General features: G+C 38.7%; 1 protein-coding gene across 1 annotated transcript; it reads right to left on the bottom strand.

Moving 5' to 3' along the window:
* Positions 1 to 79,744: 79,744 nt before the first annotated feature.
* Positions 79,745 to 223,738, bottom strand: NXPH1 (neurexophilin 1). The gene is made up of 3 exons (XM_086741664.1): positions 223,539 to 223,738; positions 222,452 to 222,613; positions 79,745 to 81,699 (listed from the first exon to the last, which is right to left on the bottom strand). Exons 2-3 carry the CDS (start codon positions 222,503 to 222,505, stop codon positions 80,938 to 80,940), a joined length of 816 nt encoding a protein of 271 aa, XP_086597790.1. The 5' UTR covers positions 222,506 to 222,613; positions 223,539 to 223,738; the 3' UTR covers positions 79,745 to 80,937.
* Between the last annotated feature and the right edge of the window lie 64,620 nt (positions 223,739 to 288,358).

Below are 288,358 nucleotides of genomic sequence, written 5' to 3'. Positions count from 1 at the left end.
TCCTGCCTTAAGCAGATTGGAAAGGAGAATGTCCGATCTTCAATATTCCACTACTACTGGCCTTAGGTCTTAAAATGTGTTTAGTTATATGTGAAATAATGCAATTATTTTAACATAAATTTGAATCCCAGTAGAGGAGTACAAAAATCTAAATATAGAAAAAAGGGCAATAAAAATACTATGTATGTTTCAGAAAAAGTAATATGCCACAATATTTTAAAGAATGCTAGAAGGTGAAAATTTTCTTGTAAGAACAGTTCCGTTAAAGTATATTCAAATATTCATTAGGATGAATAAAAGATTATTAAACTCTTTTGTACCCTCAATCCATGTTTGGCTCGACCTTATCTCGTAAAGAACAGAGTGCTGAAATCATATCTGCCAGATGGCATTATAATTGTGGGTCCAAGGAGCATGGACTAATTCCTTCAGGTGAAATGTATTCAGCCAGGACATATTAGTAGCAATCTCTTGTTATCTTTAAAGTTTATTTAAAAGAGACCAATAGTTTGTCTAAAAATACAATGATATAATTCAGTCTAATTCCAATACTTTAACTGATAGGAATATAATTTCTAATGACCAGCTGGGACATTCCATCTTATGCTTCACATCAGAATCAATAACAAGGAATAATCAGAGACCTTTTTCAAAATATTAGTAATATAGAATAATTGTTTTCTAGAGAATTGTTTCATGGATGTTTTAGATTGGATATTGCCATTAAATTATTTTGCTGTCATTACTGACAATATTTCTCTAAGCTCCTGATTTAAAAAAAAATTCTATTCCTCTCTGGGCATACATTATTTATTTGTAAAGGTAAGCAGCAGGAAACAGCAATTTCTCCAAATCCACAGGACAATCTTCAGTTCATATGTGAGATGGCAGCAAGGGGATTCTTTGCAGTTTTACAGCTGAATATATGAAACTTGCACATGCAGACCATTAGCTATGTCATTTTGAAAAAAAAAGATTCATGCCATTCTAAGCATGTAGTTATCAACAAGCACAACTGCCTTCAGTCAGTATGCAAATAAGAAGTAAAAGGATAAAGAAACTCCGTCTGAGCTTTCAAAACTGAAGGGAGGTAAAAAAGGTATATCAAAATAATAAAAACATGTGTAATACATAAATACAGACCTCATCAATTTCTTCTGCTTTGAGGGATGATACGGAACCACAATGGGGCCAAGTGGTCTACATAGGCTACTCTGAGCAGTGAAGTTACAGGAAGAAGTAAAAAAAAATAAAAGGAAGGCAGAAATGGGAGTTTGATAGCCAGGGAGGAAAGAAAAGCTGCTAAAAACCCCCTTACGATCCACAGCTACAGTCCTGTTATCCCAGACATACTCTCTTCCACCTAAGAGTCTGTCCAAGGACATGAACAATGAAAGTAGATCCATGCAAACATAAGGAAAGACTGAAGATCTTTTTCTGGATGTCATCTGGGAGCCAAGCCAATGGGCTGGGTATGCTAGGCTGTAACCTGAAGTTACCAAATCCTTGTTTGTAAAAAGTATGTGTTTCAGTATGATAATAGGGCAGTAGAATACTTATTGAAAGTATGTCTGCCCTGAGTGTCTTACTCAAGATTTGGGCTCTTAAATAGTTTCTGGAAAGAGCTGTTTAGCAGGAAGCATCCATTTTGACTCAGTAAAATTATGTATTTTTTGTCAATTAGCAGGTTCTCAGACAGAAGCATAATGCTCAGAGAGGAACTTCACAGATTCCCTCCCTTTAATCCCTAACATAGAGACCCTGTAACTTAACTTGGACTGAAAACACCACAAATGAAATTGAACTGCTAAGAGAGTACACAAACACTGCCATGCGAATGATCTTGACTACTAGTGGACCTCCACAGGGTGAAAAACTAACCACAATAACTCCATTCAGATTTTCTAAAGAATTATAGCCTACATAATTCAGGAATTGTGACCTATCTGACCATAATCATTTACTTATAAAGGTACATCAGTGTCTTAAGCACCACAGCTGCACTAGGTAATAATGTGCTGCTACCCATATACATATTCATGTAATATACATATAAGCTCAAGATCTCAGTAATAGTAAAAGAGACTTGCAGAAATGCTTCATTTTCTTCTTTTTTTTCAAGTTGTCTGTCTTTGTGTGTTTAACAACACTGTGCTGATCTTCAGTTTCATTCCTCAGGCTTTAGGAGTAACACAAAGTAACCAGAACTGATAGTCAGCAAACAGCAGCGAAATGTTTTCAAAGCAGGAGGAACAGAGAAGATATTTGTGATCATGTTTTTGACCTGTCCCAGTGACCCTGTGAAGCACAGCACAAAACTTCATGAAAGGAAATATTTGTTTAAGAAGGTCTCTGATTCCCAGGATGCTGTAGCGGAAATTGTAGGCTGTTTTTTTTTTTTTTACAACAAGCCTCTTCACAATGTTAACCAGATTCAAGGGGTAGGATCTATTCTTGGTCTGCACCAGTGCTTTGTACTGATCTTAAGCAGCATCCTCATTTTAATGCCTCACAGATCCTACCTAGCAAAATTTACTTTAAAGCATGTGGGCATACACTAAGTTTGATGATGTTTCTTTACCTACCTTAGCAAGAAATATTGTGCATTTGTAAATGTTAACTTTCCATAGTCGTGAACACCAAAATAATCAATTCCATTTGCAGAATTGCAGATTAGAATAGTAGTATTAAATCACAGCAACCCTTCTGCTTTGATGTACACCTTTGTTATCCAGCAATAACAATTACTCTAGTAGGGAAGACAGTAACAGTAGATCTTCTGATGCTCACAAAGTTCAACTACAATCTCTGAATTTCAGCAAACAGATCAACACTTAATTCTCTGAAGCTGAATTACAACATAAGACAAATCAGTTTTGTTTCAGCTCCCAGCTTCCTGAGATTTTTCTGTTTCTTTTGCAGCACTTATAAACTCAGCCCGCCTCTGCCTAAGACCTCTCAATTCCATAATCCTCCCTCTTGTTGTATGCTCTGTAACCTCTAAATGCAAATCAAGGGACCTCAGCTGGTGATTCTGGCTGGCTGCTAAACAGTCTTCTCATGTTCCTGTTGAAGTCCCCTTGCATTACACAGAAAATGCTCCCTAATTCACTTATAGCTACCTTAAACTTCAGAAAAGAGCGTGGTACAAAGAGTTTGAACCAAACCCGTTCAGACTTGTATTTTCCTGCAAAGATGCTTATGTTTTACTACATCCATAACAATTTTATACTTGGAGAAGAGCATGACTCCAAGACAAGAGGAATTCCACAGAACTTTGGATCTGATTCATACCAGTTCATCTAGTGGACCAGAGAACACCTTCATGTCTGTCCCTCACTCCTGACCTTAAATATGAATACCATCTAGCTGTGCTAGGCTATTTCTTTTTGTAACCTGAAAAGTATTAGATTTGCTTTGCTTTCACCAAACAAAGCAGAAATCCTCAGCAATATTAGCTAATAATGAGAGAGACCCAAGTAGAGACAACCTTCAGCAGTTCAGAAAATAGTTAATGGACTTTATATACACTGTAAGCCAAACTTCTATAAGAAAATTCACGTTCAAATAACTATTTCCCATATTTTCTCTCCCCTTTGCTGCATTTACTCATGAGTGCCACCCCAAAGGCAAACAAAAAAAAAAAAGGCTGATGAACATCAGCAACATGAGGACCCATGAGCCATTTGGGAATAACTCTGAGAAGACTAGAAGACTAGGACCAAGCAATGTCTACATCATATCATAAGATTGACCATGGTCAGGGGTGTTGACACAGAGTCCTACTTGCCATAGGTAACCTGTTCCAGTCTGAGTTTCCTGCTGCAAAAGCTGAATGCTTTGCTCAGCAGTTTATTGAAGTCAGGACATAGCAAGTTCTTCACAAACTCTACAATATGTTTTGAACTTATTGGGACTGTGCTCTAAGATCTCTGCAGAATGGATCTCCATGAATTACTAATGACTGGTCACATGCACTGCTAGAAGATAAGTGAAAAAAAACTACAGCTGAATAAAGATATCATGTTTTTTCTTCCAGCTTCTTTAAGAGCTGAGAGTTGGGCTTTCTGGTTGAGGAAGTGGATTGCTGAATCCTTTTCACTCCCAAAGAGAAAAATTAAGCAGATAGAGGTTCCTCTCTGGAAGAAGGAAGAACACTATTTTCTTGAAAGTTAGAGGAGGTCAAAATTATACCTTTGCCATGTAAAATTCAACTATTTTTATGGATATTTCACTACCAAATAACTTTTTTACAAAATAATCTATATTCCTTAGAAAATACTTGATTTTGCAAATGACGACACACTGTCTGTTAAGAAGTCCAGTTTGCAGGCTTCTGGCCTCCACTCTTGTGGAAAGGAGATGATGCTACACAGGGCTCCCTTGATCTGTTGTCCCTGAATAATGGTGTCCAGATGAAACCCCTATATGTAGAATAGGAACATAAATTAGCCAAGTTCTTATAAGACATCAGAAGCATGTCAAGTTTGGAAGCGGTTTTCTGGACTTTTCTTGTGAAGAAAAGAAAAAAAAAAGTCCCTGCCTTGTTGATCTTTATTAAAGCAACTTCACAGTTGCTTCACAACTTCACAGCAACTTCACAGTCATTGACTGCATCTCTAGCTCTTTTGAGGGACAGAGTAGTTAGTTTTCATGAACCTAAATGTCTTCAGAACTACCCTAGACTAGCTGAGAGTAGTCAAAAGTACTCAAAAGTTGTAAGTGAGAACTGATAGGCAGAGGTATCACAGGCACACATTCACACACTTCACATACAGGTGTAGAATATGGCCACCTGAATATCATTCTCTCAGAAGATCAGACTGAAATAAGTTCATAGAAAATGCATGGAGACATTTATTTAGTGACTGGTGAGCCGAGTATTTTGATCTGACTCATGCAGTCATCAGGGCATGGTAACTATATAGGCTGTCATTCCCTACAAGCAATGAGAAAACAGCTGCCATCAACAGTTTACGTGCATATAAGATGTCTATTTGCATGTGGAAGTAAAAGGGTGCATATATTTTCCAAGATAAAAGCCAAGTATCCAAACGAACCACTATCTGCTTATAATTTTTAAAATATAAAAAAATACTATCCTGATGCTTTCCTATCTCACCAGACAGCTCTTTATCCTTGCTTTTCTTCCACTACTTATAAGGCAAAAAAAAATCTCTTTTCTTACAGAGTAAAAGAAACAAGAATTACACTGGTTTTAACCAGGGCAGAAGATGGAGAAGTTCTGGTACATTAAAAATTCCCTACATAAAGGCAGCAGCAGTAGAAACAAGGAGAAGGTTAATTTCTCTGTGCTGTCAGCAGGCTTTCTCCATCCCACAGCGAAAATTCCAGAACAAAACAGTAAGACCCAAATAACAAGGCAAATCATAATGATAACAAATAAATAACAACATTGAGACATATTCTAGTCATCTTTTTTGCCTTTTATTTTGCCAGAGGCATTCTACTTTTTCCTATTAAAATAAAACAAATAAAAAGCAGCAACATTCTTTATCTGCTTTGAAAATATTATTTAAAAAAAAGATACCTTTCAGCAATTTTATTAGAATAAAGTTGAATATATCCTGCTTTTAAAAGTTGAAATGATTCTGTGCTTTTAATTTCTTTCTGAAGTAACAAATTGCACAGCACCAAAATGCTGCTTACCGTTACTGGTCCTGGCCTTAGGGAATGTTACTTTATTACCTTTCCAAACCATACTTCAGAGGAATTAATTAATTGATGCTCTTAGCAGCCTCATCCTGACAAAAACATATGATACTCAAATGTTAAACATGGAAGCTAAGATGAAACTGTCAGGAGAAGGCTGAAAGTGGTTATTAATATGGGTTTTGATAAATATCTTCTCAGGCTCACACTGTGCCTCGTCTACTTTCATCTTGGAAAGTAGTTAATCTGATTGATGAAGATCCTGTTTCAGATTGTCTCCATGCTGAGTTTAATAACTGCACTTTTTTTTTTTTTTTTTTTTTCAAAAATAAGAAGTCCCTTATTGCAAGGCATAAAAGCTTTGCACTCGCGTGTTTTGCGATCATGTAAGAAGCCTAACCATGAAACCCTTGTTTTTTGCTCTCTCCATGCTTGAACAGTGTTGCTTAATTACCACACCATCCCATACATGACAGCATCCAGTCCACTTCCTCCTCCCTGTGTGCCCTGCAAAGCAGACTCTGATAAGAAAGTTGTCATATGCAGCTAATGTTAAGCCCTTAGGCTTAAAAGACCAAGCTCATCATGGCATCCTATCAGGCCTCCAGCACAAAGGGGAAACACAGCAAGCCAGCTTTGTGTCATTACTAACATTCCAGTGTTAAAAATGCATTGATTTTTTGTTATTATGTAAATTCTTCTATTATTCTTTTAAACATATAGTCACAGTTATGGTTGCTGAGTTGAATAAAAAGGTGTATCTGACACAGAGTAACGTCTGTAGACGTATTACCATACGGTATGCAATTATTCATGTCAGAAACAGCAAAACTTCAAAATACAGTGTACATATATTAGATAAACGAGAACTTGAAATATAAAGTGTTAGTGTACAGACATGTTAAAAACAGGCAATGAGGTTGTCACTAATTGGTTCTAAATGTCATTATAATGTGTCTACAGAAAATTCTGTTAATTTGAACCTTAAATATTTTCTCTGTGAATGTCCTGAAGTACAGTGAAAGGGTATACCACCATAGCTAGTTCTGTAATCATGGCACTGCAGATCCCCCTGCAATCTGTTCCTTATTCGCTCTGCTATATTAAGATGACATCTTCAGCCATTGCTTTATCTATATCAACTCTCTTTTAAATCCCACCGCTGCCTCCCACTTCTCCATAACATTTAAAGTAAATTTTTCCCTTTGTGTCCTACAGACCACATACTACAAAACAGGTTGCGAATTCAACTCCAGCCTCCTGGTTAGCCCACCCTTCCCTACCTTCCTAGCATTTCAGAATCAAAGAAACACAAAATGGTTGGTGTTGGAAGGCACCTCTGGAGCTCACCTTGTCCAACCCTCCCTGCTCAAGCAGTGCCACCTGGAGTCAGGCTTTTGAATAACACCAAGGATTAGGACTCCACAGCCTCCTTGGGGATCCTGTGCTAGTGCTTGGTCATCCTCACAGTTAAAAAAGTGTTACCTGATGTCCAGATGGAACCTCCTGTGTTTCAGTTTGTACTCATTGCCTCCTGTCCTGTGACGGGATACTGCTCAATGGTAATGTTTTCTCTACTCCTCTGCCAGATGCTTAGGGCACTGCCCTCTCTTAGACGTCTCCTTCACTGAAATCACTGGAAAAGCTTGACAACCATTAGGTTGTGGAGACCGCTGTCTGCCATACCAACTTATATCATCCCACTGTCACTCTGAACTCTCCTGACTGACATGCATCTGTATAGACCTGGGTAGTGACGGTTTTACTTTTTGGGAAATGAAGTTCCACAATCAGAATGCTGAAAATAGGATATATTCAAAATGTGCAGGGATACTCCCATTAAAATATTCTCCAAGTCACTGATTCTACAGCTAAACCTGGATAACACTGAGGGATAATGTGTGGGTTGAAACCAAAAGGCAGTGAAATACTGAGGAACAGGTATTTTATTGCATCCACAGTCCAGCAAAGGCTACAGCCCTTTAGGAAATTGTCTGGGAGATGTTATTTTGTGAGAAAATACTGACTCATCAGAAAATTAATTTCAACTGCCTTGTTGACAAAGCCATGTAACAAAAAGTACCTTTTTGTGTGGTTTTATCTGAAAGAGCTCTTTATTTCAGATTTTAGTTGCTTTTTCTAATTAAACAATGAAGTTAAAATATTTAAAGTAATTGTAAAAAAAAGTTCCAATGCACTGAAACTTTTTTTTATATATTGGTACAATATAAATATTTTTGAGAGGAGAGTAGAAATGTTTTCAATCTGTGAAGAATTACAGTACATTATGGCAGAGTCCCCTGAAGTCTTCTCTCAGCATTGTAGACAAACTCCGTTTTGTTCCTGTGAGACCAAGGGGTCTACTAGGGCTGGACTGCCCTGTGTTGTAGCAGCTGGAGCCTTAGCAGACATTTGAGTGGACAGAGAACATGTGAATCTGTGTACACCAGTGGGAAAGCACCCAAAGAGCCAGGTTTGGCATTCCTTGTAGTGGTAGAGGACAGGCATGGTGAGAATTGAGACTAAACACCTGTAAGAGGCAGGTGCTACCTTTCCCTACATACCCAACCCCCTCACTCATTGTACTGCAGAAACTGATACGGTTTTCCAGGGCTGAAACACTGATAAAAGAGATAGCAAAGGCACATAGCATTCTGTTGTTCCCAACTCTCAGCTGCCCCCAGCAACATCTTCCCTGGCCTGTGCCTACAGCCAGCTTAGCAGCTCTGGGGAGGAGAGCCCCATGGCTCCGCTGCTTTGTCCTATGGGCAGCAACATGCCCTTTGCACTTGCCAACTTTCTTCTTCTGGCTAGCAAGAAGGGCTAGAAAATTAATTTATTGGTTAGGTGACTTGGTTAGGACCTGGGAGATGTATCAACTGACTCTTCATCTTTGATTTTGGGTAAACTACTTCATTTCCTCTGTTCATCTGTTCCCACATTTAAATTAGGATGATTCCTTCCTTCCCTCATCAGACCTACTATGTACAAGCAGTTATTTACTGTGAGGAAAGTTGCACTGCTGCCTGCAAATGTCACATGAACTGTGGCATTTCAGTGGGAATCTGAGTTTGCTGCCAGTGGAAAGACTGATGATATCTCTGCCTCTTTTGAAATGGAGGAAAAGCTTCTCACATCCCCCATCTCCAATAGAGCACTAACTGAAATCTAACACTATGTCTATACTTTCTCAAGAAAAAAAAAGAAGAAGCAAAGCAAAGAAGCGAAGCGAGGAAGCGAAGCGAAGCGAAGCGAAGCGAAGAGAAGAGAAGAGAAGAGAAGAGAAGAGAAGAGAAGAGAAGAGAAGAGAAGAGAAGAGAGCAGTCATTCTTTCCTGAAAGTTAATTTCTTGATAAACACATCATAGTACAACATAGTTAAATGGCACTATCAGATTACACTGCTCATAGTAATTCTAAACATCACACAAGTGCCTTGGGTGTTGCATAATTTTAGGTGTACTTCCCTGGAGGAACAGCACACTGAGCCAACCGCCAGCAAATCTATAACACAAAATTTGCAGGGAAGGGCTGGAAATACTCAGGCTGCCTATCTACATAGGAGCAGCTGGTGGATTTTCACTCTACATTGGCATTGCTTGTTTTGTTTTGTTTGAGATAAGTTATAGAGACTGCACGAAGGAGAAATCAGCTGACCCCAGGGGGTAAACAGAGACTATTTCATACTAAAATGGAAATAAAAGCACACTTTACCTGCTTTAAGAAAAAAAAAAAGGTGGGGAGGAGGGCAATTTTGGTGATGTTGAGTCAGATTTTCTTTTGTGCTCTGTTTTTTTATGGTTTCACAGTTGAAGGGAGGACAATAAGGAACGGTATATCTACCATTTGCAATAAACTTTTCATGAGTGCCCAGAAGGAGCAAAGCAGTTGTGGATTTTGACATAGTGGGCAGTGGCACTCATTCCCATAGCAGGACTGATAAATCATCTATCAAGAAAGTAGCATTAGGTCTGGAATGAGATGGACTTACTAATTCATGATTGTAAAGATGACTTGCTGAATAGCAACTTTTCACCTCCAAAAGGACACTCCAAAAAAACCACAACTGACTACATCAGAACTTTGCTCCCCAGATTCTTCATGGTCAGCACACTTTTGTGTTCTACCAAAGTCAGATTCATTTTTCAAAAGGGTATTTAAAAGGTGCATACAGTAAAAAAAGATGTCTTGCTTTTCTGAGGTCTCCTCAGACATGCTGGAGTTAATTCTCTTATTCGTACTCCTTCTGGAAAGAAAAAAAAAAAGAAGCAACTTAGCTGTGTTTTAGCAGGAGTTTGAGATAACCCAAAAGAGAGATCTAGTTTCCTTCGCTGAAAAGCAGAGTATGAGTGCTGTGAGTACTATGGGGAATAAAAGTAAGTAAGGTTTCTCAGTAGAAGAGAGGTAGAAATTAGTAAAACAGAAACCAGCAACAACAAGAAGAAAAAAAAAAAAAGAAAAAAAGGAGGCATTTCCTTTAGGTGAGAAAGAAATTCTTGGTGGATGGAAAAAAATGGATACTTTGTTAGAGGAAAACCAGAAAAAGTTAGTAAAATTAGATATTTTGCATGCAAAATTTAAAATTATTGTTCTTGATAGATAGACAGACACTTTTTTTGTAATTTTCTTGGAATTTTCCTTCAAGCTGCGAAAATCATCTTTCATGTGTGCAGGAGAAAGGGTGAGGAGGAGGTGGAAAAGGAGTGCTGGTTCTATCAATTATGATTCATCACGGGGAAATTTGTACAACCCCTCCTCTTTCTCTCCATTAGCTACTAGCAGCCTTCTATCTCCTTGCTATAGCACTGAATGGTATGTAGCAGAAGAAATCTTAGTGAAGGAACTTCTCTTAAAATTTCTTAACCATCTGTATCAATAGTGACTATCATCAGGCAACTAGTTCTTCCCACTCCATCCTCTTAACTCCTGATTTGCTTTCTGTTTTATGTACAGTATTCTTACTCTCTTGTTTTCCTCCCATACCAAGGATGGTGGGTCCTATTAAACCTGGGAAAATCATACAAAGTGACTCAACTCCTCATCTTGGGATATAATCTTATAATCTATCAGGCCAGTATGAAGGGGCAAATCTCTTTTTGATCTCGCTATTTTGTTTCTTTGCTATTCCTACATTGAATACATAGAAAACAATTAGTCTTCAAGGAAAATGAGAGCTGAGGTTTAACTTATTTGGGAGGAGAGAGCTGAAAGGTCCACACCACCAAAAAAAACAGTTTTACAAAAGAAAATACAGTTTACTGTTGGCAAATGACTATTACAAAATGCTATTTTAAGAATACAAGTAAGTATCAAAATCAGCAGCAGCTCGGAGAAGCTGTAAGGATACACATTAGTTGCTTTAACAGCTATGGAAGAAACTGTAAGCCTAAGTGTCTTGCTTTTGTTTGTATCAATCTCAGTGACTGTTAAAGAGATAAGTATGTCTGACAAGTTTCATTTCAAAGAAACCTCTTTGTGACTAACAATGAGTTGATCTCATTATTTGCTTCTTGTATCAGTCTAGTGAAAGAGTAAATCTGAAGTTCAATTTGCCAGCCTTTCTTCTTAATCAGTCTAGAAAAAAATGTCTTTAAACTAAAGTAACTAATTCAGAAAAAAAAAAAAAGAAAAAAAAAGAAATCTAGACATTCTTATCTTTTTAAATCTGGGCTTTAGCTGGAAGGTACATTTTTTTATTAAAATAGCTTTTATCAGCCTAAGAAATTAACTAGTCTAGAAAGAACATTTATCAAAACTGCAGTTAGTCTCTGAAAAGCAGTTAGGTCTGAGCAAAATGAAATTAAATAAGAAAATTCAGTGCCACTATGGAACATTCCCAAAAGCAGTGCATGAGAAAGAGAATATAAAAGTGCCAGTATACATTAAGTAGTTTAGCGTGTACAACACAGAACAAGTCATTACATAATTATAATTACAGTTACTTAAGTGTATTCCTACAGTATTCTTGCCAAAGGCCAGGAACAGAGGAACTTTCACTCATATGTGTGAGTCTCATTCACTGAGACTCATCACCTCCAGGTTTACAGGCATACACAATAGAGTGAATCAAAACACCAGATGCTCTCTTTTTTTTTCTGCTGTCTCCTGTATCACCCCACTTTATACAATACGACCATTAAAAGAATGTATTGACTGGCATCAGGTGTTCTTGCTCGAGTCTAACTTTGAGGCAACTGAAATTCATTGTAAAGAATTTCAATTGTCTCAAAGTTTGAGAACAAATTAGAGAGTAAGACTCTCAAAAGCAGGGTACTATTCTCAAGTAGCAGAAAATACAGAGTGATTAGCAAAATAATAATAGCTCAAAGACACTCAGAGTCAAGAAAGCGCCTGAAATGGGAAGAGACTTAAAGTTTCTAAGGGCAAGAAGTCCCTGAATGAGTATCAAAGAGTTCAAGATGAGATTAAAAAAACAACCTGAGCTAGAAATAAAAAATAAAACATTTAATATAATAGTATTGTTTGTAGTGTTCAAAAATGATTATTCAGGACTTCAAAGTTCAGGTTATTGGTTAAAATAAACAGATATATATACTTTCTCTACTTACCTTACTGCATATGGGATATGTTTGAGTTCAATATTTCAGCTTTATTTCACAACCTTGAGGCACAGGAGAGGCTTTTCAGAAATGAAAGTTGAAATGCTCAAGTTTTTACAGGAGCTTGAAAAAACGTGCTAGCTCCTTCAATTTTAACAAAAAGTGTTTTAAAAAAAAAGGCTTTTGGCACTGTAATGATCTAAAAAATTCATGGAGAAGAAATACATGTGGAAATGAGTTATGGGTAAAAATTTCATACGATAAAAAGAAAGTCTGTGTTGGGTGGGGAAGGTTTACTAAATATGACGCTGAGTAGTACCTGTCTGCTCCTTGGCACTGGCACTGTCCTGGGTGGTACTGAGTAGCACAGGGTTTAATTTGGTTTGTCCAGTACAGCTGGCTCTATCTTACTTTCATTCAGCAAATCCTACTTTCAGCTCCTGCTGTCCTATCCTTCACTGCCTGTACATGACTTAGCATGAAAATCTGTTCCCTGGCCCTGGCGTACATGAGTGGGGAACTCCTGTTGGATCTCTTCTTTCCTGACCTCTCTTTAGCACTTCCTTCACCTTTTTAATGTTACATCCCAAGACCTACTTGACAAAATGTCACTAGGCATTTTCATTTGGATGTGAAATTATATTTTCTTCTATGAACTTGGCTTTTTTTTGCCAAACTACATCTCTCATTGTACCGCAAGTTTATAAGGTTTCCAGTACACTCCTAGAAATGAGGCAAGGATGAGGCTGGTATACATTAAGAGAAATATAGCCCATACAAAGAACTTGAGCTGCTAAGGAGCCTAGAAATAGCGAGCTCCAAGACTCTAATTGCAATAATTATAGAATCATTAGAGATGGAAGGGACCTTTAAAGGTCATCTAGTCCAACTCCCCTGCAAGAAGCAGAGATATCTTCAACCAGATCAGGTTGCTCAGAGCCCCATCCAACCTGGCCTTGAATGTTTCCAGGGATGGGGCATCTATCATCTCTCTGGGCAACCTGCTCCAGAGTAGTAATTGTTATCCCAGAATAAAATCTCTTCATTGCCTTTGAAAATGAAGGTATTTCAATTGAGGATAACTTTTCTTTTGATGTTCCTAAACTGGAAAACTCCACCTGTCCCCTGTCTTCAGACTGACAATATATTTCCCTGTAGCAACCATATGCCAGAAAGTATTTTGACAGAAAACTGTCAATAAGTCTTTCCTATGAGGACAGGTATGAAAAAGTGTGTAGAAAAAAAAAAAAAAAAACAACCCAGTAGAATAATACAGATGGAAAACAAGTTTAAATGTCAATTTTCACAATTTTACTAAAAAGTTGTTTGAGTCAAAGATATGCTGGTTGAGAGAGACCCATGGAGGTCATTTAGTCCAGCCTCTCACTCAAAGCAAAGCAAGTGATGTTGGTGACATATTTTCTTCTTCTTTCCCAGGAGAAGCATGATTCTGACCCTTCTTTCTCCACTTGGGACTGTGTCTTGACAATTTCAAAGGTGCTTTCATATTGTGCTCTGTCTCCGTTGATCTTCAACTCCATATTACATGCAAACTTATGATACTCAGAATGCCAGAGATATGCTCAATATTTCTTCTTTGTTCTCTTTTTATTTTTATCCCTGAAATTTATTTTTTCCCTGCTCCCAAAGTTACATTCCATTAATTTATAGAGCTGGGATCTTCAGTATCATCTCCTGCTATACCAGGCAGTGTCTATATTCCTCTCTGCTGCATCCTGTGTTTATCTTAGCTGATGTTCATCTTCAGATCCTAGACTCTTGCTATTTAGTGATAACTACTGCTTTTATTTTTATTATTATTATGACAAAATTATTTTCCTGAGAGTTGTAAACAATACCTTCATGTTACTATGTAGGTTTCCTCCACAACTTAAAAGGCTAGATGCCTATATTTATTTTCCTAGGAAACAAATGAAAAAAAAAAAGGTTTTTCTCAGTATTAGATTAGCATCCTGATCTGAGATAAAAGGAAGGCTGACTTATGATTTCTGAGTGCTGAACTCCTGAGATCGGCCATACTGATGATTAGGAGAAATGTTCCTCAGAGGCAATAGGGAAGAAGAAAAGAAATGATTGTTTGTGTTTAATTTACAAGTACAAGAATGAAACAAAGATGCAGATGGTGAAGAAATATAAGGGTAGAAGAAACTGGATGAACATCAATCTTTACGGGAATGGTGATGAGGGAGAAAGAAACAAAGGCTATAATGGTAAGTGAGGAACACTGTGGCAGTCAATACTCAATGCGAGCAGTGTTCAATCAATATGCATAGAAGCAGCTAAAGTGGCTACAGCACAATGCTCAGTGAAGAAGTTGAAATGGCTGCAGCACAAACAGTGTGCATTTGTTAACAAACAAACAGTTGAAGTTGTGCCGTCTACTGTGACAAGAAGAAGCATGAGGCAGGGGGCAGGCAAACAAAGGTTAAGTGAATAAAATGTGATTGATTATTAGCAAGGCCAGTAAGCAGGTGAGAAGTAAAGGCAGTTAAGACTGAAGGATGAAAAGTACGGTTCTTTGTAATGAGAACAGAAAATGCTGAACACACAACTGCAACCCTGCTTTCCTCAGGGCACTTCCAGCCTCACACGCACCGGAGGAGCTGCAGAGCTGCTCAGGCAGGCTGTAAGTCTCCCACAGCAATACTCCATTCTTCTGTCCATGTTTCTCTAACTGCTAAAGGGAATTCCCTCATGCAACTTCTGTCTTCTTCCAGGCATATCCTCAACACTCATACGGTCCCTCCCCTTTTTCATCCTATATTACAGTAGTAAGTAGGAACTATGATTACTTGCCACCACCATATACATTCCCTACTGCTAGCAATAATGACCACTCTGCTCCTTCAGATCCTTTTGTTACACAGTGCTTCACTATTTCTTTGGCCTGTTCCCTGTCCAGATCTTTAATTTTCTTTGTTACTTCCACTAGTGGAGCTTATCTTTAATGTAACAGACGAGCAAATAAATGCCACATGCCAATGAAACGGAGAAGAGCACAGTACAGACAGCACATTACAGTCAGCCTAGAAATGCAAACAAGAGCGGAAACATTTAGTCAGTCTTTAGAGAACAGAAGGACAGCCACTACTAGACTTCCTCCAGTGATACTCTGACAGTTTTCTTTTCTGGTTTGTGTTTGATTTTTTTGGAGTTTTTTGGAGAGGGATAGATTTTGGAAGTTTTTTTTCAGGTTATGAGTAAATTCACACCATGCCCAAAGGGGATACATTATGAAAGGAAGGTGAATAGGTATAATCAGTTATATCAATATTCTACAACAGGATCTATTGAGAGATTTGTGACCCATAAGTCATACACCTTGTTTGTTTAACGAAACTGTCCAGGACGGCTGATCACTGATGTCTTCTCAGCATCATCAGGAATCTGAATATTACCCTTCAAGCAGCTGAAGAGGCCATGAAATTATCCACTCTGAGAAAAAGGATGGTTATATTTAGTCTATGATGGACAAAACACTTATGAAATTACAGTACCGTTTTCTACCTAGATGCCAAAATTCTACAACACATTACACGTAAGTACAAAATGTTCGAAACCAAAATAAGGCCTAGAGCTTCTCAGAAAACCTGACTTAGTTTGTCCATAGTGTCGTGGTTTTGTTGGGGGGGGGGGGCCTAAGGTGGTAGCTTCTGTAGGAAACTGCTAGAAGTCGCTCCCCTTTGTTCAGTGGACTCGGCTGGGCCTAGGGCGGACCTGCTGCTGGCCAAGGCCGAGCCGATTGGTAGCAGAATGTTCCGTGATAACGCCTCTGCGATAACGTATTTAAGAAGGGGAAAACAGAAAAAAAAAAAAGAGGAGAGAAGATGTGAAGAAGCTGAGCGGGGGCAGAGGCGCAGAGGGGGAGGTGCGAGCCTCATGGGCCTTGCAGGCCTCACCCTCTGGCCTCTCGCCAGGCAGCCGACTGGGCCCGACTCGGTCCAGCCCGGCTGCAAGAAGTGGAGAGGAGATGAGAAGTGAATAAGATGTAAAAAAAGATCCTGAGAGACATCTACCAGCCTGTTGTGAGGAACGGCTGCAGACACCAAGGTCAGTGAAGAAGGAGGGGGAGGAGTAATGCGGCTCCTAGCCAAGATTCCCCTGCAGCCTGTGGTGACGACCATGGTGGAGCAGGTTGTCCCCCTGCAGCCCATGGAGGTCCACGGAGGAGCAGAGATCCACCTGCAGCCCGTGAAGGACCCCGTACTGGGGGAGGTGGATGCCTGAAGGCAGCTGTGGCCCATGGAGGGTCCGCTGGGACAGCTGTTCTAGAGGGACTGCACCCGTGGAAGAGATGACCCACGCCGGAGCAGTTCCACGAAGGACTGTGGCCCGTGGGAGGGACCCCACGATGGAGCAGGGGAGGAATGTGAGGAGTTCTTCCCCCAACCATGAAGCAGTGGCGTGAAACAACGTATGATGAACTGACCGCAACCCCCATTCCCTCTTCCCCCCTGTGCTGCTCGGGGGCAGGGAGGAAGGTAGTAGAGATAATGTTAAGCTTGGGAAGAGGGAGGGGTGGGGGGAGGTTATCTTGTTCTCTGTCTCATTATCCTGCTATTTGTAGTAATAAATGAATAGTTTTCCCCAAGTCGAGTCTGTTTTGCCCATGACGGTAACTTTAAGGATTTCTCCCTGTCCTTATCTCAAACCTCGAGCCGTTTTTCTTATATTTTCTCTCCCTGTTCTCTCGGAGGGTGGGGGGAGTGAGAGAGAGACTGCGTAATCTGGTCCTGATCGGGGCTGAACTACGACACCTAGTCATTTGAACTGGAAGACATTAAGCATAAGAAAAATACTGTACATGTGGCTAAGAAGGAATCATGCAAAGCTTTCTCTTTCTGGCTTGAGATATTTTTACACCATATTATTATAGAGTTACATGTTATAGATTACGTCTCACTCTTATTACACTCCTGCAATAGTCAAACAGTAGAGCACACAATATGGAAACACATTTTTTTCATAGCTATGTTATCCTTGTAAACATATTTTAGGTAGAAATACCAGAAATTTACTTCCCAAGTTTCTTTTTTGATTATAAAACAACTTAGTTATTTTTGTAAAAAAAAAAAAAAAAAGAGACCACACTTGTACTGTCTCTCAAAATTCATTGTTTTCTTAAAGTCCTATAACTTGAAAAAATCTACATGCAATCATGCTGTTCTCTACCAACTTTTATGTAATTGATCTTTTCCTAGGAAAATCTCCACGGAAGTATATAAACTATGTATTACTCTCAAAAAATCTTTCTTGTAAAGAAAGGAAAAAAGAGCTATTTTGATACAATTACTCTCAGATATCATTACCAAATAAAATGTCTATTCCACATGATAGGTAGATTTTTCTATAGACATATAGAATTCTGCATACAGCTTCATAACTACAAAAAGATGTAGGCATCTATATTCAGCTAGATAGATACTACTCTATCCCCTATCACCTGTACGGGAAGAAAAAAAAAAAACCCAGAGTGTATAATTTAGAAGAATAAATATTGGTAATAAATTTCAGACTATTACAAGGATATTGTTGCATTTTATATTTTTTTACAACATAAACAGCAAGAGTAGAAACATGTAAATAAATGAAGGGCAAAACAATGCTTTATAAAAAGAATCATAGAATCATAGAATGGTTAGGGTTGGAAGGGACCTTCAAAGGTCATCTAGTCCAACCCCCCCACAAGAAGCAGGGACATCCCCAACTAGATCAGGTTGCTCAGAGCCTCATCCAGCCTGGCCTTGAACGTTTCCAGAGATGGGGCCTCCACCACCTTTCTGAGCAACATGTTCCAGTGTTCTATAACTTGCATCGTAAAAAATTTTTTCCTAATTTCTAATCTAAATCTACCCCCCTCTATTTTAAAACCATTACCCCTCATCCTATCACAACAGGCCCTACTGAACAGCCTCTCCCCATCTTTCTTGTAGGCCCCCTTGAGGTACTGGAAGACCGCTATAAGGTCTCCCCGGAGCCTCCTCTTCTCCAGGCTGAACAGCCCCAACTCTCTCAGCCTGTCCTCATAAGAGAGGTGCTCCAGCCCTTTTATCATCTTCGTGGCCCTCCTCTGGACCTTCTCCAACTGGTCCATGTCCTTTTCCTTTTCCTGAATGTTTTTTTTTCCAACCTTGTTCTCTTGCAAGCATATAGTACATATATATCAACAAATGCTATAAAGATGGGACAATATAATTTCTGCAGATTTTAAAGGGAATTATCAATTATCCCCAAAGCAGTAATATTGGGCTTGGAAACCTACATTTTCTTGCCATTTTTAATACCTTTGGGCAAGACCTCAAGCATATTCCAGGTAGGATTTTCTATGAGGGCCATATTCTTATGGGGTATGTGGACACCTAAGGAAGAGCAAGATTCATAGTGAGGGTTATAAGAACATCCAATTTAATGGTGGATTAAAACAATAAAGCCTAACATGAAAAACATAAAATGTGAAAATAAAATCCTTAAGGTATTTAAACACTCTAAAACATCTGAACTAAGGTGAATTTAGAAGCACATAGCACATTGAAAAAAAACAGCGAGACTTCTGTTCCTATGTTATTTATGAGCTTAAGAAAATTCTAGCTGTAGCAATTGTCACTTTTTGATTTTGACAAAAATACAAATACCCCAGTTCTAGAAATAATTGCCACCTCATCTCATATTTTAAACAGTCTTAAGAGGAAAAGATCACACAGACATTTTTGCTTGTTTCCAGTTATTTTGCTGTATTATAAAAGAAAATAATTAGACCTATACACCATTCTTCTGGTCACCCAGGAACAGTGGCTGCCAAACAATGTTTGATAAAGCCAGTGAGCTGACAGGACTATTTCAGTGTTCATTGATAGCTGCTGGCTGTATTAGTGTCTGCACTGTTGCAATGAATTATTAGTTCAACTAAGATAAAAATAATGTTAATATCCCAGAGTTCTGTTGCAAAGTAAAACAAGTGAAGAGCTATCCTTATGTTTAGATCCTATTTGAAATGTAATCCATGACATTTTCCAACAAAAGTTGCAATTAGTGTCATGGATGTTGCTGTCATTGCATCGCAAACACTTCGTTTCTTGTCTGTCAAAATCAGAGCAGCTGTCACAATTCAACTAAATAGAAAAGAATTACAACTAGAAATCCCTACTTTATAAAATTTGCAGTATAGTTTAGCTAAAGTCAAAGTAGTAATTATACAGATTTCAGTCAGAAATGCAGTCTTCAAACTTTTTAAATAGAAAATATTGCGTCTTCCACTTTTCTGAATATTGAGTGTGATTACAAAAAATGCAGGTTAGCTGAGATTAAAATATTCCTCTATATCTCCAGTATTAGAAATTAATACTGTGAATTATTTTTTTTAAATCATGTGTTTATTACATTTAATCCTCTATCCCTTAAGTCTTTTCTATGTAGAAATTTCAGGTATTTATCACAGTACCAATAAAACATAGTGAGCACGTTGAAGAGGCACTCAGAATCAAAGACTGAGTTTGCACCATAGTTTTTCAGGTCCTCAAAGAGATGAATTCCACCACAAAGTTGTTATTAAAAAAAGTGAACGACCCAGAAAACTACCCAATGCAGCTACTGTCCCCACAAAGCTGCTTGTTTGGGCCGAATAAAGAGGGAGAATTAATATTAAACCTTTCATCCAATCCACAGATCTCTACAGGGGCTGTTGTTGTAGTGAAGACACTGCAGCTTCATGCAATATTACACAATTTATGAAAAGGTTTGCAGCTGTGACTGCCTTCATTCATTTATTAAGAGGTATTTTTAATTAGTTTCTATGTCATGTAACCTGGACAACCATGAGACTTAATCGTTCAAAAGAATATATTTTTCAATAAATTCCTAGACAGTTTTTTTGCACACACTTTACAAGTATTTCTGCTTTTTAAAAGAATCTTCTTAGAACTTAAACTTTATTCTTTAGTACAGACATTATTCAGATAATTACTTATTCCAATGTCCTTATCTCTAATCCCAACAAACCCACCGACACATTTTTTAAGGAGTAACAAATAGATATAGCAAAATACTAACAGTTAGACCTCTGTCCTAAAATTTCTGCAGAAAGGCAATAAGGCAATTGAATAATGAGGGACTTAAACTTATTTATGAGCAGACATAAATGTTTAAGTTTGTTGAATAAATTATTCACTGTTAATCATTCTTTTATTTCCAAGTACCCTTGATTTATTTCCCATTTGAATGTCCATTTTGTCTTTTTTAATACATTTACTCTCTCTTTTTATGCAAAAGCACATATTTTCAGAGCTAAATGTCTGAAGTAAAAGCACACTGAGGCAGCCAAATAAGTGACCTGATTTTTGGAAATGTTGAGACTCAGCTCCCAGTGTGATCAATGTATATTGATTCCACATACTGCATTCTCTTTATGCAGTTGAAATCATACCAGTATTGTCATCCAGTATTTCATCAGGAAGCTATAAAAAAATTCTTAGATATGTGTGTTATTGACAAACTAAAAGTAAGTGTCAAACTATAATTCCAGTAGTGTATAGTATTAGTAATACTCAACATTGATTTGTAGACTTTGAATTAGATAACTTATTTATGTATTCTCTGAAATGCAACAAATGTTTTCAAACCGAATGCTGTAGATAAGGGCTTAAAAACTGTCTCTGACCTCTCAAATAGTTCACTTGAAATCTTCTTTCTCAGAAATGTAGTTACTAACAGTACATATTTATATCCTACCTTTTGTATAAGAACAGTTTCCCTGCAAAGCCAAGCCACTGATCTTGAAAGGTTTGTTATGTTTTGTTCATATCATTCTTATTATCCTCAAAATGCCGTAACTTCTCCCACCTTAAGACTCGTACTGGATTATAAACTGGAAAAATCGACATCCTATCTCTGTTAACCTTTGGCAAAGCTTGAGGAAATATTCCTTGCTCGTGAAAAAGCCATCTAATTGCTAATCTATAATCCTTTTAATATGCTCTATGTTTTGGATTGATCTATTGCCAGCTGACCCAGCAGTGCCCATAGCTATATTAATCCTATTATTCACATGTTGCAATGGAACTCCTTAATGGAGTCTGAAAGGCTTGCATACTACTGATATTAAGGATGGTTACACTTGTATTGCACCTAATTATGGAACATTCTATTGTATCACCTAATTGTGCAAATTACATTTTTTTCCCAAGGCATAATTTATTTTGATTACAAGCTTTATCATATTGTTTTCATCTGTGTTCCTTTTTTGGAGGGGGGCGGGCGGGTTGACTTATCTACAGCTTCAATGCTATGATTTTAATATACTAATAAGCATTACATTGCTTGACCAGACTGAAAATAAAATTAACAAAGTAAACAATGATGTTTTGAAAAATAGGAGTAATAAACAATAATAGTATTGTGTATAGTTAGAATTCATCCTGAGGATTTTAAAACACTCTAAAAACACTGACAAATTGCTAGACCTTAAAATACTCCTTTAGGAAAGCATATTTAACAATATTATAATTTTGTAGAGAAAGAAATTAATGAAGCATATGAATAGTAAAGACACTTTACTATCATCTGCCACAGTTCTTCAATCGTGACTCTTTGTCATTCTTTCTAACAGAAAATACAGGAACAGTGAGCTTTGCATTGACTTCTCCTTTAGGAGTCTGAAGTAATTCAAAACTGTTGAGACTGATGTAATCACTTTTAGTGTGCCACAATAAAAAACAAATCTATCTTTTTATTCCATACATTGCACAGCAAGTAAAACACATCATCTGTAAGCACTGCATCAGAAAATAAGTTTCTATTCTGGCCAGCTCTAATCCAGTGCAACTTGGAAAATAAAGGTCCCTATTCCCTACACTGATGCCCTTCACTGAGTCTTATGATTTGGGTCATGTATCTCCACAAAACCTGCCCTGTAGTTACAAGAGAAATCACTTACCCTTCATGATGCCATAAGAAAAATAATAGCCTGCTCGCTCAAAAAATCACTCAAACCAATTGTCACATGTGTTACTCTGTCAACCATCCCAAGAAATAAGAGCATCAAGAACAGAACCTATGTTTTCTAAACTGTATCTCTGCTATGTTAATATCTCATCCCAACTTGGCAGTAGCCTCCATTTGCTATGTATTGGAAATTAACATTTTATTGTTAACCCTTAAAAATTAAGGACTATTAAGGATGTTGTAATGTCTCAGCTGCTGAGTGACCACCAGAATACACACGATCCTCATTTCCAGAAAAATAAATATCAAAGCCTCAGCTACTAGAGCTTTCTGTCTTAGATCTGTTTCAAAATACTAAATCTATCCCATAAACCATAATCTTAGACACGAAATGTGACAATAGAGTATTTAATATTTTCTTAGCCTTACTAAATCTTATATATTTATACACAAATATAGATTCACAACAACACACACTTACAATAGCCAGCTTATATTACACAATATTGTGTAACTGGCTATTTGCTTTTGCTTCCTAAACACCAGAGAAAATGAGGATGCATGCATGTTATCTCTGAAATACTTCATTAAGATTGTCTAATTGGAATGCTGCTTAATTGTCCAATATAATGGCTAAAGGTACTCTACTCATAAGCAAGACTCACATGCTTAATTCAGGGTAATATTTTAAAATCTACTACATTGGTGGGTTTGGGGGTCAAAATTGTAGATAAACCAATGCAGCAGCAGTTGCACATTACTAAACATGCAAGTGCTTTCTTAACAGAAAACTAGTCTCACTAAAATCTCTATGAAGAATCATCACCTCTGGCAAGCAGTGGTGCTCACTTTGATTTTGGCTTTTTTACAAGACATTAACTTTCCTTGGACACTCTGGTAAATCCTTCCATGGGGCATTTCATAAGAACATCCTTCTTCCCTCTCTGCGCATGCATTTTACTTTCCTTGCAAAGCAAATCAGAGAGACTGAGGAATTCAGTCTATCTCTTCATGGCATCAGGAATTCAGGACCTACCTCAGAGGACCTGTGTCCTACAGCAGAGACGCAGGCAGTGTTTCCCACCGTTAAGAGGCCAGGAGCAACTCTAAGGTTGCTCTCATGCTGTTTTGCCTCCCTTCCATATGCAGTAGGAGGTAACTACGCAACCCCCCTGAAACACTTCCAGCACTATAGGAATCATCTAGAAATGAGATGTACAGTGCTTAAAGAGACTTGATAAGCCACAATTGTGAACTGAAAATTCACCTGGGGTTGCACTGCAAGCCAGCTACCCACTTTGAGTATTCCTTTGCCTTACCAATAACCTCATTGTCAAGCCACGGAACGACTCTCTGAATTAGGTGCCATTCAGCATGGACAACAGCATAACAAACTAGGACACAGAGTTCCTAAGAGACGTAAGTGGAAAAATAAGTAGTTCAACTAAGGGAAATCAATAGATTATTCAACCCTTGGCGATACATGCTATTAACATAAATGTGCTCATTAGTCTGCTAATAGACTCAGCAACCAAAAGCATTTTTCCCTTTAGGAGCATGAACACCACTGAATGTAAGAGAGTCTCTGGCTCATTGTACCATCTTAAAAGAAGACAACTGTGTAAATGTTAGAAATATTTCCTTTGACCAGTATTAGCAAATGCTTATCAAATTTAAAACAAAAACAAAAAAAAACCAAACAACAAAAAAAAAAAGACGACCAGCTAGCTATGCAGGACATCAGCATTGCTCAGTTGATACCTTTTTTGAAATTTTCTTAACTAACTGCAAACAGAAAACCATTAAAGCAGCCATTAAGAGGGTTGAGAACTAAGTCATGACAATGTTATAAATCATGTAGGCTGAGGGGCAGGGTATCAAAGGCCTGTAAGATTCATGAACTGAATGTGAAAATGAAAACCATCTGGGGAAATATAGGCAGAGGTTGGTTTATTTTTTACTATTACTGATTGCTGAGATCCTGACCAAATCCTTTATGTTCTCCATTATCAGCATTTCATTTTCTTATCAGCTGATTTGGTTAACATATTATCTTTGAAAGAAAAAAAAAAAAGTGGCTGAGATTTTCATTTTGCAAGGAAGAAGGAGAAGAGGGAAGAATCTATTACTGAAATTTTTTATTTTGACTTAATGATACCAATTATCACTATCAGTCTACTTCCATATTATTTCTAAGATATTTGTGATAGTTTATACTTAGTAGCTGTATTTGTGTGTAACTGATCTCCTGTTTTCTCTGGGACTTGCTGAAGTAAATTGACACAGATTGACTTGCATCTTAATGTCTTTTTTTTTTTGTCAAACACTTTTAAACCCTTTTTAATTACTCTCAAAAAATCATTATTTACTTCCATAAGGAGTAGTAAAAGTTCCATTTCTACAAGTTAAAAATGAGGTGATCTTTTCTTTCTAGGAGTTAATTAATTTTTAACTCTGCAGGTTGTCAATTTGTAGTTTGGATGCTGCTGAACTAGTCTTTGAACATCTCAGCAAGAAGGCTTTACAACGCTTCTGTTGTTCATGATACAGTTAGAGAATCTGAAAAGAGGGAAAGCAATTCAGTTACTTCTGCTAATATATCGATGAGCTCTCTTGAAATTATCAGACAGACAAGTATATTAGACGTACTGTGTTATTAGGCTATCTTTACTCTGGGAATTGTCTAGTAGAGCTCACTGCAGCTGTTAGCTCCTGACCTCCTGCCTTGCAGTCACTATGAAATTTTGAACATAGTTTCCATTATGTGTAAGATTAGCAAATAATTTCTCTGCTGTTTTCCTGGATTACATCTGTTACTTACTTTCCCCAGAAATACATATTAGAATTTGAATATCACCAGTTCATTACAAAGATAATTATTAATTCATCATAATAATTTGCAAGTGCAACATGTGGTACTTCTCCGTACAAAATACAGCACAAACTTTGACTAAGTTTCCCAAAATTAAACTGACTGCCCACTGTATCTTTTACCTGGTATCATACTGTATTCCTAATTTCTACCTAAATAACTCAAGTAAATCAATATGTAGAAAATAAGTGACAGTAAATTCACAGATTAAGCACCCGTTGTAAAGAACATATCAACTATATTTAAAAGTCCAACATAAAAGTTAATTTTAAATTGTTATAACTATCTGATTTGGGAGTAGATCGATCAAACAAACTTAAGCAGCAATATATTTCATAAAATAGTGAAGACCTTGCGGCAAAGCCATCAAGCAGAAACAGCAACATTAATCAAAAAATGGTTCACTGCAATAAGTGAAGGTTTAATAAGTATAAATGTACTGAAGCAAAACATTTAGTTAACCCTACATGCTCTGTTGAATCGGCAGACTATACCATAGGTTGTTCTAGTAAAGCGTATCTGTATCATAAAGTGATTGAAGAAATGAGTTCCTGCAGTGCCAACAGTTTATTTATTCCATTGTATAGAAACTTTAGTACTGAAGAAGAGAAAGAAAGAGATTTAAAGTTAATTTCCAGTAGATAAAAATAAATATTTTGTTTATGCTGAGTCCAATGGAAAATAATATTACCTGAGGGAAACATTCAGATCGTTTCAGGAAAATCTTGTATTTTTTCTCTAAAATCTATCTTAAAAGTGCGTTCTAAGTATATGTTGCCAAAAAGGGTGACAAACATTTGACTTTTTTTCCCCCCCTATGTTTTCATGTGTTTGTTTTATACTAATCAGAATAATTACTGCTTTTTTCCAAGAAGAACTCAAGAGAACATTTCTAAACAGTCTATCTATTTTGAAACACAGTTAATGCTCTCAGTGGGTTGTGTCTCTGTTTTCTTCCATGCAAAGTCTAACCAGGAGAACAAAAAGTTCACACAGGTAAAAAGAAAAACTCAACCTGTATAAAATAAGTCAGTTTGGGATGTATTTCAGTTCAAGATATACCTCATTAATTGAGTGGGCTTTTTTTCTCCTCCCTTTTGATTACATTTAAACTGAATTTCAATATAAATATATTTTTTTAATGGTATGATGGAAAAAAACATTGATTTTTTTCCCTCTTGTGATTGAAATGGATAAATAATTTGATCCTTAAGAATAACTTCTTCAATACAGTCAAATAAACTGATAAAGTCTGTATGGAGTTTGGTCTATATGCACTATGAACCAATCAGGGGCCATTGCATAGAGCAAATCCAGGCCATGAAATCTGTGAAAGTTTTCTTAAAAAAAAACTATGGTTGAATAAATACAAGGGTTAAGATTATGAAAGTATCTGGAAGGACACAGGAATATAAATAATAAATAAGGCCGAGGCTGGACAGTAGGTCTGGAGGGTTACCATTCTCTCTAGAGAAAACTAAGGAAACAAGGCACTGTGCAGAGTGTATGTTGTGGAGGGAAGGGACATATTTTCTCCGTCTTCTAGATTGCTGAACTAGCAACTAGAAGACCTTTAAGCATACACCATTCCAAAACCATGTGTTGCAGTCAGGTGAGAATAGCTAACCCTCAGCTGAATCCTTGGTCACCTCCCACTTGCAACTATCCGCCCATCCCACCAGTTGCAGAGTATCATTGTGGAGGCTGCTGCTGTGAGATGAAACTTCTGGCACAGTAAATATTCATATCTCATATCTATCTATGCACTTTGAACTTCTGGAAAAGGGACTTTGCCTCCCCCAGAGGCAGCAACTGTGTGGGGAAAAAGATATGTTGACTCAGGTAGTAAGAGCACCATGAAAGAATTTGTTTCTTTCTTTTCTCCCTTTTTGTTTTATGCTAAGCTTATAGTAAAACCTTCAAAATGTTTCAAAGACAAATTATGTAAACAAAGTCGAAAGTTTACTTAGTGGAACAAACATTTGAACGCTGGGAGACCTAAGTTCAAGCCATTTCTTGGATATCTTTATGCGTGTTACAAAACATCACTCTGACAAGTTGCCCACTGACTAGTGTCCCACATATCTTTTGTTACAATCTTTCTCAGTTTTGAATTGTTAGTGGTACAAGATAACTTCCAGCACTATAAAAGCTCCACATAATAAATACATGGCAAGTAAGATTTTCAGAAGTATGTCATCCAGTGCATCAGATGAAGTAGTTAGAAATAGCAGACAGAGCTTAAAATTAGATTTCCCAATGTTTAACAAAATAGAATAAAACTCAAAATAAATCACAGTTTGAAACAACAGATTTAAGTTAAACCATTTTAGTGAACGATCTGCAAGGACAAGCTAGTTAATAGGTAAAAAGTAATGAACCAGAAAATACAAGAGAACAGAGTAGAATGTGTCTGAAAACCAGTATCACAATTAAGTCAACAAATTGCCGTATATTTCAGAGTCATTATTTTAATTTAAAGACTTATCTTTGCAGGGTTTTTTTTTCACTTCTCTGTTGAGCACCAGAACTAATAGATCAGGAATAGTTATTTTGGTAAAAATTTTCTCCCACTGAGTGTTAGTCGACCAAGTAAATCCTTTTTGACAAAAGGTGATGCTTTGTTTCACCTACATAGTTTCAATCTGGCATTTCACATAGGAGTACCACTGAAACGAAGCATATGTCGTATTCACAAATTTTGATGTTCCCTTTGGGACAGTGGAGGAAAAGATTGACGATGCTGGCTTCAGTGGACAGGTTTGCCAATTTTTCTGATAAGGTCTGGTTCCATATGATATTAGACTGATGGATGTTTGTCTCTTGTGATGAGTTTGGCAAGCTCAAGGTGGTGTAAAAATTAGCAGAATATTATTTTTGAGAGGGAGAAATGGAGGAAAGCATTTTAAGATACTGTCTTCCAGTATCAATTGCTGTCATTCAATGATTTTCATATAGATTAGTTTATGTTATACCATGTGAAAACTAGAACTATAGAGTCTGTGGTGTTTGGAACTTGTTTGGTTACTATTTTCTGCTTTGAATTTGTGCATAGTATTAAGGCATTGAGAAATTGGAAAATATATTAAAGTTGCTAGCTACTGTGATTCTTTATGTTTTATAATGAATACCTTAATTGCTTGATCTCATACTACTTTGGCTAATGGTAATTTAGGATCTTTTTTCAACCAAATGTACACAAACACGTATATTCATAGAAGTCTGTCTGGAGGAAGACACCAAATTGAAAACTTTTGACTTGTATTATAGCTCGAAAGACTTAGTTGGGAGATGCTAGACTGGCCTATAAACAGTCACCGTCCCAGTACTAGAACAGGGATTGTCTGTATATACATAAGTTATAATATTCATTTAGCTTATAGAAGACCTGGAATCAAGTTCTCAAGTCTTATTCCTCCACTTTTCTAAACTATTCGTTACTGTGGCTTGAATCTCTTTAATTTTGATTGAGTATCATGCTTAGATCCAAAAAATCCTTCTGTACATTTCTGAAAATATCTTTCATACTGGTACAGTCTCAAAAACCTAAAGGAAATTTTTCTTATCATCACTGATGAGGGATATAGTAAACAGTCATGAAGGGGAAGAGTTGTCTCATCTGCTGAGGTTGGGTGGGTACCTTAAAATGGAGATTTTTGAAGATTCTAATGGAAAAAAATGCATCTTCTACTGATATTTGCTTTCTTCAGTAGATCCGGAGAGAAGAAGATGAAAGTTCAGGGAACAGTCAATAATATTAACAGTCTTTGTAAGAACCGTTTTTTGATTTTTACTGAGTAAGGCTTTACTGATCAAGACAGAAAGTTATATGTGTTTCTAAATGCATATTAATTTATCACTGTTTGTAAACACTGTTTTATACTTTAAAGACAATCACTTGATTCATCATCAGACTTACTCATACTTGGAAAATAAAGCCTTATGTTTCTCCCAGTTACTTTGCATCCTACTAAAAAAAAAAAATTAAAAAAAAATATTAACTGCATTTTGCTCTCTTTAGTTTGGTCTGTATTACAATAGGGTTTTTTTTAACAAAGCTCGTACAATAAAAATAAACTTATAAAAAGACAACCAACCACACAAAACCTGCAAATACTTGAAACATATAACCATTTCAAAATATCTTAAATACTTGCTCTTCTGCTTTTTTCTGTCTCTAAGATGGCATTCACTTTATGACAGCACTTGCTAAGCCATAGTTATATGTGTAAACTTTGAGAGAGAAAAATGCTTAATGGCAAGATACAAAATTTGGCTTGGCATGGAAAAAAACAGACTACTGATTCCTTATAATGTAACATATTTTGGCAATTGAGATCAGTGTAAGACCCAGTTCAGTGAAGTGAGCAAAGAGATCATTGGTTTCCTCATACTTTGTATACTCTAAATAAATAAATAAACACTTTATTTTTTAATTTTACCACATGCTTTTAAAGAAAGCGTCTGGATTAAACTTGGAATGTCTGTTTAGAAAAAGCCGATTACTCATTTGGGTATTTTCCAACATTAAAACTGTTGAAAATAATTAAAATAAGCAGAAAATAACATTTGAGCATGAAAATAGCCTTAAATATAGAAAAAGATAACCCTTTTTTATTTTGGAATATTTCTAATTTTCCCATTAAACATTATCCACCTTCTCTAATGCAGAATTCAATTTCTAGCCCAAAAGAGATAAAACATTGATAATAGTAATGGATATTAATCTGAAATGGAATGAAAAAAAATAGAAGCATGTATTAAAATGTTAATATTAGTGCTTGCATAATATCCATGATAACATAATATGTTTTTAATGTATTTAGCCAAATTGGAAACAACTGATATTAACAGCAGATAATAAATGTCTTTATTTTGTATGTCTGTATGTATTTTACATGCTGAGATCATTGTGCTCCTTGTCACACATTTGCAATGAAAATAGCAATGAAATAAATTAATGTGACACTACTGAAGTGGACACTGCAGTACAGTCTCTCAGTGGTTTTGAGCTGAAATAATGGCCCAAACATCCAGACAACAACAGGACACAAAGTATCATATCTACTAGCTTACACCAGGGAGTTCTCTTAACACATGGAGAAACTGCCAATATGCCCTTGGAAAATATATTGCATTAAACATGTCGATAACAAACACTATCAGCTTAATGAAACAGATGTTCAGGATTCCAAGTGGATTGAATGACACTGATAACTTCATTCACAAGTAACAGTCAATATAAAATATTATTTTCTTAATAGAGTAGTGCACAGTATTGATAATTAAATAAACTTTTAATAACGAATCTGTCACAGAGCAAGAAGTGTTATGAATCATTCATAGTTACATGCTTGAGGCAAAAAGTTAAAAATGGCTGATTTTTTTTCACTTTTTTTTCTGCCAGATTTTCTCTTCCAAATTAGGTAGTCAAACCAGGTGAATAATGAGGTAAAATTTTTGACAGGGTTAAAATATTGTGGATTAGGGCTAATAAAAAATAAAATATTTAAATAAGAAGGCAGCATGGCCTTAATACTCAGTAAATTATTCAATATTTTAAAAAATGAGAAATTATGATAGAGTCTACAGAAGTTTTCTGTTGCAAAGCTGGAGTAAGTAGTATCTGTTCTTAATATTTAATTTGTCTACTTCCTCAGAATATACATACTTTCCTCAGTCCAGTCTAGCAGTGTCTAGTTTCACTGCTTGGTCTAAGAACTGAAATACAGCACAACTCTCCCACAATCTGTCCACAGAGTTTTCAGTCAGGAATTTAAGTATACAAGTGGGTGATAGATGGTTCAACCAATACAGTTGGAAAGCCCTGAGGTTTCTGAGAAGATAGCCCTCTAAGACCCTGCAGCCTTACACAATGCCATGAAAGAGACAGCCCTTCCCTGAATTAATTTACTCAAAACAAAGAAGATTGGAGGAAGATAAAAAGTGATGTCAAGTTTGCAGGTGACACCAAATTGGAGGAGACAATCAACAGGCTCGAGGGCGGGGCTGCCAGCTCCAAATGGACCTGTACAGGGTGGAGGAATGGGCCACAGTGGCCTGATGAAATTCAGCAAGAAGAAATGCTGAGTTCCACACGTGGGAAGGGAGACCGCCTTGTAATGATATGGGCTGGGGAACAACTCTGCTGAAGGGTCTGGAGGGACTGGCAGAGAGTGAGCTGAGTATGAGCCCACAGTGAGTCCTTGCAGCAAGGCAGGCCACCAGTGTCCTGCACTGTATGGACAGAAGCACAGCTGGTAGCTCAAGGGGAATGATTATTCCCCTCTACTCAGTTCATTGCACCACATCTGGATCCTACGTCCAATTCTGTTCCTCAAGTACAAGACATTGATAAACTGGAGCAAGTTTACAGGACAGCCACCAGGATGGTCAAGGGCTAGAGCACTAGCCCTGTGAGGAGAAACTGACAAAGATGCACACATTCATCCTGGAGAAGAGACTGCTTGCAGGCACCTAACTGCAGCCTGTCAGGGCATACGAAGCAATAACCAAAAAGGCAGAGACATGATGTTCACAGCAGTGCATGGTGGCTGAAAGAAAAACAGCCATAATTTTAAACAGGTAAACGTCAAGCAGGATGCATTGATAAACTTTCTTACCATAAGGTCACTCTGGCAGCGGAGCAGGTTGTTCAGAGATACTGTGCAGTTACCACCCCTGGAGGTTTTCAAGACCTGACCTGACCCTGAGCAACCAGGTCTGACCTCATAGATGAATCCATTTTGAGCTCGAATTTGGACTAGAGAGATGTCCTGACGTCCCTTCCAAACTTAATTTTCCTATGAGGAATCAGTTAAAAAAATAAATTGAGAAGTTAATCCATTTCTTGAGTCCACGACTGGATCTTCCCTTCCTCTCTGTCCTGCCTGGATCGATTATCTCCATTGATCAGCAACAAATGAGAACCATCTATGCTATTGGTGACAGCACAACAGTTAAACTAGATGAATGAAGAGACTACTAAAATACTTCTTGATGCTTTGAATAGCCAAGCTGTCATCCCCCACGACTACATTACACAGGCTAGCTTACATCTTAATTTGGAGAATTTTCACTCCATCACAGGTCATGTTTACTATGTCAGTCATTGGTACTGCGAGGTTATAGACCAGCCCTAGTACTTCATTGTCCTATCTGACTCTGTTGAGTTTTGTGTAGATGAAAACAGAAAGGGTAGGATAGAGACTACCCAGTCAAATAAACAGTGAAGACTGGAAACAGTGCTAGAGGCCTTCTTGGAGAAGGCACTGCTCCAAAGGAGCTTGTGTGCTCCAGACACTACTCTTCTATATTGCTCTGTTCCCATCTTCATCCTCCTGAGGGTCAAGTAACAGCAGAAAACATTTCTATGTTGCACTCTGTGTAGTATAGATTTGTATATCTTAAGTTATTTTAAAACAAGTTAGCTTAAGTTACAAAACCAGATAAATTATCTTGCATCATGTACCATTCTGCTGTGACTAGTCTTCTTCACTTAGCTCACTACCAGCTTAACTTTACCATATCAACACAATTCTGCAAACTGCAGGAATAAACTCAGTAGATAGTTGGTGACCACTAGTACTGGTTTATTGATTATGTGCCAAGCATTATTACTGTGCAGCACAAGTTCCTGCATGTTCCTAGAGTTTTGTTTTCATTAGGACTGCAAGACAGGGTTAATAGTTTGGCACAGGTGTGTTCTAATCTGTCTCATATTCTTTCTCTGCTGTGCCATATTTCTTTATTCAATAGGATTTACTTACAACCAGATACATATGGTGAGTAACGCAAGTAGCTCTGTATTATACTCACGTTCTCAATTAGTTCCTCCCTATTGAAGAAGTAGATCCAGGACAGTTTCTCCTCTAGATGGATTTTCTGCTTTCTGGATCATAAAGCTGTCTTCTCTGTATTCTAGGAACTACTTTCATGTTTTACTGTCTTCATTACCTAATGGGTTTCAAAATGGTTATTGTTAAGTCCCTCATGAATATAGTAGCTTCTGGTTTTTAACACTTCAAGAGCTGATGTAGGAATTTTCCATTTCAAGTCAGATGACCTATAACAAATACGCACAATCATCTCTTCATCATGTCTGTTTGTTTTTCCAAGGCATACGGTACCTCTAGCTGCTAATGTTTTGTTTTCTTATTTTTCTATATAATTATTCAAATAGTTTATTTCAGGCTTTGTTATAACTTTTTTTCATTTTTTTTTAATATTTTAATTCTTGCATAGTAACATTTGTTTATGTTTTCTTCTCTATTGCTGTTTTAGCACTTTTCTTGCCCTTTCCTTGCTTTTCTTGACACGTTACATTTTACTTTTCTACAGTTTCTTTCAAATAGTCTAGAGCAATTAAAATACTATTTTTTTTCTTTCAACGGAAAATTAACCTTTTTACCTTGTGGGCTTTGCCAGAGAAGATAAAGATCTTTGTCATGCATTTGTATACATTCTTTTAAGAGAGCATGTTCTGTATATTAACTAACAGATACAGTAAGGCATGATAGTTGCTAGGAGAAGTTTTCACTACAATAACAGAACAAATAGTGATTTGTCTGAATATAATTTATAGCTACCCTGAGGCTGCAGTAAATTATGCAACTTCTTTTATTCACAGAATGTCTTACAAATGTCTACTGAAGATATCTCTTTTTCTACCTATGTTTTTTCCTGTAATGCTTTGTATTTTTAATACAGAATAGTAACGCATTCATAAGAGAAAATAACACACTTCACTTTTTTTTCTATAAGCTGACATCAACAATACGTATGATTTCCTTATAAGCATATTCTGTAAACTAGTCAGCTTCTAACCCTATATAATGATTGCAAATGCCTAATCATTGCTTATGGACACAGTGGAAGTGGAGAACGTCCATTTCTTCTTCCTTCTCACCAAGGCCGTTAAGGACATTTTGTAAGAAACTGAAGTATTTAGGAGAAGGAGTGCTAAGTTTTCAGAATTTGTACTTCTAACTTCTTTGGGTATTTTTAAAATCTGTAATATGAGATGTTCAAAATCAAATTGGAATAAATTTTCATTTTTTTGAATTAGATTCCTTTCACAGAGAATGATTCTAGTAAACTCTCTGGAAAGAGGACTCTAATTAAGCTCAGGTAGTTCATCTTGGTCATAGAGTGGAGCATCAATCACTTGCTCAGTCTCACTTGTGGTTACCAGGACTGACTTACTGATACCATAGACCTCTACTAAAATTTCTGGGACAATTCACATCCATCAGTTTACAGAATGCAAATTTATTTACAGAACAGTGTTATCATGTACACACGGAATGAATTTAAGCAGGTTCCAAAGGAACTGTAACTTATGAAAATTTAAAATAAAAGTCTTGCATGAATCACAGATATGGCTTCCAGTAAGTCTGGTGTTCTCAAACTAAGAAAGCGTTGGAAAAACAAACTCACAAATAAAGAAATTTAAAGAAATTAAAGTTCTACGTCTCTAGAGTATCATTTGTGCAGTTTCAGGAGTTAAGAAAAGTCAAGTTCTTTAATAGGATTAATTTCAATATTTGTAATTATAGTTTACTTTCACAGTATTAATCATAGAGATTCAAGTATTTGCATCTAATGAAAATGTAACTGCATTTTATACACTGAGACAATTAGGAGACAGAAGACAGTATTATTTTTGATGAAGGTAGACTGTGATGTCTAAGGCAATGAGTGTCCAGACTGACACTTGAAAAGCTGTGATAAAAATATTAAGAAAATGCCTTACTTAGTTAATGATCTTAGTTAAATTTCATCGTTTATGGAGAAAGACACTTTTGACCTCCTACTCACAAGCCTATGCTGTTCTTAAACTCATGGAAAGGCATAAAAGGCTGGACAAATCCAAAAGCTTATCTGAGCCAAATGATTCATTTTGGTCATAAAGTCCAGTAAACTATACTAAATGCAGAAGACAAGACAGTAGAAGACAAAGAAAATAGGTTAGGAAACTAACTCCTATTTTAGAAGGCAAAATGGTCTTGATCTTGTTCGACAAACCTTGAAGAAAATCCATAACCATACTGGTTGGCTAGATGATTCCAGTGTAAGACTGTGGTGGGTTAACCCTGGCTGGATGCCAGGTACCTACCAAAGCACCTATCAGTTCTCCTCCTCAGCTGGACAGGGGGAAGAAAACATAACAACCGGCTTGTGGGTCAAAATAAGAACAGAGAGGTCACTCAGCAATTAACAGTCACGAGTGAAACAGATTCAACTTGGGGAAATTAGTTTAATTTATTACCATTCAAACCAGAGTAGGATAATGAGAAAATAAAAACTAAATCTTAAAGCACCTTCCCCACACCTCTCCCTTCTTCCCAGGCTCAACTTAACTCCCCAATTCTCTACCTCCTTACCACATGTGGCACAGGAAATGGGGATTGTGGTCATTTCACTACACATTGCCTCTGCCACTCCTCACGCCTCAGAGGGAGGACTTCTCACGCTCTTCCTCTGGTCCAGCGTGGGGTCCTTCCCACAAGAGACAGTCCTGCATGAACTCTTCCAACATGAGTCCTTCCCATGGGCTGCAGTTCTTCACAAACTGTTCCAGCGTGAGTCCTTTCCATGGGGTGCAGTCCTTCAGGAACAGACTGCTCCAATGAGTGTCCCCCATGGGGTCACAAGTCCTGCCAGCAAATATGCTCCAGTGTAGGCTCCTCTCTCTCCACAGGGCCACAGGTCCTGCCAGGAGCCTGCTCAAACACAGACTTCCCACGGGATCACAGCCTCCTTTAGGCATGCACCTGCCCTGGCGTGGGGTCCTCCACTGGCTGCAAGTTGATGGATCTCTGCTCCACTGTTAACCTCCAGGGGCTGCAGGGGGACAACCTGCTTATCCATGGTCTTTACCATGGGCTGCAGGGGAATCTCTGCTCTGGTGCCTGGAGCACCTCCTCTGCCTCTTTCTTCATTGACATTGGTGCCTGAAGTTATTTCTTTCATATATTCTCAGCCCTCTCTTCTCTGGCTGCAGTTGCTGTTGTGCAGCAACTTTTTCCCCCCTTCTTAAATATGTTATCACAGAGGAATTACCACCGTTTCTGATTGGCTCAGTCTTGGCCAGTGGTGGGTCCATCTTAGAGCTGGCTGGCATTGGCTCTATGAGATATAGGGGAAGCTTTTAGTAGCTTCTCACCAAAGCCACTCCTGTAACCCCTCTGCTACCAAAATCTTGCCACGCAAACTCAATACAAGGATTTCCTCTTAAATCTTTTTATTTAAAGAAAGGAGACAAACAGTTAAATCTAAACATTTTTTTTTTCCACAGCTGTTTTGATTTTCTTAACTGACCTTGTATAAATTCTTCAGCAGGATCATATGAGCATCAGTCCCGACACAAACAAGGCTGATGAGAACATGGGAACAGTGGCCATGGGCAAAAAGGATAGAAATACGGAGCTTTGTGACATAGTGGCTTAAACTTTCCTATAGAAAACCACTTTATCTGCCTGTGTATGGAAAAAATAAATCCTTGTCTCTATTTTCAGGACTTGCTTAATCTCTTCGGCCTCTGGTAGTGTGTCTTAAATCCAAGAATATTTCAATTGACTCCAGGAGTTCAGACTTGCTATGAAAGAAGTTTGTAAATATTAGCTAGTTTTCAAGGAAAAGTGCTAGTAAATATCACTCAAAGGCATGAGCACTGAAGAACTGGGTAGGAAATTATTATCTCAGCCTGTAGTGACTCTGCATCAAGCCAAAACTGAGACTTCTGAAGGGCTTTTATGGAAAAAATAGAGATCCTCTCCTCAGAAGAGGCAGTAGCTAAGTGCCGCTCCCCTGGAATACGAGAGTTGCAAGTTCAAGTCCTTCTTTCCAAATGAATCAGAGCAAAGATCTGAGGTCTGTTTTTTCATACTGCCTGTGCATGGCTATCTGTTGGCAATGACAGGATTGGTTTTTTTTTTCCAGTTTTGACAGAAATTAAACACTAAAAAAAAAAAAAAAAGCCACCACCAGGTACATTCATGTGAAAAGTTCCCTTCCAATGCCTCAGCATTCTCTACCAAAAACCTCTCATTTTCTAGTATAATTTTTATAAGCTCTGTTACTTAGTTCCTGGGGTTTTCAGACCAATAAAATTTGTCATAATACATTATAAAGGTTTTCCTTAATAAGAATATCCTTAACACACACAAAAAAAAGCCCAGAGTTAGTGATAAAAGCGCGACTAGAACTTAATCTGGCTACTGCCATAAAAGAGAATAAAAAATGGTTCTATAAATAGATTATCAACAAAAGGAGAGCTAAGGAGAATCTTCATCCTTTATTAGATGTGGGGGAAAACATGTGACAAAGGATGAGAAAAAGGCTGAGGTACTTAATGCCTTCTTTATCTCAGTATTTAGTAGTAAGATCACTTTTTCTCCGAATACCCAACCCCCTGAGCTGGAAGACAGGGATGGGGAGGGGAATGAAGACCCCATAATCTAAGGGGAAATGGTTAGCGACCTCCTACACCACTTAGATAGACACAAGTCTATGGGGCTGGATGGTATCCACACAAGGGTACTGAGGGAGCTGGCAGGAGTGCTCACCAAGCCACTTTCCACCTTTTATCAGCAACCCTGGCTAAGCAGGGAGGTCCCAGTTGACTGGATGTTAGCAAATATGATACCTATCTACAAGAAGGCCTGGAAGGAGGGTCCAGGGTACTACAGGCCTGTCAGTCTGACCATTGATGCCAGGGAAGGTTATAAAGCAGATCATCTTGAGTGCCATCATGCAACACATACAGGACAACCAGGTGATCAGGCCCAGTCAGCATAGGTTTATGAAAGGCAGGTTCTACTTCACTAATCTGATCTCATTCTATGACAAGGTGACGTGCTTAGTGGATGAGGGAAAGGCTATGGATGTTGTCTACCTAGACTTTAGTAAAGCATTTGACACAATTTCCATAGCGTTCTCGTGGAGAAACTGGCTGCTTATGACTTGGACGGGTGTACTCTTCACTGGATAAAAAAACTGGCTGGATAACTGGTCCCAAAGAGTTGTGGGGAATGGAGTTAAATCCCATTGGTGACTGATCACAAATGGGGTTCCTCACAGCCCAGTATTGAGGCAAGTTCTAATATCTTTATCAATTGTGTCTAATATCTTTATCAATTGTCTGGATGAGGTGATTGAATGCACTCTCAGGAAGTTTGCAGATGACACCAAGTTGGGCAGCAGTGTTGCCTGAGGGTAGGAAGGCTCTACAGAGAGATCTGGACAGGCTGGATAGATGGGCTGCAGCCAACTGTATGAGGTTCAACAAGGCTAAGTGCTGAGTTCTGCACTTGTGTCACAATAACCCCATGCAACTCTACAGGCTTGGGGAATAGTGGCTGGAAAGTTGCCTGGTGAAAAATGGCTGATAGCCTGTTTAATATGAGCCAGCAGTGTGCCCAGGTGGCCAAGAAGACCAATAGCATGCTGGCTTGTATCAGAAATAGTGTGGCCAGCAGGACTAGGGAAGTGATTGTCCCTGTGTGCTCGGCACTGGGGAGGCTGCACCTCAAATTCTGTGTTCAGTTTTGGGCCCTTCACTACCAGAAAGACGTCAAGGTGCTGGAGCACCTCCAAAGAAGAGCAACAAAGCTGGTGAAGGGTCTAGAGTGCAAGTCTTACAATAAGCAGCTAAAAGAGCTGAGGTTGTTTAGTCTGGGGAAAAGGAGGCTGAGGGGAGACTTTATCACTCTCTACAACTACCTGAAAGGAGGCTGTAGCAAGGTGAGTGTTGGTCTCTTCTCCCAAGTAGCAAATTATAGGGTAAGAGGAAATGGCCTCAGTGCTAGCTTAACAGTTGGACTTGATGGTCTTAAAGGTCTTTTCCAACCTAAACAATTCTATGATTCTATGATATTATTTATAAGATGCTTCAACTATAGCTTATTACATAAAAGTAAAATCAGTCATGACTCCAGCTTTTCTACATCTGCAAAGTAAACCATTACATGGGCTCAATGTTACCATTAACGTTTATCTTTTACTAAGCAAATCTGTCTGGTCTCTAGTTCTTTCTGCATTTCTAGGTTATAGCCATTTTTTCTTGATTCCTGAGTTTTGTTACAGTGTTGTACTGTGTATTGTTTTTAATCTATTTTATCTAGAAATTAATTTTCTGCTATGTAAATTTTCTCGTGTTTCACACACTTACAAAATTTAGCAGGCTCAGAGGAGTTTGTTGTGACAACTGTTTTAGAATATGTTTTTCTCACAGTTCTTGCCAGTTTGAAATACAGGACCTTATGGTACAAGGTCCAAGGTAATTCAAGGGAAAAGTCTTCAGGCAGTCTCAAGCATTTTCCAAGTTAGTGGCTGACTTGCCTCTGTGTGAGTTGTCACACCTCTGTGTGACTTGCCTCTGTGAAAGTTTTAAACATACAGTTAATCACCCTTCACCTTGATCTCTGACACAAGAAGAAAACTGGAAAGGGTTTGGCTGTCAGCTGCTGAGGAATGTAAATGAAGTTTGCTGTTTTATTATTAACTTGATTGATATATTCTAGGTAAAAGCACTCTGGAGCGCTCCTGTTAGGTAGTGATATTGGGTGAAATAGCTGTTTTGCATCTCCCCAGTTATCATTATGTTAATTAAGTTAATAAAGTTACAGCCTCTAGCTATAATCGTATTCCTATGTGTGTATCTTATTTGCCTGAGGTGTTTGAACCAACACACCGGTCTTATCAAGTTTGACAAAATACATATTTTGTTACATAATTACCAGTTTAAAAGGAAATGTTTGGGGTCTGGGATGTATTCAGTTACAGGTACACTGAAATTTACTCATTTTTAGGAAATGTACCAAAGGGATATGTATGTAACTTTCAAAGTACAAATGCAGTCCCCACATACAAGCTAATTTTACATCAATGAGGACTTTTTACTGAGCCCAGGGTAGTGTAGACAATCAAATTTCTTTTTAAACAGTATTTTATAGGTCATTACATCAAATGGATTCACCTCTACCTATTTAAATTAGACTTTCTTTTTATCTAAATGGGTAAGAGTTTGCCAACTATCCTAAAATTTCTCATCTCCACACAGTTTTCAGAACAATTTTTGACTGTATAATTAAGAGGGGGGGTTTTTTTGACCTTGCTCTGAATAATGATAGTGCAATTAGATTTGAAATTAAAATGCAAGGGAGAGGAGAAAATTCACTTAAAACTGAGGCAAAGAAACATTTATAATTCATATCATTTAACAGTTCTCAATTAGCCTATGGAATCAAAAAGGCAATATTGAAACCTAAGAATAAACAGTTTGAGCTGTTACAGTTTGAAAAAAAAATGACATAGAAACGTATGTAAAAAAGAAACAGAAAACTTTTTGTTTAGATATAAAACAATTTTTGAGGACATCTGAAAGAAAAGACTTGATGAGCAGGTTAATCAAGATTATTTCTACAGTATTCCTCACCCATCCGTCTGAGGTATCCAATTCCAGTCATGATCTGAGACAGACTGTAAAGTCAATGTCCCTTTGCTTCTACTGGGGTATATCATTATATATGACCAATAGGATTAAAAGCATCTCAACCCTTCCAAGGATTACTTCCTTATTTATTTCTTCACCTCACTGCAGACATTCAGTCTATATGCAAATTAGAAGATGGCAACCAGCAGACTGGCAAGATGCATGCAATGCAACACTAATCTGTAGCCTTGCACTCCCTTTTGGAAGGCTAGGCAGGCCTTTTAGTGTAAAAGGGAAGAGACAATGAAAAAATCAAAGTGGAGTTTGGGTAGAATAAGGGACTGGATGCTGGTTTGAAGGTATCGGTATATATGAGGGTTAGATTCAGACTTTCTGTGGTCCCTGTAGATCCAGAACTGATTTGGCAGTTTGGGGAAAGAGTGTGGAAAGAGGATCATTAGTGAAAGGGAAATCACTTAAATAAGTTGTGGAGAGTAAACAATGTCAAGTATTTCATACTAGGAGTGGAAAGTTAAAATTCAGAAACCAAAAGGGAAACATACAAAAAATGCATTCATTAAAAATGAATATTCTCATTATTTTGGAACTAAACTCAAAAGATAACTGACCCATGAGTATCTGGTTTGGAAAACATAGTCTGTTTTGGGTTGGGTTTTTTTTTTCCAAAATATCCAGTAGAATTTCCATGGTGATATTCAGTGAAGCTCTTCCATGCTCATATGTGAACTACTGAACATAAGACAACAATCCGTTCATAGACTCTCAGTTACAATGAGATCATGACTATGTTATGCATAACATTATGAATAAAAGCCTTTCTTGCCATGGAAACCAGTAAAGTAAGCAGAAAGCTTACTTTCTCTGTTTAAAATATTTTGAGCTGTAACAACAAATTTCAGATCTGATCTGAGATCTGCTAAGGTCAGTGGAAAAGATCCCAGCAGTTAGGGTGGACTTTTGATCAGGCTTATTTGCATTTTTTTTCTGAAAGATAAATTACATTATATTTTTCTCTGAAATTAGTTCATTGACGATAATATTTACACTAGACTTGATGATGTACTGAAAACTTTGGCAGTGGTTGTTCCCAATTAGTGCCTTGTTTTCTCCATTCTGCAACTGCAGCCAGTTGTGGTTTAATTATATTCTAAAATTTAAAGATTTAGCTAAATTCCCATATCATCCAAATTTCATCCTGTAATTTCATTCTCAAAACAAATCTATCAGACTCTAATATATGATTATTTGATCAAGCTGGGTCTGTTTAATTTCAGCCAGCAACGCTAACATGTCAGGAAAGATTAACTCTGTCCAACCCATTTTCAAAACTGCCACTGACTTGTAAATTCTTTGTTGGGTTGACACAAAGTGAATGAAGTCAATGGGCATTTTCACTTGAATGGCAGCTGGGGCAGACACCGCATGCATAGTAATGGTATCAACAGTTCCACAGTGTGCAATCTGTTCCAGTTTTGCAGTAAATACCTCTTCCTGCATCTGATTCACCTAAAAGTCTCAGATATCAGTAAACACAAATGTTGATGATAGCCTATTTGTATAGTCATAATTTTAACAAACTCATCAAGGATACCAATTTATAGATATTCTTGTCCTCAAATTAGAGAACATATTTATGGTACAACTGTGATGTTTGGGTTGTTTTTCACTTTGCTTTTTCTTTGGGTTTGAGAATTTTGAGGGGAGTTTTTCTTCCAGTTCCCTCTAATTCAGCCAAATTAGCAATGCTAGTTCTAGTACAAATCACAAAGTTTTGGTATTGATTTCACAGACACCTCAAACAAGATTTTGAAAAGGAAAACCTATTAGGAAACTTAATCATTTGTAGTAAAATTATGTTAGCTACTACTTGGCAAGATTGCTTTAGGACTAAGGCTTTGAAGCCTGTCACAGGTCTTAAAAATAAAATTGCCTCAGTAGTTGAGGAGAACTGTATTAAAATGCAAATTTCCAGTTGTTAATATTTCTTCAAAAACCAATAATCCCTCAAGGCCACCAATATGTCAAATACTTAATGGAAAAATATCCCCTAGGCAGAATGGCCTTTCTAAGTTGACTTTTTATTAAACTTAAAATACTATATAGCAAAAAAACTTAAAATCAAAAAGAGGATATAAATACAGTACTAGACTAAAATGTCATAGAGAATGCAATTGGAGGGGCAAATTTAAGGTCACTAATTTTTAAGTAATTTTCTGCCCTTTTTGAGGATTAGCCAAGGAAATAATTGCTAATATAAGGTATAGCCTATAGCACACACCTACAAATGGGCCTCGGAGGAACAGAAGCTAATACTTTTTCAAAGTAATACAGATGTAAACATAAAGTTGGGATATAGTTGGCATGTATAGCACAGAAGTCAGTCTCCACTGCCCAACACTTCTGCTTCTATTCTGTTGTACAAAATCTGGAACTTCAGGCTCAAAATCAAGTAAGAATACAACAGATCTTATCTGGCTACCAAATTCCAGGAATCTATGTGTCTCTCTCAAACATAGGAGTCAGATTTCCTGTGGAAAAGGAACATCTGAATAGAAAGTCTAAGCCTCTTCCCATGGAACGCAGCAATAAAACACTAATGCAACCTCAGTTTGCTTAAGTTGCTGCGCACCATGTACATCAAAAATCTGAGGAAATGAAATTGTAATTTAAACATCAAATCAATCCCAGAACCAGTAGCTGATAGCATCTTGAATTACATAATTCCTAAGTATTGTCCTATAAAACAGACTTGTGGAAAAGAAATTACAAAATGGCTCTTTACTGATTAGCATACTGTATGACATCTGTGCTGCTGCAAAATCACCTTTTACAATGAAAAGTTTGTGGCAGAAAGGTAAAAAAGCATGACAGGTCCACGCTGTAGTGTCAATGAGTAAAGAGAATTTTTAGTTGTAAGAAAAGGCAACTCCAGGTGCCTGAAGTATAATCCAGTCTCAGTTCATCTCTAATGTACTGCACATTTGGTTTTGAATAGGGATTAGACAAGTGTTTTGGTCAGATAAGAAAATCTTATGTGATCATAAGGAAACAGCAGCTGGATTCTCAGTTGGTGTGAAGCAGAATAGTACTGCTGATGTATCTTCAAAATACAAAGATTTACATCAGTTAAGGACATGACATTGCTTTTGATCTTCAAAAGATGTGGTATGATGTTCTTAATCTGTAATATAATTCCAAAGAACATGTTTTCACTACTAAAGCTACTTTACAGTCCTTCAAAATACAATAATCTGTACAGCTTCATTTTAACTTTTGAGGCTTCAGTCACCAACACATTACTCTAGTACATATGAACCATCTAACAGCAATTAAATTACCCTGGGAAAAATAGTACGAGACAGGAGCAATATCAGGCCCCTGTTTTGAAATAGGAGGAGAGGTAAAATCTGCAGTTTGTACAGGTAGAGAAAAATGTCAAACAGAACATTTCTTCCTCTTTTTCTTCTGCAAAGAAATTGGAACAGAATATTAAATTTACTGGTGACGTTGTATCTACAATTTTAAACAGAATGAGTTTGTTTCAGCTCTAAAATGTTCTAGATTCTATCAACATACTCCAGAACTACAGGACTCAGGCACAGATCCACCTGGGTGAAATCTGGGCTTCACAGAGTTCTAGAACGAGTTTTTTCTGACTTCTTTAGTTTCTGGATTTCAACTATTGTTTATTAAGGAACTTTGGCAGATTCCAGGTTCAAAAGGAGATGTTAACATCTAAGCAGGACATTTTGCAAACTACATATCCGACTACAGTCTCTATGTGCATCTCCATATTCAAAACTACAGCTTCCTAAAATGGTTGGGGGAGAGAAGAAGGAAGAGGTTGAAGGAGTTATAACAGGAAGTATGAAAAAAAAATAAGATAAAAGCATCTATCTTTAGGAGAGGGCTACAGGGTATGTATACCAAATTAGTAGGGACTCTAGTTCTTAGCAGCCCTGATCCATAACCTCCATGAAGAGTTACAGAGATACCCTGAATTCTGTATTTCTACCAACCAGTTCTTGGCAGTTAAGAAAGCTAACTGCCCTAGATCTCATCTGAAGGTGTCTGACCATCGTCCCGTATAACCTAAGTTCCTGATACAGGATTCTGGATTTTAAACTCTAAGTTTAAAGAATACAATGTTTTTTCTCTCAGTAGCTGATAAACTAATGTGGTTACCTTGAAAGATGATTCAAATAAAAAGCACCCATCCTTTTGAAACCCCAAGGATTTCATTTCTGGTGAGCATCTAGAGCAGATAAAGTAGAATCAAACAAGGACACTCTATGTAATGAGCAGGTTGCCACTTTGCTGAGTGTCAAGTTCTTTTCCATAAAAAGAAATAGAAGTCTAAAGAAACAAGAAATAATATTTAAATTTTCTAAGGTCCTTTTAAAAACTACTGTTCTCTCTGTCACAACTGCATGTTGAGGACACCGCGTTAAAGACAATGACCAGTCTTGATTATGACCAATGATCATGTTCAAATCTTGGCTATGACCAATGATCAAAATGTACTTGCTGACATAGTGTGTCAGGCAGCATTTCTCAGAGCATCAAAATATCTATACAAACAATTTCATTTGCACCAGTTGGAGGATGAATAGTAGCACTTCTACATTTTCAGTTGGACAAGTCTATACTTAAGAAAGGGTAGAAAATGAAAACAAAATAGTTAGAACAACAATAAAGATTACTTCACTTTCAGTATTTAGCTTGAAGAGTGTTAAATGAAAAATATTTCAAGTGCATTTCAACCTAATTCCTCAAACTTGTCTTTCAAATTAATTTTACCAATTCCTGCTGCAGTATTAGTTGTACTTCCAGCCAAAGGATGTGTCATCAAAACCGTATCAGTACAGTCATATTGTCATCTCAGCTTTTCATGGCATTTAACAATGCTTTGTTATAAACTCGGTTTTGGTTGTTTGTGAGTCAAACTTAGCAGGAATAAGTAGTTCTGATGAGCATTGTGAAACCAAAGACGGAACCAGACTGTGTTCTGTATTCAGTTCAGGGAGCTGCATATTCCTTTCTCTCCTTACTTCAGGGAAGAAGGAAAGAAAGCGTCTTTCAGTCTTCCTCAGATTCAGAATTAAATGCTGTCATACTCTCATTCATTTAACACTTTTTTTAGGTTGCCTTTTTAGCAATTTTAACTCATGAGCAAGTGATCTATATAGTGAAGTTATAGTTTTGTTTCACAATCACAGTTATTTTGCCTTTGTTTACCTGTCAGGAAGTTCTGACAATCTTTTTAAAGTCAGAGGTCTTGCCCATTTATTTAGTCTATTTTCTGATGTTTTCCTTTCTGCTCCCCAGGGCCCTTTGGGAGTTGAATTTCTGTTTTAAATAAATCCAAATACCCTTATTTCTCTGTTCTCAAACACATTTTTTAAAGCAAATTAATTATTCCTAAGGGGCCTTTTCACATTTAAATGGACAAACAAGAAGGCGTTCTTTTTTCTCATTTACCTTTCATCTTTGAAAGATGGATTTTTTTCTATTTTTTAGTTTGGTAAGGAAGTTGCTTGAGCATTGCCAGATTCCTAATTAATTCCCCAAATGATAGTATTGTTTGAGGTTCTTTTTTGTTTGTTTGTTTGGTCATTGGGATTTTTTTTTATATTTAAACAGCTTTTTAGCTTGTTATTCCGTTATAGCATTAGGTGACCTTGTTATATTGTAGGTAATTTTTTTATTATTATTCACATAGCAAGGGAATCAGGAAGGTATTATGCAGTGGTTTACATTTAGACATATGGTATTTTTAACTACAAATTTCAAAAGAGTCTTATCTTAAATAGTCGAGAAACAATTAAAGTTTCCATCAGAGAGAGAACATGAATAAGTTAAAAGTAATGAGTTTCTGTAAAACATATCCCAACAATCAATGTTGTCTAAAATTTAAATCCTCTGGCATTCTCATAAAAATTGCTTAAACTAAGAATTTTATTATGTTGTAAAATGAAGTTTTATCATCAAAGAAAAACAAAGAAAGAAAAAGCCTGGTAACTGGCTTGGATTTAGTACCTGGTAATAATACTTAATCTGGATGTCCCCCTTGAATTGTTGTTAAGTAATGGAATTTTTCTTGTTTGGTCTGTTGAGTCACTTTAATTTTGTTGGGTGGGTACAATTATACTTATCTGTGACATCAACAAGTATCTTAAAAGTTGATTTATTTTCTTTGGTATGAGCTTATGATTTGCTTGTCTTTTGGTCAAAGTGGTAAATAGATTTATAATCTGTCCATTCCAACTCTGGCAGTTTGACCTTGGCCAGATACCAGATACCCACTCAACCGCTGGGTCATTTCCCCTCCTCTCACGTGCCCTCTACTGGAAGAGAAAAAAAAAAAGATGAAAAAGCTTGCAGACAGAGATAAACATAGCAACACCACTTACCAATTTCCACCATGGGCAAAACAGACTTGACTTTTGGAAAATTAATTTAATTTATTGACAATTGAAACAGATTTGGATGGTGGGAAATAAAGACGAAATTAAAACACACCTTCCTTCCTTCCATCCCTCCTTTGTCTCAGGCTCAACTTCATTCCTTTATTCCCAACTTCTCTACTTCTTCCTTGCCCCAAGCAGTGTAGGATGATGAAGAATGGGGAATTACAGTCAGTCCATAACAGCTCCTCTCTACTGCTCCTTCCTCCTCACACTTTTCTCCTGCTCCAGTACAGGGCCACCCCATGGGCTACAGTTCTTCAGGGTAAACGGACTCCAGCATGGGCTCTCCATGGACCACATTTCCTTCAGTGTGGTCCACGTGCTTCAATGTGGAGTCCTCCACACAGTGTGGATATCTGGTTCAGCGTGGTCCTCTCATGGGCTGCAGGAAAATAACTGCTTGATCATGGTCCCTTCCACAAGCTGCAGAGGAATCTGCCCCTGGAGCATCTCCTCCCTCTCCTTCTTGGACTCTTGTGTTCATACTGCTGCTTCTCAAAGTTTTTCCTCACTTCTCTGTCTGGCATTTCTTCCTTTAAATATGTTTTCAGAGATGCTCCACCAGCTTTGCTGATGGGCCCAACTTTGTCCCATGGTAGATCCACTGAGGAACTGGCTGGAACTGTCTGTGTCCAGCACAGGGCAATCCCTGGCCTCCTCCCACAGAGGCCACTCCTGCAACCATACCACTCATCATCAGATACTTCTGATAAGTACTTTATGCAAAGTAAAAGTCATAATAACCAAAATTTATATACATTTTCCTAAAAGAAAGTTAAGTTATTAGAAAAGTTAATCAGGAAAGGATTTCTAGTGTATGTGTTTAAAATCTGTAGAAATATACGCATGTTTAGTTAAAATTTTCTTGAATAACAAAGTGGTATCTTCCCTAGTACTTTCTTTTTTTCATGGGTGACAGGATATGAGTCTTTTAGCATTCCCTTATTTAGGTTGTAGATCTCAATAAATTGTCAGTCAAAGACTGCCCATTGATACTTATATATCATGATATTCATATTCTTTAAGTATCATATGTAAAACGAAGTGTCTCTTCAAGTCAGTAAGTACACAAGCAAGAGTTTTATAACACAAATTTGGGGAAAATATTTTTGGGGGAAAATAAATGTGATTTTTTTAATTGATAAATATTTTTAAGTCTCTGTTAAGATTTGCCTCCTATAATGGTTTTCTACAAACACGCAATAGCAAGCAGCAGCTTCTTGCTGTTAATGAATATTGAGGCAATGATACTGGATGGATGAGGTGACAAAGGGTCATATCAACCATAAACAGAAGTGTCAGAAGAAATTTGATTCATTTTCCACTTGTTGGTAAATTAATAAGGCCCCTTCATTTAATTTGCTGCCAAAACAGTGGCTGTAAAACTGTAATGTCATAGGCATACACGCTATACATGCATTTTACATAAGTATCTGAGCGATGTGACACCAAAGGGGCAAAGATGTGTGCGGTTGAATGTAGAAGGGATCCAGGTAACAAGAAATTGTAAGTAAAAAAAAAAAATAAGCACAAGGGAATGTAACTAGGCAGATTATAATGCCAAATATACAAGAAGGAAACTCACAGCTAATTTACAAAACAATTGTTGAAGACTAGCAGTTGTGTAGATGCAGTGATAGTAACTAATAATTTGTAAGAACTAACCATTGACATAAATTGTCCGGTATTAGTGAATGAATTTGGTAATGGTTTGTTTAAAGGCCCAGAACTGGCCTGTTTCGTCAGTATCCTAAGTAATCCCATCATATCAATCTCCAGTTCCCTAAATTATATATATATGTATCTACATCTAAATGTAGGTACTTTCAATTGTAATAAACTTCACGGAATTTCTCTATCAGTATTTTTTAACAGAAAAATTTTAAAATTTGAACAGACAACTATTTCCAAAATGCCAAAGAATCACCCAGGCATCGCTGTACAAACTCATAACAAGTATGCTGAAATGTGGGCAAAAATGGAAAACTAACATTACTTCAGAAGTGTCTCCTTAATCCCTTTCCTGTGAGCACCCTTCAAGCTAAACTAATCTACCAGATGTTTAGTCAGCAGAAGGAACTTGAACAAGGGACCTTTTTTTGTTCTCTTTACCCTAACGTGGTTCTATCAACTGCACTAGCAAATCCTGGTCCCTTAGTGAGAAAGAACCTAGAGATCTCCAGTGCCTTGAGTCTTCCTTCTGTACTGGGAGAAGCAATGTAGCTTGGAGAGGAGAAAAGAAAATTCAGACATACAGAATTGCGCATAAAACCACCAAGTCAGGGCTCTGAGAAATCTGATCTAGTTGAAGATGTCTCTGCTTCTTGCAGGAGGATTGGACTAGATGACTTTTAAAGGTCCCTTCCAACCCTAACTATTCTATGATTCTAAATATGAGAAGTCTGAGGCATGAGGCAGGCAATAGGATATCTATTTTAGGAAGAGTGGTGTGATAAAGGCACGGTCATCAGCATTTGTCCATTCAGGTCTCTCTGCTGTTAACAGAATGACTAGTTTTCAGAGGTCTCCCTGACAAGTGTGTTCAAGAGCTGGTTGTGACAGAAAATTCCTCAGTCCCACCAATTCACCTTCAATTTCCATGATCAGCAGTTTCTGATGATGATTGAGATTGTCTGCATCCCATGTTCACAGTCTGGGGCAGGGAGTCGGAGTGCAGACAGAGATAAAAGGTCTCTACATTTGGACTCTGTAGAAAACATTCCATAGAAAACACATACAACACACTCTCAATGTCTTCTTGGTATAGTCAGCCCTCTCTGGGGAAAAAAAAAAAAAACAACCAATAAATAACAGAAGCATCTAACTAGTGCAACAAGTCTTGATGTATTGGCAGGACAGGAATCAAGATACATCCTGAATCTTGGGATTTATCTGTAGGAGGGCTATCAGCTGTATGTCACTTCATAAAGTAATCACAATAGGGAGAGGCTGTTTCCCTTTTTTACTATTATCCCAAAATCGGATGCATATGCCGTTTTGTTCATCTTCTGTTATGGGGCATTTGGGAAGAAATTAATCAACAGTGTAAGAATCTATTTTTACAGTATGTAATATGGTAAGTAGAGAAATTTTTATTTAAGACAATTCTGTGAGCTTAATTTCCCTTTAAAATACCTTATTTTGATTTGCTATTCATTAAAGTGACTGAAAGTTTCTTCTAAGAGCAATTTTTCATAGAAAAAGGGGAAAAAATGTGAAAAAAAAAGAAGAAAAAGAAAGCTAATGAACATGATGTTTAGTATGCTGTCAGCCATTTAAGGCTTATGCTGCCACAACTCCAGTTAGCTGAGCACAGCAGTAGTTATGAGTAATGAGTTTGCCAGACATTTTGAAATTCTCTCCTGCTGTGTGCTGTCAATTGAAAAAGAGGGAGACAGTGATCGCCAACAATTTAAACACAATGGATTGGCCATAACTGGCACCTAAAAAAACAATAAAGCAAAGACTAAATGGCAGGATCTGGCCAACTAGCTTGTAAGTTCCCCGATTATGACGAGGATCGTTGCACTTTAAGTTTTGCTTGAAAAGCAAAGTGCAGCTGTAGATTCAGTAGCCAGCAAACATTTAATTAGAAATAATCATATTCTATTGGAAAAGCAAGATAATTTATGACAGAACTATGAATATTAAAGATGGTTACATATTTTTTTCATTCTTTTTTGCTGCCTAATTTAGAGAGGTATTTCGATAATTTTGAGTAGCAGTAATAGATGAGAAAAAGACATATGCCAAATATATTTCTCCAGTTTCAGTGACACTTTTGTGAGAGACCAGAAATTACTCTCCTTATGCATTTATCAGACAGAAATTTGGGTTTTTAAAAAGCAAAGTAGATCTTCATAGCTGCTACCATGCTGCACAGTTAGGGTGTTCATTATTTTCTAGTAAAAGATGGATTGAGCATCAGATTTTCTACTCCAAAAGAATAAGCCTTTGCCATTTGAAGTTAATTAGATCAGCTGTATACAAAAAAAAAAAATTATCCTGCTATAACTGTATTTTCAAATTAATATTTTAGTATTGCCAACAAAGGAACAAAAAAAAAAAAAAAAGAAAAGGAGAAAAAACCCCTCACAGCAAATGGGATTTTTTCTTCCTTTCCAGTCAGTAGAATTAAATATAACACTTCAGTACCATGGAATTGGGCCAAGTCAACTTCACTTGAGTTCAGTTCTACTATTTAGCAGGAGCAAGTGAGCCTGGAGAGGGCTGTGAAGCTGTTCCTTATTCAGGGTATCAGCTAGAGGACTCATCAATGGGGACGCTTTATCCCCTCCTACTGAGAAACCAACCCTCAGTTTCTGAAGCTGAGCTAGTCACCCCAAGATCCTGCTGTAGTCCATGGAGATATAAAAGAAACATCTAGACAATCATTTACCTCCCTAAAGTGAGCACAGATGAACCAGATTAATTTTATTTGCTATAATGGGAGTCTCCAGTGTTTAATCCTAACTTAAACATCCACATTTTAGACATCTAAACTTTGTGCAAATATCTTTCTTTTTGCCATAAATGTAGCTCATTTGAGTATTTACCTTAATTTTTATTTTTTTTAATTTTACCTTTAATTTTTACCTTAATTCCTTTGAAATAAAAAGACAAAAAAAATTTCCCTAAAATCCAGTTCTGCATTATTTCAATAGCCCCCATTTTCAAATAGCAGAACCAGGACAAAGTATATACAATTTGCACCATGTTATATTGGATGAGTTATGCAATTCAAATAAATGTAATACTGATCATGCTTGACAATGCACCTCTGTTCATCTGCGATGTGATAAATAATAACTTTCTAGTTTCTTTGGAGACTGCAACAGTGAGTTGTTGCAAGGCATGTTTAGAGAACTGTAACTCCACAGTATTACAAGCTGACCCTCTGGTAGCCCCCTCGGAGCCTCTGGAATTCATCGGAACAATACTGCTAGGAGAGTTTTTAGTTCACAGATCACTGGCTTGATTGGATATGTATCTTAAATGCCTAAATATTTTTTTTTAAATATTAAAAATTGATGAAGCAGATTTATTTTGAACAAAGAAAACAAGAATAGGGCATGTCAAGCTCAGAGCATCATCTGCTTTGTCTTCATCACGCTTCCTGTCTGTACAAGAACTGCGCAAAGAAGCCTCTGGACTACATGGATAACACACAAAGCTGTGCCAGCATTGCTTAAGGAAGGCAGTGCTGAATCACAGGGTTCAAATCTTTACGTCCAACAGAAGGACAGAGACATGGAGGCAGTGCAAGGGCTAAGATCTCCCTTTCCACTGTATTTCCACTTTGGTCCTACAAGGGGGAAAAACGGTTTTGTTGCATTTACTTGGCAGACATACAACTTAGTGTCACATCACATAGCAGGGTGAGCTTGTATCACACAAGAAGTAATGCATGTTGTGCCTGTGTGTACAGGAAGAAAGAAGCTCTAAGTCTGTATTGGCCACATCTAAGCTCCCAGTGCTACAGCACTGAAGCAGAAGCTGGTGTCTGGCATTCCCAAATAATTCCCTGCCTGCTTAACACTCTGTCTAAGCACCACAGAAGGACTGCAGCTTTTACTACTAGATAAGGAGGGCAGCTTACAGCAAGAATGGCAATAAGCTTAGGTAACATAATCCACAGCCATGGCTGTAGCCTAGACAGAGTTTTGTGAACAGCATGTAAACCTATCCCGGTCTCACAGAGTGTTCTTGCTATTCAAAACCATTTCAGAAAATGCTTATACATGTAGGACTGTCACTCACTCTAATGTCTGAACTATATCATCTTTTCTGCTACATGATTATTTTTCATCTGAGATTCCTGGTATAGTTCTTGCTTCTTGAACAGGCAGCAGAGGAGTTTAAGCAGGGGACTTACAATTGAAAACCAGAAAAGACTAATGGTCCTCAGATATAAAAAGGAATATTTGTCTGTTGAAATTTGTCCCTAGCTTTTAGATTTAGCAATATGTGGAAAACAATGATTTTTAAAAATATTAATACATAGTAAACACAATAAGGGGAAACAGACTCATCACAATCATTCACAAAAAAATTCAAAATTGTTTCTTCATACAAAGGGAATGCTCTATTTCACAGCTTTCCTTTATCACTTAGAGAACAGTATCTTTTATTAAACAAGGGAATCCAGGGTATTTCCAGCAGTTGTAAGCAACCTGTGTACTTTATACTTAACCACAACTGAGTCCTTGAAGAAACAGTTTTCTCTTTATGTAACACTATGAAAGAAACACCGGGTTAGAAGGAGGCATGACCTTAATGCTCCAGTTTTTGAAAGCAAATATTTAAGAGGTAAATCAAATTTGCAACTAGTTAAGAAATCCTCCATGGTTAAATAAATTCAATGTCCACATCCACATAGAAGTCAGCGCTATGATAAACTCATACTGGGTGACTAGGTTTGCCAGGAGCTGGTTTCTTCTAGGCTGAGGACTCAGTCACTGTTCTGATAGTAATTTTAATTGTATTTTGAAGATGATAAAGCTTTGGGTAACTAGTGTATTCACTCTCAAGACTGAATATGAAAGCAGCATGATCTACGTGCTTAGGGTCTCCAGAGGGGCCTGACTTTTACCCTGGTCTTGCCCTTATTCTGGTACATAGCACAATGCAACTCACTTGTTACCTGTGTGGCTGTGGTCTGTCTAGATTCTAACGGTTATAGGGATATTCTTCTAATTACATACAAATGCAGAAATTGATTCCAAATTGCTATGCTTCTGGTGGGTGTCTAAATCTTGACTGCATACTCAGAGGTCTAACTATGTGCATCTAATCTGAATCCTTATTCAGTTTCATCAATGTTTTTTTGTGTTTTTTTTTCTATGGTACTGAAATGTCTCCACGCAATAAAAAGTCTTTATTAAAAATCAGTCTAAAATCCAATTGCAATAATTTTCTTGTCTGGACCAGGTTATTGTCTTCCATTCCAAAGTAGACACAAATGCAAATTTGTGAAAGGTGTACCTCATTGTCATGAGATATAAGACAGAAAATCCAGAGAAAGAGAATCTGTGTCGGAAAAGCAAGCAGGGGACTTAGGAGTAAATTCCTTGCTCTGCCACTAACTGTCTTTATGTTCTTAGACTTACCAATTATCTTTTTTTTTCTATGTTGGTCTTCCCTGAAGGGTTAATGATGTTATTTCCCTGCCTTGCAATATTTGACAGATAATCCACATGAGACTCTGAAGCATTTGGATACAAGCCTACCTGTAGTAGTCTATGAAAGAGCACTCAGTAGAGGCTCAACAACATACTCCTGTTACAGGAGCCTCTCTTAATGCCTGTGCTCGTGGCTTTTCATTTACATCAGCCCAATCTCCACACTGCACAGCTGCACAAAGTGCAGACACCCAATCATCAGGATCTTGAGAACCAGCTTCCACACTTCAGTTCATACAACCAGCTAGACCGGAGTTGAAAGCCTTTTAGATTTTTTCATCTCAAATTCCCCTTACATATTTTTGCTTCTTTTCTTTCTTGTTCCTCCTCCCACCTTTCTTTCCCATTTCTGATCCTGAACCATACTGAGTTACCTCTTGTAACACAGGCTTCTCAGTCCTCTCCTAATTGGCAAAACCATCCTGGGAAGATGACTTTTTAGCATTTCAACATCTTATATCATTGCTGTGATCTTTTCTGCATAAGAGCTCCCAGAAACAAATGATTCACAGTCAGTTTGCTAAATGAGGCGACTAATGGGAGTGGACAATGGATCTGCAGATGGACATTTTTGTCTCATTCTACCACGTGCATGTGCAGATATATCACCATTTAGTTGACTGTCATTTTGGGGGCGGGGGGGGGTGGCAGGAGTTATTTATAACATTCTTGCACATTCAAACTAGAAAATAATCCTCCTATTTTCAAAACTGTTATCTCTCAGAGATTACATATCCTCAAAGTCATATTAAATCCTAGTGTAGGCTATAAAGGCTTTTTCTAATTAATTCAATTTGGTTATGCAGATTTGGTTCTGTCTACATAATTTTTTCATATAGCATTTTTAATATTACCTCTTTTACAAAGAGATTAGACTTCAGAAATTAAAATAAAAATCTAAGTGAAAAATAGCATGACGTTGGTCTGGCTTTAACCCTAGCATCTACTTCTGTAAGCTAATGGCTGCTGAGCAGACTGAAGTTCTTAAGTTGAAATGTGACTGCATAAATCATGCAAAAAAAAATTCAAAGTTTCTAGATATCAAGAGGCTTGCAGACTTGAGGTGTGATTGAAGAGTAATAATGTACTTTTGTCAGTGAGTTAGCCTGGGACTGAAAAATAGACTAGCTGATTGAAGGACTTGACCTAATGATCTCATTCTTTTATCTCTACTCTGTCCTTGTTTCCAGTCCACTCTAGATCTTTGTTCTCCATTTCTTAGTAGACAAAAATTTTCCCTCAATTCCACTTATGTAAATGAATTTCACCAAGCCTGTCAGTTTTGGTGAGATCACTTTTTACAGTACCCTTACTCTTTTCAGTTGATGTGACAGACCTAGCTATAGGTAAACAAATGCCTTTGGCGTAGAGATGTCAGGAAGTCTTTTTCCAGAACATTCTGAATTACTTATATATACATCTGTTTGACTAGAACAATAGCACTTTAGGCCAGCATAAGACAGATTCCAGGAAAAAAAAAATGTTTGTGCAAACAAAAAAAAATAGTCTCAAAGATCAAGAAGCACAAAAAATATAACTACTTAAATATGACTATTTAGATTTATCTAGACTGCATCATGTGAAAAAAAGTTTAGTGTGCTTTATATGTCTTAAATAATTCTCCATCTACAAATGATTGTTACAGGTTTACTAGGACTTTTCCTAGACCTTACCAATTATTTTACAAATAACCACTGTTACTATTGAAAACCTGTGCCAACAGAGTACCTGAGATTTTTGTTCATGCCCTAGACCATGTTGTATTCATCTTGTTCCAGCAAAGAAAAAAAAAATCTGAGCCTCACACTTGAAACAAACTATTTCCTTAATTTTACCCAACATTCTGTATATTTACAATGCAGGCAAAGAACAGTTAATATCCTAACAAACACTGTAAATAAAATGTAATTTTCAGGAACCAAAAATACAATATACATTTCTTATGTTTTTTGTAGTTTACTTTATCTGTAATTGTCATCTTTGCCATTAGAGCAGAAAGCTATTCTGATTTTAATAAAATATATAACAACAAAATAAAATATATAACAACAATATAAAAAATAACTTACAGGTGATTCAAGATTTTTGTGTTCTTGCAGAAAATGCAGGTTTAATTTTGAATGTTTAACAGGGAAATTAGTGAAGACTAATATAACTGATAATGGTTGCTAACTATTAAATACCTTTAAAAGGGCATTTCCTCTGAGCTGCTCTGTCACAGAAAATGAAGAGATCACTTAACAATATATTTCCGTCATCTGCATTATCAATTATTTATCACGTGCTTTGACTGTTTAAAAATAACAACAAAATCATTGAACTACTGTTGCTAAAGATAATACTACTTGAAATTAAAGGAATAGTTTTTCTTTATGTTGTCATTTTCAGAGTGCAACAAATGACTGATTTATTTTAATATGCATCCATAAAATACTGCTCTAATTTTGTAAATGCTGTTTCTCTGTTTTATGCCAATATTACATCTGTGTTACTTCCCACACAAGCGGGCATCTTTAAGAAAAAAAAAAAAGAAATCTGTCTTACTTTGCTTATTTTTATAGTTGATTTATTGTTTCTAGGGATTTAATCAAAGTTTCCTCTCAGAAGCCTAATTTTTGAAACCAATATACACCTTTCTAGCTATTCTACAATACAATTAATCAGCAGAAGACTCATTTTTATGTTTAATTTTTTAGCTAAGAAGGGGAATTTGTAAGGGGAAATTCATCCAGTACCAAAAGGTTTGCAGAAGTTCTGCACTCATTATTTAAGCCCTCTGTTCAAGCTGTAAGTGAAACTCTCAGTGGTGTTTGCTCAGGAGATTTTAACCCAATTAAAAAGCCCTTGACAAAATAGGCTACTGCATTTCAGGCTCAGTTAGCCTCAGGAGAAAACATCAGGAGTAGGGACATGACAACATGGTCAATTAACATGACTTCAGATGTGTTAGCCTGGCTCTGCAATGACATTAACTAAAATCAAGTGAATTAATGCATTTAAATAGAAAAGCCTCTTTATCCATCCAAATGTATCACAACAACTAAGAAGGATAACCCAATGCCTGGCAGATCTTTTCAGGGAAGACAAAGTAAAAGCTCCATCCGGAATACCATTGCATCCTTAGGTATAGCCACGTATTCAAGTCAAACTTGAAATCAGTCCTAAATGTTGCACTGCTCTTTTGTGTCTCCTGCTTCTCTTGCATAGCTGATTACCATTCAAATGCCTTACAGGTGCAATGAAATATAATCCCTGTCCCAATCTCTTCTGTGTTCTATCTACACTGCATACTCAACGGGCTAGCACTGGTATAGAAACTATACAGCTCTGTTAATATTGCCTGCCACCTGTTATAATGACCACTTCCAGAAAGGGCTTGTTTGGGGGGTTTTTTTGGTTTTTTTTTTGCCAAAGTTTTCTTTTTGTTTAAACTGTTTTAATCCCTCTCTGATTTTTAGTCCCTCAAAATAAATACAGAATATATTTATGTGCCTCTCAGGCTTTATCTTCTATACCAAACAAAACAGGCCAACCTGTGATAATCTGCAGTAATGTAGACTGATTCATTTGCTCATCCTAATAACTTCCTCTGTACCTTCTCCAATACAATTTTAGCTTTCATGAGCATGATTGGCTTAAATAGTATTCTTCGATTTAGAGATTCTGATTCTTCCATGAGGTTTTCCATCTTTAGTGACTTCACTAACTAGTATTATTAACTGCCCAAAGTTCAATCTATGGAAATCAAGACTTCTCAAGTTTATCCAAATTTCCTCCGCATTCATAAACTTCATCTGCAAAGTTCATTTCAATGTAGTATCCCTTCTTCTGGTTTCCCTCATGTCTTTAATTTTTAATTTCTTTAAAATCTTCCCAAAATCTTTTACACTACATAAAATGGATTGTATCAGCAAGTCAGTAGTTTTTTTCATAACTATGGTGCTATATGTGGTAAAATATTTTTAATTCTCCAGTTGATTTTTATGTATTTATTTTATGCTTGCAATTGAAATTTTTCCATTGTACCATATGCATTTACTCCATTCTGGAGATGATACTCAGCCATATAGACTTGAATTTAGTCTTTTCCTATAGGTGTTTTTCCTTATTCAAGCTATCAATACAAGACAGTTTTTGCATCTTTAAACCTGCAGATGCTAAGGCTCCTCTGAAATATTTCTGTCCAGATTGCTTCTAGACTTTAATTTTCTCCTTTAAAATTATAAAACATAAACCTACTTTTGTTTATCTTTCCATTTTTATTGAGTCATCTTCTTTGATTGACTCTCCTAAAAGATCTTTATTACTTATCAAAAGTAAATAGCATGCCTTTATGTTGTTTTTATGATTACTCAGTTAAGAAATCTGTTAATATCACATGCAAAAATACAGAGGTCTTATTGGCTTTAGCATTACTTATTCTCCAATCTATAACCAGGAAGTTAAAGTTTCTAAATATTCCAACTGAAGGCTCTACCTTCAGCCTAATTTCACCCCAGCCATTTGTCAGAAACTTTGAATGTTATTGTCTCCCCCTACTTTTGTATTTTTTGTCCTCTAGTGATTTTGGCAAGCATGTTTTAATAGGACTTTTATGGTACTTCTTTGAGTTGAACTGTGGACATAGCAACAGCCCTTAGGAGTTTGGAGTGCCTGTTGTAGGGTCTTTCATCTTCACTAATCGAATGTTCACTTTCAGCTTTATGATAAAAGGTGATATTAGCATGCAAAACCAAAATGTCATCACTCACTTTGAAAGTCCCTTTGACCACAAGTGTTCATTCCAAAAGCAGTTAATTGAAATCTTAAATTTTCAAGCAAAAGTGCAATATTCTTTCTAAAAGTATTGGCAGACCAAAGATACAAAACTAATTTAATACACTTGGAATTGAAAAGCTTCATTCATTGTATAGATCCTAAAGAATAAATCCTACCAAATTTTAAATACGAAAACAGAGACAAACACAAGAACTGCATCGAGCTGTGGTTTGTACATGCTTTTACAGCATTAAGTAAATTATGTAATTTGTACTAATACTGTGTATTAACACACTGAACCTTCGCAGGGCTTCATTTAGACAGATACTTTATCAACCTCGTAAATGGAAAAAGAACTGTAGTCGTACAGTGCATGTGAAGAAACATCTTTCTCACAGCTGAAATGAAGAACTTCTGTATTGATATGTAGTACTTTTACTTGCACCAGCTTGTTTACATACTGACATGAAATAAACCTTCTAGCTAGACAAAACTTCTACATGATTTGTAACTACCAAGCTCTATGTGTATGTGGCAAGCCATGAAACTATTAAACTTTTTCACCCCTATCCTTTCATTTTTTCCTTCTCTCTGACTTGTTGTTTATTGCACTCGTTGTGACCCATCTTAGATTTGATCCTGACCTCTTCAAGGCAGAGATTGTTTTCTCTGTGCATTTTGTACAGAGTGAAAATTGTTTTGGACATCAAGTAATTTGTTCCAAAAAAATATTTGAAAGAACTATGAGTTGATTTGGATCATCAGTGTTAGCTTGTCTGTTAGTGAATCAGAAAGGAATAAGTACATTTGCTGAACAATTATTTTAAATTAGAATCTGAAAAGATTTGGAAAGGAATCTGACCAGCTCAAGCAGCTTGCCATTTGTCTCAAAATTCTCCTGGAGGAGTCAGAACTGTGGCAAATGCTGTCTCTTGTTTCTATGAAGAGTTTTTCTGTCATCAAGACTGTAGGACTTTACAGCCCTATAATGGCTGCTGGCCACTCAGGTATGGATTTCACCTCTTTCCTATGACTCAGAATAATATTATAATGATCCCTTTCTTGTTTCTGTATGGTAATCACAGCGGTCAGCTATGCTACTCTCTGTAATTTCATGGTTTTCATAACCATAAGAAGCAATAAAGCAAAGAATTCTCAGTTCTCACCATTCTAAACTTCTCCCTCAACTCTCTTTTTACTGAAAAAGAAAAAAAAAACCAAATATCTATTTTAGCAGTATCTTACCTTTCAGCACATTGCATCCAAGGTGAGCACGAACCTCACAGCAAACAGGCATACACAGGCTCAACAAAAACTGACTTTTTGGTAATATAAAAAAAATATTTTCTACAGGTTTCTGTACAAGAATGTCATTACTATTAATGAAAATTCAACTTATATTCACAGAAGGAACTGGCTTTGTTCAGCTTGGAGAGGAGGTGGCTTCGGGAGCAACATGAATGCCAGAATCTAGAAGGAGGGCATCAAGAAGGGCTCTTCACAGAGGTGTATGGTGGAAGGATGACAAAAACATAAGTTGAAATAACAAAGGTTTCACCTAGATATAAGGAAAAAAAAGTGTTCACTATGAGGACAGCTAAGCAATAGAACGGTTTGCCCAGAGAGGCTGTGCAGTCTCTGTCCTTCGAGATTTTCAAGAATCAACTGGATAAAGCCCTGAGTATCCTGTACTAAGCTCATAGTTAACCACAAGCAGAAGGCTCCTTCCATCCTAAATTTACCAATGATCCTTTAATCCTCTGTCTATCAGAAATATGGAATATGATATTGAGCTATTTGTGTGGTTGTATTGTATGTAGACACACTGAACACATATTCCTCTTTATGTCCATGGAGAAACATCACTGACAGTATACAGTCAAAATAAGAAAGTTCTTATTCTGATGATTTAACGTTTGCACAATGCCTAATACAGTAGGGGACCAGGGCTGGGGGAATTTAAGTGCATAGATCATGAATAATGATATTAAGCATACTGCACCAAGTATTTAAGCATTTTGACTTATTTACAATAAGATAGGACATTTAATCACTGTAAATGTACCACTAATTAAAGATAATTTCACCATGTAATTTCACCACATAATTCCTTATGCTCTTATACACCTACACATAGCATAGACAAAGAGAAAATAATTGAGGCAACCATTTCATAACCTACAAAATAGTGACTTACCAAGATGCAGTCACAGGAATATCAACATAAACATACAGCTGGAACTACTTGTAAATATATATTCCAACCTGTTCCTGACTTCACTGGAGAGATATAGCATAAACAGCATCTGCAGAAAACGTTAGTACTGTTGAAATCTATTTTATAAACCTGCTTATCATTTATTGGCAGGCTGCAGAGGAAAACCTCTTCACCATCTTCCCACATGCACTTATCCAAGTAGCCAAGTTTTAGTGAAGAAAAAAGTGTGTGTGAATAATTGCTATAGGTATCTGTGGGTACAGAAGAAGAAACAGTAACTAGAAAACAGCAGCTGAAGAAATTTAAAAGGTATGCTGAAAGGTAGCATGTGACAGTCTCCCAAGAACAGGTATGCTCCAGTGGCCAGAGGTCCTGTTGAATTTATAAATGATGAACTAAGAATGCCAAGAGTTGCCCAAATCTGTGCAAAGCCACCAGCACATGCTGGGATCAACTACGGACTGTGTATCTCGGACCACATCCAGAAAGGTGATGACTGCAAATAACAACAGAACTGTGCACATATCTCATAAAAGAAGGGACCTAGAGGGACTTTCCAAACAACTACCTATAAGTCACCAGTGTAACAGTTTTTATGCTTTTTTAAATAGCTGGAGGTTGGGGTTCCAGTCTACTGCCTTGTAGAAAATCCTGCAGGAGGCTAAAACTAGAGTACTGGAATGATCTCAAATAAAGGCAGAAAATAAATTTAAACAGTTTGAATTCACTGTGATCGGTAATACCTAAGAAAACATTTATGGAAATGTTACTTTTTTTCCAGATTTTCTTCATAAGTTTGTTAGGCCTAACAACACCCACAAAGAAGGAAAACAATTTTCAACATCTTTGAATTTTAATATATCATTTTTTCTTGTCCTAGATGTCTCACTTTACTTACTGTTTCCATAAACAGATGAGCTCTTCTGTCAGTTAGAGACGAGTTATAACTTTTAAGGTCCAAGATAGGCACAAATTGCCATTTTGTATTGCTCTCTGATTTTATGTTATTGCTTTGATCTGTAATGTACTGAAATTTCATTTGCAGTTTGTACTATCTTTCTAGGGAGATCAATTAAAGATAACAGGACAAATTCTTGATTATATTCAGAGAGTCGATTTTAATATTACTTACAAGAGGGGACTGTAATCTTATCAAAGATGTAATCTCTCCAGTTTTGCTTTTGCTTACTGGGAGGTTTGAGCATTGTAATTCAAACCAATGTGATATGGAATATGAGCAAAGTCCAATTTATCGATGTTCTATCATATAACCTAAATAAATAACAGTGTAATGAAGAAAAATCAAAGTTACAAAAAAAGATTTCCATTAAGCTTCCCAGAAATCTAGTGACATTTCTGATAGTGTATTCTAAGAGGCAGTGAATCTCAAAGTCAATGCAAAGAGCGAGAGAGAAATCAAAATAATGCAAATTTCAGGAGAAAACACAGTATCTTACTGGATTCAGAATTACTTTATATTGTCTTTATATTCAAAAGATAGCATAGTAGCCTTGAAAGAGGAGAACAATGAGGTAGCTTGACTCCACTAACTCCTGCCTTCACTCAATATGGAAATGTCAGGTACTTTCTTTTGTAAAGCACTTCACGAATGGTCAATAGCAGTAACCAGTAGGGAAAGCTGCAACAGTGCTTTGGTTGCTTTGAAGACATCAGTTGCAAGAGACTATACGCATAACTGAATTGGACACCTGGGAAGCTAGGCTGTAGTTATAGCTGTGAAAACAGCAGCAGTGCCAATACAATGAATATAAGCACCAATCTGCCATTTTTGGAGCCTGAATTATTTTGAAAGCCCAAGCAAATGACTGTTAAGTAGACTTACAGCTACAGCTATAGCTTGTGATGGGATGTTTCACAGAAGTTCTGTCTCAGGTCCTGAGGCTGAGTAGTTCCATCAGCTCAGGTTCACTCCAGCAAGTGTATTTATCCTCTTAGAATGGGATGGTTGCTCAGACTAAAAACTCTGCTGAGGCTGATATAGCTGCTGAATGGGAAAAAAATTCAATTACGAAGGACAGCTATCTTTTATGCTCAAAGCTGTGCAGGGTAGATATCCCAAAACTCCTATGTCTCTCAGTGACTTGTGAAAACTGGACTTCAGAGTCTCAGGTCATTTTAGAGTGGCATTTCACCTCTCTTTCTCAATTTCTAGGGAAAAAAAAAAAAGTGATGACTATTCCAACAGTAAAGAGTAGATGGCAATGGCAGAGTTAAATATGGTACATTCAGGGCTTACGTTCTCATGAGACATCTGTCTCACAGCAAGGCTGTAAGTCGCTCACTTCCCCAAGGAACAAAATCAGAAATATCTATTTAAAGCAACACTGTTGAAAAAAGTTTTCTCATTAAATAGAGTGTCGAACACTGCTTTCTGATACTTGAATGTGTTCCCCGTGTTTGTAGTAATACTCTGAGATGCTGATCCCCATTATCAATTTTTAAAGTTGTAGCAGTATTTAATGAAAAAATAGCCCAAAAATTTCTAACCTACAATGAAAACAGCTTTGTCTACCTCCTTTCCATTTAGAAAATCTGACATATTTTAAACTAGCCTTGTGGTAACACTAAATGCCCCATATTTATGTAATAATGTTAAATAAAATTTGCCACTCAGCAGGGCTAGCTACAAAACATAAGTTTTGCTGACACTTTTTTTTTCTTTCTAAAATGAGATTTGTAATTCAATTATGTACTCATAAAGGGAGAAAATGGTGCATGTTCCAGCCAACAGCCCCCATTGTCCACATGTGCATTCTGAGATCAAACAGATCTAATAATTCCTTGTTAAAGTCTTCATTTCCCATTAGATGAGCAACTGTGGCTGGTAAAAGGTAATGGTTACAGTGTGTTACACAATTAACACAGTGTGAAATGAACAGAAATATGTTTTCTAAAGATGATTTTCAATGGAGTGGAGTATTCAGACTCTGTGTATCAAAAATACAGATCCAAATGTGAGCTGTGCTGAATGTTTTTACAAAACTGACAGTGTGCTCACTCACAGCAGCTCTTCTACTACACATTGAAATTAGTATGTTGTCAAAAGTATATCAAACATTCTTCAGGGCTATGAAAGAGAAAACTTGCATTAGAAGAAAATCACTTGAAGTTGTCTGGAAATATATAAATGATGGAAATGTTTTCAGGCTTTGTAATGGTTTCTGCCACAAAATGTACTAAAAATTCAGATAATCACAAGAACTACAACGGATAATAGACAGCAAGATTAGTGTAAGTAGAGTGAATTCAGAAAAGAAAATTACATTGCTCTGGGAAAAAAAAAAATAATAAATAAAAATACCCTGGCAAAACCATGAGTGAGCAGTTTACTGTGCCAAATTACCCAAGTGTAACTCAAGTATTCGGTGAACCGCAACATCCAGCAGTTCATACATACAGAAGCTGCTTATCAATTCATGCAGTTTCTGTCTGTCAACAAAATAAAGAGAGCAGGTCTGGTGGCAGATGTCTGATCTGAAGAAAAAAAAAATCTGTAAGTCCTTTCACATACTAGAGCATTTTTTAATATCTATAGGCTAAATGCAACACTGTGGAATTTAAGGCAATGAGACTATTTAATATCTCACCTGGGTAATGACACATTGCTGGAAGTTGATAGAAGATGCTCTGAAAGATAATGTTGCAAGTTCTCTCGTTCAACTGCACAGAACTTTAGGGCAAACTTTTTAGGATTTATAGTTGGTCTCCATTGGCAGGCAGTGACTGTTATGCACCAGCTCCAATACAGAGTGCTCAAAGCTAGCTGAGACTCTAGATCCATTTAGACAGGTCTGTACGTTACTATGTCCCTGCTAACAATCCTTGCTTCTCAAATGGATTTATTGGTATGAGTCAATCTGACCAGCTCAGAGCAGTGGGAAGGGTCATGTACAAGCATCCACCTCTGACCATTTGGAAAGTTCTTGAGGAACTGTTGTGCTCAACAGATCAAATATCTGACTTTGAGGCAGCTTTTAGAGGTCTTTGATGGCAAGAAGCCCCATGTTAGCTAGGTGAAAAGGTATGGTTAAGCATCTCAGAAAAGGATTTCAGAAGACTGCTGTATACTGTGGTAGACAGTATAAGAGAATCAGGCTGAATCTGGAATATGGACAGTAGTGTTCTGCAGGGTCCCTTACTGCAACAAAATCAAGTTCAGCTTCCAGTCAGGATGAGATCAGGCCATTTAGTAACTAAGTTACACAGGAAAAAAGATGTGACACACTCAGATGTATATACCTCTTGGGACAGGAAGACCTGTCAGGTGAAAGGGTAGAGAAAATAGATGTGGAAACCGAAAGAGGCTTAAAACCAAGGGTCTATCTATACTATATAATGCAGCACAGTACCAAAATCCACCCTGTAGCTACTGAAATAGGATGGTAGGTCTTATTATCTATTTTTCTATCTTGCTCTCATGCTGGATTTCTTTTTCACAATTATGCTATTGTTCTTCTCTTGAATGTTGCTTTACTATATACCCCTATGCTTGGTCTTGAGGCTTTCATTTTACAAGCCTACGAAGTATCAGGTGTTTGATGAGACCAGTTCAGAGCATACTTAGGAGACATACGTTTGCTCCTAGCAATAGGGTACAACAGCAGTTAGGTAGTTTTGAAATACTAGGCAGTATCTCCATATCTCCTTTTTCTCCTCTTCCTCCCTAAATTTTCTTTTTATCAGCTGTAGACATCACTGGCTAGATATTGCCTAACAAAAACAGAGAAAGGCAAGACTGATTTGGCTATCTTGTCCATCTCATTGAGAAGATTCAGTAATGTTGGTTTATGAGATTGTTACATCTTTATGTACCCTGTGAAGTCTTTGGGCTGTGGTAGTAGTCATTAAAACTCTGACAGAAAATCCAGTTACTCCAATGTGAATCTTGTCACAGATTTCAGTGGGTTTGAAGTTAGGTATCACATGAACAGCTGGATATGCATTTGAGACCGCTCCAAAACTTAGTACTTCAAATCATGTCAGAGTTTTTATTTAAACAAAGAATGACAGGAAATACAGGCCAAAAACTGACCCAATGTGAACATTTAGAAGACTTGGATCCCCCAGAGTGTAAATTTGGCCTAGTAACTACGACCGCTATGAAAATGAAGCAATGTGACTTGTCTGAACATTGAAATACTAGAGCATGATATCTCATTCCATAGCTGAAAATACACAAAAAAGAAAATATCAACTCTTAAATCAAACACAGCATACCCATTTGCAGATGATGTCCAGTTCGGTTACTTGAAATGATTGGCAGACAGACAGGGGTTACAGTCAAATCTTCTATAACTAGCAATTTCTTTTCAGTCCACAGACCTTCCAAACTACTCTTCGTGATTCAGATTGTCCATATATTATTTTTTGATACACTAAGGGCATTTGACAGTTCAAACTTACAAGTAAAAGATTGACCATAATGACACTCTTCAATAGCTCTTTTCAGAAACTTCAAAACAATGACCTGTAATTGTAGATGAATAAATGTTGTCATCTCTCAACAGAATGGCTTTTCTTCAAGTGGAATATGTGCAATAAAGGCCCTTACATAATTTTCTAGAGTACTGGGGAAGGGGACAGAGGGAAGCGTGAGAATAGGGCATGCAGAAATGGGCATGGGTAGGAAAATGGCACATCTATCTATCTTCTTTGAACAGCTGGAAGCAGCATGAGTGAGAAGAGACTGTATGAATGCAAGAACTGACGCAGTGCCATGTGGAAGAGCTGCTCAGCAGTCATCTCCTCCCAGCGGCATCATCATTGGACAGGCGAGGTTCTACACTGTCCCCTACTTAGGCTGATGGTTAACAGGACTGATAACAACAGAAATATAAGTAACTGAAAAGTGGAAGGACCCATGTCTGACAGAATTTCTGCAGGAAATGAGCCAATTTATGCTGTTCAGGCTGCAACTGAGAATAATTAGTATTTTAGTTCTAATAGTGAACAACACTGCAAATAAACTCTGAGTATATTGACTAATCAGTGAAGAAGTAAAGAGAAAGAGAGAGAGACACTACCCTCCATTGCAATGTAAATGGTCTTTTCTCTGTTTAATTAAGCAGTAGAGATTAGGTTCACAGAAGGACCAATGCACCTTGAAGACGATCAAGCTTGTCCTTATGACGCTAAGCCAAAAATTTACAAAATTCTTGCTTAGCTGATGACTGGCCAGTCACCTCAAATAGCCAGATCTCCTTCCCTGAAAGACGTCAGGCCAAAATTGACCTTGTTCAGCTGTTGTCTATCAGGAGAGGAGGTAAAATCTACACTTCTCACAATTTTTAACAATAAAACTCCAGGACACTTGAAAGCTCCTACTCTGCTTAAGCACTGACCACAATGTATATTTGAATACCTAACATATGCCTCTTCTTGACTCTTTGGAAGCATTCAATCTGGTAGGCTCTTTCAGAGCACATAGATGAGAAAAGAAGAGGAATTGTAGCCTTAGAAAATGCAGAGAATTCAGAGAACTGAATTCATGTCTTCCGCTTTCTAGTGTTGTAACCAAATGTTTCTCAAAGGAATGGTGAGGATGAACCCTGCATATTTTCAAAGGCAAATCTTCGTTCAGTTCTTTGAAGGAAAGAAAGGATTGAGGGTTGATTCAACTTACACTGCAGCTGTCATGAGATCTGAGTGAGAGAAAAAGATAAGACCCAGTGTTTGGAGACAACAGGCCAGGAGAAGAAGAAACAGAAAAATTCCTGTACCAGTAATCTGCTGAAATGAGACCAGTGTTAACTTCCTTGCTTCCAGTCCAGGCTCCACAAATTTGTTCATGTATTTTTTTACAGCCAGGCTTGAACTGACTTCAGTTATCCTGTGAACTTACCTTCCTACAGCCCAAAAGCTGTGCAACTGTGTCACGTCAGTGATGTTCTCACATTTAAACCTGTCACAGAGTTCTACTAGCACAGGAGAGTGTGTTAATACATCTATATGGCTTCCTCCTCTTACCCATTCAGATAAGAGCACTGTCAAATTCTTGTCTCTGCCTGCACTTTTGTTTTCACATGAAGATATTCCACATGTTATGATAGCCACATTAGAACCAGAAGTAAACAGAGAGCTGAAAGCTCTCTGTAAAACAGCGTAAAGAGTAGCTGTAGGTGAGTTTTGTTTTCCAAATACTTGTAGCTAAAACTTTATAAAGAAGGATTAAATTCAGGATTAAAGCTAAAACACTAAAATCTAATGATAATCAAAAAGAAATAATATTTATAAAGGTTGAAATCCTTGTTTTGATGAGGAGGTAATATTAACATAGAATGCAACTTTGCATAGCTTCTCTTAGGCATGTGGTACCCATTAAAATGTAGAAGTTTGTCTTAGGGTTAAACAAAAGCCATTTCGCCAGACTGGAACATCTGATCCAGGGGAAGATTGTATTTGTAACACATATATACTAACAGGCCAGAGGTAACAGCTACTTCTAATTCATTAGGAACTGTCATCATATATCCCAAAGAGATTCTCCTCCTCTAGAGAATTATTTCACTCATTAATATGAGAAGGAATTAGGTCTTTTCTCATCATCACTAGTTCCAAGAGAAACACTTTTCTGCCTTGAGTTTACAGGCAAAAATCTACTTAAGGTTTAAAATTTATGACTTTCTTCCTCCCAAAAGCAGATAAACAATGAAAGTATCTCATTGTTTCAACACATGAAAGTTATCTCTTCTGGTGAATAATTTGGTGATGCTTCTTGTTTAGTCCTGAAATAATGATTTATTTAAACTTGTGTGATTGTAGTCTAAAAACTGCAACTGTAAAAATGCCATCTTGGTTGTTCTGGTAACGTTAAGACCCCACCTGTGTCATCTTGCACAGATTTACAATATCACTAAAGTCTATGAAGAGCTGATGTTGTAACTTGGAAAGAGAAAAGGGGAGGAGGGATACATTACTGAATACCAAAATCATCTTGATAAATGGGGGGACTGATCTGACATCAATAACAGGAAATTCAATAGAGACAAGCGCAGAATACTACACTTGGGGCTTGTCTACACAGCAAACTAAAGCATGAATTTATAGTACACTTGCTGCTGCATACTAACTTCTCATGCTGACACTCCTGCTAAGCAGTAACTATTGCTTTGTGTGATGTCGTCTACTCCATGTGTTGCACAGAGCCAGCATTAGTGCAGGCTACAAGTACCCACAGGGGAACCTGGCACAGAGGAGCTACTGTGTTGTAAATTTGTACCCTCTCTTACTGAAATTTACCAGTTTAAATGCTCCCTTAGGCAGAAAAAAAATCAAATGCACAACTAGAAAACGTGGAACTACAGGTTAGCCAGCATTACTGCATAAGCAAGTTGTATCCATCATAACCACCATAGTCAGTGATAAATGATTAAAAATAACTATGATATTGGTATTACATGCAACACTGTTACTAGTATATAGAAAGAAACATATGAAAATTATTCATATTCTGCCTTGCTCAGTGTTGGTAAGACATCTGACAGAGTAGTCTGGTTGGCGGTTCCACACTTGAAAGAGGAGACAAGTTTTAGAGCAGTCATAGGAATGCAGTCAAATGTGCTATAAGAACTGAGACTGCTTAGTCTAGAAAAATTATGGCAAATGGCTGAGTCTGGTAACAGTCTTCAAAGATGTAAAAGAATGCTATACAAAAATGTCCTGTTCATTTTTTTCAGTCCAAGGGGATTTCAAAGGAAATAATTGCTTCACTTGCAATGGTCATTTTCAATACTAGCCATTTGGAAGTGTTGAGGTATACCAATCTGAGGGGTACAAGAGCAGGTCAACAATGGGAGAAATGGGTTTATTACTTTCATTTCTAACATCAAGACATGCCAGTTCTGGAACTGAGAGTGAGAGTGAGAGTGAGAAAGACAGAGAGAAAGAGAGAAAGAGACTTTATGAGTAGCTTCGCTTGGGGAATAGGCATAAGAATATGTGGTTTGAGAAATGGTCTGAGTTTTGGTTCAGATTACCTTGAGAGAACAAGGAATCAAGCACACTGGAGAGTCTTAAAAACCATTCATAGTTTAGACAAACATCTTTAAATGTGATCTGAGCATTCTTGAGCCTTTTTCTGGGCAGGAGCTCATAATTAGACAGTGCTGCAACTCCTTTGTGTTTATCTCTTTAAATTTACAGCAGTCATGCTAAAATGTAGACTTTCTAGTGGCCAGTACTTGGCTCAAATATATTGTTTGCAATTAGCTGTAGGGCAGTAGCATCTATTGATTGAAGCCTGAGAGCAAGTTACTGGGACTCTAATTTTATGTCTGATTGTTTACCACCCAGTTCTCAGTGTCTCATCTAACTCATCTTCCACGGCTTCTTTATATGTCAAACAAGATTGTAGTATCACACTTATCATTGAAAAGAGGAATAAAGCAACATGATGTTTACAATTATAAGTAAAATTATGCTAATATTTGTGTGCTGTTTTATTATTAATTTACATTTAATTATTTAATTGACATACCATGTGCCTTCTTGTTATCCATATATAATTTGCATCATTGAACAGGTTTTATACTGAATTAACTGAATTATTTAGCTTGCGTGTTATAACAGGTTCAACATACCTTATATTAAGATCCAGCCAACCTAAAAAAGAAGTCTTTGAGTTGACCGCATTTCTCGTCCACAGAGACAGTAAAAATCAGTACCTGCTAGAGGATGGGTGGAGAGTAAATTTAAAGTATGTGTTCTGGTTTTGTTTAGTAAGGGGGGGACTAAGGTGGTAGCTTCTGTAGGAAACTGCTAGAAGTTGCTCCCCTTTGTTTAGTGGACTCGGCCAGGCCTAGGGCGGACCCACTGCTGGCCAAGGCCGAGCCGATTGGTAGCAGAATGTCCTGTGATAATGCCTCTGTGATAACGTATTTAAGAAGGGGAAAATAGGAAAAAAAAAAAAGAAGAGAAGATGTGAAGCAGTTGAGCGGGGGCAGAGAGGGGGAGGCACGAGCCCTGTGGGCCTTGCTGGCCTCACCCTCTGGCCTCCCACCGGGCAGCTGACTGGGCCCAACTTGGCCCAGCCCAGCCGCAAGAAGTGGAGAGGAGATGAGAAGTGAATAAGATGTAAAAAGGATCTTGAGAGGCATCTGCCAGCCTGTTGTGAGGAACGGCTGCAGACACCAAGGTCAGTGAAGAAGGAGGGGGAGGAGTAATGTGGCTCCTGGCCAAGATTTCCCTGCAGCCTGTGGTGACGACTATGGTGGAGCAGGTTGTCCCGCTGCAGCCCATGGAGGTCCACGGAGGGACAGAGATTCACCTGCAACCCATGGAGGACCCCACGCCAGAGCAGGTGGAGACCTGAAGGAGGCTGTGGCCCGTGGAGGGCCCACTGGGGCAGCTGTTCTGGAGGGACTGCACCCCGTGGAAGAGATGAGCCATGCCGGAGCAGTTTCATGAAGGACTGTGGCCCGTGAGAGGGACCCCACGATGGAGCAGGGGAGGAATGTGAGGAGTTCTTCCCCTGATGATGAAGCAGCAGCATGAAACAACGTGTGATGAACTGACTGCAACCCCCATTCCCTCTTCCCCCCTGTGCCGCTCGGGGGGCGAAGTAGAGCTAATGTTAAGCCCAGGAAAAAGGAGGGGTGGGGGGAGGTTATCTTGTTCCCTGTCTCATTCTCCTGCTAGTTTTAGAAATAAACGAATACTTTTCCCCAAGTCGAGTCTGTTTTGCCCATAACGGTATCTTTAAAGATTTCTCCCTGTCCTTATCTCAAACCTCAAGCCATTTTTCCTTACATCATCTCCCCCTGTTCTCTCGGACGGTGGGGGGAGCGGGAGAGAGATTGCATAGTCTGGTCCCAATTGGGGCTGAACTATGACAGTATGCCAACTGGATAAACTAAAATTTCTGGAAATTTGCAAATTCAAAATGTGAAAGGGGAAATTATGACAACAGAAAGTTAATTGCCTTCTGTTGGCAACTAGCCATCAGATGTTCTAAGCCATGTAAGAGTAGTAAATAAAGCCTTTTTAAAAGTGATGTTAATAAAATCTAGGGGAGAATGAGCGGAAGTGGAAGGAAAAGAATAAGCCTATAGGCTGGAATTTACAACTGTATATTAGACTGCTACCTAGAAACATACAAGAAATAGCAGGAAACTACATGGAAATAGTGTGCATTTATTATCAATGGTGAAAAATTCTGTTACTGGTTTGTTATACCTTCAAGCAAATCACTTTGCCTTTTAGTGATATTTAGATACTTACAGGAAACAACTTTATATCCATTCCAAGCCCTATGAATAAAGTACCCACTTATTTTTTTATGGTATACTTAAATTTTTACCTGAGGATTAATTATAAGCACCACTACCACCACTTGTTACTTAGTATTTCGAAATGAGATAATACAATCATCTCATTAGCTCAATTTTCGTAAAACATGTAATTACATACCTCATCCACTCCTATGTGTAAAACACATTAGTGTGGAGCACTACTTGCATGTGATCTGAACTGGGCAAAATGACTTTAAACAAAAAGTGGAGTAAGAAAACACACATCAAAGAGGGAAGAAGGCACACCAGAAATCAGTCAGAAAAGAACAACAAATTATTTCTTGTATATGACATCACAGCAGCGATCTAGAAGTAAGTCTAAGTTAAGTTCAAAGGTGAGTCTTACATCTGTGAGGTTAGAAGTGTATTAAGAATGGGCCTAAAGAGCTAGAGCTGTGGAAAATAGTGGTGTAGGAAAGCAGCTACTAAAATATCTGAAGACTACTACTTCAAAGCTCAAATGGTGAATGAGAAAGAGGATTGGAAAGCAGTATAATTAAAGCTTGCCATTTCTATTGGAAGTAATAGAGGAGGGCTCATTAGAAGTAAATTTTTTTGCAGTTTGAGACTTGAGAGAGACCATTGGAACTATGAACATGAAGGAATTTCTTTAGAGAAAGGTGATAAGACCCTTTGCCATTGAGATTCCATCTACAATATTGCATTAATTTGTCATATTTAACTGTAATAGAGACTCAGGAAATCAGAGTTGTTCTGAAGAGACGAACATAGTTCTTCTGGAGTGGTTAATGAAAGACAAATGTACAGGTAATACTTGTGCAATTAGCAAAATTATCTAACTGGAGAAAATTTGTAAGACTCCCATGAATAAATGAAAGAAATGCTTTTACCTCAATAGGAGGAAAAACTTTCTTTCAGGTATCTAAAATCAATAACAGTGTAGTCTGTGGGGCAAAAAAAAAAGTAGATATTTGCTCAACACTTGGAGAACAAGTAGAAAAAGTTTGAGAAAATAATACTTCATTGGTAAAGGGAGAGATTACGTAACAAAATATTTATCATTGTAATAGTTTTGATTAAAGAAAAGGTGGCCAATAAGTAAGTCTCTGATACACAGAGGAGATACTATCATCCCATAATATAGATTGAGTTAGTGCCAGAAAATACTGGTGAAGTCTAAAACACAGTCCAAAATTTACATCAAATATTCAATAGTGATTATTATTCCTGTTTTATGAATGGTTATAACTAATAATAAACCACTGCTTCATCATCAGGGGAAGAACGCCTCACACTCCTCCCCTGCTCCTTTGTGGGGTCCCACCCATGGGCCACAGTCCTTCATGAAACTGCTGCGGCATGGCTCATCTCTTCCACGGGGCGCAGTCCCTCCAGAATGGCTTCCCCAGCGGGCCCTCCACGGGCCACAGCCTCCTTCAGGTCTCCACCTGCCTCAACATGGGGTCCTCCACAGGCTGCAGGTGAATCTCTGCTCCTCCATGGACCTCCATGGGCTGCAGGGGGGACAACCCGCTCCGCCATGGTCATCACCACAGGCTGCAGGGGAATCTTGGCCAGGAGCCACATTACTCCTCCCCCTCCCCCTCCTTCTTCCTTGGCATCTGCAGCCATTCCTCTCACAAGAAAAATTCTTCACAATAGGCAGGCAGACACCTCTCAGGATCTTTTTTACATCTCACTCACATCTCATCTCCTCTCCACTTCTTGCAGTCGGGCCAGGCCAAGTCGGGCTCAGTCGGCCACCCGCCGAGAGGCTAAAGGGCCAACAAGGCCTGCACCTCCCCCTCTCTGCCTCCGCTCAGCTTCTTCACATCATCTCTTCTCTTTTTTTCTGTTTTTCCCTTCTTAAATACATTATCGCAGAGGCGTTATCACGGAACATTCTGCTACCAATCAGCGCAGCCTTGGTCAGCAGCGGGTCTGCTTTAGACCTGGCTGAGTCCACTGAATAAGGGGGAGCAACTTCTAGCAGTTTCCTACAGAAGCTGCCACCTTAGGCCCCCCCTCACCAAACAAATCCACGACATATATTGAGGCTCATTAGCTGAAATGTTTCATTAATTGTTCTTTAATTGTGGAAGATACGTTGAGGAATCTCCTTTTTAAAGCCTCATTGACACACAAACTGTGTTGCTACTGACTGCCCACATTCTTAACTGTGGATGACCTACAGGTCATTAGCAAAATTAAGACCAGAGCGCTTAAGGTCACATGCCTATATATCAATCTCTTTCATAGCATTTACAAGCAAACTTCACACTTGGAGGGTTAAAATGAATGATTGCTAGATAAATGTCTTTCCTCTACCTCTAGATAAACAAAAGCAAAACCAAAAAAAAACCCAACCAAATAAAATTGTCATAAATGTAAGATCATTCCATGTTCCATTCACCATCAGCAATAACAGTTCTGGATTCTAAATGTAGACGGTAGAATGGAGTCCAGAGTATTTGCCACCAGAGAGTGGCAAATGTTGCAATTGTTGAAACTTCTTTGCAAAAAAATCCAGCTTTATTCTCAAGACCTCCCTACTCTATGCCTAATCAAAATAATTGCACACAAGAAATTCAAAGATGCTTCATAAATATACAATAATAAATTTCACCACAACTATAGCTATTGTAACAATTAATATGACTTTTTATTCATGCTCCATGACTGATGTCATTTTTCCTCAGGTTACTTGTTTCTAAGTAGGCTTCTGCATCTCATCTTAGATTCAGTGTGACCTAGATGAGGAATTGAAGGTCTTATGTTATTTATGCCTCTGCCAACTCTGGTTTTACCTGTTTTTTTATGATGAAAGATCTGTAAGTACACTGGGCTTTTCCTAGGAACTCAGTAGTTCTTCCATAAAATACTGGACAAAGTATCTGATTTATCTTTTGAAATGGCTAATTTCCACATCTTCATTGATGTGTATGAACTGTTTCAACTTTACAAATTTTTTTATGTCCCTCTAATTTCCTGTTAACAACAAGCAGAAGTTCATTTCACAGACCACTAAAGCCTTCCCTCATAGCAATATCTCTACTTGCTACATGGCTGAGGTACACTTTGAAGTAGGAATAAATCTCACACATGCTCCATCTTCTTAAATCCTATCTTTGACAAGAGACTAAAACTCTCTTAGAATTAAAGTTCTAGTGAGTCACTGGTTTGCTCCGGATCTAAAGAACCCACAAAAAAACTACATTTGTTTCTTTATCCCAAAGGCAAACTAAGATAAAGGATTTAAAATCATGTACACTATGCACAGGACATCAGCCCAAGCTGAAGCAGAGATACACCAGCTGTGCCCTTCAAATAGAATTTAAAAAATTGTGGAGATACGTTCCAGTGAAAAAATAAATTACTGTACGAAACAAAAGGATATCCTTGTTAGTTTTGGTAATGACAGTACTTTGCCTAATTAGCAGGGATTTTAGAAAACAATGAAAAGATTTTATTTTCACCCATAGGATGCATCAGCCCTTTTGGAGGGATCATGCTACATGCATCAGAACATATTGTCAGGTGTGTACTACACAATATTCCCACAGGACTGAAATTTACTCTATCTTTACAAATGATAGTTTGGTTTTAATGAGTTCTCCTTTCAAGAACAGCAAAAAGTGTTAACCTTATCCATAGATACTGACTTTCTCAAATTTATGTAGAAGATTAATTAATCTGTGGATTTTACATAATTTCAGTAAGATATTGCTTATTCCTTAAAAAAAAAAAATAAAAAAAAAGAAAAATACTTTTTATTAGGCAATAGTCTGTGCTTCCACTGTCAAAATGTTTTTGGAAGTAGTGCTCATACTCATACATTAATGTGGTAAGAGGGTAACTCATCAAAGGACTTTAGTATAAATGATAATCAAGGTTTCCATTTTTTCATGCATGAGCAAAAGGAATTCATTTCTGCACTTCTTGTGGATTCCATACTGATACAGTGGAATCAGAAGTTTTGCAAAGGGTCAGGAATGCTTGTATTTCATTGATGCATACATAAGTATTGAAAAATAATACATTTGAAAATCGTGCACATTTTTTAAAAAAAAACAATTTCATAAACAATATGCCTCAAATTTATACACACAAAATTTACAAGAACTTTGCAGAGCACTGTTTTGAAAATGGGGAGTTCTTGGCATCAAAACTGTTTCTGAACAGGTATTGTATACACATTTCTGTATTATGCATCTCCTAACATGACAGATCCTTGATGCAGCCATTTGATGTCTCTGGTGATGTTAGACACACAGTTAAGTACAGATCACTAGAGATAAGATTCTCTTTCATTTCTAGATGCAGTTGGATACAATTCAACCACCTCTGTGACAAAAGGACATGGAGGACTCATAGGGTGCTAAGACTGCAATTAAGTGTATTCTGGTGAAGAACAATTCTTCAGATCAGATGCCTAAGGTTTAGGTTGGTTTTGCTGTAAAAATCTCTGCTTTCCTCCATTTCTCTAACACATTGTTTTCAGACTAGTTTATGATATTCCTACAGGATTCTAAGTTACAGCATAGGACTCAAAATGCATGAGGATGTAATGATTTAATCACAGTAAAGCTGCCTTCTGACTAACCCCTTTGAGTTGTATTACTTAAATCTCTAAGCTAACATGCACCAGAACACTACAAGACTTCCACTCTGCTCTTCTACAAATAGAGTGTGAATATTTTTTAGTTCATTGTAATATAATACAGACTGTATAGTATAGTTCCTGACATCATACATCATACTTTTAAACTAAGGGAAACTTTGAAAGACAAGGGCCTTGTAAAGATTAATTTATTAGTTTGTTTACTATCCATGCAAACTTGGGAAAAGGGGAGAAAGGGATAAAACTTTATGAGTGACTTCTTAAGGAGGGAAAAAAGTATATTTTCTGTCCCGTGCTGAACTATTTTGGTAAACTAACAAATAAAAGTCTTGCAGCGTTCCGTCACTGTTTAGAATTTTGATGAGTGATTTTTGCAATGTAAAACCACCTCTTTCCTATATCCCAGATTCCTTTTCCCAAAAGCACAGAAGCTAACACTAAGTTCTATCACTGACCCATCCAAGGCAAGTATAATACATTTATCTTTGCTCAAGTGCATGATCCATGCATTTTTGCAACAGGAATAACTGGTTTCATTAAAATATCCCTATTTTTGACTTCTCTTTATAGTGAAATAAGACACAAAACATGCTTTAAATGCTTTAAAAAATAAAAGTGAACAAAACCAGTCTCTTCATTTCTTAAAAATAAATGACTCAACCTTCTTTAATCCTAAAAATATACCCTTAGAGATATAAATCTTTTTTACGTCTAAAGTAGCAAGTTATAGTGAGGCAACATTTGCCTGACCTAGCACTCCATTAAGGCATTGTTCATGTGCAAGACCCAGATACCCATACATACATTAACTTAATAAACCCATTCATGCTCATTAAATTCCTTTTTCAAATGGCAAAACCAAAAGCATTCTTTGACAAAGTTAGCAAACACAAAATCTTTCCCAAAGAGATTGAATTAAATGCAATTATCTAGCACCTAAGTAACTTATTAGATGTTTTTTATATTAGATCACTGTTTCACAACCAGGTCACCAAAAGAACTCTTCCAAATTCAAACTAAAAAAAAAAATGCTTATGAAGAGTAGCAAGTTCTTCAAAGGCTTAAAACTAAAAAATAATATGACTGACTGTGACAGAAGCAGATAAAGTACCAAGTACCACAATTAAAAGGCGCAAAACAATGGCACGATAAATAATTCCTTTTTGTAGTGATGTGACTTGAAAAGTTGACAAATATATAAGTGACAAGAATGTATGTGTTTCATATATTTATGGGAAGTTTTAAAAAAGAAAGAAAATAATGAAACTGTACCAGTAATAGTGTTTCACATCCACTTTTCAGAAATATAAATGAGAACATAAAGCATGTAATGTTCAGTCGTAATACGGATTGCTTAGATTACTAACCATATTTAACAGTGGAATTCTACATACTATTAAATAGAATTTTGTATCAAACTCAATAGTAACATTCCCACTGACTTCAACAGAGCCAGGATTTTACTCTTGGTCAAAGCACAAATTACTTTATGGTTTATAATCAGAACAGTTACTTTCCACAGAGCACAAATGAGGAAATACTACCAGTATAATCACAAATCCTGTCAAAGAAGAAAAAAAAAACCTGTATCCCAGCATCTTCCTGATTGATATCAGAATCTGGACTGTATGGCTTGGAACATTTCTTTCTCCAAATCTACAAAGGGTCCTCTCCAAATCTACCCAGGGTCCAGGGTCACAAGGTTGTCCTGGGAAACGTCACATATAATGAAGAAATTCCTACAAGCATATCCGTTCAAAGGACCCAAAGTAATAATAGCATGGAGCTCTCCTCTCCTACTTGTACATCAATGGGAAAACATTTACTTGCTAATAATGTTATCCGTTTGCTTTGTTTCATTCTCTTTTAGGTTCTGCACATTTCAGCAAGAGACATTCACAACTGGAAGTTGTTTCAAATTTCTCACTTCTTGAAACATTAGTGGAGTGTTTACTGGGACTTTGGAGAAGCTGTTCGTGATGCTGTGCAAGGCTGACCCATATCTGCACTCACAGCTTTGACATAAGAGCACAGAACCTGAGGGTGACGGTGGAAGGGGGAAGGCAGAATTGCCAGGAGTGATAACTGTGAAAGATATCAGATGCAATGTTGAGTTCTTCTTTTGGCAGCCTTCTTTTAGGCATGAACTTCTTATAGTTGCTGGTTATCTGAATTCTGGGGGTAAAGTATGACGCTATACACAAAAAAATATATATATAAAAGCTATGAGCTTTTTGTTTATAGGAGGAAAATTCCCTTGTACCATAAAAAGGCATCTCCATTCCATAAAGAGAGATCAGTGCCTCAGAGGAAGCTAGAATTAAGGCAAAGGCAAGCATGTGTACACAGAGAGTGGCTCCACGTTTCCCCACTTCTAAATGAAAATTAATCATTTTAAATAAAGTCCTGCTTCTGTAGTTTCTTATCCGAGTCGGGGCTTCCACCCAAGTTAGCAAGACCCTTCAGTAGTGAGACCTGCTTGCTAGGAATAGAGCACGAGAAATTTTCATATATTCTACATATATGCCTATATGCATTTGTGCGCACACACACACACGTACATATACACACAGAAGCATGCACACATAGAGATTTATAAATATATGTATATATATGTACATATGCAAAGAGACAAGATTGAAAACCATGTCAGACTTGGAGTGTTATCCACTTGTCAGAACCATTTAAACTACTATCTACACAGTACATACTGAAACTCAACTTTAAGACTTTTTATTTTTATATACAGTTCCTTTTTTTTTCCTCTGGAAATAAAATATCTAAATACAGACAGACTGTAATGTTGTATATGTATAGCTTTCAACAATACTTTAGCTGAATAAATGCTTTGTACATAATTCTGTCTTTTAATGGAGTTTACAGTTACATTGATAAAATGGAATCCTCATTTCCTTGATTGTTTTTAACCAATAACAAGCAGAGAGACAATTACAAGTTAATATTAATAAGCAGCTCAAATAACACTGGTTAAATTATGTACAATACAAACCATTCATACAAATGAAGACTAGGATATTGAATTTGTTACAATATTTTGTAATAAAGATAAGACAGCCACTTATAACTTACATGTCCTCCACCAGGCATTTCCCTTCTTAGAGATCAGTTGGAGAGTTTTTAAGTAGCTTAGCTGGCCTAAACTCAATCAGGTTTAAAGAATCAGAGCTTAGAGAGTCAGAGAAACATGAAACCAGAACATCTGCCCACATGTAAATTCCAAATGTTTGCCCATCTTTACCAGTAACAGGCGCGTTCCATGGAAAAAGAGCCACCCAACACCACCTTGAATGTGCCTACCGTATGCTGGAAAAAAGTCACAATGCCTTGCTGTGTTCATATAATAAGGAATACTGAACTCTAGACACACATTTTTCCCATTTTAACAAGTATTTACTCCTACAGTGTTATTTACCAGTACAGCTATTCCAAGAGTAGAATGCATGAGTGGGGATTATTGATTGACGTGTACTCAAAGGACTTTCAAAGAGATTTCCATAACAGTCTGCATTAGAAACCATTCTCTGTCTAGTTATTCCATTCTGCTTGACAATAGGTTATCCTTAAACCTTAGATATCAGACAATGAAAGCTCTCTTAAAAGGAATCTCAATAGATGTGAGCTGAAAAGAGTGTGTGTCTCTGTGTATGTGTATGGTTTTATTTCAAATCCATAGTGATTTACAACTAGATTGATACATGGAGCTGACTGGGCAAAAATTACATTAGATTGTTTTCCACTAACATATTTGCAGCCATTTGACAGCAGCAGTAGTGGGTAGACACATTCCAGGCAATAGATGTGGCCTTCGTCCTTGAGGTTACAGCCCTGTCATACGACCTCTTTTATTCCCCAGGCTTCAGTCTCAGACACGTGTTGGTCCTCACCCTGATGGGAAGTAGGGTGTGTCACTGTGGTAGTTGTAATCAGGACACACCTTCTGTACTAGTTTATAATCTGTACTATAAAAGGAAATGTAAATACAGATTACTTTAAAGGGCTTGGAGCAGAGCCATGACACGTGGCTCTGGGTCTGCTCCTGATAACAGGTTTTTGAAGGGTCATAGTTGCAGAGTGTGTTCTTGGTAGCCTTGTCAACCTTTTCGTACTCGATTCGACAGTTAAAGGACTTGGAATCTTTGGCATCAATCACCGTCTGTTGTGCCAAGTCAAATTCCACTATTTTTGTAGGGGGCACTAGGCTCACAGATACATTCCCTTGACCAGTGGAGTTATGCCTGAAGTAAACGCTAAACGTCCCATTGCCATGGTCAACGATTTTTCCTGTTATTAACAGATTTAGCTTCACAGTCTTGATGTTGGAATGAAAATCGCCCCAGCCAAACATTTTCTTAAATTTCCCAGTCTTGACGATGGGCCGTCTCTTTGCTCTGGGCCGAGGCTCTTGCAGATCTGTGGAGTTCCTCAGCCAGTCCCAGAGATCTTGCTCAGAATAAGTTTCTGGGGCATCGTATCGCAGGTCCAAATCTGTATCATTTTCCTTTCCACGAAAAGTCTGTGACAGAAGTCGGCTGATGGACAAGTCTTTGCTACTTTCTGTCCATATGTGCTTTAGTATGGATTTGGAGCTTCCTGATTTTAGAAGTTCTGCTTTTCCTCCATTTGTTAAATTTGCACAGGTAACCTGAAAAAGAAAGAAGGGAAGAAGAAAGAAAGGATATATTGAGATGTGTAATACAAAACCCATCTGAGACCAAAATCATAGGGATCTTTTTTTTAAGAAATTAAATTATATCTCTGTAGTCAACAAAACAAAACAGAAGTGTCTATTTTCCTCTTCTTTCCAAGTAGCTGTTACTTCATTCTCCTTTGCCAGTCTTTTACAATAACCTTCAGATCTAATCCTAGTCATTCACTTTATTCTTCAGCCTGAAAGCCACTTCTGTTATGATGTCTGTAAGTGATAACTGTGTAATGAAATACTGTAAAAACTAAGGTACAAAGCCATGTCATCCTTCAGTCTGTGTGTGGCTTCCACTGACCGTTTCTCAGAGTGAAGTACTCATGCTTGAATGTTCTCTCTGCAAAGTAAATGCATCTTCCGCCATTACAGTCACATTAATTTTTTTCGGTTGCCCCTGGAGTCCACTGTCAGGGTGCTGTCTTAGTGGTGCCAGGCAGACCATGCTCAGAATCCATGTCATTATAAATCTAATAATAGTAATATGATTCCCCTGCTACTTTTATGAGTACACATTGGTCTATGTTCTTGACTGGGACCTTCAGTCACAACTACAATATATATAATAGAATAATGAAAATTTTAATGAGTTTTGTGTTGACAGCTGTACATACTGTGTGCCATACCTCAATTAATACAAGAGGAGTCACAGTCTTTTCTTACAGTCCCTTACAGATTAGTTACCGATTTGCCTTGTCTGTATCTAGTATGACATGTATTTCTCCTTCCTCACTTCACTTCTTTTTTCACACCTTCCTCCCCAAACCAAAAACTGATTTGTGCAAGACAGAAAGCCATTTTTTAATTTACAAGAAAAATAAGGCCACCTATTATTAGTAATAAAAAGTAGCAATAACAAAATCCAGCAAAATCACATTTTTAAAATAAAAGAGCCCTGCACAAAGTTCCTACAAAATCATAAGCTTCAGACATAGTTTTCCCCAGAATTCAGTGTCAGAGCAATTTGTCTTATTTATATTTTTTCTCTTTGCCTTAATTTTGTGGAAAACAGAGAACAGATGCAGCCTCGCAGCTGTCTAACATGCAGCACTGGCAGAGGGCTCTGACGGAGTGTAGCGGGGAGGGCTGGAACTGGCCGGGGGCAGCGGATGGATGTGAAGAACACCCTTAGTCGCATTCCCCCTAAAAATTTGCACCAGGCACACTGACATATTTTGTAACATTTGGACTGCTCTGAAGAGGCCGTCAAGCTTCTTATTTCCCTTTTCATGGCTACATAGGAGATTCTGAATATGCCTGTTTTATTCCTCTGTGTTCTGGTACTGATTTATGTGCTCCTATCATACTTGCAGTTATATCTTTCTCTTCACTTAAAAATGAATTGAGTCTATTCCCAACCCAGCAAACTCATTGGAAACCAGCTAGTATTTAAATCATGGCCCCTCCCTACTGGTACAACTGGAGGTATATGTCACAGAGGATATCTATCACAGCATGGCCTTTTCATTTTCTAACAATCACGGAACTGAAGCATGCTTTCATTAACTTCAGTACTTTTTCAAGGTCATTTGAAGGCACATACATAAAATCAGTTTAAATTGTCTTAATACACTGATCACATAGGAGGTATGTCCCCAGCCTTTTGCAGTAAAAAACTAGGTAAATAAATCTGTCACATCCCACACTATACTTCCCCAGTGCATTTCAGGTTGGTGAGCCAGTAAGGGTAATGGATAAAATATGGGTTTTATTTAGGATTCTGAAAAAAAAAAAAATTACTTCCTCTTCTTTTGACTGGAAGGAAGGATTAAAACACAAACTAGCATTTTGATAGCCAGTTTGTAGCTGCATTTTAGCATCAACACAGTGAGCCAGGAGAGAAACTGTAATGAAATGCACTGATGGTGCACTGGTTAATGAAGCAGCAATGAAGATGTCACAGGGAGAGAGAAGGAGACTCAGAATATAATTTTGCTGTGGCATATGGGGAAGGAGTGCAAAATAAGAAAAGAAACATGGTTAAAAGGAAAAATGTGCCTGTCTAGCATGAATCTGTCAACCTGCTATGAATCTAAGCAGTTACGTAGCAGAGCTAGTATACCTGCAATCTGTAGGTAGGATACAGATTGCTTACCACTATGTTTTTCCTTGCTCACAGCTTGTTTTTCATTTGTTTTCCCTTCTGCATCCAACAATTTACATTTCAGAGGATTACACTACAAGTTCCATGTAACAAGATGTAATGGTATAAAAACCTTTTAAAGGGAAGGTCTCTTTTTTTTCAGATGTATAAAACTGAACACTGAAGAAGGGAAGCAGGTATTTTCTGAAATAGCTGCTGACTGATCCAATACATGTGGGTTTTTTTGAAAGCTCATATATTTAATGGAAATGGATGATTCAGATTCCATGCATGCTATACTGCTTCATACCTGATCTAACAATTAAAATTGGTTGTTACTGTCATTGATCTTGTAGTACCTGAAAGACTTCTGGTCATGCAGTTAGCCCCAAGACCTCTGTTTGTGATTTTCAGTGTGGGTAACTGGCTGCATTCATGATTAAAGGCCTGAACCTGCCCACCTTAGTCAAATGTCTGTGTAAGCACTAGAAAAAAAAAGCCCACGAGGGTTAATAAAAAAGCTCTGGAATTCATTGTTCTGCACTAACATTCTCCAGCCAACTGCTTTTTCATATACTGTTAGTATACTCTGTGCTATAGAAAGTAGCTATATGTATCCTCAGAGACTTGCACACCCAATAATGCAGAGCATTGCTGTGTAACAGAATTTCTGCAAATGTAGCAGTTATTTTCACATGAACTAATCCACACTTTTCTTCCATCTCTCTTCTTTCCAACCAAAAGGCTGCAATAATACAGGAAAGATCATGCAACCTATGAGATTTTGCACTTAGTAGTGTGAAAACTACCCTACTGAAACATAGATCTATTTTAGCAGTGCATGAAACAAGAGCTAATTTAAAATGGCTAATGGACACCTAAAACACTGAGCAGCCCAAATTCTATGGTGGCTTTTTTGTCCCCTTCCTTGAGTACTTGCATACTCTGCCCTATCAATTAGTTCACTATAAACTGAGTTGCCTTCTTTTTCATAGCCAAGAGCCACTCCTAGGTGAAACATTGAAAAGTTGGCCTGCTTGTAGTGGGCCTATGTAGGACAGTGTTAATTTTCTTCTATGGTGCTGTGGTTTAGATTTTTGACCAAAACACTAAAAATACATTAATATTCTAGGTCTTGCTGAACAGTGTTTGCACAGCATCAAGGCCTTCTCTGTTTCTCTCTTAGCCCCTCAAGTGAATATTTTGGGGGCGGACATAGCTGAACAGATGGCATGAGCTAATCGAAGAGATATTCCATACCACATAACATCATGCTCTGGGATTCAGAGGAAAGGAGGCAGTATTAGGAGGGGTTAGCCATCTTTTGCTCAGGAACTGGCTGGGCATCACTCTACCAATGGGAGGTGATAAGCGTTGCCTTTGCATCACTTGTTCTGTTTTGTTTCCTTCTCTCTTCTATCTCCTTCCACTTATCTTTCACTTATCAAACTTTTTTTATCTTAATTCCCAAGTTTTCATGCTTTTATTCTTCCTTTCCTCTTCCCCTGTCCCACTTGGGGAAGGGGACAAAGTGAGTGAGCAGCTAGCTATATGTTGCTTAGCTGCCCACTGGAGTTAATCCATAATGCCAATACAGTGCAATGTATCAATGTTGCAAAAGCGGTGAGGAGGGGGATTTCCTCTGTGACTGCATAACCAGAAGTGGTTTTGAATTATTATGATGTCAACAGCGCCCGTATAGAACAATAGTAAGAAGCAAAAGACTTAGAAATGCTTATCCAATGCTACAAAGTGGAAAAGTGCTCAGTAAGCATGGTAGAATTTCCTTTGGTTACACTATTGTACTTTTAATGGAAAGTATGAATTTTTGCTACCTAGAAAAGTTTACCAATATCAAAAAGGTACAAAGAGCTGACTGCCTGGTAACTCTTTTCCAAAGAATAATGACAAATTGTTATTCCATTTCTTCTGCTGCTTCTAGGAAGGAGTAAAGACAGTGGTTTCACTTGGCACAATATCCCATTAAAATCCCACAATATCCCACAGCTTGTCCATTAAAAAAGACACAGGAATTGATCTGTAATGCAGTTTTTACTCCATTAAAATAGAACACTCCATTCATTCTGTCTCCTCCTTTTTGAGGGTGAAGAATTTTTTATTATTATGTTTAACATCATTAAATGTTTTTAATGAACATGTGTAGTTCATTTAGGGCTTCCTAAAGGATAGGCTGTTTATTTGTCTCAGAAATTTTTGAGTTCTCTTTCAAGACACTGAGCCCTAAATGCTTTGTCAGGTCAAACTTGAACATTTGGAGCAGAGAGAACAGAGCTGCAAAGGGATCTCAGGAAGCCATGAAGGCCTCAAGTGGTGATTTAGGCCCTCTTCTCGGTGTAAAAACAACCACAGATATATTAACATTAATTTAGACTGATCAATTTGAGATTTAAAAAACTAGTCACTAAAAAAGGTACAGAATGCCTCTTGATTTCTCACTCTTTTCCTTTTATTCTAGCTCTATTACAGTTCATTACCTATAATTACAGTATTGGTTTGGAAATTATGTATTTATTCCTCTGAATGTATGACTACTTGAGGGCAAATGAAAATGTAAACAAACAATCTAATACTCAAGGTAGAAAATCTCTGTCTTCAGGTAAATAACTAATCAAAATCAAGATAATTTTTGCTGGCATAGCACTGTAAGAATTTGGCAGCACTGTGTTTGTACATGCTCAATATAAAAGAATTCAGAATTTTCTTTCCTTGGCCAGGTATCTCAAATACAGCATGGGTAGGAGAGTATTGATGGACATAACTATAAGCTGGACCATTATCAAGGCAGGACAGCACTCAGAAAATTTTTGCCGGATCCAGTTTCCCTATGTTAATCCTGTTTATGCAATGAGTGGAGGATAATCTGGATATAATTTACTGTTGATCAATTTTTCTTCCTATACCTGTCTACATGTTGTACAAAGTTACTAGTGGTATGGAAATATTTTATTGAGTGAATAATTTCCAGACAAATCAAAGAAAATATTCTACAGAAATTTGACCATAAACAAAGAAACTGAGAATGAAAGTTAATGGTGATATGATTATAAAAGGGGGAAGTAAAACACAGTGAAGGACTTGCACTTGTTACAAACCGATACTTCAGAAAGCAGGTGAAACACAGAAAACCACATATGTCAATATTTTACAGAAACAGACCTCTTTGTTTTTAACTTACAGTCTTTCTGCTTCATGACATGAAAAGAATAAGAATATGGATTGGTCAATCAAAAAATGCAAACTCAGATGAATCTGACAAATTGAACAGTAAATCCCATCTACTGTGTCAAATGAGAACCCAAAATTGGCTATGCAGAATCAAACCAAAGACTCATTTAGAAAAACGTCCTGTCTCCAACAGCAGCTATGAGATATGTCTGGAGAAGAGCAAGAACATTGCAAGCATACAATAGTCTTCTAATTTCTTCCCAGTTGTCAAATATTTCTAGATTCCTCTGCTAGATAATGTTTCTGTATATGTTTTCCATTTCAGTAACTCTCAGTAGTCTGCTTTTCTGTTTGTTTGCCTTCATTGAAACTTTGCAAACTTTGCCTGTTGTGAAAGGACAAGGGATAATGGTTTTAAAATAGAAGGAGGTAGATTCAGATCAGACATCAGGAATTTTTTATTATTTTTTTTTTTTAACAATTAGAGTGGTGGAATACTGGAACAGATTGCCCAGAGAGGTGGTGGATGCCCCAGTCCTGGAAACATTCAAGGCCAGATTGGACAGGGCTCTGAGCAACCTGACCTGATCGGAGATGTCCCTGCTCCTGGCAGGGGGTTGGACTAGATGACCTCTAGAGGTCCCTTCCAACCCAAACCATTCTATGATTATATAACATCCTTCAGCAATGAGTTCCACAGCTCTATTCTCTCTTACTGTTTGTTTTGAACTTGGATCCTGTCACCTTCTTTGGAGAAATCTTTGTTGTCCAGGTGGAAAACTGAGTCTCTATCCAAATTTCCCATGTTCCTCATTACTTTTCTCTGCTGCCATACTTTACTATCTTTTCTACAAATACCAGTGAGTGGAAAAGTTGACAATTTCTAGCTACATAAAGAAGTCTATTTCTAGCCCACCAGTACATATATCTATTCATAGTAGTAAACAAATATTGATCACTTTTCCAGTTTGAGAATCAGCCTCCCAGGTCACACAAATAATCCCTTGTACAGAAGCCATTCTATACCTGTGTCTTTGAATTTCTTTTTTGTCCTTCTCTGAAGCTTCCTCAGTTCTACTCCCAGTTCTACCTTTAAGATCAAAATGGCACACAGCCTTCAAGATGCAGCAGAACCACGGTCTTGCATGGTGGCAAATGACCTTCTATTATTGGTTCACTCTTTTATTTTTCTACTAATTGATAATATTTTATTTGGTTTTGATCATTAATGAGCACTGAATTGATAATTCCATGGAACTGTCATAACCCTAAAATCTCAATCCTATTTATATATGAAGCTGGGATTTATTTTTTCCCTATGTGTTTCATATGACATTTGCTACCACAGAATTTCATTCCCTAATTTACTCTCTATTTACTAATTCTTTTAAGATCTTTCTGCCATTCCTCACTGTTGGCTATTATATTTTCTACTCTGAAATATTTTTTCATCAACAAACATTCTCACTCACCTTTCCTGGGTCATTTACAAATATACTGAACAGCAGAGTTCTTGCTCAGAGCCCTGCAGAATTCGTATGGTGACCTTCTTCCATTACTGACCATAGAAAAAGAAGCATCTGAAGTTTTCAACAATATTTTGTAAAGTAAATACTTGGGATCATTCAGTTAAGCATAAAAAATATAAATTTTTGTCACACAGAAATCAGAGAGAAGATAATTTTTTTTACTGTCTTTAAGTTAGGAAATTGAACTTCATATACACTGTCATTGCAATGTCACTTACAATTCATAAAAATCAGCTTAACACTATCAGCTATGCTGAGCTTAGCTTTAAATTCTGTATTCTTCTTGTTTTAATTTACGAGCTATCATGCTTGTTCCAAATGGCCCTTGTTAGAGAGAAAATGTGGCTACCTGAGCTTTTTTCATCATTCACACAACGGAGGTTATGCAAGACCAGAAGCTGATATAAATTCAGCTGATGACAGCTAATATAAATTCAGTGAAATTTAGTATCATTCAAATTAGAGTGCCTATATCAGTTGATATCTGTTTGAGATTTAAGAATCAAAGATTAATTAGAAAATTTGCACCTACAGAAAGATGAGAGCACTAATAAAACAGTAGAGACACTGCTTTGTTTAGAGACATTATAATTCTTAACTGTTGATGATCATAAAACACTAAGATATTGCAGTGGGCTGTTCTGCAAAAGAAAAATAACTAGCATAACTTACAGTTTTCCAGTGTTCTTCTACACAATGGAAGTTGCCTGTTATAAAAACGTCTGAAAACTACCAAGTCTCAAACAATTTTCAGGAAATGAAAAGGTGATAAAGCATCTTCAACGACTGTTTTACAATGAGAATACTTGAGAATTACCATGTCAAATTTTGCTTTAGAGTCTCATTTCCTCTTCCTTGCATTCATGTTGACTGAGGGCTAAGCTGTGACACTGCCACAAGTCCTGTGAATGGTAACGGACTGATGAAAGAAAATAGGGGTATGCCACCACATGTTAAGAAAGAGTCAGAACACATTCTGTGCCAGCCCAGTCCATGATCTAGGGTGGGAATCACCTCACCAATCATCTCACCCACCTGGAATTCAGGTCTTGGGCCTAAACTGTTCATCTAGACTTGTTCTATAATCAACAGAGAGAGAAAAACAGCATGAACTACTTCCTCTATCTCCACTAGCTATTGATGAACCTTCAAGGATTGAATAAATGCTCTTCTTCTAGATGCCTTCCGAATCTATGATTCCATGATTCTAAATGCTCTTCTTCTAGATGCCTAGGGGTAGGCAGGAAAAAATCTGACCTGTGGTGCAAAGTCTGCCCTGGAGAGAACATCATGGAGAGAACACGAAGGCTGCAGGCTGGAGGCAGGACAATGATTGCTCTATCTAAATGTTTTCTGAAATGTTCTAGTTATGTTCAAGTCCACTACTTCCTATACATCTGCAAGCACACTCAAGCTCATGCTCTGTTACACATGAAAGTGGGCAGACTTGCTAGTATTGCTCCTCCTTTCGTTTAGATATAGGAAGTTTCCCCTGTGGAGGTTTCCTTTCGGAAGCAGTGTAGCTTTGTACTATTCTGTTATCTTTTGGACAAATAGTTTTCACAGATACTCAGAATCTGAAAAACAAGTCTTCTTGAGCCTGTTTATTTCACTCATGACTAGAAAAAAAATGTTTAGTAAGCAGGCTTTTTAAAATTGTTTAGTCATCTAAAGATACAGATAGGCACTTGAAATCGATCAGACTTAGACTATAATTATGGAGATGTTTCTTCAGGAAGCAGTGCCCTAACTTACATTTTTCTCTTTCTCCTTTTTCTCTGCTTTACTCTGCCACTGCAGCCCTCTCAGCTGTGGCAGTACAGCTCTTTGTAAGAACCTACTGCTTTCTTTTTTCTTTCACAAGCTTTCAGAGTAGAAATCAGACTCAGAATTGAGATCCAGGCTCCTTTAAGTGCCTGGAGAAAGCTGGGAACTTTGAACTACGAACCAAAACCACAGGTCTACAACAGGAAGCCATGAAAAGTCAGCCCTAAGGAATGTTCCACACTTTTTCTGGAAATCAGGAGTGAAGACAAGCACTGCTGTCACACTTATATTTCAAAGAAGGAATCACGTTGTTTTCCCTTGAAACAGGTAGCTCCCAGAGAAAAAGGAAGTTATTGCAATTGACAATTTAATCTAAGAGCTGGAGAACATCTGCAAGTCAAACCAAAAGTCCATCTTGTCCTGTACAATGTATCCAACAGTGGCTAAAGGTTTATTTTTATCAAAGAAACAAAAATCAAGGAAAGAATATACTACTACAACCAGAAAATCTTTCCCTCTTCAAATCTTTGCAGATCAAGGACTTCTTAAGCTGGATTTGAGGCTATGAATTTAATAACTTTCAACAAATATCACTTAAAAGAACTTGCCTGCCTCTGAAACTTCCAGCATCTGAAACACTCTGCAACCAGTAGTTCCACCTCTTAACTTCAGACTTCGTGAGGAGCCCTCTCCTCCTGTTTGAATGAGCCACCTCCTAGCTTCATTTGATGCCACTTAAATTCTTGTCCAGCAGGCCACAACAAAATCTAGCATAGCAGCAGCATTTTCCTGTAGAGTTCAGGCAGAGGCTTGATGCCTAGATGCTCAGGCCAAGCAGAGCTGTTAAAATTTATGGCTGGCAGTAGGGGAGCTTCCAGGTCAAAAAAAAAGGAAGTGCTGTCTGAGTTACAGGTACTTCCAGAATTAGGCAGCTCCAAAGGGGGCAGTCAAGAGGCATTGTATTTCTGGAATACAAAGGAAATGTATGGACTCTCTCAATACAATTTATGAGCCAAATCCTGACCCAATACTAAAGCCAATTGTAAATATCCTAGAGGAGCAGAAGGATGAACATAGTGTGGTATCGTAGTTTGTTTTAATTTTCTTGCCTAGTTAAGGTAGAATGGAAGGCATTTGGTTTGTAAAATATAATTTCTCTTTCAATTTAGAAAACATTATACTATGCCACATAATAGCCTGTGAACTGAAGGACCAAATGAGTTACAATATGCTGTGAAAATCTGCCCATTACAATTTTAAAGCTTTCTGCTTTTGCCCTAGAAGTGCAGGAATTCAGCCCAAATATTTCTAATGGTGGAGATGTGAGTGAATTTATAAAGATTTGGGAAAGGATTGAAATATAACTGTATGAAATATCCTATTAACTCTTGCCCTACGTTTTACATTTTTAGAAAGAATTTAAGCTAAATTCTTGAAGCCTGCTGCCTATGTTGTCATTAAAGATTTTTTACTTCAGTGGATTATGACTTTTGAAAATTCACCCCATCTCCGTTCAGCAGGGGATTAAACTTCCATGGAATAAATTAAAGTGGATAAAATATGTCTAACAGAGTTTTAAGACCCCTGTATTATACCAGTATCACAGACTGCTGCTAACTTTGAAATGAAAGTCTAGATAGGTAAATAAATTTTGTCAAGGCTCTATTGTTCTTGTTCCACATTCCTATAAGCCTTCTTTTATTAATATTGGCTTGCCATTTTCTGCATACATGTAGAAAGTAATTTTAAATAAAATTAGATTTTATATGAAAGGCCACAGAGCAACATTTTAATCAAAATTTGCACTGTAGTTGGCTTTACATATAATATAATGAAGAAAATGTCCATTTTCCTATGGCTAGGCATACCTTCTGAAGAAGGTGAAAAAGACTATAATGTGTTTCACAATGGTTAAACAGACAATATCCTGGTACTATGTAATGGATGAAGCCACTGTGCACTATTAACATGCTCTATTAATATTACTTATCTTCTAGGTACAGTTTCCAATCATCCACTGTTACTGTAAAAATTTAATAAAATTCAAATACTCCCACATTTTACACAAATATTTTCTTGCTACTGTGTCTGATATCATATTTTTCCAGAGAAAAGCATTAGAATGTTGATATCCCTGAGTCACTTTCCACATAGATATTCATGGGTTCATTCTAGAAACGCAAATTTGACCAAAGATGTATTTTGAGGAGGTTTAACTCCCAGTGATGTTGTCAGAGTGTACATTTCCACACAAAGAAATTATATAGCTGTATGGGACACTTGTGAAATACAAAAAAAAAAAAAAAAGAGCTTACACAAGTATATGAAATTCTATTTCAAGACTACAGATTCCTTTCTTAAAAATTGCCTGTTGTTCACTATGAGTTATCCATTTATTACAAACAGATGAACACTTTGGGAAAGACATTTTAAAAGCACAGAGGAAGTCATTCCACAGTTCAATGGGAGTTTGGCATATCCCTGCTAACTTGTATACCTTCATCTTCACCTTATGTCCTTGCCAGATATGCATACTGACTTCTCAGAAGTCTTCTGTGATCACAAAGACAAGGTTTTCTTCTCTTTGAATTTGAACAAGAAGCAGCAACATATTTCCATTCTAACTATGTTTGTTTAATAGGCGTTGATCTTGGTCAATGGATATCAAAATCTATTAAAGTTCATCTCTGAGGAATGAAGTGTGTCTGTTTAACATTGTTCTGGTAAGGAAGGGAAAGATTTAAAAGCTATTCTATTGCAAGGCTACTAAATTAGTTTTTATTGAGGTTTTCTTGGTGGTTTTGTCAAGGTCTGCTAATTCTTACAGCGGTCTGCTCAGCACGTGAGCACTGCCTCTGCTGGGCAAGCCAAGTGTTGCACATCGCTTTCCTGGCTATGACGTACACAAACATGTTGCAATGCTCCCAAAGTGCGGAGATGTCAAAGAAATACAGACTGTCCTGCTGGAAACTAGGAGACATCACATTACATATTTACAAGATCCAGGCAAAATTTATTCTTGATCCACATCTGAAGAGGACTCTACCATCAGTGTACATTTGCTCAGTCAAGATGCAGGGAGATCAAGTAGCCTCAGAAAAAGTGCTATCCATTTGCTTACACAGCTAGTCTTCCTGTGACACTGGACACAGGTATAACAAGAAACCTACTACACCATTAAGAAGAATACAGTTACAGAGTACTAGAAGGGGATACCATACATCGCTTTCTCCACCTCTCGTAAACTGGTAATATTCATTCAGGACAGCACTTTACAGTGATTATCCCCGAACTTGCACAGACCAGTTTTTAGGTCTATGTTGCCTTTCTGAGTTGATCCAAACAGACATTGTGAGGGAATCTAGCACAGACAAACAAAACAGAATAGAATACCCAAAAGAAAATCAACATTGTCTGTTTCTGATAGTAGTCTTGTAATTTCTTCTTGCAATAGTATCACACCTAATTAAAAGCGAAAATTAATAGCCAGCAGGATTAATCAAATTCCATATGCAAATATCTGGCTCATGAGAGCCATGGTCCAATTGCTAGTACTATCACTAAGGTCATTAATTTAAATTGAGATGAGTTAAGAGTCCTTTGGGCATTGACACATAAGTTGAAGGAGGTTATTCATTGCTAAGTTTTTCACACTGAAATGAAAAACCTAGGAAGAAAATATGCGAACATTGCTTCAGCACATCGATTTCTAGGATAATGCGCAGTGCTGTGAGCTTGTCTGTAGAGGATCATGAGTCCTCTCCTGTAACATACAGTAGTTTTGATACATTGCTTTAAACTCATATTAAGATGTAGTGAAGCACATTGAATACAAGAGAGTTCAAGGTCTAGTAATCTGACATTTTCTCGACTATTTTAGGTCTTCTGACTTCTGTTGAGCACCTTCAAATTACAGAAAGATTTTTCTTTTTTTAACCAAAACTTGAGTACCAATTTCATAAACCCTTCAGAAAGGGTCCAGACATTTCCAATTAGCAAGAAAGATTGACTCAACTTATAAGTAGAAATAGTGGAGCCCTAGAGCACTGGTTATACTACTGCAAATACAATGCATTCTCAGTTTACCGTCTCTTCAGCTCACCTCAGAACTAGCTCCAGTGTCTTGATCCATAACTGGATTTCTAGGCAGAGTGACTAGATGAAATGTACTCTTTAAAGGCAACTTAAAATGGACTGCCCTACAGCTATGAACTTTCTTCAAATGCTGATGGCTGAAGTATTTTAAGTTGCACAGTAACAGAATGACTGCAGAGTAATAAAGTAGCAATGGCATTATATTACTTTTCCTACATAAAGAATAAAAACATAAAATTTATTATTCTGACCTTGTATCACAAGGACTTCTCAGATATGTAAAAAAAATCAATTGGCCTATAAAAATGGACTTAGAGTAAAGGGAAACATGTGATGTGTGGTTTCCAGAAGTTTTTTTGAGATTTAAGAAAACACTAGAGTAAAAAAAAATTAGGATGGAATCTTCAGAAGTTTGGGCTTTAGTATTTACTCAACAGTATGTTTTCATATTTTTAAAGTGTAACAAATTCAAGGTTCAGGGAGAATCAGGCAGTATTGGTCCCAAATCTGCATGAGTTCGCAAATGCATTGGTACTAAGAACGGACAGAGAAACAGGAACTTTTCAGACAAAGTTCCAGAGAATCTTCATCTTTTTTGACTGATACTTGGAGTCCATTCTGCTTTGACCTCAGACTCTTCTGAGCGTCACCAAATTGACCACACAGAATTATTTTGGCCAATTCTGTCTGCAGTTACATTTGTGTAGCCTCCTGCATGAACAGAATTTCAGTGCAGTGATTCAGACAGGAATTAAGTTCTTTGACTTTCAGCGAGTAAACATTTCTTCAAAGACAGGTCAAGATCACCATATATTAATATATTCCTATGTCTGCCCAAAAAACAAAAAAAAAAAACCAAATAACTTTCTTACATTGTCTCATCCTCTATATCTGTGTGGCTGAGCAGCAGCACAAAACAATTTAACCTTAGCAAGCAAATTTCATTTGCTACCTGCCAAATGCTGATACAAAAGATAACTATGGAAAAGCAATAAAATCCTCATTCTAAGGCAATAGGTAACATGCCTTGGCTATAATACACTCACTAAATAACATTCAGTGAACTCATAAAAGCATTTAATTTAAATATAAATGCTTAGTAGTTCCATTTTTCAGGGAGTAAATGACACTTTTGCTTGTGTTTCTTTGAAACACATTTGCAGAATAGACATCCTTTCAAAATCCACAGTTAGTGTTATATATAATTACCATTACTGCAATGCTCACAGACCACCCTGTGGTCAGGTTTAGAGTGTAATAGAAACTAAACGTATATAGTCACTGCCCTAGAGAGCTTTCTCATTTAAACAGATTTGGCAAAGCTAAAAGAAGATATATTGGTGATGTCCTCACTCAGTTGCAGAGCTAAGAGTTAGTACAAATCTCTGGACTTTTCTTTTCAATGTCATATCCAGGATGTCCCCAAAAAAAAGGTTGATTCGAAGAACTGGTTGAGATACAAAGTGCCACTAGCTATTTTTAAAAGTATACACGCTCAAGGAAAAAAGGTCAACTCAGAAGTGAGTTGTATTATTGAACTCACTAAGTCCATGTCACCAAGAAGTCTGATAATCACTTGCAGAGTGTTAAGAGGTCCCACTTCTCTCCAGGAGCAGGGAAACCTACCCTCAGTAGTGATAAATATTTGACTTGTTCCTCTGATAAAAACAATAGTGAAAGTAATCATACAAATACAATCTGTCTTCCAGAATGTGAATCCTTTAATTCCACCTCTGTCCTTCAGCTGTCAGTCAACAGCAGCTCTGGGTAGTCCACAAGCCACCTAGTGAATAACAAGAATATTATCCATTGTTTTAAATGTACTTAATAAAATTCTAGTGATATAATTTGTGTAAGCTTACTGGAAACCAGCAACATCTTACTCACCTTATTCAAGTTACTAGGTTTTTAGAGTGTTTTCTTTCTTAGTTTGCTCTACAGATAACTAAGACAAGGGACTGTTGGGCAGCAAGAAAAGTCCAGTTGGTACTTGTTACAAGATCATTTAAGTATTGTATCCACCCACTAAAAATTTTTTGTGCATTCATTTTACAGATTTTATTCTAAAATACGGAAGCATTTTAATCTAGTGGAATCAAATAATATCCTGGATGAACCAATAGAATAGATTTTACGGTAATTTCAGAACAGGTTTTCCATGGGGAACAGCATATACACAGATTTGGTCTAAAAGACATCATGTTTACAAGAAAGACAATCTATCTCTCTCCAGTTGCAGGATAGTATGAGAACATTAAGCTTTGGAATTTACAATTTTGCTCTATCATGGTGGCAACTCTAACCAAATGCCTGAAGCCTAAGCGCCAACCCTAAACCCTACTCCTCATTCTAAGAGCCTAACATTCAATCTCTCACCTGACCCTAACTTTAACCTCTTTGGTGGTCAAGAAGTAGAAAAGCAGAGGTTGTTTGTAAAATGCACACGATTTGGCTGTGATATACTTTGTCTAAATCTACTCGTGCATTTTCAAGTATGATTATGTACCTTGAGTAATGCAGAATCAGATCCTTTGCCAGCTTCATTGACTACCACTTAACTAATTTTTCAGAAGATCCATGTCAGATTAATCCAGCTAAGGATTGACCATATGTATTCAAAATTATCAAAAACCTGTCAGTTTTAAATTACAGGTTCTTCTGCATTCAGAGCACTTAAAATAATCTTCAGCTATATTTGCAGTCCAAAATATGCTTTGACTGAGAGAATGAAAGATTTTCAAATATATCAACAGAACACAAAAAAAGCTCAGGCAGAGAGACTGCAATTTTCCAGCTTGTCCTTCAGTCCGAAAATGACAGTACTTTTTGTTATGGGAATGGCAGTGAGGCTGCATGGCAGTTTCCGTGCCTGTTCAATTACTGCCCATTCTAATCAGATTGCCAGCAAGGGATCATTAGGAGCTTGGTGTTTATGATGTAAAATATCTACCAGGAATTGGATTTTGATCATCACTTCATTTTACATCTGTTTCCTACTAACCAATGGAACAAAAGAGTCTTAATCACTCTTGACCTTTCCTGGATTTGAACTAGTAGCTTAATTGCTAATCCCTACTGAGGGACTCTGAAGTACACTACAGAGCCCCTGAGGCATGCAGCTTGACCCCTTCTGTTCAACATTGGTTTTAACCAACAACATCATCAAGAATATGCTCAGACTTGACAATGTTAATTATAGCTTTGGCTATAGTTTCCAGATGAAGTATAGATGAAAATGTCTAACTAGAAATATTAAAAATATCTGCCGAGCTGCCAAGTCTAGGTGATTCTATATGAATCAAAAAGTATCTCCAGCCAAGAAGATCCTGCAGCCAAGAAGATCTTGCAGATTCAGGCTACTGCACTGTCAGTTTGCTGCTAAGAAATGCCAGCTCCTGACAATTAGAATTCTTAAGGGGCTGGGTGAAAATCTGTTAGTTTTGGCTTGTTTCAAAATCTTCCCCCAGATGGTAATATAATTCCAAACCAGCTGAGATTCACTTTGTGTTGAATTTCATTGTAAAAAAAAAAAGGATCATACAGCAAAGGGATGAACAAAAGGTTCTCCCATCCTCAAATTTCAAGCTACAGCATGAAGAGCATTTTCCTTGAGGTTTTTTTCTGAATATCATTAGCTTATGCTTAGTTCCTTATCTCCAGATCTAATCTTATTCCTTGGTTATTTTCAAATTTACATTCAATTATATTTCAAACTAACATTTGCTAACTAAGAGGGAAGAAACATAGAGGCAATATGGTCTACTATGCACTCAGGTCTTATTGCGAAACTTAAAACTGGAAGAACATGGGGTTCTACCTGCACATTGTCTGCCAAATTAAAATGTCATTAAATCAATACTAATTTTCCTGTAAATGCCAGTGCCTAGTACTGTTGCAGTTTGTCACATAGATTCATCTCTCTTACATGTGTATGTCAATATATATTGCTTTTTTTACACAATTTAGGACCATATTTGTAACTAAGCTTAGAACCAGTATTCTGCTTTAAACCTGCCCATTGAAGACTTCTCTATATGGGTTATTTACTTTTCTGTAATATTTAGAACACATCATCATGAGATTGTACAGATTACTATCTCAGACAGAAATACTAGCAAGGTCCCTCAAAGAAAACAAACTGTGAGGACATGATACTGGGCAGAAGCTAATTAGACCCACCTATTAGCAGAGCTTATTAACCTGGGCATTGTGCTGTAGCTCTGGGCTTTCTGGTTCAGGGGATAGCTCAGAGTTGTAGCTCAGAGTTCTGCACTGTATTTGTTGCACAGTATTGGCAGGGCCCTAATTTTCTTCATTTTTTTACCCATTGAAAAATGTAAATATTCCAAAGTAAATGCCAAATCATACTAGTTGTATGTGTTCACTGGAGTGAGTTTTTTCCTGTATGAACTGCCTTCAGGCCTCATGAATCCAGTTGCATGATGACTTTGGCAGGCACTAGGTAATTCACACAGAGGGACACACTGAAAGGTACCTCCCAGTTTGATGGGCTACCAGCCACTCACATTGCATCTCAAGAGACAAAAAAGAGAGCATGGCTTTCTAGTATACAAATAAAAACAACTTCTAGTATGAGTTGGCTGCACTTCAGAACCACATTGTCATGCTGGAAGTTCTAATCTGCTCTACAAAGTTACGGAATAGCCCAGTCAATATCTACTTACTGAAATGAGTATTTAATGTTTGTCAGGACTCAGAATGTTTTTCCTTTCCTGCAGTCTTAGTCATACTGGGACTAGCCTATACAGATAACAAAAATTATTCTTAAATTAATATTTTGGGCACTTAAAGCCAAGAAAGGAAAAAAACTCTCTCACAAGTCTTACCCTAAGATCTCAGCAAGAGACACATGAGTCCCCACAGAAAGCTGACTGAGAAAGTCTGTTTTGTGTTGTGTTGGAAGTATTTCCTTGACTATTAATTTTTGAACTTTCATATAGCATACCAATCTCTCTTAAGCACTTCAAAGAATCAGCAAGAGCCATGAAAAGACTCAGGGCTTTTGAACCATTCCCAGCCCTCCTTCTGTTGCTACAGCTCCTCCAGGAAGGCAGCTTGCCAGCTTCCACAAACAAATCCCCTGCACAAGGGGACTGAGGTATTGGGTGGACTCAGTCAACAGGAACTTGTGGCCAGTATGCCAGGCCACATGTTCTAGGGGGGATCGAGCCATGGAGAGGGGTTAAATTCCATTTCCTTAGCCTTTTCATATGGCTTCCCAGCATTTATCAAGTCTCTGCCACCTGCAGAAACTCTTTCTGTGTCTAGCAGGGAGAGGGAACAATGGAGCAGAATGTAAGTTTCCCCATCCCCATACCAGATTGACACTGGAAATCCCTAAGCAACTGCTCCAAATCTTACAATGGAAGTGCACAGTTTTCCTGGGAAGAAGATGAAGAAACTTCCAGTAGATTAAAAAGAAAAAAAAAATTCCTCATTCATTTCTGTGAAAATTAATTAAAACTTCAGGAGACTGAAATATTGAAACAGCTACAGTTACTCCAGAGGGAAGTTTCTATCCATTGTTGTCTCATATTATTTACCACACTAAGGCTCAGATGTTTGCAGGAACTTAAAATGATTCACCAGCAAACCCTCTTCTTCATAGTTATTAATATAGTCAAAAGACAATGATCTCAGCAACCTATCAACACCAAATAATGCCACAGAAAAATACATGAGAACCACTTTTTTCCTTTACTTTGCAGCATAGAAAACAATAAATATTTCTTTCCGTACATGGGAGAAATATTTAAATGATTCATTCCTAGTATTGACCAAAAAATATTTATTAACATTAATTTTGTTATACTGTGGGAATACAATATAAAAATAATATCCTGTTCAAATGCAGCATTTTCCTTAAAGATGTCAAAGAACTTTACAATGGAATCAGGCCTGTCTACTACATAAGAATTATTATAATCATTAAAAATTATAAATGGCAAAACCAAACTACTGAAAGTTAGACATCTCCCTCAAGGGAATGCAAAATTGCTCTGAATGCCACTTTGACTGCAAAATTGTAGCATCACCAAAAATCAATCCAAGAAGAATCAAGGACAGTTATGTTGCATTTTTGGTGAGAGTGTTAATGCAAATATGGTCCTAGCAGAAAAGAACAAGCAATAGAAGCTGTTTAAGTGGGATCAATTTTAAACTAATAAGTATCTGCTTTGATCAGAAATTCAGGAAATAATTGCAAAATTAAAAATAGAAAGTACAAATAACTAATAGCATATTTTGAAAGGAAATGTGTGCACTGAAATCCAAATGATGCAAAAAATTTTTCCCCAATAAACTACCTGAATTGGGCATAATGAAAAATGAGAGAAGACAGAAAAGAACAGTAATCCTCCTTGTGCTGGTCCATCACTGGCAAAGCTGCAGAAAGAAATGAAGGTTTATAGTTGTTGTGGACCCGTGTGACACTTTCTGGAGAAGCAAGCTTTTTATTCAGAAAAAGAACAGATGTTTTGGCAGATAGCATAGAAAGAATCCTGTCAGAGACTATAAACTAGGCTTGAAGGGAAGAAAAAAAGAGTATGGAAAAAATGTGAAGTATAAAACAAAAGAACCAAAATGACATGGATAAAATAGAAATGCAGAAAAAAAGACAAGGGCTTTGTTAAAATTGAAAAGAGAAAGTAAATGTGCTAAACTCCTTGTAACTTTGGAAGAAGTTTTAAGGCAAAAAAAAATGAAACTTATCTCTCTTCCACTGACACAGCTCATTGCAGTATGAGGCTGGGAGATTAATTTTATAACTGCAGACAGAAATCAAATAAAAGGAAGAGTCAATGCCCTTTTTAAGCATCAGTAGAGAAAGATCACAAGTACACAGCCAATATTAAAATGCAGCCAAGGTTTATGGCCAACATTTAAGTAGATTTGTGCTGGAAGAACAAAAAATAACCAACTGTGTAAATGGAGATGGGCATACTACCATCACCTGCCCCTGCACTCAAATGTTCTCCCCTTTCATTTGTTTGCAATAAAGAAGCTCCTTCTGAACCAAACAAATGTGTTTAAAAAGATTTTAAACTCAAAACTCACCAAGCCAATTTCTGTGAATAGCCTCAGTCGTGATAAAGAAGAGCTTTGTCAAGAAATTCTCAGCCTACTCCATTCTGAAATCTACTGCTGCTGGACAACAACATTTAAAAGTATCCTCTTTAACCTCCAAGAACAGCCTTTTCTGGAAAATGTGAAGGAAGCTGGTATCAGGGTAGCAAACCCAGTTAGCCAGGGACAGTCCTGCTGTCTGCTGAGAGCAAAGTACTAGCTGAAGATACTGTGGTATGTCTTGGTACAAATATCCAAGTTGCAATTAAATATGGCCATATGAGAGGTGCACTCCCAGCTGTGTGTCTACTGTAATCAAAATGATACTTAAACACGTAGTCATAAAGGATTCAGATACTGTATGTCAGCTGCTCCATAGTAAGAGCCCACATGCCTGTCCTTAGCATGTTGTAAATTCAAGGTAGGTCAAGGCCTCTTGCACATAAACAAAACCAAAAAGTTGTCACAGGGAAAAACCAAGAGCATAGATTTTTACTACAGCGTATCCAAGATCACACCTTAACTTCCACTGCAATAAGCTTCCTACATCCTAAAATAACACTAGCTGGCCAACGGAGATGCAGCTTAAGGTACAGTTCCTGAAGATATCTTAAAATCAAAGACTAAATTTAGTGTTTAAATGTTGTCCTGAACAGTTATTTGTATGAGGAGAGATCCATACAGTAGCACTGAATAGAGAAAGAATTAGAAATGTAATACCACAATGAAAGTGTTACACACTTTTTTTCTTTTGGATGGTAATCTCTATATTAAGTCATTAAAGAGGTGGCATTTCTTACACAGCAACAAATAGAATATGTCAGTAAAAATAAGAAACCATGAGAAAATTTACAATCAGAGGACTGTACAAGGAAGAGCAGCACTGAAACAGATACAAAGTCCCAGTAAAGCTGACAGGAAGAAATAAGAATGTTCACCTGGATAGAAAATTGACCATACAAACACTTTTTTGTATTCCATATGTATTGCTACCAGTGGCTGCTATTTAAAATGTTCTCAGTCTTCAGTCAAAATCAGATTTTCCTGTCTGATGGACATGAAAGCTCAAATTCACATCTGCAAATTAACTATGTTCTTTCTGCTTCATACATCAACTGTTATGTGCAACGTTATTTCTGGAATTGTATCTTAGCTTACAATTTGATGATTATGGTACATCAGGGAGAAGAGAATGCACCTTGCTCTGCCACAGCTACGTTTTTATTGACTCCACAGTACTGAATGGGGAAATTTCTTTTTGTCAGCAGATGAAGCAGGTCTTGGAAGATTTAAAGGTGCAGAACTGACAACATTGATCAGTTGATGACTGCAACGGCAATGGGATGGCAAAAAGTATCTGTCTGCTTAGTCTAGGAAGATACTGCAACTATTTAGTAGGAGAAGCAGAAATGTTTACTCCAGAAACATTAAGGGATAGCAAGTTAGCAGATTTTTCTCTGGGAAAAACGTGGTGCTCTGTGAATGGGGAGACTTTTTGCACTCTCACCACCAACTTTCCAGTCTGTTATTCATTCCTAAGAAACAATATGAAGTAATCTCTCCAATGGTTCTCACTGACTCTGTAGATTTTAGGTTTTGTGATATCTCAGTTGTCCCTGGGAAAGTCTATAGCCTCCCAGTTTAGTCCTTCAGATTCCAGAACCGTGGAACAGAGCACAAAGCAAGATCTTTCAGCTTGCTCACACAAATTCTCTGAGGCATCTAGTAAGGCCTTTTTTTCTCCTCCCCTAGACTCCTCAAAATCTTCTTTGACTCTGAAACTCCATTTGTGTCTTCTGAGAAACAAATTCTTCTTCGGTGAAGTCTGATTAAAAGTAAATCTCCCTTGTTCTATAAAGAGGAAACAATTGAAATCATTTCTTACTGAATGGAAAAGCCACAAGTCCAAAATGCCAGAGGACAGATGAATTGAACAAAAAGACAATGAAGTCTTTCCATTAACTTTGATAGACTTTAGTCTTAAGTCATTAATCAGCACTGTTAAGAACTGTGAGTCTTGTAGAGAGGTTTTGTACTAGAAAAACAGAGACAAGAATACAATCTTAACATTTCCACTAGACAAGAAAAACTCAGGGGATGTAACCACAGCCATAGCATAGTTGCTAGATTACAAAAAAAAAAACCAGTTTTATATTTAAATAGAGCAGGTCAATGATGAATTAAGTAAGGAACTAGTGGCATTTTGTTCATCAACAAGTTTTTTCACTGTTGTCTTTAGTGGTGGCAAACACATATTGTTATTTTCATTTTAAAAATAAATTCTATGGCTACAATAAACGAAAATCCATATGTTTTTCTTTGCAGAACTATTAGCCCATGCATTTTTATATGCACATTTCGTATGCATCAAGATATTAATAGATTTAAAATGACAAAAACAGTGTAGATTTTGCATCACAGTTTTCATTATTTTTTATAGCATGCTAAAATAATTTATATTCAATAGCTGTATTTATGTATCCTTGATGTTGCTTGCTTTATTTGCTGCTGTTACACATTACATAGAAAAAATAGTTATATGCCTACTATTCTTTCATCTAGCTCATCCTCTTGATTAATGTTTATTTGCATGTGGCTATGGGGGATTAGTAATTGTTTGGAGTTTTTTCTCTTGTTCTTCGTACAGTTCTCTTACATTTTTCTACCTGTTATGAATAAAACAGTTGGCCGAACCATCTTCCTGAGCTAGCCCACGCAAATGTGAACTATTTTGCTTACCTATATTATAATGTCAAATTCTTCACACTTGCAAATCATAGCTTCTCAGCATTTTACTCACCTAGGCTTCTCCTTCTTTGCATTGTTCTAGTAAATGAAAATTATCATTATGCTGATCCTCACAAAATGGCTGAAGTCATTTGGCTTCATTTGTGTTTGCCATTACCTGCTAACACGAGAACTCTTTCATCTCCTGCAACTAATCATCTTCCCTTATCCAAATAAGCTGAACTTTTCAGTGGTTGCTGCAGTTGACACTGACCAATATTTATCCCAGCTGTACTGTGGGTATGATGGGTGCAGAGCCTTCGGAGTGCCACTGAACCTCAGAAAATATTACAAGGAATTACCAGCTCTGAAAAGGAAGTCCCAGGGACATATACATGCAGAGATTCCGTCTGGTTAGAAAAGCTTCTGAAAGCCTGGTCTGTCTTTTATTCTGTGCTATAGATAAAGCTTTTTAAAATCATCAGCACTTACATCCCTGTCTCCATCTCCATAGTTAACTCTTAATCTAATCGAGGTAGGCAAGTGTTTAAAATAATTAAATGTTTTCCTTTCCTGTAACTAAAAAAAAATACCTTTCTGAAAGTGAATGTTTAGCTGTCACTATCCCCAAGAGCAGACACAATGCTTAAATATCATTAATTACCTGTTCCAAAGTTTCTAGTCACCACTTTAAGTTCACTAATATTGTCCCTTTTTTATAATATGATTTTGCCTATATCTGCTCAGGCTCTTGTGTTTCTCATCTCCAGGCCAGACTCCATCTGCACCTGGAGCTTTTCTAGTCTTTAGACATCCTAATATCCTGATCATCTGTTCAGATGTGGTCTTGATTTCCCTCAGTATTTCTTCTTTCTCTCCTAGTAAATTTACATCCATTTCCAGCATCTGTCACCCACTCTCTTGTGAATGTTAAAGCAAATCATTAATTTAATGTCTAGAAGTTCTGTCCATTAATTATGCTAGTTTTTTAGTCCTGCTACCTTTATGAACTTCTCAGGCAAAGTACTTTAAATTTACTTTACAAAGTAGCTCAGCATGTCTTCTCCCATGTTGAGTCTTTCTGTAGGCTTAGGCTTCCCATCAAGAACACATCTTTGCCTTCTCCTATAAAAGCTAAAAAAGACATCTACTGTGTGCACTAGTTTTTCCCAAACCTCCCATTAACTACTTGGTCTCAACTGTGGCATATAATAATTGCTTTGATCATTTGCATTAAACCCTTCTTTTTCAGGGAATCTACACTTTTTTTACAACCATTTTGATACAGCCAGTCTTGCAACAGAACTTTTAATCGTGAGGATTATTTAAAATTCAAAGTAAACAAAGCTTCTGAAAATAATTTAATAGGATGGCACAAGAATCTGTCCAGCAAAACTGGACAGAAGTGAGTTTCTGTCATAACGACTGCTCACACTGTATTTTTGTATGCAAACACATGCATTTGTATTCATATTATCATTTATCTCCTTTTATTTGCCTCATTCAGACAAAAGGTTCTTAGTTTTCCACATTAGAAAAGGGGGTCAGACTGCACTGCTGACGCAGATTCCTCTCGACACCAGCGAGTTCTTCCCTTTTATCTATAAAAACTTGTCTTGCATGTCTAGAAACTGAGATCACATATCTTCTTTGTAAACATGTCAATGTCCTATGTGATACACTTCAGTCTAAACTTTGTAGATGTTTCTAGATAGCATCTTTAATTAATACCCCTTCATATTCATCCACAAAGCCAAAGGTCTTGTCCAGTCTGTCAGAATTCACCTCAAATCTCCACCATCATAACATCTGTTCCTCTGGGGAACTCTGATCACCTCACACAGAATTCAATGGAACTAAAGTGTCAGCCTGTTTGACCAATGCCTGTTTATGATTTTCTAAAGAATCAGATATAAGCTCTTTGCCTTCATCTTCAAATTCCTTCTCATTTTTATTCTACCTATCATTTCCACTGAGCTCTGTCTCCATTTAGACCATAATGTTGGCTTCTATCACTCATTTGTCAGATATTTTTAAACAAGGTCCTCTGTGATTTTTTTTTTCCAAGCATCTGCCACACAACCTCATTATCTTCTTTCAAATCCCTCATTAAAACTCTCTTGCTGTGATATCTACAAAAAAAAAAGAGAGAAAATATTTAAGCTAATAATGCACTGTCACACTTTCTGTCGTACTGACCAACATTGCCTCATTGTTTCCTTGTGCTCCTTTAGCTGCCCGGATCCATGTGTTGTCTCTTATCTTATATTTGAATCATAGCCTACTCTGTGGTCCTGGGTTATGACTTCGAGCTCTTTGGTGCTGATAATATAAATAATAATCAGAAGACAAGGCTTTTCCTTCTCATTACACTTTGCTAGATCCTGAAAACATGTTCACAATTCCCTTTTGTGTTAGTTTCTACCAAGCCATTGTAGAAAGCACTATAATATAATCTCAGAGTCCTCTCTCCCTTTTCAGAAGGGAACACACAAGTGAAGGACCAATTCATCTTCTATTCAGAAAAAGTATTTGAAAAGGAGAACTATGGGTAAGAGGAAAAAGCTCAAGTTTCAGCATATTTTTTTACATAAAGGACAGAGAAGTTCAACCTCATTTTCTCTCCGTCCTTTTCCTGCCCCTTAGGGTGCTCTTCATAACTAAATAGGATTGTCTTTAAGGAAAGGATGAGGTCTTTCCTGCGGATTAGTGATTTCCTTTCTTCCTTCCCTGACTGCCACTGCCTGCTGGGTACAGTCCAAGTTCCTGTTGCTTTTGAAGGCACACACTCCTGCTCTGACACTTCCCATGGAAAGGGAAGTGTTTTCCTTCAGGAAGGGATTTTTTTTTTCCCCACTGATGATGGAGAATAGAATGAAAAGCAAATGTTTTTCTCATCAAACATTTTAAAGCCTCCCAGCTCGGCATTATTTCCATGCTCAGGTCTTAAAGTTATTTGTAGTCCTTCATAATAAATAGACCCATAGTAGTTCTGCCTCTGCATTAAAAGGAGCCCTTCCTATGAATGAACTTCCTCTGCATAGAAGTCAGAATGACAGTGAAGGTTGATGTTCCCAATTTGGCTTTTAAGTCCTCTATGTATATAATATAACCTTAGCCACTGTATTTCCCCTTTTATACTTTGTCTCTTTCTGTCCCTTTTACCAGATTTCATCTAACACTCAAGCATTGCTTAAGGAACAACCCCTGTTCACACAGAGGGTAGTTATTTCTCCAGTCTGACACATTATTGCTGTGGTTACTACACAGAGATTTAGAAATTACTTTAGACAGAAGTACAATTCACTAACATGTTCAGCTGATGATTGTCTATCATCTGGAGAAAAACTTTAGCACCTTTCTAACAAGAGATACAAAGTGTTCAAAGAGAGCAATTTTCAACATATGAGAAAAATGTGTAAATACTATACCCCTATCAAAATATCCACAGATATCAATAAATCATAGAGAAATTACTCATTTTTGCATGTAAGTGGTCCATTTTGACATCCATATGTTCTATATAGACAAAAACACATGAAATCATAGACTTTGCATTGCTCAAGTGAGATAGGACTTTGGGAAAACTTGATAATAAATTTCAACTCTATATTTCCATTTTGTAAACAAAGAACACTAATAAAGCAAGCTGACAATTTATATGAGTTATGTTCATGAAAGACTAAACTCTGCATCCCATCATTTCAATCCATCTGAGTTACAGGTAAATGGTTTAATTATGAGAATTTAAGCAGTTGTAGAGATTTAGTAGTTCTTTAATCCCATAGCACATCCACGGGAGGTAAGCCTGGAACTGCAGCTAAAGCACTAGGCAGAGCCAGAGGCTATTCTAGCGCAGAAGCAGTCTGGAGACAACATGGAGCAGGTGTAACCTTCACCTCTTCAAGAAGTAAAGTTTTTGACCTTGCAGAACCACATGAAGGATAATTTAAGTGAGCTGAAGAAATGTAAGGTAAAAACAGATTAAGATATTAAACCATGTTTTAGATTATTTGTGTAATAATACCAATTACGAAAAAAAAAAAAAAACCTTAATCAAAAAAAAGGAAAAGCAATACTGTCATCATGTAACAAATGAAGTTAAGGAGGAGAATCAATTACCTATCTACAGTCTATGGACCCAATTTAAAGTTATGCACCATTTACAAAGATCTTTTGAATAATTCACTCAGGGGGAAAAAAAGTTCAAAAACTGCTGTCCGATAAAGCACAAAGCTTTACAGTTCATTTAAGCTATGTTTCTTTATGCACAAGTGGCCATATCTCCATTATGAATCCAAGGGTGCACAATCACAAAACAAGGTGGACTGTGACAGAAAGGGACATGACCTGTTCCAGTACACAAAATGTGTGCATTATCAGTGTTCATTTAGTTGAGGAAAAGTAAAATAGGTATTAAATGTCAAAGAGCCTGATGTAGCCTTAACTTAAAATAAATGCTCATTACCTTTAAGGATTTTATTCTGAGCTTTGCTGCAATAGAAATAAAGGATAAGAAGAAATAAATGTAACCACTTAAAGAAATTGCCCAAGATGAGATATTTGTGCTAAACCTGAGACATGCAATTTGCAGGTTTTGTGGTCCCATGTTGTTTTCAAACATGTTACTGACATACAAAGTAACGTAAATCATCACTGATTATGGCTATTGATTACTTAGATTTTGGAGGAAATAAGATGTAGCAACCCTATATATAAGTGGACAATGCAAATCCAATGGGACAATTTAATAAATTGGGCAAAAGCAACTGAAGAGATTTTCTGAAACCCAAGTAAAAATATTAATTTTATGAACAAAGAATTGTCAGGATCTTACATCACACCATTTACTATAGTGCTTGGAACCACTAGGTAGAGAGGAGACTGGATCAGCTGAAAGATCGTACCACCATGGCATCTTTAGGAATTTTCAAGAAGGAAGAAATTTCAAGGAAAACTGTAGTAATATTATCTTTTATATTTGGCAATGGCCTAAGCAAAGCCAGAACATACTGTCCCAGTCTGCTGTCTATATTTCAAGAGAAATGTTGATAAACTGTACTCAGTTCACAGAAGAGCCTTGAGCATGCTTAGCAGATCAGAAGATCTATTTACAGCTAAATACTCCAAGAGCTCAATACTTTTACAGAAGATTAGGAATTATTTGATATACAGCTTAAAAGAACATATACGGGAAACAAAAATTTAATAATAGCTTCTTTGATCTACAGCAGAGCACAATTTTAAGGAGACATCCCCCCAAAATTCAGAAAAATGCAGATAATTATAAGAATAAAAACCATGAGCTTTGGAAAAGACTAGGAATTAGAAAAGTGGAACATCTGATCTTACTCAGGTCAAAAGTTCCCCAAACTGTTTTAGCACAACCAAAACAGAGTTGTGCACACGTCACAGTCTTCTCAGAGATAAGATATAGAGAAATATATAAAAATCTACATTCACAGTGGAAGAAAGACTATAAGACATGAAACAGGAACAGTTAACGTTACCAACAGAAATACTTTTGAAACCATTAGTGGAAAAACATGCAATTAAGATTAAAAGGAGATAGCTCAGTAGTGACTTTGCCAATATATCTACTTTCACCAAAGAAAAATAAAGATTATTAGATAGTGAATGCTCTGAGTATCTTCAACAGCTGTAGGTTGTCTTATAATTTGTACAGTTTCAGCACAGGAAATGAAGAAGTAAAAAAGAAATTGAAAGAATATAAGTGTTTCATGATAGTGAAACTAGATTAATTTGAACAGATTTTGTAAAGTGCCTGTACAGAGTTTTTTCTGCTATGACTATTCACAAACATCCATGAATAGCACAGATGGGATTACTATCAGCTAGACTGATCATGCACTTAGTAAGTCAAGACAGAAATCTTTGTCTCTTGGCATCAAAAACCTAGAGGGAGGCAACTATAACTCATATGACTGTCTTGTAAGACAAATGTAAGAAAATAATTGACATAGTAAACAAAATGCAAAATATATAAGTACATATATAAGAAATTTTCTTTAGGTAATCCAAATTGTGCACACAAATGTGAAGTATTAATTCAGAAAAAAAAAAGAAATCTGTAGTCTGCTATATTAAATTACAGGTATGTCAATACCAAAAGGAAAGACATCAGAAAAATAAAGGGCAGTACAAAAGCACAGCTTACAGAAATATATCCAAATACTGAAGACTGAAAATGGGTAACTTCAAACTAATACGCAATGTGGAGACTGTGCCAGTGCAATCAGTGTGATACTGAGGAATATGAAAAGGCTGCAGGACAAGCTGCAAGTCTACAAAGACAATACAAAACTTAAGGGAGAGAATGAAGCATTTAGTAAAAGCATGAGTAGCCTTTGTGACTTCAGGACTTAGGCAAGTACATCTAGAATACTATGCCCACTCTTGCACCTCGTGGTAAAGGAGAGATGTCAGCATGTCAGCAAACTGGAGGCAATGGCTAAGGTGCTAAAGCATATGACATAAGAGGCTAAAGAAACTGGGTTCAGTCTGGAGAAAAATCTAAGGAAGAACCTAATCGCCAGATATCTACTACCTAAAAGGAAGGTACAGAGACCATGGAAACAGGATTTTCTAGGAAATTTTGTGTAAAGACAAGAAGCAACAATCACAGAGAAATTCCTGTTGAACATGAGAAAAAAAAAATCCTCACCATGAGAGTAGTCAAACATGAGGACAGATGCTTGAGAGACTGTTACGTCTTCATTTGCAACACGGGGCTAAACACAGGCCTGATCAACCTGATTAACTTCAAAGTTATCCTGCTATGAGCAAGAGGTTGGGGTAAATGACCTCCAGAAGTCAAAAAAAAAGACCAGACTGTGGCTATGCAAGCCCTCCTTCAGACCAGAAATAAGCATAACAAATTGCAAAGTTAAATATAGGTTGAAAACAACTACGTATATTAAAAAACAGTTACAGAATCTGAGAAAGAAGAGTTGACACTGAGAAACAAGATAATTTTAGTAGACTTTATGTGATAAGCTGAAAGGCAGAGACAGTTATTATCTGATTATTAGCTAAGAAATATTGGGAAGTTGGGATCAGTACTGTTCCATGAAATCTATAGCTATAAGGGCTAGCTTTTTAATATCCAATGGCATTAGAAATTTTGCTTTCCAAAATTTTCTTTTGAAGCTAATTCATACTTTTCCTTTGAGCATCAGGACTGAAAGGTCAGACAGGGAGGGATTATTTTGTGAGAGTATTCCCCCACTGGAAAGTGGATATTTATATCCATTATTTATTTGTTGTAGAAGTTTATTCAAGTGTAGATTTGTTGTTCAATTTTACCAGTTCACATCCCCAGTTTCCATAAGGGCATTTGGTGTGCTAGGTGAAATATATTATACCTTGGGAAATTAAAATACAAGATACAGGGCTTTCAATGTTTCCTTTAGAGGAGATACTTACTACGGTGGGATGGTGAGCACTGGTATATTGTACATTTGTTCCTCAGCCAAGAGTGGGGCTATTCAAAGGATTATAGTTTGTAGAGAATTTGTGTCTGATGACTGAGTTTAGGGAGGCTGAGACTGTGCAAGAATTTTACAAGGGTATCAATGCATGAAGAAAAGAACATCAATAATGAGAAAATCTGATAAAAGATGAAAATGGAAATAATTTTATTACAAGGAATGCAACTATAGAAATATGGTAGGAGTACTCAGACAAGCTCCATAAAGAGAATGACAAGGCTAACAACAAATGGCCACTTTCCAGGCAGCTGAGCCAAATTTTGAAGAGATTCAAGAGGCAATCAGAACTCTTAGGAGTAACAAGCGCCAGGTGTCGACAGTGTTGCTGCTGAAATGTTGAAAACAAGAAGCTGTAATCTTAGAGACCTCCTCCAATAATTTGTTTGATATAGAGGTCTGTGAAAATGCTAAAGGAACTGAAGAAAGCAGGCATATTTCTAATTTCAAGAAGGAAGACAAAATGTAAAGAGACAGTCGCTTTCTCTGCTTATCATGATTCATAGAATCCTAGCTTTAAGATTTTTATATAGATTTTGCCCTTACAGGCAACAAACAACAGGAGAATGCAAGTGTTTCCAGGCATATATAATATTTCATAAATCCAATCTCTATGTATCAGACATTTTCAATGCTTCAGTGACAAAGAAAAATTGTAGTATGATCAGCATACATATTTTAAATAGATTTTAAGAACTGTGTGATAGCATTTTCCAACATGGTCTTTGTACTGCAGTGAAAGAGCTACCTAATAAAATTGTTAGGGCGGTACAATTGTGTATATATGATTTAAAAGTAGACTATGGAATGGGAAAGCCCTATGTAATTTGCCAGCAATATGGGATTATGAAAGGCAAAACTATGTGTGGAAAAGGAACCTGTAGGAAGTTTATGAAGAACGTAGGGTTGAAAAAAAAAATTAGATCTCAAACATATTCAGTAGCAAAGCATACAGTCAGGATTCTGGGAAGACATTTCAGTCACAAATCTCTTGGAAAACCATTCTTATACTGCTATTGCATAACCACATAAAATGCTGACCAAGGAGGAAGCAGAAAAATATGGCAAGCGCTACTACAAATCTTTAATGTCAAGGTGATGAAAGAGGAGAAATAAGAATCTGAGCTTGATTCATCACAGTGATATTCCAGTTTTATAATAGTTGACCTTCATTGAAATTGATAGTTTCATGAGTATAATTTCAATAGTGAGTCAGGCTCAGTATAAACTCAGTAGTGACTTGCGTTTATTCATTGAGCTAGAGCTTCCTTTGTTACGGTTGTTATTTATGGCCTGCCCTTGGAGTCATACCTTGTTTGAGGTAGGTTTCTGAATTATTGTCAGACTTTTCTTGATACTGTACTTCATTACATTAAAATTTTGCTGATGGCTGATTTTAATATTCATATGCATGATGCAATTACACTTTGTCTTTATTCTGTTTTAATTTAATTAAAGTTACCTATCTGAATCATTTTTGCCTTCCCTTTTGCTTTCAATGACCATTTAATGACCCTGTTCTTTATCTAGTAATTATCGCTCTAGGCAGTTGTTAGATCCAGTTAGATTGAGTCCCTTTGTTACTAGTTTTGATTTGACAAGTCGTATTGTTATTTCAAAATGAGCAGAAGAGGGACCTGATACTCTTATTGGAGCTTAGTATATCTTGCTACAGATAATTTCTTATTCTTGTTCATTTTTAATAAACAACTCCTAATAGGAAGAAAGTTGCAAATTGGCATCTCTGGGCCAAAAGAGGGGTAAATGGGTCATTGACCTTGGAAAAGAATCACATTTAGAAATCAGGGCTATCATGTAGGGTTTCATTATTATAAGATTTTCTTTAAGAGGTGAAGTTTACCCCTGCTCTCCTTTCACAGATCATCAATAGTTTTTTAATTAAAAAAAATTAGCTGAAGGTAGTATCATTTATCTAAGGCTATATAAAGATCATTACTAATGTTTCCTGAATACAGTGTTATAACTGAAAGATATCTGTGTTGGTTCTTTTATGTATTTGCTCTTTCTGCCTATGTTAATGTCTGGCTACTGTGTTATGAAAATTTCAGCTGAATATTACAGTTGAGGAAAGAATTGAGATGTCTTTCAAAATAACAAAGTAAAACTCAGCTCCTTCTAGTCCTTCCTTAAAACAAATACTGAATGTATAGATCAGCTTACAGAATGTCACAAAATTCAACAAATCCAGCCTTTGTTGAGTTATGAAGAAAAAGAAATCAGAACCCAATTGTGTCCCAGTAAGATTTTTCTAATCCTTCAGCATTCAAATCGGAAATTGCGCCATTAATTCTCTTCCTTTAAACTTAAACATTTTCAGAAATACTGTTTTAAATGCACATCTAAAAACATAAATTGTATTGTACATACAAAAATGAACTGTACCTGCAAATGAACAATGCCATTTATGAACAAAGGTTAAATATCTTTCTTGACAGAATCAACTCAATTAAATCAACTCTACTCTGCCCTGGTGAGACCCCACCTGGAGTACTGTGTCCAGTTCTGGAGCCCCCAACATAAGAAGGACATGGACCAGCTGGAGAGGGTTGGGAGGATGGCCACGAAGATGATAAAAGGGCTGGAGCACCTTCCCTATGAAGACAGGCTGAGAGAGTTGAGGCTGTTCAGCCTGGAGAAGAGGAGGCTCCGGGGAGACCTGATAGCGGTCTTCCAGTACCTCAAGGGGGCCTACAAGAAAGATGGGGGGAGGCTGTTCAGTAGGGCCTGTTGTGATAGGAAGAGGGGTAATGGTTTTAAAATAGAGGGAGGTAGATTTAGATTGGATATTAGGAAAAAAATATTTACAATGCGAGTTATAGAACACTGGAACAGGTTGCCCAGAGAGGTGGTGGATGCCCCATCTCTGGAAACGTTCAAGGCCAGGCTGGATGAGGCTCTGAGCAACCTGATCTAGTCAGGGATGTCCCTGCTTCTTGCAGGGGGGTTGGACTACATGTCCTTTGAAGGTCCCTTCTAACCCTAACCATTCTATGATTCTATGATTCTAAAACAAGAAACTTTAAATAAGCTATTACTGAATAAGCCAAAAAAAAGGCTTACTTACAATGCTAAGACAGAAGGAGTTCAATACTTTAAACAAAATCCCTATGTTCATCCAAGGATTTTTTGTTTCATTTTTATTTAAATAGTAAAAGTTTCCCTTTACTCAAAGCCTAGAAATCAAAGCTATAATTCAAATCTATAAATGAAACCAATATAAATTATGCAGATGTATTGTTAGATCATCTAAACAAATTAACACCATCACTGAACTAATAGTCCAACCTGAATTTTAGGAAAGATTACCTAGTTTTCACAGCATCTGGCAAGACTGAGCACATGAATTTAAAAAAAAAAAAAACCACACTGATACTATAATACACATAGAATCCCTACGCATATCTTTATGATATCACTTTCTATTGTTTCTATATCATAACTTTGTAATTTCACTATATTGTCAAATATTTGTGTTTGGGTAGTAACTCTAGATGTGCCTAAGGACAATTGCAGCTGAATTATGAAGAGTAACCACTTGTTTGTCAAAGTTTGATTTCTTAGATTCTCCTATATACTTCACATTTAGATTCTGAATGCCTCTTAGTTGTCTTCTATATTCTTTCTTTATATCTATTTTTCACTCATACCTCCATGTCATAAGATCAGATAACCTGGACTTCCCCAGAGAGAGAGAAACAGAAGATATCTCATTAATATGTTTGCATAACTGTATACACACACAGCTACACATATGTAAACCAAATAGAATAAGTATAATGCACGAACAATATCGCTTCTGAAGCAACCTGATGTCAAATATGCCCAAGAAGAAATAATATCATTGGTTTGGTAACTACACATAAGAGGCTCTGCATTTAGGGAGACTGTGAAATTGCAAAAAGCTCAATTGCTTTGGAAAGGCTTCAAACTTTGTTTGATTTAGCTTGTCATCAAAGTGCCAGCTGAATTTCAAGTGAAATTTCCTTCCCAGTTCCAAACTTTTTGCAAGACTCTTCTGACTGACAGAAGAATGACACAGCACACTGTTCTCTATGAGCCAGCTTTGCAAATGGCTATAGAGTTTAGATGTCCTGGAGTTCTTGGACTGGTTTAGCACATCAAGGGAGCGGTGCCTGGACTCCCTTGAGCACAAGCTACAGCTTATGGTTATGGCTGCGATAGAGGACATTGGAGCAAAAAATAAAAACCCGGATAATTTCCATATTTCCCAGTAAGTGCTATCTACAATCTGGTCCTATTAGACTTTCACTAAAATAATGGAAATCTCACTTATAATTGGGTTCCACACCCCTTACAGATTTCAGCTGGGTTTTCACTCTGAAGTGGTAGGGATTTAGACAGTGAGATTCAACTTGAGGTTTCAAAGCTATCACATGGGGGAAACACTTGCACAAATCCCAAGAAAGAGAAACCAGAAAATGCTGATTGCCCAATTCTTAGTCATTTATAATGCCTTTTCAAAGCCTGAAATGGAACACATTGAAGTTAGCTATATAAAATTTAGCACTTCACTATGCAGTAGCCTGTCAGGGCATAGCTCTCTTCTATTTCTAAATCTGATATAGAGATTAAATTTGTTGCACATCAAATATAACAGTGTGATAAGGTCATACAGATAGTTACATAGTAGTGATTGCAACTATACCATTCTAACATGGATGTCTCTGCTGCACATTGTAAAGAACAAAAATCTTTAGTGGATTTCACTTCACAACACCTCTGAGACATACAAACTGTTCTTACTTGTCTTTTACAGCTGAGAATGAAGGGTCAAGTTTGTCAGGCTGTTGAGGCATCTAAAGAAGTAGGTTCTGTCTGTGCACTAAGGTGTGAGGAAGATGTGTATCCAGAAAGCAAAAGCAAATGAGCACCTACACATCTGATAATCCTACTGTGCTTAACCATATTTTTAAGCACATAAAAGCCTTTGTGTTTTTAGTTCAAAGTCATTTGTTCAAGACTTCATGGAATAAAATGCTCACTAAAGAAAAGACAGAAGATCGGATATCTTGTAGGTCTTGTCCTTTCTCTCACAGGTTTTGGAAATGCACAGTTTGCCTATACAAAGGCATGCTCACTCTGGAACTATGTAACCAGGAATACGGAGCTAGCTCAACGTTGCCAAAGGCATTTGAAACACTGCAAAGTTGTCAAACAGATACATTATATGCTTAAACACAGCCATCTAGTGCCATTTTAGATACCCTAAGTTATCCAATTTATTAGATAACCTAAGGCAACAAAAAATACTCTATGCAACTAAATTTTGATACAGGAATCTTTCTCAGGGTGACTACCTGCACAACAAGCTCCATTATGCCACACTCCGTCCTGCTGATGCACTTCATCTACCTAAAGCTACCTGGTCTGTGTTTCAGCTAGAGCATAAACATTTTGAAAATCGTCACATATAACTATGTGCTTATAAGACTTTCCATCCTGTTTCTTGTGGTTCTGGTCTGTTTTCAGATTCTGTTTATCCTGGTTTGGGTTGATCTTGCAATTAAATATGACCGACTGTATTTCCATTCCTATGGAGAACCGGAGCAGCTCTGCACTGGTCTAAGGATTCAGTCACAGACCTGGCCCTCTCAAGATCACTTACAAGTTATTTTGGGTTAGGAACAAACAACACTTATGCATCTTAAATCAACAGTTTTAAAGCTGGGGGGGGGTTTTGCCAAAACAGAAACTATGATTCTTCTTGAGAATTTGATCTCTTAAAAGGAGAAATTTATCTTGGAAATCCATTCAGTGCCAGCTTATGTCATTATTTCAGCTGGAGAAATTCATTCTATAATCTCCTGGATGCTTCTTCAATTGTAAATCGATTGTAAATAGATTCTTACCAGTTTGTAGCATGAGACAGCAGCGTACACTTCTACTTGCCAATACACAGTTTACTTGGTAGAAACAGAATCACACACTTAAGGACAAAAAAAAAATAAAAATAAAAATAAAAATAGACGGACCTGTTAGCAAAAGTCTGAATATATATCTGACAACACTTCTATCTTATGAACTCACAAAAGCTTTTCTCTAGATGATACCAAGATCAAACTCTAGCATGGAACATACTACAGCTAAAGGTGAACCACAGTGCTGAGATTAAACTGGAGTAAATCCTAAAACAATTTATGCTGAATGCCTTTTCTTACCAGACTCCTGAACTGGCCAGCTGTAGGGAACATTCTTCACAGAAGCCATTTTTAATTATTTCAGCAGCTAGGAATACCTGAATCACCATCCCTGGAGGCAATTAAAAGACATGCAGATGTAGCATTTAGGGAAATAGTTAGTGGTGGACTTGATAGTGTTAGGTTTCCATCTGGACTTGATGATCTTAAATGATCTTTTCCAAACTAAATGATTCTATGATTCTATGTTTCTCTATGATTCTATGATCTGTACTACTATTTGGTTTTGTACAGGACAGGTCACCACGGTAACATAAAAAAAAAAACCCTCGAACTTTGGGGTTAATGCTACTATCACTTGGCTTTTTAACTCACCTTGAAGAAGCAGCACAAAAAAGGCTAACTTGAAGGTATCTGCTGCATAACTCAATCAGTTTGGATTTAAGCAAATAAGTAACCCCCATAGCACTACTTTTACAGGCAAGGTGAAGCAAAAGAATACTATTTTATGAAACAGGGCAAGAGAGTGTTTCAATTGCTATCTAGATTAAAGAAGATCTTGGTCAACGGGTGCTCCCAGAAAAAAAATCCCCACTTACACAGCCTACCTGAGGTCTCAGGAGACCTTTGCTGAACAAAGGCAGTACCTGAAACAAAGGGCCACAGGATTTAGAATTGCAGCTTACACAGAAGGAAAGGCCAATTGTCATAGCAATAACTGAAGTAAAAACAAATTTCACATAGATGTATAAGCTAAGAGGAAATGGTAGAGGAAATGCAGAAGATTCATGTTATGATAGGGCCTTTGTCCCCAGAACTCTTTTCCTCTCACTCTGGTTTACTGCCTCCTAAATGACATTTACACAAGATGAAGTCACTCCATGTAGAGCACTGCTCTCTTCTGGGTAGGCTTACCTGAGCTCCCCATGCAGGCTTTCTGCACCCACTTGCTTCTGCCCAAAATCACTTCATTGCTTCAGCTGCTTGGAGCAGTCATTTGTGAAATTCCTTTTAAATCTGGGACATACATAAGAAAGAATGTGGAGGACAATATCCAGGACATAGGTATCCACATGGATTTGCTTCCTTCTTGGGTGTATTAACTTGCTGGCTAGTCTATGTCCTTTTCTAATCAGAAGACAAAGAAGATCAGTGACCAAAAAAAAGGACAGACACTGTAGTTTACTCTTCTAATGGAACATGGGCAGTGTATTGTCTGGAAACCGTCAGCAAAATTCACCTGACTCATAATTCACCATGCAGTTATACAGGATCAAGAACAGCAGGGCAGATGCGTAATGATAATAGTCTGCAGAAGAACAGGGTGCCAGCAAGATACAGTGGCAAACATTGCGGAAGCAGGAAGGTATAAGGAAGTGAGAAACATAAAGAGCTCTAAAGCAAACTGGCTGTCCTATCTAAGTGTAATGGATGAGCTATGAGTTTGGATAGAGGAACCATCTCAAAGGAAATTAAAATTGTCTTCACATCATACTCAGAAAACAGAAATGTTCTGTAAAAGACTTGGCTTGAGGTATCCGCAAGATGAGGAGCTGAGTAAGGCCTAGATGGCAAGTATCAGAGGTTGCTTGTTGCACTGAAGGATAGGTTGGAAGTCAAAGGGGACAGGATGAGATGGGGAGGTACCCACTCCAAAAGGTAAAGCTCCAGGATAGCTTTGAAGAGACCTACCTGATCACAGTCCTAGCTCTGCTGATAACTTTGTGCCTTCAGGCGAAAAAAAATTGTTTCTTTGCGATTCTGTTTCCTTTCCTGTCTTCTCTGCCATCTATATTGGACTATTTGCTGTTTAGGACAGCAGTTGTTCTTATACAATTCCTAGAACAATGGGATTCTGATCTCACAGGAATCTTCTAGACACTCCTAGAATACAAATAATAAATAATCTTAATTTAGCAAATATTTATTGAGTTCTCTCAGGTATTATAACTAATTACTGCCATTTTCCCTTAAAGAAATAATCCATCACTCTGCTGATGATAAAATAGCTTTTCAAAAAAATAGATTTAAAATCTATCTATTCAGAGAAATAATTTGTTCTTATTTCTTTCCTATCACTTTATGCAAATTGTTTGCTTCCTTGTGGGACAACTCTAAACTCTCTAAATAGTGTGAACTAAACAAGTATTGAGCAGGTTCGGATTCTACACAATATAAAGACATAGAGAGATATTTTCTATTTCTAAAGACATTATGTATCTACAGACTTTACATTCCACTCGTAAGTCATTAATAAAAGAGCTGAACTATGTAGGATATGACCATCTAACCACCTAATTGGACAATGATGTATTAACAGTAATATTTTTCTATTTCTTAACTTTGTGATTACACTCCAGTGATTCCACATAATCCACTTCTACCTAATTTGTCTTTTAGCAGTTTACTATATAGCTTAACTACACTTTTTTGTAGGCAAATGTACATTTTTAGGAGTAGTCACTTATTTGAAATGGAACAGTTTGAGAGCCTAAATTCAGTTATTCAAGGATTTATTTTCTAGATTTATATGAGACCTCACAGTTAACTCTCAAGTGGAGACAGAAATTTCAGAAATTTGGCACCCTACATCAGAGGTTTGCCTATCTGAAGGCTCTTTACTTCAGCTAGTTAGGAAGGGCTTGCTCTAGTTATCTCTATAAAGGTTCCCATGAATTTCAGCAGCACTCATCACACACAGATGGCTAAAAAGTAGAAATTCTCTCTTCCAGTAGAAATAATAGCCTAAGTGAACAAGGAGAAAAGTTTTATCTTTTATCTGCATATGTCAAACATGGGATGCATTGATACAGAAACCAAGAAACCAGTCTTAAGTTTCAGCTCTACAAGTATAATGTCATGCAATGTGACTGAAAAGAAAATGCTATAAATAAATTATTTCATTATTGATTTATTTTGTGGACGTTTGAAATCCCATTCTATCTACATGCAGCAATTTGAAATAGATATTATTCTGATATTAAGCTGCAGGTACACTTGCTGAAACTGGAATGAAAAAAAAATGGCTGATTTTAATAATTACAAATGTATTTAGAGTAAAGGTTTAAGGAAAAGACCTTAGTGTAACAAAGGCTGATGGCAATTCTAGTTGGATTTTTAAAATGTTATCAGTCTTTTACAGACAGCTCTATAATAGTCCCAGATGGTAAACCAGATCATCCTACTGAGGATGCTAAAAAGAGAAAGATATTGATAAAATAATTGAAGTAGTTCTTCATTTACCCTATTCCACAGGTATCATTAGTCTCAGGAACCATAATTGGATGCTAAACTAATGACAGAGGACTAAAAGATCCACATTACTTTGGCATATACTGTGGTGAGAGTGAGCACACAGGCAATAACCGCAGGTCAGATGATAAGACATGTGGTTTCACTGATTGTTTCAGTCCATGGACAATCAAGCAACTGATAGTCCCTAAAACTACATCCATTGTTCCCATATGAGTATCGTTGGTGTGCAAGGCAGTGTGCAGCAGTGGACTGAATTTCAGGGATTAGGAAACTAATTCCAACTTGGCTACTCTGAGGTGTATAACCTGGCTTTCCCCTTTTGGCCTTATGCTGTCTAGACTTCAAGCTCTGTGCAAGACATATTGCCTCTTAGTCTTTATGTACACAGCTCCTAGTACAATGTGGCCCTCCATCTCATCTGAAGCCCCTGCATACATCTAAAACTGAAAACATATAAAATCAGTATCTTCATCACAGCAACTCACGATACCTCCAGAGGCAGGGTAGATGCACACAAACCTGGGGACTTCATTTACTTTCCAAGTTCATATGGACATGAAATCCCATAAATGTGCTGAAACCCCATGCAGCCACTAAAAGAAGCATCTGATTCAGTCACAACTCTTTGGCAGCACTGATGTCCGCATGAAGAAGATTAAAGGGAAAAAAAAAAAAACCCACCAGAAATGGGAAAAGAAAGAAAATGGACATGGAGACCAAAGAGACAAGTCAGTGGAATTCTTTCAGTGTCCAAGACTATGGGCACTGGAAGGGTGGGGCAGGATTGTTCTTGGTAAACAAGTTCAAGCAACATCACCACAAAATAGCAAGGCCAAAGTAATGCTCATACAACACTTTCTTTGGCTTCATAAGATGTCTGATGGCCCAGACTTCTACACTTTAATCTTGCATTAGGGAGACGATGTTCTTATGCACAGCCTCAGTATTAGTTTGTTTTCAGCTGATCAGTTTTTGAAGTAAGCTCAGAATCAAATTGCATCAAATGAACCAGTTCCACAACAGTGCTCCAATGTCCTAAACTCCTGTTAATTGGAGAGTCTGCAAGCATCCAAACAGGACTTGGAACTTCTAAATACCTTTGGGAATCTAAGCTGATTCTTCTGGATTAGTTTAGCGTAGTTCCCACACACTCCCTCTGCTCATAAATCTGCTTTTTTTATCTTATTTAACAATATAAATTAAAAGGATAGAGATAGGTTTGCACTTTCAGCCATGGGTTTCCAGTATCAGCATAACAATTACTTGCTTTTTTTTGTGCTTTTAATTTTGTGCCTGCTATTACACTAAGTGAATCTGCAATTATGTCAATCTATTGAAAACTAGAACCAAAGGTCAGTAGGTTTTCCCTGACAATAGTATTATAAGTTTGTATAGATTCAGAATTCTTATGGATCTTTCCAAGTGGCAAAAAACATTCCGTTTAACAGAGACAATAACTGATAGCAGAAGATATATTCTTAATGGCCTAATGACTGTTTTTAATTTGTATTGGACCTCTACAATATAAAACTGTGCTTCTAAAGTGATGCAAGACTAGCAGAGTACGAAACAAACAAACAAAATAAATCCAGAAATAAATTCTACCATTCGAGCATGAGGTTTGCTTAAAATGTCCTTTTTTCTCATTTGTACAAAAGCCATCACCAGATGGAATGTTTTCTTGACTGCAATGCTCAAAGGTACTCATTAAGTCCCGGAAAAAAAAAATAGTTGAGATTGAATCTGTACATAACCTTTGCCCACAACACTTCTGAGGTTCAGACCTGTTCAGATAAACTGGGACAAGGACTTGCTTGAATGCTTGGCTGGTGTTTTTGTGATTGTGCTACTCTGTGTCATTTTGGCTGGCTGTTTATTTAACACAGATCACAGTGCCTTAGTAGTCAAGCAGTTTGCAATTGTTTGTTTTTCTTCAGAATATCTTAAAACTAAGAGAGTGTCATTTATCCTATTGCACAGCTGGAGGATGGAGACACACATGACTCGACTCTGACTTGTGTTTGGTAGCGACTTACAATTTAGCTTCTGTCATTGAGGGCAGAATTAAAGAGCATGATCCGCCACATAGAGTGACTAAAGGTGGCAGAACTACATCTAGATTTACTAAGACTGAAACTTGGAATGTGGAGTTCCACAGTGGTTTACAGGAAGAAAGAACCTTCCTCACAACCTGAATTAAACTGCTTTAAATAAGCAGGTAAAGCCCACTCACTAATACTCATTCAGAACTGAGCTAGTAAGGTCTTTATACCTCTGTCCTGCAACAGGCATCCTCATTTTCCCATCAACAAAAAAATCCCCTCTCCACCCTTGGAGCAGGCAGGATGTTGGTTAGGGAGTGTGAGAAGTTAGTGTCTGCTTCCAATGCACAGCATCCCAGAGCTATTCCTGAATTGATGCAGGTACTTAAAATTATAATCTTTCTCCAGCATACATGGGACATCACAGAAACAAATCCTAAATTCCTGAGTCCTGATCCTATAACTTTGGCTGTGATATTATCTTCCCTGATTGGCTCTAAATCAGTTCGAAAGGCCGGTGTCAGATGATGTCCAGCTTAATTCTGCAAAAGGCTTAAAATTAAAGGAATCTGATCTAAGATGTGCTGAAACCAATGAGGAGTGATTTCCTACAGATATCAGTGGCCTTGATATTGTAGAACAAGTATGCACACATAGTCTGCTTGCAGAATTAAGAAAATCCTTTCCAGATGCATGTGCTCCATATAGCTTTCAAAGCTATAGAGTTTAAAAAAAAAAAAGAAAAAAAAAAAAAAAAAACCTCTCCGGTTTTATTAGGAGGCTTGTAAAAGTCTTGTTATAATTTCAGCTTCCTATTCAGGTTGATTTATGGATTCCCCCCCTTGATTATGGCTTTTTTAATGCTCCGCTTTATAGAAGCCATGAATAGATCGGGATTTGCACCAAGGACCTTATATAAGTAGCTCAACATCAGCTGGCAAAACAGCAGTCTGATTTAACAAGATTTTTTTCTGCAGGTTGTCTCAATCTGCTTTGCACCAATTACAGAAGGTAGGGTCAGAAAGAAGGCTTAACCTAGAATTTTTTGCAGAGATTTTAGCAATGCCATGTTCAGAACTGCTTTCTTGATCCCTATTATGTCGTTAGCCCAGCAGAGGGAAGAAACAGTTTAAAACGTGTCACAGTAGGAGCTGTCTTAATATTAAATGTTAGATCACTGATGGCTGATGATGTGGAATATTTCAGCTTTGCTGTAGTGTTTGAAGGCTTGTACAGGATTGTTAAATAAAGCAACATGATTTTACTTTCTTTTTCTTTTTTTAGAAAAATAAAATAAACATGAAGGGATCACTGCATGCCCCTCTTAATACAAACTGAGTCAAAGCCTATGAATGTATCATGATGGTAGATGCTGTAATGAATAGCTCATGAAAAGGCCTGCTTTGTTGGACTTTTTTTTAATTGGGTCATAGTAGGTCACTCCTAAATCTCCAGGCAATCAACAAGAACTATTTTTACACAGATGTAAAGTAGCAATATGAATATTCAAATATGATCTAATTAATTTTCTAAAAGTCAATGTCTTTTTCTGCCAGAGCACAGATAATCGTAATTTTATCCTTCAAATTTGAGAATGAAAAATCATAAAAATCTAAATCGTTAAAAAATACCTTCAAATTATGAAACGGAAGTCCCCTATAAGGATAATAACAAAGAGTTCACAGGCTTCTTAAGCTAGACAGACAAAAATACCTTTAACCTTGTAAAACTTTGAGGTATAATCATTTGATGCTTTTTTTTTTCATAAACTGGTATGATTTTTATCAGGATCATTCAGCAAAGCTTGTGATCTATTTTTAAAATTATTTAGGCTTCCACAACAAACCTTTTCTGGTTTTTAACATTTTGATCTTCATGTTGAACAATTTGCTAACTAATATACATTACTAATATATGATAACAGTACACAGACTTATCAGCAGTGTAGAATAATTTCCCTATGTAAAACAGATGCCAATTTTCATGTTTTGTTCCTGGTTACTAGAGAAGGGAAAAATGCCAGCCCTGTGTATGACAGCAAGCAATATGGCTTCTAGTCCTCAGCAATAAATATACCTGGAATACGGACAGAAGTGGCACTCAGCCTGAACATCCATCACCATTTTGATAGTTTTAAGTGCATCTGGTCCTTTGGAGTATATTTGCTGTGATTACCCAGTTGAAGTCTTTTCTAACTATTGTATGTGTCATCAAATGACAGTAATGAAAATAACTGCAGTGGTTATTATAGGGTTTAGGACTTTGCCATCTGTTGAATATTAGCCTTTGCCTTCCCCCAACTGGCATGCTGTTGTGCCAAAATCCACACATAAGCAGTGTCACCATACTACACTTATATACATTTATATAGCTCTTTTGTTTCCACATACACCAATGAATTCCACAAAACAGTATTAATAGAGCCAGTAATCACCAAGAAAAGAGGTCAGACAGAATAAATGTGGTTCACACACTGACACCCAAACACCACAGATTGTAGAGCTGAGGACTGCAGTTGATATTCACCATTGCAAGATATGCACACATGAAAACCTAACACAACTGTGTTAAGCATATGTTAAGATCTGGTAATCTCAAATCCAGATCCTAACAGATTTTTTTACTTTGCAATCAACATCTGTAAAGAGTCTCAGGTGCAAGGTAATGTAAGGTACTAGCATAACACCCTACAGGACAATTAAATAGTGTATTCATAGAACTATCCTTATAAAATACCAATATTTGTCCTTATATACAACAATGCATCAAAAGTGTCCCAGCATCTGAACACCAGAAATTACAGCCTGGACCTCAGACCATAAAAATTTCTCCTGTTTTCTGAAGACTCAAGTCCCTTTGAAGATAAAAAAAGGATAAAAATATTCTGATATTAGAAATTCCCTGAGCTTAGAGAGCTCATCTGTCACAAGACTGATGGAGCAGGCTGCATCATCCATAGCAATATGTACATTCCTACTGCACCTGCCATGAAAAAGATCATTCTGAACAAAATCCTTACTTAGGCCTTATTATTTGCTACATAAGAGATGATTAAGATGATTTTGTAAAATTCACATGGTACTTGCTGGCAAATGCTAGGTTTTAATGGTGACTACTTCAAAGACAGTATGCACCCATCAGTTTAAAAAAAAAAAAGTCAAGGAAAAGCACTGCACTGAATAATTTCAACAGGAAATCCAGTCAGCAGAAAAGAACTCTATCAGATATAAAAAAAACCTGACCTCCAAAGACCTTTTCAGTATTCATTGCCTGGGTTGGATTGACTAGAAAGGTAAGGCAAGAGATAAAGATTGTTATATGAGAATGAAAATATCTTTGGGAACATTTATACTAATCATTTCCTGTACAATTTTGTGCCTGGAATGTATCATCTGCATTACATTTCTTTTCAGAGGTTATTATTTTTGAAAAGTGACCCTATGGTTTCATTCTCCAGTTCATGAAAACAAGCTGAATGGAGGACAATGTCTTAATCGATCGTCTTCAGTCAAGGAAGCCATCCATCTTAAGTAAGAGTTACAATAGTGAATTTGACTGAATAATAAACATAGCCAAGTGTAAAGGAGGTTCTTACAAAATTTTTAAAAGCAAAAGTTCTCCTTTCTCACTTCTGAAAAATCATGTGAGCCATAAACATATGTAGCAAAAAAAAAGTACCAACTACAACTATAAATACTACTAGGGAAAACAAAACACAATTCCACCACCTCCAGGCAGACGACAGAACAGAAAATACAGCTTGATGTTTCCTGACAAACCACCTCCAGTTCCATACTCAATTAATCAAAGTTGATATTAACTGTAGTAAAACTGTAGTATCTTAGAATTCATAACTTTATCAAGAACCTATTATTACTTGAACTTCCAAAAAAGAAAACGGTACTTCGGCAAACACTCTAACTATTAAACACTTGGTATTATTCTTTGGAAACAAATTAAAGCTTGCTATTAGTGCTACAGTTTTCAGCGGTAGAGCAGAGGTACTATGAACTGTAACTGGTGTCTCTGTTTTTGGACACTGCTAATCTAACAGTATATTGACTGCTCAGAGAGAATAGAGGTTTAGAGCAACAGAAATTAGCTTCTGTAAATCTAATTCAGTTTGCTTAATTCAAGACTTTAGATGACTTTCATGTCATCTTTATCACTTTAAGTTCTTAAATTACATCAACTGAGCAGCAGAGGAAAAATGCATTAAAACATGTGTGGAACCATGGCCAAGATTTTCTTTTGATTTTCTTCCCAGTTCCTTCTCAGCTGGCTAGTGTGTCTCCATATTTCATTGATATTTTCTCTATTATCATTATTCAAGTTTTTCCTTTTTAAAATAAACAAAAAGTGTAGAAGATGGGAGGAAGTGGCTTGCTTCTTTCAGCCCCACCATTTTTTTAACTCATGATTTTCCAAAATATGGGAGATTATTCATCTGTTGGGGCAGTTATAAAAGAAAACAAGTAGGCATAGAACATCCAGAAGTGCTGATATCTTGAGGAGTAAAGTGATCAGCCACCAATATGGTGATATCATGGTTTAGCCCTGCTCAGGACCAAGCTATGTAGTTTCTCACTCACTCTCCCCACCCTCTGAGAGAATGGAGGAGAGAAAATATAACAAAAAGCTCAAAGTTTGAGATAAGGACAGGGAGAGATCATTCAAGTTACTGTTATGGGCAAAACAGACTCGACTCGCGGAAAACTATTTCAATTTATTATTAGTGAAACCAAAGTAGGATAATGAGACAGAGAACAAAAACAATTTCCCCTCACCCGTCCCTCTTCCAGGGCTGAACTTCATTTTATTTATTTCTACCTCCTTCCCCTCCTTGAGCAGCACAGCAGGGAATAGGGAATGGGGTTTGAGGTTCATCACATTGCTTTATGCTGCTCCTTCCTCCTCAGGGCAAGAATTCCTCACATTCCTCCCCTGCTCCAGCATGGGGTACCTCCTATGGCTACAGTCCTTCGTGAACTGCTCCAGCACAGTTGACTTTCCACAGGGTGCAGTCCCTCAGGAACCAGCTGCCCCACAGAGGGCCCTCCACGGGTCACGGCCTCCTTCAGGCATCTGCCTGCTCCAGCGTGGGGTCCTCCACAGGCTGCAGGTGGATCTCTGCCCCTCTGTGGGCCTCCATGGGCTGCAGGGGGACAGCCTGCCTCACCATGGTCTGCACCACAGGCTGCAGGGGAATCTTTCTGCCCAGAGCAGCATTACTGCTCCCCCTCCTTCTTCACTGACCTTGGCGTCTGCAGCCGTTCCTCTCACAAGAAATTTTTCACAATCAGGTTCAGGCAGACACCTCTTATATTCTCTTCACATCTCATCTCTTCACTTCTCTCAGCCAGGCTGGGCCATTCTGGCTGAGTTGTGCCCAGACAGCTGCCCAATGGGAGGCCAGAGGTGAGGGCTACAAGGCCCGCAAGGTTCGCACTTTCCCCTCTCTGCCTCTGCTTTTGCTTCTTCTTTTCTTTTTTTTTTTTTGTTTATTTTCCTCTTCTTAAATATATTATAGAGGAGTTATCACTATCACCAATTGGCTCAGCCTTGGCCAGGGGCAGGTCCACCCTAGACCCAGCTGAATCCACCAAACAAAGAGGAAACTTCTAGCAGCTTGCAGAAGCTGCCACCATAGCCCCAGTCCCCCACTAGACAAAACCAGCACAAGTGAAGATTCATTTTCAGTTCCTTTTTATACTCTCCCTATATTAATGTACTATGAGATACTAACTCTCTTGGGTTTCATGTTTCTCTCCATCTATCTCACTGTTTTTAATAAGCTCAGCCTTAGAGGAAAGAAATCTTCTCAATTAGGCTTACTGAAATGTTTACATTACTGTGAAAAACTTTGCCTTCAATAAATTGGTATGTTTTGTAAGATACACCATTTCATCAAAATATGCCCAAGCAGTGTAATTCTTCAGAATCAGCTGGATCAGAAGAAATGCAGGATAAACTCAGACCCTGTAATGGAAGCGGAGCTACATGCAACTCACACTTCACCATAGCTCTGTAGGAACTGTAATCAGGCTAAGTGCTGTAAAATGTAGCTGCAATTATTTGCAGATGAAAAATTCCCGCTACCATTATTTCTTGAATCAAAATTGAGGATTAGAGGTCACTCTGTTAAACTAAGAGCGTTTTAGTGTAATGTTTTTCAAGGTTGTCTTGCTCAGGTTTTTTGTAGTTGCTCTTATAGGATAGGGTAAAAATAAATTCTAACATTCTGCACACAACTTCTTCATATTCAAATGCAAAGCCATGGACAATTCAAAATGCTGCTGAGCAAAATAATGCTACAGGCCATCCTCACTGACAGAAGCACAGCAGGATTGAGAACCTTCGCTGAGATCTCCACTAGAGCATGGGAGTACAAAGACTGGAGAAATGGCCACATAAATGTGCAACGGGCAATCTGCTGTGATTTCTAAAGATACGAAATTGGACCAAATTAGAGAAAATTATAAATCTCGACTCTTCAGCCATCTGTGGAGTCAAAATGCAAAGTACTAGGTTAGACAAAAAGTCTAATAGTTTCATTAGACTTTGAAGCTGATTTACAGTTCACTATTTCCCCATCCATCTGAGAATAACCTGGAGACAAAAGCCTTTATCTCATGTGGAAGGACATTACGCTATATCATCTGCAGCTCTAAGTACAGAGAGCATGTTAGGTGAAGGGGAAATGTGATAGAAGCTACAAAGAAGATAACAGAAGCCAACTAGAGGGAAGTCTGTCTGGGGAATACATGAGGAAAATAAAAGGCTTTTTATATTGCTGCTCTGAAGAGGCACATACTCCGTATTTTTGGGAGTACTGCATAAATATACACGCAAAATTCAGCTTAGTGTTTGTTTCAACTCTCTCAGCTGGCTACTAGCCAGAAGACTAATCTCCTATTACAGATACAGACTTTCTGAAGACCACAAAATAGCTCCTGTTAACTGAGCCTGATCGACATCCAGACCCTCATTCTGATCTGATACTAGAACATACGTTTCTTCATTTCACACTAAAATTGTTTTCAAAAACACAAAAAAGATTAGATACTGACTTCACTATTACTTCTTGAAACAGAATCAAAGCTTCTATCAAAAGAATTACGGTGATCTCCATCTGTTAAAAGTTAGGCAAAAGCCTATAAAATAAGCTGCATCCAAAAAAATATGTCATACAGTAGGACTATGTGACAGGTAAAAGTCTGAAATCCATATTAGCACAAATTCAATGGCCATGAGAGGTGACATGAAACCAGACATACCTGTAGCAACAGCCACAAAAATTATCCTGAATTACTTAGTAAATGTAGAATCATTTTAAAAAATAGAGAAGCGTGTTGCTTTCTTAACTCTATGAAAGGCCTTGAGGCCCTAACAGACACAGTGAATCAATCAATACATCTATACAGTCAGGAGGTATGGTGGTTATTACTCATTCATTATGATGCAGCATTCTCTAAAGCCAAATTAAGAGAACAGGAATGAGATATTAAGAAAGGGCTGACTAGTAGATTGACACATGACATTGTGCTATATTAGATCAATTAAACTATCTAGATAGTCCTTTGAGGATAAATGGGTAGAAGCTTACAGAAAATATCTACACAATCTGATGAAGACATTGAAAGAGCAATTCATCATTGCCTTCAATATGAATGGTAATAAAGACTGAGCAAATGACAGGTGTTCTATACAAAGTCAGCCATTGTAGAGGAATACAAGAGATAAGACACTTTAACTCTTTTCAGTAATGACTAAAAAAACACCAAGTCAAAAATTCTTTGAATATAGAAATATTATTCCCTTAGGAAAAAAAAACTCCTGCCATTAGAATGGCCCGCCTCTGTTCTGCCAAACTGCCCTGAGCACCCAACCTTGCCACAAGTAGACTATAAATGAAGTTACTTTTTACCAGCAACAAACTTTCCAGTAATTACTTACTACAAATCACTTTTTGGTTACAGAGGAATGTATTCAAGCACAAGAGCCATGGAATTGGCTGGAAAGAGTGAGGAATACATGTCACTTATCCACTAGCTTAATTTAAAAGGTTGCTGGAAGTACGTTTGCAGAAGTTAAAGTAGTCTCAGGTTCACACTAATTCTACAAGTGATTCCCAAACACACATTAAATCACTCATGCCTGCTGAATCACTCTTGCATTGTTCTTCTTCATCATGTCACATCTGCTCCTTTCTCTTCCCCAACTGTGCTCTAAAACTGTGAGCTGAGTGTCCCTTGAGAGCTAAAAAATTATTCAGAGGGGATCACAAGGTCTGAAGGGGTCATTCCATGATGGGTTAAGCCAATCCAAGATTGCCTTGCCATCAAAAAGAATGATCCCCCTTCCCATGGCCTCAAATTGCGATTTCCTCCTTTTCACCAGCTCTTAACACTAAAAGGAGCCATGGAATGAGTCACATCAGTTTACTGACCCAAAGGAAAACTTAGATTTTTGGAGGGTTAGTTTTCAGTGTAAGCCATCACACATTCATGTGCTCATTAGTGCCAGCAAAACAAGCAGGCAAGGCTGGAGGGAAGGGCAGGACTAGCACAAGTGGAACATAGCACTACTGCCTTAGAGGAAGCACTGCTATTTAGCAGCAGTTCAGTTCTCCACAGAGCAGGGAAGTGAAGAGCTACTATTAATTAATAGCTGCAAGTGTCTACACTAGCCAGGTGACTACTAAATGCTTGTAATGTCTGGCAGAAGCTCAGATCCTTGAGGACCAAGTGCATATTTACAACATGATCAAATTATTAGAATTGATTGTCATTCCCCAGCCTTGAGGAACTGAGCTGCTGCCAAATGTCCAGATCACACAGGTGCAGGAGAGCCCAAAAAGGTCTCACAGCTTTAGAAATCTTCAAATAAGGGTTCTTCCATCAGACAAGAACAGCTCTTCTTTCCAGAGATCAGGGCCTAGAAAGAGGCAGAAGTTGAGTGCTCCTGCAGGCTGTGGAACATCAGCAATTTTCCATCTCTGAACAATTCTGGCACAGAATCACAGAATCACAGAATTATCAAGATTGGAAAAGACCTAAAAGATCATCCAGTCCAACCATCACCAATACTTCTCAGCTAAATCATATCCCTCAACACAACATCCAAACGTTTCTTGAACACCCCCATGGTCGGTGACTCCACCACCTTCCTGGGCAGTGCATTCCAGTGCCTGACTACCCTTTCCGAGAAGTAATATTATTAGGTATTAGGTCCCTATGTGGGCCATACGTTACCTCTGCAATGGGAGGACAGTACCCTGGCTCACTGTAAGCCATTCAGCCTCTTTGCACAGCAACAGACTCAGGTTTTCCAGGTAAAATTGCAGGGCTTGAAGGAAAATGAGGATCACAAATGTGGCAAGCAATAAGATCTTTGCATGTTTCATGGAAGATGGCAAAATCCCAACTCTTGACTATGGAAAAGATTGCTGGAACTAAGTCAAGGAGGAAGTAAAAAAAAAAAATATCCAAAATCAGTTAATTCCTGTACACCCTCATTTGTGATAGAATCATAGAATCATGGGTTGGAAGGGAGCTTAAAGATCATCTAGTTCCAACTCCCCTGCCCTGGGGACCTTCCAGTAGACCAGGTTGCTCAAAGCCCCATCCAACGGACAAGCAGTTCCAGTGCCTCACCATCCTCATAGTGAAGAACTCGAACACCACCAAGCCAGTGCCAAAAAAGCTTTCAGTGCATCAGTGTTGGGATTTTCTCGTTTATGCAAAACATCAGCATCTTCCAAAACAAACTCTCCTTCTTATTGCAAAAGAACATGAAAATGTTTCCCTTCCTTTAATTATCCTAGCAATTAAAAGGTAGAATATTGATATTAACGAGAAATTTTGTTTTTTCTCTATTCCCAGATACTTCCTTGCTTCTCACTTGTTCAGCTCCTTTTTCATGGGCATGTAAACTAATCCTTCAAAGGTACTCATCCACAAAGACTATTTTGAGTGCCAAGGTTTTCAAAATTTCATTTCCCAGAAACTTTATAGGTATGTATTATGACACTTGCCAATATCACCTCAGATGAGAATTTTGGTAAAGATGAACCTTAATTAATATTTAATGGAATATTACAGAATGAAGGTGTTGATTTTAGTCTTCAAAGCAGTTTGCAACAGTTGGGACTTACCAGAGAGGAGGCTTTTTTCTAGCCAAGCCAACAGCTGATATTTCCATATTCCAGATTTCTCCTAAATAGCAGAATGACAGTCTAGCTGTAGTGCTATGGTCAACATGGAATACAAAAGGGGAGTCAGCTTGATATGTTAAAGAGACAACAAAGGGAAATATACACAATTAATGTTGGAATGTTCATTTACTGAATTTACTCAGTGGTTAAATAAAAAATTATTGTGCCTGTGTTTGGTTTGTTTTTTCACTAGCTGATTGCTTTATTTTTTAAAATATGCTTAGGGAAGTTCTGTGTAGACTCTGTTGTTAGCCTATTTATTATATATGACAACAGTGACAATGTGAAATTCAGGATTTTCATTACATTAAATTCCATTGCAGAATAAATTATTTGCTTTGGAATCAGACCTTTTTGTTAATTGGTTATTATTTCCATCATCTGTTAAGAAGATCCAGTCACTTCGTTTGTCCTAGTTCTATCCTCTGACAGAAGCAGTCCTTGAGCTCCAAATTGTTGGACAGTGTTCTGGGAAGGCATCACTGTACGCTTGGTTTAGATTTTTTTCTAGGCATCTGGTTACTGTCTATACAGGCAGATGCTGCAGAGCCAGATAGATGTATCTTCAGATTTGACACAGTATGACACAGGCTGGACATCTTACGATTCACACGAATACTCACCCTCTGCAGCAACCTGCACTGCACTGTACCTCAAAGATCAGAAACAGAGCTATTTCAGTAGTAGAAGAAAATTAGTAATGGTCCCAAGAACAGCTGACTTGTGGTAGTAACTGTCAGTAGAGATACACAGGTTTAATGTCCTTAGCCTGTCCCAAATGCCACAATGACACTTAATCTTAATTTTTCCACTGAAGTATGACATCACCACAAGCTGAGGAATTACTAGGCAAAGTTGTTTCTCAACAAAGTTGTTTCTCTATCTGACAAAGGATTATGACTACAAGAATAATATCTGCATCTTAAAAGCATGCCAGATGGTTCCAGTTCTAACCGGAAAGCCAAGAGGAAACACCTTTGCACTGAACATTTCAGTTATTTTCAATAATTTACTTGAGTATTAGTTTTCCAGGGTAGATAGTGAGTGTACAATGAGTATAACAGCTTAACTACCTTGCCGTAACTGTTGTGTTACCATAAATTAGGTCACCTATCAGGCAGCAACATCTGAGAAAGTACAAAAGATTACAGGCAAAGAACAACAAATAAAATTTTCTATCCCTCTCTCAGCACAGCCTATGAGAACAACCTGCCTCACCTACTTGTGATATTCACAGCTCTAGTAGAGGTATATCAAAGTGCATTAATATTTCACTATATCTTTCTGGCTTCATTCGGGGTGGAAACCTACATGTTTTTTCCCTGTATTCTGTTGCTCCAGATGTACTGTTCTTTCACTTTGCATGATTGTACAGGATCAAGACATCCTCCTTCAGGGAAGGAGAACCCACCTCGTTAAAGCAGAATATCACCGGATGGTGCATTCACCTTGCACTGTTGAGGTCCTCTGGCAAACAAGAGTGATACTTGGAACTAAGAGTAGAGAATGTTATTTCTTGTCTACTGAGCCCTAGAGAAACAGTTCCCAAAAATGTGGTGGCCAAACCTCACTTGAGAAATGAGACAACACTTGTGCCTTGCAGCATATTAGTGTGGGCTCTGTTGTCCACTTTTATCTTTCAGCTTCCTCATTGAGGCTACTGTTCTGGGGCACAAAGAATAAACTTATTTCCTTCTGAGTCCAGCTGATAGCACGGTACCACCATATTGATTAGTGAAGGAAGAAATCATGTTTGGTCCTGCTGCTGGCTTCTTTTAGGGGACGGATGCATTAGTACTAATGCGCTAATCTCCTTTGGAAAGGAAACAGGAGATAAGAGCCTCCTCCCAAGGAGAAAACATTGAAAAGGTCATATTTTTATAGCAAACTGAAGAGCAAATATAAGCACAGAGGCAATTTTGTGCCAAATGCTATTTTCAGTGCTTCTTTTTTGTTTTTCTGAAGCAAAAATATTGTCTGAGCTGATGATTTTCATTTTTGTGCTTAGTCCACGGTTTACCACCTTTCATGATGAATAAAATAAAATGTGGCTATTTTTCATGAAAAACTGCCTTTTGCACCTTAAATAAAATGTCCTTGTCGTTTTTTTGCATGCTGTTTAGTCCAAAAAGAGTTATTTGGCAAGCTTCAAATGTCATATGTATATAGTCAAAGGCGAAGATTTCACACTTGACGGATTTTGGAAGTAGCAGATAAGAAACAAATGCATTAACACATAAAAACAACATATTCTAGAACATAAGTCATGGCCACAACTGTCGACCTATGTGAAACATGATATTTATAACAATACTGATTTAATGCTCCAATGCAAAAGGACTACAAGTATGCTCAAGGTAGTAGAAAGTGGAAGCTTTGGGCACTGAATCAGGTCTATGAAGTCAATAAGAAGTCTCTGGGCATTGCATTAGGTACTAAAAACATAGAAAATGCAACCTGGCATCCTGGGAAGTGCTGAAGCATATGTAACATAATCAAAATAATTTCCTTGTCTTTTCAGCAGTTCTGATCAAACCTTACCATTATGTAAACACAGATGTAGTTAGTTTACTGATTACAGAGTCAACTAGTCATTAAGAAAACTCCAACACCATGCCATTTTCTTTAAAATATCATACTACACATCACAATATACCATTTTTGCTTTTTACATGTTTGCATTTTTAAAGAAAGGAAAGCACTCTAAAAAAAAAAAAAGCACACCCTTTAAAATAATATTTTTCCGGCATTAGGTTAAGAAATTCACACTCACCAAAATGTCAAGCAAATGCAACATCCACCCTGCACATAGGCCGAAGGAAGTGTTAGAAAATTCTCCATAAGGTAAAAAGGGACTAAGTTAAAGCTCCTGTGAGAATCATCACTTTGAATTCCTTGACTGCTCTGTCCAGGTACATTCTTATCAGGACATTGCACGGACATACTTTTTTGCATTTCATACTACACTTCTACTACACTTATAACACCAGAATATTTCACTGTGCATGTTAAGCACTGGGATTCTAATACCTTGTTCTTATGGAAAAAGGCTTAGCAGAGCAGAAGCTGAGCTGTATTAATTTATTGTCATGATGAAGAGGATAGCGAGAATCAGAACTGACACTAACTCTTTTTATTTTCTCCGCTACTTTTTGATTGCAATCATTGTGGTCTCCATGGATGTCATATCCATAACAGGCACACCATCATTTGAAGCAGTTTACTGAGGCTGGAAAACAATTCTGATAGAAATGCGCTGCTGCCAGAACTTGCATATTAGAATGTCTGAAAAGATTGCCAAGGCTGGCATTTTGCCTATGTTGCCCAGGGCCGTAGAAGATTGACATAAACTAAAAATAGTTGAAAAGATCAAATGCATTTGTTTTTACGAAGCACTTTTCTCTTCTTTTAAAACACAACTTGCCTGTCAGACCACAAGTGCCTAATATGACAAGGTGCTGATGACTTCAGTAATGGTGCTGAGGATCATGTGGGTTTTGTATGGTTTTAAAGCACTCTACAGAACTGGACCTACAGCACATGTTGATACGTAAAATGTTATGTACAAAGTGGAATTTTAAAAAGAATCAAAGGAGTAAGTAAAGCAAATCTCAGTGAAAATCATACAAATCATCTACAAGTTGATGGAGGAAGCTAAAAACAGATAGGAGATACGTATTAGATCAAGTTTTTGATCAAATATTTAGTGCTGTGGCCTTCTTATACCCACAGAAAATTTAAAACTCAGGACACACACAATCTGAGTAATAGTATATTACCAATTCTCTCTGGTTTTGCAAAGACCCTCTTTGATTTTTGAAAATTTGAAATTGGGTTTGCCCCATGTCTTGTAGAACTGTTTGTATGGATGCAGACAGACATACAGGAAATTATTTATTTCCTTTCAATTTTTAAAATCATTGCTTCTAGTTTTTTGTGCTTTCCTTCTGCAAGACATCATGAAGCAAAGTTGTACAGGCCAAAATGTGTGCAGAATGCCAATTTCCGAATCAATCACAACTGCCTAATCGATCAGATGCAACAGGCTCACAACTAATATCAAAGTCCTACAGAGGATATTTTCAGAATTTAAAGATTACATTTTTAATTGATTATTCTAGGACATGAAGGAAAGATAAGCATGGGACAGCATTCTATTTAACATTTTATAAATAGAAAAATATGTTCACTGTAAGTTCAAATGATTTCTAATTCTGAATTGTTTACAAACTTTAGAACTTAATGAAGTCTTGGAGAAGAAAGAACAAAGACTATGCAATGAAAGCAGTAGACTGGGCAAGTCTCCAACATTAGTCACCTCTGCCACTTTCTTGCCCACATATTTACCTAAATTCCTTTGAACCAGAAGAACTTAGTAATTTACAAATTCATATTGCATAATTGCAAAAATTCAGGGGAATTTTAGGTTCCTTCTAGTGGATTTTTCATAAAGCTGCCAGCAGCTCCTTTCAGATTTTGTACATGTAGATGGTGCAATTCCTTCGAAGTAAAATCTGAAGATCTTTGGTACCTGAAGCAAAGGTTCCAGTGACTTCAGAGAGGTAGAATAAAGACCAAATTTCCTGTAAATGCCAATTAAATTTTATGTGGAATTAATACAAAATGAGGTCTGTAGACTACATAATCTGTCTCTGCGGAAGGATATTGTGTGTTTAGGAAGCAAGAAAAGCATTCTCACTAGAAAGCTGTTTCTAGCAACCAGTTATAACAGGAGTAGGGCTGTATCTAGGGGACATTACTATTTCCAAGGCTACTGCCATTCAGCTGTGGAAGATTGTGGGTTCAATTTTTTTTTTTTTTTGGGTCTGATACAGACAAAGTACTGAGTTTCTCAAGAGACATAAATAAAAAAAAAAACTATTTTGGCAAGAAGAATTTTTCTGAAGAGCCACTAAAACTTCATTTCACAAACTTCTCTCAAATGCTGATCCACACATTTCTAGTTACTGGTTGTTGGGCAGCTGCTGAGTCATCACAGTGACTGACATCTTTTTCCTTTCCCCATATACTTTTGACTTTAAAAAAAATGCTTATTTGGTGCATCACTAGCAGTTTTCAATACACTGGTTACTGTGCCCTGCAGACCTCTGAGTGGAATTAGACTCTCCTGGCCCATAGAGGCAGATTCTCTAATTATTATTTCTGCAATATCAGATCCCCTGCCTCTTTCAGAACAATAGTGGGATGGACGCTACAAAACACAGAACCCATTGAACTTTCACTCTCACAGCTCTATTCCCTGCTACTTGCAGATATTGTGGCATAAAGCAATAATAAATAATGTCTCTTAATGCTGTAGTACAAATAACTCTTCAAAGCTCTTCATTCAGTTAGCTTTCTCTCTTTTTCTCTTCCTCTCAGGAAGGAATGTGTGTTCTTCTGAGGAACACATTTGATATGTCCATCAAGTTTTCTGCTTCATTACACTAGTAGTAGTGGAGCTTGTCCCTATTGGTGGATGTGACTGCATCTGCATATTATTGGCCTATTACTTATAGAGATTGTTGGCATATGTGGATAACTTTTACTACTAGAGGTTTCATACCAAAAGTTGGCCACCTGGGAAATATGTCATGATTTCTGGGAAAGAGGTTAAAGGTACTGATGCAATTTTGTTGTCTCCATTGAGGGATTCATGGTCTGGAAATTGCTTTTTTTTTGTGTCTTAGTATCTGCATAGCTAGAAATATATGTTAACGGAGCAGCTGCCGCCAGTCTCACGCACTCAGAGACATCCTGATCCAATTAGATTGTCACTGATGGATTCAGGTTTGCAATACATTTTGGTCCCCAATTTGTACTCTGCATGAAAAACTAATTCCTACTTTCTCTAGCCCTGCTCCTCATTTCAACAAATCTTCATGAATAAAAACATAAAAGCACAATAAATGCATGCTATTAGTGAAACAAAGGATACAGTAGTACTTTTAACTTCTTCCAAATTATGACATAGCTGCCACTAAAATAAGAGGAAAGCTATTTCAAGGGACATTTTCACTTTCCGTGTACTAAAGAGGGAAGTTATTAAAATGTTCTCTGTCATGAAAATATGTAGTATATCTGATTTTATGCCCTCTCTTTAAAAGTAATGAAGAGTTTTTCTACTAAACCAGGTGTTTTGATCATAAGGTGACTCAGAACGAAATTTGTCTCATGCCATGTTCATGAACAGCACTTAACACAAAGGTTTCTAAGGTCTCTACTTTCTGTCAAAATACAAATATTAACATACAGTAGATCTTTTTAGCAGTAATACATTTAGAAATATGTTCCAGTTTTCAAGCACATTTTCACAAGCAACAGACTTTACCTACCTACTCTTATACAGGACTCAACTGTGATATCTACCTTTGAGTCAATTACAAAAACTTACTGAAGCAGAGGGCTCAAACCTAAGACCTAAAAGCTACAAAGGCTTTATAAAATTAACAACTATCACCTGAATCATCATAACACTCAACATGCACATTCTAAGATTATCTCAAATCCAACATAATGACACTTAGCTTAGATTTTCCTTTGAGTTTTAACATAAATCCCACTATCTTGCAATTGGGGTAGATTAACAACATACATGCCAGCTACGCCTGTTGATCAGATGACTTTTATGACTTTTGATCACTAAAGCACCTAGGATCAGGACCAGGTCCCCAGGATTCACTACAAAGCCTGTAGATAACTGTTGGAGCTTTACTATTAACTTACACAGTATCCAAATGAATAAATATAATTAAGTACAAAATTAACATGACATCGTTTTTAAAATTAATGTATTTCTGCTGTCTTGTTCTTTTGTTATATCAAAAGCCTGCCAGCTGGGCTTATTAACATGAATGTAAGGGTTATTCCCTCCTAAACTTTCAGCCTCTGAAATTCAGCCTGGGACCTAGAAGACTCACAGAGTGCATCTGATGCACAAATTTCCCCAGAATCAGATCTTACATACTGAGATTCCTGCTATATCTTGCTTTGCTGCACACTCTGTCTTTAACACTCACACAGCACAGAGCCAGGTGCTCTTTCCTCTCCATGCCATGCCTTCAAGTATATGCTCTGAGATATCACTCTCATACACTGGAAAAGGGAATTTTCAAAGGCTTTTTAGAAGGTTTGAGACATTTGTAGGAAAATTTTCTTGGTGTTGCTGGCAAATCTAATGTGCCCTCCCGTAGCTGTAGGCACTGAAGGTGAAACTTGGTCTAATCAGTGAAGCGATCAGGTATGACTATTAAAATACACTTTTGCTGAATTCAACATTGTCGTAGTTCAGCCCCGATCAGGACCAGACTATGCAGTCTCTCTCTCACTCCCCCCACCCTCCGAGAGAACAGGGAGAGAAAATATAAGAAAAACGGCTCGAGGTTTGAGATAAGGACAGGGAGAAATCCTTAAAGTTACCATCACGGGCAAAACAGACTCGACTTGGGGAAAACTATTCATTTATTACTACAAATAGCAGGATAATGAGACAGAGAACAAGATAACCTCCATCCACCCCTCCCTCTTCCCAAGCTTAACATTATCTCTACTACCTTCCCCCCCCCCGAGCGGTACAGGGTGGGAAGAGGGAATGGGGGTTGCAGTCAGTTCATCATACATTGTTTTACACCGCTGCTTCATGGTCGGGGGAAGAACTCCTCACATTCCTCCCCTGCTCCATCGTGGGGTCCCTCCCATGGGCCACAGTCCTTCGTGGAACTGCTCCGGCGTGGGTCATCTCTTCCACGGAGTACAGTCCCTCTAGAACAGCTGCCCCAGCGGGCCCTCCATGGGCCACAACTGCCTTCAGGCATCCACCTCCCCCGGTACGGGGTCCTTCACGGGCTCCAAGTGGATCTCTGCTCCTCCGTGGACCTCCATGGGCTGCAGGGGGACAACCTGCTCCACCATGGTCGTCACCACAGGCTGCAGGGGAATCTTGGCCAGGAGCCGCATTACTCCTCCCCCTCCTTCTTCACTGACCTTGGCATCTGCAGCCGTTCCTCACAACAGGCTGGTAGATGTCTCTCAGGATCTTTTTTTTACATCATCTTATTCACTTCTCATCTCCTTTCTACTTCTTGCAGCTGGGCCGGGCCCAGTCGGGCCCAGTCGGCCGCCTGGCGAGAGGCCAGAGGGTGAGGCCTGCAAGGCCCACAAGGCCTGTGCCTCCCCCTCTGTGCCTCTGCCCCCGCTCAGCTTCTTCACATCTTCTCTTCTCTCTCTTTTTTTTCTGTTTTCCCATTCTTAAATACGTTATCGCAGAGGCGTTATCATGGAACATTCTGCTACCAATCGGCTCGGCCTTGGCCAGCAGCGGGTCCGCCCTAGGCCCAGTCGAGTCCACTGAACAAAGGGGAGCGACTTCTAGCAGTTTCCTACAGAAGCTACCACCTTAGGCCCCCCCCTCACTAACAAAACCACGACAAACATGAATAAAGCAGTCAGTTCATCTCCTGAAAGCAGTTGTTTGGTCTCTGGAGAAAGGGGCAGTTTACAGAGCTACTTTTCAGTTCAAGTGTTGAGTGATGCAACTGTTCCTTCCTATAACTTGTTGTTGCTGTTGTGGCTAGTCCTTAACTCTGCTTTTGTAAACAATGAATGCAGTCATGCACTAGCACTCCACTTAACTGAGTCGTTTGTAAATCTCTATTATCTAATACAAAAAGAAAATATGAGAGCACTTTATCCTGGTTTATTGCAGCCCTTTAACAGTGTTGGAAATGTTCCATCAGGAAATTGTAGTCCCATTATTTGCTGTAGGATGTATTCATAAAAAAAAAATAAATAAAATTCCTTTAAAGACATTAACTTTTACCAAAAAAATTGCAGATGGCTGTAATGACAATTTGCATGCCTTATGTATTAAACAATGTATAAAGTGCCTGATGCAGCACAAAATATCCATAGCCTTATGGACCATGCAATCTCGGGATGCTGGTTCCACAGCAGGCAAGTTGACACATTCAAATGAAAGGTCAAACTGCAACAGAAAGCAAATACCAAAAAAATACTTCAAGTATGAGATGTGACTCCCTGCAATCATCTGCCACGACCCTTGGTCTCTAGACAGGACCTCCACTGACAGCCATGTGAATTGCAGAACTCCCGTTTCCCTGGTCCGCTCCTTTCTTCTCTCATTCCTTTCTTCTGTTCGTCAGGACTGTGAACAATACGCTGCTTCTTCACACTTATCTTTGCTACTGTCTTCTGCTTTCTTGCTCCTTAAATATGCATAGTCAACAATAAACAAATCCACTGAAACAGTAATGACCTGAGTTTCAAAGCCAAATCACCAACCCAGGATAATTCATGCTGATTCCTGTTTGTCCCTGATGACAATCATAGAATCATAGAATGGTTTGTGTTGGAAGGGACCTTTAAAGGTCATCTAGTCCAACCTTCCTTCAGGGACCAGGGAGATCTCCAACCAGATCAGGTTGCTCAGAGCCCTGTCCAACCTAGTCTTGAATGTTTCCAGGGATGAGGTATCTACCACCTCTCTGGGCAACCTGGGCCAGTGTTCCACCACCCTCATTGTAAAAAAATTTTCCTAATGCCCAATTTGAATCTGCCTCCTTCTATTTTAAAACCATTATCCCTTGTTCTATGGCAACAGGTCCTGCTGAAGAGTTTCTCGCCATCTTTCCTATAAGCACCCTTAGGTACTGAAAGACCGCTATAAGGTCTCCCTGGAGCCTTCTCTTCTCCAGGCTGAGCAGCCCCAACTCTCTCAGCCTATCTCCATAGGAGAGGTGCTCCAGCCCTCTGATCATCTTTGTGGCCCTCCTCTGGACTCTCTTCAGCAGGTCCATGTCCTTCTTATGTTGGGGGCCCCAGAGCTGGACACAGTACCCCAGGTGGGGTCTCACAAGAGCAGAGAAGAGGGGGAGAATCACCTCCCTCAGCTTGCTAGCCACACTCCTTTTGATGCAGCTCAGGATGCAGCTGGCTTTCTGGGCTGCAAGCGCACATTGCCAGCTCATGTAGAACTCATGTAGAACATGTGTACCACCAGCACACCCAAGTCCTTCTCCTCAAGGCTGCTGTCAATCCATTTTGTGCGCAGCCTGTATTTGTGCCTGGGATTGGCCCAAACCATGTGCAGGACCTTGCACTTGGCCTTGTTGAACTTTATGAGGCCCACCTCTCCAGCCTGTCAAGGTCCCTCTGGATGGCATCCTTCCCTCCAGCCTGTCAACAATAACTGTATATTTTTCCTTACCAAATACGTTTTAAACATTTGGACTTCTTATTATCATTGTTCAGGCATTCAGAAAAGATCAATTTTGTCTAACTTTTCTTTCACATCAACTTAAACTACTTTGTGAGACAACTGACACAACCTTTATCCTTGTAGTGCATTTCGTGTACAGTACCTATACCAGCATGTTCTTATTTAGCAGTAAAAAGCAGGAAAACTTTGAAAAGGTTTGAGAGTAGTCCATACTGGCTCATAGAACTGCCCACATTGTCCACATGCTCATCCGATGCGTATATGAATGATCCAAACCTACTGTGTCTACAAAAGTGGTTTAAAAAATGAGGTTCAAAGCACATCATCCTTTAAGCTGGACTATAATTATTTTTAAATTGTGCATTTCGTGTGGTATTTCCCCATTTCTGCTCTGTCTTAGGTGGAAAAAAAGAAAAGAGTAAGCAGTAAAAAGTGAAGAAATACAAAGCATAGCTCATGAGAAATATTAAATATTTGCCCTAGGTTCAGTTGCAATTTTTGGTGGAGGTTCGTTCATATCTAGCTCTGTTTGTCAAAGCTTGATTCTTACAGGGAGGATTTCTAAAAAGAGATGCAAGAAAATATTACTTTTCCTTTCTCTATATGCACACAAACATTTAATTTACATATTTTAACTAGCACGTATACGCACATTCCTTGGTTTTGTAACTAATCGTATCTGTACAGGTAATATTAAAAATCTGGTCATGTACAAGGGATGCTTTAAATCAGACAATTAATTACTTTTAGGAGTGGGGTCCTTTTTCTGAGATGAAAGAAAATATTTAAGTTAGTCAAGATATCTTATTACTTCTCCGTAATATACAGAGCTTTAGGGAAAGATTAGGTTTATTAAGTCAGACTCACAATGCAGGCTTTCAACACTGCCATTTCCAATAAGTACACATTTGTTTAATATTAAAGTTCCCTTTCAAAACAAAGTAGTTAAGCCTACCCTCACATTTTATACATCTGCAGTTTGTTTGATAACTTACAACATAATTACAGGCTGTCCTCCCACTAAATTCTGTATTCAGACTTATGAAACAAGGTGGTAAAATATGCACTGGAGTCTGAGTACTAAGCCCATAATTTACCACGAGCACTAGGAAGAAAAGAAACGGAGGGGAACCCTGCTATTTAAACTGTTCTGTTATCACGTTTCCCTCCCCCACACATACAGTAGCATATAACCCATTCATATTTCAATTTTACATTTCCCAAACTGTCATCTTCTCATGTTTCAAGTTCATTTGAAATGCAATCTGTTTATCAGAGCAGCAGTGAATGCTTTTGCAGATCAAGAGAGAGTTGTCTCTCCCTGCTAACAAATAGGTCTGTGTGCAAATGGGTTGGTGAAATAAAGCTGCCATTGCGGGGTTAAGAAAAGTGGCCGGAGTTATGGAGAGGAGAGGTGCTCACCCCCTTTCTTACCTCTCATGTTCAAGGAGTCAGAGTGTATCCGCCCTCTCTGTTGGAGACACAGCTAAAATAACTAAGTAAATTCCCAGGTAGAACTGGAGCATGTGGAAAATGAGAGATTGACCTCCTTTCAGCCATTTTAGCCAAGTTTCTCACAGAGGGTGGCCTAGCCCAGGGGACACACTGAAGAGGCCAGTTGCCCAGAGTCCTGTGATGCTCACTGGGGGTTGCCCGTCCTTTCTGCAGGGCTGCTTGCTGAGACAGAGATCAGGGTTCGCATGGTACCTGGGCTCTGCCCTGTCTTTCCGTCCAGCCCCAGCTTGCAGGGTCTTTGAAGTAAGAAGCTCTTGTGCTCCCCTTTCCTCAGTGACTGCAAGCTGTTAGCCAGGAACAGTGCTTTCAGGCAATCACATCCTCTTTCTTTTTTTCTTCCTTTTTTAATCTGTTTTATTATTCCATCCTACTTAACCAGCAATCACAGGTTCTGAATTGTGATTTTCTGTGATATATATGTAAAGCTCGCCTTGCAGCAATGTCATCAGAACTCCATTCTGTAAATACACCAGTTCACTTGGCGCTGCTCCAGACAGCATTCCTCTCAGTCATTACCTACAACTGTAGCAAATTATCCAAGTTTTAGATTTAAAAAAATGAAAGTCACATTTTCACATATACTGTTTACTAAATACATCCTGTAGTATAAAAAAAAAATTACTATTAAAGGAATACTTATTTTTCACTGTGTTTTTTCTACCTTCTTTGCTGACCCCTAAACTTGCACCATAAATATAAATGAAAACACAGCTACTTTTTATTCCATTTTAAAATCTCTAAGCTACATTTGGCAGGTTGCAAACATGAAAGAAGAATTCATCTGCTGTGGGAAAATAGGTAACACCAGAATAACATCTTAAATGTAGGTGTGTGACTTTCATAACTGTGGCAGATTTATTGGGGAAGGGAGGGAGATAATATACTGAAAGCTGGGTCCTTTAGTGTCCTTTGTTTGCTAAAGCATCTCCATAAAGTGAGCCTAAGAAACCTAGGTCCATGCCCACTCATTCTGGGGTACTGTGAAATGCCAAGAAAATTAGAAAAGCATATTCCAACCCATTTGCTCATTAAGCTTCCTCTGAGTTCTCTCACTGCTTTAGTCAAGGGCACCCACCTCAGGTTTTGTCTGAGCTTTCAAAGACAAAGAAAGGATGTTTTTCTCATGCCAGAATCCAGACTGGTTTTGTCAACATGTTAGACAAGCAGAAAAAAAAACTGGTAAAGACACAAACTACTGAGAAGCTATTGAAATCTGTTGAAATTTTGTCTCCACCAATTACATTCAAAGTTGCAGCCTTACTGAGAGTCTAATTTCTGTGTAAGCTAAGCCAAAGTGGTATCTGACAATGTCTGATGTAGTACAGGAACCTTTAAAGCACAATTTGAAAAGTAACAGCTTTTCTGCTCTGACCTGTTTGGATGCAACCTATAAAACATGACTAGGACATGAGGCTCCCAATAGGTGTTCCTGTTTAACTACAATCCTTTTAGTTGAGCCAGTGCTTGTGTAGAACATTCAAGTCCCATCACCTTCTCCAGAAAAAAAGAATAAAGGGTGTTAATGAAAGAGGCAGAAATAAAATACAGACAGAGAAAGGGGAAAAATAGAGGAGTCCATGCTACTCTGTTTCTTCTGGTATTATTTGCAAGCTGTTTTTCTAACTGTGTTAAAGAGTTGAGAAATTCAGTGCAAGTGTTGCAATATCAGCAGAAAAAAATATGGCACTACTGTAAAAGAAAGGATATGGGGGAGCCTGACAAAGTGCTTGATTCTTAAAAAACAAATCAGACTTTTTTTTTAAATAAAATTCCTGTATAAAATGCACTACAATTTACATACGTGTACCTCACTGTTATGTGTCAAAGCTGGCCACTTGCATGCCCGAGTGCCTATATAATCCAAATCATAGCAGGTATGATTTATGCTTCTTTCCCTAAACCTTTTCCCAGAATAATGTCTCTTTGGACATATTGTTCAATACTCCAGCTGTCCTTCTTTTCTTTCCCTATCTATCAATTACCCAAAAAATATTCTTTAATGCAGTGGTGAAACACGAGCTGTGATATATTAAGCCCACCTAGAAGAGAGACATTCTCTATGACACAGGTTTGTATTTGGGCACCTAATTCCTTTAGGTTTTGTATCATTGCATAACTAATGTCTGCCTATAGTGCAAACAGCGTCAATTAAAACAAGAATGTGACAATGTCCAGAAAAGGAAAGGAAATCGATTATAAGTAATTTCTGAAAAGACATTTCATATCTGTGAACTGACCCACTTGGCATAAAAACAAGAGCAAGAAGGCACACAAAACACTTTATTTTATGGTCTGTCTAATTATCCAGCTGTACCTTTTATCCTATGTTGGTACATCTGTCACGAGGGAGGGAACGGTGCTTATGGCTAGATAGTGTCTACTGAATAGTGTGGTTTGGTGATGGGCAGTGTTTTTATTTTTTTCTTGATTCCTGCCAGTAATAGGAATCAGCTGCTGACAGATGTACTGTGATTCAGAGTTCAATTACTAGGTGACTGGGCACTATATTGCCTGTTGCTTCTTCAAAGTTCAACAGCAACGATTTTTGGCAGCAGAGCTCTCTCGTTTCCACAGCTAATGCACTGATTTGGGGTTTCACTCACACTACTGTGTTTCATGACGGCATCTTAAGTGCTTCATCATGGTGAGCTCCACGAAAAATTTTGATATTACAACAAAAGCACAGCTAAATTCCCTTTGCAGTTTGGTCTAGAGGCCTGAAGTAAAAGGTCTGGTCCTTCTGTAGGACTCCTCACCACTTCCAGACTGAAGTGCCGGTTGTAGCACTGAGCCATTAACTGGGCTTCAGTCACATCGCTTCTCTGCAGACATCGCTCTTTGCCAGAGAGATGGCACAAGAGCTCCTACATACCAGAGACATGACTCACTTTTTTACATCTAGTAATAAAGACAAAGGTGGATGCTGTCTCCACAAAACAGCCATGTGTAAAGCAGAAGAGGTCAACAAATGCTGCTGCAAAGGCTGATAGCAGGGGGACACCCCTTGACCCAGAGTAGGTTGGGAAGTCAAGATCCTTTGTGGCCTCTCATGTAAGCAAAGGGTGCTGCAGTGCTGGGGAGAGGAAGGGATTGAAATCATACACAGTCAAAGTTCAGAAGCAGCTGCTAACACTTTGGCAAACCTGAGTCAAGCTTAGGGAAACTCCACCACCAGGGAATTATATATCCCTCGTCCTATTTCAAGCCCTCCCTTTTGTCATTAGGATAAATAAAATAAATAAATAAATAAATAAATCTATAGCTCATGCAAAGTGGAACCATATTTATGAAAGTAATATTTTTGCATTTTCACTTATCAGAACACAAGCACACTGGAATAGACAACCTATAGTTATATATTCACACTAATAAAAAGCAAAATTTTCCGTGCTACCTACTGACTTGCCTGCTCCTTGTATGCAGCTCATAAAGAATTAACTCAAGGTAAGAAACTCATAATATTCCAGAGTGAGTTTTCAATAATTTCATACTCTATCAGTTACAGTAGAATCCCGAACAAACTGTTAGATCTACAAAAATATATCCCCAGGCTACGTCTAGTACTAGTGATATTTTCCATTCATCCTTCAATAAGTTTTGAATTACGACAGAGTATCCTGAAGAGCTGTTAGGGAAGGTAACACTACTACAAAGTATTCAAATTCAAAGCAGCCCTCAAAATGGATTGCAACAACTGTGGGAGATAGTAGAACACAGCAGTCAATAAGCCAAGGATAAAGACAGTAATCTACACCTCAAATGCTCCTTCAAAACAAGGCTAATCAGACCATTGCCAACACTTAACAACCAAACTATTTAAGAAAGTGTCAGCTTCCCAGACAGTCACTAATGCTGACTGACATGCAAAGTGATTGTGGAAATATCAAACAATAGTCCAATTCCTCAGGTCCTTAGTCATACACTTAACTCAGATGTTACTAGGGCAATTTTTTTTATTGAAGTCAATCCATTCTGACACCCTGCTCTGAACGCTTGTTGGACTTGGCAATAATAATTCCTTCTGCTTCTTTTCATGTGTTATCCCTTCAGCCTTGATCCTTTCATCTGTGTCCCCTGTAGGAAGGATGTGAAATCCCTACTCTGTTTCCAATTATTGAGACATTTGGAGATGGCAGTGAAGAGTCGTGACAACTCAAATATAACAAAGGATCCTAAATTTAAAATGCAGTTTGACCTAATAATTTCAGAGAGAAGAGATTGCTATGGTTATAATTATACCATCTGATAATCTCACTACAGGTTCTCACTACCTGAAATATGTTTAATTCAACTGAATGCAATATCTGTTCTCTTGCAGACACTTTGGATTTTAGTAATAAGAATTAAATATTGATGGAAACTCAGGAATTTTGGTGAAAACACCTCCACCACTTGAGAAGCAAGTGAATAAAAATCCCAGGTCTCTATCAAACTGCTTCTGCAGAAATTTTATATAAATTTTAAATTTAGTTAAGTAAAGATGGGGGTACAAAACACAGATGTATAGAGTGTAGAAGTCTTTTCTTCTACAAAGAAAGATTATTGATGATTGCTTTCAATCTCATATATAAACAGCCTATGCAGTGTGATTGAAAGAAACAAGGCAGGGAAATATTAGGTTACATTTAAATTCAGGATGACAGAGAAATACTGACAACAAACATTTTGGTACTTGCATCATGGGTCATGGTAAAGGCTACAGTCCCAGCAACTCGGCAGAACATTTATGTTCTCTGTGCAAAAGGGGAAGATCAAGCAGGTTTCATCATGCCTCTGAGGCAAATTTTGCAAATCAGTGTACAACTCAGATCAATTTCTATTAGCAGAACAGAAAAACCTGAGTGTTTATGGGTTTTAGGTAGCCTATGGTAACTTCCTTTTCTCCAACCCACCGGGTCTCGCTCTACCACCATGTGCTGTAACATCAGTGCTCTGCTCCGCCACTTGTCAGCCACGACCTCGTAGGCATGCAAGGCACCCTGCTGAAATTCTCAGCAATCATCTCCTTTCAGGGTGAGTGATTTGAAGGTTCCTAGAAGGAGGGAGGAAAGCCTGCTTTATAAGCCCGTATCATGCTGTGCGACCAGCTCACAGCTTTGTGTCATGCAAACCTTAATCTCTTCACAACCTGTCTAGTTGCATCTCAGTCTGTTCTGAATATCATCTCTTTGCTGGGGGATCTGGATTGCTTGTGATCTAATCATATCTCCTGTCATCTCAATACAGTTTTTTTCCCCTACATGTTTATCATAGATGCATACTTCAAAATGTCAGCTAAAAACAATGTGACAACATCAGCAAAAGGTTTTGCTTTACTGAGTGTAAACAAAGTAGCCTGTTGGGCATTCTAGCAAAATGGCACAGTCGTCTTTTCTAATCGTTAATCCTTGTGTTTGCCTTTTTAATGCGGCTAGTTGCTTCCTCTGTGCTTATCTTCTGAATCAGATAGTGACAGTATGTTTTTATACTACACTACATTTTTGTAACTCATGTAAGCTGAAAACTTGTTTCTGTGCCAAGTTTTTTTTCTTGTCATTGACTACTATAAATGTAAGTCTTCATCTACTGATATTCACAAAGCATTTTTTGTGAATATCCTTGAATATACCTTCAAAAGCAATCATTCCTTCTTACACAGAAATATAAAGCCCTTTCAAGTACATTTACAACCAAAAGAGTGCACATCCTTGGGCTCTGTGTGTGGTTCCTTCTTTCTTTTTCACTGTTTTTATTTGAATGTTTTATTGATTGTTTTCCTCTCAGATCCAAAACCATAAAAAAGAGGAAAATACATCTACTTGCAAGTGACAGAAAAGGAAAAGGGCAGCAAGAGCCCATAACAAAGTCGGAAAGATGGAGGAAGGATCCCAATGAGACAATACGATACGGCTCTGTGTATGTGGGGCAATAAAGAGGAGAGCGAGCCTTCCTCGTATTTAACCCCACTTGTAGGAAGAGGAGCAAAGGCAGCAAACCTAGGTCTGTCCAGTAAGCAAAGAGCCAGAGGGAAGGAGAGGAGACAAAACCAAAGCAGGCATATCACTGGGAGCAAGCTATCCCCTGAGAAAGAGAAAAAAGCTCATCTTTTCCCCAGAATGGGGGGAAAGCAGGTGAGATATTGCCCTAAGGTCTGCTTGAGGAGGGGCGCAGCTATACAATGATTACCCAGACATTTCAAAGTGTGCAATATTGCCTTCAGTAACATTACTGCGAACGCATTATAGCACAGCTATCAACCTATCACAACCATTCACAACCAGGCTGGCTGAGTACTTCATACATCACTCTGTCTAGAGCTTCACCTTTAAATCCTCTTATTTCACTACCTCAAAGGCACCTCAGTGTGTCCTAGTCAAACTGGCTGCACCATTTATCAATAACAGCAGCAGCTGCTGCCACATCTTGCAGTTACTTGGAACTGTAGCAACCCACCTGTAAGACAACAGTGAAAAAATTCAGCTAGATGATTGTCTCAGATCTGCACGGCTAACAAAGGCAGAGCCCTGATTTAGTGAGGCCAATAGCATGCTCCAATATGGCAAATGGAAAGGAATGTGACATTGCTTTCTCCTATAGCTTTGTTCTGTAATTAAAACTATAACCAAAGGCTCTTATTCTTTTTTTTCTCAGGTAAATGCTCACTGCAGTCAGAAGAATCTATCCAATGAAAGACCAGGGAAATCTGAGTAGCAGCCCAAAGATTTAACCCTCCTTGCTTTATTTCTAATCACTCTCTTTTAGAAGGAAAATTAAAGCCCCTTGACATGTAAGGTGCTGTATACGTGCTCTGACCTAGTATGAGAAAGAAACAAGATAACCTTCTCTGTCAGAAAATAAAAATCGTGAACCAGAAGCCATGATCTCATCTTGGCTCCTGTAATATGCCCTGATTAAAAGGGAAATCTTTCTTCTGTCTACAAAACAAGACGAATGAAGTCCACAACACAGCATCCAGAGCCTGAAAGTTACAGCGGCATGGGGCGCAAGGCTGCTGCAGCCAGCCCTCACACTCGGACCTTCCCGTCCTCTCCCATTGTTACCCATCCTCCCCACCCGCACGCCTCAGAGCTCTCCCCATCTGCTCTCGCTGCCCCCTCCCCTGCCTACCGACACACAGGCAGAGGTTTCCTCCACCGCTGAGGTCTGGATTATTGCCCTTATTTGTTTGGTTCCCTTTTTTTCTAAGCGCTGGAGATGACTGCATGGGGTTGCCTTTGTCACTTTGTTACTGCTGCCTTTTCTAATTACAGGACACTGATCTCCTTGTGTATTTTCAAATACAGTTTATGGATTAATGCTATTACATATTCTTTGTTTCTGATGGAGCTAGACTGTTTTCCCCATACTGATACACATTTACAATAATCTCAGAAATTTCAACTGTGTAAGGCACAACACCATCAGAAGGAATCATCAGTTAGTAGTGTTGTTATACTGTGATATCAAAGTGTCTTTAAAATAATTATAAAATCTTAATGTTGAAATCTTTGCCTTTTTTTTTTTTTGTAAACATTCAGAGGTCATTTAACACAATTTTAAAATAATGTAATAGGTCACTTTTAGAGGCAAAACAGGTTGAGAAGCTATCCGCCTATACAGCAAAATGCTAATGTCCTTTGAAATACAAAGGCAAGGGAGTTGTTCTTTTTATTGTCTAATGTTTTGTACATTTTCAGACCCAGGCCCAGAAGTTTTTATCTTTCACCTCAAAATCTGATTGCTGTGCTAATGCTATTTAAAACTAAATGGAAGAAAATTATATTCTCCACAAGAATTCGATTGATTCCTTTCTTTGGATAGAAAAAGAAATAATAGTCATTTTTATTCACACAAAGTCCTGTACAGAAACCTCTGTGTGTAAATCACATTGGGCCCCTATAATTTGTTATTAGCTATTGGTTATAGCTGGGATAAATGCATGGGAACACTATTTATGTAATTGTAAGCAATGTCACATTTGGATTTGGGACTCAGACCTCCTGTAGCTTTCTACAAATCATTACTCTTTCTTCTGTTTGCTCTTTTTCCTGCAAATCTTTAAGTTTAAGCCAAACAAGAGTACTGTTCTCAGTCACAGGAAGAGCCAAATTAATTCTAGGAGCTAGTGAAAAAAAGAAAGAAAACTCACTATGCAGCTATATCAACCTTGTACACAATGTTTAAAGTGGAATTTGAGGAATTAAGTGGGCTGAAATATGCAAGAATTGAATTCAAGTATTCAGTGACCCATATGATGCCTGGGTCAACATGAACACTCTTGACCGAGAGGTCCAGCTTGTTCTTCTGACTTCTGACAAGCAGCAATCCAAAGGAGATGGTTTAATACCACACACCACGCTAATTCTCATTTTTTTCTACTATGTTGTCTTGTGATCTTTCCTACCATGCTGACAGTATGCATAGAACAATAGAAACAGTTTACTGATTCACAACTACAGAGGACTTCAATTGCAAATTTTAACAATTGTGTATCATGCTCAGATATCACCTTCCCAGACAAGGCAGGAAACCATTTGAGTATAAAGATCTTATCCTATTATGCCCTTTTGATCATTATCGTTAGTGCATCTAGAAATCCACAAAGTAATTTACAAGATTTCTTTTCAGAAAATTGATCAAATAAATCATGGAGGAATATTTAAAGCTTTAGCACATTATAGAAATCCAAACTCTTATTTGCTTTGCATGAAATAGGGGTCTAGAAAAATAGGTTTTATTTGCATATGCAGGTGCTATAAATATATGTTCATATAACTTATATCTAGATAGCTAGCTGAACGCCCACTTATGATTTAAGTTTACATGCCCCAGTTACAGAAATTCTGCATTGAAATTAGGTACTTAATTGCGTACTCAAAGCCTTGAATTTATGTTTGTAAATCTGATCTTTATTGGATTTTCCCTGGACAACAGATTCCCAAAGCACCTCAGGCATTCTATTGCAAGTATATTCTTCCCCTTCCCAATCTTTCACTTTTATCACAGCTTCCTTGGGGCAAATACATTGTTTACTATCTCAAAGCATATTGCAGCTCACCTGATCTTTCTGTTTGCAAAAGCACAAGAATCGCTCTGTAGATCTCCCAGTTGTCACTAGCAAGGAACAGTCCCTGCACGTGGAATAAATTAGAGCCTGTATTCATGCCCAGGGTCTGTAACGTGGGACATTTACGTGAAGAAAGGTTCCTTGCTCCCTCACCTCCTGGATACATGTGCAAACACCAGGCATAACGCAAGCTGCAGTGTTTTCTTTTCAAAGCAACAAGAGAAGTCACTGACTGAATCTGAACCACAACAGGCTTTCCAGTTTCCTCGTCCAAAAGAACACCATGCCTCTCTGGACTCATTCATTTACATATGGATTCAGATTTGGGCCTCCAGAACCAAGGATACCAAACTGTCTTACATATTTTTCCAGCTTATGATGTATGCTACAGCCTACAGAACAGATCTGAAATAATTATGTTTCATTTCATCTCACGTCAGACAACAAGTTAGCTTAGTACATTTTAATGGAGTGGTGCACAGTGGCTCTTTCACTTAATGAGACCACATTTTGATAAAAGACTCTAGTGGGTTAAGGAATCATAATTATAATGAAATCCAAGGTTTGGGGTTTTGGTTCATTAGCCAACAAGGATAGCTCTTCAGAATACTTGCTTCCAAAAAGAAATACAGATGCCAAGATTTTATATCACTCTGGAGACTTTTTCTGTGAACTGTCATTACTGAAGAAATGTACTTGGAGGGAGAGGAAAGGAAAGAGGGATTAAAGAATTCAGCTGTGCCACAACATATTTATCCATCAAAACAGGATAAAAAGTTGGTTTCTCAGTCGTGGAAAGAAAAAAATAGTTCATGAATCTGTTTTGACAATTTTACACTAGATAAAAAGGATTTTCTATTTCCAGAATACTGGTTATCTTGCATATATTCAAGGTGTGCAGACCAGTTGAGAGGCATGCACATCACTTTCCACCTTGTATACAAAAAATACATGCACAAGATATAGGCAGCATGCATATCACCAACCTCTGACAGATGTTTTAGTACTGTTCTTGCACTATAAGCAGACATCAAGAAAAAGGGGATAAATCTGCAATTTTGCACTATGTGAACCTATAGAAACCTGCTCCCGTGTAGGGTCCTCCACAGGCTGCAAGTGGACACAACTACCATTGCTAGTTGGCTTGACCTTGGCCAGTGGTGTGTTCATCTTGGAGCCAGCTGGCATTGGCCCTATCAGACATGGGGGCAGCTTCTAGTAGCTTCTCACACAAGCTGTGTACCCGCCCTGTACCCACCCCACTACCAAAACCTTGCCATGCAAACCCAATACAACAATGAAAATAATACAATCAAGAAAAAGTTGAAAGGACATTTGATGCATTTTCATATTAATTCTTCCATTATAATTTGCGTAAACTAGCAACTATCCTGATAACAAAGGAGAATAGAAAGGCTATGGATTATCTTGCCCAGAGATAATGATTACCTCTGGGAAGGTAAGCCAAAAAAAAACTGTACAATTTTGAAGAAGGTTGAAGCAAACTAAACAAATGAAGGCAGTAGTTCATCCTCTAGTGCACTTGTATCCAAGCACTTCCCAGGAGCTAAGCCATACACTTGCAGTACCAAGCAACCGTGCTCGTTTTAAAATTATGAAGTAGCACAGGAGAAGAAGAAAGAGTTTGAGTACTGCAAAAAAAAGCAATATGTCTGCCATTAGCAGTAAGGGGATGTTATGAAATCAGAATGGACAGCTGGAAGCCCTGGACATTTATTAACTACAACAAAATGTAAACAGTTTGAACCTTGAGTCTGTAAGAGGCTCTCTGGGAGCTCTGTTCCTTCTTACATGATCATGTCGTGAACCACAAAAAATCTCACAGAGGATATGACGATGTTTTCAATTTGTGAAGTACTGAAAATGAAGCACAATGGGTGTAGTCAAAGCATTCATTTCAAAGGCTAACATGCAGACTGTACTAGTCCTCCCAGGCATAATCATTGAGCAGAAATTATGATTAAAAGTCATAATATATACTTTTTTCCCGAATCCCACACTTGACTTTGATCAGAGTATCAGATTACAAGGCATGCATAATCAACAATATTGTAATTAAATTGCATCAAAGATTGCTGACCTTTTGGTACAATCTTTCGGGTAAAATTCACAGTACACAAACATGCTTTAATCTATGTGAAACATTTATTATGCACAAAGAAAGGTAACTTTTTGACATCAACATAATTAGCCCTGGCGTATTGACTCTACATGTCAGCCCTTGGCTGTGAGCTAACTTGCGTGAGATCTTGACATAATCATGTTAAGTGCTGCCAGTTTGCGTAGCTGCCATGGATTAAACAAGAAAAATGGTATCAACAATGTAGGCATATGTTCTCTGCCGCATGTTAATGAAGCCATTTGCACTAAAATTGTTGATATTTAAAATTTGTTTTGTTTTAATTACGAAAACAATCAATATTATAGAACCTTTGTACTTTCTAAAATAGGCCATTAATTAACCTATTGATTGTTGTGGAGAGTGAGAGAAATATTCTTCCTGAAAATGTATTCGCTTTTTCAAGGTCTTCTCTGTCACTTCTAGAATGCTGTGATCTACTGACAGAATAATGTTGCCTTTTTACCATATGAATAAATAGCCATAATAGCTACAGCATAATTTACAGATTATTTCAGTTCTCCTTGAATCAAGGTCTGAAAGCTGCTCAAGTCACCTAAAAAGAAACTTGCCATCAGATGAAATCTGGATTTATATCCACAGAAAACACTGGATTTCATTTCTCTCAACTTTATCTGGAATTTGCATACTGACAGCAGGGACCTCTGAAGACTTTTCAACTTGGCCTGTCTCACACCTTTTAATTTCTGTACTTGATATCGTGCAATCACCTTCTAAGATCTTAGAGCAGTGCCCTTTCTCCTAGCAATGAGAGATAAGAGGATGTACTTTGCACATTCCTTAAGCTTGATAGCATTAAAATACTGTATCTTGGCATCAGTAGAAACTTCATTGCAAATGTAACATCATGGCTTTTAATATATGCAAGGTTATAACTATCCAATTCTGATTTTTTAAATTATTCTAGATAACATTTCAGCATATGTCTTGGAGCTTTGATGATCTGGGGCAAGGCAGTAAATTTTACCACATGTACAAAATAATCATGAGACCACAATTTAAGGCACTAAGACACACTTTCAAACTTCTCCTCTATTTATATCACACACACAGCAAAGTCTGACTGCTAAATATAACACTGTCATAATCATGAGCTACAACCTCAGCATCAGTAACATGAACTTAAGAAACTCAGCACTAACCTTTACCATTATAAAATACTCTTACCAATGCTAATTGGTTATAAAATGACGTAGAGTTAGGAATTGACCAGCTCCAGAATTTTAAGTGTGCCCACATCTGGTGCATTGCAGGGTGACTAGTTTTGAATGCCTAGATCTGAACCCACTCTAAGTCCTAAGTCAAGTGCCAACTGGAATATTAATTAATTCTCCTTTTGTTTATGACCTCATTAATGTAAAACCATGTTTTTGCCAAGATTTAAGGACAGGAGAATAGAAAATCCTGTAAGAACAGTTACTTTCTTAGTGCTTCCACCATTTAAAAAATTTTGATTCTGAATCCCTTGCAGCGGATGGGTGCTGCTGATTCAAGCTTGGCTTTAGCCCTGATTGTGACTGAACCTGCACAGTTCCGGTTACAGACCTCATCTGGAGCTGAGTCCTGTTATAGTGATTGTCTTCAGAGTCCTTTTTTATACGGACTTGAACACTCTGTCTTTACAAAGTACTCTTATTATTATCTTAATTTACTTCCTTTAAAAGTACATCAGAAAGCCAGTTAAATGTTTCAGCAAAACTGATCCTTTTAAAAAAGGAGAACTGGAGCATTCTAATAATCTGGCTGTGTTCTGGAACAGATGAAAGGGAAGAATTGCGTAGCTCCCTAGTACAGAACATTTGTAGGGTACTTGCTAGGCTCTTGTTCTTATCGTCACAGATAAAACAATATTCATTTGCCTAAAAATAGGTATTTACTGCCATTGGAACAGCCTTGGATTGCCTGCCTTGCATCCAGCTGACACTCCAGAAAGGCATGGGTGTATTGTAGGTCCTGTGCCATCTCCACCAAAGTCATGCTGATGTCACAGATGCCTGCAGCATCTCCAGTGGCACTAAACATCTGGGTGTAGGCAACTGAACTAAGCCCCTAAGCACTGTTCCAGTCACAAAGGGTAGGATTCAGCATGGGATTAAAATGCATGTTTGTAGGGGTCTACATGCAAACTAGATGTCCAGGCTGCTACTATAGTCAAAGGAGAGCTAGCGAAAATAGGTAGTGGAGACCAGGCATCTTCCAGCCTATCGGCTCAGTACATCTTTAGAGTCCAGTAGCCATCATTACTGCAGGCTCAATACAGTTGCCTAAAATTGCTGCTTTTGGCTATCCAGATACACAAATGTGGCAAATGTGACATAAGACACATGGGAAATCAACTTTCAGCAGGGAAGTCTTTTGAGTTTCAAATTGCACTAAATAACTACATTTAAGCAACTGAATCAAGACCTGCTAATTTTACTGGGACCTTAAACTCCAGCTGACATGCAGACACTTTTAGGTATCTGATCTGGAATGGAATCCAAAAATGGTGTCCAATGGCAAATTCCTCTTCTAGGGTCCAATTTTCCTTTACCTCTCACTAGTTTAAATGAGAAGGAGCACAAAATGTAAATTAAACTATTTTGATGTACAGCTGAGAAGAGAACTACCTGTTTGGCTTCTTTTTCTATTACAGTTCACTAATAGTATAGATTTTACAATTCCACAAATCATAGGCTTAGTCTTGCCACTCCAAGTATCAAATCAAACCCAATTCCAGATTAAGACTCGAACATCAAAGAGGTACTTCCACTACTTCTTCTCCTTCCCGCACAGTATCTTGCTCTGCCATTTAGGGCATTATCTGCACAGTCCACATACACTGAACCAAGTATCTGAAATGAAATGTTTCTGTTCTGCTTCTTCCACTTATTATGCTTCTGCTTACTCCTTAGCAGGAATGAATCTTTCAGAAGGAGCTGTTGATGTGCCTTCCTATTTTGCATTACGTTTATAAAAAGCACTTCACAAGCAATCTTCATAGTACCAATATTTAGTAAAATGGATTTCTTTTACTTTTTGCATTACTGCACAGGTTATTGGTTCTGGGAACTAAATTTAATTTATTTGCAAGTATCTCAGGCATTTCATGCATCACTTTAGTATCCCTTTCTCTCATCACAAACACTAGACATATTTATACCTGCAAGGTTCAGGATATGTCTTCGACATAAAGAACAGGAATCTAATGCTCTGAAAAATTCCACTGTGAAAATATTTCTTCATGTTCTATGCACAGATTTGAAAAAATACACAGTTAGGTATACATAACTATTGTCAATTTTCTCTGAGGATCTATGTTTGTTTCTGTCTATGCTTAATACACCAGCAGCTTTAGACTCTCTGACAGGACATGTAGGTAATCCTCTGTTCTTCTTTCTCCAGGACTTCAAGGAGCCCTAGATAACAGAAATAGCTAGCAACAAACAGGTACAGGTATCAAAAACAAGGCTAGGCAATCCACTCATTTTTTCTGTCACTATATTCTGCAGCAGCATAAAAGGTGTCACTACTGAGCAAAAGCTTATAGTTCCTCTTGATAAATCAATTCCTCAAAAAAATAATTTGAGTTGCGATACTAAAATGTGCTTTATGGAATTCCTATAACTTTCACAATTTCTCAACAAACAATAGCTGAATCCCTTGAAATGTAATAACATGAGAAAATTTTCCAAATGGTGTTTAACTCTCAGTGCTCTTTTCTTTCTAGTTGTCATCTAGAAAATGTTGAATGTTCAAGACACTTCTAGGTCTTCTCTGTGTTAACTCCATTTTTCTTTACCTCTTTTGATTTGTACTGAAAAACAGTATCAACATTGGGAAAAACATTCCAGATCTGTACATCTGTATATTTGTGCAAAAAGATCAGGTTTGAGACCATCTAAGGAGCCTGATGATGCACAGGTCCATTATTATTATTATTATTATTATTATTATTATTATTATTATTATTGTTGTTGTTGTTGTTGTTGTTAATGATTATTATTATTATTATTTCTTTCATTAAATTGTTCTTATCTCAACCCTTCAGTTTTCTTACTTTTACCCTTCTGATTCTCTCCCCATTTCCACTAGGGAGGGGGAGGGTGATCGAGCAGCTATGTGGGGGTTAGTTGCAGCTTGGGGTTAAACCATGGCAGATTCAAGCATGCAAGTTATACGTTGTGATATTGCAGATTAGTTTATTTCTTATACACCACCAAATGCTTATGAGAAATGCAGTTAAACAGTATGTATGGCCACATCGTTATCTATGGATTCAGTAATTCACTGAAGAAGCCAGGCAAACATTGTCAGATGTTGTTCTTTTATAATCATTTCTAACCACTTCTGTTAGACTGTGAATTCTTCCAAAACTTTCAGCCTGCTTTCAACATGCCTACTACACTCTTTTGGAGGCTTATGATTAAATCCTGCATAGTGACTGCTCCCTATATACTCACTTGCTGTCAGGAGGTTAACTGGTAGATCTGCATTCACCACATTTCCTCCCAGTCCCTAAAGCCCTCATTCCCTCTGCAATGATAAACAGAGACCTTAAGAGCACCACTCTAAGTACACACGACCCTCACTTCGTTCTCTGCATGAGCTTTCTGTTGACTATTCCCTAACCACTACATGCAGCAAAGCCACATACATTTTGCTGCTATTCAGGCACTATCTACCTGCTGAGGGGATGGAAATGCTTGGGTCTTCTTTATAATAGTTATTGTCAGAGCAAAGCCCACTGGACAAAGCACAATAATTTCACCTTATAAAGAATAAACACTACTGTTCATGTAGAGGAAGGAAATGCAGCTGAGCCCTGAATGTCTTTGGCATTCAAAATTCATAGCAATTCTTGTACCTAAAAACTGTATCAAGTCTGAAATTTCTTATAACTAACCCTGGTTTTATGAGGATTTTAGTCATCCATCACGACCTTCAGAAAATCAGAGTTTACCTATACTTATTTTTAGACATGAAGGAAAAGAGGATTTCATTTTAACAAGCTTTAAAGAAAAACTTGTGAAGCCAAAAATAGTTTCCAGTAATAATATGCTGAAACTTCAAAACACTTTATGCTAAATCCTTAAAATACTAGATGGCAAATTTTACTGTTTTAGTTAGATACAGGGTGTATATTTGCATGAGGCTGCTGTGGTCTTCATAAGCATATCGCTGCAAAAGGCAGTTTCAAACTTATCATTAAATGTCACAACAGAAAAGCACCTCATTATTGTATATATGAAATTTGTTTACTATGTTATCCATAAATCACTGTTTCTAGAAAGCATACTGTAATATCTCCAGCACTTGAAGTTAATTTGCTCCATTATTCTGGTGGGCAATAAAGATATGTAGATACATGTATTCTCATGCACAGAAGATATTCTGGACTCCATTTTCTTTTTCAGTTACTTATATGTCTGAAAAATCTTTCTCATTAATATTTTTTACATTTCAATTTTTTTTTTATTTTAGTCTGGTCAAATTTGATTCATCCATTACTGGAACATAAATTAGTAAGTCTCGGTTTGGCCTTACAGGTGAAAAAAACCACACATATAAAGATATAAAGTTCACCAAGAATCTTTGTGTGATACAGTTTTGGACTAGAGTGCTGGTAAATTTAGTTCCTTATCAGCAGTCTTCAAAATTGGCTCATTCCTTCCACTAGACATGAGAAAGCAAGTTTCCTCTTCCTACGCTGAACAGTTCACTTTCTGTATTGAACAATTAGAGGAAAGTGTGAAAAAATGGTTAGCAATGAAAGTTTTAAAATTTAGTATCATTAACTTTGACATGGTCTCTAGATCCATGGATGGCGTTTGTAACCACTGAGATTACTCTGAAGGTCATTCCAGAACATATGCAATCTGAACAGCATTTTAATACATAGTGAATCCATTTTAAAATTTGAATTATTGTTTTGCTTTGAACATGACTTATTTTGCCATCTCAATAAAATTCAAAGTAATCTCAAACTGAAGACCATCTACAACATATAAGTGTATTCTACCACAGTTTGTTGAAACATATGACAAAGACTGAAGGTCTTCATAGGTATACACACAATCTGGCATTTCCTACTAGTCTGGAGGGCTGATTTTTCAACCTTAATAACCCTTGATAAACATCATTTCTCCAGAATGCATGAAAATAAATCCCTTTTATACCAATAACTACTATCTTCCGTAGAAAGATTTATATGCATTCTTCTAAAGCAATATCTTGTTTCACACTCATAAACTAATGTTTATCTTCTAAATAATATACGATTAGTAGATATTATGCCAAGACTAAGTGTATTGCATGATACTATAATAAATCTGTAAACTTGAATCCTTGCACAGTACTCTACCAGAATACCTTGTAGCAATCAATAATACATTTCACACTATCAATGAATAGCATAACACAGTGCAAGATGCATGGAAGTCTTTGTTATACCAAATAAATTATGCTTCATAGCCAAATATTGTTTGTAGAATAGGCTGCATCACAAACAACTCCTGGGAACTGTAAGTTCAGGATCATTTCTATAATATCTGCAGATATATGTATGTGAAATGTGGAACATAAGGTTCCAAACCGATTTGTTATCTGAACAAATTGGAACAAATGCTATATTGAGGGCATTTTCTTCATCATCAATAAACCTGACATACAGCACACCACATTTATGCTAACAAATATATTTTCAAGGATGATCCTGACTGCAGATAATAGAACAGATCTTGACTGTGAATGTTTTTATGCAGTGGCAACAGCAAACTTAAAGCACACTGTATGACATTTATACTCTCTATCCAAGGTAAATATAACTTTTCCCAAACTTTCCCTGACTACTAGTGGCAAGGTTTCTTTATAGCACAAGTTAACAAAACGCTTGTAGCTGTAGAGGTACTTAAGAGGAGAAACGTCACTTATCTCAGCTATTCATACCATGTCTAAATCATCATGCCTGCCTCTCTTAAGAAGTAGTAAAACACTCTGTTATAAGCTCCTATTAATTTTTTTCAGCTGTTTCTCTCTGCTTCCAGAGGGCAATTATATTTACAACAGAGAAGTAAGCTAGTGACAACATTTTAAAAAAGCCAAAAGCAAAAGTTAAAACAAAACAGAAAATACAGAAAACAAAAGCTGTTTCATGGAGGAAAGGAAGTATCCATGCCCAGGGGCTGTAAACCAAGCCACAAGTGAGACCTTCTGTTTCATGTACCTCTGCTAATATTCTCCTAGTATTTCAAGTCTACAAAAGGAAATAGCCACCACCAGTCTAAGCATCTGCCTACATTTTTGGCTGTCCTACCGCAGTCCAAAGCAAGAGTCCTCATGCAATGCAAAGGCAAACTGGGCACCTCAGAATACAATGTATAAAAACAGCATCCCAGTCAACAGCAGAGGAGACATTGAAGACAAAACTTCAGCAACATATCCTTTCTGAAGAGGTGAAGGATGCATATTTAAGGAAGGACAGTAAGCAAGGGTCTAAGTCCAGATTCCCATGGTCTACGCAGGTTCCACAAATGGTAAATGAATCTACAAGAAGACCCTGTTTTGAAGGAAAAATCTGTGATGTTCAGCCTTCACAGCTTACCTAACAGACAGCCTTTCAGGTAAGACAAGCAAATTAATGCCTTTTCCATTGGCCTCAGCTGTAGGTACGAGCTTTGTACTTAGTGTTCATTTGGATCAGGGCTCAAACATGCAGCTCCAAAAGCAGCTTTAATTGCCTTAGAGACTGAAGTGTCATCTCTTGGATTTAGGGAAAAGCTGAGGGAAGGGAAAGAAGGACGGGAGAGGATTTCAACAGTATTAGACAAGAAAACTGTCCAAGTAATCCTGTGAACCCTATCTCTCGGTATACAGGTGTATCAATTCTCAAAATTACTGTAGGAGACCAAACAAAAAGTGTGACGAAATTCACTGAAATTTCCATTGGAAATGGACAATATCTGTGATATAAAATTAAGTTGTAAAAGCACAATATTACAAAGATAGTGAACTTCAAGCATCTGTCTTGTTTGGCTGCCACTAATTTCTCAGCAGTTATTCTCAATATTATAGTGGCATTGTAAACCACTGAAGAGAAAAAAAATATGTAAACAATATCTGCTAGTTAATTACAATAAAGTCAGAGCAGGTGAAACTGAAAAAAAATAACACATACACTGAAGTAATAAAAATGTTGCTGACCTAGCTATCACTGTTCCTGCTAAATCTTGTTGAATTGGACCAAAAATGGGCAAATGACACCTAAAACTCAGGAGATACAAGAGACATAGAAAAGAAGTAGTCCCAAGTCACTTGATACTCACTTGCAGGTGAAAACCACAGAAGTCCAAAAAGAAACAGGATGCAAAACCTGTCCTACTTAGGTAAGAGCCTGTCTACTCAAATGCAACCCCTTTAAAAGACAGGAAACAACTTAGTAAAAAATCACTGCTGAAGCACGAACAATGTAAAATATGTTGTCTATTGTTTGTAATGCTAGATGATGGACTCAGTTCCAAAATATCAACTTCACTTTCAGCACTTAATGTGATTTATTCTCTATGAGGCATCAATCAAGCTGTTAAGATCAGGTCTAAAGGCTGATTTTTTGTACTATTTTCTTGGTTCATTCTTTGTCTGTGTTTAGATCTCCAATGCTGATCGAGAAAGTGACTGAAAAATATTTGGTTTCTATTTTTCAAAAAATTTCTTCCAGCCAGTAACCTGTACACTTTACTAAATTGTGATTTCATTTCAAATGGTTTAAACATTTAAATTACCAGACCAACACTTAATGGTCTTTGCTTAAGTTTGCACTATAAAGTCAGGGAAAGAGTAAGCTAAATTTGCCAGCCTGGGAAATATTGCAAGATTTCAAATTTCCTGTTGTCCTTAATTGATACAAGAAAGGAAAATTTTGACATTTTTTTCCAAGCAGAACTTTTTTTTTTCCAATTGTCTTCATGAATCAATGTTTAAATATAGACATCAATGGGACTTTACATACATTTGATATCCAAGTAAAATTATTGTTTCAAAGTGAAAAGTTGAAATTCTGTGTTTCAGATGCATCAAAACAGAACTTTTTTCAAAGAAATGGATTGTATCAATTTTTTCCATATAAGAGTTTAACAGTATTACTACACACACACGGTAAAAGAAAGGCTTTGCCCGAATGCTACTGTCATAAAGCAAGTGCTTCGGTATTTTTTTTCAAACTGATCCTAATTCCTAGGCATATGTGTAAAGAGTGAGCATTCCCCTCCAAAACAATTACATTTTGGAAAAAATTTCATTTTCAGCTCAATAAATGAGTTACTATGTCAAAGGAAGGCTTGTTTTAGGTAAAAGCCAACTAGGCATTTGCTTAGGTCAACAGTCTGGCAGGAACAACAAAACTAGCCATTGCCTCTGTATCTACTTTGTGGATTGCAGAGCAGTGGAAACCTAAGCTACATGTTGGTGCTGATGCAAAAGGACAAGTGGGAATAACACCGGGCAGTACTCTTCCTTGATGGGAGAGGCTCCACTACCTCAGCAATTGCTTGTGTCAGCAAGACCAGTAAATCTAGTTCTCTGTAGCTCAACAACCTCTCTGTAGCTCAACCTCCCTCATGCTCTGGCCCTTCTCTCCCATTCACTGTTCCTTTCCTTCCTACAGAACAGTGGGGCAGAGACAGAGTTCCAGTACTGATGCAAAAAAACCCTCAGTTTTGCCAAGGCCTCTGAGAATTCTATGTTCACTTGTCACGTCTCTTCCCTGAGGCAGTATGTAATAGCTGGAACATGGGTCTTTGATGGAAGAAGGGCAGACTTCCTTCAAACCCAAAATATAACATAGATAAAATTTAAGTTGCTAAAATCAGAGAAGTGATTGAGGAAAACGCTACCTAACCCACTGTTTCAGGGAAAAGCCTCTTCGGTAATTATAGATGCATTACTGAGGAAACTCAGAGGTATATTTCTCTTTATTGAGCTGGCTGCCTAGATAAGTCATTTCTCATTAACAATTCAGAAAGATGCACTGATGTCTGAGACCTCAGAGAAGCCTAGATTTCTAGTCATACTCTGACCAAACTTAACTCATTCAGATTGCTTTGAGTTGCGTGAAAAGCCATGGCAGTGGATGGTACTCACTTCTTACATAGCAGCAGAGTGTTCAAAGAACTTGCCTCAGAAACAAGAGCACAGATTCAACAGAAAGGGCACAGAGTACTTTCACCCAAAAAGTTGTTGAAGGCACTGCCTAGTATGCAAAATCCATGGAGATAATGCAAGTGAGAGCTCTGATGACTCCATAACAACATAGGAATACTATACTATTTATCAAGTATCATCGAGCAAACAAGAGGTCAATATCTTGCATCACAGAGATACCTAAGCACACACAGCAATTCCAGGCTCTGATTCCTGGCTTGATAGTGGAGTATAGCTTGTGACAGCCCTCTTTTTTGGCATAACCTACTGAGTAACTTAACTACCCTAGTGATTAGCACATGAGCTTTTGTGACTCACAGACTACATACCAAACCGGTCTCACTCTGTGTGTGGGGAACTTTGGCGTTATGAATTCAACTTGCTCAGCAAAGATCAAGTACCAAGGAGTGTAGAAGCTAGGGCTTAGATAACAAGCTTGTTTTACATGGCTGGAAAGCTTTTATAGTCCCAGAATTGCTTGGGGCATGTAACCTATATATTGGTCTGTTACTAGACTGTTGAATGGAAAAAGCCCATTCCCTGAGAAAAGGAAATAGCTGATAAAGGAGTTACTCTGCATGTTTGATTCTCTTTTGAAAAGGATTATTAGTCTGAGCATATTTATTATGCATTTAATTCCATTTTTGTTTGCACTTCACAGATACTGCCTACCAGCACAGATGTCCTATGTTGAAAAACATGACAATTTTGAAATTAAATTACTCGGCATATATAATGTCAACAGATGTTTTGGAAATATGTCCCATTTCCACACTCAGCAGGCTTCTGCTACTTTCTCCTACAAAACATCCAAGGTAACAGAAGCTTCATGAGGCTAATAGTTTTGGAGCAGCCATGAGCCATCTTGGATGATGGTTGTTTGTGAATTGCTGAGGTAGTCTCAAATATGTTTAGAGGAAATCCCTTTGACAACTAGGCTGCCCATGCCAATATCAAACCAGGCTGTCAATGCCAATATCACGACTGATCTCATCCACTCTAAAACTATTATGCCATGATTGCTACAAGAACGTGTGTCAGCTACAACCTATTTAATCACTTCCCCATGTAGGTGTGACTGATTTACATGAGGCCTCTTCCTGCTACTTTAGCAGTGTAGAGTAGTCATAATGTGGATGTAAATGCAAAAAAAAAGTCTTCCTCCATGCCGTGTCCATGTCATCTCCGAATAATATCCCCAGCCTTAGTGCTCTGATCTTCCCCATCCCACTGTGGTGTTGTCCCTCTTTAAGTACTCTGTGTGAAAGTAAACTAGTAGCTTCTTGGAGCAGGGACATGTAATTATTGGTATTGAAAGCATGCATTGAAAAAAAATGCATTTATAAGAAAAATACTCTGCTAAGGACTAACTGAGAATTTCCTCTCATTTCCAGTGGATGGGAAAATCCTAGCTGCTATACCTCCGCTATACTGTTGCCTAAGAGTCACAGCTCCCTTTCTAATCCCTCCTCCATCTCAGGGATGACAGCTCTCAGAGGACGCAGATTACTTTCTCCCCTGTCGGCTCTCTCCACACACATCTCCTGTCAGTTACATTTTGTAACTTGATTCTCTCTGAGGAAGAACTTAAGCTTCCCCATGTCCAGATTGTTCATACCCAAGCAGCAGCCCCTGGTGCTTCCCACTCCACTGTACCTGAGGTGGGCATGGGCTCCCATACTTCCCTGGTCCTCTGAGTATCCTCTCAGAGCCAAATGATGACCCACACTGGTGTGATTTTAAAGTGCATTATGTATGATCTCTGAAATAAGTTTGCAGACTGTGAATCAAATCTGAAAGAACAGTTGTTAAAATCTATGTTTTTATCTATGAAAATGGCAATCTGGTTTTGGATGCAGAAAATTTACATGGTCATTAAATCATTAAAAATGCATTCTTAACCATAGATATCCTTAAGAGATATGCAAATAAGCCATAGCCAGCAGGTAATCTGAAAAGACATTACCAGAGAATTCATTATGGGGCACAAAAGCAGAGTAGTTAAGAGTGTCCTGGTGTTGTGCTCTAAATGAGTCGACTTCCTTATGAACTTCTGCTGTAATCTCTCCTGCCTTTCCCTCAACACACACTTCCCCAGACAGTCTATGTGATGCAGACGAGGTCATAGAAGTGTGGAATTCAAGGACGGACAGATAAGATACTAATCACATCACCTTCCTGCCTCTTATTGGTGTGCTTCAACCACGCCAGCCCAGCAAGCTGTCCTTAACAAGAGCTGCAACCTCAAAACCTGAAATAATGCTCAGATTCAGGAAAGATGGTTCAGGGCCTTTCTTTTTCACATTGGCACATTTCCCAAAGAAATCACAAAATACGTATGGGGTTTTCTCTCTTCACCCTTTCCCTCACCCATATATAAAAATGATGAAAACAGATATGAACTTACTAGTATGTATTGTTACTGTCCCTTGCAAATTATTTTCTATTTTTAAGTAATGAAAATGCTACAAAAGTATATGCTATCCCTCGTTTATGAGAAGAAGAGATAGAAGGGCTTTAAAAATATTCTGTCTGTAAGATTTGGAATCTGAGATTTCAGAGAACATTTACCAAGTCAAAGTTCTTAACGCAACTTTTGCAGGGGGTATTTTTGCATCTAACTTTTCACCTCTTTTCTAAAACCAATGACCCACAGATACTCCAGTAACATAGACAGTATTCAGTGCATGAGAGAAAGCAAAAAACCAAAATTCATAAGTGGCAATTCTTGAAATAACCTGCCCACAGAGGAGATTTTTTTTCCTCAGATTGGCAAACATGCTGACATCTGAGGGCTTAAGTCTCTGATTATTTTTTTGTTTGTTGTTTCCTATTTAATGTACTGTGGATATTTGCATTGTCTACATAAATGCCACAGGTTAATTAAGTATTATCTTTAAATGTACTTCCTTTTATCAGTTTTAATTGCAGAGGCTTTCAATTTCAAACCAAAGTCCCTTTTTGATGAAATCTTTAGAAAGTAAATAGAAGCTTCAGATTTAGCTTCTTATTAATATTCACTATCTTGTATACCTTCATTGTGTCTTTTTTCTTTTCTAAAATTCATTACTTCGTCTCTTTCCTCAGATTAAAATTGCTTCATGCTTCTCTCCATTTTTGAAGTGTACCTATTGGCCTCTTCTCGTTTGTATGTGTATGGCTTCAGCTAGAGTATAGAGTTAATAAAGTGAAGATGTTCTGCCTTTCCATTTCTTCCATGTTATATTATTTCTCTTTGCTGATTACTGTGGAGATTTATAGCAAGCTATCCAAAGTAGCCTCCAATACTGTGCTTCCAACTCCACAGTCACTTAATAAACCAGACTTAATTATATCAATGTCACATCTAGCATCTCAGCTGTTTCCAATTGGACTAAGTCTCTTATGTTACATGGAGAGGTGGTCCTTTTTGGATTTTAGTCCTTATCTCCTTTTGTGGTCTTTAACCCATTTGTATCTTACCAATTTCTTTTGTTTTCTTCATACCAAATAGCTTGGTCAGGATGCTAATAATGTAATAAACATAATAACCTGTGAGATAAAGCCAGTATTTCTGTAGGTGTTTCCATGTATTAAGAAAGGCTGTCTCCCTGGAGAATATTGAATAATCCGGGTGTAGCACTACTCAACCATTTGTTAACTTAATCTACTTCTTATGAATAGTCAAAGCCAGATATTTAAACTTTTTTTTTTTTACCTTTCATTCCTCCTTGTTTCAGGAGTCCCTTTACCACACGGCCTAGTAATCAAGTTCACCTATTTAGCCTGCCAAGCTGTTAACAGAGATATATAGGTTTTATATAATTTTTTTTATCTTTTATTTAACTTTGTGTTCTGACATACCATTAACTTTCCAGGATACTCCTTTGTGAGCTGCACCTGTTCCTCCCCTAGTTCAATTGCAATTTTCCTTATCTCGTATGACTGATGTCTTTGGCAGATGTCTTTGTCTGACCTGAATACTCTTTAGTACCTGTCAGCCTTCTCCTGCTCCTGTTTTATGTAATCTCCCTAAATATTGTCAGTTCTCTGTGGCAGCACTTCAGCTCTGTTGGGCAAAGAGGAAGTATCACGTTCTGTAGAGGCTTTTTGTTCTTCAAAATTTTCTACAGTTCTGAGTAGATTTATATCCCTTGTCTTTACATCAGTTCTCCCACCACAGTTCTGAGATTTTGAATACTTCCTCTGTGCTGCATGTGTTGGTAAATGGATACATTTCATAAAACTGTTGCTTAGAGGTGCAACTTTTTCCTGGTAATTTAATTTTAATTTCTAAAAGACTCATTTCCCTTCCCACTTCCAAATCCATAGGTAAAAGTTCAGACTTTGGCCAGAAGAGTCTCCCAGGTCTTGCCAGAACTTTGTTGAGATCTCAGGAAATAACCCATCTTGATGCCTGTCGCACATAGCTGCCCAACAATCATTTACCCAGAAAGTGACTGATTCAGACTAATAACTGAATTTCCCCCATCAATTCCATCTCCTCGTGTTACAAGAGTAACAATTTCACCACCTGTAGAAGGTCTTGTCTGAACTCCTGAGACCATTGAAGTTTTCCACAGAAAAAAAATGTACCATGAATGAGCAAACAAAATGTGCAAATTCTCTTCCCAAATTCTTTCATTTAGGAAGTCCCAATTTATTATGATTGAAATGGATGGCACATTTTAAATTTTTTTGCATATTTAAATGATTTTGTATTCATTGAAAACATCATAGACAAGGAACGGAATTTTAAGTGGTAGTGGCACAGTTCTCCATTTACATCCATTTTTCATATCATTTTCCCTTGTGGCAGCTTCCCTCAGGCTAGAGCACTGGCAACTAATCGTTCCAGGAACAAAACTTCAGATTAAAAGATTTCCAAGTCCATTACAGAACTCTTAATGAAAGTGTTTATTTTCAAAGTCATATCTAGCAATCAAACACAATTCCTACTCAGGCAGTAGGCAGTCTTAGAAGTAAGACAAGGGTTGACTTCAGAATACAAAGCAAATATTCTGCAAAAGTGTTCTGCACATTGAAAGTTCAGAGTAGTCTTCCATTTCTCCAGTTACAACCCCTAGCTAAAGGCTTGCTATTCAAGATTGCATCTCACAACCTCTCATGTATATTCACTGTTTGGAAGTATCTTTAAACAAGTAGTTAAAATGGGCTAGCAACTTTATTCTGAACTCAAAGACACCATTAAAAATAGACTAAGCTGGCTTACTATTCCTACAGGTTAGGTTGGCATTTTAAATCGTAATTTGGAAAAATGAGGGAATAGATACCATTGACAGGAAAACAGATGAGGGGGACTGAAGAGGAAAGAAAAACGCGAAGTGAAGCTGGGGTAAAAAGACTGTGAAAGGCAAAATGAATACATTTCCCTTTTACCAGTAATCTTCTAACATAGAAATTACTGGACTGTTTCTCCTGTAAAGATGATTCTGAATTTTTTCTTCCTTTCTAAAGGCCATATAAAGATTCAATAAAAGCAACTCTCAGGCAAACAGCAAGTTCTTTTCTTTACAGGTCATCTTTTTAAATATTCAGCTTCTGACTTTTTTTATTTTCTGTCAGATGTAAATAGAAACAGACCAGATTTTAGCTGTTATGAACATCATAGGCTGCAGAGAGTGTCATCAGTACAATCTAGTTAAAAGAAACTACCCTTGGATATCCCATAGATGCTATTCATCTGTTCTTGCACTGTTTTTTGATACTGCAACAGAAACTAACTTTCCCTTATGCATGTCCTGAAAAACTCACTCCATCACTTCACAATTAGGTCCTGATGTTGCAACGAACTGAGGGCCTTCTGCAGTCCACGAGAACTGAGGGTTTTCAACACCATGAGGGACTGGCATTTTTCACTATCAAAGCCAGAGTCCTTGGGCAACATCATTCCCTAACTGAGAGCTATTATTTCCAGCAGTTCTTCTGATGAAGTATAAGCAAGCAGCCCTGGAGTCTTCTACACAGTGGGAAATTCAAAAGTAGTTTCATTGCAAATGATTTCCTACAAGTAAAAAGACACCAATAAACACAAAACTGTGATCTTCGATTTTCATAAATGACCTAATGAACTGAGACAGTGAAGCTAATGTGCCCCAATTATGTCGGGGTGGAGAGGGGGGAGGAAGAAGAAATGAAAAAACAAAGAAAGAACTTGCATTATAAATGGTTCTGATTTCACCATTTTGAACACCCCATTTTAATTCACAATGAACTAGTCAGTAACCAAAAATAGACTGCAATTTTCTAGCCACTAAGCTAGAGAGTTTTAAAGGTGCATGGAAGGACCATGCTTTAAAGGTAGCATGGAAGAACACCACATCAAGTGTTCCTGAAGGCAGTGTCCCTGAAGCAGGAAAAAAATACAGTTGTGTCATCATGCTCTTCCAATCTACAGGATGCATTTCTTTTGTGAAGAGTCTGCTGTACAATGTCAGGCATGTCACTCAGTGTGGAACGTAGCTTCAAATGTGCCACCTCTTCTCTTAGCACTTTCCCAAACTGTGCTTGTGAGACACACACACACCATTTCCACACAGACTCTTGACAAAACGCATCTAACTAGTATCTCTCCTTTCCATTCGTCTGCATACTCCTCTCCTGGATTATGGCCTTCAAGACAAATTCTAGAGTGAGTACAGCTAAAGATGTGTGGCTTGACAGAGACAAAATGGGGACTTCTTGACAGACAGGCAATGTTACACAGATTAGGTTGGACTTTCTTGGCTTGTCTTTGTCTGACGCTTTTCTATAGTCTCCTCCTTCATCTTCATTCCCCCTCCGTCTCCCTCAGCATGCTCAGTCCTCTTCATTTCGCCCCTTCAGTGTATCTTTTTGCCTTCCATTTCTCTCATCCTCACCTGACTAAGCCCTTCCCTAGAAAGTGTCAAAAAATGAACATACCATTTGTCACCTTCCCATTGTCTGTTAAGGCCCTTGCCTCCATTTCTTGTTTCTTGTGTTTACGTTACAAACTTAGCAGGGCAGGAATCATTTACTGATTCATATGAATGCAGTACCTAAAATAAGGGTACTCCTACCGAAGAATAAGAGTAAATTTTTCTCCCTCTCCTTTTCCAAGACAAGAAGTAATGGAATGAGGAACTTTGTGAAGCATTAGAAAACACTTTCTAATGGTAGGATAAACTTGTCTTGCCTTCAGGCTCTACTGTAACAAAAGATAATTATTTCTTCTTATCCCAAAGCAGAGATGTAGTCATTGTGCCTTGCCACTCTATAGGAAAGTCTGTGATTCTTTCCTGCCTCCTGTGTGACCACACTGAACTATGCACAGACAGGCTCTGAGGTAGGAAACCTCATTTTTCACTATTAAAAATGAACCTGACAATTTGAAGAAGTGGTCTGAAATCAATAGGGTGCAATTCAGTATGGACAAGTGAAAGCGCTACATTTATGTAGAAGTAATCAACTGCACAAATAGAAGGTGGAAAATGAGTCAGTAGGAAAGAGTTTGTGGTCTATGGGGGATCACAAGCTGAACAGAAACAAACAATCTCACCTCCCTGCAAAAACTATTGCATAGGCAGCATCATGTGTAAGATTTCTCTGTCGATACTCCGGCATTAGCAAACAGCTAATGTACTGTATGCACCTTTAGGCACTGTGCTTTAAGAGAGATGTGAACACCTTGCAGCAGTCCAGGGAGAGCAACAAGGTGGATTATAGGGCTGGAAAAAGTGATCAGCAAGTAAAGATTTAACAAAATCAGAGTTGTTCAGTCTGGAGAATGCAACACTTAAGAGGAAATTTCATAATAGTCTTCAAAAGTATCCTGCTGAGGAATTGGAATCAATTGCTCTCCATGTCCACAGGGATTAGAACAAGAAATAATGGAATGTGGAAACTTTAGATTAGGCATTGGAAAAACTTTCTAACATGAGAAGAGCAAAGCATCGGAATAGATTGCCTGGAAAGACTGTAAAATCCATATCATTGGATTTTTTAAGAATAGGTTTCAGACATGTTTTATCAGATTCTGTGGTAACAGTTGTAATAATAACACCTTATGCTTCTCTCATGTGTTTTGTAACAAAGAACCCCAGGGTGCAGCTCCCCTCGAAGTAAAACATGCAGGGGAAATTTGCAGGAAAATTTACAGGGAAAAGTTGCACTCCACTTTTTCAAGCAGTGAGAACAATGTCTCTAAGTAGTTGAATCTCCCCATGCAGAGCTGTAGGCAAACCCTAAGAAAAGGATTGTGCTAGTAATTTGGGGTCTCAACTCCAGGCTACCATCAAGCCATAAAGACTCCATTGAGTGTGACTCACCTGATCTACCTACAGATGTCTATAAAGGAAATATCTATAACTGAACTTGTCATAGTGGGCTCCCTTTGTAGTCAATGGAGAGAAACAGATACGTTTTGGCAGTGAATCACCTGGCTTGCTAAAGTATAAAAACATAAGCTATATTTTATTGTCTTCTGGGCTGGGAGTGGATGATCCACCAATAAGGAATCTCAGCTTTCTGGCTGCTCACTTTGGAACCCAAGATTTGAAATAAAGTACTCTGGAGTGAGATTTTTGCATGTAGAAAAGTATGGTTGTAACCTGCCCATCCTCAGTACTTGGTTGAGGTTACTGTGGAGTAAATTCTATATTTAGGAGCAGAAGCAGGAAACATTCCCCTTCTACACTGATTTTAACATGCTAAAATGATGGCTCAATTGTAAGAAGATGAACTGCCTGACAAAGGATGTATGGTAGATGAAGATGGTCATAGGAATATGATCTGTCCAGCTCTCATGTGATTCTGTAATTTGCCATGTGGTCCATCCTGTGTTTATAAAGTGGAAAGGTGTACTTCAGATGTACTAGAATAAAAGTCAATTCTACTAACAGCTTTCATATTGCCTTTCCCCCAGAAATCAATCTCCCTTCACACTAGATTTGTTTCTCAAATATGAAATCTTTCTCCTGGTCTGCTCCCCAGACTTATTTTTTTCTTTATTTCAAACACAACATCTCTTAAACTTCAAACTGTTTCTCTTTCTTTCTATCTCTTTCTGCCCTCATTTCTAGCATAAGGTCTCACCCTTAACTCTGTCAAAGGGCTTTAGAGAGACCCGACTAAACCTGAGAAAGGTTTTCTTAGTTTGGTGGCAGAGTAAGTCTTCCCCTTGGGACAGCTACACAACAATTCAGGAGCTTTATAAGCTGAGCATGCTACCAGGGGTGTTTAGTCTGAGGACACAGGCCTCTGCCCCCAACCTCCCATGGCACGGGTGGGAGAGGTCGGCCTGCAGCCACAGGGTGGAAGGCTGCCAGATCAGCTACAGGCACCGGGCACAGCAGCAGACCAAAGGGAGGTCAGTGAGAATTAGAAGTGTTTAATACAAACTCCAGGGAGGTGCCAAGCTGCCACAGTTTGTTTCCAAATATCTCCTACCTTATGCTGTGTAATAGCAAGCAGACTCCATTAAAGGGAGTGACCCATCTGGCCAGTGCCCAGCTGACTGACAGTCAAGGCTGAGTTGCTAATTTGAAGACCACCTTGCTTCATGGATTATGAGATCTAGGGAAGGAGGGGATGTCTCTTTTTTATTTTGCCATTGCCCCAGACTGGGATGGAGTCAAGAAAAGTGGGGAGCAGCTTCTGTTTTGTTCTTCCAGTTAATTTCAAGCCCTCCAGGATGTGTGGATGGAACAACAGGGAATGTCTAGTTAGAATTCTGCTGACAGTGCCTCTTCTTCTGAAAACACCAGTACAATCACAATACTTGCTTAGCTTTATTTTAGTCCTGTAGTTGGAGAATTGCCATTACTCGTCCCTTTGGCCACTTTCTGTCATCTCCAAAAAAAAAAAGCCAACTAGCTTGGCCACTCTGAGGGCTAGTTTGGCAGCTGTCAAGTTCCAGATTATACTTCTTGAGCACTGGCATCTGCATCTGTGATCAGCCCTTTCTCTAGCCCCTGCCCTGGCTTTGTTCCCAGCAGCACAACAGCCTTCCGGCTGGTTCAGGGCCAGTCTGCTGCTGGACTCCCTTCACAGCCTGGTGGCCACTTTCCTTTGAGTCAACCTTGATAAGAGAAAATATGCTTCACAGTCACTACACTTGCAAACAAACCCAATGGGCTGCATCTCGTACTCAAGGCAAGCACACTTCTAAACCCCTCTGGGAACTGTTGTCTGACACAATGTGTCTGGGAGATGTACAAACCATTTGTATTTGTGTTGCTGAGCCTTTTCTTCAGAAACAAGGCAGAGTTTTCATACCTGCCTTGTTCTCTGATCCAGTTCCCACAGAAGATTTCTGGTATACAGTCACACAATTGAAAGTAATAAAACTAAGATTCTAGTGAGGTATCACCCATCACCAGATGCATATCAACAGATGATGTGAGTACCCTAAGCCTCAATGGATAAAAGTAACATACTAGCCTAAACTGCAATTACATGAATGCAGACCAAAATCACAGCCTCCCATTGTTATAAACCACTAGAAAACTCTCTAAGTCCAGATTTTGCACTTGAAATGGGAGATGGAAACTGACAGGGTATAAATTAATATGAATAAGATTTGGTAGGTAAAGATCATGATAGACCAAGAAATCCTGCAAAGGATTAAGTTCCATGTCAGGTATACAGCCTATGGAGTTTAAAAAATAAATGCTCAAAGCAGGTGCCAGGTGCTTCCTAGGTCACAAAGCTAAGTCCTGTCTGAGACAAAGATTTCAAATGAATTAGCCTTAGTATCCCTTTATAGTCAAAGTCTAACTCCCAAAACATGTACAGGGAAATATGGTAGAACTTTCAACCAGTGAAACAGGCAGTATGGACTCTGTGTGTATTCCATCTGTATGTAACGTTTAGCATGTAAATGTAGGATTAATGTTCTTTAAGGTACATTCAAGCTGCAAAGTGCACACAAAGCCCCCCCAAAAATCCTCCTTTGCCTACAGATTCACTCTGCATAGAGGTGAATCGTGACAGATACAAGGTTGGCAGAGGCTGCTACTCTGTCTCCTGTGCCATTTCCCAGCCCCATCATCCAAATCATCTGCCAGAACGCAACATAATACTCAAGAAGCAGGGACAATGACAGACCAAAGCAACCACTCATCTGTCCCCTGCCTCTGTGAAGTTTTGATATGCTGTAGGTAAAGAATTACTTCCCATCAGATTTAATTTCCCAGTCAGGAATTCTAATTATCTGCTCAAGATCCATTGCTGGCCACAAACTCGTCAGATAATGTGAAGGTTCATTCTCCCAGTGTCATGATCCTGTAGATCAAACACATCAAATCTCAGTGGCAGACAATACAGTGTGTCAGTGACCAGGCGCAGTCTGATAAGTTGTTTATCAAATTGAGGATAAACACTATTTGAGTTGCTTGATCCCTTCTGGAACACTCTAGCTAGACACAACTATGCTTCAGCATCATAACATTGGCCTCAGCTGATAACCACAGAACTTGGATCCAAATGAATGAAACTTACAGGCCCAACTTGTTAGGTAAATAAAGGGTGTTCAGCATTTACTGTGTAATAATAGAGACTTTCTTTTTTACTTACTGAACTAGAATATACTTGGGCAAATACAGTTAGTTTGGTCTCATCCCAGAAGCTGAAAAGGTGGCAGAGGTAACCAGCTGCCTGACAATTCTTCCATTAGTAGGAAATCTCCAAACAGGATAGTGTTGCATACTCCCCACATACTCCCCACTCCTGCATGTCCTCAGTAGTGTGCATAGTGAGTAAAAAGATTGTTGAAGGAACATGGCTGCATTTTGAAAAGTTTTTGTTTATCTAATGTCCCCTTGGGAGATTTTAGCTTCAGGGTAGTCTAGCTGAATATCTAGCATCAGAAATATCACAGGTAACTCCCTGACCCTTTCTAAGGCCTTCATCAAGCAAAGTAAGTTCAGATGAATCCACTAGCCCTGGTTGTAATTAAGATTTTTTAAAGTCTCTTGCTGTCTCTGCAAAGCATCATTTACATTTTAGATCAAATGCTGCTACCTTATGCGGCTAGGTAGTCAAACTGAAGTTGGCAGCATTACATCAATTTAAATGGGTGGATTTATCTTCTGAGTTAAAAGGCATAGTTAAAAAAGAAGGACCCTGGTGAGCTATTAGAGGTGCCACATCCCATCATGTCTTTCAGAAACTGACCAAAGTCCCGCTTAATACTAATTAAGCTCTTCATTCAGCTCTTCCAACAGGCCAGATGCTCCAGACTCCACTTCTCCGATGGCTAGATGACTTCTAGACTGAATTTACTCATGGGCAATCACTAGACATTCATTCTTGTGGCAACATTGTTGTTTAGCTGAAGAAACTGTCTTTTTCTTCCTATGTATTTATCCCTGGTGTATTTATATAGAGTAGATATAACCTCTTTTCAGAAGGCTCAAAAAGCCACCTTTCAGTTTCCTCTCCTAAAAGAGCCTGGCCTTTCCCAAAGTCATTTCAGTAGCCTTTATTCTGTATCTGAGTTTTTTCTTTCTTCCTTGAATAAGAATGACCAGAATTGCACGTAATTTTACAGATAAAGTACCAGTAATATCATTTCACATTTCAATAGATGTACCTCACCTGACTTGCCTCAGGAACATTTGACATTTCTCATGGCAAAATCATATTGGCAGAGGTTGGTCAATCTGTGATCATTTGATTCAACCAAGCTTCCTTTCCCTCAGCAATTTCCAAAACGTAATTTCTCCAGCTTATAAAATAAATTCTTTTTATTAGTTCCCAAATTCAGTGGTGAGTTCTGAAAACTTCAGAGCTACTTCATTACCCTTTCTCTCTGTGGTGTAAGAGCTTTCCAGAAAACCATGCATGGATTGGACTTCCACTCCATAGTTGGACTGGACTACTATCAGGAATTTTACTCAGTTCTTTTATTCACATCATCTCAATATTAAAAAGCCCTTTTTCTTGCTTAAGTGGACAAAACTTTACAAAATACACTGCAAGGAAAAAAAAATATTAAATCAGCAAATAAATTAGACTAGTTTGTTTGCTTCCAAAAGTAGTGACTCTTTAGTATCTTATTAAACGCATAGTCAAGCTTCACAGCCTCAACAGTTATTTTTTCAAGCAATTTTGTCTTTTATCTTCAAGCAAAATATAAAGCTTCTCATAGATGGGGAAACTGAGATAGGAAGCCATGATGAGACTTTGCCCAAGCAGGTAACAGTGGTGGCTGCAGAAATTACAGCTGTAATCCTCACTCTGAGGAATGCAATAATAGACCAGCATTCACATCACTGAGACTAGGTTTTTATAATAATATGATTAGTAAAACAAAAGGCATTTTAAAGTGAAATTCAGGTTCTGGTCTTGTTTTCTTATTTTGTTAGCCTGTTTTTTCTAGATGCGTAATGAGGCAATTGTTTTTTAGTTTGATTTTTATTCAGTTTCTACTCAAGTATCACTTTTAGATTTCCAGAACTGATGAAATAAGCTTACGCCTCGTTGAAAACCCCACCAGTGAATAGATGGAGAGGAAAGTGTGCCTTATTACGCATATTTCTACTTTGAATTAGTTTAGGTCAATTTGGGCCTGAATTATATTGCTACTATTTCTTTAACAGGCTATTTATCTCATTTTCAATAAATAATATTTTGTCATACCCCACTATGGCATTCATCAACTACAGTGCGATTACAATAGGCAATTAACTTCTATCGAATTCCCAAACAGGGCATTTATGTCGGAACAAGGTTGAACTATTTACCTAATCAAATAATGGAGAAGCTTACCCTCCTACCCAAGTCTCTGCCCAAAGAGAATTAAGCTCTCCTGAACTCTCATTCTATGAATACACAATGTTTTTTTCACATAGTACAGCAAATTGCTAACATTCTTTCAGTGTCTCAAGGAATGTGAACTTTGAAATTGAAACTGTCAGGTCAGAGACACCACTCAACAATTCTTTATTTGAGGAATTTACCTGAGACAAGGTGCCGAGACATTGAGTAACAGGGCTTTATTATTGCAGAAAGGGTTTATTCTCATTATTTTGCTGTGCAGGTATTACCCCACTGCCAGAACGCTGCAAGGTTTTGCATAAAATCCACCCACTTTCTGTTTTATATCATTCTTGAGGGCATTTCCTGGTGTTTTATATGCTAGATTGCAGCTCTCAAAACCATGAGCCTAACTAAGTGATGGAGGTTTTACCCTATATCTTGGAGTATCCTTGCTGGACTATTTATTCAGAATTGCTTTTCTTTCCTATACACAGCAGGAGAATAAGAACTGTATTCCGTCACAGAATGGGACACAACACACAGGTTATGTTGGGCAACCACCACTTTCAGGATTAGTGGAGATTGCCAGCCATTTAAAAAATAACAACCAAATATGACAGGTCATTTCAACCTTCTGCTTCGGCTCCTTTCGTGGGGATCACGGAGACCACAGTGAGCCTGAGGGATACCAAGGCAGGGTGAGCCTCTGAAGGAGATAAGCAGGGGCAATATTAAAAGATAAAAGGTTCAGTCACAGAAAACAGTGCAGTAAGGAGCAGAGTTCAAGAAATAGGTCATTATTAATCAAATTATAGATCAGACTCAATAACCACATATTTCCTTGAGCTTGCATTCAACAGCCCTTTTGTAAGATATTCACAAAATAGGATCAATACCTCTCTGGAGGTAAGTGCCATAAATTATGTCTCAACATATACACCATGGGAGTTTTACTGTGTGTTGTATACAGTAATTGCATTTTATAGATGACTGTGGAAGGCTTCAGCTTTCATTGATTTTAATCATAAACTAAAAGGTGGCAAGAAGAAAAGAATAGCACTTTGTACGAAGAAGCAAGTCAGCTGAAGCTGCAAAAGAAAATTAAAATTTGGCATAGTACATGTGATCAATCCATGTTTCACGCAGAAATGAGTGCAGATTTTTGAGCCTTTCCATTCAGAGTAGCAACAATCTTGAAATGTGCCACAGAAATCCCTGTTCATCTAACAGCAGTCAATTGTGCTGTCCATCAGTGGGGTTTAAGACTATAGGAAGTCTTTCTAATTACAGCACTTTTAATGCTTCTTACACCATGAATGCCATCTGAATCATTTATGAAACAAGGTAACCGAAAGTTGTTTTCATTATCACACAAAATGTGACCACATTCACTTTCAAACTGAGGTTAAGGATATAATTTAAGATCATAATTGTGTCTAACTTTTGTAACTTTCACAACTGTATTTTTAAAACATTCCCCTTCCGATTTCCTTTTTTTTGTGTCCTTCACAGCAAACAATTCAGAAAAAAATGTTAATGCAGCATAACAACTCTTTACCCCTTTTCAAGGCCAATTTTGCAATATGGGCAAAATGATTGGAAATGTAGTCCTGAAAAAGCTTAAACCATCTGTCAGGGACTTGGTTAAGAAGATCCACACTGTTTCACAGCCAAAGATGTGGATAAATTATGCCTGGCTAGAAATGTCCAAGGCATGTGGGTTACCATTCAAGCTTATTAGGATGAATTACAAATTTTGTATTGTTCATTACCCTGGTAAGATAATCTTTTCAAATTATAATATGCAATAAGGCATGCAGGCTGGAAAGCAAGCAAGTGGTAATAATGATCTTTAAAGCTCCATATCCTGATATATCAAAAAAACATGCATGTGTATGCACTCAAATGCCTGTTTACCTGTGTTGACACATCATTGTATATACCACTGTGCTCTCTGTATTTTATGCACCTCATATTACTGCTCATTTTTAATCATATACCATAAATTATGTATCTATTTTATTCCTGGAACGCATTTTACTTCAAAAATTTAAAGAATGACAGGTTGGTGTAGCTGTGATTCAATTATACGACTTAGGCTACCAAATATAAAAATAGTCTTACTGTTATGTTGTTTTAATACCATCAGTGTTTTTATGGACAGTTGTTATCTCAACATTTTTAAACAAGGATTTTTTCCAAAGTATTTTATAAACACTTCCAGTCTAAAACACTTTAAAGCTCATAAATATTCTATGAAGATTTTACCAGAAATATGAAATTGATTATTACTTGAGGAAAGGTCTCTGGGCAATACACAAAATCAAGATAAATCAGATTTTCCCATCTAAGTTACTATGGTATGATTTTTAAAAGCCCCACAGACATTGCAAATGCTAAAGGGTATGTGAAGATCTATGCTTATTATATATGTGAAAGTTATGAGAATTATTTGATAAGTAATAGTCATTTTGTGGACGAAACACCACAGCTAGTGCTTAGCTATCTGAGATTTTCATTGATATTTCCTTCCACAACAATTCAAAAATTCTTACAAGTCCTAAAATTCATCCCTTACCTGCTTCAGAAATTAACTAATTTCACCTGGGAAAGTAAATTATCTGTTAACCAGACCTGTCCAGCTAAATTTAATAGAGCCCTAAATATCTTGGCTTTCACATTTATGAGTATTTTTTTCTGATTAGTCTCTTATGGGTCAAAGTAATGTAATATTTTATTTTCTCAAACTATTTTCACTATCCAGAAATGGAAAGTACTGATATACCTGAGACAGACCATTGAGAAAGTGAAAATAAACAACAACAAAAAAAATTATCTGAAATACTGATGTAGTTAAAAACTCAAACCTCCCTCCTTCTTTCACTTTCTCCTTTAAAATTTTCGCATGTTTGAAATCAGGCTTTCTTGGGAAAAGGAGCAGAGGATAAATAAAGACATAGATTAATTCTTTAGAGTGATGGCAGCAGTTCAGCAGAGTGCCTGCTGTGAACCGATGCGGTGTATAGTGTACAGGCATCCTTACAAAATCTACATTGGCTCCTTAGTGCCCACTCAAAGCAGTAAACAGGCCACACATTTTGTACAGGTGTAGTCAAGTGAAAACATACAAAGACCACCTATTCCAAAAATAGATGCTGTGCATCCAAATTTCTCCGCAAACAATCTTGGCATCCATATATCCTGAATGGTCTTTATTATATTTTCACTGGATAATAAAAGTGCTGTAAAATCCATTAATAGAGCAAAAAAAACCAAACAAACAAAACAAAACAAAGCAGCAGCTGGCACATTAGGTGCTGTTCAGGTGCCAACACAGCAGTCTGCACCAAACAAGATTACTTTGTGTTTGTTTGGCTGATTATATTGGGTGGAAAATAGATTGCGAGGAGGAATAGCAGCTTTATCAGGGGGGCTGACTGGAGACTCCATTAGGCTTTCTGCAAAAAGTCACCTGAGTTGCTTTTTACTCGTATCACTCTATTTTTTGTCTCTGTCTGCATTTTTATACTGGCAAAGCAAAGATGTAATTTGGAGTGTCCACTTTTTGTCACTGGATATCTGACAGTACCGCTAGTCAAGCGTATCTAATTTACAGAAGATTGGGCCAAGTGACATCTTGGACTAAATTTGAACCGATGACCTAGACAATGGAAAATCAAATGACTTTACAGCAACGTGGTAGCTGGGGCATGGGTTAGTTTCAGACATGGCAAAAAACAAGGAAAAATATGGTGCCCTTTCCTGATTTTATTTATTTGAGCAAATTTGTGCATCCCTGAAAGGTTATCCTGTTATATCTTTAAGCTCCCTCTTCCATTACAGTCATGAGCTGCCTGACCTGTCATTTATCACAGCAGGCCCAAATTGTCACAGCCTTGGTCAATTGTTCAGGGAAACAGAGGAAAGGGAAGTCCTGACACAGCCATAGGTCCCTGTCTCGCCCTGCTCAGAACATGAATTTCTCTGTTGAGTGAACAGCAAGAATGCTTCATCCAAGCAATCGAGAAAGGAGAATTAAGAGATGTTCAACCCATCTCCACCCTTACCAGAAGGCTATGAGGAATAATCTGGTCAGTAAAATATTGTGAAGCATTTTATCCTCTACAAATAAATTAAATGGAGAAGAAATAGAAGTACAAAGATGGAAATCTTACTGGTAACATCCTAACATACATCCCAACATACACTCCACTGTCTTAATCCCAGGCTCAGATTGTCCTTAAGTCTATTGTTGGAGTAGGCCAAGTACAGCTGTCCTGTGTATTTCCCACCATTCTGTGGCAGACCGTAGAGCCACAATCTAGAAAACTGAAGGTTTTTTTTCCTTCAGCCCTCACAGAAGCCTGAATAGTATATTACATCTGTAAAATGACTAGATATAAACAGTAGTGTGAAATGCCTATAAAATACCTTCTAATAGACTGGAAAGCTATGTTGGTGGTCAGTTATCTCAATTCTGTTCTTCTGTGACATATCATAAGTTTCATTTGCCTAAAGTCAAGGCCTGAACTGCACCAAGGGAAAAACATTTTTAAAGCAGCAGCTTCTTGAACAACCCAACACCTGCAATTCTGTTCCCTGCCCAATATCTCTTCTATTCTTCTGTTTTCCAATAGCTGCTGTTTACAGTAGACTTTTGAGTTTAGTTCTGGTTGTTTTGTTGTGGTTTGTTTGCTTTTTTAAGAAAGAAAGAAAAGACAACAGAACTTCACATTCAGAGACCACCAAATGAAAGACTGAAAACATCCAGTGAGAGAATAATTGTTAGAGCATGAAAAAAAAAAAAAGCCAATTTTGATTTAGTCTTTCATATAGCTGGCAGTATTTAAATGTTGACTGGTTTATGATCTCATGTTTTGAAGTTCAAAACAAATCCTGAATGCAATGCAAATGAGCTCATTATCTCACCTCTGATCTTTATGTATTTAATTTCTTGATGACCTGTTTTACTTTTCCACTGCCTTAAAAGCAAGAAATAATTCAGAGACAGAGGAATATTTTTACATTTGTTTTATCTCTCTTACCAAGATCTGATTACTAATCACAATGAATAAATGATACTTAAGTGAATACTGGGTACACACAAAAGATTGACTAGTCAATGCACCTCAAAGCAGCAACGTATTGTTACGTGGCATAGAAATATAAAGTAACCCTCTGGTAAGTTTTGAGATGTTAATAAAGACAAACATCTGTAGAATTTCAATGATGTTTTCTTAGTTCACCTGACAAAATGAAAAATGACTAAGTGTTAATCAAAATAACCTTTTAGTTTAATCTATATAGCATGTTAGTTAGTAAAATGCTTGTTTTAGACACTGAATGATGAACTTCAAAAGTCTGTGTCAATGTGAATGGATCGGTCTACTGCTTCTCATTAAACTCCAGTCACCGTACCCATGTTCAGCCCCGCCTTGTGTGGGGATTTACATATGGAACTTTACTACTCAAAGCACTTACGTGTTGGTTTTGTCAGTAATTGAAGTACACTGAAGATGAAAGAAGCTGACCATGAAACATCAAAAATATTGAAGTAGCAATCATGTTGCCAACATCTAAATGTAAGGGTCTTGAATTACACACACTTACAAACTGCCACAGGGTAAAAAGCTTTCATTTCCAGAACAGATTGGAAAAAAGCTTGCACTCGTAAGTCTACAGTCACTGGCAAATCTCTTCTGTTCTTTTTTTTTCCCATTGTATAACACACAGACTGCAAGCTCACACACTGAGCAGGTAGATTAAATAAAGATCTACAACAGTTTCTGGGAACTGTAGTTTACATCAGATGTTACCTGCTATTCACTGAATCTATGCCACATAGGGATGTGATTTAACCCACTGAGATGCACTGCCTACCTCCCTGACACTCAAGTGTTGTGGATGTTCTTGGAGCCCAATAAGCAGACATGGCTAACTACTGTTTCAAGAGCCTTTGGGAAAAGGGAATTATATATATGAAAAAAAAAAAAAAACCTATGTAGAATATGCATATTCACTGACATTGTTCTTGGTCAGTTGGAGCAAGAGGGGTTCCTACACAAAACTGCACTCGCTGGTATCCTGGAGCTCAGCTGCTATGTGGTGGAACACAGGGACCCATGGAGAAAAGGGATCTCGTGCATGGCTCACAAAGCTCTTCCAGGACGACCAAGAACTCACCTGCAGGTGCTTGAGCAAGCTCAGATGCTACCCTTGGAGTAAGCAGAAAGGGACTTACAGAATCCTAAATTTCCCCAACCTACACCAGCTAGCCATGGTTCACTGGTCATGGGTGTATGTTGTACCCTCCTCTGCATGTTCTTACTGAAGGGGAAGTGGGGGAGGAAATGAGGGGGTAGTGTTAGATTAATAATAAAGCTCAATCAACAGAACTGATTATTACTTTTGAAAGAGTCCCCTCTCCTGTCCACTCCTTTACTCCAGCACTGATATTTGCTCCATAACACAAGGGCTGTTTAAGGAGCTAAACCATTAGAAAACTTTTTTTTTTAAATTTGTTTTCTTGGGATAAGGGTGTAAACAGGAAACCAATCACAGCTCCCTAATTCTTTGCTTTGGCCCTGACATAATTCAAATTAAACCTATCATTTGCAGTAGTTTTGCACTGCTTCAGTAGAACTGTATAATTCTACCTGAAGTACCAGCAAACATGCTTTATAATCTGTACTTTATGAAAAAAGAATTTTAAAATGTGGCATTTAGAGACTTAATCTATTATTTTGATGGATAATCTAACATTCTGTCTTTTAAATAATAGACTAAAGCAAGAAACTGATGTCAATAAAGAATATTTTGCTTAAAAGTAGTCTAATACTGGAGATAAATTGAATGCCTTTGGAAATGTATCAGCTGACCTTTTTGATATTCACTGTTGGATATCATTTGGCTCCCTGCACCTTAATTTACCTATAAGTCTCATCTCTGAAAAGCCAGTTAAAGTGATGTTTTATGACATAAGGGATATATTTCAGGGGTCTCTCTGTGTTTCTTCATATCCCAGAAACAACCACACCATCTGGCACAATAACCTCTGCCCATGTAGTCAAAGTACACAACTTTGCAGCAGCTGAGCAGAACAGTATGGGAAAGGTTGCCTGACAATTTCTCTAAGCAGAGCTCAAAATAAGAACATTAGTTTCTCACATTCAGGAGCACATCATTAAAATGAGTAATTGGGAATGAAATAAAAGGAAAAACCCAAGCCACATGACAACACCACTGCTACAATGTATGAAAATACATTTACTTTTTAATTGGACTTTTACCATCAATTTGAATTGTGGATATGTGATCCAAAATAGTCACAGCATGCCTACGTGAATTGGCTAATGAGATGTCCGCTGACTGCTGAGCCCTTCAATTAATCAAATAGCTGAATACATTGAAGGCAGCTAAATATTCTTCTCTCTGGTAATATGTTAAAACCTAACATTATATCAGACATTTTCACTGGAGACTAAAATCTGAGTTCATGTTGGGATAGCCTTCAAACAAAAAATGACACTCATTTAGTGATTCAAACATCTGCTTAATTATTTTTATTACCCTGCTACATCTTAGGAGTAATATACTGAGAATTCGACTTACAAAATAAATTACCTTTAAGACAAAGAATGGCAGATTAGATCTGTGGTTAAGACACCTGGGAGAGAAGTGGATTTAAATCCCAGCTCTACCATTCTTTTCTGTTTGACCTTGGCCATGACATTTAGCTTTCTAGTCTCATTTTCCATATCTATTCAATGAAAAATTTTGTTGTCATGGCACTAAAAAAAAAGTGGTGTAAATTTCCCTTTTTGGAAATTTAAAGTTCCTAAGATGATTTCTAGCCCCTCCATTTCTAGCCCCTCCTACAGCAAGTTAGCAGCCGTGGGATCCTTGTAAGCATGGTGCTACGAAATGACAAGCTAAAAAACACGCAACACTTCATAAATGCATAATGACAAGCTCCTTACCAACATTTCTATAGAAGAATATTCCTTGGAGGAACTGTTCAGGGAACTTTCTAGCCTCTCTGTCCTAAGGAAAAGGACTACGGTTGAGTATATTAATCTTTTTTATCTCATCTTGTGTATTTTCAGATACTTATGTTTGCCTGTTGAATCCAAGCCTAGCCTCACTCTGTAAGCCGTCAGCAAAAAGAGACCATCCCTTCACGTACCTTCTCTTTTCAATCCTGCTGAGGTGCCAAACTAGCTTCTAGAAACAACTGCAAATTAGTCACCACTACCATTACCATAATAACAGTGATCTCTGCAAATTCCAATGATCAAAATAGTGAAGGGAAAAGCATAAATATATTTTTTCATAAAAGATACCATTACCTACACTCTATATTCACCTGCAGTTTGCTGCATATAATTTCAGCATTTCTCCAGCATGCTACTAGGCTTATGTTGTGGATCATTTCCTGCCCCTTCTACAATACAGCTCTGCTGAACACCTCTCTCAGGCAAATGAAAATCTTACAGCTGATGGATCTTGGTTTTCCAGTATTTGAGGCTCCTAGTCCCTCTCTTCAGAATTACTTGTGGTAATCATGACCTGATGAGAAATTGTGGTGGATTGATCCCATCCAGTAGCTAAGTCCCCACCCATCCAGTCACTCACTCTCTCTGCAGAAGGATGGAGGACAGAATCAGAAGAGCAAAAGCAAGAAAAACCTCATGGGTCACAATAAAGACAATTTGTTAATTGACAGAAAAAAAAAATGAAGAAAAAAAAAAAATCAAGCAATGCAAAGGCAATCACTCATCACCTCCCACCAGCAGATCAACGTCCAGTCTCTGAGCAATTACTACTTTGGAAAAAATACCCTCCAGTTTTATTGCTGAGCATGACTTTATATGATATGGAGTATCTCCTACATGGTATGGAATATCCCTTTGGTCAGTTAGGGTCAGCTATCCCAGCTGTGTCTCCTCCCAAACTCTTTCCCAACTCCAGCCTACTCACTGAGGTGCAGAGTGAGAAACATAGAAGGCCTTGGCATTGTGCAAGCAACAGCTAAAACACTGGTGCGTTATCAACACAGTTTTCATCACAGATCTAAAACACAGCACTGCATAGGCTGCTTCTAAGAAAATTAACTCCATCCGAACCAGATCCAGTACAGAAATCAAACATTCTCATTTTTTTGGGTAGTGCAAATCTGTTGTTTTTCTAGCATAACATATTGTGTCAAATAGCAGCATTTTGTCATTTTTTATACTCATTCATTACATTCTCCATAGCCTTACAAAAGCCACATGCTGTTCTCAGTCATATAAGACAAACTTTTCATTATCCTCCTCAGCATAATTGCCAAGAATGGAATAGGAATATTTGCTGAATAATTGACTAATACAAGATTTTCAAAGTAACAAAATCTCCTCAGGTACACTCATGAAAAAGTGCCTTTGTTTCATTTTGGAAACAAATAAACTTCTATTACTTTAGCACCCTTCCAGCAAGGAAATTCAGGATTCCTAAGAGAAAATTTATTCCAGGCTAGGGACTGAACATCCTCCAGGTCCCAGTTCTTAAAAATTTTGGAACCACAGTAATGCTGAGACTTGCTGAAAATCTCACTATTCTCCTGTGCCAGTTCCTCAGCAACTGTGAAGTGGTATCGCTCAGTCTACTTCATTAAGTCAGTATACATCAGCTGGAAAATTGGCCTTATCTGATTTTGCCTATGGCAATAGCAAGATGGACAGGAAATATTGGATCATTTGTTCTTCTAGTGTGAGGTCACACCCAAGACAAACCCCCTCAGTTGTTCACCTTGCCTTAAAGCCTAGAGGAAATCACCAGCAGGTAACAAAACAGGAAGAGCTTTCCTCCTGTACCAGAAATGGCCAAATTAAGTGTCATAAAAAAATATTCACAAGAATATTTCAGAATGAGGATGATATTGAGCTAAATTTAGGTGGCTACATGTAGGTCTGCGCATGAGTCAAGTGTCTAAAGCTTCATTGTGGCTGACGGAGATTTAGCTTATAGGATCAGGGAAGCCTCAGAAAATCCTTCCCAAAATGAAATAGACACCTGCAATTATTTGTGTTAGTCTAGTTGCTTTAGCCAAAACCCTAGAAGACAAAGCTCTGATATTTCATACCCAATGCAGATATGTTCTGTTGTTAGAATATTTTAGGTTGCGAGAGAAGAGAAGAGAAGACCCTAGGATTTTCCTAGTGCCTCCTATCTCTGCCTCCAGATGACACCAAACATGAGGTGGAACCACTGTACTGCATGAGCAACTCTGCAACAGTGTAGGGAAGACAAGGGCAATGGACTCCTGAAGGATGTTTCGGAGAGTGGCTAGTGAAAGGGGAGACAAAAGGATGTTTCGGAGAGTGGCTAGTGAAAGGGGAGACAAAACAAGTTTAGGAATACAACTTGTGGTTCAGTTTAAGTTTATGATGTAGGTTGTTCTCCTAGTTTGTCCAGTTCATCTTTTTCCTACCAGTTCATTTCCTCTAACCTGTTAACAATCCAGCAGTGCTGCTTCTGAACTTGACCATTTTTCCTTTTAAATTCCACACTGGCAGGAAAGGCTATTGGCCTGATCTTCTTTGAAGACAGATTTGCTTGTTGTAGACAGATTTGCTTGTTGTCACAGCTGATTTAGAGATTCTCATGACATTCGGTTCCCCTCTTGTGTCCCATATTGTAGATGAGCAAAGCTTTCCCTTTGGAGACACTGACAGGTAGAGCTAATTTGCAGTTCCCAGTAATTGACCATTTCTTAAAGACTAATGATGTAGTTCACACCTAACCAGCCTTGCAAAAAATGCACAAGAGTAAAGCAAATCAGAAGAATGTATATTTAAAATCTCATTAAAGGGCTTTCATCAGCAATTCTTCCTTAGCTTGAAAAATGTCTCACTCTCATTTATGTTAACGCAATTTGTAAACCTAAACAATTGGATCAAGCTAATCCTATTTATTAGATGCTTTAATACACAGTTACTACACTTTATATGGACTAACAGCTATAAATTAAGAAAAAGGATATTTTGTAAACAGAATAAAAATTCCAAGCCATATCTCTCGGTATTCCTTTTCTTATCACTGCAGTATAAGAAATCTGTTACTGGTACTCTTGAAATACATGGACTTTCATTAAAAAAAAAAAATTGTTTGATTGTATTCAGTGGTTGCTATATATTGCTTTTATATAATTTCCCATACACCTGTAATGAAACCTGGGACAAAAGCCATGGATATTAGAATGGCATAAGTCTGAGAAAAGTGGGAGTAAAAGAAATAGACTGCAAATGGTTAAACAGTAGCAGAAGATGAAGACAAATACATAGATATGAAACAGGAACACTAGGAAAAAGAGAGTAAAAATAAACCTTGAAGAGAGAAATAGTAGCAAAATAGACAAAATGAGGAGAAAAATCTTGGGGAAGTGTTTTAGAGGAAGAAAATTAGACTGGAGAAGAAAGAAAGAAGATGAATTAGCTTAACAGAATATAAAACACTGGTAAAAGTCATTGGAAAAAAATAGTCAAATTCCAAATGAAATGAGTGAAACAAAAGAAAAAATAAGATAAATACAAAGCCATAACAGTAACACATTTTGTCTTACTGATTTCTAATCTGTAAGAGGCTCATGCTGCCCATCATGGTTGGTTAATTTCGCAGAAATTCATGAGCACTCACCTTCTACATGCTATGCTATTGATTTTGGGAGCACTTCTGCATCTGCAGGTATATACAGATATTTGCAAGAGTAAAGTTTCAATCTCCCTCTGCATTTGATGGGCCATATTCATGTGGAAGCACCACTTCAGGTGGTATGATTGTTCTAATCCTTTCTTACCCAGCACAAAACAAAAAAAAATCCCTCAACACCTGTGATGCAGCCTACATTGCTGTGACACCCATCACTCCACCCCAGAGTCTCATCATCTTCTGGAAGTCTTCTTGGTAACGCATCCATCTGAATTACATAGAAAACATTTCATCCAGCTGTATTTATCCAACAAAGCTAGGAAGACAGTCACAACACACTACTTCATCAACATATAGGTTTTGAATTTACTCCAACTAACTTGCTGGCAGCTTTTTCAAAATACAGGCACTAAGAGTTTATTTTGCTCAGTAGCCAGATAGGTATATTATTTATTTATTACTACCTTCACACTATATATTTCTCTTTTCTCTTCCAAGGAGAGAAAAGACTTTATATTACTAGATGGAGAATTCTCCCATATTTCCAGGTTTTACACAAAGAAAGCACACTAACTAGGTGTATATTACTCATAACTTCATAATTTTAATCCAGAATTGCTAGTGACATTGGCTTAAGGGCAGTAACAGGACGTGTGTTAATGTTAGATGTGGCACCATGTTTTCCCTGATAGAAGTATCCTTCCATATCTGTCACAAGAGAAATTGGAAATTTCTCAGTCATGAGGGGCTTATAGTATAACACCTAAAATTAGACAACATCTATTTTTGCATCAACAGCACTGCAGGTAGCTAAAGTACAAATTCTCCCCCTCTGATCTACTGATGAGTTAAACCATGATCTAGAAGAAGGTATTCATGAGTAAGCAGCCTTCCTTATGGTAATTAATTCTCCAGGAAAGTGTTGTTTCAGGCATCTCCTCAGCAGAGATAAGAACCTGCAGAAATGCCACAGCTGTTGAACACCGAACACTTGATATAATATCAGCACAGAGTCATCTAAAAAAAGTTTTAAAGCATTCTAAAACTAAAATGCAAATACTTTTAATACTGAGTGCATACTGAGCCATTTAATGCTCCATGATTTGTTTATGAGGATTTTCACCACAGTTAGGAAAAAACTTGGTTGAAAAGTAAGTGAAAACCAGAATGACGTTAATATGACCAGAGAGAACCTCTTGATCTTGCCTTTGGGATATGATCAAAGGACTCACTTCTGTGGGTATAGCTCTGAAAAATAATCACGTCTGACAGTTAGCATATGGCCCCAATCCTTAGTTGTACTTGAACAGCATTTGCCACACCATCAGTGCAAAGTATGCCTAAAGGCAACACAGCCTTCTCCTGTGGCAACTACCTAAAATGGGGAACTTCCAGAAATATAAAAAAAAAGCATCCAGGCTATCCTCATAGCCTGAGCAGAGGAAATGAATGGGATGAAGACCGGAATAAAAGGTCATCCCTAAACTAAACAATGGCTTTTGAGGGCCTTGTGGAGATGGACAAGGAAGTCAAGGGAACATGCAACCTCCACAACTATAGAAGATTAGAAGTGCTTTAAAACACTCTCCCTTTTTTCTTGAGTTATGTTGTTCATTCCAACAACACAGCTGAAAAGCAAGGGCTTCCACCCAAAGACTATACATAGACTACAATGAATGCACTCCAAGTCTCTATTCATAATTAGTCAGTTGGGGACCTACCCAAAGCTGATTAAAGTTTCCCCAAATCTCATGTGCCCTCTCTCCTAGGAAAGTGAAGGCATACGAATGGAGAGGAAGAGAAGGAATAAAATTGATGCAAAGCAAATCAGGAAACATTCAAGGCCAGGCTGGATGGGCTCTGAACAACCTCATCTACTTGAAGATATCCTTCTTGTTGCAGGAAAGTTGGACTAAATGATCTTTAAAGGTCCCTTCCAACCATAACTATTCTATGATTCTATTCTAAATGGTCAGGTCATGCATATGAATCCAGAAGCTGGGGAGTCATTCCTAGGTTCCACAGATTTGATACAGCCTATAAGAGAAAGAAATTATGACATATGTTTCCATGAACACCTCAGACCATTTACCCTTGTTCAGTGAATAATTTTCTCACATCCATAATTCTTCACACATCCTTATATCAATTCACTCAGCAATCAAGTTCACACAAAGATACAAGGGCCTCTGACGGCAATGTGCACCATAATACACTCTTCAAAACAGTCTGTCACATTCACTGTAGTGTCTAGAATGCACAGTTGGATGCCACACATTTGAGTCAAAATCACTTGCTCTTCCCTTCCAGAGTTGTTTTTCATTATAAACAATCCCATTCACAAACCCATTGATCATCTGAAACTACACCTCCCTCTCCCTGTCCCTTCCTTCTGCTACTAAGAGAACTAGTCTCCTGCTCATTATGGAAAACAAGAAATGGCTAGATTTGGCCCCAGAATTCAGTTATGTTTCCAATACCCTGTGAAAACACTAGGACTGTGATTTGTTGTTGCTGGTGATAAAGACATAGTTACACTATTGAACAATGTAGTTAATTCTGTGTTTTATTACTCAAGATCCGTGATTCACCCTAACAGAGTTAAATTAATGGTTTATAAATAGGTTTGTCACATCTTCAATAATTTTCATAAAGTGTTTTTACTTTAATTTGTGAAAATATAATTTGTACACATGATAAAAATCAATATTTCACTTCTCATACCTTTTCATTTACATAAAGAGAGACAAATTGACAGAGAGAGAAGTCTTTTCTACTTCAGTTTCTTCATCTGAGACAATGAAAGGGGAGCAACACTGACTGAGGGACCCAACACTGAAAATGCAGAAATTCTTCTCTACACTTGTGCACAGGAATACTGTGATCACTCAGCATGACCTGATATCAAGTCTTAAGCAGACTTAAAGTGAAGGAGACAAAAATTGATCAAACAGCTGCAACTGATACTTATATTCATAAATTGTGAATACTGAAAAAAACAATCTTGTCCTAAGATTTTATTCTGTTCACTTTTACAGAAGCTTATGTTCCTTGCCTTTATTATTTTCACCGTTTTTCCCAGTACAGATCATTAAATGCATAGAAATGCAAATATATGCTGCCAGTAGAAGTGCCATATCCACATGCAGACAAGATAATTCCTGAAATCTAAAGTTTTCATTCTTTGTGTTCTTGATGTGTGTTCCAAAAATAACAGTACACAAAACCAGCTTGAATTCCATACTATGAAAAGTAAGCTTTATTTTTCTTTTTTAAATAAAAAAAAAAATAGAATCTAAGTCTATCTTTTATTTGCAAGGAGTACTAAAATACTGAAATAAAGTATAAAGTTAGACATCCCTAGAGAGTCTTAGCTTTTAAAAGGTACTTAGATGAATGATTTTAATTTCAAAAACACTAAACACCCATAACTATCTATTGTAGAAAATATGAGATAATGGATTCTCACAATCTCTTACAACTTGAACTGTTTAAACATGGACTGAGGAATCTCATTTTAGGCTCAATCATGGTGACCAGCTGTTCCTTAGTCTTCTATTTGCAAGATAAGCACTGACCTTGATTTATCATTCTGTGCTTCAGATAATCATTTATGCTCATAAAAGGAAGTGTAATACACTGATGTTTTTCTAATCATCGTTCTGGTCAACAAAGGGATAAGTCAGCACTGGTGTTAAACAGTAGAAGATCATATCCACCTATTTTAATGTAATTAGAGACATATTTAAAAGAAAATTGAATTTGAATTATTTTTAAAATAGATATATTTTCTATCTTGTTGAATTTTCTTTATGATATGTCACCTTCTGAACATGAAAACAGGGAAAGAGTCATTAATACAATTACACACTGGAACTTCTTTATAGAGAAAGTTGGCTGAAACTTCAATTCAAGCTCTGAAATACAGATACTGTCTCATGAAATTTTTTTTCAAAATGGAACTTCACATATTTCAGAATTCCCACAGTGATGTTAGAAACCCACAGAGGATGTAAATACCATACAGATCTGCTAGATAAATAACATCATATCAGAAGTAGAAGCAATATGAAAATAGACTACATAATTTTAATTTGTGAGTCAGTGAATATTCGGCAGTACACATTTTTAAAATATTTTTAAGGAAAGGAATCTCACTGAACAGCAAAAGAAAAAGGTAAATTAAAATTAAGTCCCAATGAGCTTCTCATTTTTCAGGTGGCCAATCTCAAGCTCAAGTTTGTCATAGAAAAATGTTAATATCTTAGAGCTTGCCAATTTTATTTTCTATCAGCTGAACCAGAATATTTAATCTCAGGAGTAGAGGCAGATGTCTCTTAGATAAGACACCTGCTGCCTTTAAGTTGGAAAATATAGTCAAATTGCATTAGATTATCCACCTGCATGAGCACATTTTAGCTGCAGAAAACAGAATTATCTGCAGAGTTGATTATACTTAGCTTGCAGCAGCTCTGATACTTGCTACTGCTTCAAAGTATGGATGTAGACATCAGAAGACTCAGACTCAGTAGCTGTACTCCATCTCAAGATGTGGCACAGAAAACCACTTTCCTTCCTCCACAAGTCAGAGAAGACTAATATTACACAGAGCAAATTCACCACCACTCACATAAGCACACAAGAACAAGTAGATAGGTGAAACCAAAGGTCTACTCCCAACAACAGCAAACAAAAGGTTCTTAGGTGTCCTGGTTTCATCTGGGATGGAGCTAGTTTTCTTCACAGTAGCTGCTGTGTTTTGGATTTAGTATGGGATTTGGTATGTGAAGAATGTTGAAAATATACTGATGTTATCAGTTGTTGCTAAGAGATCAAGAACTTTTTTCAGCTTCCCAGGTTTTGCTTATGTGCAAGTGCAAAAAGCTGGGAGGGGTATAGCTGGTACCGTTGACCCAAACTGGCCAAAGGAAGTGTTCCATACCATAGACATCATGCTCAATATATAAGTGTGGGTTGGCCAGGGGGCAGCTCTCTTGACCTCTCTCTCTCTCTCTGCTCGGGATTGTTCTGGGATTGTTCTGAGATCGTTCTCAGTGCCATTCCATGATCACTGCTCAGGATGGGCCATTGGATGGTGAAAAATTGTGCATCGTTCGTTTTGCATATTTTATTATCCCTATATTTATTATTATTATTATTATTTATATATATACTATTATTATTATCTCTTCCTTTGCTGTTCTAGCCTAGTAAAGTGTCTTTATATCAACCCACGAGTTTGCCTTTCTTTCCAGTTCTCTCCTCCATTCCCTCTCTGGGGAAGGGAAGGGAGAGTGTAAGCGAGCAGCTGGGTGGTACAGAGTTGCCAATATTAGGGAAGAGTATAAGAACACAGCAAGTCTGTAATGACATTTCCTCAGAATATCCTTCCAGCCTCTAATCATTTGTGGCTCTGCAATCTCCTCGAGCCAGAACATACGTTTTCTGGAAAACACTGCCCATTGTCTCACCTCAGGCAACTTAAGGTACAGAAAACCAACAACTATATCTATTTGATAAAAATCATGGATGGGCTCATTTGTGTCCTAAATTCACTAGACTCAGCAAGAAGTGGTGTGAAAATCCTGAATGCACATGATTTCAAGAAGGCTTAAGTAGACAAAACCTCCTTTGCTTTCCACTGCTGCACGTCTCAAGTCACTCTGTGCATGTTGCATCCTTCTGAAATGACATGGAAGGAAAATCAGGCCTAGCTACCAACCTGTCTCAGTGATCACTCAGGGTACAAGGACAATCCAGTGTCCATCCTCTCCTTTCGCTTTTACAGAGTAGCCAGCATCTATGCGTAGGCAGTCACAGGGTTCTTACAAACCTATCCTTTGCACGCCTTTTACTTCACTGCCTAATCCTCCTCCACAGGACCAGTGACAGCTGAGCAATCCTTCTATACACAGAAAGCTGAGAATGCTGGTTATTTCTGTTCCATGTACCACATAATGGTAGTATTAAAAAGTATAAAAGACTTTGTGTTCCTTGTGCACAGAGGACGCGCGCTCTTTGTGCTGTAACACAACACACGCACTCCAAAAGTCTACAAAAGAAATAACTTGACATTTTAATAATAAAGATACCAAATATTCTCCCTCAACCCTCTCGACAGATGGAGGAAATAGTGACTATTGATAAGAAGTAGGCAATTTCCTCTTGATTCCTATTCATAAACTCCTTATGAATGTTAACACTGTAGGTCTTGCATACGATTGAAATTAAGATTTCTGCCCAGCAATACTTGCATCTCTGTACAGCTTGGCCCACAAAGGCTTCCAAATTGTTAAAATTGCTTGCATAAGAAGAGAAGCTTCACTTTATTGTAAGCCATGGCAGCCTGGTAGGGAGATAAAGCTTTACCCTAGACTGCTGTGTTAACTCCTTTGTAGCTCTGATCTCCCCATTCATTTACTTTTTAAATAACAGAAAGAAAAATAGATCAGATAGAAAATGGATGTAACTGCAAATTATGATCTATCATGCTTACTGCCTAGTAGCAATCTCCCTTTGACTTTCAAAAGAGTGAGACGGGGGCCTTTCAGCTTTTCAAAATGTAGAAATATAAAATACAAGTTCTGCTTAAAGTGTAGGTATTGTGAAATGATTATTATTAAAAAATAGAGATTGTTGTTGTTGTTGTTATCTGTTATGTAATGAATTTTACTTCCGTGAACCAAAGGCCAAATCCTGAGCAAAACCCACAGAAACAGTTCACAGGTAAGGGTTAGTGTATTGATATGGATCCTGTTAAAAGTATTATAATAAGATGTGCTTTCCAATGGGCATTAAGCTCCTCCAGCGAACAGGATCACATGCAAGTGAATTACCTTTATGCAATTACCTTCTTTTTCCATAGTGACACCCTGGCTGTCATGCAGTACAAAATCTATTTAAATCAGTAGCCCAGGGCCTTTGAACCAAACTTCAAGATGTCATTTACATCTCTTGCGCTTGGCTTCTCCCACCAAGGGCAACCCATATTCCAGCCCTGTAGGCAGCTATCCATATTCCTGTCCACCTTGTATAAGTTCACACTACAGATATCCTGACATGTCCACAGCCATCCTCCCACAATTCCTTGTCTAGAGTTCTCCATGCCTTTGACAACTGCATCATGGGATGAACCATACAACTTAACTGGCCCTGCCTGAATCTCACTGCTTTTTTAACTTATAGTCAAATAAAAAGGAGACCAGCAACTAGACTTGGCTATCAGCCTTTCATCAGGCATATGCACATGTTGTAGCTGGCAGCTCAAGAGGGCTGGCCTGCAAACAATCACCTGTTTTCCCAAGGACCCAGGTCAGAGCAGTCCAGCAGGAACTATGACCTGCTTAAATCATTTTCCTGGGTATAACTCATACTGGGATATACTGGAGCAGTCTTCTCTCACTGAAAAGATCCCAAGTCATCAAAGATTTTTAAAAAACAGCACATAAGACAGAGCACACAAGAAAAGATTGAATGCAACTTTCTTGGGTCCATAGAAAGAGGCAGGGAGGCAGCAGGAGAACAGATACTACCAAGGCCAAGGTTCTTTTCCCAAGACCTATACAGGCAGGAGATAAGCCACATCTTAACAAGTCATGTCATTTTTATTCCTCCAAATACCCTTGATTGTTGTCCAAGACAAAAGACCTTCATTCACCTGCCTCTACAGTTTGTTCTCTTCACAGAGAATGAATTCTGACAGCCCTGCCTCAAGGAGCAGGACCCTGAACAATTTTCTGTCATTGGCACTTGTCACAAAGGACCCTGTCCTTAGTCCACGCTGCAATATTTTGAAATATGGAGTTTCATAGGCAGTCACACCTCAGCTGTTCAAGCCCTAACCTGAAGGCTCTGTCAAAGACAAGCAATGCTAAGAATCCTCTCCTGGTATGGACTTTCACAAAAGCAGGCCAAGTTAATTGCCACTTATACACATAGTTATATATACTCATATGTGTGCAGGTATGTGTTCTTTATACTTAATTTCAATCCAAAGAAGCATGGATCTTTACTCACAGAAGGCTACTGTCTGTCATCCGTGTCATCATGAATCAAAACTGTTTACTATCTGACCAAGCAATCATGCACAGTAATCTGGACTAAAAAAATACAAGGCAGTCCACATTCTAATAGAAAAATCCCCCAACAAAGATAGCCCATGGAAACACATTCTTTAAGCTATACAGCTTTCATTACAGCCTCTGCACTTGCCCAGTGTGCCCTTCCAACATTCAACACCTGAGCCACTTCAAGTCTGGTGCTGTACTTGAGCCACCTTCACAGGCAGTCCTTTTCTCACACGCCTGTTCCCAGGACAGCAATCACCTGATTTGGTAGGATTCATTTGGATGGCTTCAGTTGCGGGCAGGGTTCTTCCTCCCCTATGCAACAATGAAAGAGAAGATACATCTAAAGTATCCCAGAGCAAGGACAATGGCCACATAGAGTAGCAATAGATGATTTTGCAAGAAGAGCAAGCAGGGGAGAGGGTGAGAGAGCAGAACCTGGAAGAAGGGAGGAGAGAGGCCAAACGAAATATGTGCATACCTGATAATATTTCACAGATTAGACCCTTGATTTTTTAGTCTCTTCAGCTGCCAGATGCATAGCCATAGCCCAGGATGCTGATTCAGAGAATGTGCAAGAGTAACTGAGACCAGAATAACGACAGCAGCAGAGATCTGGCAGCCATCATCACAATGAACTTTATGTACAAGGGAAACCATTACTAATAGATCAAGTAGGTCCTGCGTCTTTGCAAATATCACTCACATTTTGTCTTCTGCATGAGTATTTTTGCTAAAACAAACAGACTAACATGGGAGTTTGTACAAATTTGTTGTGCTGACCACCAAAAGCCACTGTAAATGTCTGATGTCAAAAGATCCTCAGCTTCTGTACCATAAAATCATCGTTATCCCTCACTGATCAGATACACATCAGTAAGCTACATAACAAAAATGTAAGACACACCATAAAATAATAAAGTTAATTTTGCTAGTTCTATTTTCTAATTAAAATCCTTAGGCTATTGCCTCAAGAGTTGTACACAATTCAGGCAGTGGTTTGTCATGTGAACTTTGACACTGTTCAGGTGTTTAGCTTTTAATTCACAGTAGAGAAACTGAGGCAGTATTATATTAAGAAACTTATTACAATGTAATTTTTCAGATAGAAATTTTTAATTCATTTCAGGATTAATTCACTGGTAGTACAAGAATGTAGCCTTAAGTCCATTTCCACAGTACTCAGAGATGCTTCTGTAGGACATATACCTCAACCCAGCAGAGGATGGAAGCAAATGTTTAAATATGTGAAGTGTCTCACTGCAACCTCTGTTGCATATTCAAAGTAAGTTCATCACATGCTTTGGTGTTTTGCTTGACTGGCACTAACAGGGCTTCCTGTCAGAAAAACGTGACATCAGTGAATTCCTGTTCATCATAGTAGAGAACAATTTAATAATTAACACTAAACCTCAGCCTGGATTTATTTGCAATGATACAATGGGCACGTGCAAAGAGCCTTTGGTTTATCTGCTATTATCTTCAAACCAATATATAAACCACATAAGTAATATGTAAAGACTCGCAGAGAGCTTAGCCCCACTATTCAAGCTAGGTCAGACACAGCAAAACCTTTTGGCATCTAAAGATTATGGTACAGATCTGCTAATACCAAGAAGTGGGATTGTTGACTGTTCTTCTGCTAGGCCTCTATCAATGATGATAAGCTATGAATAGTTTTCTAAGGCATCACAAGGACTTCAGTTTTGTTTGGTGCTTTTAAATCCTTTTCTGAGTCACATCGCTATGCTCTGAGGCTTTTATTACAGATGAGTTAGTTGCAAAAACACATAATATCCCAAAGCAACAATCTGAGATGGCATAATGAGAGCAGGATTCATGGGGTTATTTTTTTCAAAAAAAAAAAAAATCAATTACTGACAAATCAATATATCCTTCTGCTATTTCTGCCTCACTGTTTTATTTTTTTCATAAGGTCTGCAATTTCAATTAAAGATTAAATGTGTTGAGCTATCATACCATTAATTGTTTAGAATTGGTGGAATATTCCTAGTTATATATGAATGTCCTTGTTAATGGCAGATAGGACAATTGTCTCACACAGAGACGTCATAGCTGTAGCATGATGTCCTACTCAGTATCCAGCATTACTGTTTTATGTTGAGTGCCTGTAGTTAGAGTGTGACACAAAGAACTGCTTTCCACCACCAACATTACCACCAGAGCCCTCATGGTTAGACAAGTGACATAGATGTTTGGAGTAGAATATCTAAAAGTGGAGGTGACCAAAATTGGTAGCACCTTTTACTCCCCTGCACTTCTGATTTGTTTGGTTGTTGTGAGGTTTTTCATTGGAGGCGGGGAGGGGAGGAGAGGGTAGTAGTTTTTCACTTTTCACAAAGCTCAGAAGTCTTTAGGTGGAAGACTTTGTTAAACTTATCTGGAGGCAGTGGGGAAAATGCCCAGTTGTTTCATCAATGCACTTTAGATCAGACTATGTCTAGCATAGGCAACTACTATTCTTTTCTTCCTACATTTACTCCTTTTTATAATATGTCGAGAGTACCGGTTACAACCCTTAGGGGTCTCTTCTGCTTGTACTTTTCCTCAAAGGGCTTATATAAAAAGGCAAAAGAAAAGAAAATTCAAAACAAACTTTATTTCTCCAAACCGTGTAGTAATCTTGGTTATAGTCTGCACATAGTCTTAGATCTCATTGAGCTTAACAGGAGACTCCTTTTAAACACATCCATTCTAAGAAATATTCCCTTTTGGTTGATAAACATAAAAACCATTTCCTTTAGACTCATGGGCTTGCTTTCACATATTTTCCTTCAAGTTGAGACTTACTGTGAATACTACAAATAAACACTGCCCACATGTCCCTTACTGAACCTAGAAATACTTTTGTAAGCAAAGATCAAGAAAAGTAGTTGACAAGAGGAACGACGAGACAATTTCAGGAAGAAAGATCTTCTGCTCCTGTGTCTCAGATACAATATTCATCTTCTTAATTTATGCTGACATTCAGATCAGAACTCACCACTAATATATCTGTGTGGTCAAATACAGTGCATTTCTTTGCCTGTTTGTGAGCAATTTCCAAGCTGAAACCATTTGCACAGCTGAAACATTTTTGCACAGCTACACCCATACTAACAGTCAATCTAAGAAGCAAGACTTCTTTGCTCAAATACTGTCATTCCTAACTCAGCTACATATGTTCAGGAATAGGGTTGTTTTCTGTTCCCGTAGTTCAAAAGATAGGTTAACCAAGCACATCGTTGTCTGCATATGGCCATGCAGTTGTGTTTCAAGAGCCACAAGTATGTTCTCTAGAGTAACTCTTTACAGACACCTCTTCTACTTTTTAAAAGGTGCTAGTTCCCCACTACCAGCCATAGTGACAACCGCTTCTGTACCTAATATAAAAAGACGTATGAAATTCCACCACAGAAGACTCAAGAATATTTTTGTAAAAATTTAGTCCCCAGTGTCTTGATTGAATACTACAAGTCAGATCTAGGGACCCACGGATATCCAGAGGGAAGTTTGGGAAGTGGTTTCCATCACAATTCTGTTCCCAAAATGCATTTGTAGAGTGTAACAGTGGTTAGCTTTCACCAGTTACTCTCAAATAAATGGAGATAATCTCATGGTAACGTGTTCAGTGTGTCCTACTTGATAAAGAACCAAAATAAATGCCAAATCAGTTCACCTAATCTAGTGTCTTGATTCTGCCTGTGGCAAATATTAGGTGTTTCAGACAAAGCTCTAAAAAAATGCAGCAGATAAATATTTAAGAATATTGTTCACATTCCAGCAAAAAGAATATCTATTCTTTATACTGTGCAAATGAAGAATCAGTTGCATGTAGGAAAGTCTAATGCTAGCATTTCACATTTAAAGGTTTGTTTCTGTCTCAGAGCATGACAGCTTACACACTTTCAGAAGAATCGGTCTGCTAGCCAAGAGAGGAAGCAACAGCAGAAGGTATGTGTAGTCACATATGGCCAGATCAAGGGAACCATCTGAACTTAGTACCAGCTAAAGCTCCGGCCAACAAATGTTCCAGATATCCAGAGAGAAATCTGCAGGCACCTGGGTAGTCTGCATTGTGACAAACAAACCTCATGCTTATTCCCATGTCTTGCATTGCCAAAACTAGAAAAATCCCATTTATACCATATCACCTAAATTCAAACTGTTTTTATCTGTCTCCACCTCTAAACAGCAGGCACAGTGGCTTTTGCTCATTTTCAGTTTTAGAATACAGCTTATGCCAAAGCTGACACAAAAAAAAAAAAAAATAGATCTATGAGACAATTGCATGAGATAAGCACATAGAAGTTAAAAGTAAAACTAACAGAGAGCCCTTGAACTCTTCTGCTAGTCATTCCTCCTGTCTTTTATAGTACTCAGTCTTCCCATTTTTGCAAGTAAGACTGTAATACAAGATGTTCTGGCTTTCTGAAAAGCTTCACTATTTGATACACAGTTATTCTGTAAATAAATCTGCAATGAAGTGCTTAAACGTTTATTTCTTACTTTTTAGCAACTAGGCATAAAATATTGGGCTATAAAATGCTTACAAATTAGATTACTGGAAGTGAATAGAATGAATTGTTATCTACTGAACCAATGATGGGTCAAATGGCAGTTTGAATTCTCATGGTGAATACGACTGTGACCTTCACATATACCATTGACAGAAAGCCATTTTGTTTACATTTTTAAATCCACATAAAGGTGAAAGATGGTACCGCTACAAAATGGAAACATTAATTTTTTTTTGTCCCAAGCCATAACAGAGCTTTCCCAAGGTCACGTGTAGCCTGAAATGAGGCAAGACTTTCTTAATCATGCTACCAGTACGTTTCACCCAGATCTGGTGGCACTGGTGATCTGTTTTAATTTACCAGTTGAAAAATCTCCTTATTTTAAGATGGAGTAATAACAAATAATAAGAAACTGTTTCTTTTTTCTCTTAGCTGTTTCTGCACAAACTGATCACTAATTATGTTTGAGCTGCTATAACAAGCTACATGTTTCAGTTCTACAGATTAAAAAGGTCTACCCATAAAGAGATGGCAGGTTGAAAAATCCCTATTTGAAAAGAAATACATCACACTCTTTGGCACCAAGAGCATTATAATGTCTGTACTTCCAGAACAATATATTTAGAAAATAATTAGAGCTATGTATAATTTGATACAATCTGCATGTTTAAGTATTTAAAAAGCAGCATTTTTCATTCTGTGCATACCAAATGTAGCTATCTGCCACTCTGTTTTGGTTTTTTTTTTTAAATAATTAAATCTGTCCATTACATCCCAGCAGTTCCTTTATAAGCACCTCATGATGAAAAAGTTTTTACTAGAAGTCTGGCTTGTAACCACTATATAGTAGGCAGTGTTATAAAGAATTATAAATAATAACAATAACTGCATTCCTCAAACCATTCTATGTAACACTTTGAGCTTCTTCAAAGTATAACATTAAAAAAAAAAGCAAAAGGTATTTATAGGATAACATCATTTTGGGAAGTACTGTCACACAGAGCACCTAGGAGGGTACATGTGTCTATAAATTATAGATGCTTCTGGTAGCAATGACTATGATTAAGGTTGCTTGAAACTTCCCATAATAAGACCTTTTTTTAGTTGCTTATAAGTTTGCTGAACTCTTCCCATTTGGAATAAAGTTTTCCCTGCAAGGTATCTGCCTCAATATTTGTTTAGTCTTTGTGAAAACTTTAACACAAAATGGTTTAGAGAACAAGATTACAGGAAAAATATACCTTGCTTTGAAAAAAAAACAGTTATTCTTTGAGAAATCTTAATGTTGCCTTTTTGAAGAAAGAAAAACCTTTTAAATGTGGTAGGGCATGGCCTTTTTGTCAGATATATAATTTTTACAAATCCTGAAATGCCCACTCAAAGCCAGTCTAGTTTGTTGGGTGTTTTTAATCTCAAGTCTTAACTACTTCTTCCTAGAAGCACCTCAGCTTTTACAGCTAAAAATCACTAATATTCTTTACATGCTTCAACCCTCAGAGCTATTTGTGTGGAATAATCCATTCATGTTTCAGCTCTGCAAAACAGGGAGTAGTACTTTCTTCACCCCAGAGAGCTAGATGCACCAAGCTAGAACGTCCTTGCAATCCTTGCTCCTGACATCCTAGACCGATAAAATAAGATGCTGGAGCCAAGTTCTCCTGTCCTTTTACTGACAGTTCCTGTGGGTTCACTGAGGATGGAGAGGCAGCTAGACATAAAGAGAGTACACAGTAGTCTGTTGATAGATTTTTATGGGGAGTGATAGATACAAATCATTAAACAATGCCAATTATAAGCTTAAAAATAATGGATGAAGAGTGAGGGTAGTGGTCTGCAAATCGTTAACTTGTTTCAAGTTAACAATGTACATCCACGGCTAACCATGAGTATTGCTGCTACAGAAAAATAAAAGCCTTCAGGATCTTGGGCACAAAAACAGCTTTCTAGAAGCAATTAATTAACTGTGCTGTGACAGACTGACAGGGTTTTTTTTAAAGGTAAGGAAAAGATTTTGACTTGGAGGTAGCTGTGAAGATAAAGGACATCCAGCAAGCAGATTAAAAACAGGAAAGCACAGGACTGCTTATGCTTAGTATTAGCAATTTTGGAAGATCCTCCAGGCTAGATCCAAAAGGTGCCTTTAATCACTACAATGAAGTGCTCACTCTTGCTGTCCCAGCAACCTGTTAGAGTTCATAACCTGGAATTAGATACCCATAGAACCCTGCTGGGAGAAGATTTCTGAAAGCATGATTCACAGAAGCTACTAAGCAGTCCAAACTAAGCAACCAAAGGAAGCAAGGAATTAACTTAAACACTTCCTGATGTTTCCTAGACATTAACTGCTCCAAGAATTAGCCACCTTATTTTACTGTTGCTAATATGCCCGATGGATAGGGTTGGCAAGGCAACATGATTTCAACTTTCTGGTTCAAGAATTTCTTTCACATCAGAATAAAGTTTTTTTTCTGATATAGGGCTCTCAAATTCTGAAGTGCTTCCACTATGAAAGAACTCATGCACATGAGCAAGAGAGAAAGATTTAATACCCCAGACATCTCAGAACTTACCTATAAGGAGATCCTGTTTCCTGAGCAAGGAGTACCTGAGTGTATTAAACCAAGCAGAATAAAATGAACAAGCACAATCAAGAAAATCCCCCAGATTATTCCACGACGTGATGGTTAAAGCAATTACCTCAGAATTGTGAGTTTGGGGTTCACGCTTCCTGAAGTACAGGAAGAAATTGGATCTCTTAAAGCCATAACAAGGGCTTCAGCTGCTGGACTGATGAGAAAAGTATGGATGGGGGACAAAGGAAATGGAGAGTGGAAAAGTCCTGTGACATTACCATATCTTTAGTAAGTCTAGGGTGTTACAGATCCAGCTGGAACTGCTTCCCGATAGCCAGCACTGCCCTATTTTTTGCTTTCATGTACCTATGTCAAGAGCATGTTTACTAGAAATGTTACAGTATTTTAGGCTGCAGTACTGGCATTTAAGCTCTAAAATAACCCAGAAGTCTAACTATCACAGCTGATACTACTTCTATTGTAAGTGATAGCTGAATGTGAGGTGCAGACATTTATCTGGTAGCAAAACTTAGCTGTATGTTGTTAGCTTCTTACAACTGACTAATAGGATGCTTGAATGTGTGACTGAAGCTGACAGCTGAGCCCAGGATGATCAAAACAGGATTGCTATGGTCTGACATAAGTCAGCCATGGAAAAGGCACTGTACAGTAAGGACATGCACATTGAAAAATATCCAAATATGATATTCAGAGTGCCATGAGCTGAAATCACCACACAAAGGAAAGCCAGAGCTTAAGTGCATGGCTGATGTGAAGTAATTACAAAGTCATTGAATATGAAGTAGTTAACCAGTTAAAGCTAGAAGCTGTGATAGAAACAATAGAGAAGAAGAATAAAGAATATTACATGTAAGAGAAACTTTCTGCAAAGTCATTTCATTGGACATTTGCAATGTTTCTTTACTGTGCTCAATGGCAATGTTATTGTATGAGAAAAAAAAACCCTAGAGTGAAGAGTTCAGCCTTGAACCAAGTCTGTGACTGAAGTTAGAGTCAGGTTTGCAGGTAACACTGACTCAGTCACTAATAATGCCAGATGCTGTGTAAATGATTCTTAAGTAGCCAAGAATTAAATAGAGGTCCAGACTCAGAGGAGACAGACTCCCGTAGAAATAGACATCAAAGGAGAAAAGACTGTGAAAGCTCAGCAGCTGGGACAGGATGAATGTTATTCAGAATCTGTTGTTTTCTTTGAGATTTTGTTTTGATTTCTAAGAAAGAATTTGCACTGGGATTGCCTTTTGATTACTGTACTTATTTCTATGCAACTTCACTGACTCATTCATATTTTAGAACCAATGTGAGTTCATTAAAGATGAACCTCCTGTCTTCAGGCTTGAGAGCTAATAACATGCATTCCCTACCATTCCCAATAAGTCCTCTAGTAACAGTAGAGGTGACCATAGCGAACATTCCTCAGGTACTAAACAGGTTAAACCATGTGATTGTTAAAAAAAAAAGTAGCTCCCATATCATGTTTACCTATCATGAAAACAAACAAAATAGCACAACCTCAAGTTTATTTTTATAACCTTTAGAGGTCACTTTTATGCTGACATTTCTGCTAAGAATTCTCTGCCTAAGCAGCGATACATTTAACATCCTTAAGTAACCTGAAAATTACTTCCATTGTCAAAGAGAACTATCTCAATTAAAAAAATAGTTGAGTCCATTTTCTGTCAGGCTATCTTTATGACAGCTTTTGTGTCCTAAATACATACTCAGAAGGCATTGGAAACTAGGATAAATTTATCAGTGTAATTTCAGTTGGGTAGATTTTCCATCCCCACTGGGCATATTTATTGGAATCTGACTGTAGCTGGTCACATTATTAATAGCAAACAATTTATTTGATTAATTTACTCTACATTTCTTTTCATGAAATAGCCTCTCCCATTTTGATATCTACTTTGTTTATTCATAAGCATTCAGTGAATGTTTTCAGCATATTTCAGTCTGGAGTTTGTTTAGGAGATCTTTGCTTCATCTAATCACAATGATTTTTTTCTTTACTGGAGATGATGTGACTTGAAATCTTCAGTTAGCATCACTTTTGTTCACCTAATAGATTTTGCCACTGTAAGTGTAGTATCAGGAATATTTCTGATGTGATTAGTGAACATCTAGTATTCTGTTTGAATCGCTGACTTACCAAGGGATGCACAAATCCATATGGAAACAATCTTTCTTTAAACATTCATCAGACAAAACAAGTTTACACAGGTGTATGTTGAAAAAATTAATATAAAAGGATGAGAATACTGGATAATTGAAAGCTTCTGAGGAGCAAGAACTTTTATAGACGAATCCTCATGCTATTATTCCAACTCATTTCAAGCCACTGTCCTGTTTTTCTCTGATATGTATTCCCAACACTGAATGATCCTTCATCCATTACTCAAATCACCACATGATCAGCTGCAGCTAAAACAAGGTAAAAAGGGCAACATGGACCATTTGTCACTGTAGATACAAGTAGTCTGTGACATGAGAATTACAGGATGTAAAAGCAATGAGTTTGCTATTTTTACATAAATTATTAACATAAATCCACTGTAAGTAGCCTTTTCTAAACATGCTGAAGAGACAATTATTCCAAACATTTCTACAGTCTTTGAGGTCCTAACAAAAAGGCAGGGAATTCAGAGCTTAATCTTAATTCTATCATGCAAGGTGGACCACACTCAAAGAGGGCTAAGTGGAAACACAGTCTTAGACTCAGTCTAATTTCTCTATTAATATGCAGAGTTGGGGTAGAAAAAAACTACCATTGTGGCCCCCTAGAACCATCACATTCCCACCAAAGAACAGCTTTTCCTGATGAATATGTGAGCACACATGCCTCTCATTACCTGAAGCGTTTTACAGGCAAGGAGGTTAAAAACTTCCCAGGAGCAATAGAAATGTAGGTGCAAATTTAGGGAATATAAAACATGTCAGCAAAATTGAGTGAGGGACCTGTCCAGCTAGCTGAATTTCGGCCTGAATCAACAGGCTAGCGAAGTCACAGCTCCACCTGTTGAGCTAAAGCAAATCATCCACCTACAACGGCTGGCAACACAGATTCATTTTTTTTTGCCAGACATAGATCACTAACATTGTGCCACTTGGATAAAGCAAAACCTAAAAGTTTAGGGACAAATCCTGTAGCCATTACTCTAGGTGAAGGAGTACTGGAGCCATTAAACTATTCTGCCAGAGAACAAAAGGACTTGGATCTAAAAGAAGGATTTCATGGCAGATCAAAGATAGGACAACATTCTCCTCGATAAATCTACTGAAGCATACCACAATGACAGAAACAATGTTGGAGATGAAAGTGTATAGAGCCCACTCAGCTCTCTCTAACTTCACAGGAGACTAACCTGCTTGAACGAAAGGCAATGAATACCACATACCCATACACACATATTCTTTCCCATTTATTAGAAATGCTTACTTCTTCCTTCCTGTGCTGGCCATGAATAGCCAATTCACACAAAGCAACTCAAGCTAAAATGTCATGAAATATCATTCCCGGTCACCTTATGAAAATGGAAATATTTATCAAGCTAAGGACATAATTTTATGACCAGAGAAATCAATGGCAAAGTTCTCTTGAGTCTCAATGGTCTTGAATCAACATGCAAGTTTCTTGTGGAAGAATAAATAAGGGTATATTCTTTGCCTTACGTGGTCATCGTTCAAGTACATTTTCCTTCTCAAAGGAAAAAAAAAAATCTGCAGTCATCTGCAAAAAAAATGTACATCAATAGCAGTTAGACTTCAAATCTAGAGCACAGATATAATACTGCATACAGGCCACACATGGCTTTCTCTGATATGCCACCATTTGCATCTCTTTGTAATTCTAGAGAACAGTAAGTGGTGGTGCCTGAATACTTCAAAAACACATTTACAAAAAAAAAAAAAAACAACCAGACAACTTAATGATCTATTTGAAAAGCTTCACTTTGGTTTCATTTCAAAGGTAAAGATATTTTGCAGACTATTTCTTCAGAAGCTGAACCAGTAGTGAGAATAAGTCACAAATCGTAAATCCAAATATTCAGAAATAAATAAAAGAAAAATTATTATCCAATAATTATTGTGAAAATAATAAAGAAAATACATTTAGGATAAGGGATGGCAGGTAGTGTAATGCTTGCTTATAAGCATAATACTGTAATAGATCATAAGTAGCCCAGAGGTAAATTCAGCAAGTTCTTGGCAAAAATATTACTTCATAACATTCATAAAGATATAGTCATGTGATCTTTTCTAATGTGGAAGAAGAAAATTTTGTATCCTAAAAACAGAAATGCAAAAACTATCCTGTATTCACTTTCTTATGGTCCTAGTTCAGTAAAGCACTGAAGCACGTGTGAGCAAGTCTTCTGACTTCAGTTAAGCTTGTGTTTTGCTTCTAAAAAGGAGTTACAAACCATTAGCATCTGCTCTGAAGTGTCTGCTACAACCCCACAATTTCAGAATATTCCATAAATTGTGAAGAATAAAAGCAGCACTCGCACCTCCTCTAATGTACTTAGTCACACATTTCCATATTCATTTGGATTGCATTACACTGAAAGACTGAACCATATCATTACAATCTGCTAATCCACCCAATAACTTTCCCAAGACTCACAGTCTGTTCTAGCTAGCAAATATTCTGTGCATCTAAGGTGCAAACACAAATTACATTCAGATATATTTATAATTCTGTGGGATAGTATCTTATTTCAATAACAAGTTCTAGCAGAGCCAGCAGAGCTACTCACAGAGTAAGGAGGTACACAGCAAGAGGTCCCACCATTGGATTCAGTAGAAATAAGCTGAAAATCCAGCAGATAATTCACACAGTCTTACCAAGACCACAGTCTTACCAAGACCAAGTAAGTTGTTCCTTACTCTCTCCAAGTGACCACTCACAGAAGTGGCTCCACTGAAGACACAGATGTCCTTTGTGCAAGTAACTACTCAAAATCCCAATGTTTTATAATTCACATATTAGAAAATAGGATCATACTCTTGCATCTCTGTTTGCGACATGTACTACACTGCCATCTACTACAAGCAAGACAATAAAGGAAATGGGATTGTTTGTGGAAGCAGGGAGAAGAAATAAGTAGGAATATAAAATTGTGAGCCTTGTTAAGGTAATATTCATTACAGATGAAGGCAGCAGGATGGAGTCCATCTTTTTTAACAGTGAAGGTTTTGATCTACTATTTGTTATGTACATCTTTTATGTCATATCTTTCTATTTGTACTCATTTCCCTGCTCTTTAAAGATCTGTTCACTCAGCAGTTGTCCTCCATAAAGCTACAGTGTTATCACTATGTTTTACCTAGCAATATTACTTACAAAATCTTCTCAAGGTGCAAAGCATTCTCCATGTAAACATTACGAAAAAGCTCTGTATGCAATACAGAGTAGCTGCAGAAAGTGACAACAGAAATTACTCTAAATTAGAGTCAAATTAGGGACGAACATTCTGATTTTAAACAAGCCAATATTTTACAGGGTTGCTATTGACTGTGCAATGACTGTGAGGACATAGCTTTAATATTATTCCTATTTTAAGTCCCCGCCTTCATTTAAAAGACCCAAAATGCTGTGGATGAGATTGTAAATATAAAAACAGTCCATTAATTTTATATAAGCAATTTTATGTACCTGAAGGCCTATGACAACATTTTTTTACAAAATAGCCTAGTAGAAGAATTGTCTTTTCTAAAATTCCATCAAGAATAGCTTATAAAAATGAGTGTGTAAATAAATATTACAGTACAGGTGGTCTGAACAGTCCGTAACAGAAATTCTGTTAGTTACAATTTTTTTAAGAGCTGCAAATTACACTTTCAATTCGATGTGGCATCTGAATAATGACAAGCAATCCTCAGTGATAGAAATGATCTATTTAATCTGTCCTCCTTGAACAAGTAAATCATTGATTTACGTAGGAATCCTACCTTGTATAACACTGCAGGATCAGGCCATAGGATCTGCTGTATAGCAGTCTGTTTTTCAAAAGTGCTTCCAATATATGCCTAGAGTATGTCTTCTTTTTTTCTTTTTCCTTTTACTCAGGGATCATATACATTTCTAAGACAAATGCAAGAAACACTGTGGCAGCTGAAAATTCACTCACACATAATACAAGGCTGACATTGGGGGGGGACGGATGGCGAAGCAGGGTGGGGAGCAGGGGCGTAAGACATGATGATCACTAATCATTTGTAGTGTTACTTACATGATTTCTGACATAGGTATGCAGTATCAGGCAGAATCACTATGCTCACAGGGCCAGATTGAAAACTACTGGAATTGTTAGAAATCATCTCTGAATTCAGGGATTTCTGGATCAAAGCATCAGATATTCTAACTAGGAAGGTAAGTAGCATCCTCTGGTTTTCAAGCAAGGACATTGTATTGGTTAGATTTTAAGTGAGGCTTTACTTTTCTTTCTAAGTAAATAACATAAATTTAATATATCTTATATATATGTATAAGAACTGAGGTTACTAGATCACTTCCTTCCTGGTATTGTTTTGGCTGTCAGCTCTGTTGCTAAAAGGAGTCGACTGAGCCTAGGGATCCTGTCCAGCTAAGAAGGACATGAACCAGCTGGAGAAGGTCCAGAGGAGGGCCACGAAGATGATCAGAGGGCTGGAGCACCTTTCCTATGAGGACAGGCTGAGACAGTTGGGGCTGTTCTGCCTGGAGAAGAGGAGGCTCCAGGGAGACCTGATAGCGGTCTTCCAGTACCTCAAGGGGGCCTACAAGAAAGATGGGGAGAGGCTGTTCAGTAGGGCCGGTTGTGACAGGACAAGGGGTAATGGTTTTAAAATAGAGGGAGGTAGATTTAGATTGGATATTAGGAAAAAATTTTTTACAATGCTAGTTGTAGAACACTGGAACAGGTTGCCCAGAGAGGTGGTGGATGCCCCATCCCTGAAAATGTTCAAGGCCAGGCTGGATGAGGCTCTGAGCAACCTCATCTAGTCGGGGACGTCCCTGATCATTGCAGGGAGGTTGGACTAGATGACCTTTGAAGGTCCCTTCCAACTCTAACCATTCTGTGATTCTATCACCAAAGTTTAAGGAAATATACAAAGAAATAACACAGGCATGTTTAACTTGCCAGTTTTTCAAAAGTTCAGAAAAAATCAGAACAATCACAGGCACATACAATAAGAAACAACTGGGCTACACACAGAAAGAAACAACCAAGCTCTTTGTTCTTTAGTTAAAAGCAAAAAAAAAAAAAAAAAAGCCTAATTTCTCCCCCTTCAACAATGTGCAGATGTGGAAAGAGCAGATTATCTTCCACGCACTGGTCAATCTGTCATCAAAGTAATGAAACGGATTAACAGGAGAGGTGATACCGCCGAGGGCACTGGCAAAACTAACACATAAACAGACAGGACAGAGACTAACTAGCGGAGAAATCATTTCATAGCAGACACAGAGGGCAAGGAAGAAAATATTACTAAACCTCTCCTTGGAGAGAAAAAGGCAGGGCACCTGGAGAGATGGATGCAGCGTGCAAGGCAGATGAATGTCCCTGAGACATTTGTCACTAGTTGGACTGCGAGACACTGACATTAATGAGGGTGGCATTTGGAAGATAAAAGCAATATCTCTGAAGCAGACAATACAGTTTCCAGGCACCACGCATGGGGACATGGTGTAATCAAAAGGGACTAGAAAATGTTCACATCTAGCAAAAACATCACAATCATACCGATATGCATGGGAAAATAGGGATCAGGAATAAATGGCTCATGGTTTTACCTAGAGTGTTGGTGGGGATTGTGGGTTGTTTTTCCTCTCAGCCCAGTCAATTCCCATCACACTCCTTTACTGAAGGACTCTCCATCAATCATCCACTTAAACCTGCCTTGTCAAAAGTCAGTGTTTCATTGACAAGTGCTTTTCAGGCAGCAAACCTCTAGGGAACAGCTCCAAAGATAGCAAGTGGGGATTTAGAGGGGTGGAGGCACTTCCTGTGATCATCTCCTCTTGAAAGAAAGAAGGGAGCTGGGAGATACCCTGAGCACTGGCTGCTAGGACATAAGCAAGTGGAAGGTGCAAGATCTGGTTGCCCCTCACAGGTACCTTAGAGTGTCACTACCCCAAAAATGATATCAGCTATGTCCGAGAGACACTCCTGCCATGACTCACAGGATAGGAAGTGTCATTATTAATAAATCACTCCCTGCTCTCACATCTCAGTGTCAACCATGTCCCACAGCCCATATTGACTCTGATGTTCTCAGATGTCTCTGATCTCTCTCCAAAAGGAGAAGATGATGTGGTCCTGGGATGGAATGAAACAAACTCAAGCATCCCATAACAGCTTCCCTGATCCCTAGACTCATCCTGCCCAGGATCTTAGATTATTAAATCCAAGATCCCGTGCCTGCTCCACTCCACACTCATGTATTGCCCCTCTGGTCAGTTTTTCCCCAGAAAATAAAGCAACTGCTTCACTACTAAAAGAAAGTCAGTCAGCAGCAACAGTGAATACATCGATCTGCTTGTCCACTGCCTGCTTCTTCCTTCAGGAAAACTAACGCAGGCAGCCAAACCCCAAGTCCAGAGCTGGTTTCGGGCGAGGTCTGAGGAGCAGTGGCCCAAAACATTGACTGGCCCGGGACAGGGCGTTTGGGAAAGAGAAGTTCCCAAGGGCCGGCCTGGTCCCCGCGGAGCCAAGGGCGCCCACGCTGGGGCGGGGAGTGGGGCGGGGCCGGGCGCTGTCCGCGGTGCTGGCTGCTGGACGGACGATCGCGGAAGCTCTCCAGGGTGCTGCACGGCACTGCCGCGGGCGGCCGAAGGGGGAGCGCCAGCCCCGGGACGGAGCGGCTGGGCGCGGAGCCGGGCACCTCCTTGTCCCAGTTCGTCTGCAAGCCATTGTCCGCTCTCCCCGCAGCGCTTGCACGAGCCTTCCGCGGCTCGGAACATTCAGTATCTCCGGCAGAAGGGGGAGAAAAACACACTTAAAAAAAAAATTTTAAAATCACAGGGACTAATCATGCGCTGAAGAAAGTTTTAGGCGCGGATCCAGTAACGAACAGGAAAATGGGAACCCAAACTAACTCGACGTGTGATAACGACAAGCTCTTTCTGCTTCTTCTTTAATGCTGCCTGCAAGGAGCACAGCTCCACGTGTGAAGGTGCTCATGTCCCCATCCTGCTGCAGAGTACCGAGCGCCTCCCTGTTGTCCTTCAACACCGTCTCTGCCTCTTCTTCGGTGTAAACATTGAAAGAGAAGGGGGAAGTATTATAAGAAAGCTGGCGGAATCCCTTCTTTAATCACCGAAAAAGCCCCGCAAGATGGATTCTGGGAAAAGAACCTGTATTTCTAAGCAGCGACTGATGTCATAGTAGTTAAATCAGAACCGAAAAGCCTCTCACAAAGTCAATTCTTATGCAGATGAGGCGACATTAAGAGCTTTTCTCTCTCTTCGCGGGCTTAGTGAATTTCTAATTTGCCCAAAGAAGCCCTAGAGGAATGAGGAAGAAAGGGCGGGAATATTGGGATTGCTAGTCATAACAAATACTGCCGTGGTCTGGATTACCGCCTAGAAATACACTGAAAATGAGAGGATCCAACGCCATTGTCTCAGCCGAGTTATTTCTCTTGACCTTCGGCTTTGTCCATCCAGGCTGAACAAACTTGCTGCAATGAGCATCGCCCCTGCTCTTTGCCAGACACACAACTTTGATCTCTCTAGGTCACAGAAAGGCAAAGTGGATGAGAGATGGTTTCCCCCTCTGCAAAAGAAGGGCACTCGCAGAATTTTAAACAACAGTCAGAAAATCGTAGGGTTAAACAATAAACTAGGAAATACGCTGTCCTGTTGAACAGAGAGCAGTTTCCACAGCATTGAGAACCCGCCAATATATATCATATCAATAAAAAGGAGCTCTTCGAAAGCTTGCATAGTAATTGAGATTGGAGATCTTTTTTGATATGGGTTGGCATTTCCTCATATCAATCTGACAGAGCCAACTCAGGAAATTGCTGGTAATATTCATCTGGGGAGCACTTTCATTAAACGTAATTCATTCGACTTTCACAATAAATTGAGTGACATCCTTACAGCAGAACCTTTTTATCCTTGATGAAGTGCTTGCCAGCCTTTGGTTTTCCACTTTATTGTCACATTCCTTAAAGCAGAATCGTCAACATGTCAATCTGCTGCATGAAAAAAAATGCTAAAGCTGTATTTACAAAGCACCCAGGAGGTGGTTTAATGCTGACTTACAAGAAGAGGGAGCTGGGAGTTAAACTATCTGATAAATCACAGCATAACTTCACCCAAGCCCAATCGGGAGAACAGAAGCCATCCTAGGGAGGGGAGGATGGCTCACACATTCATTTTTTCTAAGTGCTGGCTATTCCGAGCAATTGGTTTCTTAACCTGCTTCACCGCACTTTCCAAGACGGCTGGGAAATTGGCTTTTTGTTAATTAAAATGGCGGTTTAGAGATGCAGGGAAATATTAAAGAGCTTAAAATGGATACCTCTAGGTACCAACTTGAAACATTTGGCTAGTCAAAGAGAGGCGGGGATATTGGATTATGTTCAGGTGCCTCCCAAAACGGTGAAATCTGTTACAGACTGCTTTTTCCAGCGTGTTAAGAAACTAAAATAGTGTATATTAAGCACCTGGAAAAAGAAATTTCAGTGTGGGGAAACCCTTTCTTAAACTCCTAGCACGGGTCCCTGGTGGCTAGGAAGGAAGGAAGCCCCGAAAAGATTGCACCATCCTCCGCTTACCAAAAAAAAAAAAATAACAAAATAAAATAATAATAAAAAAAATCTAGAGCCCAGATAAGTTTGTTTCGCCTACCCGAGATCCGAGTCCGGTTGCTGTTCCTGTGCCTTACCTGCCGAAAGGGTAATTATAGCCCCTATATCACAGCGAAAACGTCTCTCAAACTCCTTTGGAAAGAGGGAGGGGGATCGCCTCAAGGCTTTGTAAACTCCCTTGCACAAAAAGCCACTTCTCCGCACCAAGTGCTCTAAGTGGTCTCCCCTTCTCCCCATCCTCGACTTCGAATTGAAAATTGCAAGAAATTGCTTATTTGGGGGGGGGGGGGGGGGGAAGCAATACCCGAACGCTTTCAGCGCCAAATGCCTCTGAGAAAATACTGTGGGTGGTGATTATGATAGGACAATGCCTTCTCTCTCTTTTGGTTTTTTTTTTTCTTTTCTTTTGTCTTCGCTGCCTATAGAGGTTTTTTTCCTCCCACGACAAAGCAGGACACAATCAGCAACTATGTTTAAAAAGAAAGAAAAAAAAATCAACTTATCTTCGCCGGCACGTGATAGCTCTTCACGTTCTCCACAGCTTTCATTAACCGGGGTGAAATGACCGCAAACAGTGCGACAAGGAGCGAAATTAAATGTACACAAACTCTGAAGCCACTAACCCCCCGTTTGCCCCCTCAGCAAATACCGTGCCAAGTGTGCCACCGCGGAGGACAATTTTAAACCTCTATTATTCACGACTTTTTTTTTTTTTTTCTCCAGGAAAGCTCTCCTCGGCTATCCGAAGGCTTCCAAACTACAGAGACCTTAAAACCCCAGCCTGGCACGGGGAGGAGGTTAGAGGGCTGTTTCCAAACCCTTCTGCCCCGGAGCCCCGCAGTTGTACTTTTCCGGCAAAGCGCACCCCGCAATGAAGGTACCCCCCCCCTCCCCCGCGAAACACTCTGCCCTTGTCGAGAGGTGAAAAATCACCCCTCTCTTTGCTCTTGCGCTGCTTAACTTCTGCACGGAGTCAAAACGCGCTGCCGGTCGGCTCTGGTCTATGTCCCAGTTTATAAACCCACGGGCGAAGAAAACACTTCGCTGGGAATAGACGACAAGCCGGGGAGAGCGGGGGGGACTGAGAGCGGAGGGGACTGAGAACGGAGGGAGCATGCAACTCAAAACTCCGACCGGTTTTAGCTCTGCACCCACTATTCGAGGTAAGGCGAACTTTAGTGAGCCGAAGTCTCCCCAAGCCGGGGTGATCCCAGCAAAACAGGAGCGCGGTATCACTCCTTGGAAGTTCCTCCCGGAGCACAGGCTGTGAACACGCTGCGGGGGAGGATGGGGTAAAATCCTGCAATCCGCCGGGCGTTTTGTCGCCCGAGGTCGCGGATTTGCCCGAGGGGTGCGCAGGCTCCGGCCGGTGGCCGGCGAGCGGCCGGACGGGGAGAGCGACCGCCGCCGCCGGGAGCCACCGGCCCGCAGCCTCCGCCCGGCCCCAGGGGCGGCTCGGCAGCCGGCAGGGAAACGATCTGCCCCCTTCTTCGGGGCCGTGCTTGAGCTGTCCCGGTGAGAAATAAATGCTCAGGATCCTCGCCGCCTCTGCCAGCAGCCCGCGCGTTCTGCAGTCCCTTCTACAGCATATTGCTTCACTCAGGAAAAAAAAAAAAAAAAAAAAAGGAAAGAAAGAAATGAAAAGAAAGAGCCTGGCGTTTTATTGTCCTGTGGTGTCGGCCTGGAAATTCACCCGCAACTAGGCGGGAATTAAACGAGAAGGTTTCCGTTAAGGGAGTGGTGTAAAACCCCCGTGTCCTTATAAACAGACAGAGCTCAAATGTAAAAGAGTCTACAATCTCCGGGTGGATTTTTCTTTCTTAATATTTACGTGCCTCCTTAATGACGATTTTGAGCTCGGCACATCACTGTTAGTTAAGAAAACATTATCCGTTAGAACAGGACTAAGACGCTTTGGAAAGAGCGGCGGGGAAGTGGAGTCTCAGGGTAAATCAGACCGAGTTCTAACACTTTCTGCAGCTCTCTAAATTCGAGGAAACAAAGTAACTGCAAGCCTGTAAAGGTTAACTCCTAATTCTACCAAACAAGTACTAAGTTATCCACTTAGGCCAAAGGAAACGCACTTCCACTGCAAATCAAATATAACATTTTCAAAAGACTGCACAGCTCGAAACAAGGAGCAAATGCGTGTCTCGCAGAAGCTAACTAATGTTCTTGTCGATAAACATAACAAGGCAAACTATCTCTACCCCAGCAAAATTCCTACTCATTCTGGTCGGCTGTGACCTCTATAAATTTCAGGCAATCGGGCTGGATGGCATACGGCTCTATTAAAAAGGGGAAGAAAAGCAGAAGTACTTCCCCCCCCCCCCCCCCAAGATTTCATTAGGAAGAGGTTTAAGGGGGGAGGAGGAGGGGGAAAGAGCAGTGGTTTGCTGGGTGAAGAGAAATCACAAGCCAGCAAGTGTCTGTAAATGAATAACTTCGAGGCAACCCAGCCTGGCTGCGGCCATTCGCTGTCACTGAATACCCTCTACTTCAGGCGGAGGGGAAACGGGCTATTTTCCTTCTCCCCTATATTATTAACCTCTCTCAAAATACGATTTTTTTTTTTTTAACCAACTCGATAGGAAGCCAGTTGTTATGCCGTTTCACTTACCCTTCCTAGCAGGCTGGATACTGAAAATTTAGTTCCTGGTGGAACCTGCTGTAGCCCGCACAGAGGGACGCGCACAGACAGAAAGGCACAACAAAGTGCTCCACCTTGCTGGTTTGTGGCACCGCATTAAAGCTTTAATCAAAACTTCATGCTCCGATGCTAATAAAGTTTATTACCGCGCGATGGCCTAATGCAAACTTTCAGAGTCACTCCCTAAATACACAGAATAGGGAGAGATGGGCGTAAACGTGGAAGCATCAACTGAGAAAGAAGAATCGGGTTAGACGGGGAAATCCTTTAGATCCCCCCCTCGAGTGTTTTGGCAGAAAACAGCCCAGTCGAAAGGCGCATCCCCAAGCCTGTCTTTTATTCCTGATTTTTTTTTTTCTTAATCATATTTCGCATTGTTTCGAGGAAGACTGGAAAATCGTCTCCTTCACTCTGCAATGCCAAGCCCTCGGAAAATAAAAAAAAAAAAAAAAAAGAAAGCATTCAGGTAATGAAGTCTGTAACTAAACGGTAATTGAATCAGCATAATTTGCACACTGAATGGTTTTCAAATGCTTCCAGTTTACAATTAAAGGAGAATTAATGTGCTTGTTGTTCAGACTGCAGCGCATTAGAATAAATCCAGCACTGTTGTTGTAATGAGTCGAGAGCAGTTTAACTGCCAGCAAACACATTTAAAATTTAACACGACGTATCGATCTCGCTCTGGCTTTTTGACAGATTATTTGCCGCGCACTTTTCTCCCCGCTTCCCCATCCCGGCTATAAAACTCGCGGGGCGGACAGACACCGGTGACAAAGGCAGCACCGACGGCACCGAGGCGGCACCCAAGGAGGGCGGGTGCGGGACGGGACGGGGCGGGACAGGGCGGGCGCGGCCCCCGGCGCAGCGCGGCCGCGCTGGGCGCTGCGCGGCGGCGGGAGAAGCGCGCGGCCCGGCCCCCCCCTCGCCCCCCCCCTCCTCGGGCCCGCTCGGGATTGGCTGCCCCGCGCTCGGCCGCGCTCCGCCGCACCGCCCTGCCCCGCAGCGCCCCCAGGCGGCGCGGTAGCGACAGCGCAGGGAACGGCGGCACCGGCAGCGCTCGGCGGCCGCGGAGCCGCGGCCGGAGCCGGGGCTGAGGCCGAGCCATCGCCTCCCCCGGCACAGGGTGCTTCTCTCGGCAGCGCTCCTGGACAAGAGGCTTTTCCCTCCCCCGCCGCTACGGGGACGAGCTCCCGCCAAGCGCTTCCCCGCTTAAGGCCGCGCAGGCGAGCGAGGGCTGCAAAGGCGCAGCCGCCTGGGTTTTGTTCCTTGCGAGCGCGGAGGGAACAAAGTCCGCGTCAGAGGGGAGAACGCCGCTCTTTGCGCGCGTTCCCCCCGCGACGGAAGGCAACGACGGTTCACGCGCGGAAAACACCAGCTGTGCTCGGCACCGAGCGCCTGCACGCCGCACGCGGAAGAGTGGGGTGGGGGAGGTGTCCCCCATTCCCACCCTCTGGAGGGAGCAGAGGGCAAGAAGTTGCCTCCAGCTCCCAGCCTGGGCGGCCGCCCCCGCGACAGCGCTCCGGTGCGCCCGCAGGCACCGCGGGACCCAGCCCGGGAGGTGGCACCGGGGGACCCGGCCGGGGAGCCTCCCCGCCCCTGCGCCGTCCCGGTGGCGCGGCCCTTCCCCGCGGAGGAGAAGTTACGGGTCTGTGTCGTGCCCCCACCCCCCCCCCCATCACTTCGTCGAGAGCTCCCGGCCGAGCCCCGGCGCCTCCCCACCCCGGCTCCGGGAGGACGGGGCAAGGCAAGCTGCGAGGCGCTGGTAGTTGCCTTGAGTTTGTTCATTCTCTGCCGACCTCCCCCCTCCCCGGCCTGTGCGAGGGGCCGGGAGCACTCACCAGGTAGAGAGTGGGCTGCAGCAGAAGGACCGCGTACCAGTACACAGCCTGCATCCTCGCCGCTCAAACTTCCTCCGCGCTGCCTTCGCTGCCTCTTTGTTCCTTCCAGAGCATAGATCCACCTGACATCCACTTTACGGAACGAGCAGAGCTCTCACCAGCCTAGACAAAAATGAAATTATAGACCCCATGACCACCAGACAAGGTTAGGCTTGAGACAAGGGGGGAAGAGAGGTGTGTAGGGAAGGGGAGGGAGGGGGGAGGCGGGAGAGAAGGAGGAGATGGGGTGCGTGGATGGGGGTGGGGGAAACAAAAAACGATTAAAATCGAGTTAATCCAGCGTCAAAGCAAAGTGATCGCACGGTCCGGGCTGGCTGCTGAGCGCTTGTAGGCAGCGCTCCCCGGCGCTCAGCCCTTTGGCTGGGCGGGAGAGCCCCGCGGTGCGGGCTGGGACGGCCCAGGGGTGCCCCCGCCAGCCCTTCCCTGCCCTGCCCTGCCCTGCCCTGCCCGCTTGCGGAGCCCCTGCACGGAGCCCGGGAGCGGGGAGAGGGGGCAGGAGATGCTGGGACTGGGGCTCCAGATGGTCCTCGGGGGCCTTAAAGCTGAGGCGAAGAGCTTCACCTCTGGGACGCCCAAGCAGGCTCCGCGTACTCCCGCGACTGCCCACCTCCCTCCGCCGCTCCCGAGGCGCGCAGTGCCCTGCCCCGTGCCGGGGGGGGGCCGCCCCGACGGGCGCGGATTTCCCCATCCCCGGCCCCAGCCCTTCTCCGCGCCCCGCGGACAGCCCCACTGCCGCCGGGAAGTCGGGGGGGGGGGCGCGGCTGGGATACGTACGGCGTGGGGGGTCCGACGGCAGCCGGGGCTCCGCGAGGCGTTCCATGGGTGAGCCTAGAGGGGCCGAGCGCGGCGGCGCAGCCCGCCGCCCCTGCGCATCTCCTCGCCGCGCTCCGCGTCGGGGTGTCCCGCGGCCGCTGGGTTCCGGCAGGGCGGCGGGGCGGTCGGCAGGCTCTCCCCCCTACAGCCCCCCACCTCGCCTCCCCTTCTCCGCACACGACCGCGCTCCGGCTCCGCCGAGCAGGACACTTACGGGAGAAGGGAGCTGCCCGGGCTGCCCGCTCGCCTTCGGTGGGGGGCGCGGGCAGGAGCGGCGGCACCGGCGCTCCGGGGCGTCCAGGGCGATTTGTCTCTATTAAAAATGACTTATTGGCGAGGGAGCGGCGAGCGCCGGCGATTTAACTTCAGATAAAAATCTATTTGCAAAGACCTTGGCCGATCATCTTAAAATAAAGCGCTGGAGCTGAGCGCTGTCCGAGCCTCACTGCCTGGGGAGAGAGAAAGAGCAGCGGAGGGGGGAGAAGGGGGGGGGGCCTTCCTTGGCGAGGGAGGGGGGAAGGGAGGAGGGAGAAAGGGGAGTTTAGCGGCGTCCCATCCTTTCCTCCGAACGGGGTGATGAATCAGAGCCCTCCCCGGGCCCGGGCTGCGCGAGCTGCCCTGCGCTGCCCGCCCTGCCTTGCGCTGCCCGCCCTGCCTGCGCTGCCTTGCGCTGCCCGCCCTGCCTGCGCTGCCTTGCGCTGCCTTGCGCTGCCCGCCCTGCCTGCGCTACCTTGCGCTGCCTTGCGCTGCTCGCCCTGCCTGTGCTGCCCGCGCTACCTTGCGCTGCCGCCTTGCGCTGCCAGCGCTGCCGGCCGGGGCACAGCCCCTCTCCCTCTCCGCCATCCCGCGGGAGCCGGCTGCTTGCCCAGCGCCTGGAAGGAGCCGCGGACAGCACCCCTTTCCTCTTTCTTTCCTTTCATTTTAGTTTTTCCGCCTCCCTCTGGAGTGTCCCGTGCAGGGACAGTGCCGCTTAACCCGGGAAAGCAGCGGGGCGTCCGCAAACCCCACGCTGAGGTAGCGGGATACTGGGAGCAGAGCCCAGCTGAGTGAGCCGGGCTCTGGGATTAAAGGGCTGCTTCTCCTCCACAAGCGGGAACCTGTAGCTGGACAGCCCCTCGGAGTGAAGCTGGAAAGCTCATCCCGCCAGCTGTCACGCAAAGGAAAAGGTCTCATCGACCTTGTTCTCCTTCTTCTTTACATGGAGTCCTATGGGTTTTTTTTCCTGCCCTCTTCCGTCGACCAAACCCTATCATTACCAGTGTGTCTCTGGGGCAGGGTGAAGGGGAGGATACCGACAGCACAGGGTAGCCTTATCAGATACCCAGCCTCGACAGCACAACTCAGATTTATCACCTCCTGAAGGGGAATCAAGAAGCAAGCCAGCATGCTGTACAGTGCGGGAAGTGCAAGAGAAAAAGAGGCCTTCAGTTGTCCTGCCAAATCCTCGCTTCCCTCAGAGCATGTCCTGGTAATTAATACCTGCAATATGAGGCTTCAGTACCGAGCTGTAAAATCTGGTTTAATTTGGGGGTCTGAGTTTGGAACACTGGAATAAAAGGGGAACGGGGAAAGGAAGGGGAAGGTAATGAGTACTCTTTGAAAAAGCTGCACCAGAGACTCTCTCATGGCCATTTCTGCTCCAAACACCCAAAGACGGACACCTCCATATGTCTCCAGCACCATTACTCTGCTAGACACGTGGGATGCCCACATCACAGCTTTGAACAGAAGCATGCAGCCTGCGAGGAACCGTACTGTCATCCTGCCCTTCCAGACAGCCTCTGCATTACAGTGCAGGCAAGGGTTGCCTAGGGACTTCTTGTTTCAAATGGGTAACAAATAAAAAATCACAGCTGGCTTTTCCCTTTCAACTCCCTCCTTCTGATCTATTCCACTCTTACTTCCCCAAATGTGAGTGGATTTGTCCACACTTAGTAATCAATCTAGAGATGGATGGATGGATGGATGGATGGATAGATGTTGCTTTTTTCGCATAGAACAAACAGCTCCATGTGTGGAGTATGCTGCTGACCTTTGCAGTAAATTGCTGTTACATATTTAAACCCAGCATGGTTACTCTTATCTTAAAGCTGAGATTGCCATGTTATATGGAGCAGGAAAAGCAAACGCAAAGTCTGCCAGCTTTCCGTGGGTCATGCTCCTGAGGAAGACATCCTTTCTTCAAGAAGGAACGATTCAGCACTATGGTCTGTGTAACTTGATTCAGCTTTGCAAAGGTCTGATCGTTAACATCTTCATACTGGAGGTGACAAGGAAATAGTCCTTGGAGAAGAATTATTCCTTCAGCTGGTCAGATAGAAGAAGGTCCTCCCAGTCTTTCTCATCCAGATCCTTATATCTCATTTAGGGAAGCACTGTGAAGGAACTCCTGGCTCCGTTGGGATCACAAGAGTGGCTCCTCTTTACTTCAGGCCACTAAAATCTCCTCCCTCTGTAAAATTCAGCAAGGTCTTCTGTGAACAGTCTGGTCTGTATGGTATCTACCTGAGTTGTCAGCAGGCTCTCAAGGCAAAGTCCTTAAGGACAGATGAACTTGTTTTCCATCAGATTAAAGATCCCCTTGGCTTCACTGAGGGCTTCTTTGCTCTTCAGCTGACCTTCTCAGCCAAAGGCCACTGGGGCAAACTATTTAACTACAGCAGAACTGGGCTTTCCTTCAGAAATGCTGGTTGGACTGCTATTTCCCTCTATTGTCACTCCAGAAGAAAGGAGCAAGGAGCATATGGGAGCCTGGATTGATCTTTTTCATCAAAAAAAAAAAAAAAAAGAAAAAGCAAGCTCAAAAATATTCCAGCTGTGAACATGTGATACTTTTTCAAAGGGAATGTAATGCTTATGAAAATCTGACATTTAGGATTTTTGGACACAGTCTTTTGACTTTTATCTGATTCTGTAATATTGGTACAGCAGCTTAAGTGGAATATTAGATTTTTTTAAAGTTAATTTTAATTTCAACCATTTGGATGCTGTCTGTAATCTTAGCAACAAGGTATCCAGTAAGGTATTGTCAGCTAGTGAGTTTCAAAGAATCATAAATTCCAGGTTTACTAATGGAATTTTTAAAAAGTCCAATTAGACTTTAAAATGCAATTGGACTATTTTTAAAGCTTTGAAACACACTCTAACCTTTAGACATCTTTCCTGTTACTGTGATGATAGCTTCCTGGCTTGCAGAACTGAAAGGGTCACAAGCAGAAAATCCAAGACAATGGCAAGTGATTAATAATTGCTACAGGTTCCAACGGAAGATGGGCACATGGTTTAATTGCTTGTGGCACTAGAAGAAAATACAATGCTGTAATGATAAATATCAAATGATTGTGCTAAACTTACTGTGCAATGTAGCTAACCTGCCTAAACATGGACAGTTATACATGAAATAAAAATATATCCTGATTATACTATTCATATAGACTATGTGTCTTATTTTGGAAATACTGTTTGGAAAAAAAGTGAGTAAAGCAAAGAAAGCAAAGGTGGGTGAGAGTACTAAGGTCTGAAGCAAGTCTCAGAAGGTGAAAAAATGATGCAGCTTAACCACCATTTGTTTTTGGTCTGCTTTAATCAACTTTTTTTTTCTCAGTGTTTCAGGGCTGCAGCCGGTGCCTCGGTTGGGCATTTTGGCTCTGTTAAAGTCAATGGAAGTTTTGTCCCATCTCTTCAAAGGAGATATTAAAATGTTAACAATGGCTGTCGTGAAATAAAAAATCAGCCTGTGCTATAAGCAAATACCATCTCATCTATATGCATGTTGAAGGACTATTGAATTGAACTGGAGTTGCGTATGCACTACAATGACAGATTATGGCCTCCACAGCTTTTCTATATTTGTACTATACAGTGTACGGGCCAGATGCCTCATATCACTCATGTAAATAATCTTACTGAAACGTTCTTCATATTGCCAACCATTAATTCATCAGACCTTCTCTTCTTATCCCTTCCCCTCTTCACATTTTAAATAGATTTCTTTTATTTCAAGGAAATCTTCATGTTTGAACAGAGTATTTTTATGGTGAGTATAAATACTACCAACAGAGTCCCTTGTCACATTTTATTTCCATTCTTTCAAGGTCAGAATACGACTGTACATACCATTCATATTTCTAAATATAAAAATATCTCTGTGAGACTTTTATTTTTATTACATTGATTTCTGCCTACTTACAGTCAAAGACATACCACGAAGTGGTATTACTCTGTATTCCATATGGAAAAATACAGGAATACTCCAACCACTTCAAGATAAATGCCTTGAATTCATGGTGTTCTTATTTATTTCTCCTGTTGCTATGCCATGAGGACTTGCACAATGTTGGAGTGAGGTGTGGCATTCAACATCAAAGACGACTAAAGGTAACGTACAAACAGCTGTGTCTGGACCACTCGGTGCTTCTGTGATATAAATATGAGCAAGCCTACAGGCTTCACTAGAGTTATTCCAGGTGACACTCAGCATGCACATATATACTCAGGATTTTTCCCAAAATATTTGAGGTGAGACATAAATTATTGTCTATAAGAAAAAAATTTACAGCCAAGTTCATCTACAGCATTTTCTCATTAATAACGCCTTTAAATCCAAGCAGGGTAAAAAAATCTCAACATCATTACTATAATAAGGAAAAAAGCTTGCTAACCTTCTTTGCATAGGGAGCTTCTTTTCTAACATGATGTGTATAGCAGAGACTTGTATTTGCATTCTACATTTATTTCATCCATTAGATCTTGGCAATTTTCTACAGTGGCAATATATGAAATAGAAGAGTTTTAATAATACCCATAAGGAAAAAAAAAACAAACCACAACTTAAAGTAATGGAAGGAGTCTGTACATTGTCCAGAAAATACCACAACTTGGGTGAGTTTCCTGAAGACATAATTAGATTTCAAAAATAGCGTAGCACTAAGTGAATTTCTTAATTAAAATCCAATTATCAGAATACTTCATGATGGTTACTCTAAGGATTATTAGCTGACAGCAACACTTGTTGAAATAATAAAACTTGATAACAAAAGTTTTATTAAAATTCCTCTCTGTGTGTGTATGTTTTTTAATTGCAAAAATAACACAATGTATATCATGTCAGCTGGGAAGGCTTTTTACAAGATAGCTAAAATATGAGAGTTAAATTGTCTTGAAGAAGGAATTCATGTGGGAGAGAGTCTGCAAGGCCAGCTGTCTTTACTTGCTGTGTGATGGTGAGGAAGAAAGCAGGGAACTGCCCGAAGGCTTCTTGGGCTGCCTGCAGAGCCGGAGGAAGGAGGGATGCTTGCAGCCCAGGGCACCATCGCAGCAGCTGCTCGCAGGGTCCTAAGAGCACATCGCTCTTCAAGGCTTGGGCCAGAAAGCTACACAAACCCTGAACATTCAGGACAGAAGGCCACTCCAAGGAGAATGAGGAAGAATGGCAAAACTTCTCCCCAAAAGCCTGGCAGAGTAGGACATCGTGGCTCTACATCACATGTGCCAAAATGACGCCGCGTAGCCACACACTCTGAAGCAGCACAGCCAATTGTTCCATATCACAAGCAGGAATAAACTCCCTGACTCTCTCTGTCACTGAAAGGAGATCTCATAGGTCTTTCCCTCTGCCATTTTTTTTCTCCTTCATACTCTATTGGTTGTGTACACTCAGTAGCAGTGCTGGGCCGACAGTCCCGAAGACAGAATTTGCTCATCCCTCTAAAGAGAGGCTGCAGCAGAAGCCAGGCAGGGCAGGACCGCAGGCTACACCACCGGTCAGCCACTCCATGGTGCGGGAGCAGTCACACCGAAGGCTCTGAAGGCAACATCTTCCACACACCCCTCCATCTCTCGGGTTCTGTGCCAGGCATGTTAGAGCAAGGCCGACAAGCAGTGGTGCTGGGTCTTCTGGTAGATGCTCACCCGTTGACGGGGAATCAGGCTGGGGCTACAGCTTTTATGCACTGCAATAAAGCACCTCAGAGCTCTGCTGACATCAGGAAGGGAAGTACAGACGATGAATGACTGGAATTGCTGGTGTCCAAAAGGAAGCTTATTCTCTTTTAAGCAAGCAGCTGATAAAGGGATAAATTATCTCGGACAGAACAGCCCGAGAGCTGAGCTCAGACATTGGCTCTTCATGCCAAATGCTGTTGCCACTGGCTGTAGCTAAGAAGAAATGGGCTCCTGGGTGAGTCTTCAGTGCGGTATGTGGAGCTCTGCACCCTTTCAGGTTGCCTTTACTTTGTGATGGGTTTGTAAACTACCTACCACAGTGATTTTACCGGGAGCTCACTAAGTAGCAGAACTTGAGTGAGTGGGATATTTTAACTTTCATCTTGACATAACTTAGTATTGTTTTTCCTACAAGGCAAAATGCGCTCTCAGAAAACAACTCAGAAACAACTCTGCCTTTTGTGTTTTAGACCCTTAAATTTGGGTGGCCAGTCTGTTCCTCTTCAGGTAAATGAAAGTTTTGAGGCTTCCTTCAAACAAGGTGGAATTGAGCCTTTGTGAGAGGTCTTGTTTGGATACCTCTTGCAATTACAAGAATTTTATAGACAGGTTTTGTCTAAGCCCCTCATCTAGTAAACAACTTCATGTGGCCAGGTGTTAAGACCAGCAAGGAACACCTTTAAAGCCATTAAAGGCTGTTTACATTTCAGGATCAGGATTTTATATTGCAACTACAGCAATCAGGGCTTTTTTGTTGTATGCAAAAGTAAAACCAGAATTCCCTCAGACTTCTTCATTACCGGTTTGTGTATTTCAGACATTCATAGGTGTAAATGACAATCTTCAACCAGACATCAGTCTGCTCAAGTGGACGGCATGTGAAAATATGCCAAATTTCACCTGTAATAGCAGTACAATAATTAACTGCTTTTGTTTACCGAAGCCTGAATTTGATATTACAACAAAGTGAGATATTTTGGACCAGAATATTGTGAAATCTTTGTCAGAAATGGACAAGTCTTGGAAGAGCTTTCACCTTTGATGAAAACCTGAAATAGGTTTTCATCTTTACAAGGGAAGAGAAAGCTTCAGGCAACATATCAAAGAAATTACAGAGGAAATGAAATTTGTACTTTTGCATGCAGTTGCTGCTGAGATATGAATACTTGGCTACAAAAAGAGAGAGAGCTGTCAGGATCACCAGTATTAACAAATACAAGTTTAAAAACAAAAGGATGTTGATTCGTTGAGTTACTTTGTTGTGCCGTTGCAATAGCTATACCGCACATAGATGCATTTCCATTTTACTCTTGAGAAAACTTTACTAAAAATTGTTGGGAAGTGAAGCCAAAAATCAGAAGAAAGAGAAATAACTCATCCGCATGGTTTACATCATTTCATGTAAAAATTCATGCTTTCTCTGTCAAAGATTTGGGGGCGGGGGAGGGAGGGGGGGGTTGGTAATTACGCCGTATTATTACAATCTTCCAGTGCCACCTTGTGGCTTAGCATAATACTGCAAAATTCATCCAACATTAAATTTCACATTCACAAAGTACGTGCAGCCAATTACACATGCAGCCTTCCTTAAAGTTAAGACAACAAACTGAGAGCAGGAAGAGTTTGTCATCTTATATCTTGAAGAACCTTCTGCCCCTGCCACAACAAAATGCCAGCTTTTGCTGGTACAGAGTTACACCCATCACACCTGATGCTAATACTTGGGTGTCACTCAAAGGAGGTGCCCCAAAGTGAACTCTAAAAAGACTTCCAGGGCAGCTTTGCAACAAGCCATGTCAGAAGTACTTTACCATTGCTCCAGGTCTACACCATGTAATTTAGCAGCAAGGATGTACTTACTGGTTTTATTGAATTAATTGTTCCTATTTTACAATGTAACAGAGTGCATCACCATATGCAGGTATCATATGCCACAAGTGAGCACCTACTCTAGTGCTTGACCACTCTCACTATGAAGATTTTTTACCGAGACCTACCAAGATTTCCCATGATGCAATCTGAGGCTGTGTTATCACATCACGCTCACAGCAACAGGATCACGGTTTTGAAGCAGAGCCCTTCCACATTGCTACACCACCTTTCATATGTACACATAGTATCTTGGTGGTAAGTACTTTTCACCAACCGGTAAGTGGACTTCTTAAAGCTGGAAGTGAAGAGATAAACATCCTCCAGAAATAAAATTGCGCTATTTTATTGACACATATCCCAGAGGACATATAGCCATTTTGAACAGGAAAGGCATATCTTTGAGAAGGAAAAGTGTACAAGGCAAAGGGATGTCAGCGGCAATGGCAGTGACACTGGCAATAGCTGCAGACCAGTCCATGCCATGACCTGTCATTCATGGATGGAAGAGTCCACTTCCCCAGGCTCACCCCACATCCTACTGTGAAACTGCCACTCTCAGCTATACAAGACTTGCAGTGATGGCAAAGACATTTGGAGGACATCAAAAATTAAACCGAGGAGAAGCAAGTGGCTTGTTTTGCATGAGTCTGAAAAATCCATGAAACTCACAAATGACAAGTGTATGAAAATAATCTCTAGGTTGCTAAAGCAGAATTGACTAATAAGATCAAAATAATTCCTGGGTAATTACGTCTCAGTCAAGCGTTATATAGCAGCTCTTAAATTGGGATTCCTGTTTTGAAGAATCAACCATTTACCCTACTGACAGATCCATCTTTTACTTTTCAGCCTATACTCCTTACAGATCTGTGCTGAAAAATTTGTTGTTTCATGTCATCTGTCGATAGTATATATTATGCCGTTTTCAAAGGTGCTGAGCTTATGTAGTGTACCACTCCAAAGGTAATAGGATAATAAAACATAATTGTAAGAAGCACATTTTCAGAAGATTCATCTTTCTCTTGAGGACATAAGATGTGTCCATGGTTTTATATCCACACATAGATTTAAGGAGACTATCAGATGCTGACAGAGGCCTGATTTAAACAGCAACGGTGTTTAAATCTAGCAAGGTGGCCATGATCACTCCAGCTCCCCAGGTAAATTGAGGTTTGCAGATCTCATTTTGTCTTTGCAGAGCTGGAGGACAGTCTCAAGACGAATGACGATACTCTTCTTAGCCAAGCACATCCTAACTGAATAGGCATCTATGCGCACATCAGAACTTGGATGGACTGGTTTTTTCAAGTTTGGGTATTTCCATATTCAGATATATAGTATATAGTATATATTCTGCAAAAACAACAGACTTCAGAATAAAATCTGCTTTTCTGAGCTGACTAGTTTCAAACACCGCAGTCAAATACACTGAGTAGATTTGGATTCTAGAGATCTGCTAGTCTTAAGGGGGCATTGCATTTAAATTTAAGGTGAGGCGGGGATTGCATAGTTCAATTAGCTTTTAAATTCAGCTAAATTTTAAACATTGCCAGCATGGTAGAGTGTACTTAGAGAAAACAAACTTACAGTTTTAGAATTTGATCAGTTTAAGCCCTTGCTGACTAAAATTTAGTAAATCCTTAAGCATAGTAGTTTAAATTAGTTGAACCAAATCCACAGATTTAACAATGTTTAACTGGATCCAGTATAAAGCTGGTCTGAGAGAATGATAAATAGGTATCTGTTTGTTTTCCATTTGAGCGCTAGGCACTGCAATGGTAGATTAATTATCCTTAATTAACTACCTCCTTTGCAGAAGCTTGGAGCAAACTATCTAATGAGACCAGAAGGATTACTTGATTCACTTAGTGCACAGGTATCATCTGTGCCATTATTTGCCCTCTGAGCAGATGGGGCGTGCTCACAGCAACTGAGCTCCTGGCCCTGGTAGACGTGACAAATGGAACGAACTTGGGGAGACAGAAGAGCGCTACCAATACTCATGGAGGCATCACAGCGCAGTCTCAGCTGCAGGCTAACAGCACCTGTGCTACTGAGTAGTCTTAGAGCAGGGCTGCATCCATCTGAAGATGAGTGAACATCTTCAGTAAATTGGTTCCCTGAATCGTAGGATGCCTATATACCTGTGGCAGCAATGGTAATGGGAAGATGGTTGGACTAGATGATCTTATAGGTCCCATCCAACCATGTGATTCTATGATTCTTTTGCACAGAGGTCATCAGTCAGAGGACAAGGAATCTAGCTTATACTGCGAAGAAGATACACTACAGAAAGATTCAATTGTCAGGCACACAGATAATCCAGCTTTCGATGCCATGGAACACTGTCCAGTGACTTGTACACCACATGTAGCAATGTTGGACTTCTTTTTGTGGTTTAATCCCTGTCAGCAACTAAGTACCACACAGCTGCTCGCTCCTCCTCCCCCTTCCCGGTGGGATGGGGGAGAGAATCAGAAGGGTAAAAGTAAGAAAACTTGTTGGTTAAGATAAAAGCAGTTTGATGATCAAAATAAAAATAAAGTAGTAGTAATAGTAGTAGTTGTAGTAGTAGTAGTAGTAGTAATGAAAACAACAAAAAGAGAGAGAAACAAAACCCAAGAAAAACAAGTGATGCAACTGCTCACCACCTGCCAATCAACTCCCAGCCAGTCCCTGAGCAGCAATTGTGGAGAGGAACTGATAGCAATCCCGGAACGATCCCCAGCAGTGATTTTGGAACAGCAATTTCAGGAAATGGCATTCCTCTTCACCAAGTCCACAGCTCTGGCAAGGCACCTGAGTCTCTCACTGTGTGGGGTATCAGATTGCCATGCTTTGAAGGGATTTGAAGGGATGGTCTCTCCCCTCTGTCCCTCAGAGGACTCATAAATTCCTATTAAGAAAGAACTGTATGGAGCCAGAGCTGCCTCACCTCCATAATGACATGCTAAGGTGATTCAAACACCCAGAGTACCCAAATGCGCTTTTACAAGCAGCAGATATTCCTGTCCTTGATGTCAGGTCCAGCTCCAGAACTGTCAGCGCAGAGCAAACTGCTAAGTGCTCAGTTTCAAAGTATCCTGAGATAGGCTAGGATCTGGAGCATCCAAGACTTTGGGACATTCTTGATAAATACAAGGCCTGAAAGCACAGTGCTCTTGAGGAATAACTGGGAGGGTCTGTTCTTTACTCATGGCCCACAGTTAGGGAAATAAAAAACAACTGCCTTCTCATTGGCCTAAATAACCTGAGGTAAAACTTCTGCTCCTGAATTTCCATTCACTTTAGACATTCACAGAATCGTAGAATCATAGAATGGTTAGGGTTGGAAGGGACTCAAAGGTCATCTAGTCCAACCCCCCTGCAAGGAGTAGGGACATTCCCAACCAGATAAGATTGCTCAGAGCCTCATCCAGCCTCGCCTTGAATGTTTCCAGGGATGGAGCATCCACCACCTCTCTAAGCAACCTGTTCCAGGTTCCTATTCCTTCCTTCTGCTGCAAGATACTGGTGGATAAGTCAAGCAAGATCATTGCAGTACCACAGCAGGATGGGATCATACAATGTCTGTGGCAAAGTCAGGTCAGGGAGTTGGTAAGTGTCAGAAGAACATTCCTAGAGGTGCTCAAAGGTCCTCGGGGACCATTGTTGTACAGAAGGGTGTCAGAGGTGTCTGCTGTGTCCTGTCCTCAGGACTACCTTAGAAAACAGCATTGACATTGCCCAATTACGATTGCATAGCATAACAGCTTGGAGAGCCCACACCAGAAAAAGCCATTATTGACTCAGCTGCAAACAGTGGCCTGCTTCAAAGCAGCTTGCGAAAGGGATGTAATATGTCCTTATATTACATAGGCAGCGACTATGCCCATAGGAGCAAAAGAGCTGAAAGAATTAACATGAATCGTGTTTGACTTCAAAAAGGGAACCACCTAAAAAAGAGAAAGCTAGGGGCTAGAAATGTAAACATAAGAGGCAACAGGGTAAAAATTTTTGCAGTGTGGAAATTGTTTCAAGATGTCATGTCAGAGGCTCTTAGTAAGCCAGTAACAACCACCAAAAAACTTCAAAAGGAACAAAACCACAAGTCAGTTATACTGAACAACAGGGTGAAGAAAGATTTTAAAAGTAAGAAGAACAGAAAAAAAAAAGGAGGTTTAATCCAAGTGAGGAAAAGAGAAGAATATCATATAAACCGGAAAGTTTAAAGAAAACCACAAGGAAACCCAAAATATTTTTAGGAGCAATTTGCTGAAGGCATAAAAATGTTTCATAAAAACTCATTTTAAACATCTCAGACGTAGGAAGCCTGCCAGCTAGTTAGTCAGGCAGATATATGATCAAGATGTAAAAGCAGTGCTCACAGAAGATAAGGCTGAAAATGTTTAATGAATTTTTCCACTACTGTTCATGGTGGAGGATCTGAGGGAGGCTTAGGCACCAGAGTGCTTTATATGGAGGAAGAATATGATGATTGGTCTCAAATTGAAATATTAGAAGAAAAGATTTCAGAACAGATTATAAAATAAGTTGTAACAAATCAGGTTCCAGGACTAAATAACATTCACTCAGGACTCCTAAAGGAATTCATGTATGAGACTCCTGAAGAACCAACTCCATTTAGTAACTTAAAACATACACTGGCCTCACTGCCAGATATGTTAAGTGCGATGCCAATTTTTTTAAATAGTTGTCAACATGAACCTAGGAGATCTGTTTTCCATCATGGGCAAATTGGTAGAAACTATATTAAAGAACAGAATCTATAGACTCAGAAATAAACATGATATGTTGGAGAAGGGCCAGTATGATTTTTATAGAGGGGAGTTATGCTTCATAAATCTATTACATTTCTCTGAAGAGTCCATTAATATGTAAACAAGGACACTGCAGTGCAGTAGGAGTATGTGGATTTCTTAAAAAGTTTTGTCAAACTCCCTGTAAGGGCTTTAAAAACACTAAGCTTGCCTGGAGGAAGGTGAAGGTCCTGCTATGAATTCAAAATTGTCACAACGGAGGGATTTAGCCATGGGGCTCATAGGGATCTGAGCAGGAATTTTCAGAGCTCAACAGATTTGCAAATGGTCTGAAAGGATCATCATAGTGATGTGCCAAGATTTGCACACCATGATGATACAGAATTATTCAGGACGGGAAAAAATGAATATGGCAGTGAAGAGTTGCAAAGGGATCTCATTTACAAAGTGGCTTGCATGTAAAATAGTAACAAAATGTAAAGTGATGTCAGTAAATTAAAAGGTAGATCCTTATTTTAAAATGTGCTCTAATACCAGCTATTTCCACTTAGGAAAGAGGTTTGTGGGAAGTTGTGTGAAAATATCAGCTTAACAGCCAGTGGAACCTACATAAACAAATAGATCTTAAGACTTTTTGAAAAATAAAGAGCAAACAAGTCAGAAAACGTGCATACATCACTCACAAATGGTTACTTTGTCCCCATCACCGACTGTGCACAGGTCTGCTCACTGCGTCTGCAAATGGCTTTCACAGTAGTAGGAAGGCTGCAGAGAAAGATAAGAGCAATCACCACTGCGTTACAGCTTCCACATAAGGAAAACCTCTACAAACCAGACTCCTCTTCTAGCAAAACTAGTGGCAAAGGAACAAAAGGACGTGGAGAAGGTAAGCAGGCAATGATTTTGCACTCGTCCTCTCAATACAAGAAGAAATGCTCACCCAGTGAACTGAGAAGGCAGTATTTTTAAAGGCAAGTGAAGGTCAAGATGTAAGTGAATTCTGGAGCTCATGACCAAAGGATGTGCAGGTTGCACATCTGAAAGGACCAAAAGAGAGACAACTTCATGGAAGATAGAGCCATCAGGTGCTATTAAATAGTGACAATAGTCCAGCTGCACCCTTTAGGTCAGTCAGCGTTTAAATTGCTGGTTACATGAAGCTGGGAAACTTTGTTCTTACGCACTTTCCTTCAGTATTTACTGTTAGAGGCAGACTTTTGGGCTAAACAGATCTTTTATCTGTTCAGCCATCCTTATATTATAGTAGCACAGGTGCACAAGACATGACTAGAAGAAACCATTTGAATCACCAAGTCTAGCACTAAGAAGGACGGGCCTCCAATAGCAGCTGCCTGGCTCAGAAAGAATCTGTTGCCAGCAGTGTCCAGGAGCTGTAAAAAGCTTCCCCATTATTAAAACCTAAAGTAAAAGGCAAAAGAATGCAACTGCAGTGAGTTACCAGAAAAGAACAGGAGAGATGAGGGGCACCGCTACTCTCCTACATCCCTCGCCTAGTAAAACAGCATTGCTAAAAGCAGACCATGTCTAGCCAACAGAGGGGAAAAAAAAAAAAAAAAAAACACAGTGATTTTTGCTGAACTATTATGTCTGAAAAAAATCCTCTTTGAATGCAAATGCATCAACTTGTTTGTTCTTATATTCCTAAAAATACAGATGCCTAGGAGTCACTGCTAAAAAGTCAGATGCCACTTTTTCCTTTCTCTGTTGCAATTTTGGTTTAGGTGCATCTGGGTGACTAAGGCTCTCTGAAAGCAAGAGAGATGCCAATTTTTGTAAAAGGAAATGGAAGTGTTGTTATTCAACTCTGCTATATGATCACTAAATCTTAAAGCTTGTCTCATAGTGGAGGAGCAGTGAAGCAGGAAATTGCTAATGCAAAGTGTATAAGAGAAGATCCACTACAGCAGGATTCAAGCCTCATCCCAAAAGCCACTGTTGCAAAGAAAAAAAGAAATACATAAGCAGAAGAGAGAATATTGAAACAAAATAACTTAAAAAAAACCCTAACCTAACAATTTTACTGCTGTATTCAAAGTTTAATTGTGTGTTATAATTTTGTGCGAGTGATTAGGTGATTAGTTGTCAGTAATGCACACAGCTGACACACAGCTCAGCTCCCCAGAACCAAAACCGTATCAGTCCATTAACAGAGAGCTGGGAAGGTAATATAATTTATTTTAAAATTAGCTATTATCTATCTGAGAAGGCAGGCTGACAGCAGCACTTTGGTTTGGAAGATTTCTAGCTAAAAGTTGCTTGCTGTCCCTGTGGGGTTTGTTGTGACCCTGTGGGCAATGCTGGTGGGCAGTTTCTGGGATGTTTCTGCAGACCCACTCAGAATACATAATTCTTTAGTACAAATATGTGTGAAGAGATAAGTATTTTAGATCTCTCTTTAATCTAGGGCCTTTGAGCACCTGCTTTAATTCTGTTCACTTCAGCAGTACCAAGCATCAGTGGTACTATTAGCACCCTTCAAACTAGGAACACATTTGAATGCCTTCAGGGTCACAGCTTGTATTCCTGCAGGTGTGTGACCAGCCATGTCTGGCAGGTACAGGCACGTACAGCTCTGGAAGATGACTGATAACTGAAACCACATGTCTGCAGAAGTCTTCGCTACAAAACAGTTCGTCTGTGGACAAATTACATCATCTTTTCCTGAGGTGCCGTAAAATATAAGATTCCAAACCAAAACTGATTTCACACTATTTGCTCTACCCAGCTGCTGTAGTTTCTATAGTAAACACTTTTGTCTCTTCACGACACTGCATAGACCACGGTGTAAGCCCAAAAGGGAATCTTTCATATTCTAGATTATCTCTAGTGTCTTCTCACCAAAGAAAGGCTGGGCATCCTTCTTAGAATCCCTGCTGACTGGGCAAATGTGCTATGAACAAAATTGTATCTACACTTTGGATTAACTACAGTAGCATCTGGATTTATTTACCTATTTATGGAAAACACGGAATCCTCTGCAGAAGTAATTTGCTGAAAAATGTAGCCTTCCAGATGTAGCTGCAGCCACAGCTGACAGAGTTTTGAGCATATTTATGTCTGAGATATGACAGTACTTTAACTGACCTTAAACACAGAATTATATAATGCACAGTGCTTCACTCTCAACTGTGTGAAGTGTTCATATGTTTTAATATTCAGCATGGTTTTTTATTCACAAATATTAAATAACTCATTCTCACAACAATAACTGAAGCAGAGAAGTTTGGTTATGCAAGGGAATTGCAAGTTGGAAAATGTATGGGCTTGAATATACTCTAACCTCAATAGAAACACAAACTCTAGTTTATTCAACATAAAACTATGACTAGCTCCAGCCTCAAGGTTAAACCATGGCTCATACTTGTTGAAAGCAACTAACGTGGCGCATCATTATGCCAACAGATGCTGCTAGGGATCTAATTTCTAAAGCTTTTTCTGTGCTTGTGATACAAAGCAGAATGCTTCATATTCTTCACATCCCCCTGTGCACTGTAGGCATGAACCAGGAGCATTTACACTCAGAGGAACTGCTCAGCTGATCCCTCACTCATAAATAGTGTTATCAGTACAGAGAGTCAAATATACAGAATGGATCTAGTTTGGGCAGTATCCATATTACTTTATGGTCAAAATCAGAAGTTGTTTTGTAAAAAAAAAAATAAAAATCTGAGATACCAATCCAAAATCACCTTGAAGGTCAAACTTCAAAGCCTTTTGCTTTTACTCCAATATGAATGTTAAGAAGTCACTAGCTAAGGGATAACATAAAGCTCTTGTTCAGATACAAGCATCTACATGATATCACCACGTGTATAAAGGGAATGAACCAGGAACATTTACTGTCAGGAGAAGCAGTTATTTTCAAACACAGCCAAGGTGCTTTCAGCAGTGGAATTGTTCACATGATGCTTGATGTAAACAAGCAGCTTTTTTATAAGCTCCGTGGGACAGCAATCTATTCTGCTGAGAAGCCCACCTCAGCCACCCAGTTAAAAATAAATTAATACTATAATGCACAAAGACTTCAGGGATACCTTTGTTATTCTAATTCCAGGCAAAACAATTTTTCATTCAGCATTTAACACAAAGATTTAAGTGGATGAGTAGCGTAGTCATACACTTACTCTAGATGCCATCTTTGACTGCAGCAAACCAGTACCTGGAAGTTCCCAGCTTCTGGATTTCTGTCTTGGGTCCTTCAACGCTCTCTTAGACTTAGATGCCCTAGTAGGCATCAAAATAAATGGATGTGTCTGAATATAGCAAAAAATGGTGTGGTGAAGCAGCAACTCAAATTTATGTAGCATTTGGCCTCTTCTAGAAGAGAATAATAGATCAATAGATTAATAGATTAATATTCACTGTGTAGCTCTGCTGGCAATGTTCCCTCCAAGTTTTACCGCTGCCAATAAGCAAACTTATAAATAAAAGACCTGTGTACCATTTGGCTAAGTTATATGCCGTCCGCTTCACTCATCCATTGTCCTCATTAGCAAAGGCCTGAAGAAAAATAACTCCATTTGTATCTATTTCTTATCCAAAACTCCCAGTGGATACCCAGCTGTCAGAACATCCCTGTGTTTGAAGGCATTGAAGCATTTCTGAACCAAGATTTGAGTTTTCTCCTGAGTTAATTACAGGAACAACATGCTGAGCTGCTCTTCAATCAGAAATCTCCTTTTTGCCACACAAGAATGTGTGACATACAGCTTATGACTGAAAGGAGAAGTAAGAAGTCACAGCTGTATTTAGCACTTCGCATAAAATTGAACTTGCACATTTGAGAGGGCATTGCAAAAGATTTTGTAAGAATCTCACTGGATCAAATACTGTAATGAAAATCTGCAGCGGAAACATGATGTTGGCTGAGCTTCACTTGTCCTAACTTTGTGCTTTCTTCCACTGGGAGAAGAAGTTTCAAAATTCTGAATTTCCCAGTGATCCTACTGTAGGTACCACTGTGTAGGGGTGAAAGGAAAAGAAAAAAGAGATACAAGACCAGTTCCAAATAAAGAGGTAATAATGCAGCGATGAGATGTGACACTGCCTTGCAAGGGAAGAGATTGGAAATGGATGAGGCAAGTGAGACGAAAGCAAGAAATGGTTTATGAGTGTAAACAGGCCCATTGTAAAGGGAAGTGAAAAGGTCACTGGACTGGATCAATGACTGACGAAAGAGAATGCTGTGTGATGAAAGGATTCCTATTATGTACAGCAACAGGTTCTTGAAAATGGAAATACTGTACTACTGTGTATTAGTTGATACTGGATGAACCAGTAGTGAAAGACTGTATGAAAATGACATTACTCAAGGAGAAACAGAAGGGGAAAAAAAAGAGTGAATTAAAAGACTAGAGCACGTATAGAATTGCTGCAAAACTGCTTAGAGAATCAGTGAGTGGTAGGAAAGTGTCTGCCGCTGTATGCCCTTATAAAAACATTACCTGTTCATCAGAGCACACTGCAAAAGCAGCCGTTGAGAAAGAGCTGCAAGAAATCAAGGGCTGCAAGAAATCAAATAGCAAAAGTTTGTTCGGTGTTCCCAAGAAAACAAGTTATTCAACCCACCACGACTGGTAGGCCAGTCTGTGAGTGGCCATTTGTGGCCTAGTAAAAGATGTGTCTGGGTGTGCAGACGTGTCACCCAGATGTGTCTGGGTCTCCAATGATGGTAGCAGTGAGGAGAGATATTGGCTTGGAGTTGGCCATTCTGTGAAACTGTGGAAAGAAGGTATGCCAGGCTACCGCAGAAAGTCTCGGGGAGCTGGCAGGTGACTGCATGGGTTCAGAAGTAATTTAGAATCTTGTTACAGGGGCTGCTACTGAGGTGTCTGCCTGAATTGTATTGCAATTCTAACCAAAGAGAAGAGCAAGAGTAGTAAGTAGTAAGCAGTAAGAGAGTAAGAGTAAGAAAGTAAAAGAGTAAAAAAGACTAGCAAGCATTAAAAGAAAAACACTGTAAATGTCTTTGGAATAAGTAAGGTTGTGCAAATGGCAGTATTGCCTCCTAGATAGCTCAGTGGTAAAAATGTGAGGCAATGGTAGGTAAGCTCAATCAAGCAGCTGTGTGAGCAGATGAGTGGGGAAGGGATGCAGGAGAGGAACTGCCAGCAAGCGAAATGTTCAGTGGGGGAGAAGATACACAGACCATCTAGGGGAGCCTGCAGATTGCCCTTTTCTCTAACCTCCCTCTACTTGTACCGCAGAGCTGCAAAATCTGATTGAAACAACGCCCTCTCCTTTTTCATCCCACAGGAGGGGCAACCAGAACAGCAGGTGCTTAAATGTGAGCCAATTCCGTCACTTAGTCATGTAGCTCTTCCAAAGTCTAAGTTTGCCTGTATTTTTCCTGCCCACACAAAACAGGGGAGTCCAGCTCCAAAGACATTCTTTTGTCTTAGCTAAGCTAAGAGAATGAGAGATGCTAGCTAAAATGATGCCTGAAGGTACAGTGAGATTAGTTCATAGTGCTGAGCCTCAGCTGGACTCTCTGGAAGCTGCAGCTGCTGGATAGTGTGGCTCTGAATAATAATAGGAAGAAAACACAGAAATGTCACTAGCATTTGCACCTTATAGAAAATGTATTAATTGTGTCAACTAGCTACTTCTGTCCTGTACTGAAAGGGTAGTCAGACCCTCTCTGTCTTTCACAGGATTGAAACCTCTGTGCTTTTATTTCTATCCCTTAGCTTCCCGTGGTGCTTCCAATTCAGAAATTATCTGAAACACCCCTTGGTTATCTTTGCATAGATGTAAAATGTTCTGTCCTGAACACACTGAATATGTCTCCCCTGAGTCTTTTCTCTTTGGGTCCAGGCTACCACAGCAGAGCATCCTTCCACATTACACCTCCTGATGACGGCACCTGTTTGGCTTCCATGAGTAGGTGTGTGACTACTTGGGAACAACTAAGTGGCAACAAGTGATCTATAGAATACCTAAATAAGCTAGTATTTGGTCAATATGCTTCAAAAGACCTGTTTTAGAACAGAGTCCTAGTTATCTGAAGTAAGTGACACTCATATGAAATGACATCTCAGCTTACCCACAGTCCTATTTTAACTTCCTAAATTTTTTACTCATCTTAATCAGAAATTTCTTTTGCCTTTGCAGTACTTGTTTCTGCATTTTTCACTGAGCATATGATAAAATACGCATTGCTGTAAACTCTTCATTGTTAAGTACCATAATGATTTCAGGATGATTGGTGGTGACAAATGCAAGATGCTCTGTGCTACAACTATCTTGAGAGCGCTGTGAGCATTAGCTGGCATTCCCTGAGTGTATTTCTCATTACATCCCATCATTTTACTGTCTTTCAACAATGATGTCCCTTGTCTTCATTCCAGTGTTGCCTTGGGGACAAAGTAATGAGTCCTCAGACTATTTTCCTCCCTCTCTCTCTCTAAAAAGAAGGCAAACAATGTACCAGACAGAGTAGGAAAGCAGAGAAGGAGATGGGACTAGACATCAAAGAAATTGTGAGAAGATTTGATTCATGTTGGGTCCAGACATCACTTGACTAATCTGTAAGAGACACCAGCTTGGTCTATTCTGTAGAATTCCACTGAAATAATTTTAGGTTTCTCATGCAAGCTGACTTCTTTCTCACTGTCTCAGCTTCTGGATTTCAAGTATCCCCACCTGAGCATTAGATCATGGACTCAAAACAAGTATTCTGTCTACTAGAGAATGGTATGATAGACCATGGCACTTATGAAATAAAAGGAAAGACAGCTAAGTTTTTGGTTGTTTTTTTTTTTTTTTTTTTACACTGCTAGTTGCTGGAGACCTTTCCATGGCTATTACATCATCACTGATTCCCAGTATATAACACTGAAACTGAATTACAAATAATAGACACCATTTTCCACATCTTTAGCTTTCATCTTTTGACAGTCTTGCGAAAACTGTACATCTTGGATTCTGCACCATTTTAAACACGGTATCCTCTGTGCTTTAAGGACACATCTCTGTGTGGCCTAACCTCTTCAGAAATTATCAGAACCACTCCCTTTCTTTGCCTTCTCCTGGCATATCTCCATCTGCTCCTCGCTTCGTAGGCCAGGTGAAGGCCTTCATTACTGACTGCTGGAAGGCAAGGTGGTCATTGCTTCTCTCAGCTCTGCTTGCTTGGCTGAAGTGGGGTCAGATCTAGCCCTCCCCACTTTCTGTTGCTGCAGGACTGACCCTGGGTTAGGGAAGCTGACGGCACTGTAGTGGGCACTGCTGCCGTGGCTTCCAGCCAAATGTTCCTCCTCAGAGCAGGGGCTGACCTGGTCAATGTCTTTCTGCTTGGATCCTCAGGGGTCTTTATTTTCATCACCCGATGGGTATTTCAGTTCCCACTTCTTTTGACCAGGAAATAAATTACACTGGCTCTTCTCTGTGTAAGTCAGAAATCAATATCTATTTGAAATCTCCACAGTTATCAGTGCTATTGTCCTCTTTAAACTGCAGAACATTGACAGCTTTATGCCCTATCAACACAAAACAAGGCAGACTGTGTTTAAAATCAGTTCCCCTCACTGGGAATGTGTAAAAGCTGCATGTGTGATACAACACACAACTTCTTGCCACAGGCCCCCACAGCCCCACAGATTCCTAGCCTAAGAAGCTCAGGTCCTGGGGAGGCTTGGAAATAGCTGCAACTTGACATGGAAGGCATGAAGACCACTTGTAAACAGCACAGCAGATTGCTTGGGTTTACCCAGGGAAGTCAGAAATAAATGCATGATTTGTGGAAGAGGTGTGCAGAAAAAGAAGTTGTTCAAGCTCTGAATGTAACTGTTGTGGCTCCTGATGAATCATTTACAGAAAAAGACACTTGGTTTCCTTTCAATCTTACTCCTAAAGAAAAGGTATAAAGCAGAGTTTCCATAAATGGGTTTTATCCTTCTTTTTATGTGTCCAAAACGCTGTCTTAACCACTTACTGAACGACTGTATAAGTCAAAGCTAAAGCAGCCACACACACATCCAGTGGAAGAAAAGGATACAAGTACACAAATGAGAATAAAATATCCTGCCTCCTCACAAAAATACATCTTGAATGTAATCCCGACTTTCTTGAAACCAAATAACCCGGGATGTAGTAGTGGCAGGGTTTCTTTGGTTGCTTCTGCTCCCCTGTCCCATCCCACCTCACTGTCACCAGTCTGGCCCCTCTCATCTGACAGGCTCTGCTCATGGCCACAACTGTTTCTCTCTAAAGCCGCACTGAGCAATTGCTCTGCAGCCGCAACTTCACGGTCACTTTCAAAAAACACAAGTGCAGCCTGAATGCAGCAAGTGTTTATTCTCTGTCCTCATCTTCCTTCATTCCAGTTTCTTCTACTTCAATCAGACATGACCAGACCATATATTTTTGTCCCCATTGTCCCCATACACCTTTGGGCATCTTTTGTGGCTGTAAAGTGTAATTTCTCATTTCTCCATCCTCAGCTGGTACCTCCAGTGCAAAGGCCCATTCCCATATGGGGAGAATTACCCAAATGATCTTAAATCTAAACATTTCTCATCACTACAGAACTCTGGATAAACAGGCAGATACGGGTTGTGAGACCCTAAGGAAAAAGAGTAAACATTTTTGGTAGATAACATTTCCTCTGGCATTTTTCTGCAATGGCACTTTCAAACATCTGCTGCATCCTGCCACCTTGCACAGTGATACATCATAAGTCACCAGCGATGCCCGGGTGGTATTTGCATAGTGAACCTCTAAGGAATATCTAGATTCCTCAGGAAAGGAAAATGGTAATTTGGTAGCTTGCATTTTCGCCTGTAACAGTAATTCTCAGGCTGATATTGCAGGACGATGTGAGGAGCAATGACCTGCAGAGGGTTCTGTCTTCTAGATAAGGTGTAAACCCAAGAGTCTGCTACTTGCAGTCACTAAAGATACCGTGCTACTTTGCTCTAAGGTGTATTATTTCCTCCATTCTGGTGAAATCCCAGCTGTGAAGCTTACATTCTGCCTATCTATTTTCTCCTTAAAATTAAATTGGATAGGATGGTTTTCATTTCCTGTCCCCTCACTTCTTGTGTTGTCTGGCTACAGGCAATTAAACAACCACAGTGTTTCACCCTGGAGGTTCCTGTATCTCAGTAAAGGGTGAAATAATCCTTTTATGAAAAGATTTACCTGCCTCACAGGAATGTCAGGAAGTTTAAGCCTTTTTTCTTTTAAAAGGATTGAGAGAAAAAGCACCATGAGTATACAGATGACCTGCGTATTTACAAGGAATTGACAAATTTCAAATGCAACTAATAAAGATCATAATCTTTTCAGATTTCAGTTTCCTTCACCATTTTTTGGGAAGAGGAAGCTGGTTTTGATTAAGCAAAATAAAAGCAGTTGAAAGATAATCCAGACAGGAAAGAAAAACCAACCATGGCACTTTTCTTTAAAGGGAATAGCTCTCCCCATCAGGCAGGATCTCTACAGGATGCATAAAAACTATTGTGAATGATGGCTGCCATATTAATGCATTTTCAGGTCTTTTCCTGCAGCCACTTTGAAGACAAGTGACTCAGCTGTATTTCTTTCTATTCAGGCAAACTAGTGCTTGCTTTGAATACCAAAGGAAAGAAAACAAAAAAAAGAAGAAACAGAGAGATGTCTGTCAGCAGTCACACGGCCAGCACAATTCCTGATGAAAACCATGGCGGAAGCCTAGTTTTCATTGGTACCTTGCACTTTCACTCCTATTTCATTGAGTTTTGCAGATCTGGAGACTTGCCATCTGAGAAAAACTAACTCCTTGAGGTTCAACAAGGGAATGTGCTTAAAATCGGGTCTTAATATTGATTTCAATCAACTTAGCAAACACAGGGCATGGTTAGATGTTATTCCATGCAGCCCTGGCAGAGGGAGACATCAGAAACATCTCTAGTGATTACACTGAAAGATAACCTGGCTTGGAAGGATAATGGCTACTAGTAATCCTTGTCTCTGGCAGCATCCAGCCTGACAGAGAGACTTTCAAGCAGTAACAAAGACCAGTTCCTAACCTTACAGTCCTAAATTAAATAGAAAGTCAGAGGGAAGGGAATGTACAGGGTGCTCCTCCGGATGGTCTGAACTAGATGATGTCAATCAGCCAGGCAATCTCATAAGTAAGGTTAGGGATTACCTTGAGAATCCTCCAGCCTATTTTAGTCATATAGTGTTTGTAGAAAATGACTGCTTTATTCTTGATGGGTTTTGTCAAGTACCTCCTGTGAAAGTAGGTATGCACATTGTAGGGAGAAAATGAAGTGCAGTCTGTTCTCATTTATTTTCAGAAGAATTTTTCAACTTGCAATTTAATGAGACTTCACAGAACAAACCCACATTCCTCCTGTTTAAACTCTCCTTTAAAAGTCTTAACTCTTTTTTTTTTTTCCCAAGAGTAAATATACTAACTATGGGCTGGCCTCAAACTCTAATGTACAAATGCTTTATATTAACCAGGTGTTTATTTCATTTGCATTATCTCATCCCCTTCTTCCCTGGATATTTGAGGATTAGCATATGTTGTGGACAAGATCAAAGAGATCAATTTACAGTTTGTGAGCTTTATAAGTGAATTATTTGATTTTTCCAAACACAACACAGCTGTTGTGCATGCAAAAATCTACTTATTTAATGGTATGTAAAGAAAAGATTTCTATGGACTCTTTTGTTTGACAGAATTCACTCCTCCATCTCATACAAAAATCAATTAAGATGAAAATGCAACTGGATTGTGTATGTGTATTTTTTTTTTAATCAATAGAGCCCCATGTCTCCAGATTCTATTGAATTAGGTTTTCAAAGCTCTTTTGTTCTCACCTGTCTGTGAAAAATCATTCACGGCATCCTGGATCTCAGCTCACAGAGACTGCCTGAATCCGAAAGGTAAAGCACTTCACCCCCAGGGAGGGCGCCAGCTGTCTCATTGATTCAGCGTGGCTCTTGGCTGATGCTGAAGTAGCACTGGCATAATTTCCAGAGAGAGGTGTATAATGAGATAGCTCTGTATTAACCATTACCAGGGAGAACTAGAACATCTGGTCTGGAAGAAAAGAGGAGTCCAGAGCTGAACTATCAGCATCAGAGCATGCATTTGTGGGGCAGTGTACACCAGGATTCACTGCCTAGAAGCAATACATTTAGGGATTAAATGGGATGTAAAAATAATAGGGAGAAAACTCCTTTTCCAAGGTATTTCTCTTCTAAGAGTTATGTTCTTGCTGACTTAAAACCAGCACTGTTTAAATTCTTACATTCTGATGAAAGAAAGGATATTCAGAATAAGCCTCACTTTGTATAAATGCATAGATACTTCCTTAACATTTTATTTTTAATCTAGCTGTCTCTATTCCTTTCACAGACTAAGCTGCCACTTTGATGTGATCCCACTGAAACCCCAGCTCCGTGGAACATTTTCTATGCTTCACAGGTTGCAGTTCTACAGCGGGAGTTTGCAGACTCCAGGGAACTCCCAGTCTGTGGGCTGGGAGCAATCTCCTCGTCCACATCTCTCACAGTCTGGAGGGACAAGGATGTAAACAGTGAAAATTCTTCATCAACAGTTGGTGGAGATGGTGGGGAGTGTTTTAAAAACAGAGACAGAGGGAGAGAAAAGGAAGGCAGTCATCCTAGGCAGTCCTTGATAGCAGGTGCACGCACACCAGGTGCTGGCTCTGTTCTCCACTGACTTCATGAAATCCCTGCCTATAGCAACAGGACACTGGCAGCTTTTGCAGCAGTATACAAATTCCTGGGAATATTTCAGCTTTATTTTTGTTGGGTTGATACTTGTAAGAAATCTTGGGTTATATTAACAAAACAAATAGAGGGGAGAAGTGTCTTCCTACCATTTGCAAGGGATAAAAAGGTCTCTGCATCCTCTGCTAGGGTACAGCTTTCTCACTGGCAGCACTGTCAGGTACCCGAGTGAGCGTATGGTACCTTCACAGCTCTCTCATCATCATTCTGGACATCTTCTTTGCTGGGCTGAGTTGCTTCCTGGAGGACTAATGCTAAGGAATCTGGTCAAGTACTGATGGTGCCAAGTCCCTGTGGCAGGGAGTGGCATTTCACAATGAAATTTGTTGTTCTCTCTTACACTCATGGTGGGAGTGGCTCTGTGCAGAGTTCTGCTTTTTGCTTTGGCAGGGTTAGGACTACCAGCATGGCTCTGTCTCATGATTACTTTAGGATTTACTGACTAACACAGCTTGTTAATTGCACACCAAGACTTTTGTTCTTTTGCCCATTCATCCCTGAGCTGGGATATTCCAGAGGGACCTTGACAGGCTGGAAAGGTGGGCCCATGCAAATCTCATGAAGTTCAACAAGGCCAAGTGCAAGGTCCCGCACGTGGGCCAGGGCAATCCCAGGCACAAATACAGGCTGGGCAGAGAATGGATTGAAAGCAGCCCTGAGGAGAAGGACTTGGGGGTGTCGGTTGATGAGAAGCTCAACATGACCCAGCAACATGCACTTGCAGCCCAGAAAGCCAACTGTGTCCTGGGCTGCATCAGAAGAAGTATGGCCAGCAAGTCAAGGGAGGTGATTCTGCCCCTCTGCCCTACTCTGGTGAGACCCCACCTGGAATACTGCGTCCAGGTCTGGGACTCCCAACATAAGAAGCACATGGACCTGTTGGAGCAAGTCCAGAGGAGGGCCACAAAGATGATCAGAGGGCTGGAGCACCTCTCCTATGGAGACAGGCTGAGAGAGTTGGGGCTGTTCAGCCTGGAGAAGAGAAGGCTCTGGTTAGACCTTCTAGTAGCCTTCCAGTACCTAAAGGGGGCCTACAGGAAAGCTGCAGAGGGACTATTTACAAAGGCGTGTAGTGATAGGACAAGGGGTAATGGCTTTAAACTGAAAGAGAGTAGATTTAGATGAGATCTAAGGAAGAAATTCTTCACTATGAGGGTGGTGAGGCACTTGAACAGGTTGCCCAGAGAAGCTGTGGATGTCCCATCCCTGGAAGTGTTCAAGGCAAGGTTGGAAGGTGCTTGGAGTGACCCAGTCTACCCAGTCTACCCGGGTAGAAGAGAAGATGTGAAGAAGCTGAGTGGGGACAGAGGCGCAGAGGGGGAGGCGCAGGCCTCATGGGCCTTGCAGGCCTCACCCTCTGACCTCTCGCCAGGCGGCCAAGGGGGCCGCCATGGCAGGGGGATTGGAACTATATGATCTTTAAGGTCCCTTCCAATTCAAACCATTCTATGATTCTATCTTTGCAAAGCATTATGAGGTTGATTGCAACTTTCTTACAACACTAAATACAGAATAGTTAAATCTGGCAGCGACTTTTTAATCAGTATCTCTACCAATTTTCCTGCTGTCCCATCAAGCTGTTCATTGTATGGATTTGATGTGCTTTAACTGATACAGCAAAGAAAAGCATTGTTGAAACACAAGACTCCCATGACCCCTCTCAACCCCAATCAGGACTCCCTAAACTCCCTTAATTCAGATTGCAAGGAGTCCGATGCACAACAGTAAATTATCAGCTCCTAAGATAGAATACTAATCCTTCATCTCACCCATTTTCTCCTCTTCTAATCACAAACTGCTCCAGGTATTTTCTACCCTGAACTGCCCGTTTTTCTTTTTCTACTCCTCCATCTGCCTCCTCAGAGCAATACATCATCTCCTTTGCTAGTCATCTTCTCTTACCCTACATTTGAACTCCAAAATACTCTATGCCTTTTTGGATTTACAAGTCCATCTTCTTCTATTAGTCACCCTGCTTACTGACTCTTTCAGTTCCTGACTTCTTTATAAATATTAGGAATACTGGAGGGTTTATCATATAGGGTTTATTCCCCAATTTAGTATTACGGATCTATATCTTTATTACTGGTGAAATGAACTCTGCAAAACTTCTCCTCTCTTCATCCTCTGGTTGTTCAGATTGACGGACCTCTTGGTGCAAACTGTATCCCCTCTTCCAGACAGTGTATTGTGAATATTTTCTCGTGTTTGGATACTGAGGCTCAAAGGCAGGGAGGTGTTTCTCCTAAGTTTTAGCTCAAGAAGGAGCCAGGACACTGCTGGTGTGTGCCTCCACAGCCAGGAAATGCAAAATACTCCCAGATCCTAAGGTACAGATACAGGCAGGGGAAAAAAAAAAAAAAAGAAAAAAGAGAGAAAGGGAAAAAAGAAGCCACTGCATTAGAACAGGCCATATAAAAAGGTTCTTTACAGACCCATCTAGATGAATGTAAAAGTGGCTGATCCATTTCTCAATAACAATTCTGATACCAGTCGCCTGACAAGTGACTAGGGGGGAAGAAATAACATGTCATCAAAATGAACTCCTTGAGTATTTCCATTTTGGTGCAGAGAACATTTGATAAAAAGAGGCACTTGTCATCTCTTCCTTAAACATACTCTTCTGCCTCTTTTGTTCAAACCACTAAAAGCTAGATAGCATATGCACAGGGAGTAAATTCTTCACAGGCAGGCATCTGGATCAGTATATTGAAATCGAGTCTATTTTTAGGTGACTGATGCTAGCTTCCCCATGAAACTGCACATTCTTAGTTTTCAGGCTTTCTGAAGTGGATTCTTGCCATAAATTGATTGTAAGTCATTTCGAGTGGATGGGAGGAAGGGCCTGCTCCAAAGTCTATTGAAAATACATTAGAGTCTTTCTATTGATTTGAAAAGCTGAAGATCAAGCCAGCAAGGATTCATCCTGTCCATGTAAAATATGGGCAATTTGCATTAGAAATGCAACATAAATGTGTTTCTTATGCAAAACTCAGCTGAACAACACACTTCACTGCCTATCTAGCAAATTCCACAGCTGGAAATATTGTTCTATCTTTTATAACCTTATTCTTCTTATCCAAGTAGTTAACCAGATATTTTGGGGTTTCTCAATTGTTTCGTTAGGAAGATAAATTGATGAGAGAGTCTGCGATTGCTCTGGTACAACCCATTTTCTCTACCAGGAACAAGCATAAATCCGTGATACAGCAGGAACAACAAATAGAATGTCTTTTTTTTTCCTTTCAGCATCCTAAATCTGTCTTTTTAACAATCATTCTGCCCCAAAAGCTGCTTTTTTTTTTTTCCTTTGGCTTTCCTTCAGTCATGCCATACATATTTCTCTGTCTCCTGTTTTTCTAGTCCTTTCTGCTTGTTTTTCTCGTGGTCACCTATTCTCTGCTCTGTTCGTTAGATCCTTAGGCTTTGTGATTGCTTGCCAGAAACTTAGGGCTACTGGGATCTGCTGTCAGTGTTCACAGTAGCAAGCCCACTGTGTTAGTTGCCCCTTAATACCTGCTATTGCTTAACTGTTCTCATTTACCTTAAGAAACAGTGATTGTCACGCCCAGTAATTTCAGTGAGGTCTCTGATTGTTTCCAAATCAAAAAGCTCAGGTCTATGATCAAGTTACACCATGTAAGTTACACGTTTCACTGGATGATCCACTGTAAGTGTCCAAATATCCCTCCTCTTAGGCCATGTCCAACACACACAAAATTCATTTAGCTAAGTCCCTGAAATGTGTCATTCAAATCAAAATAAATTTCATATTGACCCACTTGATGTTCTCAGGCCACTGAGGCTCAAAGAAGGCCATACATAGACCAATGGGTTCATATTGGGTCAAATGAGAGGAACATATGGTTTTAAAACTCTTCAGGAAAAATGTGACCTACAAATCAAGCCATTCCTCGTTTTGTGAACTTGTATTACCTTGAATGATCACACATTGTGAAGCAACTGATATATATTAAATTATTACCCTTTGAGAATCATGTGACTTTTTTTAAGCCACACTTTGTTAGGATAAGAGAAATACAGTGTCTAGTGCAATTCTGTTATATTATTTTTTTCTCGCAAGCTCAAGTATTTTTATTTCTTGAAGTCCTGAAACACATACAAAGTCAAGATGTATTCATATAACTCATTTTAGCAAGTAAGTGTGGTATTTGATCTTGAAGGCAGCTGGTAATAGAGATTCCCGGAGTTTATTCTAGGGTTAATCACCAATTTACAGAGAGTTTTGAAAACTCTTCATATTCTAATTTTTGGTCTTGTATGGTGGCCTGGAGAATATTTTTCAGTAGACTTATGAATTCTCCTTAATTTATGAACTCTGTTTATGACTGCTAGTTTCAACGTGGAATAAATCTACACCAAAAGAGACCTTGTCTGAGAGTCAGAAATGAGTCCTTGGGGCCTTGTATGGCGTTTCCCCAGCAGAATAATGGAAGTCACTGCCCGAGCCATTAACTCTTAATAATTTCAAGCAGCGACATAAAGAAGGGATAGAGAATGGTAACAACACAGAGGAAGGACAGGAGGAGGAGATATTTAAAATTGGATTTTACAAACAACACTCTAATAAAAGTGGCAGGAAAACTCCCTAAAACAGGAAATAAGGTCTGACAAAGAAAGACCCAGAAGTCTTGAGAAACCTTAACCACAATATTAATCACCCTTTAAAAACATTGTAATTTTTTATTATATCTACAAATCTTTGTTTTCCATTTATTTCATTATTGTTATGCTTAGGCTCTTTTGCAGAGGTTGAATGTGCTTAGCTTCAGCTGTCTCAGAGCTCTGCAGAGTTAAATAGCCTGTCAGAGCTACCTCAGGAGAGCTCTTCTTCTGGGCCTTGATGAAACCAAAACTATTTCAGCAGAGTGTACGTAAGCACAGCAACATTCTAATATTTCTCAAAAAAAAAGTAATGTTTTTGCACGTAAGTTTTATATCCTCCCTTTCTCTTATTGCTGAAAAAAAAAAACCAAACCTACTTACACCAGAAGTAATAAATTGTGACATTGTGCTTACAGGAAAAACTATTGAATTAATGACGAGAAACTCATAGTGTGTTCAGCCTTCTATATGGATTTTACTTTCCCACTTATTTCGGGTCTTTGCTATGCTTTATCAAAACGAAAAGTTAGAAACACCTACAAAATCTGTTTACCCCAGTCTTCTACTCCCTGATGGAATGCTTTCACCTCTCAACCACTATGTAAAAGAAAGATGGGCACTATTGCTCTCTCTGTCCTTTCTCTGTACCTTCAGAGAAGAAAAGGATTTAATTATCTGTTCTAATGAGTTGACATGGAGGCATAAACAAAAGGAATCTTAGTCTGAGGGGCTTAAATTTCCCAGTACATTAGGCACCTAACTCAAATTTGTCACCTCCACTCCCAGAGCCAGTCTGGTTTCAGATCTGAGCCTGACTATACATGAAAAGCTAAGTGTAAGAGATTTGACCAAGGTCATATAGAAGTCTGAGATGGAGTGAGGAATTGAAATTTTTTCCCTCAAATGTCTTGTTCCCTTCTAGTGCACCTAGAATGACCCTGAGGACCAGAGCACTGGCTATTCATATAATGAATAACCCTTCCACTAAAAATTGCTCCAGGCACACTCAGCAGCAGGAGCAAGGATAAGTGGGAGGACTAAGCTAGCTGATAACACTTGGTAAACTATTAACCAGCCCACACATGGGCTTGAAAGGTTTGTATGTGTATATATTAATCTTTTCTGTAAACATACAGAGGACAATTACGGACACTGTGGCTTAAACTGCCAGTGTTAACAGATTGCTGACCCAACACAATTACTACTGCGCAACTCCTACAGATATCTGTCCTTTCTGCTGAGAAGGACATCCTAGTTGGGTCCTCACATCCTGCAGGAACTGGATGAGAATCAGTTATGCGGGGAGGCAGGGAGGAATCAAAAAGAAACACAAAATAAGGGAGTGATTCTGTATATACATATGTATATAACTGGCATTTGGTTCACACTGAGAAATATCAAAAATATCCTAGAAAAGCTCTTAATGACACCTCATACAGAAGATCATCTTGAAGAGTGTGGGACTTGTCCTCACCCGAATCCAGTAACTCCAGCAGGCACAATGCATGGAGGTTGCAGTTTGTTTGCAATGCTTGCAACAGGAGCATCATGGTCCTGCTCAGTGGCCCTAGGTTAAAAAGCAGATTTGTCCTCTGCAGACCACCTGTATTGCATCCACCTAAAGCCCAAATACTCAGGCTGTAAAAGCAGAGGAGATCTCAGTGTGGGTGTGTAAGTTTCAAGTATCTAACCCACTGAATACACGACTGTTCATGTGTACCTGTCCTGTGTCCCCTGGAAGCCCCAAGATACCAGCAAAACTACTACATCCCGATCCAGTTTCTCTGAGTATTCTCTTTTAATGGTTGTATGATGTTGCTGGTAGCCTTGAAGAAGGTCTCTGTTCCACTCCAGGAGTACATACATACAAACTCTGAGAAAAGTCATTCCTCTTTCTATCAAAGTGTCTGGTTTCCTTTTGCAATAAAAGGTGCTACGTAAGGCAAGATAAGACAATCTGAGCCATAAAACAAGAAATTCTAATCTATCCATGCTGGGCACAGAGGGAAGTTCACTGAGGCATTGGTTTACTGTAGTATGTTATCAAATTGTGATAATGCAGATAAAAAGAGAACAGAAATGCCAGCTATTAAACTAACTGTATCTGCAAACATATTAATTCTATTTATTTCACTTGATTATTATTGCCATCAAGCTCTAATGCAAATCCTGAAGTGTGAGTTAAATAGATGACTGAATTTAGTTGGGGAGGGGGAAATAAAAGATCAAAAATTATAAATGCCACTTCATTACAATAATTTGGAAAATAAAATCTTTCATCTAAGTGATTATTTGATATCCTTCCTGTTTTCTAGCCTTCTTGTTAAGAATTTTTAAAGCTTCCTCTTTAAAGGAATCCATAAAGAGGACTAGTGTGTACAATTTTGCTTTACTGGACGTGAATATGCTTGCCTGATACTAAAACTTAATTCTCCAGTGTTTCAGTAGATGCTCAGAAGCATATTGAAATCAGAAGACATAGTGACCTCAAAGAGAAATGTGAATGTTCTTCTGCCTACAAATAAACAATATGCTCTAATCAGTTTTTTTAAAGTCTATTATGTTATTCGGGAGCTAGGACACCCCAAAAAGCATTAAAATGTGAAATATATGGTTGCTGGTTTATATTTCCGTTTCAGCTTATGGGATTCTTTCTTTACATATCACTTTTTTTAAAGAAAGAGTTAGAATTGTGTTAGATTTCTTACACTGTACATATTAAAAAGCCTATATCCAAAGGCTAGCACAATGAACTAGTGTATTCTAATACATTAAAAGTGGAATTTGGTCTTCTTTTAAAGAAATGGCAAAATTCCCGCGTGTCACTTAAGGTATAAATACTGGAATCAGAGATTGTCATCCTCCTTCAGACTGAGGATATATCTGTAGTATACACTACAGTTCCAGTCACTTGCTGAAGGTAGTTTACTCTTAGAAAGATCATTTTATTAGAATGACTGTGGTGCTTCTGGTACCCAAGTAGGCTTCTTCAGAGCACTGTGCTCTGGAGATACAATCAGAGACCTGCAGCAGAGCCTTCAGTCATTTACTTAATTTCTCTGTACTTTAGTTTTCTTGTTGACAGAGTGGAAGACAGGGTGGAAGACGGAATTGGAGCACAAGGCATGAGGTATAATTAACCTTTATAAAGTATTATGAAATTCTTAAATAAAAAGAACTAAGTAACAAACCTGCACAGCAAGAAACAAAATTAAAATGTCATTCTCTGAATTCACCATCCTAGCCCAATTTTACCTTTGCCTCTTTATATTCCTTGTCCCTATTACTTCTCAGCCCTGGCAAAGTTTCTATTTCATTAAATTAGAATATCAAAGGCATAGTCCACTAATATATTTCTTCATAATAGACTGAAGTAATTTCAGACAGTCTTGTTTTTATTAGCAGACTCTAAGTGGAAAACACTTGCCATCACTACCCCAACACTCTGAAAGAAACAATAGTCATCCCCACAACCCAATTAAACAACATAAAAAAGCAACCGTATAGATGTTTTCCTACAGATTTGGGTCCTACAATTGGGTTCTCTGGCATCTTTTCTGTCATCACGACTATGCGCACACTGTAGCCTCTCCTTAGGCCAAGAGGAAGATATTTCTTTCAGTCTCCACCCAGCTACCTATTTCATAAAGCTTTTGGAAATTTACCTTTGACATTACTGTTTTTCTGTCAGATTGGTGGGAATAGGCCAAGAAATTCAGTTGTCACATAGAGATGAGAGAAGGGAACAGTAAAACACACATGCATCCACACACACATTAATCCAGCAATGATTTGATTAGCCTCCTTTCTTTAGGAAACTGAGCTGAATCTGTTTGAAATAACTTCAAATACTATAAGAAAAAGAAGAATAAACATCCAGGATTGTGGGGAGGTTGATCAACTTCTGATACAAACCAGACTACAGTGCATTAGACCATGCCTTAAAACCTCAGTATTGCAAAACATTTAACATTTATCCTTAAGATAACATGTTTAAGATGGACTACATGCTTAAAAGACTTGTTAAATTGCAGTCATATTTTGTGCTGAAAGTTAGGATTCAGATCTTATGAACTGAAAATAATAGCTAAGCCAAGGGTAGCCAAGGTTTGTTATTATAGTTGTGTGCGGTGTGGTAATCAAAACCGTGGAAATGTCTGCAGCTGTACCCACAACATCCCTTCTGAAACGCTTCCTTCACTAAGCTGAGCTGTTGAACTAAGTGGATTGTTGCCTACCATGCAACATACGGAGAAAAAAAAACAGAGAACGCAAAGCAAAATACCATTTTGGCTGCCATATCCCTAAGTTAATAATCTTTGCAGGAGCACATGTTCAGTTTTAGTATTAAAACAAAGAGTTTCATACTGCAGATTATAGGGAGACTCACGTGAACAATGTGGCAGATACAGACAATCAAAGTGTCTATTGAGGCATGGAGCTGCAATACAAAAGCAATCAGCGCAGAAAGCAAGGCAGTGACAATACAATTCTAAATCCATTTCATAGGCAAACTATATCTGTTGGAACTTCTCAGGGTGAATGAGTATAAAACTCATTATCAGCATTGCAGCTTGTCCCATGAAACCACTTTATTTATTCAGATGAAGATTACAGAATGTGAGTAAATACAGCATCCTTGCACTCTAAAAATTCTTTGCAGATAAATCCTTTGCCTATATTTGTTCTTTGTGCACTTTCCATGAGTCTCTCATGCAATCTCCCTGCCCATTGTATGAAAACAAGCTTTATAGAAAATACAGGGCATAGGTCTGTGAAGTGTATTTACCATCCAGAATGGTCAGCGAAGACATTCAAGGTCTTAGTGATACCAGAAAGTACTGAATCCTTAATCTCAGCTTTTATCTTTTAAAGTTCTTGGTTGAGCAACTCAAATGTCTGTGAAGCATCACAGACCACTCGGTCATGCCTTTAAATGGTGAGAGTTATTTGGCTGGCAGACTCCATTGAGTCACACTGTGTGGCAACATACTTTGCATCTTGACAAAACTTTTCACACACTGATTCTCCCCCAGGTACTACGGTTCCCAAGCAGTCTGCAGCTCATTTCAATCCATATCACTAGCCAGCACTTTGAATCCTAATGTAGAGGGATCTATTCTTCTCCTCTCATTTGAATACAAAGAAGTCTCATAAATTATGAGAAATTTTTCAAATACACAGAACCAATCACATTTCTGTACTTTTCAAGATGGCAAAACTTTGAGAGATCACAGTGTCAGTGATCGTCAGTGTTTTGGACTGTGGCTTTTAACCCCAAATCCAGCACTACCCGACATAATATTGTCTGAAGCTTGAGCAATCTCTTAGTGCTGGTATGTGAGGATCTGTGATTTCCAGTGAGCTTTGCATCAGACTCACATACAATAATAACTATTGTTTGCTCTGATTTACAGTGGAAAGCTAGTGAAGATTCAGCTTGTGCTTTCTCTTTCCTTTTTTTTTCTTTATCCTTGCTATAATCTCTGTAATTGTGATAATAGCAATCTGAACTACCTTGCTCTTTTCCTTGTTGAGTAATTTGATTTGAAAGCAACTCCTGTTCTCAAGTTCAGTAACCTTAGGGAAGAGGTGAAACAGAGAGGTCATTCAGAATACAGTGACCATCAAAAAGGTTTAAATAACTGAATCATTAAGATTCTGTAACCTCCTCTCCATGACAAAGATAGTAATGAGAACAGGAAATAGCATACTATGCAATGTATTCATTGGCAAAATTACTGTAATGAAACTTAAGCACAGGAAATAATACAAATGTAGCCTGTTCTCATTATATTCTGAAGATTGACATTTCTGGATTCCTTTCTTCCTGTCATTGTTACTCTTATATGAAAATCAAACCATGCTTTCACTTTAAAAGACACATTTTCCTCAACATACAAACGTATCACAGAAAATGGTAAGACTAGATATGCGGCCAACTGGTATTTATTTACTGTTCATACAAATTGGGAAACAAATCTTACGCTCAAATCTAAATGCAGTGCTTATCCTTCATTACACCTACATTAAGATTTATAAGGTATAGAACAGCTTTTCGAAATATCCCAAATAAGACTCTATGTGCATATTCTTCTTGCATCACTAAGAAAATAGTCTTCTATGTCAGTAGATATTCTTTCTTGAAGTCTACAAAACCCAATACATTCTGCTAGAAAACTACTTTACAAGTTAATTATTTCAGTAGAGAAGAACTGACAAAGAAACTTATAACAATCTGCCTAGGGAATAACTATCACACATCTGCCAATTTCAATGGCTATCACTTAAAAGTACTGCGCACAACATTAACATTCTTTTTGTACAATAAATTGATCATTCTTAGTTATTGCACTACACTTTAATTCAAAAACAGAGAAGGCATTTTTCTCCTCAGATATTCCAAATATGACTCAATGTCAACCAAAGCCTAGTCCTGAAATCTTTACCTCCAAAGCTGAACATCTTGAAAAATTATTATCAACTTAAAAAAAAAACCCAAATACTATTAATGGAAACACATCAACTTAAAGGCAATTGTCAGTAGAAATCAAGTCATATTAATTAATTTAATCCTGCATGGTTCCAAAACACTTTAAATACTATATGTAGAGTTCCTCTGAATAATGAAATGCAGTCAATGGGGGTAAGGGTAGAAAATTCAACAAGTGTTTTAATGGTACATAAACAAATACTTCACAACACCTAAAATGCCGAAAGCAATAAGAATTTTTTTTTCAAAGTATATCACCGTCATTACTTCATAACTACAGGAAACAGTAAAGAGTTTTTGTGCAGTTAGTAGTATTTTTTTCCAATTTATGTTGAATTTCTGTAAAATTCAGTTATATTGGATTTTGAAGCTAGAGGACTCAAAAGGGGGTTTGTCCAGTCAATCTCCTTTTTTATCAGTCTAATTCTGAATCAACAAGTATCACCTCTGGTAAACTGAACAGCTTGAGCTTTTCTGATGATAATCCAAATTGATATTTCTGATTGACTAGAGTACAAAGATCATTCTAATAAAAAGCTACAGTCCTGAATTCCTCTCAGATTTAAACCAAGGCAGCTATACCAGCACGGTAAACCCATTGCATCCTGTTCAGGCACTAAGTGAAATCAGGAGTTTTCTTTAGGAGACTTCCATGCAGACGATGACTCCAGTTATCCACAATATTCACGGAGTCGCCATCTGCAATACAAAATGAGTAAGAGGTTTCTGGTACTTCCATAGCTCACTATCCTTGTTGGCCTTGATTTAAACTCTTTAAATTTCCTATTGTCATGAGCACAAAAGGGAGACTGGTGCAGTGGAGCCCAGTACTCCTCACCTCATAAAATCTGATACGAACTCAATGCAGTGAGGCACACTGTATGTAATGTTTTCATAATCTTCATCTAAAAATTGATTAAATGAACTACAGGCATATGTTATCAAGGGATTCATTGTGCAGAGGCATTAATGGACTGGAAGAAGATGCCACTTCTTACTCTTTAGACTCATCTGTAATGATGTGACACTTGACAGCTGGGGATTTCTTTTCTCTTCCCATCTGGCTTGCTTCTTTTGAGCAGAATTCCAGCACTCAGTGCCTGGTGGTCCCTGCATCAATAAATATCCCTATGTTTCTAGTGTTACATCTTCACTTGACATAACAACAAATGAAAATGGTGTTCTGTATATCCAGTTCTGTTTCACATAGCTTTGGCAACTGCCAGATGGAATAGGAAAAGATGCTCTGATTTCAATAGTTGACAGAACTGATATGCAGAGAAAGCCAACCAGTGACAACCAAAAAAAGGAATAGGACATTACAGAAAACCTGTATATTAACACCAGAGTCCAAGGCCAAACAGACCACTAAATAAGAATCAAATCTCACCCTTTCCTGGCTTCAGCTGTCACCAGGCATCAGATCTAAACAATTCCTAAGTTCATATTTTTCTTCACTGTCTTATAGTTAGTGCTCCTATATGTGGACAGTGTAGGGGCTGTCAAGCACATATCACACTGAATACATTCTAGAAAGAGAGGGACAAAATGAGTGCAATTCAGCACTCATCTACTTTCTGGAGACCAAACAGACCAAGGTCAAACTTGGAAATGACTCCACAGACAAGCTAGGGTACCTAATGTACCAATCATACGCCTGAGACTTGGGATCCTTCATGTGGCCAGCACTCCCAGCCACCTCCACACATCAGCTCTCTCAATGTGCAGTCCTCCAAGCAAGGACCTGGTAGAAGAAGACAGGAGTGGGAATCAAGTGATGACTTAGATGTTCTTCATGGCTTCAGTCATTCTTCTTTTCTTCTTCAGTAATGAAGTCTCCTCCCAGTGAAGAAGGCAGAGAAAAGGGAAAGAGGCATATAAGGAAAACTGATAGTAGAGTATATAGAGGGCACGCAACATAACATTTTCCTATTGTAAAGACTTGTCTTACATTGGAATACTGTTATTCCTCATTTGAATTCATGGCCACCACTACATACACACATCTGTCCTTAGAAGGTGCAGGTGACACCTTGTGGGTATATCTAAGGATCTGGGGAGTTGGAGCAAGGGCAGAGGACTTATCATGGTCATTTTTCCTATCAAAGTCATACATTTTTATTTGAGTGATGTAAAAAGGCTCTGTGACTGTGGTAAAACATGTAGAGTTTGTTGCAGATCTTACTTATATTAATCTCTCGTTTCCTAAAACTTCAGCATAGCAAATTCCAGGGCAAGCTTGTGTGGAAAAGAATTTTAATGTATACAGAAATGTCTTTCTGACACTTCACATGATATTACCAGGCACGTGACAAACCCTGGATGGAGCATTTATGACACCTGACATCTAGCACATTCACATGCCTTTTCAATGACAGCTGCCAAGAAGAAATAGCATCCTCCAGCTGCGCAACTTTATCCTTCCCTCACTTGTGAATTGAGATGTTCGGCTTTAAAGTGGCACTCTGTACTGTACTCTTAAAACTGCAATTGTCACTTGATGAAAGGAAGCCAAGTGCTCCATCAGTGGCATCTGACAGCAAATAAAAAACTCCTTCCTAAGGGCATAATGGGCAGGATGCAGCTATATAATTCTTTCCTCTTATTAAAGCACACTATCAGTGGGATCAACTATCAGGCAGTAGACACATGGACTCCACAAAAATATACAAAACAGAAGCAGGGTACAAAAGGCAAGCACACGCTCCTCCTCAAAACTGAGAACCGTGACATTCCATGAATAAATTAATGTGATTACTCCTCCAAAGAAAGTTCAAGGAAAAGAATTGGCACTAGTGCAAGGCCAGGTAACCTGTCACCTTAAGCCTGGCCTTCACAGTAGGGTGAAACCAATGGGGAGGAAAGAAATAGCAGTTCCTCACTATCGGTGTTCACTTGCAGGATAAATTTTAAAGAACAATGCAAGCATATGCACAATAATTGCCCGATAGTTAAACAAGGATGAAAAGCATAACCAGACGAACAAAAAGTCTGAGTTTGTTCATTCTTTCATCCCACAGCTGCTGTCTGGCCACAATCTCCTTCTCAAGTCTAATTAGCAGGCCAAATTAAGCCCTCATATTACTCTGTTCAGTGGAGTTTGCATGTGGTATACATTTGCACTAATGTGCTATGGTGCTTAACCGACTCTCTGCTAGTATATAGATGTTGAGGTATCTGATTTCAGAAAGGGCTGAGTGCCCTGACACCCAGATAGTTTCTTTGTGTAAGGACTAAGATGTCAATGATAGTCCAGAGGCAATCAACTACTTGTAGCTCTAGAGGGAGTAGATCCACTGTGGTCCCCACATCAGACCTACCAAGCACACAAACCCTACAACACCTTAAATGACACTAGACACCAATGGAACGTTAGGAACATTAAATGTGCCCCATAAGTCAAACAAAGAGATTTTTAGCTTTTGTGTATGCTGTATCCAGACACAATGACTGTAAGTTATTTATCACATTTCTTCAGCCTAATATAAAAAAAATAACATTGCTAATAAAAAAAAAAAACAGATTAAATATTGGTAATAGCTTTTTGTTAATATTTAGTTTTTCCTTTATTTACTCTTATAATACTACTTTCCAATTATAGCTCAATTCCAAAGGACTCACATGGGACTGGCAAAAAGATCCCCTCTTGAACACAAACAACTGCAAGGCCAAGGACAGAGCTCCCTGCTCCTACCCCACTGGGTCAAGGAAGAGCAGCTTAGCTGGGACATTCCCACTATAAAAAGAATCTGACTCAAAGACTCTCCATGTCCCTGCTCCATCCTCCCTAGAGAAAGGCTGACAATATCTCCTCTTCAGCATAAACAAGAAAACCCAGGAGTCAGCAGAATCCTTCTACTTTTATCTACCCTCACTGTTTAAGAGGACAGGAGGAAGGGCTTCTCACTGTGAAAAGCTCCTTTTCCTTTATTTAGTGATACAGCTTGGAGCACTAAGACACAGCGTTTCTGTTTCTCTGTTGCACAAAGAAGGCCAAATACTATGTTGCATGGGATAAGCAATGAGTGGATGTGGGCTTTTCCAGGCAGATGTCTGGTGTAGACCTGAAACTAGAAGTGTCTGGCATAAGAAGGACTCACATGCAGGGTGAGGAAGGAGAGGACATGCATCAGTGTACTTATCTATGCCTGCACAGCAAGCCCAGACCCCGGTGCTTCAGTCAAAAGCGCCATGCAAATTACCTTAACTGACCCCAGTGTATTCACAGAGCATTTTATTCTAGAACATGCATCCTGTGAGTCCCCTTGGCAACTAGCTAACAGCCAGCAAAATATTCTCTGGCAAATGCCCATTAAACTTCACATAATGTTCCTACACCAAAGAGGCTTTATCTCTAGTTTGTAGTCTCATTTTTTTAAGCATCCTGCAGCACCAGATAAGCTTTTTAAAAAGCTGTTCATTATTTGATGTTTCCTTTGTTCAGAAAAAATGACAACAAATAAATTTTGGGGAAAAAAAGAGACACTACTTTGATATTTTCAGTGGTGCTACTCACAAGACAAATAAAAGATACATTTTTAACATTCTTGCCCAGAATATTAAAGCGCTGGGTTTTGCCAGAGAGATGATTTGGGTATAGAGAGCTTCATTATCAAAGGTCTCAGCAGTTCTTGTCTGTATCCTCCCCAACTGCATCCTGGATGTCACAACCACTTTCTGGGGAAGGAATTTTGATCTTCCACAGAAAGCTATCAAAAGTAACCTGGATCTTACAGATATAGCACTTTAACCTGAGATTTTTTAAAAGCCAGTAGCCCTTCTTAATTATTTAATGAAGATTTAGCACTTAGTATTAGCTCCTCGGCAGAGCTGTATGTCAGAATATGTCGTATAATTTGTTACTGAAGGATGAACATTAACGTCTGTTGCCACTTTAGTAGACAGGCTCAACCCGGGCAATACTTTGCTAATAGTTTGCAGGGTAGGAAGGATTTTGAATTGCCATCATTTTCAATGATTCATTTGTGTTTTAATGGGGATCCAGGTTCACTTCACATCCTTGGGCCATTGCAGACATTTTACCCCCCTGAGTTAATCCTGTGTTCATTCCCCAAAATGAATATTCATACCATTCAAATGCAATTTTTAATTAACTGCACCAGCAGCATTATCATTATTGCACCTGAAAGATCCAAAGCCAGATCAGAGAAATGTTGCCACAATAGAATTCACTAAATTCTGCTCACATTCCCTTCTAAGGCTGATCACCTTTAAAGTAATGAGAATAAACTGTGGGATAATATAAGACAGATCTAATTAAGATAATGAGCTGCAGATTATGAACATTGCTACTCTGTGTCTGAAGAATTTTAATATATTAGTCTAATAGAAGGTTAAGGATTTACAAAAGGAAAGATATAGAAATATACAATGTGGGGTTTTTTGGACAAAGCTTGAGATTTGGCACCTAAAATAAGAGGAATAAAAGGAAATAAAAGAACATATTTAAGGAAACACATATCATAATTTCTTTTAATTAATTTACTTAATACTTGCATAGGGACTAGAGACTTCTCCCTACAAAGTCAGGAACAAAAAGAAAGCAGGCAGGGAAACATTATGACGAGCTGAGAGGCACTTATAAGGCTATACTGTGGAGAGTTTTATCTTAGCTTCCATCTGATATGGCTATTATGGCCTCGGATGAATCTTTCTTGAGCGAGCAACCTAATTAGCTTGCCAGCAGCAACAAGGAAAGGGAAGGGAGGGAGGCAGGCAGAGAGGAAGGGGGTAAATGAGCTGTTAGGTAAAATAGAGTCGATATCAATATGACCTACTGTTTGGTTTCTGTGAAGCTTCATCTTCTGAAACAAGGCAGCACAGAGACAAATGTTTGAAGGTGAAACTAGAACTCAACAATTTTCTGTAATCAATAGTGGATGGTCGGAAATGGTCCTCACATTTGCAGAGGTACGTTCTTCAAAGCAAGTGCCTGGGAACTGCTGCCTTGGAACGGTACCGCCAGCTAATTCACTGTAATTATTCTGCTATGGATGAAGTTTCACTCCAGAAAGAATCATTATTATCCTTCTAGAATAGAAACATCAGTTTACTAGCATATTCGTTGAAGAGTAAGTAAAATTAGGCCAGGCTGTGTTGGCTCAGCACTATGCATTGAGTGCACACCAGCATCCTTTGGTGAGAGGGGACATTGGGAAAACTGAAGTTTTGAGGGGTCAGTCAACACAGAGGCACGACTACAGCTCAGGCAGGCATGAGCTGCCCATCACCAGCAATGACAGCAGCATGTCTGCAGCGGTGCAGCTTCTCTCAGACTGCAGCGTCTTGCCTAAAACTGTAGGTAAGTGCTGATCTGTGAAGGCCCAGATGCCATAGAGGGACTGTTCCTCATACCCGAGCTAGCTAGTGTAATGCCCCGTCCCCTGTGAGCCAGGAGTGTTCATGGTGTGAGGAGTGACACAGCTCCTGGAGATCATTTCCTCTGTGTTGCATGCTGTTACTGTAGACCAACAGGTCCTTTGATGTGCCCCAGTACCTGTGGAAGTATAACAAGTCAAGATGTCCACGGTATTATTCTGACTCATCAGAATGATATGGACTCTGCACTCGGGGGAGTGAAGAGTCCATAATCAAGGCTGGTCACTGGACACAACACGGGAAGCAGCTGGTGACAGCCAACCCAAGAGGCCATTTCATGTTGGGTTGCCATAGTGATACAATATAAGGTCAATGGAATCAAATTTTGCCTGATTAAAGATAAGGCTTAGCTTACAAAATATTCTTTGATAGAAAGAAGTATCTGAGAATAAAATGACAGTAATCTCATTCTGGTTCATTTCTACTGCTCCAAACAGGATGCTGTGGACGATATGTAATGGCTCCAAAGTCATTTCCAAAAGAACAATTCTCACTGCTGCTTCCTGTCCAATTTTCATCTTGTTCCAGACACAGAGACTGTACCATCGATAAGCCTAATTGTCATTGGCTTCACTGAAATAGGACTGCTATTTCTGTGTATTTAGGAACATTCACTTTCCTTGGAAAAACAGCCATCTATGGATCTGGAGACAGAGAAATTTGATTTTTTTGAGCTTTCTTTCAGATTATTCTACAAAAAAAAAAAAAACCCAAACAACCAACAGCTTTTTCTCCCTAGAGCAGCAAAGAGATAATATCCATAACATATTCTCTACAAAGAGTAAATCCTGTCTGTGAAGTAGACAGGTATTTCCTGGAGGCTTGTTCAATGCTTGGGATAAGCAAGAAAATGAGGACATAACCAGTCTCACTGCTCATTCTCTGAACACCAAGCACATCATTGCTTTTACCCTTGCTTCTCTCATATTAGCACAGTATTAAAAATAATTCCAAAGGAAAACATTCGGCAGCGCACACTCATCCCCCTGAGAAGAGAGTGAGAGAACAAACACACACCAGCTGTTCCTAGTGCTGCTCCGTGCTCTGCTACATGTCACTCTGGTGCTTTGGTCATGAGCTCAGTATAAAACCCCAAAAGAACAAACTGGAAGCGAAGACTGTCCTAATATCACTGAGAAAATCCTGAAAAAAAATCAGAACAAGCACACTGAAGCAGTTGCTTATCGGTCTGCCAGCTGTGTACTACACACCAGCTCACCAGGAGAGGACAAATTAAATGAGGAGTCATCTTCACTCCTTGAATATTAAAACTGACTCTTAGGGTATATCTTGAAAAAAATCAGTAGTCTTCAAGAGTGAGTAAGCCTGATCTTTTAGAAAAATCTGGCTTATCTGAATGACTTATATTGACCAAACTGACAATGCACTGCAACAAACTGTTAATACTGCCCTGATTCATTCACATTTAATACGGGCATTAAACACAAGACACTCCCACTGTGATTATGGTGGGTTGAAACAGTACAGCGTTTGGACAGCAAGCCAGGTGGACAGTCAGTGAGAAGACAAGGCACCTCTTGGTAAACACTTGAGTGACAGGAGGCTCACTAGCCTTAGGAGGACTACCTGAGCCTGCCAGCGAGCCCACAAATTTTACTCCATGAATGCAGGATATAAAGCAATTCTGAACACATAAAACGTCAATATTTCTTTACCAGAAAAAGGCAGCTAGAAATATGTAGGTGTGTTTAAGCAGATATTGGCTGGTGGGGGTTGAAGAAGGTAGGTCTGCCTGCCTTTACGAAAGGGATATCTTATTTCAGGGAGACTAAGTGGCTTCTTCTAAAACCTTTTTCTCCAACTGCTGTATTCTTACTGCTACCTTGAATTAGAAGTGATCTAGTCAATAAACTCCATCTAGTTACTGTCCACTAGAGATGACGACTTAGTCAAAGTGCAGGAGAGTCACTTGATTTCATCCCAAGAGTCAAAGGTATAAAAGCTAATACATAAAATCTGAGAAAAGAGAGAGAACACAAGTAAAGTTGGCCTTCCAAATTGTTACAGGCTAGTGAAAAATCTTAGCAAGGAAAGATGCAAAATAATCTTATTTTCCTGCATGATAATTCTGGCAATTTTTCAGACAGGTAAGATAATTACAGTTTGCTCATTTTTTGGTGTAGCTCATCACCATCATGGAGAGATGAGACACCACTTGTCATCTCTGATTTTCGGAGCTGAAGTATTTTTACCAGTATGTACAGATCCACCCATTCTGTCCAGGATTTGTTAGGTTTAAAAAAAAAAAAAAAGAAAATCCAAAGTGGTCTTAGTTCACACAGATACTTATTTACCTCTTGAATTTTTCTTCCATCTTCAGGGAAGACAGAGAATTCCTATCTGCAGTGTCACTTAAGAAAATTATTTCTTCTGATTAAACTGGAAATTAATGAAATTATTTGTTGCAAGATGACAATCTCAACTCCAAAATTGTTGTATTACCAATTATTTCTCTTTTGGTGTCTGTGTTTATTGTCTTTTCAACATGATTGGATTTCAAGGGCACCTTCATTTATAAATATTTTCCTTCCCCAAAATTTAAATCAATAGTTCCAAATACTCTTTTACTCTCCAATATCTTTCCAACTTTTTGTACCCTCAAGACCTATTTGTATCCCATGCATATGCACAGAGATTAAAAGATCAAGAGATACGAGCTCATTCAAATCTCATCATCGGTCTTATATCCAATGTCTTGTACATTAATGAAGCATGAAAGTTTTTGAGTTAAATCAAAGTAAAAAAATCATTTATGATGTTAAATGCTGCTATAATCCAGCAATCACAATTTTAAGAGCTGCATGAATATATGAGTAGGATATATGATTTGAATGAAAACGGGAATATTGACAAATACTGAGCAGTTGTGTGTATTAAAGTGTAATATTTAATGTGGTAGCTGTATTATTGTTAAAAAGTGAAGGGGAACAGACATGTCACTAGGCCAACGACAAATCTGGATTTTGCCACTACCTACATACTGATCTTTAATTATCTCTCATACAAGCAAACTCCAGGTGCTGAAGTGTACCACTTTACAAAAGTTTTGATGGCCTTTGGTATTGTGCTGTTAATGCTTAAAGCAAATCAACTTCAGGAATAGTAATTTGTTAAAAGCATCAAAAAGTATCCCAATGAGAAGTTAAAAGGCTATGTAACTCTCTTATCTCTCCTTTAACTCAGTAGCTGCCAACACGACCTGCATCAAAATTACCAGGACGATGAAATGCAAATCCAACTTGGCATGAGGAGATGGGGAGGGAAGCATTACCACCCTATCAAAAGCGGAGAGCTCTTAAGGGAAAGTTTCCAGACGTCTGGACTTATATTGCCACTGTGGTGACATTTCCAGAAGATGTCCTCACAATCAGAAGCCATCATAGTGAAAACGAGTCATTTGCTGGCCCCCTGCACTTTCCACTCCCAAAAAGTAAAATTACCTAATACAAAATCAAGTGTTGTGGTTTTCAATTATTTATCCTGATTATTTACTCTCTAGCACTGGTGGGAATCCCTAGGGAAAAAAAATACCTGGGCTCCCCTCTGCTAGGCCTAATGCCCAAAACCCAAACTCAATCCCAAAAGCTTACAATATAGGGACAAGTTTCAGGTATACCTGAGACTTAGAGAGATTAAACAGAAAAGCCTCATCTTCCCTCTTATCCATGCAAAAGCAATGTGGAGGCCTAAAGGGGCCTTAAAAATCCCTCGCACCAAGTAAAGTTTATTTAGCAGAGGCACTATGAAAGGAGGCAATAAGCCTTGTTCCTAACATCCTTTCTCAAGGTCTTGTGTGAGAAGCATGCTACAGTTTGGAAAGGGACAAGAAGAACAGTATTACAGCTATCTCATCCATGACATTTCTATTTCATGCAATCCTATTTCACATCCCCACAGGACACTGCAGAGGAACCACAGTTTGAGCTGAACAGATTACACTAGAGCTTTCACCAGACCCCAGGGCAATCCAAGGTTAAAGCAGCACAAAAGTATCTTGAAGTTACTTTAGTCTATCTTCCTTCTAGGTCATGATTTCTGTGCGTCTAGTCTAGAGACAGGACACAGAATTTCACTCAGATTTGCTCAAAATTGTCAGTTCCAGAACTGATTTCAGATGTCCCGAGTTCCCAGTCTGCCGGCTTTACATTGCAAGAACTGGGGCTGCTCAGCTTTGAGAAGAGATGGCTCACTGGGATCTTATCAGCCTGCATAAACACCTAAAAGGGGTGAGTAAAGATGACAGAGTCAGACTCTTCTCAATAGTGCCCAGTGGCAGAATAAGAGGCAATGGGACACAAATGGAAATACAAGCAATTGCATTTTTAACACAAGGAAAATCTTTTTTTTTTTATGGTGAGGGTTGTCAAAGACTGGAACTGAGAGGTCATGAAATGTCCATCCTTGGAGATACTTGAAATGTGACTGGACATGGCCTGAGCAACCTACTCCAGTCAACCCCACTTTGAGTAGTGACTTGGACAAGACAGTGTCCAGAGGTTCCTCCTAACCTCAGCCACTCTGTGATGCTGTGAGGTTAGGAACCCATATAGACAATAATTTGATGGCTACTTTACTGCAAGTAACTGAAAGGTATCAGCATCTGCAATGCTTGCTTCAGAATATTTGCTTCTCTAAAGGAACACAGGTTGTGCTGACGTGAAGGTGCAAACGGAAAAATGCAACTATGAGCTGCTCTGGGATACAGAATTCAAAATTATTAATTATGAACTGCTAATGCAGAAGATAGTGCTGGATTAATTTCTTCAAAGTTAATATTTCTGCCTGCTCTAGTCCAATTATCAAGGGTCCCTGGGTGGAAGAAAGGCTGCACAAACTTGGAACTAGAGAACTCTCATATGCTCCTGTGTTTTCAGCAATCCTCCAGCTTTATGCTTAGTTATATACAGGCTTTCTTGGGAAATTGCTCTCAAAAGACATTCTTCTTGAGAGGTTGGGGGCAGGGACAACTTGTAGGGTGGGATTTTCAAGGGCATCTGAGGGATTTAGGAAACTGATTTACACTAGAAATCGAGAATTGGGACATCCTTTTCTTTGGCTGGTGATGAAAATACCTCCCACCATATGTATTCCTTGCTATATATGATTCCTTGCAATGAGAAATACAATTTCAGTGATGAAAGACCATGTTAGTCTCACTCCTGCAACAATAATAACCTACTGTGGTTCTCATCACCCCAGATGCTTCTGTCCAGTAGCTCTTCATGTTAGGAGTCACAGACATCCAGGCTAGCAGCATGTATCAGGTAAGGAACAGAAATTCTTTGCCAGAAAACACTAACCAACGTGGTGAGGTTGTCAGATGTCCTAAAATAGTATAGTTCTACAATGGCAGATGATGAACTTATCAGTATTTTTGCAGAGCACCAACAAGACTGACTTTCATCTTACCTTCTTTTTTTTTCACAGCCTCTATAGCAGCCTGTACCGCTACTGTTCCCGCACCTTGGCAAGCTGTCACAGAAAAGTACACAAATTAGGAACTTGATGGAGAGCCACATGTTTTGTATCTAGAAACAGGTTTAAATCTTCACAGTGGCTTCCCTCCACCCTAACAAAAAAAAAACATTTCCTTTCACTTTTATCTCCGAGTCTCTGCCAGGAAAACGGGAATTACACATAGTACCCACATCCTGGACTCCTGAGCCCTAGAAGAGCAGGTCCCATGAGACCACTTACTTAGTCCTACTTTAACCTGACACTTGGATCTGTAAACCTCAAATGGAAGATGAGGCAGGAATAAAAACTGCAAAAACAATGCTGTCTGTCAGGTCTGCCCGTCACAGATAGGAGCTTCTTTGACACTGCTGCAGAGCTAACAAACAGAAGGGACATTCATGGCAGGCACACACTTCTCAGTGCCCCCCTCCCCGCCTCTCCTCTCTTTGAAAAGCCAGAGCTCTTTGCAGCTCTACTGCAGGCACAGCCTCAATGATGCTCAGTTTCTTTGCTTCCACACTGATATTTCACAGATTCTTAATAACCCCTTATTAAACCAAGAAGCACGGTTTCTTACATGCTAATGAGAAGAGCACAGTGTTAGCTGAAGGAGTGGGAAGCACAGCCTGGCAATGAGGCACTTTGCCAAAATACCTCAGTATTCACTCCGGCAGGTGAAATATATCCTCGAGGACAGAGTAATAACAAAGTCATATTCACATGCAAGAACATCTGAGCATGCATGGCATATAATGAATTGGTGTTTAAACATTTGAACAGAGTGCCTCTGCATAAAATGCTATGAAGGGAGTAAGCCAAAAGAGTCATGTGGCAGTGACTCAATAAGAAAGATGATAAAGCACAGCCATTTAGGCCCCAGTTTCCCCCAAACCTTAGCTTCAGCTGCTCAGGCTTCATTTACATTACCACATCTAGTGCTTCAGCTATTAACAGCATACTACATTGTGATTGGCCTTTTGTGGGGACACAAAAAGAACGAGTGGTCACAAGGAAACCTTTGTGCCTCTTCCCCAGTTGCACAGGAGAGCCAGTCCTTGCAGTCCACAGCTGTACGGGGAGTTTCAGAGTTAATAATGCCAGCAGCAGAACACTTTTCAAAGGAAAGTGGAGCAGAAGGGAGGGCAGTTAAAGCTCTGCTCTCTTTCTCTCACATTAGCCACCAAACCGAACAGAGGGAGTTTATGCTATACCCCCACAAAGGAGACGTACAAACTACTCGCCATTGGAGAAATCCTGTCCGTGACACTGAGACTTTCCGTCTGCCCTTGAGAGCTGGCAGGCACCACGCTTTCAGGAATTACCAGTGCTGCAGTGCACCTGCAGTTCCTCCTGGATTTTGCTGTGCCCTTGCTAGCGCCTGGAGAAGAGGCATCATACAGAATTTATGCGTGTCCTATTGCTGGATTTATTTATGGTATTTTTAAGCACTGGCCATATGCATGATGTTTAATAAGTCACAAGCTTCAGAAAGGCTCTGCCTGGAAGAGATTATTTGTTACACATTCATTCATTCTCTGCCTCAAAAAATCACAAAGTGTATTCTAAAAGGAATATAAAAATCCTTTTTCACTCGCGAATCAGAGAGTCCATCAGCATGCCTAACTAGCCAATTGGCACCACTGAATTTGTCCTAAATGTCAAAATTTATAAATGAGAAATCTGGGAAGTTAGAATTGGAAGCCCAAATTCCAAGTGTGTTTCTACTAAGGATATGCTCAAGTTTTGTAAAATGAGCTCTAAGCCCTATAGAAGAATTGTTCACAGCTTGCAGAAAAAAAAAAAAAAGGATAAAATAAGAAATAGGGGACAATGCTAGAAAAGCAAAATTCTCCTGATGCAGAGAGAATTAGGAAGACTATTTAAAATAAAGCTCGATGTGTTCCGCATGCAGAAAATGCATTTGTGTCAGAGAGAAAGTACCGGCAGGTGTCAGCCTTGCTTTATGCAACCAGCCTCTCCCTGGCTTGCAAGCAAATTCTTGCAAATTTGTTTGATCTGATTATTAACACTGACAGTAATTTTCTTCTGAGGAGTAACAGTTACACAAGTTAATTGCGTTATCAAAGAAGTCTATATCCAACAATATTTATATAGGTTAAAATGTTCAAACAGCGGTTATGATAGCAACTGCTGCATCAGATGGATTATAACTAGGTGAATGAGGAGACTGGAACAACTTCCTGATGAGAAATTCAATTAATATGTCAGTATTTGTAGGCAGAAGCTAAACAGCAATTCCTTGAGTTGGCAGTCACATTTTACATGTGATGTTTTTCTCCAAAAGGGAAATGGTGTCCATAATACCTTTATGCTTCCTTCATGTTTGTATGTACATCTGTTTTAGAGGCATTCACTTGATAACAACATTTAATTTCTCATACTGAATTAGAACTGGGGAAATGATGTGTAGGCTTTCATTTGCCATATCCACATCACACAGGCAGTGTTTTGTAATGCCAGTGATCATTCTGCTGTGTCACAACATGCAAACAAAATATAGTGTCTCCTTTATTAAAAATGCATGGAATGTAAATTTTAAGACATGGCTTTATAAAGACAAAGTGCTGTAACACACTCTCTATGCTAAGGGTGAAAAAAGCCTGTCCTTCTGCATTGTATTTTCTGAAAGGTTCCTTATCTTCTGCTATGCTGTCATTTCGACAGCACTCTGAATTCCCAGGGATGCTGTCAGTCACCCTGATGGGTGCAGCACCCAATCCTGTTTATTTCTGATGTTCTTTTCTGATGATCTTTTAAACCCACTCTCCCAACTTCCCACTACAATCTAACATGCAGGAAGCCTCTGTAGGAAACAGTGAAAATGTGTCTATGGAAGACTCCTGACTCTTCATTTTTTTATCTGCTTTAAGTCATGCCATAATTTGATACAGGGACTTGTAGTCATTTCTTCTGAGATCTCCAAATCATTTTTTGGCTTGTCCTCATATGAAAGTGTCCTTTGGGTCCCATACTTTAAAATCCTTTAATCTGCTTCAACTACAAAAACCTTCAAATATTAGTTAATAGCCCAAGCCATCTTGTTTCCATTTGAAAAAGAAATGTAGCACATGACTTGGATTACTTCCATGGTCTCATCCCTTTTATAACAAAGGCATACAAAGAACATACACAAATTTCTCAGAAGCCGATACAAAAATATATTGGAAGGGTCTCCTACTTACAAATTTCCAAGTCTGGCATTCCACCTAATCACCTGCTCAAAACAAGCTTCCCCTTCTCTCACAGGACTTCCACTCAGGACTACATTCACAGTTTCCCTTCTTCTGTAGTTATTTTTATTTTCCCTTCCCATTTATCTTCAGGTAGACAACTTCACCAAATTGATGCTTCAGTCCCTGAATTTGTGATAAATTTTGATGCGAGTCCCTTTGGCTGCCCAGCTAAAAATCTACTTGGGCCTTGTCCAGCCTAAGTCTAGTTTCTACTGCTTTATTTATCATCAAAAAGAGGGAAATGCAACGGCTTCCTCATTTAGAATAAAGCAGAAGTAACGTAGTAATACACATCCAGCTATACTTTTGAGGTCAGCCAACAAACACGACCACCAAGCAGAGCAATACCCTGTGTCACACAGGATATGGTCAAAGTAGATGTTCATAGTAAGCATATACTCAACATGAAGCTTGATATGGCCAAGAGTAAATCAGTGTCAGCATACATCTATATGACTCTGAAAAATGTGGCTTTTTCTTTGAGCTTATTATCAGTGCCTCCTTATTACCACAGTTCTGCAAATTTGGAAGGCTTTCTGTGCAACAAGTATTAAGAGTAGCCTTTAAAAATTGTTCTGTTAAGTTTTGATCAGTGGATATCGCAGCTAGGTGGTAACAAGAAGTATGTGAGAGACAGATGAGGCTAACAAACAAGCCACTGGACCGAGGCTCAGCTGGCTGAGACTTGAGAGATCTGTCTTCTATTTTCAGCCTTCTCACTTACATATGATGGGAGCACAGATAAGTCACTTCCTCTTGCTATAATTCTGTTTATTTTCTGCTATCCTTTTTCTGTCCTGCCTGTTAAGATTATTTAGAGATAGAGATTGCCTTCCATCTTATTTACACTGTATTTACAGAGAAGAGACCATATATTGTCAGGACGCCTGAGTGCTCACGCAATGCAGTCATTCTGCTATCAACTACAACAACATTATTAATAAATCATAGATACCATGACAACTGTCAACTCACTGAAAATAGCTTTACAATTTTGGTCATATAAGCAAGGCCATCCATCTCATGTTTTATTGATCTTTTAATTATTTTTTTTTACAATGTTACATTAAACATTTCCTGAAATCAGACCCTTTTTGTCCAAGTTTCCTTTTCAGTTTCCTTTATGTAATGAAAGAACCAGGTAAAAATATGTTTAATTTTTAAAGAAATAATTTCAAAATCTAGTCATATTGAGGCTTCATGCAGGGAATTGCTGTTTGTATGTTAGAATGCAATAAAGGAATTAATTAATTGACCTTAACATACAAATTTATGAACCTTAAAGTGAAAGACGTAGATTTTAATGACAATAAAACATGGGTGGGTTTCTTATTATGTAGGTTATTATAGATACATGTAATTTGATTTGGGTTTGGACATGATAGAAGTCTAGAATAGAAGCTAAATCAAAACAAACAGGTGATTCTGGTGAAGAGAAAGTCTTTTTCTATCATGTTGGCAACGTACTAATGAATTCATACTAATGAATGTATAAATTCTAATTACTCTTTGGGCATATTTATACCATACAGTTGGAAGACTGCAAACGCAGAGGCAGCAGCATAGCTAAGCAGCAAGGGAACCAGAACAGTAACAAGATGCTATCAAAATGCTGTCTCTGTGTTAATTTGTCTTCTTTTATTACTTTGGAAGCAAGGTCATGCCTACAGAATGACAGCATTGTCAGACATCACCGAATATCTCTCAGCTTGGTGCATGAGACAGAGTTTGCACATGAGCAGAGGCCAGCACGAGACTGGACATTTCTAGTAAGCTCCACTGTGCACTCTAGGCATATCCAAAGAAACTGGCTTTGCTGGGCTGATGCTATGGAATACCAGCTTAACAAATACAAACTGACAATTACTAGCACTTCCTACTGTTCATCAAAGGAAAAATCAAAGTTGCCATCTTACACTCGCTTGTTCTCGTCAGCTGAAAACGCTCACCATAAGATAACACAGAAGGTCTGGAGAAATTCCGGCACTTGCTAATAGGCCTCTTTAACCAGCTGCTTAAGAGATTTTTGCTACATCACTTCAGGCCAAAGATCTTTCATAATCTGCTGCCATTTCCTGTGCTGTACCTATGAATCTTACATCTCGACACAGTTTACTGCTCCAGGTCTCTCTTCACTCTTTTTTCTTTTAATTAGATGTTTCTCAAGATTTAGTTTGCAGAAATATGCTGGTATCTATGGACCAGATTTCTCAGCATGTGTAAAGTTATGTACGTATGGGGCTTTTTCAGTGGCACAAATTGCAGGGAGCCTTCGATTTGTCCTGGGAGCTGGTTACCTAACTGTCCTTTGTGCCTTTGAAAATATCCTGCGGGGCCCCATATTTACTTTTCTAATTATTTAAAACATTTTGGACCTGAGCCAACAAGGTTCATTAAGAGGCACTCAACCAGGTTCTTCATGTAAATTTAAAATGTCTTTATAAACACAAAGCTAGCAAGAGCAAAGACAATGTTAAGAAACCAAGTTTCCTTTGGACCAGTCACAATCTCCTCTGAGTTAAAAAAATCCAACAAGAAATGGAACACAGCTAATTATTTTTATAATGTTATCTTTTTCCATTTTCTCTCTGTGGTACCTTGCATATAAGAATCCAAAGCACTGTACTAAAACTCAGCATTACTCTGTAACTCTCTGGTCAATCTGACAACTAGACAGGTTTTACATTTTGGAAACACACTTACAGTTAATGAAATGCAGAGAAAGTGACAGGGAAGTTTAAGGAATTCTGACTAAAGTAGATGAATGTCTACTCTTACAGCACAATGTTGATAAAGAAAATAAAGGCAAAAGTGACTTTTATGGTAAGGGGGGAAAAAGGTAAGCTTCTGTTTAATGTGCGTCTCTTCTCACAAAACCAGATAAACTGGCAGGTGGCGTGAGGAGAGGGCTAGAGAAAATCACCAAACATATCAGAAGGCTGTTGGATAAGCCACAGAAGTAGCCCTCTCTCTGTGTTGGGTGTGCATCTGATCACGCGCAGTGTCTCAAGAAGACCACTGCAGAAATACAGGAGATTCAGAGAAGAATGAAAGAACTAAAAGAGAGAAAGAGTTTTACACAGGGAGACTGAAAATACTGATACTGCTTTTTTTTAGAAATTAAACGAACAAAAGAGTTACAGTAAAGGCACTTCAACTCTACCTCCTTGTAACCCTAACCATGTCTACATACCAGTGATATCAGGGCTATAATGGTCAACATGAGTAACAAACAGGTAGAAGTAAGAGAACATCATGGTTATGGTCTTAAATTGAGGGATGAGAGATCAGGCTGAGACCCACATGTGACCTGCAGCTACCTCCGGTACAGCTTTTTGCATCTTCCCCCAGTGTTGGCCACGGTTAGACACAGGACAGCATACAGGTTCTGTCCAGTGGTGCAACTTCTTTGCTCGTTTAGTCAATGGAGACAACCTATGAAAATGTGAAAATTGGCATATTCCCAAGGCTATAGACCGGAGTCGTTAAAATGAGGGAATTGCAGTTACAACACTACTCAAGTCTGACTAACTTCCATTCCTGAAAAACAGAACTTAAAAGTCATTCATAATGCACCCTGCTTCCCTGTTCAGTGCAGTCATTCCTTCGAGCTCTCTCTCCAAAACGCCTTGGATAAAACCTGCAGGAACTAAAAATAACAGCATTAGCTCATCACCACACTCTGGTCAATGAGTTGAGTAATGCGGACCTTATGAAAACGTACATTTAGAGCTCTTTCAGACGAGCTGCATAATACAAGCCATTAAACACAACTCTATTGATCTAATTTCATTATTTTCAGCAGACTGGAGTTCAGAAATTATGAGCTCCACTAATGAAGGCGAACCACAGGAAAAAAATTGCTATAATTTATTCAATCTTACTTTAAAATACCTAAGATGAGATGTTTGTCATTACAGATAAAGGTTTATTATAATGTCAGTCTATGTTGATGCAAAATACTCATAGCCTACTTTTGTTCAAAAAGCCAATATGCAGAAAATTGATTTGTTCTTTCACATTGATATACTATTGCTTTATAGTGATTGGGTTAGAGAATAATATCTTTCTGGAAAAGTATACAAAATAATAAGTTTAAACAAGGCCAGAATAGTAAGTTCATATGTATGCTGAAACGGAAAAGAGAACTTCTACGTGTTGCAATTAAATAAGCCTTTTTTCTTTTTTCTTTTTTTCAGAAGTGGAGAGAACTAGCCACACAAAGCAATCATTTCCTCACCACAAAACAGTATTTTTTTTTTCTTGGCAACAAGGGCCTTATGGAATTTCCTTCCTCGGTCACAGAAGTTAATTTGGAACAAATGAAAATTCATGTTACAAGGTTATGTTGCCTGTAATGTCACAGCAGAGCATCTAATCTGGCCTCCTATCCATGCCAAATATCAGGACTTCTTTCAATCAGTTCCTACTGAACTTCAGTATAAGCTTTACAAAAGAAAGTACTCTTTGTGATTCTCCACACAACAGCCACACTTGCTTAAGACATTAAGCAACCCTGAATGTCTTTTGAATGTTTTGGTTTTTGATTATTCTAGCTTCACGGGTCAAATTCTGGCTTCAGTTGGAAACTGAACATTTCACATTTATAGCAATGTAGTAGAAGAATATGGCTTTGATGTGATGAAAAACAAAGAAAGTAGCTGTGTTTACATATTTCTACAGCCCTGAAATACATGTGTTTTTATGATAAAGTTTGTTCTGTGCTTTTAAGCAACATGACATAAGGTAAATTTGTGCTAATTTCTTCAATGGCTGTAGCCAGTTGACATGATTGTGCCATGAGAATTAAAATCCTGAAATTACTGAAGTTGGTGGAAAGACATTTACATTACTGCTCTTTGGAAACCTGTCTATCAAATCTGACTACACCCGGGTGCAGCACAGCCATTTCAGAAGGCACTACATGGTAGGTGTTCTGTTTCATATCTTGAGTGCCAGGCAGGGCATAGCGGTGTTCAGAGATTTGAACAATGTCACTGATTAATAGTTCTATTAAACAGTAATAATGTTCCTACACTTAAAGCATTTCATCATAATTAAGTCATACTACAGAACAGACCATAGACATTTTCTGTATAACTGTCCTGAGTCAATATATATGCGCATCTGCTCGTTAAGACATAACGCATGTTAAGCAGCACATCAGCCCCTTTCGCCAGTCTTTCAAGATGCCCCTATATGGCAGCTTTCCCCTCAATATCAGCAGTTTCCCCCAATTTGGTGGCAGCAATGAGCTTGCTGAGAGTGTTCCACTCCATCATGCAGGCTATTAATTAAGACATTAAACAAGGTTAGCCCAGGATCAACCTCAGAAGAGCTACTACACCAGTGGCTACATGAACTTTAAACCACTGACTCTTCAAGCCTAGTGATTAAGCCAGTTTTCCAGCCACCTTGTGATCCATCCATCTCTCTAATTTGGCTATAAGGATGCTATGACAGACTTTGACATAAGCTTATCCAAATAAAGGCATACAACATCCATTGTTTTCTCCCAGTTACTAACAGGGCCAGCTATTTCATCATAAGAAGTTATCAAATTGCTCAGGGATGACTTATCCCTAGCAAATCCATGCTGGTTGTTCCCTATTACACTCTTTTCATTCAAGTGCCTGGAAATGGCCTGGATTTGCTCCACAGTCTTTCTAGAGACTGAGGCCAGGCTGAGCAGGCTGCACCTCCCTGATCACCTTTATGGCCCTTCTTACAGACAGGTGTGATGTTTGTCTTTTTCCAGTTATCAGAAATCTCCAGTCATCACAGTCTCTCCAGGATGATAGACAGCACCCTCTCCATGGAATCAGCCAGCATGCCATCCTTTCCAATGAACTTGTGTATGTTCATCGTTCCTAAGTGGTCCTTCCCTCAGCATTTCTCTACCGTATGTAGTACGTCCCTCTCCATGATTCTGCCACAAAGCACAGGTACTTGGGAGGCCTGCAAGAAGATCTTGCCAACAAATACCAATAAAGACAATTACAATTGTACACATTCTTCTGTAGCTCTCAAGAAAGCTTTATAAAGGTAGGAATAAAACCAATAGGAAGTGAGGAGGTTGCTAATTTTTTTTTTTTTATTGGCAACATTTTGTAGTGCTAGTTTGTTATGGCTAAATAGCTCAATATCTTTAACATTACTCAACTTAAATATTTGGTTCTGCATTGTTTTTCCTGGTTCAAAAGACAAATGTTAACCTGAGAGATGTGGTTACAGGTATCATAAATGTATCCTGGTTTAGTCTGAGTTACAGTACTGTTTGGTTTGGATTGTTTAGATTTTAAGGACATTGCTAAGTGATTGAACTGAACTCACGGGGCCTGAGACTCTAAAATTACATAAATAGAAGGGCTACAGGAGCTTGAACCAAGCCACTGAAGTCATCGAGACTTTGTATGGTACCTGCAGTTCCTGAAAACAATGTTTAAGTGGCTCAAACTCTAAATTTTCACTTAGCCACAATGAATCCATTCAGTGAAACTTTGCACTGTGTTACTACTTGCTCACCCCTATAATATATACACCATCAAATACAAAGAACATATAGCTAACTGAAAAAGTGTTAATTGCATTTTCAAAAAGGAAAGATAACAGTGGGGTTCTGTTGCTCTATCAGAGCAGCGGGGTGTGTAAAAGGTTTGCCTTTGTACCAAAGAGCAGGCTACTCAGATCTTGTATTCTAGTATCCAGAAATAGTAAACACCACATTTTTCACTGCTCAGATTCATTGGGAAGGAGACTACATAGAGCTCTTTCTTCTTTACATTGCACAGGAACCACCTCTTACACGGAAATTTAAAACAAGCTGTTGGTGTAGACCAGAGGGAAGCAAGACCATAATATACCAGAGGAGAGTGTCTCAAAGGCACAATGTCTTCAAGCTGCACAGATTGCACATTATTCATGCATCAAGGCTGTGCTGAAAGGAACAGTCTAGCCCTGAATATTTTATTTTCCAGGATTCAGTCTAGTGAATTCTTTTGCTGTAGAGGCAACAGATTAGAAATAGAGCTGTGAGAATATGACATATTTTGCATTTCCAAATGTAAACAAATTTAAAACTACCAATAATACGTATTATAAGCCAAGTTTTATCCTGATGGGAATTGAAATGAATGAATTAGGATTCTCTCCAAAAGGATGTGATAATGGAAAAGCTGCCAGATCTTTCACTGCAGCAGCTCCGCACAGTACACTATGGTGGTACAAATCACTGAGCTGATCCTGAGAAAACAGCAAATTTTAGTAGGTTTTATCTCTAAAAGTATTAAGATGATCCAGTTTTTTGATAACTCAAAATGATAAATAATCAATCTTGTCTGCTTTCACAATAAACAAAATTATATGATTTCTCCAAAATTACATGGATATTTTAAGTCTTCTTACTAACAGTACCTGTGGAGTTTAAGAGCTGTTTTCAAACCCTGCATTAGGAGAGATGTTGAATCTCAAGATTTTTTTCATGTATATTCCAGCTAAATATTGATCTCTCTTCAGAAGGAATGTGCTGAACTACAGCATATCAACCTAATGAGCAAAATGGTTTAATTGCCCACAATGTTTTCATCTTTGTTAAATGTTCTGAGGATATCAAAACACTTCTTAGAGAAACAGAAGTGAAGATAACCTCACAAGCAACATGTAGGAAACCTACTCATCTTTAGTTACGTGGAATATACATATACGTGGTAGAAAAAAGGAACAGCACAAACAAAAGATACTCAATCTCTGTGAGAGTACAGCTTGTGTCCTGGGACAAATGATCCATGCTGCTCACAGAAGAGGAGGGGGAAAAAAATCACTGCTGAACGAGAGATGCAACAGTATTCAAAAAAACACTTCCATTTTTTTTCTCGATTCAGCTCAATAATACTCCTATGGTGAGGTGAAGTGCTTTTCAAAAGCATAGTATGAAAAGGGTTAGAAAATAGAATTTTCAATAATAATTGATATTTCACATCACTTTAAAAAGAAATCTGCCTTACACTTCAGAAAATTAAGTGGTTTGTTTTTCAAATGCAAAGATGTACTGAAGTTGGACTAAGCAGTATTTTCAGAATAGCAGCCTCCACAACTCCTGCTGGGCAACTAAAAAAAAAAAAAATAAAAATGGTAAAGGTATTTCCCTCAGATAGGAGATCTTAAGATATTAGAAGATGAAACTTCACTAATGTTCTGTTCCTCAATTTCAAGCACTGTCACATTTTTTTCTCTTACACCACAAAAATAACATAGAGTCCTTATGTCATAAGGAACTGAAAAATATCTTGTATCTCAACGTGGTTATCTTGGGACAGCCAGATCAGATTGCCTTGGAAGGCAAAGAGATTATACAGCACTGGAGGACCTGATTTAACCTGTCAAAATCTCAGAGATTATTTAAACCATGATGCTTGGTTTTACCTCCATTTTATCACTAAGAATTCTTTGGTACCTGTGACAAACGTTTATCAAGCACAATGACTTCATTTTAATTTCTTTTCAAGCAAATATCAGAATACTTTACAAAACTGAACATTAACATGTTTTGGAAAAAATAATATATTTTAAATTATTTTGGATCACTGAGGGTGCTCAGTAGGAATCTGAGCTACCAAACCATAGTATTACTCGGTAACAAACATCTATTAAGGATCATACCTTCAGAAAATTCAGTAAGTACACATTTTAATATAGAAGTGTTTATATGATACATGAGTGGTTGAAAGTAAATCAATCTCTGTAGTCGCTTGCAATAGTTAGTGTGCTACAAGATTTCTTTTTTGATGTAGTAGAATTATTCTCACGCTTCTGAGAATAAGCAGTATCTACACTTCAGAGCATAACAGCTGTTAGACTTTTTTTTTTAATCGACTTCCATTCTTCTAACACATGAAACGTCTCCAGGAGAGCTTTAAAAATGAGGTGACTCACACTCTTAATGGGCAAAAATATTTTAATAATATCATTGTTACAAGATTTTCTTTTTTAGATGGAACAACTCTCATGAACACATCAAAGAGAACATGGTAACATCTGGGAGCTTCATTCTGTATTTACTATATTATTATCTTCTAAAGAATTGTACTTAATAGAAAATGTGCCGTTCGGTTCATATTGCCACCACGCAAATCTATTCAATGAAGAAATGTTTTGTTGATGCTACCTCCTCCCGAGAATTTTTATTTATTAAACAGTTTCTGTTAGTACCTTTCTCCCTTCTCATTCCCAGACATGTCAAAAAGGCAAGCATATCTTACGAATTCCCAGCCTCTGAACATTTCTAGCCTCTTGGAAGGAAGGAAGATGCAATGGTTAAAGGAAGTGGTAAATCAATGTGAGAACTCTTGGCCACCTTTGCCATAGGCTTTTTTTGACAAATCATTGTATCTGTTTGTGTCTCCATTTCTCATTTACAAAGCAGAAACAATGATCCTTGTTGTCTCTCTCCAATTTTGGGTTTTTTTTTTTCAGACTGTAAGCCTCTTTGGGAAAGAAATTACTACTTGCAATATATATGTATAGCAGCCAAAACTAGAGGGTTTGGGTTTGTGCTGGAATTATTCAATAATACCATTGCAGACTATAATAAAATTAATTCATAGCATACTGCAGGGGCTGGATTGCTTACCCAAGTCCACAGTAGATGAAAATAATCTCAATTCAAGTATATCTGCATTTCAGAATACAACTGATGACTGTAGGTTGTGTGTTTAAATTAATATTTTAAAGTAAATACTTTAAAAGGATATTTTTTAAAAACTATTGTTCTCAGATGTGAGTGCAAATTACCACAATGTCAGTTCTTATTTTCCTACTGTCTGCTTGTCTTTATTAAGGATAAACCTGGTTCTTTAATGCCTTGCTAATTATCTGGTGAATTTCCCAAATAACAACTCAATCTAAACAACAGATTAACTAACACAAATGTCAGGTATGAAAAATAGATGATCACTCCACATGCTCCATCCCTGCCATTCAAATGAAAAGTATTTGACAGGAAGAAGTACTTCGTGCACTGTTTGCAAGACTATCCAAGGAGTTTGATAATGAAAATAAGGGAGAGAAATAGTGTAGGATGGTGGAAGAAAGTACAATAACAACAACGTTTAGTGTTAACCAGACAAGAGGAAAGAGAAGTATTGTACAGCTCACAGATCATGAATTGCCAAAAGGAGTGTATTAACCTCCACCTGGACAGCAATATTAAAAGTTAGGACTTTGGACAACACTTGGAGTGAAACCAATCCTGTTCAGAGAAAAACCCAGGCAAGCTCTTGTGCTCACAAATGTTTCATTTTAAGTCCACAAAAGTATAGGAAAGTAATGCTGACTAAACCTCACGAAAGTCACTATTACAGGCCGACTCCTATTTGGCAAAGTTTTTGTCCCACCTTTAATAGCCAGAGATGCTGGCACCACTCCAGCCTGGCGCCCTCTAATTCTAAATCTGGCTGTCATTTCAGCAGCTTCACTATCCTGTATGTCTTGTCCAGCTTATGACAGCAGAAACAAATCATTAATTAATTAAATCTCTGAAGCTGCCAATAGGCTAAAGGTTTTCAGTTGATCACTAAGCTGGAATTACATTTCTTACAGACACAAGTGGCCAAGCAGTCCTTACATTAACATAATTCCCTCAACTGCTGACTAGAATTGGTCTCCATTAGCCTCTCACTAACCTGCTTGTAGGAATATAACACTCTGTAGAGTCTCTTCCATTCTGTATGGATTGGCTCCTTCACTTCATAATGCTAATGCACAAAAGAATATGCTCTACTTTCAACTGGTTTTTTCATCTACAGGTCTGTCACACAAACAATACAAACTAAATCCCTTACAGATTCCCTAAATTATCTAACTATAGAAATAAATACAAAACAGCAGAACACAAACCGAAGCATCAAACACCAATAACCTAGATAGATAGATAATTTTGCTAAGAAATTTGAAAACAGACTAAAGATTGAAAAGCCATTTATGAACTGCAATGGTGTTCCAGACACTGGGAGTAGTGTGGCAAGTAAAATAAAAGACTAGCAGATGGACTAGAGAGGACACAAAAGACCAAAAATACTCATATAAGGGACTGGAGGAAGTTTAAGGGGAGTATCATCTCCCTCCCCTTGATTTCCAAATTTTGACCAGAAACTCAAACAGGCAGCAACTGTGTTCATAAAACATAGCATGAAACATTTGTACTTCCTTATGTGGATGAGAAACTGAGGATAAGTGAAGTTTCATGGAAAGATTAAAAAACATCTTAATGTGTGAACATTCATTCATCAATAATAATAACGTTACAGTCCAGGGAAGATGAGAAGCCATCAATGTTGTTTCTGGGACATCTGATACCATGCAAATTTCTGAACTAACTAATTCACAGATATATCAAAATGGAGGGACAGAATTAGAGCACATTCAAATCTTAAGTATATAATATACAAAAGGGAAAATTATAATTCCTATTGCTTCAACTGACAAACAGCTCACTACCACTAGGCTTCCAAAATACCTGAATATCTACTTTACTCTCTCCTCCTCCCGACGGTTTTCCAATTTTCTTATTTGAATTTCTGTCTTATTACTTAAAGAAATATAATACACTAGGTTTGGGGAAAAAAAAAAACCTCCACACATTTGTTAAGATTATAGTATATAGATAGCACAGAATGCATGAGAAACATGTACCAAATTAAGTGACAAGAGGAGCATACCCCATAGTATACTGTAGCAACAGTGTGATACCGTAAACATGACTGGAAGGTGAGTCTCACTGGGTCCACATGTGATTCCAATCTTTATTTGTCCTTCCACAAATTAAATGCAGCTGGAACAAAGTGTAACACAAGGCTCAGATGCAGAAAAGATCTTACAAGAGGGCTAATATTTATTGCTGGCTCACTCTTTCAAAAATTCTAGGTTTGTGCGATTGAGGGCTGGCAAAGTCAGTTCTCTGTCCATAAAATGTGACATTTCCAGCTGCAGTGTGGTTAACAGTTACACGTCAGAGGGCTGCGCTTTATCTTCACATGAATTGTACATCAACTGTGATGCCGTTATCCAAAGAATCTCAGTTTGCAAGAGGATGTGGAGTTCTATAAAACAGCAAAAACTGACTTTTTTAAGATCAGTAGATCAACTGATTAGTTGATTTAAGCAACAAGAGTATTTTGGCCAAACGGGGAAAAAATGTTAGTAACAGAATGAATGTAGCACCACTTTTCAGGGTGTTTCATGAATCCAGTCAGCTTTGTGAAAGCTCTAAGCTTGTGAAAAGTAGTAAGTACACATTCTTTCATGCATCTCTTGCAAGAAATGTTTTCTCTAGTTACATTTCTGTATTTCTGCTGCACTAAAAATATCTTCATGGGAGATAAGAGAGGTGCTAGAACAACCACATGGCACTTGCTTATATTTATAACATTCACGTCTGGTCATAAACTATGTGAAACATGATAAAAGATTAAGAAATGCCTGCACTATAGTGAGGAATAAAGGTTTAAAACTATTTTTTTTTGAGGTTATACAGTAATCTCAGCTAATACTTTGAGACATTAAGCTGGACAATGCCAGCAGTTGTCTGTAAATCGCAGAATGTTGGCCTCCTTGTAAACTAGAAATGAGCTAGCTGAAGTCCCTGATTCTGGGTATATTCGCATACATAACTGTTGGCATAAAAATATTTCCATGAAAAGTATAATGCATTTCAGAATCAAGGTTTATTCAGTACTATCTGCCCCCCTACCTTATCTTGGTGGAACTAAGAAAAAGAATACTTTCATATTTACTGAATAAAATCTCCCTTTATGTCTTGGTTCTGCGCCTGCAATGGTTAAAGTACCTCCTTCACATGCTGTGAGATTTTCTTTTTTCGCCCTCCTCTAGGCAATTTGCATGCCTAAATCACATTAAAAGACACAATGAGTTCTTCAGGTTCACTTAGGAAGAAAAACTAACAAAAACTAATGCCAGACCTGGCTAAAGGGATCCCAGATCCTCATCCACTGCAGAGACCTTTTATCACTTATTAGCACTGCCTGCCTTTTGAGAGGCAGGAAGTAATCCCATGAATGTTTTTTTCTCTCAAAACCGGTAATACTTGGAATTCATTTCACTGTAATATCTGTAATGCAAGTATTTACACCTGAGCCTGTTACTCCCTCATATCTGTCCAGTGAATGATTAATCTAATTGGAAACTAATATATATCAAATAAACCACACCCTAAAATGCACCTTCTTCTCTCTATTTGCTCTAAAAAGAGCTCTAGATGACCAACACAGCTTAACAGTATCTACAGTACAACATCTAAAAGTAAATGAGGTCTCTAACATCAGGTTTCCTGTATGCCAAATTTCCAGCTGCTGAAGTGTGTTATCCCTTCTTCTGCAAGATGGAGGACCCCATTAAAAGATATACCTCTCATGAAAGTATC

This window comes from Chlamydotis macqueenii, chromosome 2 (genome assembly GCF_036417535.1).
Source record: "Chlamydotis macqueenii isolate bChlMac1 chromosome 2, bChlMac1.mat, whole genome shotgun sequence".
Classification (NCBI taxonomy): Eukaryota; Metazoa; Chordata; class Aves; order Otidiformes; family Otididae; genus Chlamydotis; species Chlamydotis macqueenii.
This window is presented reverse-complemented; position numbering and strand designations above follow the sequence as displayed.

Coding starts and splice junctions, on each gene's coding strand:
- NXPH1 (XM_086741664.1), bottom strand. CDS start 222,505: ATGCAGGCTGTGTACTGGTACGCGGTCCTTCTGCTGCAGCCCACTCTC. Junction 81,700..222,451: donor TGCAGCCCACTCTCTACCTG/GTGAGTGCTCCC, acceptor TTTCTTTTTCAG/GTTACCTGTGCAAATTTAAC.